This window comes from Salvelinus namaycush, chromosome 13 (genome assembly GCF_016432855.1).
Source record: "Salvelinus namaycush isolate Seneca chromosome 13, SaNama_1.0, whole genome shotgun sequence".
NCBI lineage: Eukaryota > Metazoa > Chordata > Actinopteri > Salmoniformes > Salmonidae > Salvelinus > Salvelinus namaycush.
The window spans coordinates 18122285-18410642 of NC_052319.1; the positions used below are offsets into that span (position 1 = coordinate 18122285).

General features: G+C 42.7%; 4 protein-coding genes and 1 pseudogene across 5 annotated transcripts; 4 read left to right on the top strand and 1 right to left on the bottom strand.

Annotated features, from left to right (window-relative positions):
• Window positions 1–26590: 26590 nt before the first annotated feature.
• On the bottom strand, window positions 26591–35115 carry LOC120058309 (ras-related protein M-Ras-like). The gene is made up of 6 exons (XM_039006876.1): window positions 34859–35115; window positions 29961–30178; window positions 29535–29688; window positions 29104–29203; window positions 28368–28447; window positions 26591–27850 (listed from the first exon to the last, which is right to left on the bottom strand). Exons 2-6 carry the CDS (start codon window positions 30154–30156, stop codon window positions 27751–27753), a joined length of 630 nt encoding a protein of 209 aa, XP_038862804.1. The 5' UTR covers window positions 30157–30178; window positions 34859–35115; the 3' UTR covers window positions 26591–27750.
• Window positions 31297–51223, top strand: LOC120057801 (annotated as a pseudogene).
• A 2232-nt stretch (window positions 51224–53455) lies between these two features.
• On the top strand, window positions 53456–175248 carry LOC120058310 (tyrosine-protein phosphatase non-receptor type 4-like). The gene is made up of 27 exons (XM_039006877.1): window positions 53456–53851; window positions 101986–102140; window positions 117209–117316; window positions 118956–118998; window positions 119101–119179; window positions 119945–119989; window positions 120185–120237; window positions 124452–124572; window positions 125090–125177; window positions 126342–126430; window positions 127629–127692; window positions 129389–129561; window positions 130210–130278; window positions 130839–130973; window positions 137704–137862; window positions 142277–142433; window positions 147670–147753; window positions 148041–148097; window positions 148823–148979; window positions 149312–149478; window positions 150895–150985; window positions 151103–151164; window positions 151392–151538; window positions 151696–151824; window positions 152293–152441; window positions 153748–153883; window positions 172761–175248. Exons 2-27 carry the CDS (start codon window positions 102003–102005, stop codon window positions 172959–172961), a joined length of 2901 nt encoding a protein of 966 aa, XP_038862805.1. The 5' UTR covers window positions 53456–53851; window positions 101986–102002; the 3' UTR covers window positions 172962–175248.
• An 862-nt stretch (window positions 175249–176110) lies between these two features.
• LOC120058311 (band 4.1-like protein 5) lies at window positions 176111–220075 on the top strand. Of its 2 annotated transcripts, none has more exons than XM_039006879.1 (25): window positions 176111–176335; window positions 177197–177399; window positions 185349–185453; window positions 186146–186188; window positions 186373–186451; window positions 186574–186618; window positions 187115–187167; window positions 188720–188840; window positions 189494–189581; window positions 189743–189831; window positions 189956–190046; window positions 193286–193455; window positions 194626–194732; window positions 196739–196757; window positions 202051–202087; window positions 202310–202434; window positions 210213–210373; window positions 210731–210822; window positions 211898–212026; window positions 212238–212302; window positions 216357–216438; window positions 216576–216668; window positions 216875–216937; window positions 217109–217248; window positions 217978–220075. In XM_039006879.1, the coding sequence occupies exons 2-25, from the start codon at window positions 177220–177222 to the stop codon at window positions 218042–218044; spliced, it is 2244 nt and encodes a 747-aa protein (XP_038862807.1). In that variant the 5' UTR covers window positions 176111–176335; window positions 177197–177219; the 3' UTR covers window positions 218045–220075. The 2 variants fall into 2 exon arrangements, with proteins under 2 accessions (XP_038862807.1, XP_038862806.1); XM_039006878.1 differs by lacking the exon at window positions 217978–220075 and adding an exon at window positions 213798–213917 and having other exon boundaries at window positions 177201–177399; window positions 217109–217758.
• A 37579-nt stretch (window positions 220076–257654) lies between these two features.
• On the top strand, window positions 257655–287053 carry LOC120057802 (receptor activity-modifying protein 1-like). Its single transcript, XM_039006268.1, has 3 exons — window positions 257655–257712; window positions 262591–262726; window positions 286798–287053. Exons 1-3 carry the CDS (start codon window positions 257655–257657, stop codon window positions 287051–287053), a joined length of 450 nt encoding a protein of 149 aa, XP_038862196.1.
• The last annotated feature ends 1305 nt before the right edge of the window (window positions 287054–288358 follow it).

Sequence of the window (288358 nt, forward strand, 5' to 3'; positions counted from 1 at the left end):
GCAATGATTGAAGTCCCCCAAAATGAAAATAGGGGCTTCTGTGGTGCGTTGTAGTTGTTGATGGACACAGTCAGCCACTTGGGCAGCCGTACACAGAGCAGATAAGCATGTTCCTAAATTCAGATTCTATTTACAATACACAAGACTCTGGTATTGTATATTGTCTACACCCTTTGTTGTTGATGTACACACAGATACCGGCCCTTCTGCTCTTCCGTGACGCATCACTACTATCCAAGCAGACATGAGTAAACCCCTCTACTTTAATAAGAGAGTCAGGGATGTCTTGATGTAACCAAGTCTCAGGAAATGTCATGATGCAGGACTCACTGTACTCAGAGCATGCTCTGGTGTTGAGTCGGAGCTCATTTTATTCTTCAGAGAACGCGTGCTGCATAGGATCACAGACGGTAGAGGTGGTCTGCTGCTCCTTCGCTGGAGCCGCTGTCTGATTTCCCCCTCGGGTTCCTGTATGAGTGCCGATCGAGGATGATATTTGCTGCTTTACACTCTACAGTGCCTTCGGAAAGTATTCAGGCCCCTTAACTTTTTCCACATTTTGTTACGTTACAGCTTTATTCTAAAATTGATTAAATTAATTTTCCCCTCATCAATCTACACACAATGTCCCATAATAATAAAGCAAAAACAGGTTCAGAAATGTTTGCAACTTTATAAAAAATAAAAATAGAAATATCACACTTACCTAAGTATTCAGACCCTTTACTCAGTAGTTTGTTGAAGTAACTTTGGCAGCGATTACAGCATCGAATCTGCTTGGGTATGACACAACAAGCTTGGCACACCTGTATTTGGGAGGTTTCTCCCATTTTTCTCTGCAGATCCTCTCAAGCTCTGTCAGGTTGGATGGAGAGCATCGCTGCACATCTCTTTTCAGGTCTCTCCAGAGATGTTAGATCGGGTTAAAGTCCGGGCTCTGGCTGGACCACTCAAGGACATGCAGAGACTTGTCCCGAAGCCACTCCTGCGTTGTCTTGGCTGTGTGCTTAGGGTCGTTGTCCTGTTGGATTGTGAACCTTTCGCTCCAGTCTGAGGTCTTGAGCACTCTGGAGCAGATTTTCATCAAGGATCTTTCTGTACTTTGGTCCATTCATCTTTGCCTTGATCCTGACTAGTCTCCCAGTCCCTGCCACTGAAAAACATCCCCACAGTATGATGCTGCCACCACCATGCTTCACCGTAGGGATGGTGCCAGGTTTACTCCAGATGTGACGCTTGGCATTCAGGCCAAAGAGTTCAATCTTGGTTTCATCAGACCAGAGAATCTTGTTTTAGTTGCCTTTTGGCAAACTCCAAGCGGGCTGTCATGTGCCTTTTACTGAGGAATGGCTTCCGTCTGGCCAATCTCCCATAAAGGCCTGATTGGTGGAGTGCTGCAGAGACGGTTGTACTTCTGGAAGGTTCTCCCATCTCCACAGTGGAACTCTAGAGCGCTGTCAGAGTGACCATCGGGTTCTTGGTCACCTCACTGACCAATGCCCTTCTCCCCCGATTGCTGAGTTTGGCCGGGCGGCCAGCTCTAGGAAGAGTCTTGGTAGTTCCAAACTTCTTCCATTTAAGAATGATGGAGGCCACTGTGTTCTTGGGGACCTTCAGTGCTGCAGAAATGTTTTGGTATCCTTCCCCAGATCTGTGCCTCGACACAATTCTGTCTCGGAGCTCTACGTACAATTCCTTTGACCTCATGGCTTGGTTTTTGCTCTGACAAGCACTGTCAACTGTGGGATCTTATATGGACAGGTGTGTGCCTTTCCAAATCCAAGTCCAATCAATTGAATTTACCACAGGTGGACTCCAAGCAAGTTGTAGAAACATCTCAAGGATGATCAATTGAAACAGGATGCAATTGAGGTCAATTTAGAGTCTCATAGCAAAGGGTCTGAATACTTATGTAAATTAGGTATTTCTGTTTTTTTATTTTAATACATTTGCAAAAATGTATAAAAACCTGTTTCGCTTTGTTGTTATAGGGTATTGTGTGTTGATTGCTGAATTATTATGTTATTTAATATATTTTAGAATATGGCTGTAACCTAACAAAATGTGGAAAAAGTAAAAGAGTCTGAATACTTTCCGAAGCCACTGTATGCATTTAGAAATTAATCCTGAATAACTTCTGTAAACTCATACAAGAACCCAAGCATCCTATCCTCCAGTAAACTGGATACCTGAGGTTCATGGAAATCTGTGGTTCCGGAATACAATCAGAGTGTCACGCCCTGACCGTAGAGAGCCTTTTTATTTCTCTATTTGGTTAGGTCAGGGTGTGATTTGGGTGGGCATTCTATGTTTTTTTGTTTTTGGCCGAGTATGGTTCCCAATCAGAGGCAGCTGTCTATCGTTGTCTCTGATTGTGGATCATACTTAGGCAGCCCTTTTTCCCACATTTAGGTTGTGGGATCTTGTCTTGGTTTGTTGCATGTGTTGCACTCCGAAGCTTTACGTTCGTTGTGTTGTTTATTGTTTTTTTGGTGGAACATTTAATAAAGAAAATGTACGCCTACCACGCTGCAACTTGGTCCGGTCATTCTACCACTAACGACGGATGTTACACAGAGACCATTTTCTCACAGTTTGGAAAAGACTAAGGCTGCGTTGACGAATCACATCAGATCTTTTCACATCAGATCTTTTTTAGAGTTAATCTGATTGTTCAAAAAACAAATTAGGAAGAAAAATATCAGAATTGGGCTGCCAGTGTAAATGCACACACTCAGTCCCTGGGGTGGGCAGTCCGAGTGGAGCCCGAGTGAAAGAACGTGCCTCTCCTATCTCCTCCTTGAGTGTGGAGATCATGTTGATACCCCCAAGACTCTCCTCTCCATGAACCTTGTGTCTGAGCATGGTTATCATCATCTCCCCTGCCGAGACTAAATATGTGTATAGAGCTAGACTGACAGGTATGATGAGATAGAGGAACAGGTGGCACCTACAGGAAACAGTGGAGCGTTAGGCAAGGAGAAATGATAGAGGAGCTGCTTCTGCGTCCTCAATTACCTATCGAGTGTCTGTGATCTATTCTTTTCAATGTCAAAACAGACAGCTACTCCTCCTGTTCATTCCCATTTACTGTGATTGAACTGGAGTGGGCTGTAATGAAAGATGAGCTGTCACTCCATGACAGATAAGAGGTTGTGCATCACTCTTGTTCTCTCTGTCTCACAGCAAGCTATTTTTAATGTACTCCTTCACCCCAAGGTTGATTTAATGATCATGTGTATAGGGGGGCATGCTGAGTGTCTTGCAGACGGCTCAGAGTCACAGGGGGTTACATCCACTGACAGGAAGGACAGCTCAGGGTGTCACCAGCGCTATGTGGTTTCCGGTCATTGGAAGGGTTTACTTTTACATTGCTTGCTAGGATTGTATAATCAGGCGGAGCCAAGCACGTTTGTTGTATTGTTGCCACGCATAGCATTGAATTCAATAGCAAGGGAAGCCAATCACATCACAAAATCAAATCAACGTTTTTTGGTTGCATACACAGATTTGCAGATGTTATCGCAGGTGCAGCGTAATACTTATGTTTCTAGCTCCAACAGTGATATAATAACAATACACACATAATCCAAAAGGATTTTTTTTAAATAATAATAATTTAAAAAATAAATTAATAAGACATATCAGAATAAGCAATGTCAGAGACCGGAATATAAATATATATAAATGGTGTGTATAGACAGTATGGACAGTATATGAATAAAAAAGCAGTATTTACAGTATATAAGATGGGCCTTGACTAGAATACAGTATATACATATAAAGTGGGTAAAACTGTATGTAAACATTATTAAAATGACCAGCGTTCAATGACTCTTTGTTAATAGGGCAGCAGTCTCTATGGTGCAGAGTAGAGTACCGGGTGGTAGCTGGCTAGTGACAGTGTCTTAGGTTCAGGGCAGGGTACTGGGCAGTGATGACTGTTTAACAGTCTGATGGCCTGGAGATAGAAGTTGTTTATCAGTCTCTCGGTCCCAGCTTTGCTCTACCTGTACTGTCTCCGCCTTCTAGATGATAGGCTGAGGTCCTTGATGATCATCTTGGCCGACGGTGCGTTGGGCTGACCTCACCACCCTCTGGAGAGCCCGGCGGTTGTGGGCGGTGCAGTTGCCGTACCAGGTGGTGATTATGCCCAACCATAGAGAGTGATAGAGGCCTCTAGTGCCAAAAGGCCATATTAGCATGGGCAGAGCCCAGTAGTCAACTGGGTGGGACTTCCAACTTCATTGGCTGATCCCTCCTGGTGACCTTGTTAAAGTCATGTCCAACTGGGGTCATGAGGAGGGATCAGCCAATTGTGAAGAAAATGGAGTTCGTCACAATGGTGTTCCCATGCTTTCATAGACGGTATGATGGCAGAGATACAAAGATGAGTCCTCTATCTATCTCTATGAGCCCGACAGAAACGCTCTCGCCGATCAAATCAAATCAAATCAAATGCATTTCTATAGCCCTTCTTACATCAGCTGATATCTCAAAGTGCTGTACAGAAATCCAGCCTAAACCCCAAACAGCAAGCAATGCAGGTGTAGAAGCACGGTGGCTAGGAAAAACTCCCTAGAAAGGCCAAAACCTTGGAAGAAACCTAGAGAGGAACCAGGCTATGAGGGGTGGCCAGTCCTCTTCTGGCTGTGCCGGGTGGAGATTATAACAGAACATGGCCAAGATGTTCAAATGTTCATAAATTACCAGCATGGTCAAATAATAATAATCACAGTAGTTGTCGAGGGTGCAGCAAGTCAGCACCTCAGGAGTAAATGTCAGTTGGCTTTTCATAGCCGATCATTAAGAGTATCTCTACCGCTCCTGCTGTCTCTAGAGAGTTGAAAACAGCAGGTCTGGGACAGGTAGCACGTCCGGTGAACAGGTCAGGGTTCCATAGCCGCAGGCAGAACAGTTGAAACTGGAGCAGCAGCACGGCCAGGTGGACTGGGGACAGCAAGGGTTCATCAGGCCAGGTAGTCCTGAGGCATGGTCCTATGGCTCAGGTCCTCCGAGAGAGAGGAAGAAAGAGAGAAAGAGAGAATTAGAGAGAGCATACTTAAATTCACACAAGACACCGGATAAGACAGGAGAAGTACTCCAGATATAACAAACTGACCCTAGCCCCCCAACACATAAACTACTGCAGCATAAATATTGGAGGCTGAGACAGGAGGGGTCAGGAGACACTGTGGCCCCATCCGATTATACCCCCGCACAGGGCCAAACAGGAAGGATATAACCCCACCCACTTTGCCAAAGCACAGCCCCCACACCACTAGAGGGATATCTTCAACCACCAACTTACCATCCTGAGACAAGGCCGAGTATAGCCCACAAAGATCTCCGCCACGGCACAACCCAAGGGGGGGGCGCCAACCCAGACAGGAAGATCACGTCAGTGACTCAACCCACTCAAGTGACGCACCCCTCCTAGGGACGGCATGAAAGAGCACCAGTAAGCCAGTGACTCAGCCCCTGTAATAGGGTTAGAGGCAGAGAATACCAGTGGAGAGAGGGGAACCGGCCAGGTAGAGACAGCAAGGGTGGTTCGTTGCTCCAGAGCCTTTCCGTTCACCTTCACACTCCTGGGCCAGACTACACTCAATCATATGACCCACTGAAGAGATGAGTCTTCAGTAAAGACTTAAAGGTTGAGACCGAATCTGCGTCTCTCACATGTGTAGGCAGACCATTCCATAAAAATGGAGCTCTATAGGAGAAAGCCCTGCCTCCAGCTGTTTGCTTTAGAAATTCTAGGGACAATTAGGAGGCCTGCGTCTTGTGACCATAGCGTACGTGTAGGTATGTACGACAGGACCAAATCGGAAAGATAGGTAGGAGCAAGCCCATGTAATGCTTTGTAGGTTAGCAGTAAAACCTTGAAATCAGCCCTTGCCTTAACAGGAAGCCAGTGTAGGGAGGCTAGCACTGGAGTAATATGATACATTTTTTGGGTTCTAGTCAGGATTCTAGCAGCTGTATTTAGCACTAACTGAAGTTTATTTAGTGCTTTATCCAGGTAGCCGGAAAGTAGAGCATTGCAGTAGTCTAACCTAGAAGTAACAAAAGCATGGATACATTTTTCTGCATCATTTTTGGACAGAAAGTTTCAGATTTTTGCAATGTTACGTAGATGGAGAAAGCTGTCCTTGAAACAGTCTTGATATGTTCGTCAAAAGAGAGATCAGGGTCCAGAGTAACGCCGAGGTCCTTCACAGTTTTATTTGAGACGACTTTACAACCATCAAGATTAATTGTCAGATTCAACAGAAGATCTCTTTGTTTCTTGGGACCTAGAACAAGCATCTCTGTTTTGTCCGAGTTTAAAAGTAGAACGTTTGCAGCCATCCACTTCCTTATGTCTGAAACACAGGTTTCTAGCGAGGGCAATTTTGGGGCTTCACCTTGTTTCATTGAAATGTACAGCTGTGTGTCATTTAGCAGTGAAAGTTAACATTATGTTTTCGAATGACATCCCCAAGAGGTAAAATATATAGTGAAAACAATAGTGGTCCTAAAACGGAACCTTGAGGAACACCGAAATTTACAGTTGATTTGTCAGAGGACAAACCATTCACAGAGACAAACTGATATCTTTCCGACAGATAAGATCTAAACCAGGCCAGAACTTGTCCATGTAGACCAATTTAGGTTTCCAATCTCTCCAAAAGAATGTGGTGATCGATGGTATCAAAAGCAGCACTAAGGTCTAGGAGCACGAGGACAGATGCAGAGCCTCGGTCTGACGCCATTAAAAGGTAATTTACCACCTTCACAAGTACAGTCTCAGTGCTATGATGGGGTCTAAAACCAGACTGAAGCATTTCGTATATATTGTTTGTCTTCAGGAAGGCAGTGAGTTGCTGCGCAACAGCTTTTTCTAACATTTTTGAGAGGAATGGAAGATTCGATATAGGCCGATAGTTTTTTAAATATTTTCCGGGTCAAGGTTTGGTTTTTTCAAGAGAGGCTTTATTACTGCCACTTTTAGTGAGTTTGGTACACATCCGGTGGATAGAGAGACGTTTATTATGTTCAACATAGGAAGCACAGGAAGCAGCTCTTTCAGTAGTTTAGTTGGAATAGGGTCCAGTATGCAGCTTGAAGGTTTAGAGGCCATGATTATTTTCATCATTGTGTCAAGAGATATAGTACTAAAACACTTAAGTGTCTCTCTTGATCCTAGGCCCTGGCAGAGTTGTGCAGACTCTGACAACTGAGCTTTGGAGGAATACGTAGATTTAAAGAGGAGTCCGTCATTTGCTTTCTAATGATCATGATCTTTTCCTCAAAGAAGTTCATGAATTTATTACTGCTGAAGTGAAAGCCATCCTCACTTGGGGAATGCTGCTTTTTAGTTAGCTTTGCGACAGTATCAAAAATAAATTTCGGATTGTTCTTATTTTCCTCAATTAAGTTGGAAAAATAGGATGATCGAGCAGCAGTGAGGGCTCTTCGATACTGCACGGTACTGTCTTTCCAAGCTAGTCGGAAGACTTCCAGTTTGGTGTGGTGCCATTTCCGTTCCAGTTTTCTGGAAGCTTGCTTCAGAGCTCGGGTATTTTCTGTATACCAGGGAGCTAGTTTCTTATGACAAATGTTTTTAGTTTTTAGGGGTCCAACTGCATCTAGGGTGTTGCGCAAGGTTAAATTGAGTTCCTCAGTTAGGTGGTTAACTGATTTTTGTCCTCTGACGTCCATGGGTAGGCAGAGGGAGTCTGGAAGGGCATCAAGGAATCTTTGGGTTGTCTGAGAATTTATAGCACGACTTTTGATGCTCCTTGGTTGGGGTCTGAGCAGATTATTTGTTGCGATTGCAAACGTAATAAAATGGTGGTCCGATAGTCCAGGATTATGAGGAAAAACATTAAGATCCACAACATTTATTCCATGGGACAAAACTAGGTCCAGAGTATGACTTTGACAGTGAGTAGGTCCAGAGACATGGACAGAACCCACTGAGTTGATGATGGCTCCGAAAGCCTTTTGGAGTGGGTCTGTGGACTTTTCCATGTGAATATTAAAATCACCAAAAATTAGAATTTTATCTGCTATGACTACAAGGTCCGATAGGAATTCAGGGAACTCAGTGAGGAATGCTGTATATGGCCCACGAGGCCTGTAAACAGTAGCTATAAAAAGTGATTGAGTAGGCTGCATAGATTTCATGACTAGAAGCTCAAAAGATGAAAACGTCTTTTTTTTTTGTAAATTGAAATTTGCTATCGTAAATGTTAGCAACACCTCCGCCTTTGCGGGATGCACGGGGGATATGGTCACTAGTGTAACCAGGAGGTGAGGCCTCATTTAACACAGTAAATTTATCAGGCTTAAGCCATGTGTCAGTCAGGCCAATCACATCAAGATTATGATCGGTGATTAGTTCATTGACTATAACTGCCTTTGAAGTGAGGGATCTAACATTAAGTAGCCCTATTTTGAGATGTGAGGTATCACGATCTCTTTCAATAATGCAGGAATGGAGGAGGTCTTTATCCTAGTGAGATTGCTAAGGCGAACACCACCATGTTTAGTTTTTCCCAACCTAGGTCGAGGCACAGACACGGTCTCAATGGGGATAGCTGAGCTGACTACACTGACTGTGCTAGTGGCAGACTCCACTAAGCTGGCAGGCTGGCTAACAGCCTGCTGCCTGGCCTGCACCCTATTTCATTGTGGAGCTAGAGGAGTTAGAGCCCTGTCTATGTTGGTAGATAAGATGAGAGCACCCCTCCAGCTAGGATGGAGTCCGTCACTCCTCAGCAGGCCAGGCTTGGGTCCTGTTTGTGGATGAGTCCCAAGAAAGAGGGCCAATTATCTACAAATTCTATCTTTTGGGAGGGGCAGAAAACAGTTTTCAACCAGCGATTGAGTTGTGAGACTCTGCTGTAGAGCTCATCACTCCCCCTAACTGGGAGGGGGCCAGAGACAATTACTCGATGCCGACACATCTTTCTAGCTGATTTACACGCTGAAGCTATGTTGCGCTTGGTGACCTCTGACTGTTTCATCCTAACATCGTTGGTGCCGACGTGGATAACAATATCTCTATACTCTCTACACTCGCCAGTTTTAGCTTTAGCCAGCACCATCTTCAGATTAGCCTTAACGTCGGTAGCCCTGCCCCCTGGTAAACAGTGTATGATCGCTGGATGATTCGTTTTAAGTCTAATACTGCGGGTAATGGAGTCGCCAATGACTAGGGTTTTCAATTTGTCAGAGCTAATGGTGGGAAGCTTCGGCGTCTCAGACCCCGTAACGGGAGGAGTAGAGACCAAAGAAGGCTCAGCCTCAGACTCCGACTTGCTGCTTAATGGGGAAAACCGGTTGAAAGTTTCTGTCGGCTGAATGAGCGACACCGGTTGAGCATTCCTACAGCATTTCCCTCCAGAAGCCATGAGAAAGTTGTCCGGCTGCGGGGACCGTGCGAGGGGATTTATACTAACGTTACTATCTGTACTTACTGGTGGCACAGACGCTGTTTCATCCTTTCCTACACTGAAATTACCCTTGCCTAATGATTGCGTCTGAAGCTGGGCTGGCAGCACAGCTATCCTCGCCGTAAGGCGATCGTTCTCCTGTATATTATGAGTACAGCGACTGCAATTAGAAGGCATCATGTTAATGTTACTACTTAGCGTCGGCTGTTGGAGGTCCTGACGAACCATGTCCAGATAAAGCGTCCGGAGTGAAAGTTGAATGAAAAAAAGTTGAGTGAGGGAAAAACAAAAAATATAAACGGTAATTAAAAAGTAAAAACCGTAAAGTTGTCAGGTAGCAAAGTAAGGTTGGCAACAAAACGCACAGCAACACGTAAACAAGTCTGCAAGTTGTGACCGGAAATTACAATTATCCCCTCTGTAGAAGTTTCTGAGGTTTTTAGGCGCCAAGCCAAATTTCTTCAGCTTCCTGAGGTTGGAGAGGCACTATTGCGCCTTTTTCACCATGCTGTCGGTCTGGAGGGACCATTTCAGGTCCTCTGTGATTTGCATGCAGAGGAACTTGAAGCTTTTGACCCTCTCCACTGCGGCCCCGTTGATGTGGATGGGAGCTTGCTCTCTCTGCTGTAGTCCACGATCAGCTCTTTCATTTTGTTGATGTTAATGAAGAGATCATTTTCTTGGCACCACTCTGCCAGAGCTCTCACCTCCTCCCTGTAGGCTGTCTCGTCGTTGTTGGTAATCAGGCCTACCACTGTTATGTTGTCAGCAAACGTGATGATTTAGCAAAAAAATAAGTTGAAAAGTTGCATCTTGTTTGAACGTTATCCTCCGGTGGTTAGCTAGCTAGCTAAAATCGTCCCTTTCTTAAATTAGCCATGGATGAAGAGACTTGTGGTTTTACTTAATTATTCGTACCAGCCAATGATTATAAAAATGATTCTGATCCAACCATAAATTCATACATTTTGCCCCTGGGCTGAGAGCAATGTTCCCTCTAAGCTGCAAGCAGGCGCACAGCTCCCCGGGCCTGTGCAAGAAGCATGAGATTGAAATTCACTCAACTTTCTAGTTTTCCCCTTTAGATAACACTATCAACGTTTCCCTCTACTGTGCAAATTATAATCAAATCAACGCAATATTAGCCACTTTCAATGCATCACACCAAAACAAAACAAACTATGAAATAGATTTTCTTGTAGGCAGAGCGCATTGGAGTAGGATTCTATTGCATTGACAGGCACGACTCAGGCCCATACTCTACACAGACAGTTGCGCCATAACCAATCATAGCTGGAGTATCCCTTTATGCAAATAGACCTTTGCCATATATGGATCTGTACATTTCACTTTGAATTGGACTGTGTTTACAGCATGAGTGGTCGCACTTGTTTTTAGATCAAAGCAAGAGCTGCATGTCGCCACGTGTGTACATTTGTTCATATTCTTTGCTAGTAAGTGAGTTATTAGCCCAGTTATAGCTAATTTCTAGTCGGCAATGGGGGAGTGGTTGCTTCCTACAATAGCACAAAACGTGTGCATTTCTAGCCATCTTTGAAAAGCAAGTCAGGTCAAGAGCTTTTTTTCTGTCTGAAAGGGGCAGTGTAGTATTTTGAGACAGGCTTGAATCAGCTATGTAGCCAATAGACCCCTTTCTGTGTTTGCAAACATTGCCACACGTTGGTGGCAGAACACGGGGAAGTTCTTATAGAACGCCAGCAAAAAAAATGCCTCTATTTACATGTTGCTTACGAGTGCATTTCACACTACTTTTGGATTATAATTGGATTTTAAGGCTCGGATGAATGTCCTGCCTAATATAATGTTTGGGTCAACATCGCAAATCAACTGCATTATACTTCAAAAACACTTCAATTTCAACCAGTAAAATGGCTCTATGGCTAGCTTTTGCTACAGCCTATGTCAATGAGCATTAGCATTCTAGCTAACAAGTGGTGCATCCAAAATAGTTATTTAGCGAAGATCACAACCAAATATAATCTTAGTGACTGTTCAAGCAAGAATCAAAACATCATTGTTTATAAGTAATACAAACGTACATTTTGTTGAATGGGCACAGACGGCGATGGCTTTCTTACGGCAGCCAAGAGTCATGCGCATCTGTGCGTGACCTCAGTGTGTCGTGTATTGGAACAGTGTCTATGGGTAGAGGGTAGCATAATTTGTCTGTATTATGGTATGGGAATAATAATTTATTTTATTTTGTAAAGGGTTTCTTGCATCAAACAACACAATATTTTCAGTCACCGCCTTGGCTGAAGTACAAGTGAATAAAAAGGTTAATGTTTTTTTCATGGAATCTCATGGAAATCTCATGGAATGTAGGACTACATTGAACACCACACATTGGCTGCTACTGTAGGTTGAATGATAGAACAGCTACTTGTCACGCCCTGGCTATAGAGAGGTTTTTTATTCTCTATTTTGGTTAGGCCAGGGTGTGACTAGGGTGGGCAGTCTATGTTCTTTTTTCTATGTTGTTGGTTTTCTATGTGTTTGGCCTGGTGTGGTTCCCAATCAGAGGCAGCTGTCTATCATTGTCTCTGATTGGGAGCCATACTTAGGTAGCCTGTTTTCCCATTTTGTGTTGTGGGTGATTAATTTCTGTTTAGTGTGTGTTGCACCTGACGGAGCTGTTTCGGTTGTCACTTTGTTGTTTTTGCTTTTAGTGTTCAGTTTCTATTAAACATGACGAACACTTAACACGCTGCGTTTTGGTCTTCACCTTCTTCCGACGACAGCCGTTACACTATTTCCATGTTAAAATGTTATGATATGTATTTTCTCCATTGTTTTCATGGCAGGCCACTCGGATAGGCCTACATTATGATAAAAAAAAGCCACAGTAGCCTAGTTGGCCACTGTTATAACTGTAACTTAAACAGTGCTTGACTTGGGATGAAAGATGTGCAGGAGCTGTCTTTTTTCAAGTTGGTCCATTAGACCAGGTATTCCCAAACTGGGGTATGTATACCCCCATGGGTAAATGCAATGCCGTCTGGGGTACGCCAAATAAAAATGTGATTCTTCACATTCTCAAACAGTCCATTTATATTTTCCAACGGGGCTATACATTTCGGTGAGTTTTTTTCTTGCTTGTGTAGCCTCGATTCACTGCCAAAAATCTAATTAAACCATCTAGTGTTCAGCAAAATAACAACACAATGTCAAATACAGGTAGCTTAGTCAAATAATTAACATCCAATCACATTAACCATTACTCTCTTGCAGGAAATCCACTAACGGTCCGTATGTAGCCAAACGTAGCTGCTGCTCATGTTAGTATCTGTACTGATGGTGCAAAAGCCATGACAGGGAGACATAGTGGAGTGGTAACGTGCGTGCAAGCAGTTGCTCCGACGCCACTTGGGTGCACTGCAGCATCCACGAGAGGCTCTTGCTGCCAATGGAATGCCTGACAGCTTGAAAGACGTTTTGGACACTACAGTGAAAATGGTTAACTTTGTTAAAGAAAGGCCCCTGAACTCTGTATTTTCTGCACCATGCAATGAAATGGGCAGCAACCATGTAATGCTTTTACAAAATACAGAAGTGCGCTGGTTATCAAGGGGCAAAGTATTGACACATTTTTTAAAATTGAGAGACGAGCTTAAAGTTTCCTTTACTGACCATAATTTTCACTTGTCTGACCGCTTGCATGAGTTTCTACCCGCACTACGAGCTGTTGGCTCGAGCACACGTGCCAATACCAGAGCTGGCACATTCGCTATACCTACGGAACATCAGTAGGCCTGGAGTTTAAAATGCGATGGAAACCTATTTAACATGTATTTTTTATTTGGTGCATGGGAATTTAACCGCAAAAGTTTATTTTATTTGAAGTACGTATTTATACACAAAAAAAAATTCCGCAAGTCAATTTGATGGAAACACAACTCTGATGGGAAAATGCGCCAGGGTTTTCATTAGCCAGTAATTGGCAATAAAAAAAAGTTAATAAAATTGTAGTCGGCCAAATTGTCCAGGAGAGACTGTCTCTATCATAGCCTACACCCCAAATTCTACACCCCATTCTCGACGTTGGAGGCGGCTTATGGTAGAAAAATTAACATTACATTTTCTGGCAACAGCTCTGGTGGACATTCCTGCAGTCAATTGCACACTCCCTCAAAACTTAAGACATCTGTGGCATTGTGTTGTGTGACAAAATTGCACTTTTTAGAGTGGTCTTTTATTGTCCTCAGCACAAAGTGCACATGTGTAATGATCATACTGTTTAATCAGCTTCTTGATATGCCACACCTGTCAGGTGGATGGATTATCTTGGCAAAGGAGAAATGCTCACTAACAGGGATGTAAACAAATTTGTGCACAAATTGTGTGAGAAATAGGATCATATTTCAGCTCATGAAACATGAGACCATCACTTTACATGTTGTGCTTATATTTTTGCTCAGTGTATGTATGTACTGTGCAATCCTTTTATTCATGTGTTGTGAATTGCTCTTATATTAACAGAGTATATTATGAATGTTTCTTATGTTATGTAGAAAGTATTAGCTATGGAGATAACAAACAAAATTACTTGTTATTGTGGTGTTAATCTATCTGTGAAAATCTAAAGAAACTAACAGTAAGGTACACGGAAACTATGGTGAAATCAGAAAGAAATGAATGGTAATTAACACAGTAACTGCGGAGAAGAGCAGTGCTTCAGTATACAGTGCCTTTGCCCTGTAGGTACATACTGTAGAAACTATGGTGAAACTATATTAGAAGTAAAAGTAAGTTAGATAGAAACTATGCTGAAATAAGGAAGACATTAATGGGAAATTGCATGGTAACAGGGGGACAGAGCATTGATTTAAATTACAGTGCCAAGGCACCGTACGTACACAGAAACAATGGTGAAGCTACACATGAAGTAACTGGTAAGGTACTGTAAATAAGATTTACTTAAGTAAAGTGCTGTAATAACTGGGTAATGACCCAAAAGGTAGATTTTTAGGTTGGCCCACATATAGCATAAAATTATGTATTTTCTCTTAAATGAATACTACAAAAGTTAATTAAAAAAATAAAATATTTAACCTTTATTTAACTAGACAAGTCAGTTAAGATCAAATTCTTATTTAAAATGACGTCCTACCAAAAGGAAAAAGTCCTCCTGCGGGGGACAGGGGCTGTTATTAAAAAGAAAAATGTATTAAATAAAAACATAGGACTAAACACACATCACGACAAGAGAGACAACACAACACTACATAAAGAGAGACCTAAGACAACAACATAGCATGGCAGCAACACATGACAACACAGCAAGGTAGCAACACAACATGACAACAACATGGTAGCAACACAACATGGTAACAGCACAGGGTACAAACATTATTGGGCACAGACAACATCACGCAAAGCAGCCACAACTGTCAGTAAGAGTGTCCATGATTGAGTTTTTGAATGAAGAGAATGAGATAAAACTGTCCAGTTTGAGTGTTTGTTGCAGGTCGTTCCAGTCGCTAACTGCAGCGAACTGAAAATACGAGTGACCCAGGGATGTGTGTGCTTTGGGGACCTTTAACAGAATTTGACTGGCAGAACAGGTGTTGTATGTGGAGGATGAAGGCTGCAGTAGATATCTCAGATAGAGGTGAGTGAGGCCTAAGAGGGTTTTATAAATAAGCATCAACCAGTGGGTCTTGCGACGGGTATACAGAGATGACCTGCTTACAGAAGAGTATAGAGTGCAGTGATGTGTCCTATAAGGAAAATTGGTGGCAAATCTGATGGCCGAATGGTAAAGAACATCTAGCCGCTCGAGAGCACCCTTACCTGCCGATCTATAAATTACGTCTCCGTAATCGAGGATGGGTAGGATGGTCATCTGAATCAAGGTTAGTTTGGCAGCTGAGGTGAAAGAGGAGCGATTACAATAGAGGAAACCAAGTCTAGATTTAACTTAGCCTGTTGCTTTGATATGTGCTGAGAGAAGGACAGTGCACCGTCTAGCCATACGCCCAAGTACTTGTATGAGGTGACTACCTCAAGCTCTAAACCCTCAGAGGTAGTAATCACACCTGTGGGGAGAGGGGCATTCTTCTTACCAAACCACATTACCTTTGTTTTGGAGGTGTTCAGAACAAGGTTAAGGGCAGAGAAAGCTTGTTGGACACTGAGAAAGCTTTGTTGTAGAGCGGTTAACACAAAATCCAGGGAGGGGCAAGCTGAGTACGTATAAGACTGTATCATCTGCATATAAATGGATGAGAGAGCTTCCTACTGCCTGAGCTATGTTGTTGATGTAAATTGAGAGGAGTGTGGGGCCAAGGATCGAGCCTTGGGGTACATCCTTGGTGACAGGCAGTGGCTGAGACAGCAGATGTTCTGACTTTATACACTGCACTCTTTGAGAGAAGTAGTTAGTAGACCAGGCCAAAGACCCCTCAGAGACACCAATACTCCTTAGCCGGCCCACAAGAATGGAATGGTCTGCCGTATCAAAATCTTTGGTCAAGTCAATAAAAATAGCAGCACAACATTGCTTAGAATCAAGGGCAATGGTGACATCATTGAGGACCTTTAAGGTTGTAGTGACACATCCATAACCTGAGTAGAAACCAGATTGCATACCTGAGAGAATACTATAGACATCAAGAAAGCCAGTCAGTTGATTATTAGTTTTTCCAACACTTTTGATAAACAGAGCAAAATAGAAATAGGCCTATAACAGTTAGGATCAGCTTGATCTCCCATTCAAATAAAGGATGAACCGTGGCTGCTTCCAAGCAATGGGAACCTCCCCAGAGAGGAGAGACAGGTTAAAACTTCTTGTCAATAGGGGGGCGCCATTTCGACTTTGTAAAAATTCGTTCCCAAATTAAACTGCCTCGTACTCAATTCTTGCTCGTACAATATGCATATTATTATTACTATTGGATAGAAAACACTCTCTAGTTTCTAAAACCGTTTGAATTATTTCTCTGAGTGAAACAGAACTCATTCTGCAGCACATTTCCTGTCAGGAAGTGAGATTTCTGAAATCGAGGTCCCTGTTCTGAGGTCAGTTTATAAGTCCCCATGCAAGCTACGGGGCTACATGCACTGCATACGCCTTCCTCTAGATGTCAGTAAGCGGTGAGAATTTGAATGGAGTGGATTGCACCATCTGGGGCCCTATATAAGACCGTGGAACGGAAGTACCGTTCTTTTCAACGGGGCGCCTGGCGCAAGAGGGACATCACAATGGCGTCCTGCAAAGCTTTCGTTTTAGCAGTTCTATATCTCCGGTCATGTTTTTATTCGTTATAGTTGTTAAAGACATCACAAGGTAGTTAATTTAAACCAACTTATAGCAGTTTATATCAGTTTATTGCGATTTTCTGGGATTTCTTTGTGACGCGCTATCAGGAGTTGGACACCTTTCCGGCACATAGCTAACGTTAGCGGCTATTTCGACAGGAGAAGAGGACATCTTTCAACCAAAAGACGATTGTTCTGGAGAAAGGACACCTTGCCCAAGATTCTGATGGAAGCTCAGCAAATAGTAAGCAGTCTTTATGCTGTTAATTCGTATTTATGTTGACAAATGTCAAATAATAATTCCGCCATGAATTTCGGTGCGGTCTCGCTTTAGCGCACGCTGTATTGCGCAGTAACGTTAATTTTAAAAATATAACACAGCGATTGCATTAAGAACTAATTTATCTTTCATTTGCTGTCCAATCTGTATTTTTTAGTCAAGTTTATGAATAGTTTTCGATTAGATTAGGTGCCTCTCCAAGATGGCGCCGGACAGATTGCTTGAAGTTTTGGCCACTAATCACATTGTATAACCACGATTTGTGCCGCTAAATATGCACATTTTCGAACAAACCCTATATGCATTGTGTAATATGATGTTACAGGACTGTCATCTGATGAAGAATATCAAGGTTAGTCAAAAATTATATATCTTTTGCCTGTTTGTTACGATCGCTAACCTTTGCTGCTGGTAAATGGTGTTGTGTTTCTGGCTATTGTGGTAAGCTAATATAATGTTATATTGTGTTTTCGCTGTAAAACACTTAGAAAATCTGAAATATTGGCTGGATTCACAAGATCTGTGTCTTTCATTTGCTGTACGCTGTGTATTTTTAAGAAATGTTTTATGATGAGTAATTAGGTAATACACGATGGTCTCTGTAGTTATTCTAGTTGTTTTGGTGAGAGTTGTGATGGTGGCTGCAATGGTAAACTATGATTTATACCTGAAATATGCACATTTTTCTAACAAAACATATGCTATACAATAAATATGTTATCAGACTGTCATCTGATGAAGTTGTTTCTTGGTTAGTGGCTATTTATATCTTTATTTGGTCGAATTTGTGATAGCTACTGATGCAGTAAAAAAATGGTGGAGTAAGAAAAGTGGTGTCTTTTGCTAACGTGGTTAGCTAATAGATTTACATATTGTGTCTTCCCTGTAAAACATTTTAAAAATCAGAAATGATGGCTGGATTCACAAGATGTGTATCTTTCATCTGGTGTCTTGGACTTGTGATTTAATGATATTTAGATGCTAGTATTTACTTGTGACGCTATGCTAGGCTATGCTAGTCAGCTTTTTTACTGATGGGGGTGCTCCCGGATCCGGGTTTGGGAGGAATTAGAGGTTAAAAAGGTCAGAGATAGGCTTGGCGATTATAGGGGCCTTAAAGAAGAAAGGGTCTAAACTTAAAGAAGATGTTTTTGGGGGGTCAAGTTTAAGGAGATGCTTTAGCACCTAGGACTCAGTGACTGCCCGCAGGGAGAAACTTTGCAGCGGGGCAGGGGGAAAAGAGGGAGGAGCATCGGGGCTAGTTGCATTAGAAGGGGTGGTAGATGAGATAATATTGGACGGGCCAGGAGGCATGGCTGAGTCAAATAGGAATCCTGACTTAATGAAGCGGTGATTAAAGATCTCAGCCATGTGCTCCTTTTCAGTAACAACCACATCATCAACATTAAGGGACATGGGCAGCTGTGAGGAGGGTTTATTCTCCAGGTCTTTAACCATTTTACAGAACTTCTTGGGGTTAGATCCACAGAGAGAGAACTGCTCCTAAAAGTAACTAACTTTGTCCTTCCGGATAGCCTGAGTGCACTTATTTCTCATTTGCCTGAACAAGACCCAGTCAGCCTGAATATGCGTGTGCAGAGCTTTTCGCCAAAGTTCAAAGTACATTATTAATAAGTATAGCTTTTATTATTGATAGTTCCTCAGTAAACCCTTAGATAAGAAGCTGATAAGAAGCTGATAAGAAGCTGATAAGCAAGCAGCTTCACATCTTTTGAATTCCTTAGGGTTTCCTCTCTCCTCAAGAACAACGCACTTCAAACTGTTTTTCCACTCGTTGACAGCTAGACTTTTGAAAGATATGTAATTTTTTTGTTCTACTGAAAGTGAGTATTTCCTTATCATCCAGGAACAGGGTTAGTGTAGGACCGCTGGCAGATCAGAGTCCTCCTGATCAAGTTTCTGACTACTCCCACCCCATCGTAATCCTCCAGCCTCCTCTCCCTGAAACCTCCACCAATACACTCATCATTCCTTCCTCTCTTCCAAAAATCACTTCCCAGTTCTCCCCCATCGAATTAGATTCACCACCGTGGCGAGATGCTCCTATCACAGCCACACAGCTCCTTACAGCTGGTGGAGAACCAAAAATAAAACAGAATGAACCAAAACAGAAACAGCCCTAACACTCATTTGGATTGATGAAAGATAATGAAAGATAAGGTGGGTACAGAGGAAGGTATGCTATGGCACTTGAGATAGAGAGGGAGAGGGAGAGAGAGAAGAAAGAGAGAGGGGAGGAGACAGAGTCACAGAGGGCTAAGGAGAGAGATAAGGATAGAGGGAAGTCTTTAACATCTAATAGTTAAATCATAGTGTAAAAGCAAGTCAGCTGGTTCTACTATTTTGGCCATTTTCTGGTGTTTTGTGGTGGAAAACTGAGCGGTTCAAGCATAACACTTTAACCTTGTTACACATAGAAAGTCTAGAAATGTTTTAGCATTTTTTTTGTGAAGCTTGCATTCAATTGTCACTCCATGTTGCACACAACACACCTCCATTCCCTTTGTCATGAGGGGATGTATGGCTGATATAAGATGAAATAGTCAACCCTGTTACTTTATGTGGCACTTACACAGTAATAGGCACTTAACATCAATTTTTTTTATTTAACCTCTTGAGATGGAAAAACTTGTTTTTTATAAAGATGTGCTCTTCATGACAGAATGTTAAAATTAGTTGAAATTAAATATTTTTTGGCCTGAATTATACTTCTCAAAATACACAGAGTTGGTGGAATGACACCCCAGCTGTGTGCCCTCAAGAGCACCTAAAGTACAATCCCCTCACACACCCAGGTCACTGCGAGCCTCTCCTGTCCTTTCATCAGCCATTCATTCACCTCATTCACTCTCTTTCTATCCCTCTCCCTATTCTCTATTATTCTCCCTCCCTCTCTGCTTCCCTCCCTCTCTCTTTCTCTCCCTGTCCTCTCCTGTCCTGGCTGTTTGAGTTACCTGCTCTGGCCCGCTCCCCTTTCATCTTCCAGACTCCTGTCATTCAACACATGGCTGATGAAAGTTAATAGAGAGGGCTGTGGTCCAAAGATCAACACACAGAGTATCCAATTTGTTATGTTTTTATTTGACCTTTATTTAACCTGGCAAGTCAGTTAAGAACAAATTCTTATTTTCAATGACGACCTACCAAAAGGCAAATGGGGGCTGGGATTAAAAATTTAAATTAATTAAATAAAAACATAGGACAAAGCACACATCACGACAAGAGAGACAACACAACACTACATAAAGAGAGACCTAAGACGCCAACATAACATGGCAGCAACACATGACACAGCATTGTAGCAACACAACATGACAACAACATGGTAGCAACACAACATGGTAGCAGCACAACATGGTAGCAGCACAAAACAGGGTACAAACATTATTGGGCACAGACAACAGCACAAACGGCAAGAAGGTAGAGGCAACAATACATCGCGCAATGCAGCCACAACTGTCAGTAAGAGTGTCTATGATTGAGTCTTTGAATGAAGAGATTGAGATAAAACTGTCCAGTTTGAGTGTTTGTTGCAGGTCGTTCCAGTCACTAACTGCAGCGAACTGAAAATACGAGTGACCCAGGGATGTGTGTGCTTTGGGGACCTTTAACAGAATTTGACTGGCAGAACAGGTGTTGTTTGTGGAAGATGAGGGCTGCAGTAGATATCTCAGATAGGGGGGAGTGAGACCTAAGAGGGTTTTATAAATAAGTATCAACCAGTGGGTCTTGCGATGGGTATACAGAGATGACCTGTTTACAGAGGAGTATAGAGTGCAGTGATGTGTCCTATAAGGAGCATTGGTGGCAGATCTGATGGCCGAATGGTAAAGAACATATAGCCGCTCAAGAGCACCCTTACCTGCCGATCTATAAATTACGTCTCCGTAATCGAGGATGGGTAGGATGGTCATCTGAATCAGGGTTAGTTTGGCAGCTGGGGTGAAAAAGGAGCGATTACAATAGAGGAAACCAAGTCTAGATTTAACTTAGCCTGTAGCTTTGATATGTGCTGAGAGAAGGACAGTGTACGGTCTAGCCATACTCCCAAGTACTTGTATGAGGTGACTACCACAAGCTCTAAACCCTCAGAGGTAGTAATCACACCTGTGGGGAGAGGGGCATTCTTCTTACCAAACCACATTACCTTTGTTTTGGAGGTGTTCAGAACAAGGTTAAGGGTAGAGACTGGCCCTCATGGGCTAGCGTAAAATACAATAGACGGGGCTATAGGTACTGTTTCTATAGAGATAGAATACTTAGTATTGTCTGAAGGCATGTTTTTAACAAAATGTTGCTAGTACCTTTCATGAACTTCAAAGAGTTAGAGTAGAAGGAATTGAGATGCAGCATTTGATAACATACAGAAATGTAAAAGTTGAGTCAACATGACCTTGAGAAATGCTTTCAATGATTTTTGACAAAATGACAGACAGACACAGACAGTCTTGCCTGTCTGTCTGAAAAACGCTTGAGTATGAAGAGGAGAAACATGAGCACAGACAGACAGAATAGCACATGTACTTATCATGATGAATTTCTATAAACTGAAAAACATAATTGAATTAATAGATTTGTCTATACAAATCATGAATCTCTAGTTGTCTACTTACGTAAGCAACTGAATTATTCGGTCCTCTGTAGCTCAGTTGGTAGAGCATGGCACTTGCAATGTCAGGGTAGTGGGTTCATTTCCCTGGACAAACCATATGTAAAATGTATGCACAGATGACTGAAAATTGATTAGGATAAAAGCTAAATGGCATTTATACAGTTAGATCCAAAACTATTGGCACCCTTGATAAAGATGAGCAAAAAAGTCAATAAAGTAAGTAACACAAATGCTGAGCTTTATCATTATTATTTTGTGTATATATACTGATAAAATTGCTCAGAGATAGAGATTTTGTTTAACACGTAATAAAAAAGTTATCTAAAAATAGGTACCCTTGTTTTCCATACTCCGCAACCCTCCCCTTGCAAGGATAATGGCGCTGTGCCTTTTTCTCAAATGTTTTTTGAGATTGGAGAACACGTTGGGGTGATCTTAGACGATCCCTCCATACAGAATCTTTCCAGATCCGTGATATCCTTTGTCTGCACTTATGGACTACCTTCTCAAACCACAGGTTTTCAATGGGGTTCAATGCATTGGCACTTGGATTGGAAACGTTGCTATGGTCAGATGACATGTAAATAGAGCTCTTTGGCCACGCAAACATGTGGCGTCGAAAGAAAGATGCATATGACGAAAAGAACCCCAAACCTACTGTAAAATATGGCGGTGGATATTTCATGTTATGGTGCTATAGGTCAACGGTTAAGGTCAACAGCATAATTTTTGCCAAAACCTGGGTGCCTCTGCCTGGAGGCTGAAACTTGGCCGCAAGTAGATCTTCCAGCAAGACAATAACCCCAAGCACACATCAAAATCCAAAAATAAATGGTTAATTGACCACAAAATTGATATTTTGTCTCCGGACTTCGGACTTAAACCCCATTGAAAACTTGTGGTTTGAATTGAAGAGGGTAGTCCATAAACACAGATGAAGGATATCAAGGATCTGGAAAGATTCTGTATGGAGGAAGGGTCAAGATCCCTCCCAATGTGTTCTCTAATCTCATGAAATTTGAATTATTTTCAGTAATAGACTGGGTGGTTGAAGCCCTGAATGCTGATTGGCTAAAAGCCGTGGTATATCAGACCATATCCAAGCACTCCGCGTTGCGTCGTGTTTACGAACAGCCCTTAGCCGTGGTATATTGGCCATATACCACACCCCCTCGTGCCTTATTGCTTAAATGAACCATCATTGGTACCACTAACCACAATGGCTCATTAATTTGAGTTTTCCAGTGAGCCCACAATGTACTCTCTCTTCTGTATGAGTTGAGAGCAGGCTGCTCTGCATAGATTGAAATAAAATATAATTATAACAAACAGCAGCACAGCTGTTGACATGTGTTGACAGTTGTTGGTTGTTGGTTTGCGGCACACTCTCTCTTGACCGGTAACATTTTGTGTTGTGCAATAATTGATCAAATTAATAATTAAATGAATAGGTGAATTATTCTGGAGCACAACTGATTACAGTGTAACGGATGAAGTGCTGGCACCTGGAGAGTGTAGCATAGTTAATATGCTACACTGGCTTGGTCACAACTTTCTTTGCTAATTCAACAAAGCAACCACCGTTCTTGTCTATTAAGTTTGACTTCTTGCGTTTTGCACCAGAGCGACACTTGGATACAAGTACACCATGGTCAGATATGGACACAGGCATGATGACACCAAAGACACTTACCTTTCTAAACCTGTGGTGATACCATGGGATGTGAATGCTTTCCACAAGGTTGATGGCAACACCCATTGTGACAACACAATGGCGCCATCACTTGGCCTAATGAGGTAAATACACAACTTAAACCCGTGTACTACAGCCAGCAGCAAGTCCTGTAGCTTACATCAGTCATTGAAATTCATGAAAGTTTGCAACACTATAGTCATAGTTCAAGAAAACCAATAATATTTCTGTGTCAGGTCATGGTCCCTGGCTGGGACAACATGAGCAATTACATTTTAGCCCTACATTTGATTTCTTCATGCATGTTTTTACAGAAATGCCCAACATGGCTTTACTGCTTCTTTCCTTCTCATAATCCCAAAAACATCAGTTGACTTGGAGAAGTTTTGTATGTTTTTTATGTCTGGTGTCTGACATCTCTTTCCTCAGAGCCCCTCTGAAATATAATCTTCAAAGTCCTCAATATCAGAGGAACTCCTCACCCAGCAGTAGCAGCTTTCATCAGCACATGATTTATTCATTGTCTGTGAAAAGGAAAGATGACACATAGAGAGGCGTGAAGTGTGACATGCTGCATGTAACTGTCTACGTCTCAAATGGCACCCTATTCCCTACATAGTGCACTACTTTTGACCAGGGCCCGTAGGGGGTTCAATGCATTGGTCAATTAACCATTTATTTTTGGATTTTGATGTGTGCTTGGGGTTATTGTCTTGCTGGAAGATCTACTTGCGGCCAAGTTTCAGGCTCCTGGCAGAGGCAACCAGGTTTTTGGTTGACCTACAGCCCCATAACATGAAATATCCACCACCATATTTTATAGTAGGTTTGGTGTTCTTTTCGTCACATACATCTATCTTTTGACGCCAAACCCACCACTTGTTTGCATGGCCAAAGAGCTCTATTTACATGTCATCTGACCATAGCAAAGGTTCCAATCGAAGTGCCAATGACTTGAACCCCATTGAAAACCTGTGGTTTGAATTGAAGAGGGTAGTCCATAAGTGCAGACAAAGGATATCAAGGATATTAAGATACTGTATGGAGGAATGGTCTAAGATCACCCCAAAGTGTTCTCCAATCTCATAAAACATTTTAGAAAAAGGCACAGTGCCATTATCCTCACAAGGGGAAGTCTTGCGGAGTATTGAAAACGGGTACCTGTTAGAATTCTTTTGTATTAATTGTTAAACAAAATCTCTTTCTCTGAGCAATTGAATTAGTATATATATATATAAAAAGAACAATAAAGCTCAGCATTTGCATTATTTATTTTATGGTATTTTTTGCTAATCTTTGTCAAGGGTAACAATAGTTTTGGATCTGAATTAGTGGAATGGTATCAAATACATCAAACACATGGTTTCCATGGGTTTGTTGCCATTTCATTTACTCTGTTCCAGCCATTATTATGCGCCGTCCTCCCCTCAGCAGCCACAATTGGTACAGTATAGGATGCCATTTGGGACGGAACCTCAGGCAACAGGCCGACGAGAAGTATGTTTGCTTCTAACAATAAAAGCACTGACTAGCAGAAGTAAAAGAAAGCTGAGGCTCATTCAGGATGGCGCAACATTCTAGACTTTACAGATATGTCATATGCATTATAGTTTACATTATCCCCTAATGTATATCACAGAGTAGCATGTCTGTTCTACACAATATAATTCTATATGAAGATTCTGCACGTTCCATAACATTGCAATCACTTCAACAGACCCCAAGGCTCTGAAATAACCGTACAAGAAACAGCCTTGATGCAGGCATATCTTATCCGTGTGAGTTGAGTTCTTAACACAACTCTCCAGGGTGCATCCAAAAACTGAGCAGCACAGCAGATGTACAATAACATTTTAATTCCTTTGCATATGAAATGAGGACGGTGTGTGCTATCACCCAGAAAGTCAGGGATCTCTTTGCAGTATGAGAGTTTAAAAGAAAGTGACACTCAAAATCTATTAATTGGAATCCGATGACAAGGACATTCACACGTTTCCATTTTAGCTCTAGAGGCTGTATCTATTCCATGGAGAGTAGAGAGCAATATTTTGAAATACAGCATTCTACTGACCCCAGTGAGCCAGCAATATGATTAATACCAGGGCCCCCTGCTGAACAGGTACCTCTGAAGGCTGATATTAGGGAAAGGGGGATACCTAGTCAGTTGTACAACTGAATGCCTTCAACTGAAATGTGTCTTCCGCATTTAACCCAACCCCTCTGAATCACAGGTGCTGCCATAATCGACATGCACATCTTCCTCGCCCAGGGATAGGTGGGTTAACTGCCTTGCTCAGGGGCAGAACGACACATTTTTACCTTGTCAGCTCGGGGATTCGATCCAGCAACCTTTCGGTTACAGGCCAAACACTAACCACTAGGCTACCTGCCTTATGCACATCATAATACATATTTTACAGATCATTATAAAACAGTCTACTTCAACAGACAAACAGCAGGACACTTCGCGCCTAAGAGTCAACGGTTTCTGACAGCTGATATTAGCTATGGTCATCACTATACAGAACATACATGTAAAGACAGCGTGCATAAAGTCCCAAATGGCTCCCAATTCCCTATACAGTGCACTACATTTGGCCAGGGCAAATTTGGGGTGCAACCAGTCTCTTGTAAAGTAAGCCAAGAACACAGACAGACACACAGTCAGAGATTGTATCATTTAATTCACAATACTGTATTTCTTTATTCATTATTGAAACCCTGAAGGAAGCTAGATAGAAAGGCAGTGGCCATTGTTTTGTGCCTCATCTTCCTCTAGCTCAGTCAGACACAGCCAGTTATAATACATCATGTTGAGGTAACAGGTACAGTAATAAATTAATTATTTTAAAAAAACACTTAGAAGAAATTCAGATCAATAAAAAAAGTATCAAACATACTTGATACAATAGCATTGATTTCTTCAGACATCTCTTTTTTTGTTGTAAAATACTGCCAAAGACACCATGTCTGCTGCTTCATACCCTGGGAAGTAGAACTTTCACTGTACCTCTGGGTGAATTACAGCAGGGTCACTCCAGGATTATGTTCAGTTGGCACCAAACAGATGAAAATGGATTGATTACTTGGACTTCAATAAAAAAAATCAATTTTTGTTTTCCATTGCGAACTGTTTTTCTACAGTGTGCCCTACTGAACACAACCCAGGGCTGAGAGCATAGAACACAGGAGGTTGGTGGCACCTTAATTGGGTAGAACAGGCTTGGGGGTAATGGCTGGAACGGAATAGTATTAAATACATGGTTTCCATCTGTTTGATGCCATTCCATTTGCACCGTTCCAGCCATTATTATGAGCCGTCCTCCCCTCAGCAGCCTCCACTGGTATAAACTGTTCTGTCCAACCGACATGAGACAAGCAAATGGGCTACATGGTATTGACATAATTATGATAAGCTCAGTTTTTCCACATTCAGTCAATTTCTATTATGTCTTCCCTTTCATCATTTGCAATTTTTCAACACATGCAGATATGAAAGTCAAAATCTATTCAAAGTGCAAAGGTACTTCCTTCATTCAAGGGCAAATTTCTAACCAGGTGTGTATTCATTACATTTTTCAATGGAAATCATTACCATTTAAGAACCAAAACAGAAGCAAACTGACCAAACGGAACAAAACAGGGAGGGACCTACCTGAATTTGTCCAATAGAAAGTGTAGTTTTCGTGCAAAAGTTTTCCGTTTGGAGTTTGCAACAGAATTGGCATAATGAATACACCCCAGATGAACAAGCCCCAAAGTCTTTTTTTTGTTTAGTGCTTTAACAGTACAAGCCATTTCATAGGTATTAAATACTCCATATTAGACAGAGAAATCTAACATCTTGTTGCTTGGAGTAACTGATCCCCTCAACCTACAAGCCAGATTCCCCACCAGAAATTTTTTAATAAAAAGTACTAACAGCCACATCCTCCCACTTCTCTTCAGGACCCCAAAGCCAAATCCTCTTATGCCTGTGGCTAGTGCAGATAGAATATACTTCATAATCATCCTCTTTATCGTTTCAGAATTTAACATTCAACACCATGGAGAACTTACAACCACAACACAAAAACTCAGATCATAGGTCCCTAACAACATCTAACGTCACATCTCCCCACCCACGAGAATACCTTGATGTCCACCTCCATGGAGAGCATCATCACTGCACTGTCTGTAAATCAGTCAGTTTATAAGGAGCTCTTCCTGGAGTGCTTTTTTCTGACCAATCAGGGGAAGCGGGCAGGCAATGATGCCCCTGTAAGACCCCACTTGGGCATGCCTTGGAGTGAGGGGTTTTCTTTGACACCGTAACAGTCAACAGTCAGTTCCTTATCTCCCCCAATTCCCCCTCCAGTTGTTGGTTACTGCCAGTGCGCAGTTCTCTCTGACATCATTGCTAGCAGCGGCGACACCATCACAAGATGACACAGTGGACTTTGTGAGAACCCGCAGATCGTTCTCCTCGCCACTTCATCTTCTTCTTCTTCTTCAGGCTCCTCTCTGGGATCTGCTGCCTGCACAGGAGGAAGAGAAAGAAAGACAGAGCAAAATAGAGAGAAGGGATGGGGGAGAAAGAGGGTGGAGGAAAAAAATATATATAATTAGTAGGAAAGGAGGGTATGTAAAGGAAGGAGTAGACAAGAGAATGAAAGGACAAGAGAAGGGAGCGTGAGGGTTAAAATCAGATAGTCTTGCTGCTTGGGTAGCTTGGCTAGAGGGCCTCAAAGTCTTTGTGGAACTCTAAATGCCTGACAAACAGATGAGTGGGCCCTCCAGCAGGATATGACCACACCGAACATCAACACATACTGGATTCCTCTGAAATTACACGTCTGTTCATTCAGGACATAGTTACAGTTTCCCCCAACCCTTTAACAGACTTTTGCTGGCATTCATGCTATATACAGTATGTTTGCAAAGGGAAACCAAAATGGTGGTTCTCTATTAGTCAAGCATGAATTGAATCCAATATTATGATCAAGCCTATACAATTCTTAAAACATAGCCATCAAGTCTAGTAGTTTGGCCGACCTTATAACCCTGACTAGTTCATGGAACGCCTTGTCCACATTCATAGGGGGATCCTTGGCACTTGTCTCAATGTATGTGATCTGTGAAAAAAAAAAAAAAAACATTGATCAAACATTCTCAGGAAAATGACATAGTACACAAGCAAAAAAATTGAATAGTCTCCGACTTTGCTAGTGCTACAAGGTATACACAAATACTAATGATGCTTTTCCGGCTCATAACAAGAGATGCGAATTTTGCAAGTAAAAACAAAATGTAAGCTTAAATCTGCAAACCCAATTTTATACACTCTTACACTTGGTGGTGTCCTCTGAAATAGTGTGTTCTAAAACAGTAAATGCCAAGCTTGGCTATATTTGTGATTTCCCCCCCACCACAGAGCCTCCGTGCAGTCTTTCCCAGAGGCCTATATCACACCCTGTAGCTAACGCTGAGTCAGCGTCCCTGCCTGCCCTGCACAAAAAAAAACTCTCTCCCAGGGACAGCAGCCCAGAGCACACAGCCCATAGAACAACCCCAGTCATTGACAACAGCAGTGGGCAAAGGACTTCTACAGGTTCAACTACGGCCCTGACTTTTTCCTGACCATGAAAGACTGGCCAAAATTATCCATTCAAACTTTATCAAGTGTACATTAATCAATTTGGACACTGTACTGCATCAAACAAGATATTAAAAACAAAGGATTCAGACATCAAGCTGCCCCACTCCTTGTCTGAGCTGACACTGTACTCACATTGTGTTTGGCAGCCATTTCCTGCCCCTGGTCGCTGGTGATTTTGCGGAGGTGAACCAAGTCCACCTTATTGGCCACCAGCACCATGGGGAAGGCCTCCCTGAAGGAGAGCAGAAGGAAGGAGAAGGACTGAAGAGCAGATGCATCTCATTCAACATTACATGTGTACAGTTACACCATTATACAGCTGACAACCTGACTGGAATGTAAACATTGGATGGGGAAGGACTTGTTTGTTTACCTTTGTCGTGAACAAGAGATACAAAAATGAAAGCATGTGTAGATGAACCCTTTACCAGTGAGAGGGTTAGAGGGAACACACAAAAGACTGCGGCAGTAAACCCAGTCGGAGGCATTCGTTACAGTAGCAGCAGTCTCGTCTAGGTGTCTGGCCCATAAGGCACGCATCGTTATCAAGAGCTGGGCCTCACCTGTCTTTGACCCTGAGGATGAGCTGGTGGAAGCGGTCCACATGTTCAAAGCTGGCCTTGTCTGTCACAGAGAACACGATGAGGAAGCCGTCCCCCGTCCTCATGTACTGCTCCCTCATAGCACTGAACTCCTCTTGGCCTGCCGTATCCAGCACTGTGCAATTACACACATACAGGTACCAGTGTTACAGTTTTTACAAGATGCTACTGGGAATCATCTTCTTGCTTATTTTCATATGAATGATTGGAAAAGCAACAAGCTATCAATTGCAAACAAATGCACATATTGTATAGGTCTAAATCTGTGAAACTATATGGGAATACTGTGCCACAAAAGTATGTTTCATTAAAATTCTAAACATAATTGATAAAGGACACCAGCCCCCCCCCAACCCAGAGAGAGACAGTGAGAAAATGTCTCCCTACCATCCAGGATGGCCCACTGTCCATCTATCTCTGTGTGTTTCAGGTAGGAGTCCTCAATGGTTGGGTCGTAGTCAGACACAAAGATCTTCTGGAAGAACTGGATGGTGAGAGCGCTCTTCCCCACTCCACCATCCCCCACCACCACCAGCTTGTACGTGAGGAGGTTGTCGCTAGGAACCGCGCTGCTGGTTGCCATGACGACAGGCAGCTGGCTATACCTGGAACACAGCAGGAGAGGAGGGAGGGAGAGATGAGGAGTATGAGACTGCTGCTGCTAATTCATAGCCAGGCAGACCAGAGTACACAGAACCATGCATCACACACCAGCCTCTCACAGAGAGAACATCAGCTAGCTATCGACACCTCAGTCAATCTCAGCTAGAAGGGCTTGCCGAAAGTGCTGTAGTAAAGAATAGGAAATAGATGTATACAACGTGTGTAATAATACTGTAATAAACCAAACACCTGGTGCAGCAGTCTTTTAGATAAAAATGTGTTTACTGTATATGACTGAGCTGGAGAAAACCCCCTGGTCACTGATTGGCTGTCTGTATGAGGAAGTGCCTTGCATAGCCAGCCAGCCAGTCAGTGGTGTAATGGCGAGGCTCTCCCTCCTATTATGTAGGCTATTCCGTTTTCTCCTTATGAGACTGTCAGAATAACATGGAGCACCAACCACTCTCCCAGCACCATTATGAGCAGGGGAAATACGGTCTAGACATATTGATTACTGTGCTTTGTAATTATGGCTTTCGGAAAGAGAGAGAGAAAAAAAAAAAAAAAAACTGTCCTCGACTTCTCTGAAAGAATAGCCTCTAAAGCAACTGTGGTGGTGCAATTTCACCAGCTTCCACAAAAACTACTCCAAATTCAGATTCACTGAACAGATTGGTTTAATATTCTGTTGCCTGACAACGTTTTCCATCTCCCACTTTATTTAAAATGGCTGTTTTTCTACTGCGATTTAGTAAGAACCTGGTCCTTCAAAAACATGGACACATTACAGCAAATTCTTTCATGAACCCAATGCTGTATTGGCAAAAGGCAACAGCTTTCACAAGACATGTCAAGCCACTAAGAGAGTGGTTGATAAACAAGGAAAAGCAAACTGAGGACAACTAGCTTGAAAAACAGCACAGACTGTGGTGGTGGTCATCCCCAACCATTAAAAGTATTAGAACTTTCTCCAACAGCAGGATAGCGTGAGGGAATATGCTTGAATGTCTTTGAACATGCCTGACCTCAAGCTGCATAGGACAGGCTAAGGGCAGAGGACAGGCTGTGCATGCATTCAGAGAACACAGCCTTGGCTCAGCCCAGGCAGTGGGTAGAGAACATGGCAGTGGGCCGCAGGAAACAGCTGTCAGCTGGTGACGGCAGCCCTGCCACCTTCCTGCTCGACACAATAGAGGGAAGGAAAGACATTTCCTTCCTCAAGCGGCCCAGTCAGACCCCTGGAGAAGGATATACTGTAGGAGCTCCCTGCCTCCCTCACAAGGGAACAGCTAGCTAGAGGGAACAACCTGCACACCCCAAAACATACTGTACCACTTCATCAGTCAGATGAAGGCCCAAAAAGTTGTCACGTCATAGGCCCAGTCACCCAAGTCATAGACCATTCTCTCTGCTTCCGCACGGCAAGCGGAGCGCCAAGTCTAGGTCCAAAAGGCTCCTTAACAGCTTCTACACCCAAGCCATAAGACCGCTGAACAATTAATCAAAACGGCCACCCACACGATTGCATTGACACCACTTCCCCTTTTGTTTTTACACTGCTGCTACTTTATTATCTCAAAATGCATTTATTATCTCAAAATGCATGTGAGCCAATCAGTTGTGTTGTGACAAGGTAGGGTTGGTATACAGAAGATAGCCCTATTTGGTAAAAGTTCATTAGAGTTACCAGCCTCAGAAATTGCAGCCCAAATAAATGATTCACAGAGTTCAAGTAAGACATCTCAACATCAACTGTTCAGAGGAGATTGTGTGAATCAGACCTTCATGGTCAAATTGCTGCAAAGAATCCACTACTAAAAGGACACCAATAATAAGAATAGACTTGCTTGGGCCAAGAAACACAAGTGAGACATTAGACCGGTGGAAATCTGTCCTTTGGTATGACGAATCAAAATTTTGGTTCCAACCGCGGTGTCTTTGTGAGACGCAGAATAGGTGAACGGATGATCTCCGCATGTGTGGTTCCTACTGTGAAGCATGGAGGTGGTGTGATGGTGGGGGGGTGCTTCATTTAGAATTCATGGCACACTTAACCAGCATGGCTACCACAGTATTCTGCAGCGGTACGCCATCCCATCTGGTTTGCACTTAATGGGACTATCATTTGTTTTCAACAGGACAATGACCCAACACACCTCCAGGCTGTGTAAGGGCTATTTGACCAAGAAGGAGAGGGATGGAGTGCTGCATCAGATGACCTGGCCTCCACAATCACCCAACCAGATTGAGATGGTTTGGGATGAGTTGGACTGCAGAGTGAAGGAAAAGCAGCCAACAAGTGCTCAGCATGTGGGAACTCCTTCAAGACGGTTGAAAAAGCATTTCAGGAAAAGCGTTCCAGGTGAAGCTGGTTGAGAGAATGCCAAGCTTGTGCAAAGCTGTCATCATTGCAAAGGGTGGCTACATTTGTTTAACACTTTTGTTTACTACATGATTCCATTTGTTATTTCATAGTTTTGATGTCTTCACTATTATTCTACAATGTAGAAAATAGTAAAAAATAATAATAATAACTTGAATAGGTGTGTCCAAACTTTTGACTGGTACTGTATATCTTTTTTTACTTTTGTTTATTTAGTCAATATTTTCTTAACCATTTCTTGAACTGCATTGTTGGTTAAGGGCTTGAAAGTAAGCATTTCACGGTAAGGTCTACAACTGTTGTACTCGGCGCATGTCACATATAACATTTTATTTTAAGTACCGCTGATCACCCAATACATACCATTTCTTACCACTCAAGTCCAGCTCAGATCTGTCTCACTCATCTAGGATTCTCACCTAGGTGCTGACGGCTGAACAATGACTAAGGGAGTGCTGACTGATGCCCTTTAGACAGGAAAACTTACCAATCACATACTGGACATCGCTGTACTCTGAAATGGACAGCTTTGTGCTCGGTACTCTAGACCACGTGTGTCAACTCATCATTTAATCTGATCAGAACTCATGCATTACATATTTTGCTACTAAAAGACTGACTGTACATAACTTGGTAAAGAGTAGGTTGTGACTTGAGATAAGATGCCTCAACAACGTTGGCCTACCTCACCAGGCTGCTGTCAGTGGACTTTGTTGCATTTCATACAGTAACACCTTGTGGGAGTTATTTGGTTGACACAGCTCAATAAACATGCTTCTCTAAAACAAAACAAGAGTTGAAGCTGCTTTGATCAAGTTTAAATTAAATGCAGTACCGTCAGTGGCATTTCAAGTTCTTTGATTGAATAACAAGTGAAAAAGCTTCACCATCATGCCACTCTTGTTGCAGAATTATCTGGTGATTTCACTAGGCTATTAATAGTCAGATGAATATGTGTAGCTATATTGATGGTTGCCTTATACATCAGACTGTTACCGTGGTTACACGATGGCTATTCAGTCTGAAAGAAGTCACCCTAAAAAAAGATGCAAGTCTACATGCCAGAATGTTAAATAAAATTATATTTTTTAAAAACTTTACCGGTTGTCTGTGCTGTTGGTCCTTTTGACGGTAAGAACAGGAGCTAAAATGTCCACAGGAAAGTAATATTAACCTGAGTTCTTGGGGCACCAGTCTGTACATGGCTCTGTCAGCTTGTATTTCCGGTTTGCATTTTCAATCTCCTGATGCATTGCACGTGATGCACAATATGTAAACAATAGTAGAAGATAACAGTTAGAGCATTGGGCCAGTAACCAAAAGGTCACTGGTTCAAATACACCAGCTGTCAAGGTGACAAATAGGGTTAAGTGTCTTGCCCTTGAGCAAGACACTTAACCCTAATTTGCAAACTAACAGAACCATATACTGACCAGCAAATTGAAAGTCAGGCTAATAACACTTCCCTGTGGATATTTTGTCTCAGATCACCTCTGACATAAGGAAAAAAAGGAAAAAAGAACACAACAGGTAAAGTATGTCCAAATTAGGTTTATTCAACATTCTGACTTGTAATGGGACTGCTTGGAAATGTTGAGCCTATATGTTAGAGACGAGAGTATAAGTCCTCCTTCCTCTCAATTGGATTCTAAAAGGGACTAATATATTGAAGGCTGCATAATGGTGGGTGACCTCATCCTATGATGTGGTGCCTGAAGAATCCTTCAATAGAAATTCTGTAATGATTATAATGTATCTATTCATACATGCCTAGTTGAAAAGGCTAGTGTGAAGTATAAACATTGTAACAAAGTAGCTAAATGTATCAATAGAGTTTGTTCTTGTGATGTTTCATTTCATCCCCTGCAAATTATGATAATTCTAACGGAAAGTAGATTAAACACTACTAGGCAACGGTTTACTTCCTCCCTGACAAAACTTGACAAGATTATTCTCATGTTAACTAAATCAGTGATGTATAGGAACCGCTGTAAAGTTACCGCCCTTGGATAAAGGATTTTTGTTGCTTCTTGAATGTCAAATATTTTAGAGAAGTTTGCTGCATCAAGCAATTTCCGCAAATGGAATATTGGCGTCCATTTCTTGAATCAGAGGCCCCGCAATGTTACAATGTTGTAAGAAATTAAGTCCACAGTTAAATTGCAAAAACCCAAGTCAAATTAGATAAATATTTACCAAAGCACAGTACAAAACTTGATAAGATTTACCAAGAATGTTTAAGTAGCTGCGATGTGGTGGCAGCCTAAAACGAACGACGACAATTTCAACAATAACTTACCAATATTATATGATATCCGTTGCCGTGAAAGAACGCTCCAGCAACCACTTCACACACAAATATTCCTCATCCCTCTCTCTGTCCGTTACCTCAAATCATTGCCATCATTTTACCTTTGTGACCGGAATGCGCCTCACATAACCGCGATTCAATCCGCTATGTAGCAAATCTTTATATTGCAACAGCTGATACTAAAAATAGAACGGCCTCATAGGGGTGGACACTTGTTGGTTAAAAATGTTTTCCTTCTTCATCATGTCATGACTGATATAAAAATGTAGTCTACATGTAAAATCATTTAAGCCTTCACAAGAATATACTTTTTTTTTTAAATGCCAAAATCAGTTGATTTGTTTTTTGGAATGCCCCTTTTTGAGAAAGTGGACTGTTCCGGTTTGTCGACGCCCCCCAAGACTGGTTTAAAGACATGCTTTTGTCTAAATCAGGAATGGGCCCTTTTTGTAGCCCCCAAATGTTTGTCTCTGCCACATGGCAAAATGAGTAATTATTTGAAATTAGTTATAAACTACAAAATCTTCTCTCAGTTATAAAATTACTAAATCTTTTCTCCGACCCATGTCAAGATGTGTAGAATTGCATGAAATTAACTTTAAAACATTTGTATTTTCTCTCCGCTGTCAAGAGGTGGGCCGCTAAAATGTTTTACTCGCAAGTTTCTCTTAGGGCTAGGGTATGTACAGATGTGGGTACACAGACCGGCAAGCCACTGCTACCCCTCATGATCAGTTCAGATTTTTTTATGGCCCCCACACCCATCAAAGTTACCCATCCCTGGTCTAAATTCTAAGGTGGCGTCTCTGAGTAGGACATTTCGAATGAACATCAATATAGCTTTTGTAATTATTTTATTGACCATGAGACTTGATTAGTGGCAATTACAATCAGTAGTCTAATTCATTCTATTTATATGGGCTGTCATGGTTACACATGGTCTGTGGTAGTGAAGCTGGTTGGACGCACTGCCAAATTCTCTAAAACGATATTGGATGTGAAATATGGCAGAGAAATTAACATAAAATTCTCTGGCAACAACTCTGGTGGACATTCCGGCAGTCACTCTTGTGGCAGTCTACCATGAAGACAGCCACTCTTGTGTTCCTCTGTGTACCATATTCATGTGCCTAGGCTGGGCAATTACAATCTCACCCCCTGCATTGTTTTATATTGTGTCCACTACATGAAAAACAAACAAAGCCCGAGGCGAACAAGATGTGGGAACATAAGCACCCTAAACCTTGGGAATACTGATTGGAGATCAGATGATGTTCCTGCCACTGTTCACACTGTAACACATATTATATTTTACTCACAATTCTGTTGAGTGGTATGAATTTATAATGTTAGTTTTATCTTCAATTTTAGAGCTGTTGAAATTGCAGTAATTGTTTCTTACAACAAAAACATACACCAATATCACAATAGATATGGTCAGATATTGTCATGTTTACAAACATGCTTTTCTCAGAGTAGGTCAACATGAGCTGGTCATCAAAGAGAAATCACTGAAAATATATTTTATGAATTTTTATCTTAAAAGTCCATGGAGCTTCATCTTCTTACACACACACACACACACACACACACACACACACACACACACACACACACACACACACACACACACACACACACACACACACACACACACACACACACACACACACACACACACACACACACACACACAGGGATTTGTACCATTAAGTGGTTATTAATGGTGGGGTGCAGACCTGTGGCAGGGAAGGTGGCAGCAATAGGATCGATGTGATTGTGAATAATCTGATGGGGTAGGGGTGCTGTGCTGCTTGAAATCAGGATTGGCTTCATAAATAAGTCATACATTAGATGCTGTTGCTGCCTTTTACATGACTCATTACAGTGGCTAATGGGCATGAAATGAAATGGACAGCTCTCCCTCTCTTGCTGTGTGCAGCGGTTCCTGGAACATCTCATATTGATGTTCTTTAGTTAAGTGTGAGGGGGGGCTCACTCAAGCCTCAAGCGTTAGTGCTTGTCAGGCGTACCGGAAACAAATTATCTATTCAACACTTACTGTTTTCCAGTAAACTGCCATTCCCCTTTATTCTTATGTAATTATGAGTAGATACACTGAGTGTACAAAACATTAAGAACACCTTCATAATGTCTTCCTTTTGCCCTCAGAACAGCCTCAATTCGTCAGGGCATGGACTCTATAAGGTATTGAAAGCGTTCCACAGGGATGCTGGTCCATGTTGACTCCAATACTTCCCACAGTTGTGTCAAGTTGGCTGGATGTCCTTTGGGTGACAGACCATTCTTGAAAAAACGGGAAACCCAGCAGTGTTGCAGTTCTTGACACAAACCGGTGCGCCTGGCACCTACCACCATACCCTTTTCAAAGGCACTTAAATCTTTTGTCTTCCCCATTCACCCTCTGAAGGGCACGCATACACACAATCCATGTCTCAATTGTCTCAAGGCTTAAAAATCCTTCTTTAACCTGTCTCCTCCCCTTCATTTACACTGGTTGAAGTGGATTTAACAAGTAACATCAATAAGGGATCATACTGTAGCTTTCAGCTGGATTCACCTGGTCAGTCTATGCCATGGAAAGAGCAGGTGTTTTAATGTTTTGCACACTCAGTGTATAATAGCAGGATACCAAACCCTTCTCTATCCTCGAAAGAGATTTTGGTCATAAAAATATTTTGGAAAATGAATACAAAACAGAAACAATAATCCCTCGGACAGCTGATACTGGGAACCCATGTTCGGAACAACATCATGAAAAGACAGAGACTAAAGAGGTCTTGGAAACCTCAAAGACTGGTTTTCCTGTTTAACGAATGGAGAGGTTCACTATAGACTTCGCATTTGTAAATTATTTGGAGGCAATCATGTTCAAAGGGTGCTAGATTGACCGATTGATCTTCACTCAAACTGATTGATTGCTCAACCGATGAAGCAAGAGGTAATCTTAATTTGATTATTGATTTAAATTTTACATACGTGTGTGTGAGGGACATATTTCTGAGACTGTGCTAACTTACAAAATTGTTTTGATTTTAACAACATAACCCTTTGGACAAATCATGCTTTATTTAGGTGCTATTTTCAAGTACCCCTGACTGCAGTGTGCAGTTCAGGGCGGGGCTCAATGTGGGCGGAGTCAAACATTTGACTCCACTCACATTTGACCCCGCCCACCGGTGTTTTGTTTGTCCATCTGAGGTTTGAAAGTCACACACTGGAAACAAACACACATGTTTGTGCAAGTCACACGTTGAATACAAACGTATTTCATTTTTGAAGATCGTAAGAAATATTATATAAAGTGGTACCAGCACGTGTTGTAACACTTTTTGCTTCATGCTATATTTGAGACAAGCTGTCACGTTCTGACCTTAGTTCCTTTTTTATGTCTTTGTGTTAGGTTGGTCAGGGCGTGAGTTGGGGTGGGTAGTCTATGTTCCTTTTTCTATGTTATTGTATTTCTGTGTTTGGCCTGGTATGGTTCTCAATCAGAGGCAGCTGTCGATCATTGTCTCTGATTGAGAATCATACTTAGGTAGCCTGTTTTCCCCATTTTGGTTGTGGGTGTTTATTTTCTGTTTTAGTGTCTGTTCACCTTGCAGAACTGTTTCGTTTTCTCCTCGTTGTTATTTTATGTAGTGTTCAGTTTACTATTAAATTATGACTAACACATACCACGCTGCATTTTGGTCCTCTTCTCCTTCACCAGACGAGAATCGTTACACAAGCTACTGATATTGTTCCAGTGAACAACAGACTTGTTACATATGTCATGTACTGTTAAAATTGTGTTGATAAATGTTATAACTTTGTAATTATATTATTTAATTGAGCATATATATACAGTTACTACCTATCCTGATTTATAATGCTATTTACTTTCCTCATGAGAATGGAGCAGACAATACCATATAGACATACTGACAAGCTGAATGTGTTTTGTACATTAAGTTATACCAGGTCCAGTAAAGAGATCATGTCATCTTTACTAAACAACATAACACAATTAACAACTGAAACAATAAACACAGAAGACAAAAACAATGTTTGACCACTCAAAAATGGCTTCACTGCTGCTCCTCAAGAGGCAAAGACAGTCATTTTCTTGTTGTCAACTGCCTCCACATAGAACATCTCATAATCTCTCTGTGACTGGAACGAGAACGTGTATGGTTCCTTGAGGAGAATATTTTCATCTTCATCCACTCTTCACCGTAGTTCTTTAAGGGTTGTAATGCGGTCTTCCCCGTCCATCCCAATTACACTAGGGAGGGAAACGGTGCCTTTAAATGGTTGGAGTTCACACCACCTTGCTGCCTCTAGGGTGTCCCTTAGAAGAACATCTGCTACCTTGAAGAAAAAGGAAGAATAAATATTAATAGTGCCTCATTGGGTGATCAAGACAAATTACACCCCACTTTCACAATACCACCATGCAAACAAAAGCCACTATTACTAAAGGGGTTTTCAGTGATATCTATAACTACTCAATAAGTCATTCAAATTATCTGTTTGGTAGTATTTGGCATGAGAGGGTGAGTAGGCTATTAAGAAGGAAAACATGAACTGAGAGCTCTAATTTTCAACTTTATAGTAGCCTAAGTATTTCAGTAAGCACAACATATTTTCATAATGATATGTTCTCACCTGTAATGCATTCCTTATCATCAGGCATAACTGCAGAAACAGGATTATGTGGTCAAAGTTGTGGACACCGTCCTTCAACTCCTGGTACCTGTAGATCATGCCACAGTTCAGGTATGACCTTCTGTAGGTTGATATGCCTACAGAAAATTCAACCAAAGGTGTTAAATATTCTATGCATGCCTTTTGAGACTAATATAATTTTTTCTTCTATTTTTCTTTGTATGTGGGAATCATGTACTGTTTGATCATAAGGATGTTAGAAGCTAGAATCAATGAAAGAACTATGATATTACTGACCTTCAACTACACCTGTGGTTGTCAGAATCCTCCCCTTTGCAGTGATCAGTAGAGGGTCACTGAGTATGTAATCACACTCCTTGCATCTGGCCTCTTTTGGGATCAGGTGCTTCGGAAAGCCACTCGATATCTTTCCATCTCTTGACTGCTGTATGACAGCCTGGGGGAGTTCAGCAGGTAGTTTTTTATTTGCCATGAGGTAGTTCACCATCCGTGCTACACCTTTATCACTTGGTGGATAATTCTCCTATTTCGCTTCCCTTGTATCCTGTTCTGTGGTGTGCTGTGGTGGAAGGTTTCTCTCTTCTGTGGTTTTCACCCTCCTAAACAAAGGTTTCTCTCTTCTGTGGTTTTCACCCTCCTAAAAAAAAAGTGCATTTTTGTCGATGGTCCACCAACAGTCAGCTGGACAGACAGGGGCACACCCTCAGTATCTGCCTCGCGTTGACGCCTTGCGCTCCTCACTAAACCATATATTCTCGACCATTGTCACCAAGGCCTCCTCTGTCAAAGTCACTGTTGTGTTGGCTGCACGTGGGCAGTACAATAAGGAACGTATATGCTGACATTCAAAAGGCAGCATCCTACACCTTAAAGCAAAGTCAGCATTAGGACGACATTGGTCAACCTCACACATCAAATTCTGTGTGGGTCCCCAAGTATTTTTCACAACATGTATGGGTGTTGCTGGACCAGGAAATGTATTTTCGACTGCAAACACACCATTTCTCACATTAATGCGCTCACATGCCAAAAATCTTTCCTTGGACACAATTTCAAAGCAATGTGTATGCTTTCTTCATAAATGTGTTTTGAAGTTTTTCTTATTTAACTTCAGTTTGCAGTGTGGACAAGTTACAATGACTTTTCTTGAGTTGCCATGTATGTTGGGACCAGGTGATTTAGGGAGCCGTATCTGAGTTATATGGAATGCAGTGGATGCTACTGGTTGCTCTTTAAGGGCCTCTGTGTGCTCTTGAGGGACATCTGGGTGCTCTTGAGGGGCCTCTGGGGACTGTTTAAGGACCTCTAGGTGCTCTTGAGGGGCCACTGGATGCTGATGGTATGTCAGGTGCTTCAGAAACTGCTCTGTTGATTATTGTTGCCATGCAATAACAACACTGAACGTGTGTCACATTTCTACAACTGAAGCCACACTTTATGATTGTGAACTCTGAAAGAGAGGAATAACAGTAAAGTAACAAGTTATAAAATGACATTAAATATACTGATGTAACTGAAAAAATAGGGCAAATCAAAAAAACGTGAACGTCAAATATATTCAATAAACAAAGAAAGAAATATTACCTCTGTGTCTCACTGAAGCATGACCTTTGATGTGGTTGTTGACCATATTGTTCAGCCTTATATGTGCAGAAGGGGCAGTAATGAAGTTGACTGCTGCTGCATTTTTACATTTTGGGACTCTCGCCCTCCAATAACACAGTAATGTGTCTCTATACAGCAAAGAAAATAAGTATAGACATAAAAGGCATGATAATTAGAAAGGCATAAAATAAGCAATAGGCATTTCATTTCATTATTGTATATACTATGTGTAGGCTGTGTAGACTCGCTATGTGTAACTTAGGGAATGGCCGTCGGCATCAACGATACACATTTAGAGCCAGCCAAACACAACAAGGCATACATTGAAGAAACACAGAAAATCAACGATCAAATCGATTACATAACTGTACATGTAAACCTAGGCTTACTGCTCATGAAGGCAAATTTGTCCAAATAAGATTCATTGTAAGCAATTTGCTAGCTCACGTGCAAAAGGGTGCTATTGCTAATTAGCTAGCTCACGTGCAAATTGGTGCCATTTAACACTCTGCTAACATCGGTCCGGTAGTTGGTTATATAAAAAATACCACTGCACTAGTATAACATGAATATTACAAAGCACATTATGCATAATGACCGCCTCACTTCCATGGTTTATATTTTTATCCATGTAGGCTAGGTTCGATTAAGATTCGCTTTCGTTGACGTTGATACCTTCGACGTGAACCTCAACTTGGGTGACCTTGAAGGAGATGGGAAGGGTTTGGGTTAAACACATTAGACTCCGCCCACATTGAGTCCGACACCGAACCGCACACTGCAGTCAGGGGCTTCTCAATATTTTATTGATTGGTTTGTGTTTCAAGTTAGACCCATAGTAACCCATGATGTTCAGTAACTTTCTCGACTAATAATAATAATATTTCTCGACTACATTAAATGATTAGTCAGATCATTAGCAGTAGGATTTGCATTAGTCAAAAGCTTTCCATCCACTGGTGTTTTGACGTTTTGATGTAGGCTACAAACATCCAACTGAAAAGTAAAGGCTTAATAGATACAGAAAATCCATAGTCAAATTAGGGAGAGCTCCAAAGGTTACCACTAGACTTGACACCCTGAATTTGACACCCTTCACAATACCACCATTTAACAGCCTTTACATTTGTCACCATGGCAGCCAGAGCTTCTTTCGCCGATCATTAAAATCAATGGAGGCTGCTGAGGGGAGGACAGCTCATAATAATGGCTGGAATGGAGTCAATGAAATGGTATCATACACATCAAAGACGTGGTTTCCATATGGTTGATACCACTCCATTGACTCCATTCCAGCCATTATTATGAGCCGTCCACTCCTCAGCAGCCCCCACTGATTAAAATACATCTTACTCCATCTGCCCTGCTCGCATGTGTTCCCTGTTGCCTAGTGACCTCGCTCAGTTTAATGAAAAGGGGATTATGAGAAAGATGTGGTCTTAAGGTGATCTGGTGTCCATATTAATGTTGGCCTGGTAGACTAGAAAGAGGCCGTAATGTAGAGCTCTGGTCTTAAGACCACTGGGGCAAAGAGCAAGACAAAGATCTAGAGACCTTTGTGTGAGGAACACAAAAACCATTCTAATACCAGCATGCTTAATGGGAATGGGCAACCTGCCTCTTTTGACTGTTCCCTTTTCAAGGGAAGGGAGATTTCCACATTGCTGCCGGTGCCAGTTGCCATGGAGACAGAGGCGCTTTCTCTCTTGGAGTGGATCATAGCCTCTTGCTCTTTTTGTGTAGATACACTACCGTTCAAAAGTTTGGAGTCACTAAGAAATGTCCTTGTTTTTTTTAAAGAAAAGCACATTTGTTTGTCCATTAAAAAAAATGTCAAATTGATCAGAAATACAGTGTAGACATTGTTAATGTTATAAATGACTATTGTAGCTGGAAACGGCAGATTCTTTATGGAATATCTACGTAGGCGTACAGATGCCCATTATTAGCAGCCATCCTGTGTTCCAATGGCATGTTGTGTTAGCTAATCCAAGTTTATCATTTTAAAAGGCTAATTGATCATTAGAAAATCCTTTTGCAATTATGTTAGCACAGCTGAAAACTGTTGTTCTGATTAAAGATGCAATAAAACTGGCCTTCTTTAGACTAGTTGAGTATCTGGAGCATTAGCATTTGTGGGTTTATTACAGGCTCAAAATGGCTAGAAACAAAGAACTTTCGTCTGAAACTCGTCAGTCTATTTTTGTTCTGAGAAATTAAGGCTATTCCATGCAAGAAATTGCCAAGAAACTGAAGATATTGTACAACACTGTGTACTACTCCCTTCACAGAACAGCGCAAACTGGCTCTAACCAGAATAGAAAGAGGAGTGGGAGGCCCCGGTGCACAACTGAGCAAGAGGAGAAGTACATTAGAGTGTCTAGTTTGAGAAACAGTCCTCAACTGGCAGCTTCATTGAATAGTGCCCGCAAAACACCAGTCTCAACATCAACAGTGAAGAGGCGACTCCGGGATGCTGGCCTTCTAGGCAGAGTTGCAAATAAAAAGTAATATCTCAGACTGGCCGATAAAAATAAAAGATTAAGATGGGCAAAAGAACACAGACACTGGACAGAGGAACTCTGCCTAGAAGGCCAACATCCCGGAGTCGCCTCTTCACTGTTGACGTTGAGACTGGTGTTCTGCAGGTACTATTTAATGAAGCTGCCAGTTGAGGACTTGTGAGGCCAATTTGATTCTGTAACATTTTGGTACGTGATCTCTTTTTTAGAAAATGTCAGACATAGAAGGGTATCATGCAACTAATCTGTCACACATCAGACCCATTTTCCCAGATTTTCATCTTGTACTAAGTAATGTATTTTCATTATATCACATCCACCTAATGACAGAGTGTCTATCCTACTCATTAGGGTGAAACCTATTGTTATTCTTAGATTTGGTCAAATAACTCAAGCATAGATTGGTCAAGTATAGAGGCCATGGGTAACTTGGTCAAAAATAATGGCACTGATTGGCCTATAGGTGGCCTGTTATAAGCAGTCTCACTTAAACCCTCATATCCACCTCTCCATTTGACTTAATGATTTGAAACGTTTTATGTGGTTGTCTTTCTGCATACTGAACAAATTTGCCTCAAGGACCCATAAGATATACAGTGAGGGAAAAAAGTATTTGATCCCCTGCTGATTTTGTACGTTTGCCCACTGACAAAGAAATGATCAGTCTATAATTTTAATGGAAGGTTTATTTGAACAGTGAGAGACAGAATATCAACAAAAAAATCCAGAAAAACGCATGTCAAAAATGTTATGAATTGATTTGCATTTTAATGAGGGAAATAAGTATTTGACCCCTCTGCAAAACATGACTTAGTACTTGGTGGCAAAACCCTTGTTGGCAATCACAGAGGTCAGACGTTTCTTGTAGGTGGCCACCAGCTTTGCACACATCTCAGGAGGGATTTTGTTCCACTCCTCTTTGCAGATCTTCTTCAAGTCATTAAGGTTTCGAGGCTGACGTTTGGCAACTCGAACCTTCAGCTCCCTCCACAGATTTTCTATGGGATTAAGGTCTGGAGACTGGCTAGGCCACTCCTGGACCTTAATGTGCTTCTTCTTGAGCCACTCCTTTGTTGCCTTGGCCGTGTGTTTTGGGTCATTGTCATGCTGGAATATCCATCCACGACCCATTTTCAATACCCTGGCTGAGGGAAGGAGGTTTTCACCCAAGATTTGACGGTACATGGCCCCGTCCATCGTCCCTTTGATGCGGTGAAGTTGTCCTGTCCCCTTAGCAGAAAAACACCCCCAAAGCATAATGTTTCCACCTCCATGTTTGACGGTGGGGATGGTTTCTTGGGGTCATAGGCAGCATTCCTCCTCCTCCAAACACGGCAAGTTGAGTTGATGCCAAAGAACTCCATTTTGGTCTCATCTGACCACAACACGTTCACCCAGTTGTCCTCTGAATCATTCAGATGTTCATTGGCAAACTTCAGACGGGCATGTATATGTGCTTTCTTGAGCAGGGGGACCTTGCGGGCGCTGCAGGATTTCAGTCCTTCACGGTGTAGTGTGTTACCAATTGTTTTCTTGGTGACTATGGTCCCAGCTGCCTTGAGATCATTGACAAGATCCTCCTGTGTAGTTCTGGGCTGATTCCTCACCGTTCTCATGATCATTGCAACTCCACGAGGTGAGATCTTGCATGGAGCCCCAGGCTGAGGGAGATTGACAGTTCTTTTGTGTTTCTTCCATTTGCGAATAATCGCAGAAACTGTTGTCACCTTCTCACCAAGCTGCTTGGCGATGGTCTTGTAGCCCATTCCAGCCTTGTGTAGGTCTACAATCCTGTCCCTGACATCCTTGGAGAGCTCTTTGGTCTTGGCCATGGTGGAGAGTTTGGAATCTGATTGATTGATTGCTTCTGTGGACAGGTATCTTTTATACAGGTAAGAAACTGAGATTAGGAGCACTCCCTTTAAGAGTGTGCTCCTAATCTCAGTTCGTTACCTGTATGAAAGACACCTGGGAGCCAGAAATCTTTCTGATTGAGAAGGGGTCAAATACTTATTTCCCTCATTAAAATGCAAATCAATTTATAACATTTTTGACATGCGTTTTTCTGGATTTTTTTGTTGTTATTCTGTCTCTCACGGTTCAAATAAACCTACCATTAAAATTATAGACTGATCATTTCTTTGTCAGTGGGCAAACGTACAAAATCAGCAGGGGATCAAATACTTTTTTCCTTCACTGTATGTTCCTCCATCGTGGACATTTTTGGAAAATTTTGAAAAACTTCTGAACAAATGTTGTATGTTGTCACACCCTGATCTGCATCACCCGTCTTTGTGATTGTCTCTACCCCCCTCTAGGTGTCGCTCATCTTCCCCATTATCCCCTGTGTATTTATACCTGTGTTCTCTGTTTGTCTGTTGCCAGTTCGTCTTGTTTGTCAAGTCAACCAGCGTTTTTGCCTCAGCTCCTGCTTTTCCCAGAGTCTCTTTTTCTCGCCCTCCTGGTTTTGACCCTTGCCTGTCCTGACTCTGAACCTGCCTGCCTGACCACTCTGCCTGACCCTGAGCCTGCCTGCCGACCTGTACCTTTGCCCCACCTCTGGATTATTGACCTCTGCCTACCCTGACCCTGAGCCAGCCTGCCGTTCAGTACCGTTGCCCCACCTCTGGTTTACTGACCCCTGCCTGCCTTGACCTGTCTATTGCCTGCCCCTGTCGGATTATTAAACCATTTGTTTATTCGACGTTGTCTACATCTGGGTCTGACCTTCATACCTGATATATGTAGGCCCATGGTACATATTTTAACTTTGTTTGAGAAAAGCTAAGAGATTGGTTAAGATGACTGAATTATTAATAAATAAGGAAATCAGATTGTACATGTTCATTTAAATCCTTTGTAAATCCACTTCATAATGGCCTATCAACTTGACACTTTTTAGGGTCATCAAACACAAAAGGATGTGGACACCTGCTTGTCGAACATCTCATTACAAAATCATGGGCATTAATATGGAGTTGGTCCCCCCTTTGCTGCTCTAACAGCCTCTACTTCTCTGGGAAGGCTTCCACTAGATGTTTGAACATTGCTGTGGGGACTTGATTCCATTCAGCAACAAGAGCATTAGTGAGGTCGGGCACTGACTTTGAGCAGTTATGCCTGGCTCGCAGTCGGCGTTCCAATTCGTCCCAAAGGTGTTCAATGGGGTTGAGGTCAGCGCTCTGTGCAGGCCAGTCAAGTTCTTCCACACCAAGCTTAACACCACTCCAGCCGACGCTTGGCATTGCACATGGTGATCTTAGGCTCGTGTGCGGCTGCTCGGCCAAGGAAAGCCATTTTATGAAGCTCCCGACGAATAGTTATTGTGCTGATGTTGCTTCCAGAGGCAGTTTGGAACTCGATAGTGAGTGTTGCAACTGAGGACAGACCATTTTTACGTGCTTCAGTACCCGGCGAACCCGTTCTGTGAGTTTGTGTGGTTGTGTGGCCTACCACTTCGCGGCTGAGCCATTGTTGCTCTCAGACATTGCCACTCCACAATATCATCACTTACAGTTGACTGGGGCCGCTCTAGCAGGGCAGAAATTTGACGAACTGACTTGTTGGAATCCTATGACGGTGCCACGTTGAAAGTCACTGAGCACTTTAGTCAGGCCATTGTATTTAAAAAAATAAGGAAACTATTAACAATTCACTTTTTTGACTATGTAACACTAATGCTTAAAATAATCAAAAAAATATTCTCACGGACAAAGTCAGATTCACTCCAAATTTGGTCTTTGGATTCATCACAATAGTTCCAAAAGACTTTAAGAAAATAACGTTGATGCATTCAAAAATGGGCACACTATACTTCGATAATATGCTAAAATACTTATTCTCATGAATTATAGGATCAAATGTAGGCCCATGGTAGATGTTTTAACTTGGTTTGAGAAAAGCTATGGGATGGTCAAAATATGTCTGAGTTATTTGCAAATATCAGATTTTACATTTAAACCACTTTAAATCCACTCCACAGTTGCCTATCAACTTAAAACGTATCAGCGCTATCATGGACGTCCCTAAGATGAACCACACTGAATATGGTATTGATATCTAAAAAAACAAGGAAACTATAAACCACTCATTCTTTGCATATTTAACGCTAATGGTCAAAATCATCTTCTCCTCATGAACCATACATCATATTCACTCCAGATGTTGTATTTAGACTCATGATTGCACATTAAGAAGATAGTTCCTACATAATAGAGAGCTTGCTTTGATATCCAACTGATCTTCTGTCCTTTTTGTCATCCTGTGAACCCCGTTCATTGCTGCTCACAGCTATATTTTTAAATGGCATTTTCTGCATTCTCCAACAACACCATTGAAATGTAATAACAGTTCGTATGCATTTTGACACGTTTTGAGCTCTTCCAAGGAGCACATCATTACAGCTCAGGGCCTGAATCCCCATTCCTACACTAATCAATGTTTGTCTGTCAGTAATAATGCATGAGAAGCGTGATATACACACCATAATTACCCAAAAGTCTTATACTGGTGAAACCCCAGAAAAAATATGAACGCAGGTCAGTAATCCAGCATTCTCTATCCATCACACTCACAATGACAGGTTTATACATTCTCTCTGCAGTTCATGTGCACTCAAGGACACACACACACACACACACACACACACACACACACACACACACACACACACACACACACACACACACACACACACACACACACACACACACACACACACACACATCAATAAAGACTTCAGCCCCCCATGCCATTGACTGATCTCTGTGCTACCGTCAGGCAAGTGATACAGCATCAGGTCTCGGACCAACAGGCTCCGAGACAGCTTCTGTCTCCAAGAAATTAGACTTTTGAATAGCTAATTAACGGACTATCTGTGCAGACTATCTGACTATCTGAGCTCTATGTACACTCACAGCAGGACTCTATCAACACACACACACACGCACACACACACACCACGTATCGCTGCACATTGATATGGTTTTGGTAGTGCCTATAGGCAGGCGCTGCGCATAGGACCCCACAGCCACTAGGGGGATCCCCCCAGTCGTAAATCAGTCGGGGTCTCAACTTAATTTAGAAATTTGCTAGTGCATCAGCAGTTTTTCTCTTGTTATGTCAGTCACGGACAGTCACATAATTAGCCCATGTCAGCTAACATTTGATAAGATTGGTAGGTAAGTTAGTATAGCCAGCTATCTAAACCTTGATGGCTGAATTAGCTATTGGACACGAAGGGAATGTGCCCAAATCTCGCTTAGGGCCCCGAAAGGCTAGAGGTAGGTCTGGGTATTGGTACCTCTTGTATATAGCTTAGTTATTGTGTGTTCTTGTATGTTTTGTTTCTCTTTTAATTTAAAAAAATGTGATCTGCATCGTTGGGAAAGAGCTGATAAGGTCACCTGTTGGGTTCGGCGCATGTGACAAATCAAGTTTGATTTGATTTTGACACACACACACACACACACACACACACACACACACACACACACACACACACACACACACACACACACACACACACACACACCAAACAGAGTAGTATGTCCAATTTATAACAGGCCCTATTAGAATACTTAACAAATGCAATCCTCCTTCCTTGAGGGTGAGATCACTGATCAGGTTTTACTGGGTAATAACTGCTTTTACTTACTGGTCTTTGAGGCTGGTAATTTTTCTTTTCACTTACTGCACTTAATGCAGAGGTAGAGGCAAAGTATGCCTCCTCGTGGTGATGTTTATTAGCTCGACTCGTATAAAAAAATATTCCAGCAGACTATGATAGCAAACGTGAATTATAAAAAAAAATAGGCTATTTTACCCTTATGCAGTGTTTGATATTCTTACAGGTTTAACACACTACTGCATTTAGAAAATTAGTGATTAGGTATTAACGTAAAACTGTCGTAAAACGTGCTGCAAACTGCTTTACTTGGTCCTGCTCCCCTTGCATAGATCTATATGGCATGTGAGTTATCTTGTAAAAGCTTTATAAAATGTAACATTATCTGTTAGTTCAGTATATTTGAGTTTATATAAAAGAGTGTGTTGTACTGTTAGAAATTCCTCACTTGACTGCCTGGCAGTCATCCACTACTATCGTCATTCATTGAGTGCTAGCTAACCATTTAGCTAATCGACGAATTACACACCTGGATTGCATTTTGGGTTTGACCAACAGTGATACAAAATGGTGCATCTTTTTGCCAATTGCAGTATTATCGCGCAACTATTTCTTCTGACATAACTGGTACAGTATATTACCACCCATGCACTCAGTGTTGTTGTCTCAAGATGATTGACAATTTCATAATACCAAGTCCAGAGGTGACCAGGATGGGGACTCGGCCTCATACTATACATAACATCCTTATGAAACCATCATGATGTGTAATGCCATGAATCAAAAAGAGGATGTATTCATAAGACGAGGTGGTCTACACTTTTTTGGTCTTATTTGAACTTTAATTCACCAGTCAGCCGGGTCAAACCTCTTGCGTTTGATATTGATTTTCTGTTTCTCGTCAGATCAATCCCTCTGAGGTCTGTAGCTAACGACCAAACCAACTGATGCCATGGCTTCTCCATTTCTGAAGTATGCTGTGATGGTACAAAAGTATTCCCGCCGCACCCGAGTACTTACAGGAAGCTGTACCAGGCCTGGAACAAAGGAGAACCAGCCAGCATCTCTGACAAACTGGAGAGCGTCTTCCAGCAGGTCCTGTAGGAATCTGATGTGGGCTCCCCGGGCGGCTACAGTGCCTTTGCCTCATTTGGCTTCCACCCGGTCGGGGCTGGCATGCCCTGGCTTCCCTCTGGTGCCCAGATTGGCATCCCTGCCAACTTTAACAGCATGCTAGACGAACCGGCTGGCATTACCAACAGCACCATTCTCATCAACGGCAAGGAGGTGGAGTGGAACAGTGACATTGGCACTGCCCTCAAGGACGCGCTGGTGTTCTCTCCAGAGGCTCAGAAGTTTGCCATGGTACGGGAGGTAGCTCGTCTGGAGGTGGGCGGACCCGTGCTGAATGCGGCTGTACCGCCGTTCTGCTTGGCAGGGGTGATGGTCTACAGGGTGACCCTGAAGCTGGTCTACAGGGTGACCCTGAAGCTGGTCTACAGGGTGACCCTGAAGCAGATCTTCAGGCTGCACACTGGGCTTGTGGTCTTCAGGGGCGTAGTTAACATAGTGGCATTAGAAGCATGCTCCCTACACCTCCAGGAGGGATGGCATTGTGGGTCTACTCAAGGAAGAGAAGACCTAAAATGGACATTGGAAGCCCACTAATTTCTGCACAAAGAACCAAATATCACGTGAGCTTTGGCCTCTAGCGAGTTACTTGTAAAGTCTGACACGAGACTAGAAGCCCACTGCTGTTTGCATAAATACTACCTGTTTAAAAACTAGTACAATCACAATTACAGTAAGAAATAGTGAATTTCAACCACATGTAACATTGCCTGAATAATGGCAGTCATCCCTAAACTTGAATGCTTCCTTTCCTCTTAACAGTGACCTCAATTTTACCTTTGCCTAAAATGAATGTGAACATTGATTTGGATGTTATACATGTCATAGGTGGTCTATATGTGCACCTGGACTTTTTGTGCTGTAGTAAAACACATCAGGGCAAGGTACAATAAAAAGCTTTCATAAAAAGCCACATTTAACAAAGTCTGTTATGTTAAACATGAACAGCTGATTTGTGTAAGATGAAACTGTGTTGTGAATGTTTAACCAAAACAAAGAAAAAAGAGAGCGAGGGATGGGAATCAAGAATCTGTTTGGTTTAAAGAAAGTAATCTTTTTAAAGTTGGTTGCTTGGTGAGAATGATATTAATATACAGCATTGAATCTCCTGAGTCTACACTTTTAGTTGGTGGCCATTTAGGTTGTCTGCATATTACATGGACAACTTAATAAAGTACTTTAATCACACTGCTTTACTTGCACACGTATCAAAAAAAGAAACAAGTAATTGACGCTTTGACAGCTTCTGTTGAGAAAAACTGAACCTAGAGACTGTCATTGTCAAATAAAGGTGTATCTCAATGGCACATTATTAAAAAGATCAGGGGAGTTGTTTGTAATCACATACACAGAGCGTTCGTATAACCCAGGAGAGCCTCTCTATCAAGACTAAAAATAAGCTGTCAATGCTGTGACTTGTGTGTATTTTGTTCTGGCTCAAATTCCTGGGTTATACGAATGCTCTGTGTATGTGATTACAAACAACTCCCCTGATCTTTTTATGCAACGGAAAATAATTAATTGTAACTAATTACAGCACTGTACTGGGTTAACACCAATGGTACCCTCAGCCTGGGTGAAGACGACATGGGGTAATTTGTGACAATAGGCGTAACACGCACCCTTCCGCAGCACCAAAGCTCACGAGCGTTGGGGACCCCAACACCCCCCCAAATTTTTCTTAGCCTCATGGCAAAATGTGTGGAATAGCAGGAAATTAGCTGAGGTTCTTGAAAGTTGGGACAATCCTTGTCTGACAGGGACACTTTTATTTTTTATAGTTGATCAAATTGATTTTGTTGCATTATTTGAGCTTACATTTTTTATTTAGGGGAATCTTATAACTCCAAAAACCAATCTTTTCCCTTTTCTATATACTTTCAATATTAATTTCCATGTCAGCTCTATGCCTGGAAATGCCCTTGTCCTGAGCAAAGGATCACAATTTCAAACTCCCAAAAAATTCTAAACACAAATAATGGATATTCACTGAAAAATTATTGTATGTAATTTCTTGCAATAGCCCTCTGACACTTTAAATAATATTTCTGTGTCCAGAGATTTGGTCAACTCTAAAATCTTAAATGAATCAAGAATGAGCAGGGTCAGCAATACCATAAGGATCCATTATTCATGTCCTTATACTTCAGATTTTTATTGAACCTTTATTTAACTAGGCAAGTCAGGTAAGGACAAATTCTTATTTACAATGACGGCCTACCCCGGCAAACCCTAACCCGGATGACACTGGGCCAATTGTGCACCGCCCTATGGGACTCCCAATCACGGCCGGTTGTGATACAGCCTGGAATCGAACCAGGGTCTTTAGTGACACCTCTAGCACTGAGATGCAGTGCATTAGACCGCTGCACCACTCGTGAGTTCAATTTTAATTGATTATTGTTTTAAATGTATTCTCAGTCTTTAATATACCACTTTGCCAGTGTCAGTAAAATATACATTTTCATCATCCCTTCACATTATTGGACACAGTTAGGGGACGGACTGTTATTTTTTTAACCACATGATGTCGCCACAGCCCATATTTAAATTGTAATCTACAGTCCCATTGTCAAGCCTAATCTACACTGGTGTAGTTTTGTTATAGTCATATTGACGGACCTAGGTATTTCCTGAATTTAGGGCAATGATAAACTAGTGTGGGCTAATTCTGACCAACAATGGAAATGTAATATCCTGTGGCAAAAATTACTTAAGGAAATGACTAATGACTCCTCGCCTAATGACTATTCTGCTCCACACGTACAAACGTGATGCCAAATGCAGTTTCCACACTAACCTACATTTTGTAGATCTATAAAACCGGCAAAATACCAATTACTATGGCATGACAAATATAGATTGCAGGATTGCTCACCCGCGACTTCACAAATGAAAACCACGCTACCACGCCTCCCTATCCTGTGACTCCACCCCCGTGCACTGATGGCGCTGCGAAGATTGCGCCATAACGTTGCTATGCTGTTGCCTCTGCTGCAGCGAGCGAGCCTTGACGACGGACTCTGCAGTCCGCTGAGAAGTCAGAGACTGAATAATCCAATCCCTCCCAACATTTATGTCGCTCATACCATCGCATTTACAAATCAAAGGAATTGTAAATATCATTCACTCGGTCTGAAATGACTGCTGGTTCGCTGTAGCCAATGGTTGCTGTGTCTTGCGTGTGGATTATTCGTTGCCGAGCTAGTTCGAGATTCGAGCCAGGAGGGCCCACAGTTGAATGTGTATGAAGCTGAAGGCTCTCGGTGATAAAGATGAGGTTTTGTCGGAGTTCGCAGCGGGTGAACTGAACTTGGATTTTCAGTCCCTCACCCAAAACTCATTTGCCGTTGTAAGAAAACCATATTACTTAAAAACTGGACGCCCCTGGAACTGTTTATGACGGTAAGATAATTGACCAACTAGCTAACAACCATTTTACTGAAAAGTAATGCAGCTTGTTAGCGTAGCTACTGTAGCTAACTAGTTTGCTAGCTGGTTGTGCTAACTTTAGGTAACCTAGCTAGCTAGATTGTTAACGAGCTAGCTAGCTGTTTGCTCTGACGTTTGCTTTCCATAAACCTAACCAATACACCATTGTTTTGGTAACTACTTAGTTAAAAAACATTTACTGTCCCATACTCAGGTCCATTAAACAATGTAGGCTATGCCTTTAAGTTATTATTGGAAATAAGCTGTTCCTTGAATCCACTAACGTTACTGCTATTTCAGTGTAACGGTAGTCACAAGATGTGTGGAAGCCTACTCTGAAGCTTGACATGATGATGGAAGGAGAAATATGATAACCGTATTTAGTAATCCTATTGTGGATGTTGTAGGTTGGCATTTAGCTAAATATTTATATTAAGGGTTAAGTTAACCCTTGCAGAGATAGCCTAAAACAGCCTATAAATGATCATAGATGGTATCCAGTTACAGTATCCATGGCCCACAATATGAATGTACTGACAGCTGCATCAGTCTTGTAACTTGCTGGTCATTTTGAAACGAGTAGGAATTACTTTAAGTCAAAGGTTTCCTTCTCTGATATTACACAAGGTTGTTTTCAAGTGAGTAAACCGATAACTAATCGGTGTTTTATGAATTTGGACAATCATTTAGCTAATGTGGTCAGCTTTAACAATGACGTAATCCTCAGACATATCGTTGTTGGTGGTGGAAGCCCATAGTTCGAGAGTAGCTACCTGGATTGATTTCAACCTGCGTGTTCACTACGGGAAAGCAAATTCAATTACACATCTTTTTTGGTGTCATGGCAGTAAACAATTTTTTTGGGGGGGGTGTATACTTCCACTTTGAATTCCACATCAACTCAATTCATTTTTTTTTTTATTGAATGAGTTTAGTTGGACTGAGCCTACATCACCACTCTCGTCTCCAAATTGTGCTGGTAGGCTTTCTCAGGTCCCCAAATCTCATTCAATCAAACCAACTAGGACGTTGAATGACCGGCTTCTGGTTAGACAAGAGGACCTCTGCACTTTCACATGTCCTCATTTCATTCACCTAATATGGCCCCATAGCCTAATCCTACTGGGGAGAGGGCAATGTCAGGATTCGGCGAGGAATCAGATTCATGCCTATGAGACTGTGGCTGTCTTTGCCAGGAGAGAGGCCTCTGTCTAAACTAGAATAAAACCTGTTTTAGGGGACTCAGCTGGTAAATATGAAATGGCCTGTGGAGAGAGTCCTGGCTTAATGGGTTGTGCACCTGAACCAGGCATCCCTGATTTTGAAGTGGAGTGTGGGTGGGGTTTTGGGAGGGGGAGAGAGGGGCTCAGGTGTTGGAATAATTGGGATAGACTGCACCTACTGACATGAGCATTGGTGAAGCCACATAGATTGATTGGACCCAGCTAGCTAATCTACTATGAGGTAGACTACTGCTGAGACGACAGTAACAAAGCTAAAGAGGCCGTATTCATAGTCCTATTATGCTCACACAATGATTTTTTAAATGTTTATTTGTTGACTGCAATGGGAACGCCATATTATTTGTGCATGTGCATCCAATTGCCATCCTTGTTTGTTTTATGATTAGTGACTATACACCTACACTACATGACCAAAAGTATGTGGATACCAGCTTGTCGAACATCTCATTCCAAAATCATGGGCATTAATATGGAGTTGGTCCCCCCCCTTGCTGCTATATCAGCCTCCACTCTTCTGGGAAGTCTTTCCACTAGTTGTTGGAACATTGCTGTGCAGACTTTCTTCCATTCAGCCACAGTAGCATTAGTGAGGTCGGGCACTGATGTTGGGCGATTAGGCCTGTCTCATAGTCGGCGTTCCAATTTATCCCAAAGGTGTTTGATGGGGTTGAGGTCAGGGCTCTGTGCAGGCCAGTCAAGTTCTGCCACACTGATCTCGACAAACCAATTCTGTATGGACCTCGCTTTGTGCACTGGGTCGTTATCATGCTGATATAGGGAGTGGCCGGAATTCCCTAAATGGTTTCCACAAAGTTGAAAGCACCGAATTGTCGATAATGTCATTGTATGCTGTAGCGTTAAGATTTCCCTTCACTGGAACTAAGGGGCCTAGCCCAAACCATGACAATCAGACCATTATTCCTCCACCAAATTTTCCAGTTGGCATTATGCATTGGGGCAGGTAGCGTTCTCCTGGCATCTGCCAAACCCAGATTCAGATATCGGACTTCCAGATGGTTAAGTGTGATTCATCACTCCAGAGAACGCGTTTTCACTGCTCCAGAGTCCAATGGCGGCGAGGTTTACATCACTCCAGTCGACGCTTGGCATTGTGGATGGTGATCTTAGGCTTGGGTGGGGCTGCTCGGCCATGGAAACCCATTTCATGAAGCTCCCGACGAACAGTTCTTGTGCTGATGTTGCTTCCAGGGTCAGTTAGGAACTCGGTAGTGAGACAATATTTATGCACTTCAACACTCGGCAGTCCCGTTATGTGAGCTTGTGTGGTCTACCATTTCGTGGCTGAGCCGTTGTTGTTCCTAGACGTTTCCACTTCACAATAACGGCACTTACAGTTGACCGGGGCAGCTCTAGCAGGGCAGAAATTTGACCACCTGACTTGTTGGAAAGATGGCATCCTATGACTGTGCCACTTTGAAAGTCACTGAGCTCTTCAGTAAGTCCATTCTACTGCCAATGTTTGTCTATGGAGATTGAGTCAATCAGTCAATAAATGTGGCTACTCTGAGAGGGCAGCAGTTCCAAGATTGATGACTGTGTTGACTTGGCTCAGGAGTACCTCAGACAGCTCTTAGCTTTGGAGAAACCGGAGACAGCTCTTAGCTTTTACAGTTTCTCTCTGGTTAGTAAATCCCTGCACTGAAAGCCACACACACACTGGGTGTTCCAACAGTGTTATGTGTGCAGGTCTAGGGCACCATGTCAGCACCCCTTGCAGAGACCGCATGTGTGGCAATCCATAAGAGTGCCGGTAGGCCGGCCGTGCGGATATCACATCCATTTCAGCAAATCTCCAAAAGTCAAAACACAGCTGTGTTTACTCTCCTATCTCTCCCAGCCTCACGACTCCGAACCAAAGGTGTTTTGGCTAATCTTTTAAATTCGTAATTCGGTTATTGCTGGCTTGCCAGTTAAATGAATGGTATTCATCAGCTAACGCAACATGGTGCACAGAGGAATGAGTAGGGCTCTAAAGTGCAACCATTTTGATCACATATGCTCTAATTTGCTGTGCCACCTGACGTTTTATTTTGGGAGCACAAGTGCGATCAGGAAAAAATAATACTTGTTGTAATGATAGGCGTTTCTGTGCAGTTGGTTCTAGGCTTGGGCGATATACCGGGGTATTTGGAAATGGTAATTGGATGAATTTTCAATATCTTTTGAAACTACTTTTACGTTTTTTAATTATGTTCTAATATTTGTTGCTATATTTTTAAGTAAATACCTGCAGTCAACTTGTGTTAGGTGAAATAAGAATGCAATCTGATTTATCTCTTCTCACATTATTTTACAGTATGAAGCTTACATAATTCACCAGAACAGTTGAGCCAGTCACGTGTTTGTTTGTAAATAGCACAACGGGAGAAAGCGGGAGCAGGTGAGTCCAGCTGTGTTGTGATGGGTCGCGTTTTATATTGAAAGTGTTTATTTTTAATTTTTCTTCAATAAAGTGATCAGGGATGTGCAACTAATAAATAGTTTTCCTTCACAGAAAATTTGTCAAACACATTCGGCAGAAAATGCATTCATTTTCATCAGATGACGACAAAGTGCAATGCTTTTTGGCGGGCAGCCACTCAAGTAAATTATCTTGCAATGATAAAGCAAGGTGTTTTTTGTCAAATTATGCTTTGCCATCATATTTCTATTGTTTAGGCCTATAATTGAAAGAATTTAGCCAGCTACATTTCCTAATGTTTTGCTTAAAGTTAATCTTTCATTTTTAGCCAGCTACATATCACCTGTTCGTGAATTCTCATCCGAGTTTAGAAGTGCAGCTGAAGCACAAAATTATTCTGATGCCAAACAGAAATTACAACAAAAAGCATTTTAGATCAGGGTTTACGAAACACAGCAAATCAAATTGTATTAATCACGTGCCGAATACAACAGGTGTGGACCTTACAGTGAAATGCTTACTTACGAGCCCCTAACCAACAGTGCAGTTTAAAAAAAAAAAAAATATGGATAAGAGATCAAGGGCAGCAGTAAAAAAACAACAACAATATTTTCAGGGGGATGCTGCTACAGAGTCAATGTGTGGGTGCACAGTTTAGTTGAGGTAGTAAGTACATGTAGGTAGAGTTAATTAAAGTGACTATGCATAGATGACAACAGAGACTGGCAGTGGTGTGGAGAGGGGGGGGGGGGCAATGCAAATAGTCTGGGTAGCAATTTGAGTAGATGCTCAGGAGTCTTATGGCTTGGGGGTAGAAGCTGTTTAGAAGCCTCTTGGACCTAGACTTGACGCTCCGGTACCACTTGCCGTGCGGTAGCAGAGAGAACAGTCTATGTCTAGGGTGGCTGGAGTCTTTGACAATTTTTAGGTCCTTCCTCTGACACCACCTGGTATATAGGTCCTGGATGGAAGGAAGCTTGGCCCCAGTGATGTACTGGGCCGTACGCACTACCCTCTGTAATGCATTGCAGTCGGAGGCCGAGCAGTTGCCTTACCAGGCAGTGATGCAACCAGTCAGGATACTCTCGGTTGTGCAGCTGTAGAACCTTTTTGAGGATCTGAGGACCCATGCCAAATCTTTTCAGTCTCCTGAAGGGATAGGTTTTGTCGTTCCCTCTTCACGCCTGTCTTGGTGTGCTTGGACTATGTTAGTTTGTTGATGTGGACACCAAGGAACTTGAAGAACTCAACCTGCTCCACTGCAGCCCCGCCAATGAGAATTGGGGTGTGCTCGGTCCTCTTTTTCCTGTAGTCCACAATCATCTCCTTTGTTTTGATCACGTTGAAGGAGAAGAGGTTGTCCTGGCACCACATGGCCAGGTCTCTGACCTCCTCCCTATAGGCTATCTCGTTGTTGTCGGTGATCAGGCCTACCACTGTTTAATTTAATGATGGTGTTGGAGTCGTGCCTGGCTGTGCAATCATTGAACAGGGAGTACAGGAGGAGGCTGAGCACGCACCCCTGAGGGGCCCCTGTGTTGAGGATCATGCTGGGCGGTTGTCTTGTTACCTACCCTTACCACCTGGGGGCGGCCCATCAGGAAGTCCAGGATCCAGTTGCAGAGTGAGGTGTTTAGTCCCAGGGTCCTTAGCTCATTGATGAGCTTTGGGGGCACTATGGTGTTGAACGCTGAGCTGTAGTCAATGAATAGCATTCTCACATATTTGTCCAGGTGGGAAAGGGCAGTGTGGAGTGCAATAGAGATTGCATCATCTGTGGATCTGTTGGGGCGGTATGCAAATTGCGTGGGTCTAGGGTTTCTGGGACGATGGTGTTGATGTGACCCATGACCAGCCTTTCAAAGCACTTCATGGCTACAGATGTAAGTTCTACGGGTCGGTTGTCATTTAGGCAAATTACCTTAGTGTTCTTGGGCACAGGCACTATGGTGGTCTGCTTAAAACATGGTGGTATTACAGACTTGGACAGGGAGAGGTTGAAAATGTCAGTGAAGACACTTGCTAGTTGGTCAGCGTGTGCTCGCAGTACACGTCCTGGTAATCCGTCTGGCCTTGCTGGATTGTAAATGTTGACCTGTCTAAAGGTCTTACTCACATCGGCTGCAGAGAGCGTGATCACACACTTTTCCTGTACAGCTGGTTCTCTCATGCATGTTTCAGTGTTTCGAGCATAGTCGTTTAGCTCGTCCGGTAGGCTCGTGTCACTGGGCAGCTCTCGGTTGTGCTTTCCTTTTGTAGTCTGTAATGGTTTGCAAGCCCTACCACATCCGATGAGCGTCAGAGCCGGTGTAGTACGACTCGACCTTGGTGCTGTTTTGACGCTTTGCCTGTTTGATGGTTCGTCGGAGGGCATAGCGGGATTTCTTATAATCTTCTGGGTTAGAGTCCTGCTCCTTGTAAGCGGCAGCTCTATCCTTTAGCTCAGTGCGGATGCTGCCTGTAATCCATGGCTTCTGTTTGAGGTATGTACGTACGGTCACTGTGGGGACGACGTCATCGATGCACTTATTGATGAAGCCAATGACAGATGTGGTGTACTCCTCAGTGCCGTTGGAGGAATCCTGGAACATATTCCAGACTGTGCTAGCAAAACAGTCCTGTAGCTTAGCATCTGCTTCATATGACCACTTTTTTTTTTATAGTTCTAGTCACTGGTGCTTCCTGCTTTAGTTTTTGCTTGTAAGCAGGAATCAGGAGGATGGAATTATGGTCAGATTTGCCAAATGGAGATTGAGGGAGAGCTTTGTTTGCATCTGTGTGGAGTATAGATGGTCCAGAGTTATTTTCCCTCTGGTTGCACATTTAACATGCTGATAGAAATTTGATTAAACGGATTTAAGTTTCCCTGCATTAAAGTCCCCGGCTACTAGGAGCACCGCCTCTGGGTGAACGTTTTCTTGTTTGCTCATGGCGGAATTCAGCTCATTCAATGCTATCTTAGTGCCAACCTCTGACTGAGGTGGTATTTTAAACAGCTACTAAGAATACAGGTTAGAACTCTCTCGGTAGGTAGTATGGTTTACAGTTTATCATGATATACTCAACCTCAGGCGAGCAATAGCTCGAGACTTCCTTAGATATCGTGCACCAGCTGTTACTTACAAAAATACCTTGTCTTACCAGACGCTGCTGTTCTATCCTGCCGGTATATCGTATAACCAGTCAGCTGTATGTTGATTTTTGTCGTCGTTCAGCCACCACTCTGTGAAGCATGAGATGTTAGTTTTTAATGTCCCGTTGGTAGTTTAATCTTCCCCGTAACTCGTCGATTTTATTGTCCAAAGATTGCGCGTTTGCTAGCAGAATTGAGGGAAGTGGGGGTTTATAAGATCGCCTTCGAATTCTCAGAAGGCAGCCCACTTTCCTGCCTCTCTTTCTCCGGCCTCCTCTTCATGCATATCCCGGGGGTCGGGGCCTGTTCCTGAGGGAGCCGTATATCCTCGGGGTCGTCAGATTCGTGAAATAAGAAAAAGGATTCTGCTAGTCCGTGGAGAGTAATCGCAGTCCTGATATCCAGAAGTTAATTTCAGTCATAAGAGACAGTAGTGGAAACATTATATATAAAATGAGTGAAGTGTTTTTATTTTATTTTTATATATCTTTATACAAATGCACAAACACAATCGTTGGGGGCACGTAAAACGTCTGCTTTCTGCTCCGGCGCCATCAAGTTCTCTTATGTTTTCTTTTTTTCCTGCGTGGCTGAATTTTAAAAAGTTGACAGGCACCATATTGTTAGCTTTCTGCTGTGTTTGAGAAGACGCAAACGTCCCACCGGCCAATAGCCAGGGAAAATACAGCGCGCCATATTCAAATAACATGATATAAAAATCAAACTTTCATTAAATCACACATGTAAGATACCAAATTAAAGCTACACTCGTTGTGAATCCAGCCAACATGTCAGATTTCAAAAAAGCTTTTCGGCGAAAGCATAAGATGCTATTATCTGATGATAGCACAAAAGTAAACAAAGAGAGAAGCATATTTCATCAATGCAAGCACGACACAAAACGCAGAAATAAAATATAAATCATGCCTTACCTTTGACGAAAATCTTTTGTTGGCACTCCAATATGTCCCATAAACATCACAAATGGTCCTTTTGTTCGATTTAATTCCGTCGATATATATCCAAAATGTCAATTTTATTTGGACCGTTTCATCCAGAAAAACACAGCTTCCAACTTTCGCCAAGTCACTACAAAATATATCAAAAGTTACATGTAAACTTTACCAAAACATTTGAAACTACTTTGGTAATACAACGTTAGGTATTTTTAAACGTTAATAATCGATCAATTTGAAGATGGGATGATCTGTGTTCAATACAAAAAGAAAACAAACTGACGCAACTTTTTTCGTAACGTGACTCTCTCAAAATATTTACTTCATGTGACCTTCATTTACGATAGCCCTACTTCTTCACTACACAAAGGAATAACCTCAACCGATTTCCAAGGACTGGTGACATCCAGTGGAAGCGGTAGGAACTGCAAGCAAGTCCAAATCTGGTGTCTCTAAAAAAATTCATTGAAAAGACAGTGACATCAAAAAAATACAAATTCTGAATGGTTTGTCCTCAGGGTTTTGCCTGCTACATAAGTTCTGTTATTCTCACAGACATGATTCAAACAGTTTTAGAAACTTCAGAGTGTTTTCTATCCAAATCTACTAATAATATGCATATCTTATATTCTGGGGATGAGTAGCAAGCAGTTGAATTTTGGCATGCTATTTTTCCCGAAAGTGAAAAAGCTGCCCCCTGCCCTCAAGAAGTTAACCTTTCTAGCCCAGGGGTTCCGCTAGCGGAACACCCACAACATTCCGCTGAAAAGGCAGCGCGTGAAATTCAAAAATATTTTTTAGAAATATGTGACTTTCACACATTAACAAGTCCAATACAGCAAATGAAAGATAAACATCTTGTTAATCTACCCATCGTGTCCGATTTTAAAATAATAATAAAAACAAAAACAAAAGTTTTACAGCGAAAACACAGCATATATTTATGTTAGATCACCACCAAATCCAAAAAACACACAGCCATTTTTCCCAGCCAAAGATAGTCACAAAAGCAGAAATAGAGATAAAATTAATCACTAACCTTTGATAATCTTCATCAGATGACACTCATAGGACATCATGTTACACAATACATTTATGTTTTGTTTGATAATGTGCATATTTATATCCACAAATCTCGGTTTACATTGGCGCCATGTTCAGAAATGCCTCAATAATATCCGGAGTAATTACGGAGAGCCACGTCAAATAACAGAAATACTCATCATAAACTTTGATGAAAGATACATGTTTTACATATAATTAAAGATACACTTGTTCTTAATGCAACGGCTGTGTCAGATTAAAAAAAAAAAAAAAAACTTTAGGAAAAAGCATACCATGCAATAATCTGAGACGGTGCTCAGAACTACACAACATTTCTCCGCCATGTTGGAGTCAACAGAAATACGAAATTACTTCATAAATATTCCCTTTGATCTTTCATCAGAATGCAGTGCCAGGAATCCAAGTTCCACAATAAATCGTTGTTTTGTTCGATAATGTCCATTACTAGTGTCAAATTAGCTACTTTTTGCTAGCACGTTTAGTTCACATGTCCAAATGCTGGCGCCGGTCCAGGCGAACTCGGACGAAAACTTCAAAAAGTTATATTCCAGGTCAAATTAAGTAGAGAATCAATCTTCAGGATGTTGTTATCATATATATCCAATAACGTTCCAACCGGAGCATTCGTTTTTGTCTACAGAGTAATGGAACGCATGGCCATATCATGACCAGGAAGTAGCATTCTGCCAGACCACTGACTCAAGTAGCTGCCATCCGGCCCCACATCACACTAGAGGCTTCAATCCACGTTCTACTGACTGTTGACATCTAGTGGAAGGCGTAGGAAGTGCGAACAGATCCATATCTTACTGGGATGTGAATAGATGATGAGTTTAACATCAACCAGCCCCAGAATTTCTACTTCCTGTTTGGAAGTTTGCCAGCCATATGAGTTCTGTTATACTCACAGACATAATTCAAACAGTTTTAGAAACTTCAGAGTGTTTTCTATCCAATAGTAATAATTATATGCATATATTAGCATCTGGGACAGAGTAGGAGGCAGTTCACTATGGGCACGTGATTCATCCAAAGTGAAAATACTGCCCCCTATCCCTAAAAACACTCATACTTCCATTGTGCTCCTAAATTATTGTAAAAATGTCAGTGCATAACCCTGAACTATAATGATAATAAATATTAAGCTGTATCACTCAGCATTTTGTGGCAAGGCAGGCACTAAGTTGATTCTTGATGTTCAGTAGAACTGTTTCGGTTTTTACTATTATGTAAATTTATTTTTTACATATAGAGTTGAAGTCGGAAGTTTACATACACTTAGGTTGGCGTCATTAAAACTAGTTTTTCAACCACTCCATAAATTTCTTGTCAAACGATAGTTTGTTAACAAGTCGGTTAGGACATCTACTTTGTGCATGACACAAGAAAACAGACAGATTATTTCACTTATAATTCACTGTATCACAATTCCAGTTACATACACTGAGTTTGAGTTTATTTTTACAGGGACAGTGCACATTAATCAACGTTTCAGTAAAAGTGCCGGTTTTAGCCAGCCGGCTAATTTTCAACCGCAGTCCCTGGGCAGGTTATTAAAAACAATTACAATATAGACAATAGCAACATAGAACAAGACATAGCATACAGACATAGCAACATAGGACAAGCAAGACGTAGCATACAGACAGAGCAACATAGAACAAAAAGCAGTAAGACAAAATTCATAAAAGCAACGAAGTGTTTCCACACCTCACAAGTTACAGACAACAGACATGGAAAGCGGCAACACACAGCTAGGGACCATGTTCACAAATCTGATTGACCTTTAGCCATGTCTTCAAGCATTTTGTGAAAGTGTGATATGTGGTGCAGTTATGTGTGTCTGATGGCAGTGTATTCCAGACATGGGAAGCTCTCACAGAGAAAGCGGATTTACTAAAGGTGCTTTTCCTTAGGGGAACTATACAGTCACCTCTCATGGCAGACCTTGTAGATCTGCTGCCATATGTTTGGGTTTTCTGTTTAACAAAAATACTGAGTGGAGGGGGAGCCAAGCCATTTAGGATCTTGAATACAAGACATGCGTCGGTGTATTGCACAAGATTTTCCCAACTCAGGAGCTCATGCTTTCTGAGGATGTGACAGTGATGATGGCTATTGGGCTTCCTATCAAGCACTTTGAGAGCCTGTTTGTAGACAGACTGAATAGGTCTTACTGTTGTACAGCAAGCTTGGGCCCAACTAGTCAAGCAGTATGTTAAGTGGGGGAGTATCATAGATTTGAAGTACAGTTTTGCTACCTCTGTAGTCAAACAATTTCGTATAAATCGGAAATTAGCTAGGTTGAATTTGGTTATTTGAATTACCTTTTTCACATGCTTTTTAAAAGAGAGGTTGGAATCAAGTATGATGCCAAGGTACTTAAAATCAGATACCACCTGGAGCTTCTCCCCTGACACATAGACATCTGGCTCAGTAGCATCTGTTGCCCTCTTTGTGAAGAACATGCAAACAGTTTTTTTCACATTGAGATGCAAACACGAGTCACTGAGCCACTTTGTAACCTGGACCATTACAGTAGTGAGTTCTTGTGCAGCTTGTTGTTTGCTCTTTGCATGCACATATATCACTGTATCATCTGCATACATTTGAACTTCAGACCCAGTACAGACAGAAGGCAGATCATTAATGTACAGGCTGAACAGGAGGGGCCCCAGTATTGACCCTTGGGGCACACCCACATCATAGCTAAGAGTGGGCGACAGCTCATTGCTCACTCTGACACACTGAGTTCTGCCTTCAAGGTATGATTTCATCCATCTCAAGGCATCGGGGGAAAAGTTGAACTTGGACAATTTTGTGATGAGAATCTCATGGTTAACAGTATCAAAAGCCTTCCTTAGGTCCAGAAACACAGCCCCAACAACGCCCCCTTTGTCCATCTTGGACTTCACATTTTCCAGAAGAAAGCAGTTGGCCGTTTCTGTGGAGTGTTTCGCTCTGAAGCCAAACTGCATGGAATGTAATGTGAAGGGGCTGTTGTTGAGGTGGGCAATCAGTTGTTCTGCTACACACTTTTCAACAACCTTTGACACCACAGGTAGTATACTAATGGGCCTGTAGTTACTCACGTCAGCAGGGTCGCCTGATTTAAAGATGGCCGTTATTATGGCCGACTTCCATACCCTTGGAAACACCCCGAGACCAATAGATGTGTTGGTGACCTTAGTAATGGGGCCAATGAGTGACTCTTTGTAGTTTTTAAGAAAGGTAGAGTCCATCCCAAACACATCTTTGGCTTTAGAGTTCTTTAGTGAGCTAATCACCTTGTCCACCTTTGACTCAGAAACCTCCCTTATGATGAAGACAGGTTGAGCGTCATTCACTAGCACTGAGCCCAAGAAACCAGTGGAGGGGTTCTGTGTCAGTACCCTGACAGAGTCAATAAAGTAGGAATTGAAGGCTATTGCTATTTCGACTGCATCCTGTGTTAGATTGTTATTCACCATGATTTCTAGTCTTTTTGCAGTGTTACTATGGTCTTTCCCTGTTAACTTTTTTAGATTCTCCCAGATCAGTTTAGAATTTCCCTTTGCTTCACCAATTATGTTAATAAAAAAGTTTGCCTTGGCCTGTCTGATTTCTTTCATCACCTTATTTCTCAACATGGTAAACCTACGTCTGTCATGCTCTAATTTGGATCTTAGGGCTATTTTTAGATAATAATCTCGTTCCTTCATCAATTTCCAGATTTCTCCATTTAGCCAAGGAAGAGTGCTCTTTTGGCCAGGTTTGGATTTGATTTTCTTTAGGAAACCATTTAATGTAGTCTGGATTGTGGATAGAAAAACTTGACTATCAGCTTCCACGTCTGCATAGGACAAGAGATCATTCCAGTTAATTCCCTTAATTGCGTTTTCAAAATAGCTTAATTCACTCTTAGGTATTCTTAGTTGATCAGGCTTTCTAACAGTAGAGAGGTTAAACCTGCTCTTAGACAGCTTTCTGGCTATAAGTGTCAGATTATGATCAGATAGCCCAGTAACCATATTGAATGATTTAGTCACTCTCTCTGGTTTATTACTGAACACCAAATCAATCTGTGTTTTAGAGCAACAAGTCACCCTGGTTGGCCCTTTAACTAGCTGTGTAAGGTCAAAGGTATTAGTGATCCGTTTGAGGGTTTTCCTACAACACTTGTCTTCATAATTAATGTTAAAATCTCCCATTAAGATGACCTCTTTCCCAAAATCACATTCCCTAAGCATGTTATTAAACTGATCAAAAAACACACTTTTGGTGGAAGGTGGCCTATACATTCCAATGAGGGTAAAAGACATTTGGGGAGACAGTGTAATGTTCAGGCCAATACATTCTAGTTCATTATCACATGACCACTCAATTTGTTTACATCGGATATGTTCTTTAATGTAAATCATCACACCCCCTCCTCTTCCTTCAGTCCTGTCTCTCCTGAAAACATTGTAGCCAGGCACAATCAAAGCAGCAGATGGAGAGTTTTTATGGAGCCATGTCTCTGAGAGGCAGAGAAAGTCAAGGTTGGAGTCTGTGAGTAGATGTTGAATTTGATCACTTTTTGGAATGACACTACGAATGTTCAAGTGCCCCCCTAGTAGTCCCTTGGGCTTAGCTCGTGGGTCCCAGATGACTCGAGAGTGATTGACACATTGAAAAAAGTTAAATTTTCTGTGTTTTCTGACGGCTGGGTTTAGGCCGTTTTGTTTCGTTTTGATTAGGGGCAGTTCGGTAGCGCAATTAACAATCCCTCCCGCCTGCACTGGATGCGGGGAACTAATTAAAACAGCTTGCGTACCAGAAGCAGAGTCAGGGATCGCATATAGCGACTTTGGTATGTTTGAAGAGTCAAAATCTATCCTGGAGCCGGGTGAGTCGAGAGAAACCATAGGACCATAGCACTCACCCACTTCCACAGCGGCGACGATCAGTGGACGAGGCCATCCACCGCTTTCCACTCCGGTGCGTATCGCTGGCTCGGTGATGTTGGGCCCAGGATTGAGTTGCACATCCCCGGAGAGCAGGAGGGTAGTGAACAGGTAGTTTAACAGTTTCCGATAAATGTTGGACTTGTGTTTGTTGCGCCTAAGCGGTTCAGTAGAATAAGGAGCGAGGTATACTTGGCCATTATTCAGAACATTATGGTATGCTGTGTACTGTCCGCTCCCGTGGAACGGTGAACCAATGTGTTTGGTGTTAATATTCTCCGGTAGTAGATTGATTGTGTCATCCCAGCAAGGACGCACTGAGATTATCAGTAGAACAGCTACATAACTGACAATCATGGCAGAGTACTGGAGATAAAACACATAATTGCGCTTTAACTCTTTGCATGAGTTACTTAGCTGGGGTCGGCGTACACCTGATGGTTTAGATAAAATTACAGCATTCGAATGAGAAGCGGCACCTGCCGCACCACCCTGTCTTCCGTCCGCCATTTTGCCAAGGTGTCAATTATCCAATTTGCCCTGCTTCCCTCAGTATGTTCCAAAGAGGTCTACCTAAGTTGACTGTGCCTTTTAAACAGCTTGGAAAATTCCAGAAAATTATGTCATGGCTTTAGAAGGTTCTGATAGGCTAATTGACATCAGTTGAGTCAATTGGAGGTGTACCTGTGGATGTATTTCAAGGTCTACCTTCAAACTCACTGCCTCTTTGCTTGACATCATGGGAAAATCAAAAGAAATCAGCCAAGTCCTCAGAAAAGATATTTGTAGACATCCACAAGTCTGGTTCATCCTTGGGAGCAATTTCCAAACGCCTGAAGGTACCACGTTCATCTGTACAAACAATAGTACGCAAGTATAAACACCATGGGACCACGCAGCCGTCATACCGCTCAGGAAGGAGACGCGTTCTGTCTCCTAGAGATGAACGTACTTTGGGGGTCAAAGTGCAAATCAAACCCAAAACAACAGCAAAGGACCTTGTGAAGATGCTGGAAGAAACAGGTACGAAAGTATCTATATCCACAGTAAAATGAGTCCTATATTGACATAACCTGAAAGGCCGCTCAGCAAGGAAGAAGCCATTGCTCCAAAACCGCCATAAAAAAGCCAGACTACGGTTTGCAACTACACATGGGGACGAAGATCGTACTTTTTGGAGAAATGTCCTCTGGTCTGATGAAACAAAAATAGAACTTTTTGGCCATAATGACCATCATTATGTTTGGAGGAAAAAGGGGGAGGCTTGCAAGCCGAAGAACACCATCCCAACCGTGAAGCACGGGGGTGGCAGCATCATGTTGTGGGGGTGCTTTGCTGCAGGAGGGACTGGTGCACTTCACAAAATAGATGGCATCATGAGGGAGGAAAAACATGTGGATATATTGAAGCAACATCTCAAGACATCAGTCAGGAAGTTCAAGCTTGGTTGCAAATGGGACTTCAAAATGGACAATGACCCCAAGCATACTTCCAAAGTTGTGGCAAAATGGCTTAAGGACAACAGAGTCAAGGTATTGGAGTGGCCATCACAAAGCCCTGACCTCAATCCCGTAGATTGTGGGCAGAACTGAAAAAGCGTGTGCGAGCAAGGAGGCCTACAAACCTGACTCAGTTACACCAGCTCTGTCAGGAGGAATGGGCCAAAATTCACCCAACTATCTATAATACCACATTTACCTCTTACTGGTATATGTTTGTTTTATAAACAGTGCAAAGCGTTCTCGTCCTTTTTAATTTTTCTGTAGTTATGGCAAAAAAATGATTTGACTGGTAATACATTTTTTTAATCTACCTGCCACAGTGGCTGGTGGACCAAAAAGTTAATTTCCCACCCTGATCTCGATCAATAAAAATAATGGTGCCCCTAGATTTTCTGCTGTTCGCCTAACTTTTTAAAGTTTTGCTCACCAGTGCTACATGTTAATTTAAAGCCCTGGGGATGAGTGAGAGCTGGTTCTTCACACTACAGTTTGTACTGGAATGTGCTTTGAAATGAAAATTTTTGCACTACACAGTTTAAGTTAAATTAAGTGCTTTGAAAGGCTGGTCATGGCTCACATCACCATCATCCCAGACACCCTGGACCCACTCCAATTTACATACCGCCCCAACAGATCCAAAGGCGCAATTTCAATTGCACTCCACACTGCCTTATCCCACCTCGAAAATAATACCGGTGAGGATGCTGTTCATCGACTACAGCTCAGCGTTCAACACCGTAGTCCCCTCCAAGCTCAGGACCCTGGGACGGAACACCTCCCTCTGCAACTGGATCCTAGACTTCCTGGCGGGCCGACCCCAGGTTGTGAGGGTGGGCAAAAACACCTCCTCCACACTGACCCTAATCATGGGGACCCCCTAGCGTTGCGCGTTTCGCCCCCTCCTGTACTCCCTGTTTACCCACGACTGTGGCCATGCACAACTCCAAGTTTGATGACACGACGGTTTAGTTTAGCCGTCTGACAGGATGGAGGTCAGAGATATGGGAGTGTGGTACCAGGACAACGATCTTTCCCTCAACAGCAGCAAGACTAGGGTTGCACATTTTGGGGAATATTCAGCGTTGGAAACTTTCCATGGGAATTAATGGAAATATATGCAAATGAATATTAATACCATTTAAAATGTTATGTTTTTTGCATTTATATAATTACCATATTATATGGAGAAACATTTTTTTTTACCTTATTAGTAGACATAATTGCAAATGATTAAATCCTTCCAATAGAAATAAAAATAATAATTTTAGTTATGAATTTAACTAATTAAATGAGTTGACTCTTCACATTGGATGATTTCACTGAACAACAAAAGAAAGGGAATATATAATCCCCAATGATCCATCGCATCTCACAAAAAATGATAGTCTAGAAACTAAAGCTTTGGTTGTCTTCCTCTCAGGCTTCCATGTCTTCTCCCTGGACCTCCTCAATGTCCACCTCTTGAACATCAAGAGTCCTCATCTTCACTGTCACTTTCCAACCTTGTTGAGGATGGCTTGTTGTCAGGCCCAAAAAGCCTCAAATTTGCCTGCATGGCCACCAATTTTTCAACTCTTGTATTGGTCAGCCTGTTCTGTGCTTTGGTGTGTGTGTTCCAAAACAAGGATCAGTTGCGCTCTGAGGCGGCTGATGTTGGTGGGATTTGGAGGATGATGGAAGCAACAGGGGAAAGAGCCTCCGATCCACAATGTCCCTTCCAGCAGGTGGCTGATGAGATATGTTGGCACGACTGCCATATTGCATCTCCATCCCAAAGCCCTTGTACTTCGCCAGACTGCCAAGAGCCTTTCCCTCATCCAAGTCAAGGTGGCGAGACACGGTAGTGATGACACCATAGGCCTTGTTGATCTCTGCACCAGACAGGATGCTCTTGCCAGCATACTTGGAGTCCAACATGTACTCTGCGGCGTGTAAGGGCCAAAGGCAGAAGTCTTCATGCTTTTTGATGTAAACTCAGCAAAAAAGAAACGTCCCTTTTTCAGGATCCTGTCTTTCAAAGATTTTTTGTCAAAATCAAAGTAACTTCACTGATCTTCATTGTAAAGGGTTTAAACACTGTTTCCCATGCTTGTTCAATGAACCATAAACAATTAATGAACATGCACTTGTGGAACGGTCGTTAAGACACTAACAGGACGGTAGGCAATTTAGGTCACAGTTATGAAAACTTAAGACACTAAAAGAGGCCTTTCTACGGACTCTGAAAAACACCAAAGAAAGATGCCCAGGGTCCCTGCTCATCTGCGTGAACGTGCCTTAGGCATGCTGCAAGGAGGCATAAGGACTGCAGATGTGGCCAGGGCAATAAATTGTAATGTCCGTACTGTGAGCCGCCTAAGACGGCACTACAGGGAGACAAGACGGACAGCTGATCGTCCTCGCCGTGGCAGACCACGTGTAACAACCTGCACAGGATCGGTACATCCTAACATCACACCTGCGGGACAGGTACAGGATGGCAACAACTGCCCGAGTTACACCAGGAACGCACAATCCCTCCATCAGTGCTCAGACTGTCCGCAATAGGCAGAGAGAGGCTGGACCGAGGGCTTGTAGGCCTGTTGTAAGGCAGGTCCTTAACAGACATCACCGGCAACAACGTCGCCTATGGGCACAAACCCACCGTCGCTGGACCAGACAGGACTGGCAAAAAGTGCTCAGTTTTCTCTCACCAGGGGTGATGGTCGGATTCACGTTTATCGTCGCCGGAATGAGTGTTACACCGAGGCCTGTACTCTGGAGCGGGATAGATTTGGAGGTGGAGGGTCCGTCATGGTCTGGGGTGGTGTGTCGCTGCATCATCGAACTGAGCTTGTCATTGCAGGCAACCCCAACGCTGTGCGTTACAGGGAATACATCCTCCTCTCTCATGTGGTACCCTTCCTGCAGGCTCATCCTGGCATGACCCTCCAGCATGACAATGCCACCAGCCATACTGCTCGTTGTGTGCATGATTTCCTGCAAGACAGGAATGTCAGTGTTCTGGCATGGCCAGCGAAGAGCCCGGAGCTCAATCCCATTGAGCACGTCTGGGACCTGTTGGATCAGACGGTGAGGGCTATGGCCATTCGCCCAGAAATGTCCGGGAACTTGCAGGTGCGTTGGTGGAAGAGTGGGGTAACCTCTCACAACAAGAACTGGCAAATCTGGTGCAGTCCATGAGGAGATGCACTGCAGTACTTAATGCAGCTGGTGGCCACACCAGATACTGACTGTTACTTTTGATTCTGACCCCCCCCTTTGTTCAGGGACACATTATTCCATTTCTGTTAGTCACATCTGTGGAACTTGTTCAGGTTATGTCTGTTGTTGAATCTTATGTTCATACAAGTATTTACGCATGTTAAGTTTGCTGAAAATAAAAACAGTTGACAATGAGGATGTTTGTTTTTTCAAATTTTTTTTTCAGCACTGAGTTTCCTCTGCTTGGACCAACAGTAAAGTGGCTCGGGCAGTACAAATGTTTTCTCCTACATCTGCAAGCAGAGTCTGAACATCAGACAGGATCCGTGCAATGGCTACTGCCATAAGTTCCAGGCTGCTTACCAGCAGATTCAATGCATGAGCAGCACAGCCAATGGGTGTGATGTGAGGGTAGGACTCCTCCACTTTAGACCAAGCAGCCTTCATGTTCGCAGCATTGTCTGTCACCAGTGCAAATACGTTCTGTGGTTGAAGGTCATTGATGACAGCCTTCAGCTTATCTGCAATGTAGAGACTGGTGTGTCTGTTGTCCCTTGTCTGTGCTCTCGTAGATTACTGGTTGAGGGGTGGAGATGTAGTTAATTTTTCCTTGCCCACGAACATTTGACCACCCATCAGAGATGATTGCAATAGTCTTCTTTCTCTATGATTTGCTTGACCTTCACTTGAACTCTGCATCCAGCAAATGAGTAGTTAAAGCATGTCTGGTTGGAGGGGTGTATGCTGGGCGAAGAACATTCAGAAATCTCTTCCAATACACATTGCCTGTGATCAGCAGAGGTGAACCAGTTGCATACACAGCTCGAGCAAGACATTCATCAGCATTTCTGACTACTTTCCTCCATTGAGTCAAAAAAACTGATTCCAGGAGGACCATTTGCCGTTACTATCGATAAGGTGTCAGATTCATAATTTTCACCTCGAATAGAAGTAGAGGGACTTTTGTCAGAGGTTGCTTGTTGTGAGCGCTGAGGGAGTTTATGCACTTGGCCAGAAGATTCTGCATCTTTGTTGCATTCTTCACATATGATTTGGCACAGTATTTGCAAATGTACACAGCTTTTCCTTCTACATTAGCTGCAATGAAATGTCTCCACACATCAGATAGTGTCTGTGGAATTTTCCTGTAAAGATTAGGGAAAAAAGGAGTAAAAAAAAGCCCAAATTCCATGTACAGATAAATAGTTAAGCAGTTAGATTAAACAACTCCTTTGTAAGATAATTGTTTTAAATTAAACATGCATGGAAACAGGTGAATTAACACTCAGTTAGCAAGCTAAAACCCACATGGTAGAAAAAACGAAATAGCAGAAAAGTTATAAATTTAAACACACTTTGCTGTCGGCTACTATTTTACTAGTTGACAAAAAATCATGTATGTCATAAAATATATTCACCCCACCCAGTATTGTAATCAAAACTTAACAGAAAGCATGTTGGTCCTTGCCTCAGACAATGTGGTAGTGTGGGCTCAATAGCATCTCATTACCGTGTAAGATCTTGAGAATCAGCTGTGGCGCAAGCGGTGGACGAGTGCACGGCGCAAGCGGTGGACGAGTGCACGGCGCAAGCGGTGGACGAGTGCACGGCGCAAGCGGTGGACGAGTGCACGGCGCAAGCGGTGGACGAGTGCACGGCGCAAGCGGTGGACGAGTGCACGGCGCAAGCGGTGGACGAGTGCACTGCGCAAGCGGTGGACGAGTGCACTGTGCATGCAGAGGGTTGCAATTCAATTGATTTGGGATAGTTTAACCAAAATATGCCACAAGACCTAGAATTCCCACAAAAAAGGTTCACTGTTATAAGTAGCTTTTTTGACATTTAAGCAAAATTCCCAGGATTAACTTTCCTTGTAAAATTTCTGTAAATTTTACAGAAAGTTTCTGACCCTTTGCAAGACCAAGGAGCTGATCGTGGACTGGGTGCACATCTGAACACCCCATCCATATTGACGGGGCCGTAGTGGAGAGGGTCAATCACTAAGTTCCTCGGCATCCACATCACTGAGGACAACATGGTCCTCTCACACCAGCGCAGTTGTGAAGGAACAAGAGCTTTCCCCCTCCCATGGCACTTCAGATCATTAGATGTACAGTTGTGGCCAAAAGTTTTGAGAATGAAACAAATATTAATTTCCACAAAGTTTGCTGCTTTAGTGTCTAGATATTTTTTGTCAGATGTTACTATGGTATACTGAAGTATAATTACAAGCATTTCATAAGTGTCAAAGGCTTTTATTGACAATTACATGAAGTTGATGCAAAGGGTCAATATTTGCAGTGTTGACCCTTCTATTTCAAGACCTCTGCAATCCGCCCTGGCATGCTGTCAATTCACTTCTGGGCCACATCCTGACTGATGGCAGCCCATTCTTGCATTTTTTTATTTTTTATTTTTTATTTGACCAGGTAAGCTAGTTGAGAACAAGTTTTCATTTACAACTGCGACATGGCCAAGATAAAGCAAAGCAGTTGGACACAAACAACAATAGAGTTACACATGGAATAAACAAGCGTACAGTCAATAACACAATAGAAAAAAAAGAAAGTATATATACAGTGTGTGCAAATGGCATGAGGTGGTAAGGCAATAAATAGGCCATAGTAGCAAAGTAATTACAATTTAGCAGATTAACACTGGCGTGATAGATGAGCAGATGATGGTGTGTAAGTAGTGATACTGGTGTGCAAAAGAGCAGCAAAAAAAATAAAAACAATATGGGGATGAGGTAGGTAGATTGGTTGGGCTATTTACAGATGGACTATGTACAGCTGCAGCGATCGGTTAGCTGCTCAGATAGCTGATGTTTAAAGTTAGTGAGGGAAATGTAAGTCTCCAGCTTCAGCGATTTTTGTAATGCGTTCCAGTCACTGGCAGCAGAGAACTGGAAGGAAAGGTGGCCAAAGGAGGTGTTGGATTTGGGGATGACCAGTGAGAGAAACCTGCTGGAGCACGTGCTACGGGTTGGTGTTGTTATTGTGAACAGTGAGCTGAGATAAGGTGGAGCTTTACCTAGCATAGACTTATAGATGACCTGGAGACGGTGGGTCTGGCGTCGAATATGTAGTGAGGGCCAGCCGACTAGAGCATACGGGTCGCAGTGGTATAAGGCGATTTGGTGACAAAACGGATGGCACTGTGATAGACTGCATCCAGTTTGCTAGAGTAGAGTATTGGAAGCTATTTTGTAGATGACATCGCTGAAGTCAAGGATCGGTAGGATAGTCAGTTTTACTAGGGTAAGTTTGGCTGTGTGAGTGAAGGAGGCTTTGTTGCGAAATAGAAAGCCGATTCTAGATTTGATTTTGAATTGGAGATGTTTGGTATGAGTCTGAAAGGAGCGTTTACAGTCTAGCCAGACACCTAGGTATTTGTAGTTGTCCACGTATTCTAGGTCAGAACCATCCAGAGTAGTGATGTTGGTCTGGCGAGCGGGTGCGGGCAGCGAACGGTTGAAAAGCATGCATTTGGTTTTGCTAGTGTTTAAGAGCAGTTGGGGGCCCACTGAAGGAGTGTTGTATGGCATTGAAGCTCGTTTGGAGGTTAGTTAACAGTGTCCAAAGAAGGGCTAGATGTATACAGAATGGTCTTGTCTGCGTAGAGGTGGATCAGGGAATCACCCGCAGCGAGAGCGACATCGTTGATATATACAGAGAAAAGAGTCGGCCCGAGAATTAGAGTACGGCTGCACAGTACTGTCTTTTATCGATGGCGGTTATGATAGCATTTAGTACCTTGAGCGTGGCTGAGGTACACCCGTGACCAGCTCGGAAACCGGATTGCACAGCGGAGAAGGTATGGTGGGATTCAAAATGGTCAGTGATCTGTTTACTAACTTGGCTTTCAAAGACTTTAGAAAGGCAGGGCAGGATGGATATAGGTCTATAACAGTTTAGCTCTAGAGTGTCATCCCCTTTGAAGAGGGGGATGACCGCGGCAGCTTTCCAATCTTTAGGGATCTCGGATGAAATCAGAGGTTGAACAGACTGGTAATAGGGGTTGCAACAATGGCGGCGGGTAATTTTAGAAAGAGAGGGTCCAGATTGTCTAGCCCAGCTGATTTGTATGGGTCCAGGTTTTGCAGCTCTTTCAGAACATCTGCGATTTGGGTGAAGGAGAAGCTGGGGAGGCTCGGGCAAGTAGCTGCGAGGGGTGCGGAGCTGTTCGCCGGGGTTGGGATAGCCAGGAGGAAAGCATGGCCAGTCGTAGAGAAATCCTTATTGAAATTTTCGATTATCGTGGATTTATCGGTGGTGACCGTGTCGCCTTGCCTAAGTGCAGTGGGCAGCTGGGAGGAGGTGCTCTTGTTTTCCATGGACTTTAGTGTCCCAAAACTTTTTGAAGTTAGAGCTACAGGATGCAAATTTCTGTTTGAAAAAGCTAGCCTTTGCTTTCCTGACTGATTGTGTATTGGTTCCTGACTTCACTGAACAGTTGATTATTGCAGGCACTATTTGATGCTATTGCAGTCACCCACAGGATGTTTTTGTGCTGGTCAAGGGCAGTCAGGTCTGGAGTGTACCAAGGGCTATATCTGTTCTTAGTTCCTCATTTTCTGAAAGGGGCATGCTTATTTAAGATGGTGAGCAAATTACTTTTAAAGAATGACCAGGCATCCTCGACTGACGGTATGAGGTCAATATCCTTCCAGTATACCTGGGCCAGGTCGATTAGAAAGGCCTGCTCGCAGAAGTGTTTTAGGGAGCGTTTGACAGTGATGAGGGGTGGTCGTTTGACCGCGGACCCATAGCGGATGCAGGCAATGAGGCAGTGATCGCTGAGATCCTGATTGAAAACAGCAGAGGTGTATTTGGAGGGCAAGTTGGTCAGGATAATATCTATGAGGGTGCCCATGTTTACGGATTTAGGGTTGTACCTGGTAGGTTCCTTGATAATTTGTGTGAGATTGAGGGCATCTAGCTTAGATTGTAGGACTGCTTGGGTGTTAAGCATATCCCAGTTTAGGTCACCTAACAGAACGAACTCTGAAGATAGATGGGGGGGCAATCAATTCACATATGGTGTCCAGGGCACAGCTGGGAGCTGAGGGGGGTCTATAACAGGCGGCAACAGTGTGGGACTTATTTCTGGTATAAGCTCGAACTGTTTGGGCATAGACCTGGAAAGTATGACAGAATTCTGCAAGCTATCTCTGCAGTAGATTGCAACTCCTCCCCCTTTGGCAGTTCTATCTTGACGGAAAATGTTGTAGTTGGGTATGGAAATCTCAGAATTAAGCCAGGATTCAGACACGGAAAGGACATCAGGTTTGGCGGAGTGTGCTAAAGCAGTGAGTAAAACAAACTTGGAGGAGGCTTCTGATGTTAACATGCATGAAATCAAGACTTTTTCAATTACAGAAGTCAACAAATGAGAGTGCCTGGGGACACGCAGGGCACTCTCATTTGGGTTAGCCTCCACATCACCCGAGGAACAGAGGAGTAGGATGAGGGTACGTTTAAAAGCTAGCAAAACTGGTTGTCTCGTGCGTTGGGGAAAGAGAATAAAAGGAGCAGAGTTCTTGGCGTGGTAGAATAGATTCGGGGCATAATGTGCAGACGGGTATGATGGGGTGCGGGTACAGTGGAGGTAAGCCCAGGCACTGAGTGACGTTGAGGTTGCATCTCTGGACATGCTGGTTATACTGGGTGAGGTCACCGCATGTGTGGGAGGTGGGACAAAGGAGGTATCTAAGGCAGGTACAGTGGGACTAGGGGCTCCGCAGTAAACTAAAACAATGATAATTATCCTAAACAACCGTATACAAGGCATATTGACATTTGAGAGAGACATAAAGCGAGGCATAAAGCAATCACAGGTGTTGATTGGGAGAGCTAGCTAAGTTAACAATGGGTAAGACAACAACAGCTAATCAGCTAAGTCAACAACAACAGGTAAAATGGCGATGAATGGGCAGAGCGGGTCGGTTAACTACACACAGGGCCTGAGTTCAGGGCTAGGGCTGACAGATAAACAAAGGTAAACAAAGTGAAGTACCGTGATAAATGAATAGTCCAACAGGCATCAGCTATGTAGCCAAGTGATCATAGGGTCCAGTGTACAGCATTAGATGAAACAGAGAAGCCGCTAGGTAGTCGTTACTACGCTAGTACGCGGGAGACACAGCGTTTAAAGATGGCAGTCCGGGGTAGGTTGAAGCGTCTGCTCCGTCATTTGGCAAAGGCCGGTTGAAGGCACTACGTTTGCGGACCAGTCGTGGTGGTACGGCGGGGCGCCGTGTCGACGAAGGGATGGCGAAAGAGGTATTGTAGTTGTGGTAATTTTGTTTGCTAGCCGGGAGATGCTCAGGGCTAGCTTCGGGGCTGGGTCACTCAGTGGCAGCTAGCCACCTGTGATGATCAATTGTCCAGGGTTTACGGCAGGAATCTGGCGTTGTAGTGGAGAAAAACAGTCAGAGTCTGGCAGGTATTATCCAGGCTAAAAAAAACGGCTGGTGACTGAGCAGAGGGTGAAGGCTGCTAGCAGTGGCTAACAATGACTAAATAGCTAATAATTAGCTAATTAGCTGGCTACCTTCTGATGAAAGTTTTGGCTATAGGGTCTAAAAAAATAGCGGATCCGTGTCACATTGAGTCAGGCGGGTTACTGGAAGGTATATTTAATTTAAAAATGGAAAAAGAGATTGGAATATATACAAATGTAAACGAGAGGACAACAAACCACGTCTGCACTGCTACGCCTTCTAATCAATGCTTAGAGTTATTAGCAGTCAGAATCTGGGTATTTGTTTGTCCACTCGCCTCTTGAGGATTGACCTCAAGTTCTCAATGGAATTACGGTCTGGGGAGTTTCCTGGCCATGGACCCAAAATATTGATGTTTTGTTCCCCGAGCCACTTAGTTATCACTTTTGCCTTATGGCAAGGTGCGCCATCTTGCTGGAAAAGGCATTGTTCGTCACCAAACTGTTCCTGGATGGTTGGGAGAAGTTGCTCTCGGAGGATGTGTTGGTACCATTCTTTATTCATGGCTGTGTTCTTAGGCAATATTGTGAGTGAGCCCACTCCCTTGGCTGAGAAGCAACCCCACACATGAATGGTCTCAAGATGCTTTACTGTTGGCATGACAGAGGACTGATGGTAGCGCTCACCTCGTCTTCTCCGGACAAGCTTTTTTCCGGATGCCCCAAACAATCGGAAAGGATTCATCAGAGAAAATGACTTTACCCCAGTCCTCAGCAGTCCAATCCCTGTACCTTTTGCATAATATCAGTCTGTCCCTGATGTTTTTCCTGGAGAGAAGTGGCTTCTTTGCTGCCCTTCTTGACACCAGGCCATCCTCCAAAAGTCTTTGCCTCACTGTGCTTGCAGATGCACTCACACCTGCCTGCTGCCATTCCTGAGCAAGCTCTGTACTGGTGGTGCCCCGATCCCGCAGCTGAATCAACTTTAGGAGACGGTCCTGGCGCTTGCTGGACTTTCTTGGGCACCCTGAAGCCTTCTTCACAACAATTGAACCGCTCTCCTTGAAGTTCTTGATGATCAGATAAATGGTTGATTTAGGTGCAATCTTACTGGCAGCAATATCCTTGCCTGTGAATCCCTTTTTGTGCAAAGCAATGATGACGGCACGTGTTTCCTTGCAGGTAACCATGTTTGACAGAGGAAGAACAATGATTCCAAGCACCACCCTCCTTTTGAAGCTTCCAGTCTGTTATTCGAACTCAATCAGCATGACAGAGTGATCTCCAGCCTTGTCCTTGTCAACACTAACACCTGTGTCAACAAGAGAATCACTGACATGTCAGCTGGTCCTTTTGTGGCAGGGCTGAATTGCAGTGGAAATGTTTTTTTTTGCGATTCAGTTCATTTGCATGGCAAAGAGGGACTTTGCAATTCATCTGATCACTCTTCATAACATTCTGGAGTATATGCAAATTGCCATCATACAATCTGAGGCAGCAGACTTTGAAAATTAATATTTGTCATTCTCTCAACTTTTGGCCACGACTGTACTATTGAAAGCATCCTGACTGGTTGTATCACCATCTGTAATGGCAACTGCTCCACCCGTGACTGCAAGACCCTACACAGGGTGGCGCAAAAGGCCCAGAGCATCACTGGGGTAGAGCTCCCAGCCATCTAAAACATTCATGCCAGGCTGTGTTTGAGAGAGTGCAGAAAAACTGACAAGGACTCCAGCCACCCGAGCCATGGACTGTTCTCTCTGCTCCCTTCCGGCAGGCCGTACCGGAGCATCGGGTCGCGGACCAACAGGCTCCGAAAAAGCTTATTTCCCCAGGCTTTTAGACTGAATAGTTAACAACCTCTGCCCTGCCTCTCTCCCACAGACTAGCTGCACTGATTACCTGCACAAACTCTATGCCCATCCTCAGGTCTCCACCACTCAGCCACACATGCCTACACTGACACTCTTTACAGTCTTGCACCCATGCTCACTACTGGCACCTCACATTGATTTATATTACCATTTGTTGCTGCTATATTGTTTATTGTGATTATTATTACCATGTAGCATTTATCCTGCTACCAGCCACTTACACTTTTACCCCTCTTCTTCAATCACTCCAATCCCCCTGCACATTTTAATAACAGTACCGGCACTTCACTGACCTGTATACCGTATAACTTCAATTAAACAAGTCTTAAATAGCTGCCTGTCCCTTTTTTTAAATCCGTGCAACGGCACACATTTCAGAAAATGAACTGTTTCAAATAACCGCTGGTTCTAAATGAATGTTTGCTTGTTTTACTGTTTGATTTGTTATATTAAATAATTGCCATCAAATTATCGTCATTACTCAATCATCTGTTTTCATCGCCAGTAAGAAACTGCTAGCCTTTGGCAGCTAACAGCTGAGAACTGCTAAGTTGCAAGGACAAAAACAGTCAACATCTTTGGGAGTTCAGACCCCAGAAATCGCCTTCTAGCGGCGAAAGTAAGCACTGCCAAAAATGTACAGTCAGAGAAGAATACTTATTCTATCAAATAGAGGCATACTAAAACAAAAGAAACGTGACTGTGTAAATGATAACACTTTAGTGCGGGAAGTGAAGAAATGTATTAAAATGCTGGAAGGGAATCATGGAATTAAACAATTAACTATGCAAATGAGAAAAAGCTGTGTGTATTAAGGGAATCGACACCTGGCTCAAATAGAAACCTCAAATAGAAACCAGTCTCTAAGCGCCTGTTGTGTAAAGTGATTTTAGCAAATAAACGCCCAGGCTGTTAATTGAAGTTTTACGGTATCTGCGTTCTCGTGTTTTTTTGTCCCCCCCCCCCCCACACATTTCATGGTTTATTTATCTATATTACTTCCTCTTGTGCGTTATTGGAAAGGAGCTCACAAGTTAAGCATTTCACTGTAATGTTTTACACCTGTATTTGACAAATGAACTTGAAACTTAAATCCACAACTTGCTTTGACTATTCGCCCTTCTTACTTCCCAAAATCAACTAATGTACTTCATTCATGGCAGAAAGACCCAGAAAATGTCACCTTAACCTCTCTGCACTCAGTGATATCCAATTCACAGAACCGAATTTGCCCAGGGCCAATGATGACGGGCTTCACTTTTAATCTAAATTCCTAATTGGAACTATTATGGCCTTTGAAATGTTAGCTATTAAAATCACATCTAACAATATCCAGGGGCTAGAAATCCAGGGCTTAAAAACAAAGATGTCATTGTACGCTTATGATTCATGTTTTCTTTTAAATCCACAATTTGGATCCCTCCATAACCTCAGAGGATTTAGAAATGTGTTTCTAACCACTCTGGATTACAACCAAATTATGATAAGTGTACTATTACATATTGGATCATAAAAAAATATAACTTTTACTTTACTGTGTAGTTTACCAATAAAATGGTCTGACGATGAAGTGCACATACTCTGTATTCATATTCCGAAAGAGATTATCACTACAATTAAATAGATAAGATCTTGCTACCATGGAAAGGAAAATACCTATTTGTGGAAAAATCTCCCTGATAAGCTTTAGTCGTATCCCAGTTTACCTATTTGCTTATGGCTCTGCCTACACCTAATGACTTTAAAAAAATGATAGGAGCAAAACATATTCCATTTTATTTGGAATCAAATGGGCATTTTTATATAATGAATATGAATTCAGAGTGCAGAAATGACAAAATATTAAAGCATTAGACCTCTAACTAAAGGCTACAGTCATACTAAAGCTATACTTAAGTCTGAACTGTTTTTTTAGCAGATTAGTAAAAATGGCTCACCTCGTGTTCAGGAATGGCCTTTTCCCCATTTATTCCGATTTTATAACCTCTCACTTTGTTATTTGAACATGAAATCTGAAATATTGCTTTTTTAAAACAAGCCATAGAAAGTTGGTTGCAATTTCAGTTTAATCTACCAGAAAACACAAAACAAATATTACAGCAAATATTAGGGTTTAACTCAAAGATACTAATTGATTAAAAAAAACATTAGTTTTGGAGGGGAATTTATTTTACCGTATAATCTTTGTAAATTATATCATTAAATAGGACTGGTGGAGATATGTCACACACAGAGATAGCAGACATTTCCATATTTTTGTTCTCAAATTACAACCAACTAATTTGGTAAATACAGTAAAAATGGACAAGGCAAGTGGAAGGGGGAGAAAGTAAGGAACTTGTCTGTCGACCAAAATTGACTAAAGAAAATGGTGATGAAAAATAAAAAATACCTTTTTTCATTTAAGGACCAAAAATTTGACCGCTGTACCATACAGATTACAAAATAGTTGAAGAGATTTGATGTACCGATTCCATGCCACATGGTTTATGAATTGATACACAAAACAACGCCAGATTATAAATACAGTTGAAGTCGGAAGTTTACATACACTTAGGGTGGAGTCATTAACTTGTTTTTCAACCACTCCACAAATTTCTTGTTCACAAACTATAGTTTTGGGAAGTCGGTTAGGACATCTACTTTGTGCATGACACAAGTAATTTTTCCAACAATTGTTTGCGGACAGATTATTTCACTTATTATTCACTGTATCACAATTCCAGTGGGTCAGAAGTTTACATACACTAATTTGACTGTGCCTTTAAACAGCTTGGAAAATTCCACAAAATGATGTCATGGCTTTAGAAGCTTCTGATAGGCTAATTTACATAATATGAGTCAATTGGAGGTGTAGCTGTTCATATATTTCAAGGTCTACCTTCAAACTCACTGCCTCTTTGCTTGACATCATGGGAAAATCAAATCAGCCAAGACCTCAGAAAATAAATTGTAGACCTCCAAGTCTGGTTCATCCTTGAGAGCAATTTCTAAATGCCTGAAGGTACCACGTTTATCTGTACAAACAATAGTACGCAAGTATTAACACCATGGGACCATGCAGCCATCATACCGCTCAGGAAGGAGACGCGTTCTGTCTCCTAGAGATGAACGTACTTTGATGCTAAAAGTGCAAATCAATCACAGAACAACAGCAAAGGACCTTGTGAAGATGCTGGAGGAAACGGGTACAGAAGTATCTATATCCACAGTAAAATGAGTCCTATATCGACATAACCTGAAAGGCTTCTCAGCAAGGAAGAAGCCACTGCTCCAAAACCGCCATTAAAAAGCCAGACTACGATTTGCACTTGCACAGGGGGACAAAGATCGTGCTTTTTGGAGAAATGCCCTCTGCTCTGATGAAACAAAAATAGAACTGTTTGACCGGAATGACCATCGTTGTGTTTGGTGGAAAAAGGGGGATGCTTGCAAGCCAAAGAACACCATCCCAACCGTGAGCACGGTGGTGGCAGCGTCATATTGTGGGGGTGTTTTGCTGCAGGAGGGACTGGTGCACTTCACAAAATAGATAGCATGAGGTAAGAAAGTTTTATGTAGATATATTGAAGGAACATCTCAAGACATCATCAGGAAGTTAAAGCTTGGTCGCAAATGGGTCTTCCAAATGGACAATGACCCCAAGCATACTTCCAAAGTTGTGGCAAAATGACTTAAGGACAACAAAGTCAAGGTATTGGAGTGGCCCTCACAAAGCCCTAACCTCAATCCCATAGAAAATGTGTGGGCAGAACTGAAAAAGCATGTGCGAGCAAGGAGGCCCACAAACCTGACTCAGTTACACCAGCTCTGTCAGGAGGAATGGGCCAAAATTCACCCAACTTATTGTGGGAAGCTTGTGGAAGGCTACCCAAAACGTTTGACCCAAGTTAAACAATTGAAAGGCAATGCTACCAAATACTAATTGAGTGTATGTAAACTTCTGACCCCCTGGAAATGTGATGAAAGAAATAAAAGCTGAAATAAATCATTCTCTCATTTCACATTCTTAACATAAGTGGGGATCCTAACTGACCTAAGACGGGGAATTTTTACGAGGATGAAATGTCAGGAATTGTGAAACTGAGTTTAAATGTATTTGGCTAAGGTGTATGTAAACTTCTGACTTCAACGACAACTGTCGTTTTTCAATTTAAATTATCATACAAAATTCTTGCAACCACTAGAATGTTCCAGTGCATTCAGAAAGTATTCAGACCCCTGGACTTTCCACATTTTGTTACGTTAAAGCCTTATTCTAAAATGTATTTTAAAAAATAAACTCAATCTGCACACAATACCCCACAATGACAAAGCAAAAACATGTTTTTAGACTTTTTCCCCCAAAATAAATAATGAAGTATTCATACACTTTACTCAGTACTTTGTTGAATCACCTTTGGCAGCAATTACAGCCTTCTTGGCTATGACACTACAAGCTTGGCACACATGTTTGGGAAGTTATTACCTTTCTTTTCTGCAGATCCTCTCAAGCTCTGTCAGGTTGGAGGGGGATGGGGATTGTCACTGCACACCTATTTTCAGATCTCCGGAGATGTTCGATCAGGTTCAAGTCTAGGCTCTGGCTGGGCCAATCAAGGACATTCAGAGACTTGTCCCAAAGCCATTCCTGCTTTGTTTTGGCTGTGTGCTTAGTCGTTGTCCTGTTGGAAGGTGAACCTTCGCCCAAGTCTGAGGTCCTGAGCGCTCTGGAGCAGGTTTTCATCATGGATCTCTTTGTACTTTGCTCCGTTCATCTTTGCCACGATCTTGACTAGTCTCCCAGTCGCTGAAAAACATTATGCTGCCACCACTATGTTTCACCGTAGGTATGATGCCAGCTTTCCTCTGGATGTGATGCTTGGCATTTAGGCCAAAGAGTTCAACCTTGTTTCTCATGGTCTGAGAGTCCTTTAGGTGCCTTTTGGCAAACTCCAAGCAGGGAAGTCAGTTAACCTCTCTTGGGTGTGTGAGACATTAGCGTCCCACCTCTTCAACAGACCGTGAAACAGCTGGGCGCCAAATTCAAATACAGAAATACTCATTATAAAAATTCAGACAACAAAACATATTTTACATAGGTTTAAAGATTAACTTCTTGTGAATCCAACCACTGTGTCAGATTAAAAAAAAAAAAAAAAAATGCTTTACAGCGAAAGCATACCTTCCGATTATTTGAGATCATAGCCCACTAGACAAATCATTACAAACAGTAACCAGCCAAGTAGAACAGTTACACAAGTCAGAAAGAGATAAAATTAATCCCTTACCTTTTGATGATCTTCATATGGTTGCACTCAGCAGACATTCATTTACTCAATAAATGTTCCTTTTGTTTGATAAAGTCTCTTTATATCCAAAAACCTCAGTTTTGTTCGTTTTCTTCAGTACTCCACAGGCTCAAACGCAGTCAAAACAGGAAGACAAAAAAATCCAAATTGTATCCGTAAAGTTCATAGAAACATGTCAAACAATGTTTATATTCAATCCTCAGGTTGTTTTTAGCCTAAATAATCAATATTTCAACCGGACAATAACGTCGTCAATTTAAAAGGTAAACAAGAAACGCACTCTCGGTCTCGCGCATGAAAAAGCTCTGACACTTTAGGGTCCACTCATTCAGACTGCTCTTACTTCTTCATTTTTCAGAATACAAGCCTGAAACAATTTCTGAAGACATCTAGTGGAAGGCATAGAAACTGCATTTTGAGTCCTAAGTCAATGGATACTGTAATGGCATTGAATAGAAAACTACAAAACCAACAAAAACTACTTCCTGAATGGATTTTTCTCATGTTTACGCCAGCCAAATCAGTTCTGTTATACTCACAGACACTATTTTAACAGTTTTGGAAACTTTAGTGTTTTCTATCCAAATCTACCAGTTATATGCATATCATATCTTCTGGGCCCGAGAAACAGGCAGTTTAATTTGGGCATGCATTTCATCCAAAATTCTGAATGCTGCCCCCTACCCTAGAGAAGTTAAGAACATTCTTATTTACAATGACGGCCTATCCCAGCCAAACTCAGACGATGCTGGGCCAAATTTGTCTGCCGCCCTATGGGACTCCCAATCACAGCCGGATGTGATACAGCCTGGAATCGATCCAGGGACTGTAGTGACGCCTCTTGCACTGAGATGCTGTGCCTTAGACCACTCCCCCACTCTGGAGCCGAATTTCCAGTCGTGAGCAAATTTGGTCTGGCCTGTGATCACGAAGGTACAGACTGGTGGAGCTTGTGCATGGTCCGCCAGGCCCAATACCAGTCCACATACCAAGTGTTGTCATCGATTCCTTGTTGAGACGCCACACTGCTGCTTTTGTCACATGGGATGGCAGCAGCTTTCCACCAAAGTGTTTGTGTCCTGGGTGGCGTTCTGATAATACAATTGCGATATCCTCTGCGTAGTTGTTGATGAAGTTCACCACTCGCTGCAGGTCCTCATGCTTCAGTTGTAACCTGTGTTTGCTTTGGCCAGCTCTCTTTTTGATGGGAGGCATGATTAGACCATTCTCCTTGTATGACTGGTGGAGTTGAGTCAGGTGTGCTCTACTGATGCTGAAAGACAAATTACAGATACAAATATTTGAGCATTATTATACAATTGATGCATAATGGCATTCTGAGAACATCGCTACACAGTTCATTCACATAATGTTAGCTAGCAAGCCATCTAACCTACGCTGACGTTAGCTAGCTAACAGCAAGCTTTAATTTGGTATTTTGTTTAGACATGTAACGTTAGCTAGCTAAAACATGAACTAAAATCCCAATCCATAGAGTAACATTACTAGCAATACAAACCGATTGTCATAGCTAGCTGATGTTAAGCAAATAGTTTTAATGTTAGCTAGCAAGCCAGCCATCAATCTCCAACTGGCTAGCTAACAGCATGCTTTAACTTGCAATGGAAACAACTTTCTGACAAAATTAGAAACTTATAATATCTGAAACTGTAGTTAGATTCTTACTCGCATACATGGATGAAAGCTTCACGGTAGACTGCAACCCCTTTTTTAAATTACATTTTCGTAGTCAGCATGGCACAATCGTCCTACAGAAAGTAGTCCAACTTTCTCCCCACTGACATTTGTCGATAGCGCCTGATAAATTCAGGGCAGCAATGTTATTGAGAGCAGTAGCAGCATATTTGCACTTCTCCATGGCTAACGTTATATATTTTGAAATGTAGAAACGATTATCTAATCATAACGACCAGCTCATTTTATAGACACAAGATTCTACACCGCAGACCAATCCAAACTCATCTCTCGGCATGTCCAGCCCATCTCATTATCTCAGCCAATCATGGCTAGCGGGAAGGTTGATGTCTTTCTGTGGCTAAACCAACTAGGCTCGTCATTTTAACTATTTTATTCGTATTTACAGATGACATAGAACTTTATTATTAAGGTACATGAAAATTGACATGTTAGAGAAGGCATTTTTGCCAAAAAGCGCATTTTGATAATTTATTTTTATTTTTTTACAGTAACTGCTCTCCTGTAAAGTCGTGACTTGAGACATACGCCTAGTTTCCTGAATCGGGTCACACATATGATTTCAGAACAATCCTAAGATGGTGGGTGTCAATCCTCTTTCTTGGGCTTTTTGAGGTGGAATGGCCCCAATAAGGGGCTTGCAACTATTTTTCTTCACACAAAATTAATGAATGCAACACATTCGGTCGAAAAATAGCTTATTTTACATCAGATGATTTCTCATGTTTATCATAGAAATAGTTATCAGCTACATTTCCTAATGTTTTGCTTGAAGTTAATCTGGCATTTTAAGTTGCTGCCAGAGAAACGACACCAGAGAGAAGTACCGGAAAGAAATACACATCAGTCAGAGCACTGTCTGCTGATCATGCCTGTTGGTGAATGCTATATTTTGATTGGTCAAGATGAGAGGAAAGATATATTTTGAGTGAAGTGCAACTGAAGCACAACATTTTTATTTTTTGATTCGTGATTTGGAGCGAACTGTGACTGAAGCTGAGCGGAAATTATAAGAAGCATTTTTTTGGGATCGTCATTTAGAAAGCAATATTTTTTCCTGCTGCAATTTGTTTGAGGAGGAAGTGGATAGCCAGGCCCCCCTATACCAGTTTTAAAAAAATGTTTGGTTGAAGTGAGCAAATGTTGACGATCAGATTAATCAGTGATTTTGTAATATCATTTTGAGGGGAAATGGTGGAGTAGCTCAGTGGCAGGGCAGCCTAGCAGGAGCTTGGGGACCTGCCATTCCTACATTATATCAGAGGGTCACAGCAGTCATCAGCAAAATGTGCTGCTGGGTCTATTAGGTCATATTCTCAGCCCACTCACATGTGTGTGTGTACAGTGTTTTTTGTATGACACCCTGAAAGCGTTGTTGCTGCCTACAGTACAATTACAATAACAACATGCTAAAAGTACTCCATCTCCAAGGTGAACATGTGCATATAAGACAATTCATTTTTATGCCTTCTATGAGCAGCTGTTTGTGTGTTTGCGTGTGCACTCAGTTGGCGGTTTTAGATGTTGCGAGGCAGAAAAAGGCCCGTTTTTATAATGGAAAAAGATTAAAGTAGGCCTGTGTGGTTTCTCAGAATGTTTATCTGTTCTGTGTGACTCCCCATTTCCTCTGAGGCAGAGAGGGGATTCCACACTGAAACCATTAACCTGACTGTGTCCTGCCACTTATGCGCCCATTTTAATTTCCCCTCTTCTCTCTCCATGGGTCAGAGCATAATTAACAACTCTGCCCAGTCCTTTTGCTAATCTTCAATTAAAAGCTAATGGCACAAATCTGAATGTGATAGAAGGATTAGGCAGAATCAAAATTGTGGGCAGTTTCCTTTTAATAATATTGGCATTTCCCTTCTCGAGAATCATCTCCACCTCTGATCCACCACCTACTGTGATTCTAGGAAATAAGCACGTCACAACTGACCGGCATGCACCCAATTGACTGACAGCAGTTGCTGGTCAGCTCCTGTCCAAATGCCAATAGCCCTTTTTTTTAATTTTTTAAAAATTAAAAAGTATTCTAACACTTTCAGGGGTTGCATTAGTTTTCAGAAATCTACATTTTCAAAATGCAGACTGCCAGAAAATCTGTAAACCATTTCACCTGTGTTTTACATTGAAAGTTTGTAGCCAGCTACATTTCCTAATGTTTTGCTTGAAGTTAATCTTGCATTTTAACTTGCTACCGGAGGAAAAACTAGACTGGAGGAAAGTACTGGAGAAGAGTAGCCTACACCAGTCAGAGCGCTGTCTGGTGATCTGATGACGAGCAAAGATGGGCTATTGCATCTGAGTGGAGAAGTGCAACTGAAGCACGAAATTAGTCCTTTTACATTCATGATTTGGAGTGAACCCTGACTGACGCCAAGCAAAATGTACAATAAGAAGCATTTTAGATCTGTGTTTACAAAACGCAGCAAGATATTTTTCTGCAGTTTATCTTTTCTGCCTGAGAAATGCAGAATCCTGCGTTAATACGACCCCTGGCTGACTGAAGTCAATACCATTACCAAGACAATTTGGTTGTGAGTTAGGACTTACTGACACATGCCTTGACAGTGTCCTTAAACACAGCCTGAAGAACAGAGGGTCAGTTGTGTGTGTCAGTAATTCACTCTACCCACACCTCCCAGGATTCTCTCAATTTTAAAACCTGGCAGTCATGGAGACCACAGAGGACGTTTTTGTCCAAATCTTAGCAATGCATCGGCCAGACGTAACTAGTAGCTACCTTCAGCAGCCTGAGCTTGTGCACCTCCTGGGGCCTTTTACAGCTCCTCTAATGAAGAGGCTGATTCACTTACAGCCTATCGATTTCCCTGGAACTCCCTGGCTTGTTCCCCCTGCCTGCTGCCACACCTTTCCTCTGGAGCTAGCGGACTGTGAGCTGCCCGGCTGTTAGCTGCCCATCAGGCCAGGCGTGAGGCATGCTGCCTTGGCTCTAGTTGGCTGCAGCGTTAACCGTCAACGCGTTGCAGGAGCAGCAGGGGGTCTACCCCATGGCGCACCTGGCCCTCCCCACTGCGACAGCTGCCAGGCAGGAATGTGCAAGGTCGAGGTGGATGTGGGTGGAAATTCGCAGCATGATCAGAACACGACCCCTAACATTTAAACCTGCTAATGTAAGCACCAAAAAAATCAGGGGAATGTGTTGCTTTAATCAAATGTATGTTTCTGTTTCTCTTTCTGGATGTCCTGAGTCTAGTGCAATGGGAAAGAGACTGAGTGTCTCCTGTTTTGAACTGCTCCTCCTGAATGATGTTGTGTAACCAGTTTCCACTTTGACTCACATCACTGGATGACTGATCTGTTAATCATGCCGCACTCGGACATTTTGTGGTTTTAATAAATTAATCAAACTGTATTTTTAATTGACCAAGAACCTGTAATAGACTGTAGCCTTGGCCTATCTATACCACAATATCTAAGCAGATTTAGTTGCAATGCACGATTACAATGACCGTTGAATAGCAGTTAAATAGTTACAGCAGTATGCTTTTAAAATGATGAACTCGGCCCAGGACTAGCACCTTGCTGTCCCATTTGATAGTTAGTGAAGTCGGTGTAGAATAGTGAATGTTTTATGAGTGTACATGTTTACCAACTATTACTAGCGAATGTGTTCTTAGTCTTGTTTTGCTAGTGCGCTGGTTAAAAATAGACAAGCCGTGTGTGTTTCTCTGCCTGGGGTGTGTGTGAAGTAGAGCCATGCTCCCAGGCAGAGGTCACGACAGTCTGTCAGGTCATGAGACCTCATGAGGACACTGACCTTTCTAATGCTTTAAGTTGAGGAAATAAGTCTGGTGTCACTCAGTCTCAGCTGAGATTCATAGACTTCCTGATGTTAACATCATTTCAACACACTTTTATGATCATGGGATATTGATGGCTCCAACTGTAACACATATCAATGTAAAGGGGCAAAGGCTTCACATCTACATCCTCAACCTTATTTTAGTCATTTTACAAATTAATGTAGACCTTTTGAAATTTCCAGCATGCTCATGCTTTGACAGCTGCACAGTTCATACAGTAGCTTAACAGAAGCGCAGTGTGCTTTCAATTAACTCTGGACTGAGCTGACGGCAAAGCAAATTTTGCCCCTACCGGCAAACACACCAGTCTTAAAAACCTTCACAGCCGGAGCCCTGAAAACGTCTGGAAATTAAACGGGAGGGGGTCAAAGTTGTTTTGGCCAGAGGAGAAAAGTGTACAATCCTGTGTGCATTAATTTGACAGCTCAACCCCAGGAAGCAGGCCTGTAAAGGTCATGGGGGTTGAGGCTGGCCGGGCAGTGCGACAACGCCATGGCCGCCGCTGGGCTCAGCTAACTGACCTTTGAGCAATGTTTGTGTGCTCAGAATACGTTAAAGCTGATGTTCTTGGAAAGGAATGGAGCTCTCTCTTGTGTAAAACCCTAAGTTGTAAACTGCACCTTCTCCCCTGTTCTCTCCCCTCTACACTATCCCCTAGCCTCCACCTCCTGTGGGCTGCTGGCCACTCAGCTGTAAGCTAGCCACTGACTCTCACACAGGTGCCAGTGAACACCATAAACATGTATTACTACAGAAACTTAGGAAATCAAGTTTTTCCAATACAAGCAGTAGACCTCCATCAGGCAACAAACCTCAGACACCACTCCTTAGAGAGCGACCTGAAATACAGTTGAGAAACAATTTATTTTCTAAAGGTTTATTTAGCTGGGCTATTTGTGTGTATGAATGGCTTTTAGAGATTGAATGGTTTCTCCGAGGTAAGGGTGTGAATGTTGTAAATGTTTCAACGAAATTGTTATCTTCAACGTTTTGAAGAAAATCCATGTTAACTGCATTGTGAAAAACATTTTTTTTTTTATCACAAAACTACCACTAACAGATCCCCATCATAAATGGAACGATAAAAATTGTACAAATACCTAACGCAACAATGCTGTAACTTTCATAGGAGGAGATATGCGTCTTTCAAATGATTTGCCACAGATCTGAATCGCTCCACACATCATCGTCATTAACTGTTGGAAAAATGGCAGGGTGAGACATACGACAGCAGTGAAAGTCCTGTATGGCAATAATTTAAATGAGAATGTGGTGAAATGAGAACTTCGCTTGGTGGAATTGAGCTACAGTGGCAGTACAGGTGATGCTTAACCATCTGAAAGTGAGACCCAAACCGTTGCTGGCAGCCGGCGCAGGCCCGCAACAGACGCTAGACAGGCTTTTCACTCGAAAGTGCGTTAAGGGACGAAGTGATGAAATCCCACCTGATTACAGAAATGGTTGCGGTTGATTTGTAGCCATTGTCAATGGTAGAGGATGTCGGCTTCAATGCGCGCTGATGGCATATCTAGAACCAGACTACAAGATGCCGTGTCCCATGTCGAACAATAGTGACGGCCTGGATGGAGCAGTTGTACTCTGCAAGTACAACGCGTGAGCTCTCAAAAACCCGATACGTGGTGTTAAGATTGTTGGACGTCTATGAACAAGCTGTTATACACGGGTCGCGTTAGAGTTCCGAAATGTTCAAATGGACCATGAGAATCTGCTTTTTAAACCATTTCACTTGCATTTTATATTTAAAGTCAAGTGTTTTATTTGCTTCAATAGAGTAATCAGGGGTGTGCAACTATAGTTGTCCTTCACAGAAAATGGCCTACTTTTTTAGTGCAACATACTCTGCAGAAAATAACTTCATGTCATTTGATAAAAATGAAGGTCAATGGTATTTGGCTAGCAGCGACATGTACATGATCTTAAAATGAAGCAAGATCTTTATTTCTGTTTAGGAAACGTAGCTTGCTATGAGCATTATGATAATGTTTTGTTTGAAGTTAACTAATGGAGAATAGTAAGCTACACTGAGAAGTACCGGAGAAATGCTACAGATCAGTCGGAGCACTGTCTGCTGATAGAATGCCCTTCTGTGAATTCTCATCCTCAGTGGAGAAGTGCAACTGAAGCCAAAAATGAGTCTGATGCCAAGCAGAAATGACAATAAGAAGCATTTTCTTATGCGTTTTTTTATTTTTTTCTCCCCCAAATGAAAAACGCATAATTCTGCGTTAAACGCGACCCCTGCATACAGTGGTTCCTCCTTTTAAAAGTTGAGCGCTTACGCCGCGGGACTTAGAGGTCATTTGTGGTTTAGTACGGTACCCTGCGTCACCACTTCATTGCTCCAGACCAGCATAAGGGGGAGTTAAAGCACTGATTGTGCTTTTCGGTCCTACTGTGTCTCTAACTGATAATGAATGGGTGACATAAACCTAACTAGAAACTGATAATTATTTACAAATTAGTAACAATGTCTCACCCCATGTTCAAGAATGGTATTTTTCTCACTCATTTTACGTTATTTGAAAACTAAATAATCCCCAATTTTTTTTTGAACAAAGCGATTTATTATTATTTATTTAGAATTATAAGACCGTTGGATATTCTCACAGATATATTATTAACCCTGTTATTAGCAGGACAGTATATATTGGTCATGGCTACTGAGTGGCGCACAATGGGACTGCCTTACAGTTCTCCAGCTGTATCCACTGAAAGCGCTTGAGGTTCAAGGCACGGGATGGGCCGCAGAGCCGGCACAGAAGACCGACTTGGCCCGTGGAAGGGAGGAGGAGGAAGGGGGTGGACCCCCACCTCGACACACTGGCAACACTTTAATGGGCGTCGCACTAATAATTGCGCTGACTAGGGAAACGTTCCCTCTGTTCTGTTTTTAGTCAAACTAAAACAATGTAACTAATAATGGGATCTTTATGCTTTCATTAATAAAATAATGATAAAAATAGTCTTTCAAAATGCCAATGTTTATTTAGTTATGGATCCATAACGAATTACGATGGGAATAAATATCACTGAATTACAGAAATATCCTTCAATCCTCAAAATGTAATTATTGGCGGAGAGTCACGTCATCTTTTTCAATATACTGTAGGCCTACCGTAGGGGACATGAGTCTCACTAGTGTTGAGTAATGTGCTGTTAATAGTGCTGTAGGTCTTATTTAAAGAGCATATTGAAGTTGGAAGCAATAGGATTTGAAGCAATAGCCTACAACTATTTTAGCACCGTTTCGCGCTGCTCTGAGACAAGCACGGGGACTGGTCTTGATAAATCGATGAGGTTTTTATTTTCATTTAATCTCCATTTGGGTATTAGACTAGAATTAGAAAATTAGGGTGTAGAAATGTTATGCTCATATACCCTGATGAAGACAGCTAGTCTGTCAACGTTGGTTATTAAATTATTGCCTCTGAGCTCCTAGAGCGTGCGGCTCTCCTTTTTAATTTTTCAAGTGTTCCACTCCGCTAGACAAAATTGGTGTGCGTTTCTTTCGCCTCTAGATGCTCTTAGTGTAATCTTTATTTAACTAGGCAAGTCAGTTAAGAACAAATTCTTATTTACAATGACAGCGTACTCCTTCCTCCCCGTCGGGGTATTGAACCCCGGTCTCCTGCATGCCCGCATTCTTTAGTACAGCCATTGTTGAAGGCTATCAAATGCTTCTCAAAGATGCCCACTGGTGGTCAAACTAGCACTAACTAGCATTAATGGTACCAGTGGTTCACACTTAAATAACGTGGCATAGAATTCTGCGGCACCATGCAAGCTGCCCCGCAGTACGCTGCAACTTTTAAAGGAGGAACCACTGTACATTACTGCAACGAGCCATCATATTGAGAAGTGTGACAGCAGAGAACCTAAAAACAGCATTAATTACCATCGTTGCTGAGTGGGTGGTGGACAAAAGTAAGGTGAGCGCCGTTTGGTAGCCAGCTGCGGTAGATGGAATTGCATTGCCACCGAGGGGTTATACGCAGGAAAATATCTGCAATGTGAATTAACATGTAATTGTATTTTTTTATTATCTTTTAAATGCAACAAAACAAATCTGTTAAACATTTAAGGAACATTTTACATTTGTCACAGCCCTACTTCAAGGAGTTGATGATTTGCATAATGGCGTTGCTTGGGAGTGATGGGCTGAATTTATTCTAAAAGAGTAACATAAACACACCAAACATTTACCCACAATGGGAGGAGGAAAAACGAGACTGGGAGAGCACAACACAACTCAGTGCTATTCGTGTGATTGTAAAAATGTATCTTTTTAGGAAGGTCTGAGATGATAGCTGTCCACGACAAAGAAATTGATTCATTGTAGCTTATGTGCTGTCACAATGTCTTCACTGACCTTATTCTGATAGCATAATAAAATATTTTTGAAGTGTTTTTTTCAGTTGCTGGTGTCCTGTTACAAATGCCAGCTGGGATATTTCTGTTTCCATTGCAAGGTGCTTGGTAAAATGATGATACCGGCTCAATATGTTTAAGGTCAATAGTGCAACAGTGTTGAATGTCCTCCAAAAACAATGACCAGAAAACAAACTGCTTACCTTCATCATAAATATGGCTACTCTGGCACTAGGATCTGTGGTGTTGTCCTTTTTGCGGAAATGAAATGTAACAGTGCTCTCCAGTTTGGTGTTGAAAGTGGTTGTTTTACACCAGCCTATAGAATAGGCCTAACCTATGGATTGGACATGGGAACAGACCTTAATAACTTCTTATGGCTGCAATCCCGTTACCGGGATGATATGACAGCCAGTGAAAGTGCATGGCGCCAAATTCAAAAAACAGAAATCTCATAATTAAAATTCCTCAGACATACATGTGTCTTATATCATTTTAAAGGTCATCTTGTTGTTAATCCCACCAAAGTGTCCGATTTCAAATATGCTTTTCAGCGAAAGTACTACAAACGATTAGGTTAGGTCACACCAAACCACAATAAGCACAGCCATAGTCACAAAAAGCAGAAATAGAGATAAAATGAATCACTAACCTTTGATCTTCATCAGATGACACTCATAGGACATCATGTTACACAATACATTTATGTGGTGTTCGATAATGTGCATATTTATATCCACAAATCTCGGTTTACATTGGCGCCATGTTCAGAAATGCCTCAAATATCCGGAGAAATTGCAGAGAGCCACGTCAAATAACAGAAATACTCATCATAAACTTTGATGAAAGATACATGTTTTACATAGAATTAAAGATACACTTGTTCTTAATGCAACGGCTGTGTCAGATTTCAAAAAAACTTTACGTAAAAAGCACACCATGCAATACTCTGAGACGGCGCTCAGATTTAACAACATTTCTCCGCCATGTTGGAGTGAACAGAAATACGAAATTACATCATAAATATTCCCTTTGATCTTCATCAGAATGCACTCCCAGGAATCCTAGTTCCACAATAAATCGTTGTTTTGTTCGATAATGTCCATTACTTATGTCCAAGTAGCTACTTTTGCTAGCATGTGTAGTACACGTGTCCAAACGCTCGCGCAGATGCTTGCAAACGTTGGACGAAAACTTTAAAAAGTTATATTACAAGTCAAATAAACTGGTCAAACTAAGTAGAGAATCAATCTTCAGGATGTTGTTATCATATACAGTGGGGAGAACAAGTATTTGATACACTGCCGATTTGGCAGGTTTTCCTACTTACAAAGCATGTAGAGGTCTGTAATTCTTATCATAGTTACACTTCAACTGTGAGAGACGGAATCTAAAACAAAAATCCAGAAAATCTAATTGTATGATTTTTAAGTAATGAATTTGCATTTTATTGCATGACATAAGTATTTGATACATCAGAAAAGCAGAACTTAATATTTGGTACAGAAACCTTTGTTTGCAATTACAGAGATCATACGTTTCCTGTAGTTCTTGACCAGGTTTGCACACTCTGCAGCAGGGATTTTGGCCCACTCCTCCATACAGACCTTCTCCAGATCCTTCAGGTTTCGGGGCTGTCGCTGGGCAATATGGACTTTCAGTTCCCTCCAAAGATTTTCTATTGGGTTCGGGTCTGGAGACTGGCTAGGCCACATCAGGACCTTGAAATGCTTCTTACGAAGTCACTCCTTCGTTGCCCGGGCGGTGTGTTTGGGATCATTGTCATGCTGAAAGACCCAGCCACGTTTCATCTTCAATGCCCTTGCTGATGGAAGGAGGTTTTCACTCAAAATCTCACGATACATGGCCCCATTCATTCTTTCCTTTACACGGATCAGTCGTCCTGGTCCCTTTGCAGAAAAACAGCCCCAAAGCATGATGTTTCCACCCCCATGCTTCACAGTAGGTATGGTGTTCTTTGGATGCAACTCAGCATTCTTTGTCCTCCAAACACAACGAGTTGAGTTTTTACCAAAAAGTTATATTTTAAGTTTCATCTGACCATATGACATTCTCCCAATCTTCTTCTGGATCATCCAAATGCTCTCTAGCAAACTTCAGACGGGCCTGGACATGTACTGGCTTAAGCAGGGGGACACGTCTGGCACTGCAGGATTTGAGTCCCTGGCGGCGTAGTATGTTACTGATGGTAGGCTTTGTTACTTTGGTCCCAGCTCTCTGCAGGTCATTCACTAGGTCCCCCCGTGTGGTTCTGAGATTTTTGCTCACTGTTCTTGTGATCATTTTGACCCCACGGGGTGAGATCTTGCGTGGAGCCCCAGATCGAGGGAGATTATCAGTGGTCTTGTATGTCTTCCATTTCCTAATAATTGCTCCCACAGTTGATTTCTTCAAACCAAGCTGCTTACCTATTGCAGATTCAGTCTTCCCAGCCTGGTGCAGGTCTACAATTGTGTTTCTGGTGTCCTTTGACAGCTCTTTGGTCTTGGCCATAGTGGAGTTTGGAGTGTGACTGTTTGAGGTTGTGGACAGGTATCTTTTATACTGATAACAAGTTCAAACAGGTGCCATTAATACAGGTAACGAGTGGAGGACCTCTTAAAGAAGAAGTTACAGGTCTGTGAGAGCCAGAAATCTTGCTTGTTTGTAGGTGACCAAATACTTATTTTCCACCATAATTTGCAAATAAATTCATTAAAAATCCTACAATGTGATTTTCTGGATTTTTTTTCTAATTTTGTCTCATAGTTGAAGTGTACCTATGATGAAAATTACAGGCCTCTCTCATCTTTTTAAGTGGGAGAACTTGCACAATTGGTGGCTGACTAAATACTTTTTTGCCCCACTGTGTGTGTGTGTGTGTGTGTGTGTGTGTGTATATATATATATATATATCCAATAACGTTCCAACCGGAGCATTCCTTCGTGTCTGTAGAAGTTATGGAACGCAAGGCGATATCATGAGGAATGCGCGTGACCAGGAACTGGCAATCTGCCAGACCACTGACTCATTCCCCTCTCATCCGGCCCCACAACACAGTATAAACTTCATTCAACGTTCTACCGACTGTTGATATCTAGTGGAAGGCGTAGGAAGTGCAAACAGATCTATATATTACAGGGAATTGAATAGGCGATGAGTTTAACATCGACCAGCCTCAGAATTCTCACTTCCTGTTTGGATTTTTTCTCAGGTTTTTGCCTGCCATATGAGTTCTGTTATACTCACAGACATAATTCAAACAGTTTTAGAAACTTCAGAGTGTTTCCTATCCAATACCAATAATAATATGCATATATTAGTGACTGGGACTGAGGAGCAGGCTGTTTACTCTGGGCACCTTTCATCCAAGCTACTCAATACTGCCCCTGCAGCCATAATAAGTTAAGTGAAATTCATCAGTCAAGGATAATTTATTCGCTATGCAGCCAGTGGAAGTGTGTGTCACTAGGAGTCCAGGGAAGCTTGCGGTAGAGTGAGGGTATGGATATTGTCCTCATAGCTACAAACAGGGGCATTGTATTGTATGGTTTTACCCCAGGCATCCAACAAAATAGGTTGTGTCCGGCTATCCAGAAAGTCAAGGTTCAAATGCTACCTACAACCCCTGAACACCCTCTCTATGAAACAAGCATTCTTCCCCCACTGTTGTTTGTAAGCCCATTCTCTGTGCTGTCCTAGATACTAGTACAGCAAACCTGTAGTGTTGCTTTTTCTTGTACTCAACCAAGGGAGGGTAGTCCCATGCTGTTAGTTTTCTCAAACAAGCCTCTATTCTTAATTGTATTGTCATCCTTGAGTTGTCACATAGCTGGCGATCTTGGCAGGAATTCTCCAAGTCTCACAACAGCACTCTCCAACTGTCTTTCGATATCACCCCACATGAAGATGAAACACAAGTCTCTACATCTGTAATTGACCACCTGTTTCTCTGTGGCCCAGTTTTGGCGAACAGTGTACAGTACACTACTGCATGTTACTGTAGCAGGGAGGAAAGGATATCTTCAGATTCCTCTTTGCTTTTCTACTATCCTCTGGTCTGCACTGCCTTGGGATGCATCCCAAATGGTAACCAATTTCCTATATAGTGCACTACTTTTGACCAAAGCCCATAGGCCTCTGTTCAAAAGTAGTGCACTATAAAGGGAAATTATTGCCATTTGGGACAGAACTTGAGTATTTGTTGTGAGGACACAAACTGTACCTTTCCGATGTGTGTAACTGTGGAGAGGGGTTTGGCGGGTGGAGGATTGGGAAGGAGGTGGGAAGATGGGGGACAGAGACGGGGGTTGCTGGGACGTCTGTTTGTTATAAGCCGAGAGCATCGGAGGAGCCCACTGGGGTCATTAGGCCTGACACACACACACACACGGCAGCCCAGGCCCAGTGTTTGGAAGCTCTGCTAACTGGAGGAAGCAATAATGGAGGCATTCTTGCGGAGCGTTCCTGGCTGAGCGGCCGGCCGTCCTGCTGCCTGCTGGATCGCTAACTCACTGGGCTTTGTTCTCCTCTAATTGGGACGGGATGTGGAGACTAATTACACTTATTATTATATACACACACACTGCTTTTGATTTTAGAACTGAAATCGTTTGTGGGAAGTGTGTGATGTATTTGGTATACAGTTTTTATATCGTCGCCTTGAGTAGTTTTGCTCTCTTATTACAGCTGGTAACCTTTGCGTCCGTTGAATGATAAAAAAAAACAACAAACAGCTTTTTGGCTCATGGTTGTCTTAGTCTCCACAGCCTAGCTGAGAGGCTGAAGGGAACAGCTCGCAGCTGTGTGTCACTGAGCTGCGGTGAAGGCGCTTCCTCATGACTTCACCTCATCGCTGCCCGGCGTACCCGCTCCATCCACTCGATGTAGAGCCCCACATGTATGACACCAGGGTTGTGAGGGCAAACGCAGCCGCTGCATGCCTGGGAGTCTGCCGGTTACAGAGATGACATGTTTTCACATTGCTGACACTGCTCGTTTGATGTCAACAGTGAACATGATTCAACTTGACTCTGGGAGATATTGAAGATGTGATGTTTGGAAGGGATTTCAAAAATATATATATATTATTGTACATGTGAGTCTCATCAGATTCATCTTTCCATACCGTATGCGTGACTAGTGATCTGTAAGTAATCCCCCCCAGGGCCTTTCTTAAACACTAGGCTAATCTTTTCCAAGTACTGTGTCTCCTGTCCTAAGAGCACTTTTGCCATCACTGCATTAGGATACGCCTGAAGATATTAATTTTGCATTTGTCATTTTAGCAGGCTCTCTTATCCAGAGCGACTTAGTTATTCATCAACTACCCATCAGACAATACTCAGAACCTCTATATGACAGGCTAAAGACATATCTGGGAGTTGTAGAAAGAGATGGACAATGTGGTATTGATCTGGGAGAGCTGGTACCCCCTTGTAGGAGATTTTACATTCCCAGAAATACTAAGTATGTTAGTGCAGCAGGCAACGTATGTTCGTGGAACAAGTGCTCTCGTGACTCTCCACGGCACACTTGATTTGGTCTCTGGGTTCCCCTGCTATGTCTGTGTTCAACTCAGCACTTCTGCAACTCAGCACTTCTGCACACACAGGCAATCTCCTGCCCACACAGGCAATCTCCTGCCATTCAAATTCATAATCGGTGATGCCTCCTGATATTTTGTGACAACCACTCAAAGGCAAGGAAAAGCCTTCCATATGGATCCATCAGGTTTAAATGAAGGTGCCTTGACCTCCGTTGCTGCAGTATAGCCGATCCCTAGAGGTGCAATTCTGTCGGCGTTCACATGGAGTTATACTCAGCATGTAGGCTGCTGTACTCCCTATTCATTTTAATTCTTGTCAGATGGAGCACTTGTTGCCCCCTCTGCGTGTGAAGGCTTGTTAGCGTAGTGCTGATGTCAGTAGTACTGTATGATAGACTTTGCGGCCCTCTAACTCATTCCCAAAAGAATGCATTTCAGAACTGTCATTCTGTATGAGTGTTGCCAGACCGACTTGACAAGAAAAGAGTGTACCTGTCAACTTGATCTGTACATTGGCCAGGTTGTCACTGTCTGCTTCCTTAGTCTCTCTGTTTCTGTTGCAGACCCTGGTTGGACCGTAATGACCGCACGCTTCCGGTTGCCTGCTGGCAGATCTTACAATGTCCGGGCGTCGGAGCTGGCACGAGACAGCCAGCACACGGAGGTGGTCTGCAACATACTTCTCTTGGACAACACCGTCCAATCCTTCAACGTTAGCGTAAGTATCACAACAAACTCTAGTATATTAGTTTGTGTACCGTATGTTCCTGATTCACTGTAATGTGTTAACCATATTGAAAGCACTAAATGGCCATGTCCCAGAGTAGTGCAGTATTGCAGCCCTACTCTACACACAAACTCTGGCTCTCCAACTATCGAAACTGTCCTCTTGCGGTGGTAGATCTTTCAGGGCTATTTTGGCACCAAGATTGTGCAACTCTCCCCTATAAAATATCCAGGACTGTTAGACCACAACATGTTGTTAATCTAAGATGAAAATGACCCCCAGCTGTTCCTGACACCCTCTGCAGGGTGGAGAAGGCTGCAGGCTGCAGCCCTAGCTCCTCTCATCATGAAATGCCTGACATTCCTACTCAGAGGAGCCTCCCCAAGTGCTGCCCATTTCAAGTACATACTCGCTCACAGGCAGCATCTTTCTAGCTACACATACACACTACACACACTGGGTGCCAATCAGGGACAGTAAATCATAGTGTTCACTGTCTTGATTGCAACACCATTGTTTTCCCTCCTGATAGAGAGCAGTTGCTGCTGCTGCTAGGTTATTTGATCGAGGCAGCCAGCAACAGAGAAAATGTTCACCACAGGACATTTGTTTTTTCTCTCGATGTTGTCATTGTTCAGAAAGAGGAAAAGCCTTCCGCCATGAAACATAGCAGTTAATTGAGCGTGTTGAGATGGCCACACAATCATATTTAATGTCAGGGGGAATATAAAAGCGGTTGCACAAAGTCACAAACTGTCCCCACATGTTATATAATAGTTATTATGGAACTTTTGAGCTATGTTTTTTTTTTTTTATAATCTCCATCTGTTGCCGCGGTAGCCCAGCTTTAACAGGAGCTCATGACTGGTCTTGGCTCAACAGCTTAATGAATCAAACTCAACTTTCCTGATTTCCTCCCTCAGTTTCACAGAGATTTGTACTATGCGGTTCCTGGAAACCCAGCCGTCCCTGGCGTAACAAGAGTTGAATTCAAATCAAATCAAATTGATTTATATAGCCCTTCTTACATCAGCTGATATCTCAAAGTGCTGTACAGAAACCCAGCCTAAAACCCCAAACAGCAAGCAATGCAGGTGTAGAAGCACGGTGGCTAGGAAAAACTCCCTAAAAAGGCCAAAACCTAGGAAGAAACCTAGAGGAACCAGGCTATGAGGGGTGGCCAGTCCTCTTCTGGCTGTGCCGGGTGGAGATTATAACAGAACATGGCCAAGATGTTCAAATGTTCATAAATGACCAGCATGGTCAAAAAAAATAATAATCACAGATTTAACCAAGCCTTGTTGTGATTTACATAGCCTGAACAGATCTTTTGAATGCGAGTGGAAATTGATAATCCAAGATGGAGAGTTGAGAGCGAGAGAAGGGTGGAGGAGAGAGGGGGATGAACGGGATAGTAAGGATGTGCCTGAGTGATTGTTGGTGTCAGACAGGTCAATGTAAATATTCTCATTCCTGGTTGTCTGGGCAGGTGTAAGGTGGGGAGAGGTAGGGTATGTGCTTAACTATACGCTTATGCATGCATACATAGTGAGGTGCTTTCTGGACAAGCTTAAAAGGGTGTGCGAGCATGGTGTTGGGTATCGGGTGTGAGTGTGACGCTCAACTGTGCGTGTGTAGCCCCATGCCCTATCCTCAGCCCCTGGCCTCCCACTTTAGAACTCTCCTCCCAGGGGACCACTCAGAGACTCGTCTCCCTGCGTGCCCCCTTCTCTCCCTGCCTGCCTGTGTCCAGGGTTAAAGTTCTGTCACTGCGACGGATTTCTGTCCTATGGATTCTGGAGAGGTCGTTTAAAAATGCTGCTTTGGAGATGAGACAAAATACAAATAGTATTTTCTCTGTTACGCTGTGTGCACTGAACTGACAGTGATGTTGAGATGAAAGGATTTAAATAGTCTAATGTGCCCAACTCAAACAGTTGTGTGTAGCCTACTGTAGCTGCTGGCAAAGGCAGCCTGAGTGATTAAGTATAGGCTTTGAATGAAACTTTCCAGTGCTACTGTTTTTGCCATGTAATGTTATTAAAACAAAATTAGACCACCCCATAGTAGAATAGTTGACCTATTTACCTAGTTGGCTTGTGTTCAATGCGAGAGAAATATTCATCTTGAGGCGCATTCGAGTTGCGAGAGCCATAGGGAGGGAAACGTATTCTAACAAGCAGTCAATGCACAACAATTCTTAATGCAATCGTGGGAAAAACACTTTTGAAAGCAGTTTTGGCCTTTGTTAAAAAAGAGATTTTTTAAAAAATAAACAAGTGTGGATTAGAAATGGTGTAAAGAATAAAATGGACAGAACCCCCAATCTCTCAGTAATATTAAAGCTTTCCATTGCTTCCCCGTTTATTTCTCTACGCCTACAATTGCACGCGTGGCTTAGTAACTGCAGTTTTTTAAAACAACTGAAGTTTCAAGTATGGTTTAGGCGCAGCTGTGCAACAGAGCTCTTAAAGAGGCAATGGTGTCTTAAAAGGGCTATGACATGCTTTGTAATATAAAACAAAAAAAAATGAATTTGAGTGAATCATTTTAAATAATTAATAACAATCAAGATGTGTCCAATAGGATAAATGCAGATGGACTAAGCCATTAAGGTTGACTCAGATTTGCCAGAAATGCTCCTTACAGGACACACCACTGCGCTCTATGCTCCTCTGTAAACTGCTCATCTCTGTATACCTGTTGCAAGACCCACTGGTTGATGCTTATTTATAAAATCCTCTTAGGCCTCACTCCCCCCTGCGATACAGTTGAAGTCGGAAGTTTACATACACTTAGGTTGGAGTCATTTTTTTTCAACCACTCCACAAATTTCTTGTTAACCTCTCTTGGGCACGTGACGGTAGCGTCCCACCTCTTTAACAGCCAGTGAAACTGCTGGGCGCCAAATTCAAATACAGAAATACTCATTATAAAAATTCAGAAAACAAAACATATTTTACATAGGTTTAAAGATTAATTTCTTGTGAATCCAACCACAGTGTCAGATTTAAAAAATGCTTTACGGCGAAAGCATACCTTTCGATTATTTGAGAACATAGCCCACTAGACAAATCATTACAAACAGTAACCAGCCAAGTAGAACAGTTACACAAGTCAGAAATAGAGATAAAATGAATCCCTTACCTTTTGATGATCTTCATATGGTTGCACTCAGCAGACATTCATTTACTCAATAAATGTTCCTTTTGTTTGATAAAGTCTCTTTATATCCAAAAACCTCAGTTTTGTTCGTTTTCTTCAGTACTCCACAGGCTCAAACGCAGTCAAAACAGGAAGACAAAAAAATCCAAATTGTATCCGTAAAGTTCATAGAAACATGTCAAACGATGTTTATATTCAATCCTCAGGTTGTTTTTAGCCTAAATAATCGATAATATTTCAACCGGACAATAACGTCGTCAATTTAAAAGGTAAACAAGAAACGCACTCTCGGTCTCGCGCATGAAAAAGCTCTGACACTTTAGGGTCCACTCATTCAGACTGCTCTTACTTCTTCATTTTTCAGAATACAAGCCTGAAACAATTTCTAAAGACTGTTGACATCTAGTGGAAGGCATAGAAACTGCATTTTGAGTCCTAAGTCAATGGATAATGTAATGGCATTGAATAGAAAACTACAAAACCAACCAAAAAAACTACTTCCTGAATGGATTTTTCTCAGGTTTTCGCCTGCCAAATCAGTTCTGTTATACTCACAGACACTATTTTAACAGTTTTGGAAACTTTGTTTTCTATCCAAATCTACCAGTTATATGCATATCATATCTTCTGTGCCCGAGAAGCAGGCAGTTTAATTTGGGCATGCATTTCATCCAAAATTCCGAATGCTGCCCCCTACCCTAGTGAAGTTAACATACTATAGTTTTGCCAAGTCGGTTAGGACATCAACTTTGTGCATGACACAATTTTTCCAACAATTGTTTACAGACAGATTATTTCATTTATAATTCACTATCACAATTCCAGTGCGTCAGTAGTTTACATAAACTAAGTTGACCGTGCCTTTAAATGATGTCATGTTTTTAGAAGATAGGCTAATTGACATTTGAGTCAATTGGAGGTGTAGATGTTGACGTATTCCAAGGCCTACCTTCAAACTCAGTGCGTCTTTGCTTGACATCATGGGAAAATCAAAAGAAATCAGCCAAGACCTCAGACAATATATTGTAGACCTCCACAAGTCTGGTACATCTTGGGAGCAATTTCCAAACGCCTGAAGGTACCACGTTCATCTGTACAAACAATAGTACGCAAGTATAAACACCATGGGACCACGCAGCCGTCATACCACTCAGAAAGGAGACTCCTTCTGTCTCCTGGAGATTAACGTACTTTGGTGTGAAAAGTGCAAATCAATCCCAGAACAACAGCAAAGGACCTTGTGAAGATTCCTGAGGAAACCGGTACAAAAGAATCTACAGTAAGCAACATAATTCATTGGACAGTGACTATTTTTGTTATTTTGGTTCTGTACTCTAGCACTGAGTTTGAAAGGATACAATGAAGGTGAAGTGCAGACTTTCAGCTTTAATATGAGGGTATTTTCATACGTATCGGATGAACAGTTTAGAAATTAGAGAAGCTTTTGTACATAGTCCCCCCCCATTTTCCGGCATCAAAAAACATTGGACAGTTTAACATAATGTAGAATAAAGTAATCATTGTTAATATTTGGTCGCATATCCTTTGCATGCAATGACAGCTTGAAGTCTGCGATGCATCGATATCACCAGACGCTGGGTGTCTGACCTGGTGATGCTCGGCCAGGCCTGTACTGCAGCCATCTTCAGTTCCTGCTAGTTTCGGGGACTTATTGCCTTCAGTCTCCTCTTCAGCATGTAAAATGCATGTTCAATTGGATTCAGATCCGGTGATTCACTCGGCCAGTCAAGGATTTTCCACTTTTTGGCCATCAAAAACCCCTTCGTTGCTCTAGCAGTATGTTTAGGGTCATTGTCTTGCTGCATGATGAAGTGCCGTCCAATGAGTTTGAAGGCATTTGGTTTTATCTGAGCAGATAAAATATTTCTGAAGACTTCAGAATTCATTGTTCTACTTCTGTCTGCAGTCACATCATCGATGAAGACAAGTGAGCCTGTTCCACTGGCAGCCATACAGGCCCAAGCTATAACACCCCCTCCACCATGTTTCACAGATGAGGTGGTATCCTTTGGATCATGGGCATGTCTTTTTTTTTTTTTTTGACACTTTCCTCTTTCTTTGTCTCATCTGTCCACGATACTTTTTTCCAGAACTCTTGGGGGTCTTTTTAGGTGCTTTTTAGCAAACTGTAATCTCGCCTTTCTGTTCATGCTTATCAGTGGTTTGCATCTTGTAGTGTAATCAAATCAAATCAAATTTTATTTGTCACATACACATGGTTAGCAGATGTTAATGAGAGTGTAGCGAAATGCTTGTGCTTCTAGTTCCGACAATGCAGTAATAACCAACGAGTAATCTAACCTAACAATTCCACAACTACTATCTTATACACACAAGTGTAAAGGGATAAAGAATATGTACATAAAGATATATGAATGAGTGATGGTACAGAACGGCATAGGCAAGATGCAGTAGATGGTATCGAGTACAGTATATACATATGAGATGAGTAATGTAGGGTATGTAAACATTATATTAAGTGGCATTGTTTAAAGTGGCTAGTGATACATTTTTGATCAATTTCCATCCATTTCCATTATTAAAGTGAGCTGGAGTTTAGTCAGTATGTTGGCAGCAGCCACTCAATGTTAGTGGTGGCTGTTTAACAGTCTGATGGCCTTGAGATAGAAGCTGTTTTTCAGTCTCTCGGTCCCTGCTTTGATGCACCTGTACTGACCTCGCCTTCTGGATGATAGCGGGGTGAACAGGCAGTGGCTCGGGTGGTTGTTGTCCTTGATGATCTTTGTGACATCGGGTGGTGTAGGTGTCCTGGAGGACAGGTAGTTTGCCCCCGGTGATGCGTTGTGCAGACCTCACTACCCTCTGGAGAGCCTTACGGTTGTGGACGGAGCAGTTGCCGTACCAGGCGGTGATACAGCCCGACAGGATGCTCTCGATTGTGCATCTGTAGAAGTTTGTGAGTGCTTTTGGTGACAAGCCAAATTTCTTCAGCCTCCTGAGGTTGCGCCTCCTGCGCCTTCTTCACAACGCTGTCTGTGTGGGTGGACCAATTCAGTTTGTCCGTGATGTGTACACAGAGGAACTTAAAACTTACTACCCTCTCCACTACTGTCCCGTTGATGTGGATAGGGGGGTGCTCCCTCTGCTGTTTCCTGAAGTCCACAATCATCTCCTTTGTTTTGTTGACGTTGAGTGTGAGGTTATTTTCCTGACACCACACTCCGATGGCCCTCACCTCCTCCCTGTAGGCCGTCTCGTCGTTGTTGGTAATCAGGCCTACCACTGTAGTGTACCCTCTGTGGTCCTGCTGGTGTAGTCTTCTACGTATGGTTGACTTTGACACATCTACACCTGCATCCAGGAGAGTGTTTTTGATCTGTTTGGCTGTTGTAAGGGGGGATTTCTTCACCATAGAGTATTCTCCGGTCATCCACTACAGTGGTCTACTGGGTCTTTTGACATAATTGAGTTCACCGGTTGTTGTTTTTCTTGTTAATGATGAACCAAACTGTTGACTTGGGCATGCCCAGGGTTTTTGTAATGTTCCTGATTGATTGATTTTCATTTCTGCGCCTTATGATGGCCAGCTTCATTTGCATCGACACTGTTGTCTTCCTTATGTTGTCACACCCCAACAACAACCTCCAAAGACAATAGCAAAGTCTAGAATCAATACTATTCATCAACAGCTCTCCTGCATTCACTAACTACACAAATGAATACACCTGCCTAACGACACATCTGTGAAGCCAATTCAACAAATACTTGTAGTACCTTAAAATGGGGGGACCATGTACAAAAGGTGCTGTCATTTCTAAACGGTTCATCTGATACATGTATGAAAATACCCTAAAATTAAAGCTGACAGTCTGCACTTCACCCTCATTGTCATTGTATCCTTTCAAACTCAAAGTGCTAGAGTACAGAACCAAAATAACAACAAAAAAAATAGTCACTGTCCAATAAATTATGGTGCTCACTGTATATCCACAGTAAAACGAGTCCTATATCGACATAACCTGAAAGGCCGCTCAGCAAGGAAGAAGTCACTGCTCCAAAACCGCCATAAAAAAGCCAGACTACGGTTTGCAACTGCACATGGGAACAAAGATTGTACTTTTTGGAGAAATGTCCTCAGGTCTGATGAAACAAAAATAAAACTGTTTGGCCATAATGACCATTGATATGTTTTGGAGGAAAAAGGGGGAGGCTTGCAAGCCGAAGAACACCATCCCAACCATGAAGCACGGGGGTGGCAGCATCATGTTGTGGGGGTGCTTTGTTGCAGGAGAGACTGGTGCACTTCACAAAATAGATGGCATCATGAGGGAGGAAAAACATGTGGATATATTGAAGCAACATCTCAAGACATCAGTCAGGAAGGAATGGGCCAAAATTCACCAAATTTATTGTGGGAAGCTTGTGGAAGGCTACCCAAAACGTTTGACCCAAGTTAAACAATTTAAAGGCAATGCTACCAAATACTAATTGAGTGTATGTAAACTTCTGACCCACTGGGAAGGGGATGAAAGAAATAAAAGCTGAAATAAATAATTCTCTACTATTATTCTGACATTTCACATTATTTAAATAAAGCGGTGATCCTATCTGACCTAAGACAGGGAATTTTAACTAGGATATTAAATGTCAGGAATTGTGAAACTGAGTTTAAATGTGTATGTTAACTTCCGACTTCAACTGTATCTACTGCAGCCCTCATCCTCCACATACAACACCCGTTCTTCCAGTCACATTCTGTTAAAGGTCCCCAAAGCACACACATCCCTGGGTCGCTCCTCTTTTCAGTTCGCTGCAGCTAGAGACTGGAACGAGCTGCAACAAACACTCAAACCGGACAGTTTTATTGCAATCTCTTCATTCAAAGACTCAACCATGGACACTCTTACTGACAGTTGTGGCTGCTTTGTGTGATGTATTATTGTCTCTACCTTCTTGCCGTTTGTGCTGTTGTCTGTGCCTAATAACGTTTGTACCCTGTTTTGTGCTGCTACCATGTTGTTGCTTCTAGGCTGTGTTGTCTTAGGTCTCTCTTTATGTAGTGTTGTAGTGTCTCTTGTCGGGATGTGTGTTTTGTCCTATATATTTATTTTCCCAGGGTCCTGGACTCCCTAAGCAAAGGGACTGGAATTGGTCAAACTCATATTTTAATTGGATAGTTTGGGTTTTTGTCAATGTTTTTTTTTAATGTCTGCATCACGTATGAAGGAAGTTAGAGGTAGTTTTGCGAGTCTACAGGACTTTGTCATTGCGCTAACGCTAGTTAGCAACTTCCTTCCACGAGCAATGTAACCTTTATTTTTTTTCAGCACTGAGAAAATGTCAGGTCTGCTGAGGATTAACTTAAACGTTGTGAAAATGATGTGCAACTTCCGTTGCGGGTTTACTGTGAACACTGACATGCTGACCACAACGCCTGCGTTGCGTGCACGAGCATTGCAAAATAAATGTACACATGCATGTTATTAATTTCATCCATTTAATATTTTAATCCAAACTTCTTACGCGCGTCATATGCATAGCCAGGCGCTAAAATAGAAATTGGTTCTATTTTTGAAGCTTGACGTGCTGCTAGTCCCACCTTTTACATCTCCTCATTGGTTTTTAGGAGCATTTACCCACATGGGGGATTGAAAGCTGAACTGAGGTCCACACTCCAGTCCAGTTGGTGGTGATAATGCACCTTAACGTTGGTTGCCAACCGCCATATGAAGTCCACAGAAAAAGACGGAAGGAGGAGAGATTAGTAGAAACTAACTTGGTTTCCCCTTTTATCTGTGTATTAATTGTCAGAGTAGAGCAAAACACGATTTTGTGTGACTCAAAATGGGTCAAAAGTCTACAAAGATCTAGAATAAAGGCGTTGTGCATTTGTTAAAATAACAACTCCATGTTTATATCCCAGTACAAATTAGCTAGCAACAAACAGCAAGCTAGCTAAATGTCCATGAATGTTTTTGTGTATTTTGACCTGTCCCCAAATTTAATATAGTTGGTTTTGTGATATTTCAACCAGCGTGTCCTAATCGCGTGTGGATGGACAAATCAGCATGCGGACGCATTCACGTGCCTGGTTTTGTCAGCATGTGAGGCTGTACCTGCTTTAAGTTAGTTTTAAGTGGCGAACTAGGCAACTGTGGCTATTTGATCATAATGTAGGCCTACCAGAGTGGTCAACCATCAAAAACGATTTGAGTAAATCCATCCTATAACATTTTAACATGGAAATAGCTGTTCTATCATTCAGCCTACAGTAGCAGCCAATGTGTGGTGTTCAATGTAGGCCGACATATACCATGAGACTTTTGGGGAAAAAATAACATGCAGGGCTTGACATTAACCTGTTTATCCACTTGTTCCTCAGTCACTTTGACTGAAAATGTTGTTTTATACAAGAAACCACTTTACAAAATACAATTCATTATTATTCCCATACCATTATTAGAGAATCAAACAAATTATGCTACGCTCTGCCTTTTGGCTACTTAGCTTATTCAAGATGTCTCAAAATACAACACTGCCCCTTTAAGACACAAAAAACTTGACTTGCTTTTCAAAGCTGGCTAGAAATGCATACATTTTGTGCTCTTGTTGGAAGCAACCACTCAACCATTTGACTAGAAATTAGCTATAACATGGTTAATAAAGCACTAACTAGCTAATATTAACAAATATGCACATGTGGCTACATGTAGCTTTCGCTTTGATCTCAAAACATCTATTCGCTACCGCTCATACTGTAGCCTTAACACAGTCCAGTTCAAGATGAATGGCACAGATCCATTTGGCAGTGGCTGTTCGCATATAGGCCTACTGCAGCTCTGATTGGTTATGGGGCACCGGTCTGTGGAGAGTGTGGGCCTGAGTCGTGCGTGTCGGTGCAATAGAATCCTACTCCGATGCGCTCTGCCTACAACAAAATCTCTGGCAAAGTTAGTTTTGCATACTATGTCTTGCATAGTTTGTTTTGTTAAGGTATGCTACATTGAAAGTGGGTAATGCGTTGATTCGATCACAATTCCCACAGTAGAGTGAAATGTTGGTAGTGTTAACTAAAGGGGAAAACTAGAAAATTGAGTGAAGTTCAATCTAGTGCTTCTCTTCAAGGCAGTCCGAGGAGAGCTGCGTGTGTGCAGTTTAGAGAACATTGTCCAAGAGTTCATCTGACTTGGTAAGTAGTTAAAGGGCCTCGTTGCCAAAATCCCAAACTAATTATAATTTCCCCTTAAAAGCATGATGGTCATTACTTTTTTACATGAAAGGGGAGGTTAACTTGGCCCCCGACAATCGATCAGAGAGCGACAATCAAGCTGATTTTATTTTTCTACCCGTGTATCTGTTTTCTGCTGCTCCTGGACAAGCTGCCTCATGTCTTTCCACATTTCCCTCATTCCTCCAGGCTTAGGCTCTAGCAAGCCTCTTTTTCAAAGACTTTACTAGAGATCTGTCTAGCTCTATGTCTTATGATTGCAACCATGTACAGTATGTTTAAATGTGAATACTGTATTGTTTGTTTATGTTCATACTTGTTTTCTCATACACATAGACTTCTGTGCATTGACACCACATCTACTTTATAGAGATCTCTTTCATTCAGACCCCCGGCCTGCATTGACCCTAACATTCCCCCTCTCCTCCCTCGCTAGTCCAGTCCTCACCATCTCAGGCGCTGGCTCACAGATAGAAGTGTGAAAATTGATGATCAGCACAAGACTGGTTGTTTGGCCCTGCCTGCCGAGTCGTTCATCACCCCCCCACCCAGTCTTCAGTGGGGATCTCAGAATAGGCCCATTGCCATTCTCCTCCACAGATGGGCTAGCCCTCTAGTCAAGTTCTCTCAAGTTGCCTCCCAGATAACTGAAGTATCTTTCAAGACATGTGTTAATCTAACTTTCCCATTCATTCTAATTACCTCAGTGTCCACCCAGTCTTAAGATAACAACATTGAGACAAAACACGTCAGCAAGTTAACTAGCATGCAATGAGAAGATAAGAGTCGTGTAAATGAACCTCCTTCCCTATGCTTCAGTGCTGTGCTATCAACGTGTGCGTTTGTTTGGCTGCATTTGCACATTTGTCCTGAGGCTTTTAGAAAGCCAGCGAGGAGGAGACTGCAGCCTGAGAGCTTGCTAGAGTAACACAAAAGGGCCCACATCCAATCAGAACAACCACTTCAGAAAGTCAAGGAGCAGCAAATAACACAGAAGTAAAGCATTGGAATAGATTAGGACATGTCAGATGACAAGCTTCACTCTAAGAATGTGATCTGGCTGAAAATTATTTTGGTGATGTGAAATTTAGGCTTTAATCCACAGTCCTCTACTCTCGGCAGTGGGTACTTAAAAAAAAAAAGAATAACCGACAACGACAGATTATTTTACCAACATTTTGTCTTTACCAACATTTTGTCTTCAGCCTACAGCTGAACATTTTGGTTTTCTGTAGGCCTGTGAGAGACCATTTCCATGGTGCCTAGCCTATTGGTTGTAAAGCACAACAACCACACAGTTAATTGGTCTCCATACTACACACCGAGCATTGAGTCAGCTGTGTGAATGTTGAATTCCATGCTGCTACAGTACTCAAGATATATGTCAGAGACACAGTCACATCCCCCAGGGTGACGTGGAGATGGTGTGTGTGACTGTTTGCCCTCCATGCGACGTCTGGCTCAGGTTCCCATGTATAACTTAACCAGTGTTTTGTTCTCAACAGAGACGTCTGATTGGCCCACTGGCGAGGGTACCAGGGCACATGCGCCGGGGGAATCCTAGACTGTCAGGTGGCGCTCCTCAGCGCCGCCGCTGCTCCTCTCCTCTTCTCCCACTACACCCTCTTTATTATGAATCATCTTCGTATTAACTCTCATTTGAGCTCTAGAAGCAACGGCAGCGTTATCTTTCTTGGGAATTTGAAGAGCTCCTTGTTTGGCTTGTTTTCCGTCTAGATATGCTGAGTACGGGTTGATGGGTTCACATACCAGTAATCTTTAGAGAAAGTATTTAGACCATGATTTATCGTCACTTACTTGAAGGCCCAGTGCAGTCAAAATTATTTGATATCATATTGTACAACAGCTGATAAAACGAACACTGTAAAAGTGATCAATATTCTTTCCTGTTACTTGCTGGTTGAAAATACAATCTTCGTAGGACATTCTAATCAGCAGGTTTGCATGGGCGTGAATTTTGGCTTTCCGTTGTGATACACCGATGCGGTAAATTTGTTAATAGACCAATAGGAAAGCGTTCCAGGTTGGATAAATTAAATATTAAAGGGGACTTTTAAAAAGTTACCATCACTCTGCGGTCTTTGTCTCCCTCTCATTCAGATCACTTGATTATATTGACCTGGTGATTTAGAAAGCTGAACTCACCCCCAGCTCACAGGGACCTACTAATCCCACAGTGGCTAACACAGCAGGGTCAGTGCCAGCCAGACGGAGAGCAAGAGGTGTCACCCTCTGGTATCCTCTAGCCAGGGGTTGAGCGCATAATTGACAGTCAACAGCCCAGAGCTGCCAGTCTGCTGCCTGGAACTTGGGGCTGTGACATGGACCCAACTGAGAGCTGAGACTGCAGCTCTGTGTCAACACCATCACCATCCACTCACTGGCACAGCACTGCTGTGATGCGAGTCTTAGGCGAAGCAGGGGGAGGAGAGGGCAGAAGGGAGACAAGTGGTTGTCACTGTCCCTATTGGGACTGAGCCAAGGGAGACAGACAGTGCAACCACTCCTGCCTGGCTGTCATGGAGACTTGTGGATTTAACTTGGATGAGTGAGAAAAAATGAGTGAGATTTTTCAAAACTAGTCAGGTGTCCTCTGATTTAGTTCCTGCGCGCGAGAGGGGTAGCTCTCCATTTTCTTTTTCTCTCTTATTGAATAGGTTACGGTCCGGTTGAAATATTATCGATTATGTTTGTTAAAAACAACCTGAGGATTGATCATAAAAAACATTTGACATGTTTCTATGAACATTACGGATACTTTTTGGAATTTTCGTCGAACGGAAGAGGCTTTGGTTTTCTGAACATAACGCGCAACCCAAATGGCGTTTTTTTGTTATAAAAGTAATATTTATCGAACAAAAAGAACATTTGTTTTGTAACTGGGAGTCTCGTGAGTGCAAACATCTGAAAATTATCAAAGGTAAGCGATACATTTTATTGCTTTTCTGACTTTCGTGACCATGCTAATTTGGGGCTAGCTGTTGTAGCATTGATTGATACACTCACAAAAGCTTGGATTGCTTTCGCTGCAAAGCATATTTTCAAAATCTGACACGATAGGTGGATTAACAACAAGCTAAACTGTGTTTTAGTATATTTCACTTGTGATTGCATGATTATAAATATTTTTAGTAATATTTTGCGCCCTGCAATTCAGCGGTTGTTTAGGAAAATGATCCCGCTAAAGGGATCCGTAGCGCAGAGAAGTTAACAGGTGTGCCTTGATAAAAGTTAATTGGTGGAATTTCTTTCCTTAATGCGTTTGAACCAATCAGTTGTGTTGTGACGACAAGGTAGGGGTGGTATACAGAAGATAGCCCTATTTGGTAAAAGACCAAGTCCATATTATGATAAGAACAGCTCAAATAAGCGAAGAGAAATGACAGTCCATCATTACTTTAAGACATGAAGGTTAGTCAATGTGCAAAATTTCATTAACTTTGAAAGTTTCTTCAAGTGCAGTTGCAAAAACCAAGCGCTATGATGAAACTGGCTCTCACGAGGGCCGCCACAGGAATGGAAGACCCAGAGTTACCTCTGCTGCAGGGGATAAGTTCATTAGAGTTACCAGCCTCAGAAATTGCAGCCCAAATAAATGCTTCACAGAGGTCAAGTAACAGACACATCTCAACATCAATTGTTCAGAGGGGACTGTGTGAATCAGGCCTTCATGGTCGAATTGCTGCAAAGAAAGCACTACTAAAGGACACCAATAATAAGAGACTTCCTTGGGCCAAGAAACACGAGAAATTATCATTAGACCGGTGGAAATTTGTGCTTTGGTCTGGAGTCCAAATTGGATATTTTTTGTTCCAACCACTGTGTCTTTGTGAGATGCGGTGTGGGTGAACGTTTGATCTCTTTATGTGTAGTTCCCACCGTAAAGCATGGAAGAGGAGGGGTTATGGTGTGGGGTGACACTATCGTGACTTTGCTGGGGACACTGTCGTGATTTATTTAGAATTCAAGGAACACTTAACCAGCATGGCTACCACAGCATTCTGCAGCGATACGCCATCCCATCTGGTTTGGGCTTAGTGGGACTCATTTTGTTTTCCTACAAAACAATGACCCAACACACCTCCGGGCTGTGTAAGGGCTATTTTACTAAGAAGGAGAGGGATTGAGTGCTGCATCAGATGACCTGGCCTCCACAATCACCTGACCTCAACCAAATTATGATGCTTTGGGATGAGTCGGACCACAGAGTGAAGGAAAAGCAGCCAACAAGTGCTCAGCATATTTGGGAACTCCTTCAAAACTGTTGGAAAAGCATTCCATGTGAAGCTGGTTGAGAGAATGCCAAGAGTGTGCAAAGCTGTCAAGGCAAAGGGTGGCTATTTGAAGAATCTCAAATATTAAATATTTTGATTTGTTTTACACTTTTTTGCTTACTACATGATTCCATGTGTGCTCATAGTTTTGATGTCTTCACTATTATTCTACAATGTAGAAAATAGTAAAAATGAAGAAAAATCCTTGAAAGAATAGGTGTTCTAAACCTTTTGACCGGTATTGTCTGTGTGTGTATATACACACACACACACACACACACACACACACACACACACACACACACACACACACACACACAATCAGATGTTTCCCATGAGTAATTATCTTTCTCTCTCTCCTCCCTCCCCGCCTCTTTCCCCCTCTACAGAAGCACGACCAGGGTCATGTCTTACTGGATGTAGTGTTTAAACACCTGGAGCTGACAGAAAGGGACTACTTCGGCCTGCATCTGGCCGACGACTCCTCAGACAGCCCGGTAGGTGCCAATGTCAGACTCTTAGTGTTGACTGGAGTTGTTTCATCAATCACGCTCATTACCTACGGTCTCCAAGTGTCACTGATTGTAGCTTTTTCTGCTCACACCTAAATGTAACTGTCTGTGCCTTTTGGACATCTAGTAAGGTAACAGTCATGGGTAAATGTAGTCTGTAGACTATTGTGTTGCTGTGAGAAATGGAGATGGATTAATACGGCTAAGATGGGGAGGGTTGAAGTGAGTCAATTATGTTTAGAACCAATTCTTCTACATACAGTGCCTTTGGAAACTATTCAGACCCCCTTGACTTTTTCCACATTTTAAGTTACAGCCTTATTCTAAAATTGAAAGGGGAAAAAATCCCATCACCAATCTACACACAATACCCCATAATGACAAAGCAAAAACTGTCTTTTAGAAATGATTGCTAAATTATTTAAAAAAACATATTTCCATAAGTATTCAGACCCTTTGCTCAGTATTTTGTTGAAGCACCTCTGGCAGCGATTACAGCCTAGAGTCTTCTTGGGTATGACGCTACAAGCTCGGCACACTTATATTTGGAGTTTCTCCCATTCTTCTTGCAGATCCTCTCAAGCTCTGTCAGGTTGGATGGGGAGCGTTGCTGCACAGCTATTTTCAGGTCTCTCCAGAGATATTTGATCGGGTTCAGGCTCTGGCTGGGCCACTCAAGAACATTCAGAGATGTGTCCCGAAGCCACTCCTGCGTTGTCCTGGCAGTGTGCTTAGGGTTGGTGTCCTGTTGGAAGTTGAAAATTTGCCCCAGTCTGAGGTCTTGAGCGCTGTGGAGCAGGTTTTCATCAAGGATCTCTCTGTACTTTGCTTCCCTATGGACAATTTCTTCGACCTCATGGCTTGGTTTTTGCTCAGACAAGCACTTTCAATGGTGGGACCTTATATAGACAGGTGTGTGTGCCTTTCCAAATTATGTCCAATCAATTGAATTTACCACAGGTGGACTCCAATCAAGTTGTAGAAAAATCAAGGATGGTCAATGGAAACAGGATGCACCTGAGCAATTTCGAGTCTCATAGCAAAGGGTCTGAATACTTATGTAAATAAGGGATTTCTGTTTTTTTTATTTTTAATACATTTGCAAACATTTCTAAAAACCAGGTCACTTTGTCATTATGGGGTATTGTGTGTAGATTTTTTTTATTTATTTTATTTATTTAAAACATTTTATACTAAGACTAATGTAACAAAAGGGGTCTGAATACTTTCTGAAGGCAATATAATCCAATTTACAATCCATATGTTAGCCTAAATCGTGTTGGAAGCCTGTATGTTATCGGGACACATTGCATGCCACTACACACTACTACACCACAGCTTGCTGCTCAATGACCCACACTGATGCAGTGTTAAGATCAACACGCGTTGTTGACACAGTCCTCATCACCCCTCCATAGGTGCTGTGTACTGTCACTACTGTGTGGTCAATTTGTACTTAGCTAGTATCTAGCTACAGATCAACACGACCCTGCCTGCATTTACCTTATGGAAAGCAGAGGTGGGATGAGGTAAAGTGAGAGGTGGAGGGGGCTGACTAGTGAATAATTGAGAGTGAGCAGGGTTGCTGAGGAACTTGTCTGAGTTTCTCATCTATATTTTACAGAGGTGGCTGGATCCAAACAAACCCATAAGGAAGCAGTTAAAAAGTAGGTGAACATTCAATCTACTGCTCAGAAATTGATGGATTAACAGGGAAGTGGTTGTTTTAAAGTGGAAATACAATAATCTCTCTCATTGTACATTTACAGGGGGATCACCTTATAATCTGAGCTTCAGAGTGAAGTTCTTTGTGACAGACCCAAATAAACTTCAGGAAGAGTATACTAGGTAAGGATACTAATAAAGAGTACACTAGATAAGGACATTCTGCCATGTCATGCCCATATAAGGAGACTAATTACACAGGGTAACTGTTAAACTATAGGCCAGTATTACACTAACCAAAGCCCTAAACCGCTAATCGTACTAATGGGGATGAATAGATTCAACTTGTTAGGAATAGGTCCTGCATGGTTTTAGAGCTCGCTACCAGTTAAAGACTAGAATCAACATAGTACATAGATTAGCCAAAAAACGACAAATTGCACTGCTGGAAGCCTTGCACACAGCTAGTCATTAACAGGGAAGTAGCATGCCATGGAGGCTCCATGCCTCTATTGCTGGGGATTCCATACATGGTCAATAGAAACAGAGTTAGTCTGGATACTCCAGTGTTTAATCAATTTATGCTCTCAAGCATTTCCTTGCTCAACCAGCCTTATCAAGTGAGTGTACCACTTTGTATATCTAAGATACAGAGGCATGGATCATTTCTGGATGTGCACTATTGATTCCAGACACCACACAACAATGCTGTTGAGCACTCACACTATGATGAGATGAATTCAGTATTAGTTACTCACAACACAGTCTACAAGTTAAGTCATATAAATGTAGCCTAAGCATCAGAGAAGCTCCATGTGAGTGGGTCCTGTCCAGTCGCTCTATTCTACTGTAATTGGATTGTGGATTATCCAAATGTGTTCTATGGCCCATAATCATAGAGACATCTTTATCACATTGTTGGTGTAACTGCTCTCCTTATTCCACTAGGTACCAGTATTTCCTCCAGCTCAAACAGGACATCCTGACAGGAAGGTGAGTTGGCTGTCCTTATTTACACTGGTTCAGCAGCACACTCGCACACTGCTCTAGTGACCTTACAAATTCTACCTGCCCAGCACTTTGACACACTACTCTAATAGTAGCTGCCATTGATAAAAGCTTTGATTTTCATATTGATCCAAATTCATCAATGTCATGACTTGTGTGTTTGTGATTTGTGGCCCACAGACTGCCCTGCCCGCACAACACTGCCACGCTCCTGGCGTCCTACTCTGTTCAATGTAAGTTCCAATCCCCAGGCCTGCTTCCAGAGATGCGCACGATAAACATAAATAGGGATATGTAGCTACTGGTAGTTAGTTTACCCATTTGATCTCTGTTGTGTCATATGAGGCTGCACAGAGTTTGGCCACTAAGTGACTCAAATGCTTTTAGTGTGAGAGTACTAGGAAGATGTGTGTTGAAAGCTTTTAGCTGAGGGTCAGTGAACTCAGCAGGACTTTCCAATAGTCACTTGTTGTGCGCCAACTTGCATAACGTTTTACGGCGTCAAATGTATTATTTAATTATCTCGCCTAGGGCTGTCGCGGTCATGAAATTTCGTCAGCCGGTGATTGTCAGGCAAATAACTGTCGATCTCACGGTAATTGACCGTTAATTAACATAAACACATTTACCATCTCCTGGCTTCCACACACAGCCTACAAGCCAAGAAGTCTAATAAATCCATGTAACATAGCCTACACCTTCACAATAAATCCAATATTTATTTTAGACGGGTTTAAAGAAACATATATGAGAATAATTTCTAAAGAAAAGAATAGCATACCACAAATGGCTGTGGGCTACACTAGTTAATTTAGCAGACTAGATTTGCTTATAATTCCGTGGCATTATTTTATATTTTATAGATTGAAGAATGCAATTGAACAAAGCTGAATAAAATTTAAGTATTTCCTCAATTATTTGAGGGAGTGTGCACTATTCTGTGTTGAGCGGTTAACAAATAAATAGTTACTCCTATATGCTTCGTTTAGAGTTTATGGAGATTTAGTTGTTCAACAAACATTGGGCTATATGTTTAGATTTTTTATATATTGTAAGGCTGCATGATGAGAATCTAATGATTTGAAAAGGCACAGCTCTGCTTTGTTTTATGCGCAGGCTGTTGTCTCTCAAATCAAATGCTATTGGTCACATACACACGTTTGCGTGTTTAGCAAAATGCTTGTTCCAAGCTCCAACAGTGCAGTAGTATCTAATAATTCAATACACACACACACACACATCTAAAAGTAAAAGAATGTAATTAAGAAATATATAAATATTAGATTGAGCAATGTCGGAGTGGCATTGACTAAAATAGAGTAGAATATGAGTAAAGCAGTATGTAAACATTAATAACGGAACCCTAATCACTTTAATAAAGTGGCTAGTGATTCCATGTCTATGTATATAGGGCAGCAGCCTCAAAGGTGCAGTGCTGCGTAACCGGGTGGAAGCCGGCTAGTGATGGCTATTTAAGTCTGATGGCCTTGAGATAGAAGCTGTTTTTCAGTCTCTTGGTCCCAGCTTTGATGCACCTGTACTGACCTCTCTTTCTGGATCATAGCGGGGTGAACAGGCCGTGGCTCAGGTGGTTGATGTCCTTGATGATCTTTTTGGCCTTCCTGTGACATCGGGTGCTGTTGATGTCCTGGAGGGCAGGTAGTTTGCCCCCGGTGATGTGTTGGGCAGACCGCATCGCCCTTTGTAGAGCCCTGCGATTGTGGGAGGTGCAGTTGTTGTACCAGGCGGTGATACAGCCCAACAGGATGCTTTCAATTGTGAATCTGTAAAAGTTTGAGGGTTTTAGATGGAACCAAAAATGCACAATTTGACAAGCACTTGATAATGCCTCGAATTTCACGGAGGCATTCCCTTTGTGTCGCTGCGACACCTGTCAAAAGACGTATCTGGTAAATTCACTCTGGCTATCTACTCCGATTTCAGAGCACTCTTGTCTGAGTGTGCCAGAGCGCAGAATAGCCGATGAATTTACGAACGCTCAACACCCGTTGAATATGGCCGGTGTCAGTAAACGTTGGCAAAAAGCGTAATTAAATTGCCAGCAGCACAGTTGCAGTCACCAACGCTCTGGATAACATAAACGGCCTAACCAACTCTGCTAGGGCGAGTAAAATGGTCAGAGGGAGTTGTTCTCTCATTTTGTGTCTGGAAGTAGCTAGCAAGCTAGCCAGCGTTAGCTAGTTAGTTTGGGTGCTTGACTACTGCTGTTTGGTCAGAAAGCTCGGATCAACCCTACTCCTCGGCCAGAGCGTCCAGTGTGTGCTCTGAACACTCTGAGTGTGAAGTGCTCTGAATTTACGAACGGACAATCTAACAAGCACAATCTGGCACTCCAGATTCAATTACAAACACACCATAGTATAAACCAGCCTTTAGTCTTAATCTTTGGACGTTTAGTACATAGCCTCACATGTTAATCCTTAAAGAGATGGGTGTGAAAGATGCTGAATGGGTGTAGACAAAATAGAGCTCTCCAGTAGGTGTACCAAAACATGTAAGGGCCATTTTCTCAAAATTGAGGTTACAAGTTTATTAACTTTCAAAGCAGAATTATTTTCCCATTGTTCCTCAACTGTAGTGTATGATATACCATTTTCTAGCTCTGAGTCGCTACTTTTATCCAATGTAAAAAAATTACCATTTCATTACAAATGTTTTTATTGGACTGTTGTGAGTATCTGTCAACTTCTGTCACTGGCTTGTCAACTCCTGTCACTGATGGCTAAACCCCCTTAAGATAAACATTTTTTTGTCAACATTCCCCCTCAAATGTATTCACTGTTCTGCAACATAGCAAGCACTTAAATTGTTTAAGCATATTAGACCTAAGGGATAATGTTGGCTTTATAAATGTTGTTTTATGTACTAGATCTAGAAAAACATGCCAAATGCTAACGAAATTAGCCCTGGAGAATTTAATAGTGCTTTAAAACAAAACAAAAAGAAGTTTGGAGATTTGTATTACATATTTGAATAATCGAATGTTAGAATTAAACAATCAAGGTCTTTTAAACACTTGGACAATTATAAGAACTAAATGGCCTTTATTGGCTCTGATGGAGTTTACAACAATCCAGTTAGTTGCATTTTATAAAAATAAATAAATAGGTTGTTCCTTTACATGGTGTGATGGCTCATACTTTAATCTATCAAAATAGATATTTCGAATGTTAATCTTTCAAGAATCCCTGAGCTCTAAAACTGCAACATTTTCTCTCATCCTCATGACAAAGTGTAAAAAAGCATGATATTATCTATAAAACTGCACATTTCCTCTGCTTGGACCTTGAGGGGGGCCCTACGAAACTGTGCTACGCCACTGAAGTAGATAAAATACTATGTTGCAGAGTACTTCTGCTGCTCAGCCTTGAACAGACATGTCCGGAATACTGTAGCACAATATATAGCCTTTTCAGCTCAACTCCTCATGGGAAAGAATAGCCGAGTGGCCCAGCAGCTCAACTCCGTAACCAACATGCTATCTACGTGTTAGCCTAGCCTAGTGGTCTACAGCTAGCACAGAGCCACATTCTCCAATTGTAGTGGGCTGTTAGCCTGAGGAGTGCATCTTGTCAACTTTTCATCAGATTGACCTTAATAATGACTCCTGACGGATTGGAGAGGAGGGGGTTAGGGGTATGTTCCTCATTGTCTGTCCTATCTCCACTGCAGCGGCCCGCTAAGGCTCGCCTCACTCTCCAGGGCTTTTCATTGGGAGTCTCACTGCTATATAGGTCACTGGAGGGATTTGAACCACACCGCCATGTAACACAACCATCCCGTGTCCATGTCCAGACACTTACTTAGGCCTATATTAGCTCAATGTCTCTACTCATGAGAAGGGTTTCATGCCATTGTAGCCATGGGGTTAAGGCTATGAAACATGATGGAATGCTGCTGTTAATTCGGGTTAGTTTTGCGAAATCGGTGAGGCTGATCAAATTCGATCAAAAAATGCACTCTGCTGAAGCCTCTGGCATTAGTGCTGTGTAGATATTTCTTTGCATAAATCCATAGGCAATTTACTGTTTAGTTTGAGCATTGTGCTTCTTTTTTCTTTGTGGTGGTTACATCAATAACTGTGTTTTGAATTGATGTGTTTGTCAGTGATAGTAGTGAGCCAGTGGTTAAGAGGTCCACTCATATGAATTGAGGCCCTTTCGCACATGACCGCAAGCTAATGGATCTAAGGTACTTAGCTACTGTAGAGGTGGTTGGAGCACCAAAGGCTTCTCAACCACTTGTCTCTTTCATTAATAGACATCATAACCAGGATTTTGATAGAGGTTATTGTCTTCTATTCGTTACTGCATTGATAGGTAAAGGTTTATCTTTCATATAAAATATAAGCCTGCTGTTTTCTGCGTCATATAGGGAGTTGACTGTCTCTACTATTTGCATTTATTTGACTCTCTGCACTGTGTAGCTGAGCTGGGGGACTACAGTGACTCGGAGCATGCTCCTGGTTACCTCTCAGAGTTCTGCTTCATCCCCAACCCGCCCCAAGGCTTCGACAAGGAGGTTACCAAACATCACCAACAGCACAGGTAGAGGCCCATCTTCACAAGACATGCATACTCTCTTTCTGATCCAAGAAACAAAAGATGGCGCCGACAGACACGGTCACCCTGTGTCTAGCTCCTAGTCAACTTTGCAGTATTTTTTTAATTTGCTCAGAACATTTCTAGTACTATTACCTACATCCTAAAAGAACTTGTCTACTGCTGTACTAAGCTTTTATTATTGTGTAGTTTAACATTTACAGCATTGATTGATAGGAACTTGGAAGATAAGCCTTTCGCTGCACTCACCATAACACCTGCTAAACTGTGTATGCGACCAATAAAATTTTAGTTTGATTTTGATGTTCATACACAGCTGTATACTCGTTTTACTTGTCTGCACCAGCTTTCATAGCAGAGAAGGTTTCCATGGTTTTATTGAGTGAATTTCCGAGGAAAAGCGTGGCCTCACTGTACAGCGCCATTTTCTGTGCATGGGTTACTAGCTGTGGAGTTTGAGGCACCTTCCCTCTCTCATGCATTTCTCTGTCTTCCTCCTCAGTGGCCTGTCTCCTGCCCAGTCAGAGTTTAATTACCTGAACACAGCAAGGACACTGGAGCTGTACGGAGTGGAATTGCACTATGCAAGGGTAAGCCTATTCCCCTGTGTGTGTCTGTGTGTGTGTCACTGCTACCGTATAAAGACACTTTTCATAGCACCACTGACACCAATGTTTCATACAGCTGTGCCTTACATCTATAAAATCCTGTGCTTTTTAACCCAGCAGGTTAAATGTGTCGAGGCAGAGTGAAGGTTGAAACATGCACATACAGTAGTATATCGTTCTAATGTACAGTCTGCGTGTTCCTCTGGCCCGTGCCGCCAGGGCCTCATTAAGTTATTAATGCTTTGGATTCCTGTACAGCTGAGGAACAGCAGAACCACTGAGTCTCGACGAGCCGTCTGTGTGTGTGTCTCTGTGAAGAAAGGAAGACTAGCAGGGCAGAGCACTCCAGTGTCAAAAGGCCTTAAACTAATCCGGCAATTGTACAGAGATTTCCCTCATTGTCTGATTAGACAGGCTTTTCTCTTTGCCCCAGATAATGTGTCTGTCTGCATGCTTTTATGTGCTAGTTTGGGTGTCTTGGTGTGTGTCTGTCTGACTGTCTAGGTTTGCTTGTTTTTGTCTGGATAATAGTTTGGTTCATAAAACAGAGCAGGTCACGTAGACAGTCCTGGTACAATGAGTCAAAGGCAGATCTAAAAAGAGGCCCCAGCCACCATTGTCCATCCAGCCATTTTTTCTCTAGTATGATCACCACACTTTGACTTTTACAGTGGAGAAGTATCAAGTTTTATGTATACAGCACATTTCAGACATGGAATGCAACACAATGTGCTTTACAGGTAACAACGAATAAAAAAACAATAAATAAAAGCCGAACTATTTACTACACAACAAACATAAGATTAAATAAACAAAAGAAGGACACAAAAGAGTGATTGTGCCCCATTTTAAGATGCGGAACCCCCCCCCCCCCCCCCTGATATCCGGCCCTAGCCACTAAGCGACCACTAGCGTGTGGGGGGGTCCCCCCAACCAAAATGTAGCTTAGGGCCACCAAAAGGCGGCACTCCCCCCACCCCTGCATTAGGGGGAAAGGGTCTGTGTCTGTACACCAGCCAAAGCTCCCACCAGGCTTTGCCCACTGTCAGGGTACTTAGACTCTTAAGCCACCAATGTTTCTCATTGATTTCCTTCCTTCCTGTGTTTCTTCATCCCAATCTTCCTGTTTCTCGCTCTCTGTTCCAGGATCAAAGCAACACTGAGATTTTAATTGGGGTGATGTCCACAGGGATCGTGGTTTACAAGAACAGGGTACGAATCAACTGCTTTCCCTGGTGAGTGACAAACTGAAGACTTGATTCTGATACAAGATGAGGCGATTTGTGAATCAGAGAATGAATTTGATCGCAGCTACAAGAGGATTGTTTGATCACAAATAGCATCCACTTTTGTAGATTGTGTTAGAAATTGAAATGTTCACTGTGTGTGTGAGAGTAGGAAGAGGATATGTTTTGTGTTTTTGCAGCTATATATCGACTTCAATCATCCAGGTTGCAGAAGCATTCAGAAAAGTGTTGAATAGGATTCTTCTAAGCACCTCACATGAGTGCTTTACGTATTAATCTGTAAACCGCAGATGATCATTCCTAGGATCTCCTCTGAGAGCGGACTCTGAGCGGTTTAGGCTTTCATGTGAATTGTCTGAGGCCCAAAGCTTTAATTCTTATAAATTCAGCCCTGTTGGTGGGGCTTCTGGAAGTGTGTGCCAGGGGTGGGATAGCATAGCCCAAATCCTGACCAGACGAGTGATAATCCAACACACTGACACACACACTTCCCAACCCCCACCCCCTACAAGCTCCTCACAGCACACACATCCCCATTCTTAAAAGCCAGCTGCTTGATGTAGCACAGATAGCTCATTTGAAAATATATGGGCTCAGATGCTTTCCAGCCCGGCTAAATTTAGGGCTGCTAACAGTGGCGCGTTTCACAACAGCTGTCAGCAACTGTCACGCAAAAAGGCTTTCTCCTATCGGCCACTCCCTCTCTGTTTGGCTCGCCTGCCCCTACTAGTAAAAGGTGATGCATAGCATTACTCCTCTCAGAGAGCAGATCAGAAAGCATAGCAGTCCAGTCACTCGGAACAGAGATGTATCTGAGAGAGTGAGTCGTGTGGATTCTAGCCTCGCTCCTATTTCTGTCTACAACGGGCTGACAAATTAGCTTTGCTTGGATGGGGCATGACTCACTGCCTTGGAGAGAGAGAAAGAGAATTTGTGTGTGTGTGTGTGTGTAAGAATGTAAAATATATTTAGTTGAGCTGTGAGTCATGTGGGAAAAGGGCTGAAGGGAGGGAGAGTGAGGATGGGATGGGAGGAGGGAGGGAGGGAGGGAGGGGATTAGTCTTGATAGGGAGACATTTTAAAGTCAGCTTCTCTCTGCAGTGGCTCTGATTTGAGCCATGAAAGAAGAGGACCCTCAGCAGTGACACACATTGATGCATTTCTGTGGGTTTCTCTCCCCTCTCAGGTTGAAGATTGTGAAAATATCGTTCAAGTGCAAACAGTTCTTCGTTCAGCTCAGGAGAGAAGTGGTAAGTATTCAAGCCGTTGTTTCCACTGTCCTTCTTTTGACAGTAAAATGTGAGATGGGATCTACTAGCAGCAATGTGTGTGGAGTCAGAGGAGTCTTTTACCCAGTGGACCACACTTTGTAGTGAACGCAGCCCCTAGGTTCCTATAAGCATGTGTGACCATGTTTCCCTGTCATACGTGTCACCAGACCAGACCCAGTTCTCTGGCTCATCCTCATGGTGGAAACTGGGTGAGTTAGACTGGACTAGCTAATACTGCTAATGGACTTAATGACCATCTACCACTGATCCAGTCCCTCCCCTCCCCACACCATACCACAGGCATCCATATCAATCTGAAACAACTTAGCTTAGACATTAACAACAACACACTGCCCCCTTACCCAAACCCAGCGTCCATATTTGTTTATTTGACTAACTGGCATGCTGGCATAATCACCGGCCTGCTCCGCCGCTGACGGTCTCTGGAATCTGGGACAGCGAGACAGGAAGAGCTTGTTAAATGCTTATTAATTATGAAGAATAGATTTGTGGCAGCGGGAGGCGGTGAGCGTGATCTGAAACTGATTCGAAAGCTGCTTGGCTCCCTCTCCTTCTCCCTCCTCTCCTCTGTTTTGTTAAGCCCCATGATGGAATCCCAGGAAAAGATCCCCATCCACTCCCCCCTTCCCTGGTTCAATAATGGATGAGGTGTATTTCTAGAGCAGTTGTACTAAAAGCACTGCGGCCGTCAGCCAGCCTCCATGGTGTCACTCAGGCTGTATAATTAATGGGTGCATCCCAAATGGCACCCAATTCCATATTTAGTGCACTACTTTTGGCCAGGGTTCTGCCCAAAATAGTGCAGTATGTAGGGTGCCATTTGGGATGCACCCATGGACAGATGGGTAAGGCTGTTCACGGCCGGTCATGTGAGCACGGGTCACAGCACACACTTTAAAAAGCAACAACAAACCAGGAAATTAATTTGCCTCTTTATTTTTTTTTCTTCTCCTGGACTAGTGAGTTGTCTCCAGTGAGCAAGAGAGTAGCCCTACTTTATCTGACCTCACGGCTAGGCTAGGTGACCTCTAGTCTAATGTACATGATGATGGGGTTGTTCAGAGAACCTGCTCTTCCTTGAAGTTGTTTCAAGATGCAAGTGTGGACGGTCAGAAAACTCGCTGTGTAAAAAAAAAAAAATACACTGAACCTAAACTTCTAGGTGGTGGTTGTTTTTGCAGTCTTTTTCTGTTTGTAGGCTAACACAGGCTATATGAGCTGAACTTGTACCAGAACATTAGCTGTCCCTGTGAACATTATTACCCAAGTGGGACCACCATGTCTTCATGGCTAGTGCCATCAGGAGACCCTCTGGGGGCTGAGGGAGGGGTATGGGGATGTTGTGGCTGCAGACAAGGATTAACCCCCTGCTGCCTGTCTCCCCCCTTCTGTGACCAAGAGCTTGACTCAACACCTCCTCACTGCTGCTACTTGAGTCTCAGGCATGCTAAACACACACACACACACATACAGACTCCAACCCTAGGTCACAACGAACAAGGAGAATCATAGTACACAGTAAACCCTATGGACCGAAAAAATTTAATGATCTGTGGGAAGGCGGTTACATACCAGCAGCTCGGACTGTATCTCATTTGTCATTATTGTTGTCACTCACTGTCATTCTCTTTCCCTTCCCTCCCTCCCTTTACAGAATGAGACCAGGGAGACGTTGCTGGGGTTTAACATGGTAAACTACAGAGCCTGTAAGAACTTATGGAAGACCTGTGTAGAACACCACACCTTCTTCCGTCTGGACCGGCCCGTTCCCCCCCAGAAGAACTTCTTTGCCCACTACTTTACCCTGGGCTCCAAGTTCCGTTACTGGTAGGCGAAAATCCCCATTGCCACCCATGAGCATGCACGCACACACACACACACGCACACGCACACACACCCTCGCCAGCCGCAAAACACTGTCATTGAAATGTCAACACAGGTACAATGTTTGCTAGGTCACTATGACAAGTTCCATCAATTATCAGTGTTTGGGGAGTTACATTAGCTGTTGGCTATCGTGCTCTCATCTTGGAGAAAAGTAGTTGAATTATTAACCATGTCCCAGAACTGAGCTTGTTTTTCAAAATGCTTTTTAGTTTTTTTGGCGAAAAGGGAGTTCTTCTATTATTCATTTGGACTCATTTCTCAGATGTAGTTTAGAAAATAGTACAAACAAATGTAAACTGTTCACTGTTGAAATTTAAATACTTGAGTATTTGCTCTGAGCTGTGCTGTGAGTGGAGGTGATGAGGGGGCTAAAACTTCTGAGTTTCATCGTTCTAGATTGTGCTGTGACAAATCGGGGTTTTGGAGAAAAGTCTGAGACATGGTTGAAACAAACACGTAGTGGAGAGGAGTTTTTTTATGCATTATTGAAGCGCATGTTGGGAAGTAAGGTGCAGCACAGCAGTTTGTAATATGTGGCTGAATGGTATTAAATGATGGTTGGATGTTGTTTGAACGTTGTCTCTGCAGCGGGAGGACAGAGGTGCAGTCGGTGCAGTATGGCAAAGAGAAGGGGATCAAGGACCGGGTGTTCGCCAGGTACGTAATGCACCACAGCACTGTACGGTCTGTACATGTATATGAACAGATGCATTCTGAATGTATCTGTTAGGCCGCGTTACTGCTATAAGGTCCTCTAAGAGTATGCTATAAGAGTAAGACGGCCTTAAATCTGTAATGCCCAAAGTCAATATAGGAAGTGATGGTGAACGAGCACCAGCTAATTAGCATTCATTTACTGCCTTATTATTGCCCCTCTACCCAGAGGTGATGTAGGATGAATTAGTGGTGTTGATGGGCCAAACTTAACATCCTTGTCTCACAGCTTATATCTTTATCTCTGAGTTGGGGCCTCAGTCAGCATCAACATCTGGGCTTAAGACTGGATTGTTTCATAACTCTGGCTGTGTCTAAGATGGCATCCTATTCCCTATTTAGTGCACTCTATGTAGGCCCTGGTTGAAGGTAGTGCACTATATAGGGAATAGGGTGCCTTTTTCCCCCCATCTCCTTTATCACAGTCCTCCATCCCATTGGTCAGTAGTATCACTTTCTCCTTGGCTTGGTCATGTGATTGATTGTGTTTCCTTTCTGAGTAGGTCTCCCAGTAAGCCCCTGGCCAGGAAGTTCATGGGCGGGACAGACTGGGAGGCTGTGAGCCGGAACAGCTTATCAGACGAGAGGCTGGAGACCCAGAGCCTGCCCACACGCTCCCCACCCGGAACCCCTAACCAGTAAGTTCCTCACACTACTCCTTATACCATGTCCTAATATAATGCCCACATATCATGACCTTCGAGAGGGCGAGACAGACAGTGCATTTGGAAAGTATTCAGACCCCTTCCCTTTTACCTAAATTTGTTGTTACAGCCTTATTCTAAAATTGATTAAATTAATTGTTTTCCTCATCAATCTACACACACTACCCCATAATGACAAAGCAAAAACAGGTTTTTAGAAATTTTTGCAAATTTATTACACTAATACCTTATGTAAATAAGTAGTCAGACCCTTTGCTATAAGACTTGAAATTGAGCTCCGGTGCATCCTGTTTCCATTGATCATCCTTGATGTTTCTCCAACTTCAATCAAGTCCACCTGTGGTCAATTCATTTGATTGATTTGGAAAGGCACACACCTGTCTATATAAGGTCCCACACTTGACAGTGCATGTCAGAGCAAAAACCAAGCCTTGAGTTCAAAGGAATTGTCTGTAGACCAGCAGCTCAGTGGTGTTGATGGTGCTTTGTGAATGTTGACCTGTGTAAAGGTCTTGCTCACATCAGCTACAGAGAGCGTGATCACAGTCGTCCGGAACAGCTGGTGCTCTCATGCATGCTTCAGTGTTGCTTGCCTCGAAGTGAGCATAAAAGGCATTTAGCTCATCTGTTAGGCTCACGTCACTGGGCAGCTCGTGGCTGCGTTTCCCTTTGTAGTCTGTGATATTTTTCAAGCCCTGCCACATCCGATGAACATCAGAGCTGGTGTAGTAGGATTCAATCTTAGTCCTGTATTGACACTTTGCCTGAGGGCATAGCATGATTTCTTATGAGCTTCTGGATTAGGGTCCCGCTCCTTGAAAGCAGCGCTAGCCTTTAGCTCGGTGCGGATGTTGCCTGTAATACATGGCTTCTGGTTGGGAAATGTATGTACGGTCACTGTGGGGACGTTATCGATGCACTTATTGATGAAGCCGGTGACTGAGGTGGTATACTCCTCAGTGCCATTGGATGAATCCCGGATCATATTCCAGTTTGTGCAAGCAAAACAGTCCTAGTAGTATAGCATCAGTGTTATCTGACCACATCCTTATTGAGTGAGTCACTGGTACTTCCTGCTTTAGTTTTGTAAGCTTGTAAGCAGGAATCAGGAGGATAGAATTATGGTCAGATTTGCCAAATGGAGGGCGAGGGAGAGCTTTGTATGCGTCTCTGTGTTTTGAGTAAAGGTGGTCTAGAGTTGTTTTTCCCTCTTTGCAAATGTGACATGCTGGTAGAAATTAGGTAAAACTGATTTAAATTTGCCTGCATTAAAGTCCCCTGCCACTAGGAGCGCCGCTTCTGGATGAATTTTCTTGCTTGCTTATAGGCTTATACAGCTCTGCGTGCGGTATTAGTGCCAGCATCGATTTGTGGTGATAAATAGATGGCTACGAATAATATGGATGAGAACTCTCTTGGTAGATAGTGTGGTGTACAGCTTATCATGAGGTATTCTACCTCAGGTGAGCAATACCTTGAGATTTCTTTAATTTTAGACATTGCGCACCAGCAGTTATTGACCAATACACACCCCCACCCCTCGTCTTACCAGACGTAGCTGCTCTGTCCTGCTGATACATGGAGAATCCAGCCAACTCTGTATTATCCGTGTCATCGTTCAGCCACGTCTCTGTGAAACATAAGATATTACAGTTTTTAATGTCCCATTGGTAGGATAGTCTTAATCGTAGATCATCCAGTTGGTTTGCCCATGATTGCACTTTGGCGAATAATATGGAGGGAAGTGGTGGTTTACCTACTCGTCGACACCTCATCCAGGAATACGTCTTTCCCGAATTGAATCCTTTGTTCGTACCCCCGAGAGCAATTGAACTTATTCCAGAGGCTGCTCCAAAACACCGCCGGTGGAGAAGAGGTATTCGGAGTGGACTTCTAGTCCGACTCAGGAGGCGTGCATACTATCCAACGCTTCCGAGTTTATTACTCGCTAATGTACAGTCTCTGGATAATAAAGTAGATGAGCTCAGGGTGAGGATTTCCTTCCAGAAAGACATCAGGGATTGTAACATTCTCAGTACATCGTGTAGACAGGAATAAAGAACTCTCCGGGAAGAAGAAAGGCAGGCGTGTATGTTTCATGATTAACTACTCATGGTGTGATTATGGTAACATACAGAAACTCAAGTCCTTTTGTTCATTCGACCTAGAATACCTCAATCAAATGCCTACCTTATTTCCTCCCAAGAGAATTCTCTTCGGTTATAGTCACAGCCGTGTATATTCCCCCTCAAGCCGATACCACGACGGCCCTCAAAGAACTACACTGGACTTTATTCAAACTGGTAACAACATATCCTGAGGCAGCATTTATTGTAGCTGGGGATTTTTAACAAAGCAAATTTGAGGAAAAGCCTACCAGCGTTCTACCAACACATCGACGAATACACGGTTACGGTTCAACAGGAAGTGTATAGGAGATTTTGTACCCAATGTGACTTTTTAAAACCTACCCAAACCATAAACTGTGGATAGATGGCAGCATTCGCGCAAGAACCACTGCATTCATCATTGGCAAGGTGACTGGGAATATGGCCGAATACAAACAGTGTAGTTATTTCCTCCGTATATCAATCACAGGCAAAACATCAGTACAGAGACAAAGTGGAGTCGCAATTCAACAGCTCCGACACGAGACGTATGTGGCAGGGTCTACAGACAATTACGGACTACAAAGGATGTCCGCGACGTGGCTGGTTTTCCGTCTTGCTTCACCCGCTTTGAGGATAACACAGTGCCACCGACGTGGGGGCTCATTCTCCATGGCCGACATGAGTAAGACATTTAAGCGTGTTAACCCTCGCAAGGCTGCCGGCCCAGACGGTATCCATAGCCGCTTCCTCAGAGCATGCACAGATCAGCTGGCTGGAGTGTTGATGGACATATTCAATCTCTCCCTATCCCAGTCTGCTGTCCCCACTTGCTTCAATATTTCCACTATTGTTCCCATGAAAGCAAAGGTAACAGTAATTTAGTTCCATCACCCCGTAGCACTCACTTCTGTCATCATGAAGTGCTTTGAGGGGCTAGTTAAGGATCATATCCACCTCTACCTTACCTGACACCCCAATAGATTCACAGACGATGCAATCGCCTGCACACTGCCCTATCCCATATGGACAAGAGGAATGCCTATGTAGGAATGCTGTTCATTGACTATAGCTCAGCATTCAACACCATAGTACCCTCCAAGCTCATCGTTAAGCTCGGGGCCCTGGATCTGAACCCCGCCCTGTGCAACTGTGTCCTGGACTGCACAGGTGGTGAAGGTAGGAAACAACACCTCCGCTTCGCTGATCCTCAACACAGGGGCTCAACAATGGTGCGTGCTCAGCCCCCTCCTGTACTCCTTGTTTACACATGACTGTGTGGCCACTCACAGCTCCAACTCAGTCATGAAGTTTACAGACGACACAACAGTAGTAGGCCTGATTACCAACAATGACGAGACAGCCTACAGAGAGGAGGTGAGTGCCCAGGGAGAGTGGTGCCAGGAAAATAACCTCTCAACCAACATCAACAAAGCAAAGTAGCTGATTGTGGACTTCAGGAAACAGCAGAAGGAGCACACTCCTATCCACAACGATGGGACCGCAGTGGAGAAGGTGGAAAGCTTAAAGTTCTTCGTCAGTGATGTGTACGCCGATCTGAAATGGTCCACCCACACAGACAGTGTGGTGAAGGGGCAACAGCGCCTCTTCAACCTCAGGAGGCTGAAGAAATTTGGCTTGTCACCTAAAACCCTCACAAACTTTTACAGATGCCCAATTGAGAGCATTCTGTTGGGCTATATCACCACTGGTACCAAAACTGCACAGTCCGCAAGGTTGGTGCGGTCTGCCCAACGCATCACCGGAGGCAATCTACCTACCCTCCAGGACACCTACAGCAACCAATGTCACAGGAAGGCCAAAAAGATCGTCAAGTACATCAACCACCCGAGCCACGGCCTGTTCACGCCACTATCATCCAGAAGGCGAGGTCAGTACAAAGCAGGGAACGAGAGACTGAAAAACAGCTATCAAGGCCATCAGACGTTTAAATAGCCATCACTAGCCGTCTTTCACCTGGTTACACAACACTGCACCTTTTAGGTTGCTGCCCTTTTTAAGGTATTGGCCACTCCAATACCTTAACTTTTTTGTCCTTAAGCCATTTTGCCACAACTTTGGAAGTATGCTTGAGGTCATTGTCCATTTGGAAGACCCATTTGCGACCAAGCTTGAACTTCCTGACTGATGTCTTGAGATGTCGCTTCAATATCCACATAATTTTCCTACCTCATGATGCCATCTATTTTGTGAAGTGCACCAGTCACTCCTGCAGCAAAGCACCTCCACAACATGATGCTGCCACCCCCGTGCTTCACGGTTGAGATGGTGTTCTTCGGCTTGCAAGCCTCTTCCTTTTTCATCCAAACATAACCATGGTCATTATGGCCAAACAGTTCTATTTTTGTTTCATCAGACCAGAGGACATTTCCCCAAAACGTACGATCTTTGTCCCCATGTGCAATTGCAAACCGTAGTCTGGCTACAGTGGAGCGGCCTTTCAGGTTATGTCAATTTAGGACTTGTTTTACTGTGGATATAGATACTTTTGTACCTGTTTCCTCCAGCATCTTCACAAGGTCCTTTGCTGTTGTTCTGGGATTGATTTGCACTTTTCGCACCAAAGTACGTTCTTCTCTAGGAGACAGAACGCGTCTCCTTCCTGAGCGGTTTGACAGCTGCGTGGTCCCATGGTGTTTATACTTGCGTACTATTGTTTGTACAGATGAACGTGGTACCTTCAGGCATTTGGAAATTGCTCCCAAGGATGAACCAGACTTTCTTTTCTGGTCTTGGCTGATTTCTTTTGATTTTCCCATGATGTCAAGCAAAGAGGCACTGAGTTTGAAGGTAGGCCTTGAAATACAGGTACACCTCCAATTGACTCAAATTATGTAAATTAGCCTATCAGAAACTTTTAAAGCCATGACATCATTTTCTGGAATTTTCCAAGCTGTTTAAAGGCACAGTCAACTTGGTGCATGTAAACTTCTGACCCACTGGAATTGTGATACAGTGAAATAATCTCTCTGTAAACAATTGTTTGAAAAATCACTTGTCATGCACAAAGTAGATGTCCTAACCGACTTGCCAAAGCTATAGTTTGAACAATACGTTTGTGGAGTGGTTGAAAACAAGTTTTAATGGCTCCAACCTAAGTGTATGTAAACTTCCGACTTCAACTGTACATAGTTGGAATCACTGGCCACTTTAATAAGGGAACAATTAAATAATATTAATATGTTTACATACTGCTTTACTCACCTCATATGTATATACTGTATTCGATTCTGCTGTATTTTAGTCAATGGCAATATTTGATATATTTCTTAATTCCATTCTTTTACTTTTAGATTTGTGTGTGTCTTGTTCTGAATTGATATACTACTGCACTGTTGGAGCATTTCGCTACACCCGAAATAACATGTGTATGTGACCAATACGATTTGATTTAGAGCTCCGAGACAGGATTGTGTTGAGGCACAGATCTGATAAAGGGTACAAAAAAGTTTCTGCAGCATTGACTCCCCGAGAACACAGTGGCCTCCATAATTTTTAAATGGAAGTTTGGAACCACCTAGACTCTTCCTAGAGTTGGCCTCCTGGCCAATCTGAGCAATCAGGGGAGAAGGGCCTTTGTCAGGGAGTTGACCAAGAACCCAATGGTCACTCTGACAGAGGTCCAGAGTTCCTCTGTGGAGATGGGGAACCTTCCAGAAGGACAACTGTCTCTGCAGCACTCCACCAATCAGGCTTTTATGGTAGTGTGGCCAGACAGAAGCCACTCCTCAGTTAAAGGCACATGACAGCCCACTTGGAGTTTGCCAAAAGGCACCTAACGATTCTCAGACCATGAGAAACAAGATTATCTGGTCTGATGAAACCAAGATTGAACTCTTTGGCCTGAATGCTCAGCGTCACGTCTGGAAGAAACCTGGCACCCATCCCTAAGGTGAAACGTGGTTGCAGCAACATGCTGTGGGGATGTTTTTCAGTGGCAGGGAGACTAGTCAGGACCAAGGGAAAGATGAACAGAGCAAAGTACAGAAAGATCCTTGATGAAAACCTGCTACAGAGCGCTCAGGACCTCAGACTGGGGTTAAGGTTCACCTTCCAACAGGACAACGACCCTAAGCACACAGCCAAGACAACGCAGGAGTGGCTTCCCATCCAACCTGACAGAGCTTGAGAGGATCTGCCAAAGGTGCTTCAACAAAGTATTAAGTAAAGGGTCTGAATACTTGGGTAAATATGATTTTTTTTATTTTGAATACATTTGCAAAAACCTGTTTTTGCTTTGTCATTATGGGGTATTGTGTGTAGATTGAGGGGATTTAATCCATTTTAGAATAAGGCTGTAACGTAACACGTAATGCGGATAAAGTCGAGGGGACTGAATACTTCCCGAATGCGCTGTACATTGTGAGGGAATTCCAGTTCCAATACCTTCGGTAATGGTACTGACACATTTCATTGCATGAGTGAAAGGAATTATACACATTCAAATGTTTCAGAGAGCTGGACAAAACATAGAATCCAAATAAAATAGTTTTCCAACTGTGGATAGCGTACATTCATTTGCTTTGATTACACACACAATCCTCCTAACCACCGATTTGTGTGTATGCGTGCAGCCGGAACTCGTTCGTACAGGAAGGGACGAGGATGCGGCCGTCGTCGGTTGGGCACCTGGTGGACCATGTGATTCACGCCTCGCCCAGCCTCCCTGTCTTCTCCAATCACAAATCCGCATCCTCTACCCAGGCCAACTCCATCAGCCTCGACTCTACCCCGTAAGTCTGCTGCCACACTCTCACCCCAATCACCAGTCAGCCTCATCCACTCAAGGCAACTGCATCAGACTGGACTCCACTCGTAAGTCTGACCCCTTGTGGACACTGGACACACTGCAGTAGTGAGGAAGATGAGAGAGGTGGTGGTTAGGAGTAGCCCTGTTGACATGACTGCATGATCTAACCAGGAACAACTCTGGCCCCTAGTTATAGCCCAGTACAAGAGACTAGGCCTACACTGAAACAATATGTTCGTGCTCAGAGAATGACTGTCAAACATTATAATGGAAGATCTCTCACCAGCTCCCTCCCAAACAAACACCACTATAGTTGTTAATGAGGATGAAAGTTGGTGACAGTGCATAGATTCCACTGTTAACGTCCCCACTAAAGCCGCTGTCTAAAAGTCTATGGGAGCCACATTAAATTGGACTTGACAGTTCCAGTGCCATGCTGTCTACTCCGACTGCTGAAACAGCTGATTTTTAACGGTTAGCCTGTGGTCTGTGGCTTACAATTACAGTTCACACCCTTTCCCAAATGTCATTTAATGGGCTTAAATGGAAACAGAGACTTTGAACGCGGGCTGTAAAAAATGAAGTGTTTACAGCTCTGGGGGCATGGAGGGGGTTCGGCAGGGCTGGGATGGAGCAGGATGGGGGTTGGGGGGTGATCAACACAGTACTAGTAACAATAACAATGCTTTTGTCCTGTCTGACTGGGAGCCGTATAACCCTCTTAGGTCAAAATGCCCGTGGCTCTAGTCTACTGCAGTGTTGGTCCACTGATATCTGAGAGTAGCCTAACCCCTAGTGTCTTTGACTGAGAGCCATATACCCCTCTTAGGTCAAATTGTCCTAATGCTTCTGTTAATGCAGTAGTGGTTCACTGACATCTGAGAGTAACCTAACCCCTGGGCTACTAGGGTTGGGTTGCCCTGATGAGTGGGGCTATGTTCAACTTGTAAACCCAGCTCTGGCCTCACCCTGTCCCGCTCCCACCCTCTGTCGTCCCTCTGCCCGTCATCCCAACCTCAACCAACCCTGTACTCCAGTTCCTTTGGCTGTTATGTTCTTCGAGATGCCTTTCAGAGTTCCAGTAACTGTTTATTATTAGGCTAGATTGGGTAAGTGCCACTAGGAGTGGAGGACGATTAATAGCCTGTCTGTCCGAGTCTCTCCATATGTTACTGTCTTATCTTAGAGCAGGAATGGTTTTTATATGTTCTGCTGTGTTATCTTACCAAGAACTATGTCACCAGCATTAGTACAGATACTGCACCTGTACTGGGAATGGAGGGAATAGTTCTGACACGTACATAATCCCTATTTAAGCTATGCATATGCACACAAACATGCCTACACTCACCATATATACTTTCCCTCCCTATTTCGCTCTCATTTCACTTCTTCATTCCCACACACACAGGCACACGCGTACATGCACACTTGCACGCACCCACATTCCGTGCCAAGCCATTTGCTCATCTCTTTTGTCACTGACCCAGAAGATGACATAACCACCTGCTCACTATTCCTGAGAAATCACACATCATTGCTATATCCAGTGACACACACGCACATAGATTCTCTCTTCTGCTCTCTCAAAAATAAACATAAAAACAACCATATTCCCTGTCACGTAGCCTTAGCTCAGTGAGGATAAGGTTTCAGGCGGTTGAAACCAAAGCATAGCAACCAGGTCATGTAATACCTCCCCCTCTACAACCTGATCTGTAAACCAGGAAAACATCCCACTACACTGTCACTTGAAAGGCGGCTGACCCTAGACTGTACTTTAAAGAATAAAGAGAATATTGAACTTTCCCTGACTTTACAGTCATTGTGAAAAAGGACCGCAATTGTAGCACGTTATATCTTATTGTCTTGATGTAATTAGTGGAATACACCAATCTGTTTTTGTAAAGCCAACTCTCCAGCATTTCAGACCAAGATACTCGAGCTTAAACTAGTATTTGATAAAGTGTGTTACGTTGCGTCTCCCTGTGGTCAGTGAGCAGTAGTCCTGCCCGTCTCTCCCTCCCCCCAGCCCTGTGGCTGATGTCAGCATAGTGTCTGTTTATGTTGGAGAGGCCTGTCTGTCCTTCCTGCAGGGTCCCCCTCTGGACCAGGCCAGTGTCTCCTGTGTTGTGACACCAGCCCGGCATACAGGACGCTAAACAAAGACATTGTGCTGTGAACTGGCCATGACTGGCCTCTACTCCCCCTGGGCCTCCTGTGAATTCTGTGGTTGAATGACTAGGATGGTTAGGTACACTATCACACACCCCCACTGTGACTAGGTGGGTTAGGTACACAAAGAGCCATATAATGTATATAGAGTTCAGCCAGGTTTTAGCACGGCTGCCATGTCGGAGGCTTTACTCTTTAAATGTTCGTGGTGAAATTCTGTAGTTACCCGCTTTAAACAAGCACAACATAGCAGCGTATTTAAGACATTTTTATCGCGCCGCTTTTGGGATAATGTGTATCCTAGTCTGTACTGTGTTGTGGTGTCAACAAATTGCATGTCTGCATTCAATGGACATCTTCATAGGTTTTGAAAACTATCAGAAATAAACACCACAACGTGGAAGCGGCAATTATCACTTAGCAACAACTATAGAGAAAGTGGCGGACAGAAACCGCATTGGACCAACGCTGTGTGTGTACAGTTGAAGTCAGAAGTTTACATACACCTTAGCCAAATACATTTAAACTCCGTTTTTCACAATTCCTGACATTTAATCCTAGTAAAAATTCCCTGTCTTAGGTCAGATAGGATCACCACTTTATTTAAAGAATGTGAAATAATAGTAGAGAATGATTTATTTCAGCTTTTATTTCTTTCATCACATTCCCAGTGGGTCAGAAGTTTACATACACTCAATTAGTATTTGGTAGCATTGCCTTTCAATTGTTTAACTTGGGTCAAACTTTTGGGTAGCCTTCCACAAGCTTCCTACAATAAGTTGGGTGAATTTTGGCCCATTCCTCCTGACAGAGCTGGTGTAACTGAGTCAGGTTTGTAGGCCTCCTTGCTCGCACACACTTTTTCAGTTCTGCCCTCACATTTTCTATAGGATTGAGGTCAGGGCTTTGTGACGACCACTCCAATACCTTGACTTTGTTGTCCTTAAGTCATTTTGCCACAACTTTGGAAGTATGCTTGGGGTCATTGTCCATTTGGAAGACCCATTTGCGACCAAGCAAATGGAGCAAAAGCATCCTTTTTCCTCCAAACATAACGATGGTCATTATGGCCAAACAGTTATATTTTTGTTTCATCAGACCAGAGGACATTTCTCCAAAAAGTACGATCTTTGTCCCCATGTGCAATTGCAAACTGTAGTCTGGATTTTTTATGGTGGTTTTGGAGCAGTGGCTTCTTCCTTGCTTTGCGGCGTTTCAGGTTATGTCAATATAGGACTTGTTTTACTGTGGATATAGATGCTTTTGTACCTGTTTCCTCCAGCATCTTCACAAGGTCCTTTGCTGTTGTTCTGTGATTGATTTGCACTTTTCGCCTCAAAGTACGTTCTTCTCTAGTAGACAGAACGCGTCTCCTTCCTGAGCAGTATGACGGCTGCGTGGTCCCATGGTGTTTATACTTGCGTACTATTGTTTGTACAGATGAACGTGGTACCTTCAGGCGTTTGGAAATTGCTCCCAAGGATGTTCATCAGACTTGTGGAGGTCTAAAAAAAAAAATCTGACGTTTTGGCTGATTTATTTTGATTTCCCCATGATGTCAAGCAAAGAGGCAGTGAGTTTGAAGGTAGACCTTGAAATACATCCACAGGTACACCTCCAATTGACTCAAATGATGTCAATTAGCCTATCAGAAGCTTCTAAAGCCATGACATCATTTTTTGGACATTTCTAAGATGTTTAAAAACACAGTCAACTTAGTGTATGTACACTTCTGGCCCACTGGAATTGTGATACAGTGAATTATAAGTGAAATAATATGTCTGTAAACAATTGTTGGTAAAATTATTTGTGTCATGCACAAAGTAGATGTCCTAACCGACTTGCCAAAACTGTAGTTTGTTAACAAGAAATTTGTGGAGTGGTTGAAAACGAGCTTTAATGACTCCAACCTAAGTGTATGTAAACTTCTGTCTTCAACTGTATGTGTGCATGTATGACTCTGGGTACACAGAATAACACACACCCACTGTGTCTCCCTGTTGGAGAATGTACTGTAGCAGCTCTGCTTTGCTATTGGCCAATGGCCACAGGAGCAACTGGAGTCTCAGCTAAACCAAAAACTCTGATTCGCTCAATGGTTTACTGAGTTCTGTTGGATTTTAGGAAATGGAACGTGTCTTATCTTGAAAAAGGATCAAGGACTTCACTGACTGACAGACAGAATGTACGGTACCATTAGCTAACACTGTCTCTCTCTACAGATCCCCAGAGACAGTAGATGGTCAGCCCCCGGCCCTGCCTCCCAAACAGTCCAGGAAGAACCTGAGCCAGATCATCCAGGACCACTCCCAGCAGAGTCTCCTAGACAACCACATCAATGAGATGTATGACATCCCCATGGCAACTGACAAATCCACGGTAAGACCACCCCATAGACTTACAGCTAACTGACAAAATGAAGGAAACGCCAACATGAAGTGTCCTAATAGGGCGTTGGACACCATGAGCCAGAACAGCTTCAATGCACCTTGGCATAGATTCCACAAGTGTCTGGAACTCTCTTGGAGGAATGCAACACCCTTCCACAAGAAATTCCATAATTTTGTGTGTTGTTGATGGTGGTTGAAAACGTTGTCTCAGGCGCTGCTCCAGAGTCTCCCATAAGTGTTCAATTGGGTTGAGATCTGGTGACAGAGAGCCATGGATTTCCGGTTTACATCGTTTTCATGCTCATCAAACCATTCAGTGACCACTCGTTAGTACCGAGTGATAATTTTTAAAAACTTATTAACCAACGTTATTTTTTTTAAACAACTAATTGACCAACGTCTGTTCAATTATTTGAATTCCATTTCGTTAGATTTTTATCTGTGAGCTCGATGTGCAGTTTCTGTGGAGATAAGTCGTATGAAGCCTGAACTGTGCGATGTAGTTGGGAATTCCAACAGGCCAATATTCAACAGTTTTGTGCAGAAAACTTGGTAATTAACTATAATGACCATGATCCATTGCGAGCCTGCTTAAACTTGTCTGGTCTGTGCGGAGCAGAAAGAGAGACGAGAGAACGCTTGATCGAGAGGGATAGAAAGCAGTTGCTTTGAGGTTGAAAGTACATGATCTAATTGATTTGATTGTTGGTATTCAGCAGTCATAAAAGTATGCCTTATTTACTTTGAAGAACTACTAAAATAGTGATTTTGTCAGACAGCATAGGCAGCAGCTCTATGGAGATGACTGGGAATGAAATAATAGTCATCAAATAAAACAAGTATTTTATTAAAGTGTAAAAGTCATGTAAATAAATGATGGTTAAGTGATGAGCAGTAATAGGCTGTCACTACCATCATGGGACTTTTAGTAATTGTTTTATTCAGTGTTCCAGCATTAAACCAGTGCTTTTAAAGTGGAACTGACAGCGTTGAACTATTTTGCAGATATAAAACAGACAATCATAATATCAAGTCAAAAATATCAAATTCCCAGTTTGTGCTACAAAACCAGCTTTTTATGAGGTTTTTAAAATAGGTTTTATTTGACTCAATGTTCCATGATGCACACGAAGGCATTGCTGGCAGAATAGATGGCATGCAGTTCAATGCATGATTTAATATTGGTAGTCCAAAAAAAAAATGCTATCAGGTTGTAAATCACATGGCCTAGTGCATTGTTTGCTGCCTCCATTCGGGATGCACTTTTTCAGTTTCAATTACTTAATATTTTGGACAGAAACAGACGAATGTAACTTAGGCTAGGAATGTCAACACAATCAAACTAGTAAGCGCAATGATCACCAGTCAGTCATAACATGGCTAATAGGCTAGCTTATCTATTTATGTAGCAAGCAAAAAACACAGTAACATTAGCTAGCTAGCTAAAAGTCCCATGATGGTAGTAACTGCCTATTACTGCTCATCACTTGACCATTTATTCACATGACTTTTACACTTTAATAAAATACTTGTTTTATTTGATGACTTTATTATTTAATTCCCAGTCATCTCTATAGAGCTGCTGCCTGGAGTGGTGAGTGAATGACTTTTCCCCGATATCGTTTTTTTGGTGGCTATACCCAGCAGGTGCCATTTGGTTAGCTAGCAAGAACTTGAACGACTGTTATCCAGTTAGAGTGAATTTGCGAACGCAAGAGATATGCTATCTACTCCGATTTCAGAGCACTGTCGTCTTTAGTGTCCCAGAGCACAGAATAACTGATGAATTTACAAATGCGCAACACCCGCTGAATATGACCGGTGTCAGTAAACGTAGGTAATACAATTATTTGTTAGTCACAAACGCTCTAGATAACATGTAAACAGCCTAGCTAACCAGCTCTGCTAGGGCGAGTAAAATGGTCAGTGAGGTGTTCCATAATTTGTATCTGGAAGTAGTTATTGCAAGCTAGCCAACTTTAGCCAGGCAGGCAAGCTGCAGAAGAACGAGTGGACTACAATTCCCCATTTGTTTATCAGTGTAATTTTGAGAGATTTTATCTAATGTTCCTCTGTTATATTTTAGCCCATCTTGCTCTGGCTAGCATTCGTTTTTTTCTTGTTGATGTTCATAACTGAGGGAGAGAGCCTACCTTCTCATGGTTGTTTGATCAATAGGATTGTAAAGTTCCCTAATGTAAGAGGACTACCGTGGTGTTTTACATATTTGCAGAAATCAATTCAGGTGTATTTTCTGGCTTTTGGCGAATGTGTTGTAATGATCTAAAGTCACCATGTTGCAGCTGCCTGTAAACACACAGTCCAGTTCAAAGTGAATGATGGCAGGCATGTGTGGCAAATGGCTTGTTTGCATGACAAAGGGAAAACATATTTTTTGAGATGTTTGCAAATTTATAATAAATTAAAAACAGAAACCTTATTTACATAAGTATTCAGACTATTTGCTGAGACTTGAAATTTTGCTCAGGTGCATCCTGTTTCCATTGATCATCCTTGAGATGTTTGTACAACTTGATTGGAGTCCACCTGTGGTAAATTCAATTTATTGGACATGATTTGGAAAGTCACACACCTGTCTATATAAGGTCCCACAGTTGATAGCTTGGTTTTTGCTCTGACATGCACTATGAGGTCGAAAGGATTTGTCCATAGAGCTACGAGACAGAATTGTGTCGAGGCACAGATCTGGGGAAGGTTACCAAAAAATTTCTTCAGCATTGAAGGTGCCCAAGAACACAGTGGCCTCCATTCTTAAATGGAAGAAGTTTGGAGCCACCAAGACTTGTCCTAGAGCTGGCCGCCTGGCCAAACTGAGCAATCAAAGCAGAAGGGACTTGGTGAGGGAGGTGACCAAGAACCCGAAGGTCACTCTGACAGAGCTCTATAGTTCCTCTGTGGAGATATGAGAACCTTCAAGAAGGACAACCATCTCTGCAGCACTCCACCAATCAGGCATTTATGGTAGATTGGCCAAATGGAAGCCACTCCTCAGTTAAAGGTACATGACAGCCTGCTTGGAGATTGTCAAAAGGCACCTACAGACTCTCAGAACATGAGAAACAAGATTATCTGGTCTGATGAAACCAAGATTGAACTCTTTGACCTGAATGCCAAGTATCATTTCTGGAGGAAACATGGCACCATTTCTACGGTGAAGCATGGTGGTGGCAGCATCATGCTGTGGGATGTTTTTCAGTGGCAGGGACTGGGAGACTAGTCAGGATCGAGGGAAAGATGAACTGAGTAAAGTACACAGAGATCCTTGATTGAAAACCTGCTCCAGAGTGCTCAGGACTTCAGACTGGGGCGAAGGTTTACCTTCCAACAGGACAACAACCCTAAGCAGACAGCCAAGACAATGCAGGAGTGGCTTCGGGACAAGTCTCAATGTCCTTGTGTGGCCCAGCCAGAGCTCGGACTTGAACCCGATCGAACATCTTTGGAGAGACCAGACAATAGCTGTGCAGGGATGCTTCCCATCCAACCTGACAGCTTGAGAGGATCTGCAGAGAAGAATGGGAGAAACTCCCCAAATACAGATGTGCCACAAGCTTGTAGTGTCATACTGTTACGGATACAGGTATCCTGTGTGTATTTTCTTTCCTTCTGCCCTAGTCACAGGTGTCACTCATCAGTCGCCAATCAGTCGCCAATCAGAAGACACACCTGCTCCTTTTCCCTTACCCAATCACATCCCCTTTCCCTTGGTTTAATTGTATCCCAATCAGTTATCTCTGCAGTTACCTCTCTTTTGTTTTTGTACCTACATGTCACATTTGTCCATTATTATGTGAGTATGTATTGTTATGGTGTATGACTGTTTGTTTGTTGGTGGGAAAAGGTGGTACAAAGCCAAGTTGCCCATGGGCATACATTACCCGTAGGAAAACTTTGTCTAAGAACCCTAGTTAGAACTGGGCGGACCACCCACTGTATTTTATTGGTTAGTTAGCTAGCGGTTATTTAAGCAAGTAAGACTAGCTTAGGGTTTTTTGGATATTTCTTATTTCTTTGCTTGGGTCCAGTTCAGCCCCCCCCCCTCCATTTACCGTGTGTTTGAACAATAAACCTTAAGTGTTTGACGGTAGATTTATGTTGTCTGTTGTTTTTAGTTCTCACTGTTCCTTTTCACTGTTATGATTTGCATGAGATATGTTACGGGTCTCGTTTCCATCCCCCCTAGACTGCAGGGCCAAAGGGGTTCGTAACACATACCAAAGAATACTCGAGGCTGTAATTGCTGCCAAAGGTGTTTAAACAAAGTACTGAGTAAAGAGTCTGAATACTTATGTAAATGTGTAAATATATTTTTTATATATATATATATATATATATATATATATATATATATATATATATATATATATATATATACATTTGCAAAACTTTCCAAACCTATATTTGCTTTGTCTTTATGGGGTATTGTGTGTAGATTGAAGGGGGGGGGGTGTATTTAATCAATTTTTGAATAAGGCTGTAATGTAACAAAATGTTGAAAAAGTCAAGGGGTCTGAATACTTTCCGAATGCACTGTATGTAATATCAAAACCAAAATCGAAACCCGTGATTATTTTTTTAAATTATCGAACCGAAACCAAGCCGACCTTACAAAAGCACTAATCGCTCAGCACTACCACTCGTTCCCTCTGGATGTGGGAATTTTCATCCTATGGGGGCGTTGCCATGGTAGACAAAATAATGGTCTGCCCACCATTTTTTTTTCATGACCCTAAGCATGATGTTAATTGCTTAATTAACTCAGGAACCACACCTGTGGGGAAGCACCTGCTTTCAATATACTTTGTATATTTCAATATTTTCTATTATTTGGCAGTTAACTGTAGATTTATGTCTCATCATTATGTGATCCTTAACCCATAGCAATTCCCACCCACTTGACTACTTCAAAATGGTGATAGTCCTCAATGGTGCTACCCATGCTAAAACAGGCTTTTGGGCTGTAGACATTTGGGGTGTAAGCCTATGAACCACCCTGACTGTCTGCCACTTTTACGCTTCATGGTTTTCATGATGTTCCACAATGGGTTAATTCAGTTGTACAGAAATGATTTAAAACTATGGCCAGGAGGTTTTCTTGACCTTTAGGTTTTCTAAGAACTCTAGGCCCTTCAGAAGCTCTCTAGGCTGTGATAGCCTTTCCAATGTAGACATGTATTAACGCATCTCTGTCTCTTCCTCTCCAGCTGAACGGTGTTGTCTCTCACGACAATCTGGTTTTGCTCAAGATGAGGCCGGATGATAGTGGACGATTTGGCTTCAATGTCAAGGTGAGACCTCTGCCTACAGTAGATGCCCTTATATAATTATATGCCGTAACATGCGCCCAGAGGGTAATCTACTGGCCCTACTAATACTGATCCTATATAGGGCGGCAGGTAGCTTAGCATTTAAGAGTGTTTGGCCAGTAACCTTAAGGTTGCTGGTTCGAATCCCCGAGCCGACTAGGTGAAAAATCTGTTGTGCTCTTGAGCAATACACTGAACCCAAATTGCTCCTGTATATCACTCCGGATAATAGGCAGATTATTTACCTCTCTCCATTACCTTGGTTTTAGGGTGGAGCTGATCAGAAGATGCCTGTCATTGTGTCTCGTGTGGCCCCTGGGACATCCGTATGTTAACCACCCATCACTAGCAACACCCCATATATTTACAGTACACATACTCATGTTGTCCTCTCTGAGATAATCAAACAACCTCTCACTTGTTCTATCACTTCCGCCCTCTCACTCACACTGAATTTCTCACATTTCTTTCTCCATTTCTCGCTCTCTGTATATCTACCCCTCGTCTCACTCTTGCTATTTCTTTCTCCTCCCTCTCGCTCTCTCTTCCCCCACTCACTCTCATTCTGACTCTCACACACAGCATATGAAACGTTCCATTGTTTGGAGTAAGAAGAGCCAGTCGTACAGTAAACTCACACTTGTGCTGTAGCTCAGTAAATTAACTGGTCTGATTTGACGTCACTTAGCAGCAGTCCATTCACAGCTCCGCTAACAAGGCTTCAGGATGTTACTCTGGTGATGAAGTCAAAGTGAACCAACAACAGTTAGTCCTCTTTGTTGTAATTTACCACAAGCTATTGCTACGGGGCCCATATTCACAAAGGGTCACAGAGACAGAGTAGGACTGCTGATACAGGATCCGTTTTGACTTTTAGATCATAATGAAGGATGATATGGACAGGGCAAACCTGATCCTTGATCAGTACTCAGTACTCTGAGACACTTACTCTATGAATGCAGGCCTAGTATTGTAGTCTATCCTCCCCAGTATCAGTCTAACCACTTGACCCAACTGTGTTCTGATTGCATTCTTCTCCAACCCTCTACAGGCTGACCTGTGTGTCCCTCGTCTGAACGAAGGTGACCAGGTGGTTTTGATCAACGGTCGTGATATCTCAGAGCACACTCACGACCAGGTGGTCATGTTCATCAAAGCCAGCTGTGAGAGCCACTCAGGAGAGCTCATCCTATTGGTCAGGCCCAATGGTGAGGAGAGGTTTTGTTAAATGTTTACACTTACATTACTAAGTCATCTCCTTGGGTTTATTATTACAATGCTCAGGTTAAAACAGGCCAAATCATCCCAGTACAGGTTTGAAGAACAGGTGACACCAAACAAAAGTTGGGCTACCTTCCAATAACAACACTATAGATTTCCAATTAGAAAAATGCATACCTTATAAATTGCTTATTACGTGGTTTGCTGGTGTGAATATTAAAACTGAGCAAAGCCTTAGACTTGTACATTAATAATATAGGATGCCGTTCTTCTCTTGACACTGTTCTAAACTAACCGTGTTGCTTCCCTATGTCCCCAGCCATCTATGACGTGGTGGAGGAGAAGCAGGAGACTGAGCCAGACTTTCAGTACATCCCAGAGAAGTCTCCCCAGGACCCCTCTCAGCTGGACCAGGATGCCTGGAGGGATTCCATTAACACCCTGAAGGAGGGTCTGATCAGCGGGGGAGTACTCACCCAGTTTGATGTGAGTCCTCCCCTCACCTACAAATGTAAAAGCTTTTGTCAGCAATACTCGCATCAATTTTTCCTAATATTATTGTGATTTTTGGTTGCACCTCGATTCATGTTGGTCTTGTTCACTGCTCTTTTGTCTTTCTGAGGTGACTGGATGTGTGATGAGAGCAATAGCTCCCCCTAGTTTCTGCTCTATTGTTTTGACCTCAAGGGCACAAGGGAGGTTACCACTTTCTGGAGGGAAATTCAGCATTTGACTGTTAAACAAGTTTTACAATATCAACTTTATTGATGTTTTACTTTATTTCATGGCACAGAAGAAAATGACTTATGCTATTACTGTGAGGAATAATCGCCAAGTGAAGTAGTTTACTTTAAAACAAAATGCTAATTCAATGATGCGTCGACTGCTCGTTTAATGTGGTGAGGAACACCAGTCGTATAATTTATTTTCCGCATTCCGATAACTTCCTGTCTTTCATCAGGCGCACTTAACAGCTTCCTGTTTCTCTGGCCTGTTGTGTTATTACACTAGAATAAGGGAAATGCGCACACACACAGACCGAATATACCGGCATGCACTGAGACAATGTGTGGGTTTATACTAATATTTTTGTTTTGGTCTTTATCTGCTATTGCACTTCACATACAATGTATCAATGTATGTTCATTTGAAAGATTAGCAGCATCTTATGAATTCCACACACAGCAGGTGGAAGCAGCTTATCCAAAGATGTGGGCCTATAAGACATAGCAAACATTCTCAGACCATTTTTGTTGGACAAGTTCGCTCACAACCAACAGAAAGTAACTTCCATCTCACAACATGATCAATTTTGTTATGTTCCCATGCAAGAAAAACAAAAATGGAAGCTCAAACAAAAAAGGGAACTAACAAAGAGTCACTGATAACAAAACAGGTGGGTTTTAGGATAGGTTCTGAGAGACACTCATGGGGTGTTCACTGAAAGTTGACAAGCAACAACAATTGGGACCTAAAAGACAACTAAAGGTGTTAACCCTCCACATCTCTCAAGACAATTGGTGCACTGGGCCAGCCACTCTTAAATATCACCTGCTCCAGCACAGGTGAAACACTTTCCCACTAACAAGATGACAAACCAGCACAGGTGTAACATACTGACTAATGAGGTGACACCAATAGGTGCGTCCCATGTGGTAACGTCCAACCACGAAATAGGAAAACCAAAGCCTGTAACAACATTAAAAAAAGCCCGGTAGTAGACTGCCATTCCCAAGAATCGGCGCAGTTCCTGGTGAGAAGCTGGCACTGGAAGATTTGATGGCCTCCGCTTTTGCCAGGACCGGTTGGACTTCCCCTTGCCCCACCACCTTCCCGAGATCATGATTTAAAAAAAAAAATATATGATCATATATTTTCTTTACACTTATTCTTTTCTCACAGCAACTTTACCGGAAGAGGCCTGGAATGACAATGTTGTGTGCCAAATTACCTCAGAACATTTCCAAAAACCGCTACAGAGACATCTCACCTTGTGAGTATCAAACACACAGTTCACTCTACTTTTCTTAGTTAATCTGTGTTAAGACTGTTAACCCACCATTTCACACTCCACTCCTTCTTTCTCTCTCCCCTCCTCTTCTGTTTATAGACGACGCAACGCGGGTCATTCTGAAAAGCACAGATGACTACATTAATGCAAATTACATAAACGTGAGTGCTGTTCGCCTCAGTCCACCCACACCAACCGTGGCGTTTTTGTTCAGCAGGTCTATAATAGGCTTTCTATTGGCCACGATGGTGTAGTCTCCACTCCAAAGACTGAAACCCCACACACTGTTGGATTTATTAACACACAGCAACACACACCACAGAACACTCACCCAACATACACCCATACACACAGGTCTTATTCTTCTCTACTCTTCTCTGTACTGTAGATGGAGATCCCGGCGTCGAGCCTGATCAACCGGTACATTGCGTGCCAGGGCCCGCTGCCCAACACTTGCCCAGACTTCTGGCAGATGACTTGGGAGCAAGGCTCCTCCGTGGTGGTCATGCTCACCACTCAGGTGGAGAGGGGACGGGTACGTGTCATACAATCAACTTTGCGATCGAGAGACAGCTGTATCTCCGTTTGTTTGATTATATTTTTGGGTAAAGACGTATGTATTTATCCTCTTTTCTCCCATGGCTGAGGCTCCTAAGCTGAGGCTAAAGGCTTATGTTGCTCTATACCAACAGGTGAAGTGTCATCAGTACTGGCCCAACACTGACAGCACTGCCACGTACGGCCACTTCCAGGTGGCCTGTCTCACTGAGGAGGGCAACTCTGCTTTCCTGGTCCGAGACATGACCCTCACACACTTCGAGGTAACAGTATGCTCACAAGTCATTGTTTTTTCCCAATGACCAGTGCTAATGTAATGTTAGCTATTTGGAAGTCAAAGTAAACATACAGAAATGGTGGTTCACAGCTAGTCCTCCTCAATACAGTAGGCTATCTTCCAGGTACTAAAATTATTAAAAGCATTACAAACACAGCAGTGGGACTATCGCTTTAAGCGTTTAAAAGATGAGAGCGGCAGCACTGAGTTGCCATGGTGACTTGTGTGGGCTGTTCTCTTGTGATGCATGTATCATGTTGCCATGGTGACTGGCCTCTACAGCCATGAGGCTTCCAGTATTAACATGTAGCCTGTGTGTGTTACCATGGCGTCACTGATAGATGTTAAAGGGGAAAACACATTTTGTTTTACGCCATTTAACGAGACTACACATTTCCCCCCCATGGTGTCATGGTAACGCTGCACTGACTTTACTGTGTTGCCATGGTGACAGAGCGAGGAGGTCCGGGAGTTGACCCAGATCCAGTATGTGGCCTGGCCGGACCACGGCGTCCCAGACGACTCATCAGACTTCCTGGATTTTGTCAGCCTGGTGCGGAGCAAACGAACCGGCAAGGATGAGCCCATGGTGGTCCACTGCAGGTAGGGAGCATAATGCATGACACACATCTAAGACACACACATCCTTTGATATAGCAAGAAACACTCAAGGAAATCAAGTAATGTAATATTTTTTTCACTAAACAACTCTGTGTTCATTGCAGTGTCCCTCTATCTAACTGTAGCCCCAGTCTCGCTCTCCCTCAAACTATGCTACTCCTCTCCCTCTCTGTGGATCTGTTTGTCCTACTATACTGCTACATAGTGTTTCCTCTGGCAAAATTTGTAGCAGTGGGAGGAGAAGTTTCTGGAAGAGGGCCCCCTCCCCCGGACAATTTTCATGTAGGACTGAGAAGCTCAATTTTGGTGACTTTTTGAAAGCACATTCTACTCCAAAATGAGTGAGAACTTGGGGTAATTCTCCACCAGGGGTAACACCCCCTGCCTGTACTTCTTACAGAAACCACTTCATGGCAAAAAATGTTGCTCCAACACTTTCCCTGGTTGCCCCTTCTCTTGCTCAACTAAAGTTCGTCTGCTTCATCACAATTTAAGTCACTCAAAAACTATTTTGAGGTAGGGTGGCGTTTTACCCCCAAGTTACCCTACAATTGACCCGTGTTGCATTTAGCCCCACTCTTCTCTTTGCACAAATTGCAGAGTGGTAGGTAACGTACTTCTGCTAAAAACTCTGAGTTTAAAATGGTGCAGTTTGGACATATTTAGGATTCGAGAAATACATTTGGAATGGAATGCTGGGATCCCCATCTTTTTAACAAAGGACATTAAAACTTCTGTTTTCCCCACGATTGCAAGAATTATTGTGCTATGACTGCTTGTCAGAATGCATGTTTCCCTCCCTATGGCACTCGTAACTTGACAGAAATATTTGAGGCGCATTCATCTCGCGTGGAACGCGCACAACAAGCCGACTAGGTAAATAGATAAACTGTTCTACTATGGGGTTTAATGACTGCAGCGGAAACACTACACCTACACACTGCTGTAGTACACAGCCCAGCAGCACAGAACGCTCCGTATAGAACACCTACACGCCTTCATAAATCCACATCTCAGGCCTTACTCAAGCCAAGTTTTCGGACTCAGCCAAGACATGCCCCAACAACACACTGGAATGAATGTAGTACTGTATAGCACCCAGGGATAGGGATATTTCTGTATTCTAATCTAGCTTTAATTCCATAAACATATCGTTATGTGTGTTGCTATGTGCAAGGAAAATATTTTCCATTGTTTTAAAAGGTAGAAATGATGTCATGAGTTTATAGAGAAACTTCTTCCTCTGCCCCTTCCTGCCCCCCCACCCCCCTGCTGTGTCATCCTGCAGCGCAGGGATTGGCCGAACAGGAGTTCTCATCACCATGGAGACAGCATTGTGCCTGATGGAGTGCAGTCAGCCCGTCTATCCATTAGACATAGTCAGAACCATGAGGGACCAGAGAGCCATGATGATTCAGACACCTGTAAGTCCTGCACTCTTCCCCACGTCCTCCTCCTCTATCCCTCTCTTTATTCTCATCGCTCTCTCTTCCTCTCCCGTCTGTCTATATTTCTCTTTTTCTCTCATCTTCCTCCTCTTCATCTTTTCTAGGCTAACTTGCCTCCATCACCTTATCCAGAACGGCGAGTTAGAATAGAAGGAGCACAGTAGTCTTGTACAGTGTTACTAATTGAAAGGAGAGGATCATCCTAATGATATGATGCCGTGGTAGACTTTCCATTGTTAGTCTACCAGTGATAACCTTTTGTGCCATGACAATGCCGTTGTCTCTCCAGATTCCCATTTTTAGGGTAGGTGTAAGGGTTTTGTACACTTGTTGAGATTTACTTGTCTGGGCTATAGTATATACAGTGGGGTCTGAAATTGACGCCTTAATAAAGATGAGCAATAAAGACTGTATGAAATAAGTAATTCAAATACTGAGCTTAAATTTTTACAAAAAAAGGGAAATTATTTTATACTAATACAATTGCTCCATCCTAACCAGCTCTACAGTGTAATATATTCCCTAATGTACCACCTCCCAATGTCAAGTGTGGAAGAGATACAACCAAAAGCTGCACAGTCTGAACTAGCGACGGTAACAGCAAATTAACGTTCTTATTTCATCAACACTGTCAAGTACAAGTATGTTAAGGTTCTAATATTGTAAAGAACAAAGGATGATAACATTATTACATGTTCATGCATTTTGGAGTTGAATGTCCTTTAAAGTCACCAGAAGTGGCCTAACACTCATTCAACAACAGAAAAAATCATAGGGGGAACACTGGAGAACATTACATGACCAAAAGTACCTGTACACCTGCTCGTCGAACAGCTCGTTATGAAATCATGGGCATTAATATGGAGTTGGTCCCCCCCTTTGCTGCCATATCAGCCTCTACGCTTTCCACTAGATGTTAGAACATTGCTGCGGGGACTTGCTTCCATTCAGCCACGAGCATTAGTGAGGTCGAGCACTGATGTTGGGCGATTAGGCCTGGCTCGCAGCCGGCGTTCCAATTTATCCCAAAGGCGTTTGATGGGGTTGAGGTCAGGGCTCTGTACAGGCCAGTCAAGTTCTTCCACAATGATCTCGACAAACCACTTCTGTATGGACCTCGCTTTGTGCACGTGGGCATTGTCATGCTGAAACAGGAAAGGGCCTTCCCTTAACGGTTGCCACAAAGTTGGAAGCACAGAATCGTGTAGAATGTCATTGTATGCTGCAGCATTAATATTTCCCTTCACTGGAACTTAGGGGCCTAGCCCAAACAATGAAAATCAGCCCGAGACCATTATTCCTCCTCCACCAAAGTTTACAGTTGGCACTATGCATTCGGGCAGGTCGTCAAACCCAGATTCGTCCGCCAGACTGCCAGATGGTGAAGTGTGATTCATCACTCCAGAGAACATGTTTCCACTGCTCCAGAGTTCCATGCCGGGGAGCTTCACACCACTGCAGCCAACGCTTGACATTGCGCATGGTGATACTTGGGCTTCAATTTCATGAATCTCCGGACGAACAGTTCTTGCGCTGACGTTGTTTCCAGAGGCAATTTGGAACTCGGTAGTGAGTGTTGCAACCGAGGACAGAGGATTTTTATGCACTTCAGCACTCAACAGGGGGGGGAGGTGGGCAACCAGGCAGTATATAACCTTTCCGACAGATAATGTCTATACCAGGCAAGAACTTGTCTGCGTAGACCAATTAGGGTTTTCAATTTCTCCCCAAAAATGTGGTGGTCGACATTGTCAAAAGCTGCACTAAGGTCTAGGAGCACGAGGACAGACGCAGAGCCTTGGTCTGACGCCATTTAAAGGTAATTTACCACCTTCACGAGTGCAGTCTTAGTACTATAATGGGGGTCTAAAACCAGACTGAAGCGTTTTGCGTACATAATGTGTCTTCAGGTAGGCAGTGAGTGGCTAAGCTACAGATTTTTCAGTTTTATTTTCTAAATGAATGGGAGATTCAGTATAGGCCGATTTTTAGTTTAAAAATAATTCCGGATCAAGGTTTGGCTTTATCAGGAGAGGCTTTATTACTGCACCTTTATGGAGTTTGGTACACATTCGAAGGACAGGTAGCCGTTTATGTTCAACATAGGAGGGCCAAGCACAGGAAGTAGCTCATTCAGTATTTCAGTTTGAATAGGGTCCAGTAGAAAGCTGGAAGGTTTAGAGGCCATGACTATTTTAGGTTGTATCTGTCGAGAGATATAGGATTTTTTTTAAACTAGTGTCTCGGGTTGGAACTGAAACTATTGTCCAATCGTTTCATTCTGAACCTATTTTTTTATTTTGAATGGGGTTCCGTTCCACTGTTCCGACCAGCAAAATAAAGTTCTGAACTGGTTCGAACCCCAAAAGAGTACCGTTACATCGCTCCTTTCTGTTCCTTTTTAATCGTCTGAATTTTTTTGTTTAGCTCAACATTAAATTACTTTATCAATCATGCAATGCGGATAGAGCAGCTTGCTATAGAGCGGGCAAGCTATAGCTCAGTGTGTTGTTTACATGCGTGATGAAAGACAAGTGTAGGGCACGAGATGCAACTGAAATTTTGCGGGTGTGGAGAAGGAGAGAGAGAGGGTGGATGAGGCTTGGCTTGGAGCGCTAGGCATCTTGTGATGACATGCATTATCTGATTTTGGACCACAGAATTATACCTACAAAGGAGTGGCTTTTATGGAGGAACTTCAAAGTTGGCTTAACTTTGGACTAGAGAAGCTAGATAGCTAACAAGCTTGTGTGTGCAGCACGGAATGCTGTATAGGTCCAGGAGGCCTGCAAACAGTAGCTATAAAAAGTGATTGAGCAGGCTGCATAGATTTCATGACTAGAACCTCAAAATACAGTCTTTCCTTTTTGTAAATTGACCTTTTCCTTTGTGGGATGCGCGGGGATGGTCACTAGTGTAACCAGGAGGAGAGGCCTCATTTAGCGCAGTAAATTGATCAGGCTTAAGCCATGTTTCAGTCAGGCCAATCACATCAAGTTTATGATCAGGGATTAGTTTGACTGACTGCCTTGGAAGTGAGGGATCTAACATTAAGTAGTCCCATTTTGAGATGTGAGGCATTATCACCATCTCTTTGATTAATGACCGGAATGGAGTTTTTTTATTCCAGTGAGATTGCTAAGACGAACACCACCATGTTAAGTTTTGCCTGATCTAGATCAAGGCACAGACACGTTCTCAATGGGGAAAACTGAGCTGACTGTGCTAGGGGCAGACTCCACTAAGCTTGCAGGCAGGCTAACAGCATGCTGCCGGGCCTGCATCCTAGCTCATTGTGGCGCTAGAAGAGTTTGAGCTTGTCTATGTTGATAGATAAAATGAGAGCACCCCTCCATCTAGAATTTTTTATTTTATTTTTATATTTACACTTTATTTAACCAGGTAGACAAGTTGAGAACAAGTTCTCATTTACAATTGCGACCTGGCCAAGATAAAGCAAAGCAGTTCGACACATACAACAACACAGAGTTACACATGGAGTAAAACAAACATACAGTCAATAATACAGTAGAAAAAAATAAGTATATACAATGTGAGCAATTGAGGTGAGATAAGGGAGGTAAAGGCAAAAAAAGGCCATGGTGGCGAAGTAAATACAATATAGCAAGTAAAACACTGGAATGGTAGATTTCTAGTGGAAGAATGTGCAAAGTAAAGATAGAAATAATGGGGTGCAAAGGAGCTAAATAAATACAGTAGGGGGAGAGGGAGTTGTTTGGGCTAAATTATAGATGGGCTATGTACAGGTGCAGTAATCTGTGAGCTGCTCTGACAGCTGGTGCTTAAAGCTAGTGAGGGAGGTAAGAGTCTCCAGCTTCAGAGATTTTTGCAGTTCGTTCCAGTCATTGGCAGCAGAGAACTGGAAGGAGAGGCGGCCAAAGGAAGAATTGGTTTTGGGGGTGACCAGAGATATACCTGCTGGAGCGCGTGCTACAGGTGGGTGCTGCTATGGTGACCAGCGAGCTGAGATAAGGGGGGACTTTACCTAGCAGGGTCTTGTAGATGACCTGGAGACAGTGGGTTTGGCGACGAGTATGAAGCGAGGGCCAACCAACGAGATCGTACAGGTCGCAGTGGTGGGTAGTATATGGGGCTTTGGTGACAAAACGGATGGCACTGTGATAGACTGCATCCAATTTATTGAGTAGGGTATTGGAGGCTATTTTGTAAATGACATCGCCGAAGTCGAGGATCGGTAGGATGGTCAGTTTTACAAGGGTATGTTTGGCAGCATGAGTGAAGGATGCTTTGTTGCGAAATAGGAAGCCGATTTTAGATTTAACTTTGGATTGGAGATGTTTGATGTGAGTCTGGAAGGAGAGTTTACAGTCTAACCAGATACCTAGGTATTTGTAGTTGTCTACATATTCTAAGTCAGAACCGTCCAGAGTAGTGATGTTGGACGGGCGGGCAGGTGCAGGCAGCGATCGGTTGAAAATCATGCATTTAGTTTTACTTGTATTTAAGAGCAATTGGAGGCCACGGAAGGAGAGTTGTATGGCATTGAAGCTCGTCTGGAGGGTTGTTAACACAGTGTCCAAAGAAGGGCCAGAAGTATACAGAATGGTGTCGTCTGCGTAGAGGTGGATCAGAGACTCACCAGCAGCAAGAGCGACATTATTGATGTATACAGAGAAGAGAGTGGGTCCAAGAATTGAACCCTGTGGCACCCCCATAGAGACTGCCAGAGGCCCGGACAACAGGCCCTCCGATTTGACACACTGAACTCTATCAGAGAAGTAGTTGGTGAACCAGGCGAGGCAATCATTTGAGAAACCAAGGCTATCGAGTCTGCCGATGAGGATGTGGTGATTGACAGAGTCGAAAGCCTTGGCCAGGTCAATGAATACGGCTGCACAGTATTGTTTCTTATCGATGGCGGTTAGGATATCGTTTAGGACCTTGAGCGTGGCTGAGGTGCACCCATGACCAGCTCTGAAACCAGATTGCATAGTGGAGAAGGTATGGTGGGTTTCGAAATGGTCGGTAATCTGTTTGTTGACTTGGCTTTCGAAGACCTTAGAAAGGCAGGGTAGGATAGATATACAGTGGGGAGAACAAGTATTTGATACACTGCTGATTTTGCAGGTTTTCCTACTTACAAAGCATGTAGAGGTCTGTAATTCTTATCATAGGTACACTTCAACTGTGAGAGACGGAATCTAAAACAAAAATCCATAAAATCACATTGTATGATTTTTAAGTAATTCATTTGCATTTTATTGCATGACATAAGTATTTGATACATCAGAAAAGCAGAACTTAATATTTGGTACAGAAACCTTTGTTTGCAATTACAGAGATCATACGTTTCCTTTAGTTCTTGACCAGGTTTGCACACTCTGCAGCAGGGATTTTGGCACACACACTGCAGCAGGGATTTTGGCCCACTCCTCCATACAGACCTTCTCCAGATCCTTCAGGTTTCAGGGCTGTCGCTGGGCAATACGGACTTTCAGCTCCCTCCAAAGATTTTCTGTTGGGTTCTGGTCTGGAGACTGGCTAGGCCACTCCAGGACCTTGAGATGCTTCTTACGGAGCCACTCCTTAGTTGCCCTGGCTATGTGTTTCGGGTCGTTGTCATGCTGGAAGACCCAGCCACGACCCATATTCAATGCTCTTACTGAGGGAAGGAGGTTGTTGGCCAAGATCTCGCGATACATGGCCCCATCCATCCTCCCCTCAATACGATGCGGTCGTCCTGTCCCCTTTGCAGAAAAGCATCCCCAAAGAATGATGTTTCCACCTCCATGCTTCACGGTTGGGATGGTGTTCTTGGGGTTGTACTCATCCTTCTTCTTCCTCCAAACACGGCGAGTGGAGTTTAGACCAAAAAGCTCTATTTTTGGCTCATCAGACCACATGACCTTCTCCCATTCCTCCTCTGGATCATCCAGATGGTCATTGGCAAACTTCAGACGGGCCTGGACATGCGCTGGCTTGAGCAGGGGGACCTTGCGTGCGCTGCAGGATTTTAATCCATGACTGCGTAGTGTGTTACTAATGGTTTTCTTTGAGACTGTGGTCCCAGCTCTCTTCAGGTCATTGACCAGGTCCTGCCGTGTAGTTCTGGGCTGATCCCTCACCTTCCTCATGATCATTGATGCCCCACGAGGTGAGATCTTGCATGGAGCCCCAGACCGAGGGTGATTGACCGTCATCTTGAACTTCTTCCATTTTCTAATAATTGCGCCAACAGTTGTTGCCTTCTCACCAAGCTGCTTGCCTATTGTCCTGTAGCCCATCCCAGCCTTGTGCAGGTCTACAATTTTATCCCTGATGTCCTTACACAGCTCTCTGGTCTTGGCCATTGTGGAGAGGTTGGGGTCTGTTTGATTGAGTGTCTGGACAGGTGTCTTTTATACAGGTAACGAGTTCAAACAGGTGCAGTTAATACAGGTAATGAGTGGAGAACAGGAGGGCTTCTTAAAGAAAAACTAACAGGTCTGTGAGAGCCGGAATTCTTACTGGTTGGTAGGTGATCAAATACTTATGTCATGCAATAAAATGCAAATTAATTACTTAAAAATCATACAATGTGATTTTCTGGATCACATTGAAGTGTACCTATGATAAAAATTACAGACCTCTACATGCTTTGTAAGTAGGAAAACCTGCAAAATCGGCAGTGTGTCAAATACTTGTTCTCCCCACTGTAGGTCTGTAGCAGTTTGGGTCAAGAGTGTCCCCCCCTTTGAAGAGGGGGATGACTGCAGCTGCTTTCCAATCTTTGGGAATCGCAGACGACACGAAAGAGAGGTTGAACAGGCTAGTAATAGGGGTTGCAACAATTTCGGCAGATAGTTTTAGAAAGAAAGGGTCCAGATTGTCTAGCCCAGCTGATTTGTAGGGGTCCAGATTTTGCAGCTCTTTCAGAACATCAGCTGACTGGATTTGGGAGAAGGAGAAATGGGGAAGGTTTGGGCGAGTTGCTGTGGGGGGTGCAGTGCTGTTGACCGGGGTAGGGGTAGCCAGGTGGAAAGCATGGCCAGCCGTAGAAAAATGCTTATTGAAATTTTCAATTATAGTGGATTTATCGGTGGTGACAGTGTTTCCTGTCCTCAGTGCAGTGGGCAGCTGGGAGGTGTTCTTATTCTTCATGGACTTTACAGTGTCCCAGAACTTTTTTGAGTTTGTGTTGCAGGAAGCAAATATCTGCTTGAAAAAGCTAGCCTTGGCTTTTCTAACTGCCTGTGTATATTGGTTTCTAGCTTCCCTGAAAAGTTGCATATCACGGGGGCTGTTCGATGCTAATGCAGAAAGCCATAGGATGTTTTTGTGTTGGTTAAGGGCAGTCAGGTCTGGAGAGAACCAAGGGCTATATCTGTTCCTGGTTCTAAATTTCTTGAATGAGGCATGCTTATTTAAGATGGTGAGGAAGGCATTTAAAATAAAAAAAATAAAAAATAACCAGGCATCCTCTACTGACGGGATGAGATCAATATCCTTCCAGGATACCCGGATTAGAAAGGCCTGCTCGCTGAAGTTTTTCAGGGAGCGTTTGACAGTGATGAGTGGAGGTCGTTTGACCGCTGACCCATTACGGATGCAGGCAGTGATCGCTGAGATCTTGGTTGAAAACAGCAGAGGTGTATTTAGAGGGCAAGTTGGTTAGGATGATATCTATGAGGGTGCCCGAGTTTACGGCTTTGGGGTGGTACCTGGTAGGTTCCTTGATAATTTGTGTGAGATTGAGGGCATCAATCTTAGATTATAGGATGGCTGGGGTGTTAAGCATGTTCCAGTTTAGGTTGCCTAGCAGCACGAGCTCTGAAGATAGATGGGGGGGCAATCAGTTCACATATGGTGTCCAGAGCACAGCTGGGGGCAGAGGGTGGTCTATAGCAGGCGGCAACGGTGAGACTTGTTTTTAGAGAGGTGGATTTTTAAAAGTAGAAGTTCAAATTGCTTGGGTACAGACCTGGATGGTAGGACAGAACTCTGCAGGCTATCTTTGCAGTAGATTGCAACACCGCCCCCTTTGGCCGTTCTATCTTGTCTGAAAATGTTGTAGTTAGGAATGGAGATTTCAGAATTTTTGGTGGTCTTCCTGAGCCAGGATTCAGACACGGCTAGAACATCTGGGTTGGCAGTGTGTGCTAAAGCAGTGAATAAAACAAACTTAGGGAGGAGGCTTCTAATGTTAACATGCATGAAACCAAGGCTATTACGGTTACAGAAGTCATCAAAAGAGAGCGCCTGGGAAATAGGAGTGGAGCTAGGCACTGCAGCTGTGTATAAAAGCTATGAGAATTGGTCGCCTCTCGAACAGAGAGTAAAAGGAGGTTTCTGGGGGCGATAAAATAGCTTCAAGGTATAATGTACAGACAAAGGTATGGTAGGATGTGAGTACAGTGGAGGTAAACCTAGGTATTGAGTGATGATGAGAGAGATATTGTCGCTAGAAACATCATTGAAACCAGGTGATGTCATCGCATGTGTGGGTGGTGGAACTGAAAGGTTGGATAAGGTATAATGAGCAGGGCTAGAGGCTCTACAGTGAAATAAGCCAATAAACACTAACCAGAACAGCAATGGACAAGGCATATTGACATTAAGGAGAGGCATGCTTAGTCGAGTGATCATAAGGGTCCAGTGAGTAATGAGGTTGGTTGGGGTAACGGCGATTCAGACAGCTAGCTGAGCCATCGGTAGCAAGCTAGCATAGGATGGAAGTCTGATTTTAACCACCTCATGCGTTTCCGACGGTAGAGTAGTGGGGTTCCGTGTGGTAGAGGGGATCAATCCAATTGGCAAAATAGATATAGTTATAGTGACCCAAGAAAAATAGTCCGATAGATAGACCTATTCAGATAGCAGCCGATAAGACAGCTAACGATTAGCGGGCTGCAGATGGGCGTTCAGGTAACGTCGCGACGAAGGGGCCAGTTGGATAACTCCCTCGGGCAGATAACGTCGGTAGTCCAGTCGTGAAGGCTCGGTGGGGCTCCGCATCGGCAGTAAAATGGGTCCGGATAGGTGATTGTAGCCCAGGAGTGGCTGATGGAACTCTTCAGCTGGCTAGCTCTGGAATAATTGATGTCTGCTCCGGGATCGACGTAAGCCAATAGTCACACGGATAGCAGCTAGCTAGCTGCGAGATCCAGGTGTAAATGTCCAGAGCTTGCGGTTGAAATCCGGGGATATGGAGAGAAAAATAGGTCCGGTATGTTCTGGTCTGAGTCGCGTTGTACAAAACTGCGATAGCTTTTCGAGCTAAAGGATAGCTGATGACCACAAACCGTGGTTAGCTGAATACTAACGTTAGCCAGTAAACTGGTTAGCTTCTGGTTAGCTTCTGGTTAGCTTCTGGTTAGCTTCTGGTTAGCTTCTGGCTAGCTTCTGGCTAGCTTCTGGCTAGCTTCTGGCTAGCTTCTATTGTGGATTTCAGATTTGAGGTAAATAATACTTTTTTTTAAATAATTGGTGAGGTTGCAGGAGAGTTTTTGGAAAAGAAAATATATAAAAGATATGCGAAGAAAGATGTAAATATATATATATATATATATATATATATATATATATATATTTATATATATATATATATATATATACACGGGACACGACAAGACGAGGACAAAGGACGTCTGACTGCTATGCCATCTTGGGACATAAGATGAATGGAATGGAGTCCATCCTTCTTCAGCAGGCCAGGCTTGGACCCATTTGTGGGTGAGTCCAGGCACAACCAATTATCAACAAATTATATATTTTGGGAGGGGGGGGCAGGAAACAGTTTTCAAATTGCGATTTGAGTTGTACGAGTCTGCTGTCGAGCTCATCATCCCGCTAACTGGGAGAGGGCCAGAGACAATTACTTGATGCCAACATCTTTCTAGCTAAGTTAAACGCTGAAACTATGTTGCGCTTGGTGACCTTTGACTGTTTCAGCCTAATATCGTTGGTTCCTACGTGGATAACAATATCCCTCTACACTTGCCAGTTCTGGCAATATTCAGATTAGCCTCTACATCGGCAGCCCTGCCCCCTGGTAAACAATGTATGATTGCTGGAAGCTTATTTTTGAGTCTAATATTGCGGGTAATGAAGTCGCCAATTATTAGGGTTTTACATTTTTCTGAGCTAATGGTGGGAGGATTCGGCGGCTCAGACCCCGTAACGAGTGGAGGAGAGACCTGAGAAGGCTTGGACTCTGACTAGTTGCTTGTGGGGAAAACCAGTTGGAAGTTTCTATCGGCTGAATGAGTAATGCCGGTTGAGCATGCCGACAGCATTTCTTTCCAGAAGCCATGAGAAAATTGTCAGGTTGTGTGGACTGTGGGGGGGGATTAACACTACTGACTGTACAGTCATGGCCAAAAGTTTTGAGAATGAAAACAAATATTCATTTTCAGTCTGCTGCCTCAGTTTGTATGATGGCAATTTGCATATACTCCAGAATGTTATGAAGAGTGATCAGATGAATTGCAATTAATTGCCATGCAAATGAACTGAATCCCCAAAAAACATTTCCACTGCATTTCAGCCCTGCCACATAAGGACCAGCTGACATCATCAGGACCAACTGATTCTCTCGTTAATACAGGTGTGAGTGTTGACAAGGACAAGGCTGGAGATCACTCTGTCATGCTGATTGAGTTTGAATAACAGACTGGAAGCGTCAAAAGGAGGGTGGTGCTTGGAATCATTGTTCTTCCTCTGTCAACCATGGTTACCTGCAAGGAAACACGTGCCGTCATCATTGCTTTGCACAAAAAGGGCTTCACAGGCAAGGATATTGCTGCCAGTAAGATTGCACCTAAATCAACCATTTATCGGATCATCAAGAACTTCAAGGAGAGCGGTTCAATTGTTGTGAAGAAGGCTTCAGGGCGCCCAAGAAGGTCCTGGCGCTTGCTGGACTGTCTCCTAAAGTTGATTCAGTTGTGGGATCGGGGCACCACCAGTACAGAGCTTGCTCAGGAATGGCAGCAGGCAGGTGTGAGTGCATCTGCAAGCACAGTGAGGCAAAGACTTTTGGAGGATGGCCTGGTGTCAAGAAGGGCAGCAAAGAAGCCACTTCTCTCCAGGAAAAACATCAGGGACAGACTGATATTATGCAAAAGGTACAGGGATTGGACTGCTGAGGACTGGGGTAAAGTCATTTTCTCTGATGAATCCCCTTTCTGATTGTTTGGGGCATCTGGGAAAAAGCTTGTCCGGAGAAGATGAGGTGAGCGCTACCATCAGTCCTGTGTCATGCCAACAGTAAAGCATCCTGAGACCATTCATGTGTGGGGTTGCTTCTCAGCCAAGGGAGTGGGCTCACTCACACTTTTGCCTAAGAACACAGCCATGAATAAAGTGGTACCAACACATCCTACCAAATGGTACCAACACATCCTCCGAGAGCAACTTTTCCCAACCATCCAGGAACAATGCCTTTTCCAGCATGATGGAGCACCTTGCCATAAGGCAAAAGTGATAACTAAGTGGCTCGGGGAACAAAACATTGATATTTTGGGTCCATGGCCAGGAAACTCCCCAGACCTTAATCCCATTGAGAACTTGTGGTCAATTCTCAAGAGGCGGGTGGACAAACAAAAACCCACAAATTATGACAAACTCCAAGCATTGATTATGCAAGAATGGGCTGCCATCAGTCAGGATGTGGCCCAGAAGTTAATTGACAGCATGCCAGGGTGGATTGCAGAGGTCTTGAAAAAGAAGGGTCAACACTGCAAATATTGACTCTTTGCATCAACTTCATGTAATTGTCAATAAAAGCTTTTGACACTTATGAAATGCTTGTAATTATATTTCAGTATTCCATAGTAACATCTGACGAAAATATCTAAAGACACTGAAGCAGCAAACTTTGTGTAAATTCATATTTGTGTCATTCTCAAAACTTTTGGCCATGACTGTACTTACTGGTGCACAGACGCGGTTTCATCCTTTCCTACACTTACATTGCCCTTGCGTACGGATTTTGTCTGAAGCCAAGCTTGCAACTCTGCTATTCTCACCATAAGGCAATAATTGTCTAGTATATTATGAGAGCAGCAACTGCAATGAGAAGGTACAATGTTACTTAGTTTCAGCTGGTGGAGGTCCTCCAGATCCACGTCCATGGGGGAACATTTGATTGAAAAAAGTGAAGACAAAACTAAGATGTTAGTAAACGTATTAAATACATAGTTTGATTAAACTGTTATTAAAAGTAAAAAGCAGGTAGCCAAGTAGCAACAAAAAGGCACAGCAGCACAGAGACTAGAGGCTATACTGTATAACATATACCCTGCTCCATCCTAACCAGCTATAATATACAGTGCATTCGGAAAGTATTCAGACCCCTTTACTTTTTCCACATTTTGTTAAGTTACAGCCTTCTAAAATGTATTAAATACCTACACACAATACCCAATAATGACCATGCAAAAACAGTTTTTTATACATTTTTGCCCAAAAATTATAATATAAAAATGTAAAACTGAAATTTCACATTTACATAAGTATTTTGACACTTTACTCAGTACTTTGTTGTAGCACCTTTGGCAGCGATTACATCCTCGAGTCTTCTTGGGTATGATGCTATAAGCTCGGCACACCTGTATTTGGGGAGTTTCTCCAATTCTTCTCTGCAGATCCTCCCAAGCTCTGTCAGGTTGGATGTGGAATGTCAATGCACAGCTCTTCTCAGGTCTCCAGAGATGTTTGATCGGGTTCATGTCTGGGCTCTGGCTTGGCCACTCAAGGATATTTGGAGACTTGTCTCGAAACCACTCCTGTGTTGTCTTGGCTGTGTGCTTAGGGTCGTTTTCCTGATGGCAGGTGAACCGTCACCCCAGTCTGAGCTCCTGAGTATTTTCATCAAGGATCTCTCTGTACTTTGCTCCGTTCATCTTTCCCTCGATCCTGATTAGTCTCCCAGTCCTTGTCGCTGAAAAATATCCCCACAGCATGATGCTACACTGTAGGGATGGTGCCATGTTCAATCTTGGTTTCATCAGACCAGAGAATCTTGTTTCTCATGGTCTGAGAGTCTTTAGGTGCCTTTTGGCAAACTCCAAGTGGGCTGTCATGTGCCTTTTACTGATGAGTGGCTTCCATCTGGCCACTCTCCCATAAAGGCCTGATTGGTGGAGTGCTGCAGAGATGGTTGTCCTTCTGGAAGGTTCTCCCATCACCAGAGAGAAACTCTGGAGTGCTGTCAGGGTGACCATCGAGTTCTAGGTCACATCCCTGACCAAGGCCCTTCTCCTTCGATTGCTCAGTTTGGCCAGGCGGCCAACTCTAGGAGGAGTCTTGGTGTTAACAAACTTCTTCTATTTAAGAATGGTGGAGGCCACTGTGTTCTTGGGGACCTTCAATGCTGCAGACATTTTTGGGTAACCTTCTCCAGATATGTGCCTCGACACAATCCTGTCTCGTAGCTCTACGGACAATTCCTTCGACCTCATGGCTTGGTTTTTGCTCTGACATGCACTGTCAACTGTGGGATCTTATATAGACAGGTGTGCCTTTCCAAATCGTGTCCAATCAATTGAATTTACAACAGGTGGACTCCAGTCCAGTTGTAGAAACATCTCAAGGATGATCAATGCAAACAGGATGCACCGGAGCTCAATTTAGAGTATCATAGCAAAGGGTCTGAATACTTATTTAATTGTTTTTTTTTTCACACTTTTTTTTAATCAATTAGCAAAAATATATATACATTTTAGAATAGGGCAGTAACGTAACAATGTGGAAATTCAAGGGGTCTGAATACTTCCCGAATGCACTGTATATCCAGGTACAGGGCTTTATCTGGAACTGCATGTTGAAGATGGAAATAAAATGAATAGCAAACGCAATGTCCTATACTATTCCAATCTATCTGACAGTCATATTTTATCTACACAATACATTTGTGTGAACATTCTGTAAATATCCATTATCCTGATTGTCCATTGCCCCAGGTGTACATAATCAAGACACACCAATTAACAAATCACATTATGTCAAGATAAAAAAGGTGATGCTCAACTACTGTATGACTCTTTCAACATGCCGCTGAAAAGGTCAAAAGCTGCAATTAATTTAATGATACCTGAAAATACTGCAGAGAAATTCAAATCCATTTGCAAGCATTGTGAACAGCAAGTTGGATGCTTAGCAATAACTACTTCGAGCCTCTGTCCATCTGAGGGCAAGTGTTTTTTGTTTCAAACACACACAAGCATCTTTTAAAGGGATAGTTTAGTCAGAATACAAACAAACATGATTTTCCAACTCCCTTGGCTGTAGTTGAGTCAAGAAGGCAGTTTTGGGATATTTATTTTCCATTCGACACTTAATATCCATATTTTGTTACTGTTAGCATTCTCAGTAACCCTTAACATTAAACTGTTCTTGTGCCTATGTAATAAGACTTGAATTACTTTTGGAGCAACATTTTATTAGTATGTTAATTAATACTTTGGTAGGTGCATTCGAATTGCATAATGAGCTGAGTTTTTTTTGTAAGTACTGTACACAAGGAATAGTGACATCCTTATTCCATTTACGTGAACTTCATTATTATGTAAATCAATTTCTAAAGTCCTATATAGCAACGTTGCTATTGTAATAATCAAAAAGTTACTACACAAGAACTTGATGTCAAGTGTATGCCTCACTCATTATGAAAATATATTTGTTAGTCGTTTTGAAGCTGTAAAAGTGGTCCACTCTAGTTTTGAAGTGATTCCATGCCCCTCATGTATTTAATTCTAGGCTATAGGCTATATTAAGATTCTTATCTGAGAGCCCTCCAAACCATGTGCTAATCGTATATTTAGACTAATTCAACTGTTTTTGGTTCTTCATCAAATATTTGGCTGCCATCAAAGAAATGTTTGTTTTTGTTTTCAAATAATGTGTGTGTAGTAGGAAGTTTACATACACTTAGGTTGGAGTCATTATAACTTGTTTTTCAACCCCTCACAAATTTCTTGTTAACAAACTATAGTTTTGGCAAGTCGGTTAGGACATCTACTTTGTGCATGACACAAGACATTTTTCCAACAATTGTTTACAGACAGATTATTTCACTTAACTCCATGTATCACAATTCCAGTGGGTCAGAAGTTTACATACACTAAGTTGACTGTGCCTTTAAACAGCTTAGAAAATTCCAGAAAATGTCATGGCTTTAGAAGCTTCTGATAGGCTAAATGACATCCATTTGAGTAATTGGAGGTGTACCTGTGGATGTATTTCAAGGTCTACCTTCAAACGCAGTGCCTCTTCGCTTGACATCATGGGAAAATCAAAAGAAATCAGCCAAGACCTCAGGAAAAATAATTGTAGACATCCACAAGTCTGGTTCATCCTTGGGAGCAATTTCCAAACGCCTGAATGTACCACGTTCATCTGTACAAACAATAGTACGCAAGTATAAACACCATACCGCTCAGGAAGGAGATGCGTTCTGTCTCCTAGAGATGAACGTACTTTGGTGCAAAAGGTGCAAATCAATCCCAGAACAACAGCAAAGGACCTTGTGAAGATGCTGGAGGAAACAGGTACAAAAGTATCTATATCCACAGTAAAACGAGTCCTATATTGACATAACCTGAAAGGCCGCTCAGCAAGGAAGAAGCCGCTACTCCTAAACCGCCATAAAAAAGCCAGACTATGGTTTGCAACTGTACATGGGGACAAAGATCGTACTTTTTGGAGAAATGTCCTCTGGTCTGATGAAACAAAAATAGAACTGTTTGGCCATAATGACCATGGTTATGTTTGGAGGAAAAAGGGGGATGCTTGCAAGCCAAAGAACACCATCCCAACCATGAAGCACGGGGGTGGCAGCATCATGTTGTGGGGGTGCTTTGCTGCAGGAGGGACTGGTGCACTTCACAAAATAGATGGTATCATGAGTAGGGACAATTATGTGGATATATTGAAGCAACATCTCAAGACATCAGTCAGGAAGTTCAAGCTTGGTCGCAAATGGGTCTTCCAATTGAACAATGACCCCAAGCATACTTCCAAAGTTGTGGCAAAATGGCTTAAGGACAACAAAGTCAAGGTATTGGAGTGGCCATCACAAAGCCGTGACCTCAATCCCATAGACAATGTGTGGGCAGAACTGAAAAAGCGTGTGCGAGCAAGGAGGCCCACAAGCCTGACTATGTTACACCAGCTCTGTCAGGAGGAATGGGCCAAAATTCACCCAACTTATTGTGGGAAGCTTGTGGAAGGCTACCTAAAACTTTTCACCCAAGTTAAACAATTTAAAGAATTTAAAGGCAACGCTACCAAATACTAATTGAGTGTATGTAAACTTCTGACCCACTGGGAATGTGATGAAAGAAATAAAAGCTGAAATAAATCATTCTCTCTACTATTATTTTGACATTTCACATTCTTAAAATAAAGTGGTGATCCTAACTGACCTAAAATGGAATTTTAACTAGGATTAAATGTCAGGAATTGTGAAACTGAGTTTAAATGTATTTGGTTAAGGTGTATGTAAACTTCTGACTTTAACTGTATGTATGTGTGTATATATGTGTGTGTGTGTGTGTGTGTGTGTGTGTGTGTGTGTGTGTGTGTGTATGTGTATATGTCCTGGGCAGAAAATAGTTGTATTTTGTAGTTAATACCAGAGGTAGTCAAATATATTTTCTATAGAGTTTGTAGTTAAAAAGCAACTTTTCTTTGATATTCAAATACAGTTCTCAGAAAACTAAATAATATTTGAAGGTATTTGCTCCTGTATGGCTCAATTGGTACAGCATGGCGCTTGCACCGCCAGGGTTTGATTCCCGGGGCATATAGAGGGCCATTTGGGAAGCACACTATATTCTCTTTCTAGAGAACACTGCATGAGTGCCATTTGGCCCCGTGCTCAGCCCAGAGACCCAGGCTAAAGGAGGTAGAGATGATGATGATGATGCAGCTGTAATTTCATTAGGATGTGCTGAGCTCTAATGAGGCTAGCACACCCTCAGGGTCTGGGGGGATAGGGGAAGGATGAGGGGGAGGAATGGTGGAAGATGAGGGGGTAGTAAGAGACCATGCTAATGAGACTAGGGTAAAATCAAATCAAAAAGGGTCTTTCGTGCATTTCCTTCCTCCAGTCATACACGCTGAACTAAGTGTGTGCATACACAATAATCTAAGTACACATGTTCTCACACACTCACCCTCTTTCCCTAATACAAATACACACGCACATACTGACAAACATGGGTACACACATACAGTGCATTTGGAAAGTATTCAGACCCCTTGACATTTTCCGCATTTTGTTACGTTACAGCCATTATTCCAAAATGGATACCATTGTATTATTATTTTTTTTACATACAATACCCCATAATGACAAAGCAAAAACACTGAAATATCACATTTAGATAAGTATTCATACCCTTTACTCAGTACTTTGTTGAAGCACCTATGGCAGGTGTTACAGCCTCGAGTATTCTTGGGTATGATGCTACAAGCTTGGCACACCTGTATTTTTGGGAGTTTCACCCATCATTCTCTGCAGATCCTCTCAAGCTCTGCCAGGTTGGATGGGGAGCATCGTTTTACTGCTATTTTCAGATCTCTCCAGAGATGTTTGATCGGGTTCAAGTCCGGGCTCTGGCTTGGCCACTCAAGGACATTCAAAGACTTGTCTCGAAGCCACTCCTGCTTTGTCTTGGCTTATAGTCGTTGTCCTGTTGGAAGCTGAACTTTTGCCCCAGTCTGAGGTCCTGAGTGCTCTGGAGCAGGTTTTCATCAAGGATCTCTGTACTTTGCTTAGCTCTTCTTTCCCTCGATCCTGACTAGTCTCCCAGTCCCTGCCACTGAAAAACACCCCCACAGCATGATGCTGCCACCACCATGCTTCACCGTAGGGATGGTGCCAGGTTTCCTCCAGATGTGACACTTGTCATTCAGGCCAAAGAGTCCAATCTTGGTTTCATCAGACCAGAGAATCTTGTTTCTCATTGTAGAAGAGTCCTTTAGGTGCCTGTGACAAACACCAAGTGGGCTGTCATGTGCCTTTTAACTGAGGAGTTGCTTCCATCTGGCCATTCTAGCATGAAGGCCTGATTTGGTTCCAAACTTCTTCCATTTAAGAATTTATTTTATTTATTTAACTGTTATTTTACCAGGTAAGTTGACTGAGAACACGTTCTCATTTACAGCAACGACCTGGGGAATCGTTACAAGGGAGGAGGGGATGAATGAGCCAATTGTAAAAAAGAATGATGGAGGCCACTGTGTTCTTGGGGACCTTCAATGCTGCAGAAATGTTTTTGTACCCTTCCCCAGATCTGTGCCTCGACACAATCCTGTCTCGGAGCTCTACGGACAATTCCTTCGACTTCATGGTTTGGTTTTTGCTCTGACATGCACTATTGACTGTGGGACCTTATATAGACAGTTGTGACTTTCCAAATCATGTCCAATCAATTGAATTTACCACAGGTGAACTGGATCAAGTTGTAGAAACATCTCAAGGATGATAATTGGAAACAGTACCTGAGCTCAATTTCAAGTCTCGTAGCAAAGGGTCTGAATACGCGTGTAAAAAAAGGTATTAATGTTTTTATTAATACATTTGCTAAAAATTCTAAACCTTTTTTTCCTTTGTCATGATGGGATATTGTGTGGAGATTCATTTTAAAATAAAGCTGTAACGTAACAAAGTGGAAAAAGTCATGGGGTCTGAATACTTTCCAAATGCACTGTATGTACGCACACACCACTGCTTCCCACTCAGGGAAGTTGGCTTTTCAGGTTGTTTATTCATCCCTGGCTGCCTCTATCCCAATCACTGGCTGCTCTGGCTTGTTTACTCATGCCTTGCCATTAGCTCCTACTGTTACTGATGTTCTCTTCCTTCCCCTCTCTTCCTCCTCAGAGCCAGTACAAGTTTGTGTGTGAAGCCATCTTGAGGGTCTATGAGGAAGGCATGGTCAAACCCCTGATGTCCAACCTATACCAGAGAGGAGTAGAAGAAAATGGAGAAGAGGAAGATGAAGATGTTAGCATTAGCATTAGTGCTAGTGTGACCAGTGTGACAAGTGAGACCAGCGTGACCAGCGAATGCCCTGAACCCTGACCTCTAATCCCTTGGACCTGACCTGGGTTTGTAGTGAGACTCCCAGCACCATGGAGGAAGAGCCCTGGCTACCATGGGTACTGCCGTGGGCCAAGGAGAGAACAAAGCACTGTTGCACTTTATGCCGACAAAAAACGGAATCATTGACAAATGAATCCATTTATGTTATGTAGACGGACATGCCTTTTCTTCTATGTCCCTCCGGCCGATCGAGAGAGACCGTATCTTTTTCAAATAGTATTTATTGTGTTTTAGTTTGTGTCAAACCCTGTCCACTGAACAAACGTTAGTGCGAGTCCTAGCTTCATGCTTCCCAAATGAAATCATAGGTAGTAAAAAGTAGTGAGAATTTTACTTCATAGTGAGTGGTTTTAATTTATTATTATTTTTTGCTTTTCTTGTCAAATTATGACAATAGACACACATCAGAGCACTTTGTCTAACCCTAGCTAACCGTGTGGCTGTCATGTCACTATGCCTTGGTTTTTGCATAGAACAAACGAGCCATTGACTGACGTTGATTGGCATGTTAAACTGTCCAGTTTGGCAGGGGGTGGATCTACTCTAAGCTACAGTATTTCATAAAGTCCCCAGTCACCATGGCAAATAAAGCTATCAAATGGGAGACTTGACCTTAAAACAACCTTTTTAAGTTACATTTCTCGCTGTCTTTGTGTCTGTCGAGAATTCAAGCCAACAATACTAGGATCATTCAACCAATAGTCATTATAAACCCCCACTTTTCTAAAATATATTTAAATGGTACTTAGAGGCTTTAAGGCACGTTATTTTTATTGGAAATGATAATCACGTAAGGGTGTTTTAGGTGCACATTGCTGGGCATTTGTTGTAGCCAACACAGTTATAACATGTTTTGTAAAAAAAAATCAGGCTGCACGAGGTGTCCTTTTCAAACTGGTTCAACTGTATTGTCATTTTCAGCAGTTCGTGTATTGGAGTTATCAGCTTCTTTATAGTTTTAGCTACTCTTCTCATGAAAGAGGCTGTTTCTTGCTTTGTTTCATTGGTTGCTGCCATCTTGACACTGCAGGTAGTGGCACTTTCTCCGATGCACTATTCTGCACAACCATGTGTATGTTTAGAGTGGATGTGTGTGGGACCGTCAGTGTAGTTATGTGGTGTGTCTCCTCGACTCAGCAATTTTTATTGTGTGTATATTATGTCCTGTCTCTGGTGCTGCTGTGGCTCTGTCTCATGGTGTCATGCCGTGTAACCCCTCGCCATTTCACCATAACCTGGCTGACACTCATTACTAACTCAATGTTAGATGTCTGGGGTGAAGCCTGCTTGTAAACTTATTTGCCATAGTTTGTTCCATCTTCTTGACCTTAGGTGACTGTGTGATGCATCTATAGCACGTACATTGGAAATAAATACATTATGACCACGCTGTGAGAAGCCCATGAAGTAAATTGCTCCCTTTCACCTGGCTTACACACAGTCCCCTATGGTCGATCATCAACCCACTGTGTGGAATCCACAAAACTGTCATTTTGATTATTTTTATTTTATGAAATCATACATGGATTCCGCTCACTCTGTTATGCCTTTAGAGGATTATGATGACGGATCATAGGAGCAAGACTACAAAATGCCACATACAAGACTTGGGTTCCTAGATCCATCACATTTTTATTTTCACAAATGTCCAGAATTGAGCTTTGTTCAAAGTGTTATGATAGCGTATCAGGGTACTGTGGGGTGCTGTTTGGAGGCAGGAGGGGAGGGAAGCAGGGTGGGGTAGGTATGGGAGGGTGGCCGTGTTGTATTTTTGTGAAAGAAACGGTTCTTGCTTCTTGAGAATGGACAGCACTTTGCAGATGACTGGGTAGCCATGCCTGCTACTGAATGTCAGAAACATAAAATGGTGTTTACTTTTTATTTATCATTTTGTTTGCTTTTAGACACCTGTAGGGAACAAAAACTCAAACCTACAGTGACGCTTATTTTTTTTGTAAATATACTCGACCATGTAAATACAATGTTGTATATTTAAAAAATCTTTAAAATAAAAGGGAAAATCGTTTGTGAGTTAAAATGTTTTTATATAGAGAATGACACGTGACAACTTGTGTGTTTAAAAATAGGAGAAAAATTTGAAAGCTTACATTTCTTTCAACTCTCACTCCATTAAGTTGATTTTACTTCTGTTTCAAACACTTGTTTTCAGTTGCTCTGTGCATTGTGCTTTGTTTTTTTTCTGATATTGTCATTTGACAGTGCTTTGAATATGTTTATAAGATTTATTAAAAACGATTAAAACTTGTCTGAAAGCATGAAAAAATTGCTTCATCTGACGTTGCTTTTCCACACTGCAAAAGTGAGGTCAATGCAATGTTTTGATAATATATTCTTGGTACATATGGATTTTCTCAACCCCTTCTGTCTTAATTCACACACATACCTGTATTCCAAGTTCTACATTCCAGAAATGAGACTGATTCTTTAAATTATTTAGAAAGTAGCATCAATGTAAGAAGCCTAAAACCATAGCATTTCTGCTCGTATGTAATCAACCTTGCAAGTTCCAACAGCCTGAGTTAGACTCCATGCAAACAATGACATCTGTCTAAGAGGCTCTCTTTAAGTATCAAGTATGTTTTAAAGAAGTGCACAGGTACAGTCTGGTCTCATCCCTGTCAATCAATGGATATCCATGGCAGGAAATACTATGACGTTTATCATGAAGTCCAGACAGGTGCCATCAACATGACCAGGTAGTGGCGCTGTTTCTAAATGGAGAGGATACGGTAGATATATGGTCTGATTGAAAAACTTTTTAAACTGACTAGCATAATGCCGTTTAAAAATGTACCGTTATCTATTACTGAATGTACCGACTCTCTAGAAAGTATCTACTGGTTTGTTCAGTCCTTATAATATCGGCATAATATGACACAATATGATAATACATACTTGGGTATATTTATTTGTTATATTTCAAGTAATGCTTTTCATAATTGGCTACATTGTAATCTCATGATTACTACTACAGAAACACCCAACAATATAAATATAATTCCATTTCTATGCACCCAACCAATGACCGCACAACACCCTAATGTCTCTTTAAATACAAATAGCAGTGTGTTTGGGATTTATTTTGACGTCATTTCCTGTGGGAAATCTTGCCTCCCTCTTCTTGGGACTTGTGGAAATTATCTCGTTAGGGTATCGGTCGAATAGGAAATACAGTAGAATACTTATCAACCATGGAAACATTAGTTTTCATTTTTTTGTAAAGTGAACAATGCACGTGGATTGGTTGTTATTTTAGCCAAGTCTTTCGTGAGTTGCTATTCCTTTAGGACTTTCGGATCTACAAGTGGCCATCGGCGACAGCAGCAGCAAGTGTATGTCGCCTGATTTCTTTCATTTGTTGCTTCAGTAACGCGTCGTTATCACAAGAGGTAGCTTGCTTGCTAAACCTGTTGCTCTCGCGCATGATGGGACTAGTCAAAGCCAATTTTGTCGATTTATTCTTCAATAGTTAATGCTTGAATGAAATGTAACTCAGATCGAAACTAATACAATATTTATTCGGGCAAAGCTTATAGCTAACTATCTAGCTGGTTAGTTAACGTTACCAGTTAGCTAGCTAGCCAGCAAATTAACTACCATAACCAATCATCTGGTACCGCATAGCTAGCTAATAGCATAGTCTGCTAACTAGCAGATAGTTAGCGGTCCAAATGTTCAGTCTAAATTGCTCTGTAAACTTGTTATCATTAAATACAGCCCTAATGGATGTATGTAACAAATGGCTAATAATACACTACCCAATTTAGCTAACTACAGTGTAACGTTATGGTTAATACAGCAAGGGTTTCTTCACAACTTCATTCCTAGCCGTTTGGAACAACCATTGGATTATTGTGGGGAGTCTACAAACATTAGCGGACTAAAACTCCACTCCATAGTGAAGGAAGTTAATGAACTTCTTTCACCAATAGGTGAAGTTCATCATAACCTTCCTTCACCATGGATTGGAGTTTAGTCCACTACAAACATTGTACACACAGAAAAGCACAAAGTAATACCTAGGAACATAAGAGCACTTAGGTTAGTTGCGGTGATAAGTCACACCATTTTGATTTGCAAACTAATATGGCTTCTGTCACAGCACATTATTTAATAGATTGTTTTAACATCACAGCCCTCTGATTGAGGAACACAACAGATTGTATCAGTAATCCTTCCTCTCACATGTGCAGGTAGTGTTCACTAGGCCCCCACCATGCTGAGTTTCCTCCGCCGGACGCTGGGCCGGCGGTCCATCCGTAAGCATGCCGAGAAGGCCCGGCTGAGAGAGGCCCAGCGGGCCACCACACACATCCCTGCTGCCGGGGAGGCCAAGTCTGTCATCACCTGCCGTGTGTCACTGCTGGATGGCACTGATGTCAGTGTGGACCTACCGGTGAGACTTTACACAAATATCAAGGCATGCCTCATGAGAAAGTAACAGGTGGCTATTTTGTATAGGGTCATCAAAAGATATTTCAAAAGGAAGGAAGACAGAGTAGGAGCATTTTTGGCATGGCAGGTGCCCTGAGGCTGAATATCTCTCTGTGTCTGTGTTGGTTGATTCCCGCATATAAGGTTCTGCTGTATAGTACTTGCTGAATAGCTCCCTCATTTTTTTTTTTCACCTTTATTTAACCAGGTTAGCTAGTTGAGAACAAGTTCTCATTTACAACTGCGACCTGGACAAGATAAAGCAAAGCAGTGCGACACAAACAACAACAGAGTTACACATGGAATAAACAAGCGTACAGTCAATAACACAATATAAGAAAAAAGTCTATATACAGTGTGTGCAAATGGCGTGAGGAGGTAAGGCAATAAATAGGCCATAGTAGCGAAGTAATTACAGTTTAGCAAATTAACACGAGTGATAGATGAACAAATGATGATGTGCAAGTAGAAATACTGGTGTGCAAAAGAGCAGAAAAGTAAATAAAAACAATATGGGGATGAGGTAGGTAGATTGGGTGGGCTATTTACAGATGGGCTATGTACAGCTGTAGCGATCGGTTAGCTGCTCAGATAGCTGATGTTTAAAGTTAGTGAGGGAAATTTAAGTCTCCAGCTTCAGCGAGTTTTGCAATTCGTTCCAGTCATTGGCAGCCGAGAACTGGAAGGAAAGGCGGCCAAAGCAGGTGTTGGCTTTGGGGATGACCAGTGAGATATACCTGCTGGAGCGCGTGCTACGGGTTGGTGTTGTTATCGTGACCAGTGAGCTAAGGCGGAGCTTTACCTAGCATAGACTTATAGATGACCTGGAGCCAGTGGGTCTGGCGAGGGCCAGCCGACTAGAGCATACCGGCCGCAGTGGTGGGTAATATATGGTGCTTTGGTGACAAAACGGATGGCACTGTGATAGACTGCATCCAGTTTGCTGAGTAGAGTATTGGAAGCTATTTTGTAAATGACATCACCAAAGTTGATGATCGGTAGGATAGTCAGTTTTACGAGGTTATGTTTGGCGGCGTGAGTGAAGGAGGCTTTGTTGCGAAATAGGAAGTCAATTCTAGATTACATTTTTGGATTGGAGATGCTTAATGTGAGTCTGGAAGGAGCGTTTACAGTCTAGCCAGACACCTAGGTATTTGTAGTTGTCCACATATTCTAAGTCAGAATCGCCCAGAGTAGTGATGTTGGTCTGGTGCGGGCAGCGACCGGTTGAAAATCATGCATTTGGTTTTACTAGCGTTTAAGAGCAGTTGGAGGCCACAGAAGGAGTGTTGTATGGCATTGAAGCTCGTTTGGAGGTTAGTTAACAGTGTCCAAAGAAGGGCCAGATGTATACAGAATGGTGTCGTCTGCGTAGAGATGGATCAGGGAATCGCCCGCAGTAAGAGCGACATCGTTGATATATACAGAGAAAAGAGTCGGCCCGAGAATTGAACCCTGTGGCACCCCCATAGACTGCCAGAGGTCAGGACAACAGGCCCTCCGATTTGACACACTGAACTCTGTCTGAGAGGTAGTTGGTGAACCCGGCGAGGCAGTCATTTGAGAAACCAAGGCTGTTGAGTCTGCCGATAAGAATACGGTGATTGACAGAGTCGAAAGCCTTGCCCAGGTCGATGAAGACTGCTGCACAGTACTGTCTTTTATCTATGTCGGTTATGATATCGTTTAGTACCCTGAGCGTGGCTGAGGTGCGCCCGTGACCAGCTCGGAAACCGGATTGCACAGCGGAGAAGGTACAGTGGGATTCTAAATGGTCAGTGATCTGTTTATTAACTTGGCTTTCGAAGACTTTAGAAAGGCAGGGCAGGATGGATATAGGTCTATAACAGTTTAGCTCTAGAGTGTCATCCCCTTTGAAGAGGGGGATGACTGCGGCAGCTTTGCAATCTTTAGGGATCTCGGGCGATATGTAAGAGAGGTTGAACAGACTGGTAATAGGGGTTGCAACAATGGCGGCGGATAATTTTAGAAAGAGAGGGTCCAGATTGTCTAGCCCAGCTGATTTGTACGGGTCCAGGTTTTGCAGCTCTTTCAGAACATCTGCTATTTGGGTGAAGGAGAAGCTGGGGAGGCTCGGGCAAGTAGCTGCGGGGGGTGCGGAGCTGCTGGCCGGGGTTGGGATAGCCAGGAGGAAAGCATGGCCAGTCGTAGAGAGATGCTTATTGAAATTCTTGATTATCGTGGATTTATCGGTGGTGACTGTTACCTAGCCTCAGTGCAGTGGGCAGCTGGGAGGAAGTGCTCTTGTTTTCCATGGACTTTAGTGTCCCAAAACTTTTTGAAGTTAGAGCTACAGGATGCAAATTTCTGTTTGAAAAAGCTAGCCTTTGCTTTCCTGACTGACTTCGTGTATTGCTCTGAGACCCTAATCATGTTGTGGGCCTGTTCTTAGGTGAGGGTGGTAGCTAGTTGCCCTCTTGCTGTGCTGTTAATGAGTTACTGAGTGTCACAGTCAGGTCTTGACTTGACTTGGTCACATGAGAGGTGCGTGCCAGTGTGTTTATGTGTAGTTCACTGTTGTATTGAGTGCTGCTGATCACCTGTAATTCCATGATCCCTCTACAGCACACCTGGTCACATGACCCACCAGGAGCCAAGTGAGTGGAGATGGTCTTCTCGAATGGGAAGACTTGCTCTTGGCCCACAATGTCCTCTTTGATTTCTCAGGGTTGGAATTTCTAAGGCATTCCAGCTGTCAAACCAGTTGATCCCACTCTGGTATTAAATTCAAATAAAAATGTTCACATGCACCGAATACAACAGGTGAAATATACAACCTTAGAGTGAAATGCTTACTTACAAGCCCTTAACCAACAATTCTTTAAGAAGTTTTAAGAAAACAAAAGTGCTAAGTAACAAATAATTAAAAAGCAGCAGTAAAATAACAATAGCGAGGCAATATACAGGGGGTACCGGTTAGTCGAGGTACTTGAGGCGTATTCCACTGTAAATGCTATAGGTCTATTGTTACAGAGCTTCTCCAGTAGTTATTTTTTCTTTTTTTTGGCAATGCCTCTGAATGCGATGTTAGTGAGAGTTATTACAACATGGGATAGGACATCCGTGTTTATGTCTGAAGAGTTTGTGGAGTTCAGGACATGAGCCTGCGTGCAGTTTTCGAAAAGCTTTGTCATAGTCATGTGAAAATCCATTTGGAAGGAACATTGTGAACTGTTAGGCTAGCTGTAGCTTTGCATCTATAGCTCTGCTATGTAAGAGTTCTAGGCTAGTTGATATAGTCTGACCTTTTATTCACTTGGTGGCATTAAGTGTTACGAAGCTGAACTGCTGGGTTGCGTAATAACGTCACTGTTTAGGCTGCCAATGGGCTTCCCAGGCAATAACTCATTTTGATCATCAAGGCCTTATGTTTTCTTTGTTTTTTGGCCCTGATGGTCTGTCCCTTTGTTTAGATATTTTGTGTGATATCTGACATGCATGCTGCTACTGTACAGCAGCCATACTCGGGACTAACTGTAATAGTGTGATAAAACCGAGTGAATAAACATGTTGACATAGGGTTAATACAAGATGCTGGGTTTGTATTGGTGAAACTTAACACCTTGGACTTATTTCAGTAAAACATTTAGTAGTACAGTAGTGTCCTTTTTTCTGTAAAGATTACCGTGTAGGCCTTTGCTAACTTGGGCTGTGGAAAGTCATTACCTAACCAGGCTAGGCCTTTGGTGAGGCCTGTGTGTTTTGATTAATGATGAGTCAGGTTTAGTGCTAGTCAGGTTGCAAAGGGTCAGAAACTTTCCGGGAAGTTAAGCCTGGGAATTTTGTGTATTTTGCTTAAATTCATCAAAAAAGTTAGCTTATAACAGTGAACCTTTTTTGTGGGATACACAAGGCAATTCTAGGTCTTGTGGCATATTTCGGTTAAACTATCCCCAATTCAATGGAATTGCAACCCTCTGCATGCAGAGTGCATTCTTCTATCACATGTTCAGCTGATTCTCAAGGTCTTGCATACTAATGAGATGCTATTGAGCACACACTACTACACTGTCTGAGCAAAGGACTACATGCTTTCTGGTAAGTTTTGATTACAGTACTGGGTGGGGTGAATATATTTTATGACATACATTATTTTTTGTTAACTAGTAAATACATCAAAGTGTGTTTTAAATCATAACTTGTTAACAATTTCTGCTAGTTCATTTTTGCTATCATGTGGGTTTTAGCTTGCTTGAGCCTGCTAATTAAGGAGTGTTAATTCACCTGTTTCCATACATGTTTCATTTTTAAACATTTATCTTACAAATGAGTTGTTTATTCTAACTGCTTAACTATTTATCTGTACATGTAATTGAATTTGGGCATTTTTTACTCCTTTTTTTCTAATCTTTACAGGAAAATGCCACGGACACTATCTGATGTGTGGAGACATTTCACTGCAGCTAATGTAGAAGGAAAAGCTGTGTACATTTGCAAATACTGTGTCCTTCCCTCACCTCACACCCATTGGCTGTGCTGCTCATGCATTGAATCTGCTCCTCAAGGACATCATGGCACTGAAAACAATGGATAGACTCTACAAGAGAGCCAAGGAAATGGTTAGGTATGTGAAGGGTCATCAAGTTATTGCCGCAATCTACCTCATCAAGCAAAGTGAGAAGAATAAGACTTTGAAGCAGCCCAGCAACACCCGTTGGGGTGGTGTTGTCATCATGTTTGACAGTCTCATGGAGGGGAAGGACTCCAAGAAATGGCCATATCACAGTCTGCCGATATGGACAGTCCCATCAAGAGGATCCTCCTGGATGATGTATTTTTGGAGAGAGTGGTAAGCAGCCTGGAACTTATAGCAGTAGCCATTGCACGGATTGAGGGAGACAATGCCATCCTGTCTGATGTGCAGATGTAAGAGAATACATTTGTATTGCCCTGCCCACTTCACTGTTTCTCCAAGCAGAGGACACTGCAGTTCTGAAATACATCAAAGTGTGAAGACTTCTGCCTGAAGCCCATACACACCGCAGCGTACATGTTGGACCCCAAGTATGATGGCAAGAGCATCCTGTCTGGTGCAGAGATCAACAAGGCCTATGGTGTCATCACTACAGTGTCTCGTCACCTTGTCCTGGATGAGGGCACGGTTCTTGGCAGTCTGGCGAAGTACACTTCCAAGCAAGGGCTTTGGGATGGAGATGCAATATGGCAGTCCTGCCAACATATCTCATCAGCCACCTGCTGGGAGGGACTTTGTAGATCTGAGGTTCTTTCCCGTGTTGCCTCCATCATCCTCCAAAATGCCACCAACATCAGCTGCCTCAGAGCGCAACTGGTCCTTGTTTGGGAACACACACACCAAAGCACAGAACAGGCTGACCAATACAAGGATTGAAAAATTGGTGGCCATCTGGTCAAACTTGAGGTTTTTTGAGCCTGACAACGAGCCATCCTCAACAAGGTTGGAAAGTGACAGTGAAGATGAGGCCTCAGAGTCTGATGTTCAAGAGATGGACATTGAGGAGGTCCAGGGAGAAGACATGGAAGCCTGAGAGGAAGACAGTCTAGAAACTAAAGCTTTGGTTATCATTTTACAGATGTATGTTGAATGTTTTTGGGAGATGCGATGGATCATTGGGGACCATTATATATTCCCTTTTGTTGTTCAGTGAACTCATCCCATGTGAAGAGTCAACTCATTTAATTAAAGTTCAATTCGTAACAACAAAAAATTATGTTGGAAGGATTTAATAATTTGTAATTGTCTACTTATGAAAAGGCAAAGGTTTATGTCTCTGTCTCTATATGATATGTTAAATATATCCAATGCAAAAAAAATCTACATTTAAATGGTATTATATTAATTTGCATATATTCCTGTTAATTCCCATATATTCCTGTTAATTCCCACGGAACGTTTCCACCTCTGAATATTCCCCATAATGTGCAACCATAAGTGCTGGTCAGTAAACTGTCCAGAATGACTCTTGAAGAAAGAGTGTGGCGTAGCTTGTTTATTGCTCTTACCAACATGGCTGAATGCTTATGTCAACCCAAAGGGTTTCCTGGGGTTACTCCTCTAAAGCAGCAGCTATCCCTTTTGACGCAAACAGCACAGTAAATAGTCTAATGATTCGTCTCTCCTCTGACACCTCCAGCTCCAGAACTCAGTCCAGTCTGAATAAGGGAGCCTCAAGCTTTTAAGACAATTGGTGGGAAGAAGGTGGGCTGCCATATTTCTTCCGTTGTCCTCCCTCAGTGGCTCTAACTTGCGTAGGGTGGCGAGACCTATTTTATTTTATTTTGTGCCCCTCCCTCGGTGGCACTTCTCTGACTTGCATGCAGGGAGCAGCCTTAGGAATGTAACTGTGCCTCCAAAGGCAGATGGTTGGTCGGGCAGACTGGAAACCTCTGGTGAACAATGCGACAGCGAGGCCTGGGGTTCACCGGAGCGCACAATGGCTCCTTTGTGTCCATTCTCCCTGGCCGAAGGGGCGCTTTGTGAGCTATGCCAACTCTATGGGGCCTGCGTGAGCGTCCGGCAAGCTTGGATTAACACTGAGGACTGTTCAATGGCAGCATCCTCCTCTCTACCCATCACGACCACTCCCCCTGTATAACGTACCGGACCATAGCATGGCAGTGCAGGCCTGAGTCCTCACTGCTCATGTCAATGTTTGTTCCCGTGCAGGGTATTGTGTGTGTGTCGCTGTATGCACACAGCAGTGTCACAACCAGTAATATGCTTGTTAGGTTTCAGCAATAATGTTGCAGACTTTACTGCATGTTCTGACTTTGTGTGCTTAAGCTACATCTTTAGTGTTTTGAGTTTCCATTGTTTGTGCACTTGGGAGTGTCCTCTCTGTTGGTGGACTTAATTTAACGTTGCTTGTATTCATCTGAGAATCTCGAGGCAAAGAAAGCTCTGCAGAATGGCAGTGAACTCTCCCAGGCACTACAAGGGGCGTTTTCACCCCTTCTATAAGATTTGACCATTCAGTCACCTTGAACACAAATGAGCTCAATGTCATTCAGTGCAGTGGAGTGACCGACCAACCACATCTTTTGTTTTTACCGTGTCTCGCTCTCTGGTGGTGTGAGGCAGAACAGAGGGAGTGTGAGCGTTTTGTTTTCATAGGCTGGCCTGTGGATCACTCATTAGCTGAGACTTCTCTACAGGGCTACAGACTGTACTGTGTAGTCAGGTTGCAGTGTGTGTGTGTGGTTAGTCAGTCAGACTGCTGGGCAGAGAGTAGAGACTGACTGGGGTCACGCTGACTCGCTGTGTTGCGGCCTACTAACAGGTTGTCATGGTGACCCCAGTGCTGCCATTTTTCTTGCTCTTTTGAAGTTGGCCGTGTACTGAACTAGCTAGTACAGCAGCAGGCTACAGGAGTTGGGCAGCTAACACCCCGTCTGAGCAGTGCAGACTGGAGACCGGTACGACCTGTCAGACTGACTGCAGGAAACACTCTATCATAGAGTTCAAACTGCTCACCAGAACAGAAGGGAAGACTTAAACATGTGGCAATGTGCCTGATTTTAAAGTAGGTGAAGCCAGCTAAATAATATGTTCTATTTACCTCTTGTCTCTTTTTTGCATGTTTTCTAATCAGTTAGAGGCAATGAAGTCAACAGTGTGTCTGGGGAATGGAGTATCAGGGGAAAAATACACAAACCCTTAAAACGGCTCTATAACTTCCCTTTTCCACCAGTGGTGACTTAGTGAAACTTCTCCACTTGCTCGTTCCACTTGTATTGTGTTAACCATAATAAATAACATTGAGCAACAGTTTAAAAATATTTGAAATATTAAACTATTAAAATGCTAAAGAGGACACAGTGAAAGGTCTAGACATAGTTTGCTGAATGATTGATGACATTGCTTCCAGATGAATGACTGTGTGACCTCTGACATCTCTCCTGCTCTGTCAGAAAAAAGCCAAGGGTGAGGAGCTGTTTGACCAGATCATGTATCATCTGGACATCGTAGAGAAGGACTACTTCGGACTACGCTTCATGGACTCTGCACAAGTACCGGTAAGACCAGAGTAGCAGACAGTCCTAGAGACTGACTTTTACTACCACCCACCCAACCTTGTTCTAAGAATTAAGAAGGGGTTTGTTATGGTTAGATTTATCCACTGAACTTGAATTGCTCTTCTCTGGAATAGTGATTTGAATAACAGTGTGTACAGTTCACATACTATATGGGTTGTCTAATATATATGGATGTTGGAAAGTTCAAGTACAGTTTGTCGCAGAAAGTAAAAAAATATATTTATCAGTGTCTATCAAAGACCCAGCAGCCAGGGCAAGCTGATATGGTGTGAAGGGCATGGAAGGAAGGAGAGGAGAGAGAGAGAGAGGTAGTAGGGAGGGAGATCTGGAGAGAGGAATGTGGGGGAGAGAAGTGTGAAATAGGGCTGTGGCAGAGACCTTCCGTTCCCTCATCAGCGTGAGCAGCACCCCCCCCCCCTACTCACGCACCCTCCTAAACCCCTGCCCCTCCCTCCTATAATTGTTCATGCCTCAGACTCCCAACTCCCAGACGAGTTACAAATCAGAAATTCCCTTTCTAGTGACACAATCATACTGTGTGTGGTATCCTAAGTGAGGCTGCTGTCAAATTCATTTGTTTTTGGCCTTGCCCATGCCATGGATTCTCTTAGGTCTAGATAGATGATTCTTTCCTGTCATTGAAATCTGTTCTTTTCTCGTCTCTTTTGCAGCATTGGCTTGACGTTACAAAAAGCATAAAAAAACAAGTCAAAAGTAAGTATATGTTCTTGACCTCACAATCATTGAAGATTCTGTACCAATGTAGATCTAGAGATGTATAATGATGGGTGTGTTGATGGAACAGCCAGAAACAGATGGATTTCATTAATGCCATTCTCATTTCAAACCTCTGTTTTCTTTCCTTCCTCTCTTCCGTTCCTCCCCTACCTCTGTGCAGTCGGACCCCCATACTGCCTTCACATGAGGGTCAAATTCTACTCCTCAGAACCCAACAACCTGCATGAGGAGTTGACCAGGTCACCTTGTTGTCGTCGTCTTATTACTATTCAATAATCACCAATTGTTTTTATGACATTTGTATTTATTGGGGACATTCATTTGGACTTTTTATGAACAAATGACCCTTTTATTCTCACAGATATCTATTTGTATTGCAACTTAAACAAGATATCCTCAGTGGCAAGTAAGTAACCTCCCTCTTCCTATATTAGATATACAGTATATTACATTAGTGTAGACTTCATGTGCTTCAATATATTTAACATGGCTGATGTCTATAGGCCAAGTACATCATTACATGTTAGCTATATCTGTTCTGTTGCATCATGATACAGATGCTAAGAGGCTTAGCTACAGTAGTGGATTACACACGCGATGTTGGAAAGAAACTATTTACATCAAATAAGTAGATTGTGGATATTAGTATCCAATTTCACTACATGGGGATTAGTGTTCATGTTTGTCCGGCAATCCAATAACACAGGGTTGTTGTGTATTGTCTCTGGAGAGAGAAACGGGCTGTTGGATACAGCAGGGAACTACTGCGGGAATACTGTAACAGCTGTGACTGATCTCTTCAGACAGTATCCTTGCCTAGTGTGTACTGTACCTTGTTGATAGCAACAGCACTCAGACAGCAGCATTTCTTTCCCTACTGAACACTCCTCCTTGTATCACAGGTTGGAATGTCCTTTCGACACAGCAGTGGAGCTGGCGGCCTTCTCTTTGCAAGGTAAGAACAACGATGGCCCAATGTCTTGGTGTGGTTGTCATAACTCTTCTTGACTGAGAACCACCGAGTTGCAGTTTGAGGGGGTGCCATCTTCGCTATCAGCAGGGAGAGACCAAATTGCCACAGTAGCCTTTCAGAGCCTATTAACATGGTGGAGTATTTGTGGAAATAGAAGATAATCGCTACCCTCTTCAAGAATGTGTGCTGCTGCCGCCGCACTGCCCAAAGGAGTTGGCCCAAATGCTGAGGCTGCAGTCCTTGCTCAGTGTTCCAACTGTAAATGGGCACTCCAGGGTTGTTCTGAATGGAAGTGAGCCCCCTCCCTCCCTCTCTTCCAGCTCCTCTGTGGGGGTAAATGCAAGCTCATTAGAGCCCAGCTCTCTGCAAAGGCCCCCTAATCCAGCCCTCTCCCTCGTTCCCTCTCTCACTATCCGGTCTCTCTCTCTCGCTCTCTGAGTTCTCATGAAAGTCATCCACACCAACACAGCCCCTTTATTTACAGCAAAACCACTTTTTGTTTCTCAAAACTCACTCTTTAGCCCTTCCCAAACAAAACGGTCACACTTTGTCTTATGTATTTTAGGTAGAATAGATATCAGGATTTCAGACTGTATTCTGTACTGCTTGATGCCTGCTAGCTAAATGTCCAGCAAGTCAAATAATGGACCCTCAAGCAGTTAGTCAAAGCCTCAGATTTCAATGTAACCTATTGAATGTCCGGTCGGTAGCTCGACATTCTGTTTGGCAGCTAGGCTGGACGTCTGTCCATATTTCACACACTTAATTTGATTTGTAGACCAATGACCAGGAGGTGGTGAGGCATTCCCTTCTCTACCCTGTCAGCAACATCCATCCCTGTCATGGCCCTGACCCTTAGCCCCACGTTGAGCTCTGTGACACATCACTACTCTGCCTTGGTCTGCAGCAAATCACTGATAACAAAGAGCCTCTCCTCACCTCCATTACCCAGATAGCATATGGTTGCCCTATATATACCCCTGCCTGCAGTCAGACAGGGTTATCTCCATGATGCTATGTAAGGAAAGAGGGGAGTGAGGCATCATTGGATGTCTGTTGCTCCACTTAAATATGATTTGGATGTATTTTAATGTTAGTGTCCTAGTGGGTTTGAGAAATTGAAGCATGCAACTTTAAAGGAATTATTCAAAATAACAAATGTCATTAATAGCTAACAGGTCATCTATACATCCTAAATCAGGGACCCAAATGATGGTGATGGAAGAATACATACAGCTGCTTATTAGCATCACTTTCATTGGCAAACAATCCCAGACCCCAGATAGCATGCCTTAATCAACCTTCTAGAGTGATTCAGAGAACCCATGTCTACTGCTGTGTTCCAGCTGAGCTGGGAGACTGTGACCCTGGGGAGCATGCCCTGGATCTGGTGTCTGAGTTGGGGTTAAAGTACTCAGTATGTTACCTGTTGTGTTCCAGCTGAGCTGGGAGACTGTGACTCTGGGGAGCATGCCCTGGATCTGGTGTCTGAGTTGGGGTTAAAGTACTCAGTATGTTACCTGTTGTGTTCCAGCTGAGCTGGGAGACTGTGACCCTGGGGAGCATGCCCTGGATCTGGTGTCTGAGTTCCGCTTCATGCCAGAACAGACTGAGGCCATGGAGCTGGCCATCTTCAACACCTGGAAGGAGTGCAGGTAAAACAATGATATCACAGAAAATGTCTGAATAACAATTTATGATATCTCCATAATATGGCATTCTATAAAGCATATTTTAATGGTAAGGTATTGCAAAGTGTTACCAATGTCTAGAGGTTGTATAGCCGGTCATATACAGCCTTTACATTACTGTATATACGATGGTTACAGCCAGGAGTTTCTCCTGTATTTCACTGCCTATAGGGTTAGGCTACTTAAGCTTCTCACTTAATGACCTTTCCTTGGGGAGTGTAGGTCATCCACCCGTTATATTATTTGATCACCCTTGATGTACTGGGGCTGAGGTATTCCCAAGTAGGGTTAGGTATGCTTATTTTTAGAAATGGATTTAAAGCATGTCTCAGTGGGCCGGTCTTGACCCGAGGTTACCCTGACTCGTGTACTATAGGGGATGTAACAGATGCTAAATCTCGTCAGTGGGTGTTTTTTTAACCTGGAACACATGCATGAGCTACCTGTGATGTATGACTTCGTCATGGTTGAGATTTTAATGTCACTTATATGATTTAGTATCATCAGTCATGGTTCATCAGGGGGTCAACATTCTTTGCGTGTGACCTTCGTCACCCACTGACCTTATCTCCTGTTTAACCCAGTTTTCTGCCTGTTCTCCCTCCGCTCCGTCCCAGGGGCCAGATGCCATCGCAGGCGGAGATTAACTATCTGAACAAGGCCAAGTGGCTGGAGATGTATGGGGTGGACATGCACATGGTCAAGGTGAGGACACTAGGATGGGGGTCTCTCTTATATCTCTTGCTCGCTCTTTGTCTCGCTCTCTCGTGTTATACAGGGCTCTACTGGTATAAAAACAAGACGCTAGTGGAGATTAAGGATGGTAAGTAAACTGTAACACTGAATGGCTGTGTCTGTCCCTTCAGGCTCGAGATGGAAATGACTACCAGCTAGGACTGACCCCCACTGGAGTGCTGGTGTTTGAGGGAGAGACCAAGATAGGCCTGTTCTTCTGGTAAGACCTTTGGCCGTACTTGATCTCTACCTGTGTCTCTACTAGTTCAAGGACTTGTGGGTCTTGATCACTATCTCTTGTTTAATTGTCCCTGTAATTGTGTGCTTTTCTGTGTGTGTCCCAGGCCCAAGATCACCCGTCTAGACTTTAAGAAGAGCACACTGACCCTGGTGGTGGTGGAGGATGACGGAGAAGAGGCTCAGGAGACCGAGGAGGTAATGAACCAACCCTCTGAGACACACACACACACAGTGGGGGCAGCCATGATCCCTGCTCTTACCCCCTACTCTTTTCTACTGGGCAGTCTTCCCATACACTTATCCTCACACTCAGTCTCTCTGAGGGCCCTGGTGTAGCTGGGGATAGTTGGTTCCACCTGGGTCTGAATCTGAAGTATCCATGCTCACATCCTGTTCTGTTTATCATGCTGCATTACTCTTTCTCTTCCATCATGCTGTTCTGTTGTGTACTGCCTTAGTGAATTATAGTAGCTGGTGTTGAAATGTCCATTTTCTACCACTACTTTTCAATACAATCCGAAGCCCCTGTACTTTTCTGTAAAGCTCCTGTCATTGCAGAGAGAGCCCTGCAGTTTTCCAGTCTCCTCATGAATGGTCCTAATGTCACTTGTTACTTAGGCTGAAAACTGAAAAGTATGTCTTTGACTGAGAGTTGAGTCATACTCTCTTTATGTTGTGGTAGTAGTATTTGAAATTTGTAGCCTATACTCTCTGACCCTGTTTCTGTTCTGACCACATAATATCAGTAAAGGCAGTTACTTTGTTCCAGTCCAATAAAACGGCTTTGTATTGAACTGAAATTGAAAACCGCCTTATTACAGTATACCACCGGAGGCTGGAGCAGAGCTCTACAAAGCTGCTTTTATAACAATGTGCTGCAGGGTGGAGACGGGCGGGGGGGAAGGGGAGACGGGCAGAAAGACCGATCTTCAACCGATCGCTGCACACACCTGCCTGCCCGTCCAGCATCACTACTCTGGACGGTTCTGACTTAGAATATGTGGAAAACTACAAATACCTAGGTGTCTGGCTAGACTGTAAACTCTCCTTCCAGACTCACATTAAGCATCTCCAATCCAAAATTAAATCTAGAATTGGCTTCCTATTTAGCAACAAAGCATCCTTCACTCATGCTGCCAAACATACTCTCATAAAACTGACTATCCTACCGATCCTTGACTTCGGCGATGTCATTTACAAAATAGCCTCCAACACTCTACTCAACAAATTGGATGCAGTCTATCACAAAATAGCCCATCCAACTACCTCATCCCCATACTGTTATGTTATTTATTTTGCTCCTTTGCACCCCAGTATCTCTACTTGCACATTCATCTTCTGCACATCAATCACTCTAGTGTTTAGTTGCTATATTGTAATTATTTCACCACTATGGCCTATTTATTGCCTTAACTCCCTTATCCTACCTCATTTGCATACACTGTATGTAGACATTTTCTATTGTGTTTATTGACTTTATATTTGTTTATTCCATGTGTAACTCTTGTTGTTTGTGTCGCACTGCTTTGCTTTTTCTTGGCCATTGCGCAGTTGTAAATGAGAACTTGTTCTCAACTAGCTTATCTGGTTAAATAAAGGTGAAATAAAAAATAAATAAAATAAGGAGGGAGACGGGCAGCAGCTCAAGAAGCCATGTAGTGTAGACATTTGCAATCAGCTGGCTGCCTGCCTATACCCAGGAATCAAGATGTGTTCATTGGACTAGGATGTTTGCGTATCTGTGAGGGGGTGTGTATGGAGATTAGTATAGCCCAGGTCAGTTCTGAAGCAGAGGCATATCTTTGGGTAGGTTTGTTGTGGCCTATTTTGTGTGAGGGAGGTTTCTGTGTGTGGGAATGAATGTGTGGATTTCCACACACCTCCTAGGAGGACATGTCCTGTCTCTCTCCGAGGCTGCCTGGCCGGGCTCATCTCCAGGGAGAGTCCATTAAAGCATCAGCTCTTTCCCTCAGGCATCTGTGGCATCCACAGCCTTTACAGCAGCTCCTAGCACTCCTTTAGACCGGGCTGTTAATGTGGAAACACCCCCCCCCCCCCCCCCCGGCCTTGCTGGGCCGTCACTAGACAGGCTAACGAGGCTTTGGCACTGGTTGTCTTTGTCTGTCAACTACACACTGCTGAACACCTGGAAGTGGGAGTTCACTCTATGGTCAAAGATACTTCATCATGTCAAGATGTTTTCAGACATCTAAAGTAATTTGTTTTGTGGGTGCAGTTATACGCTATGCCTCAAACCCAAATGTTTTGGGAAAGAACTGAATGAGGTTTATTTGAAGCGGTAGTCAAAGGAATCCTGCAATACACAGTAGATGGATGTGACTCGTAATATGCTGTAGTGCTGCGACATGTACAGTATGTAGATGTGATGCCCTCAGGTAGAGAAGAGGAAAGGCTAGACAGTGTTGTAATGGGGGACAGTAGACTAATTAAAATCATCACTAGCAGTTGATGGGGACTGCTGCTCAGCCAATCTGACAGCTGACCACTTGGAATGTGTTGCACCATCGGAATGTGGCCCGGGTCTTTACTTTGGGACCACTAATCTCGTGTGTGTGTGTGTGTGTGTGTGTGTCTAACACTGGACTGCACATTCTCGCTCTCAAAGGTATTCTGGTTCTCATCTCCCGAGGTCTTTGTTTTGACGTCTTAATCCGCCCTGTGAATGTATTCTCTTTGTGACCCTGTTCCTGTGTTTGAATTAATGAGGCACTATTAGCAGAGCACTGAATAGGGCTGGTTAGCAGCAGGACAGAGCACTGAATAGGGCTGGTTAGCAGCAGGACAGAGCACTGAATAGGGCTGGTTAGCAGCAGGACAGAGCACTGAATAGGGCTGGTTAGCAGCAGGACAGAGCACTGAATAGGGCTGGTTAGCAGCAGGACAGAGCACTGAATAGGGCTGGTTAGCAGCAGGACAGAGCACTGCTGAGAAAGTTGCTACTCTGGCATAACTGATTAGGACACGAGAAGGAATTTAATTTGCCTCGTCGAGGCATGATGGAAAATTGCGTTAATGAGGAAGTTATTGGGAACTGCAGGGCACGCAACCTTTTCTCTGCATGGCCATGCGCTGACTCAAATGAGGGAAACACAGGGAATAGGGTTGTTGTATATTGTCAAGTTCATCCACATCGGAGGGAAAGAGGAGACCTACTGTACAAACCAGTTCTTATTGCACAATCAGCTTGTCTGGAACCATAACCAATCAGTTAAAACATGTCTACAACCAGGCTCATTTTTCCCGTCCACCATATGCTGTTTTGGGCTCTGTTTTTTTCTTCAGGAATAAACTTTAGGCTCTAGTTATAACATGTGTCCTACCAGTGCTTCATGTCAGTGTGTTTCCTCTGTCTCCTGTTGCTGTGACACAGTAAAGTTTTGCTCATGCTATGTTCCTGTCTGTCTGCGTCTCAGGGTAAAGAGCAGGAGCACACGTTTGTGTTCCGTATGGACCACCCCAAGGCCTGTAAGCACCTGTGGAAGTGTGCTGTGGAACACCATGCTTTCTTCCGGCTCCGCGGCCCGGTCCAGAAGGGCTCAGCACGCTCCGGGTTCATACGCATGGGATCACGCTTCCGCTACAGGTAGCTACTGAACAGCATGTGTGCGCTCTGCTTAGCGTACTTCTAACTACTTAGCGTAGAGTCCACACTGCACAAGTCTCCACACAATTTTTATAATGCATATTTCATCAGCTTATTAAAATTCCTACAATTTGCACAAAAGACAAATCCTCAGATTATAATTTTAATAGGACTCAACCCACCATATGTTCTCATTAAGCTGACTGTGCCTAATGAAACTCGCTAAACTTCCAACATTCACCTTGGTCCGTTGTGTAATAATAGCTTGTCTTGCTGCAGTGTAAACTACGCACTGCTAAAGCAGCAGCTGCAGGCTCTCTCTGGGGCCTTGTTATTTCAAGGTGGGGTGTTTCTAGTTGGATGGTTACAGAGTTCAGCAGGGGTCAGTCCCGTGTCACAACACCTTGTCGAGGAGTTGAGAACTGAATGCCACCCTGGGGGTATGAGGGAGGGGACAAGTAACGGCACACTGCACTGGTGCACCCTCTGTGTTTATTTTTTCTCTGGTGTACCCCAGCCGTACAACAACACTGATTCTCTGTCTGCTCAACTCTAGAACGTGGCTATATTCCATATGGTGTGTTTCCATCCTGACCATGTGGCCCGACCAGTCAAAACTCTGGACTCAACGTAAACCGTGCTCATCGATTTAAGGAATCTTTTCGCTTGCTGTTTTCATGTAGTCTTTTCTGCCTCTATCTGAAGTTTCTTCCACAAACTGAACTTGACTCCAATAACCCTCTTTTTCCTCATTACAACTATTACAATTACATGTGTTTTGAATTCATGCTTTCTCTTCAGCTGGATCTAGCTAAGGATTTTCTGTATGTTATTCCCTTTGTGGATCCTGAGCCCCAACAGAAGTTCCAGTCGTTATCTGAATCAGTCCTGGTGGTCTGATTGCAAGGGAGGCCTAACCTCCCTATCTCTGCCTGTTTTCAGTTTACGCTGGGCACTCACTACCTGACTGTCCCCTGCCTTCTGGTGGGTTGGTTGGGTTCGCTCTCATTCCTGTGTATTGTTCTGGGTTGTATTCACTAGGAACGAAACCGAATGAAATGGGGAGGGGTCTACCTGAACTTGTCCAATAATAAATGTTTGTTTACCTTTTCCCTTTGCAAACCATCTTGCTATGGTGTGCACTAATGAATATGACCCTGTTGTCCCCAGTGGGAAGACTGAGTACCAGACCACCAAGGGCAACAAAGCCAGGAGGTCTGCATCGTTTGAGAGGAGGCCCAGCCGACGCTACTCCAGGAGGACCATGATGAACCGGGGTGGGTGGATACACGTTTTATACAGTACACACACACAGTATGATATACTGCTTATGGGTCTTTCTATAATCTAGTGAGGATTTCCTACACTGGACAACTTGTTACAATGGTTGATAAGTCATTTATAATAATCAGCCAATACTTCTTAAGGTCATCCCATGAATATATAAGATGGGCTCATAACTTTATTCAATACAATTCAAGAGTGGATTTAAAGCCTGTTTAACCCTTTTGTCATGGTTGGTGTCTTGATGGATTTGTATGACATAAAACATTACTTTTCTGTCCTTGCATTTATGGCAGTGTAAGTTAAATCATATATTAAGCATTAATCAGTTAAATTAGACATTGACCCAGTAAGAATCCTGAATCTAGCTGTCGGGACAGTTTTTTTGGGGGGGGGGGGGTTGTGTGGAGATCTCAGAAATGCAGTGTAACTACATTTTGTGTCTCCTTGTGTTTTGGGGTGGAAACTGTTTTCATTGGCTCACAAATCCAAAATGATGTTTGCGATTTCAAAATCGAATGCTTCTAACTGAAAGAGTCGCCTTACCTTGATACTTAACCTAGATACTGGCATTAACTTGGTCTTCAATAATTATGCATAATACTTTTCGCATTTGGTGTCCAGCAATTTTTCTGAATGACAGTCAAATGAGGAACTGATTTTGTGATAGCGCTGATTTTAGTGAGGAATGTTCATTCGGTATCTCATTCGTTATGCAGGTGAAGACAGTTGTGCCTGGATCCCTAGAGAATTGATGTTGATCATCTGTTCTCTGCTTGATTTACAGCAGGGTCTTGTTAGATTTGACAGAGAAAACAGCAAGTTAATGACTTCATATGTTTTTGTGCCTCGGATTGGACACCGAGTCTACTGTGCGCAATTGGGTAGGATAGACTATTGCGCAACACCGAATGCGTTTCCTATTAATTATTGTGGATATAATGACGACAAATTACATCGCCTAGTGTGCTTATTCACAATATGACCTGGTAATAAAATAACAAATACATGTTTTCCATGTTACACCTGCAATTTTAAACAAGGGGCTTGAAGTAGCCTACTTGAATTTGGAGCTCAGAAATTCAATTATTGGAAAAAGCCTACCTTAAAAATCTGTCATTTCCTCAATTTGGTGCTTGAAAAGTAATTTTTGTAGCCAATTTATAACTTCTCCTGCTCACTAATAATTATCTGTGATTTCATTTCTGATCATATTTTGTGAGAGATGTGGCCACTTGTTTGTTTCCTGCCGCTTCAATTGAATGGTTTTGCTCTACTCTGTTGTGGTTAAACCGCGTGCGGTTATTATGAGGACGATAACACTTAATGCTGGCTTCAACTTGGCTTTCCATACAAATCCTGTTTTTTGTCACTCATTTTAAAAACAGCGACGGTGAGATGAATGCTTACCGCTACTCATGGATTTATTATGTGTGCCTGCGTTGACCACAGTCTACAGGAAAGATCGCCATGCATCCAATCTATTTAGTCAGGCAATGTCCACATTATTTTCAGCTGTTTTAGAACGTAATAATGACTATCAATGAAATGGCAAGGCCAAAACAATTCATTATTCTTAGTGTTAATGGCCTAATTTTTTTTTACACTTTGCATGCTTTTTGTGGGGAGGGGATTTTCTATATCGTGCCCTATATGTACAGGTATATGAATTATGCAATTGTATAACATTGAGATCCTTGAAAATGACAATTTAAGTGCTTGAAAAAGTCCCTGAAATTTGAATTGCCAATATCTGTATGAGCCCTGCTTAAAGGATGTGTTCCTAGGTCTATGTTGTGTAGGTGTGGGCCATTTTGCATGTATTCACTTTTATTCCTCTAAGTACACATGTGGAACTGCATGAAAGTCCTTTATATTTTGTTACAAACTTTTTTGAAACGTTTATCCCAATGTTACACATCGGCTCCGTTATTTATAGAAAGACCCTTATACATCATACCTGACTCATTTTGATGTTCTTTCTCGTATTATTTCCCAGGAGCCAACAAGCCCCAAGAGTAAGTACTTTTTTTATTTTTTCAAGAACTGGATATTTGGAATGGGCACTGATCAGTGAGTAATCTCTTCCTCTAGCTGTTTGTTATGAATATCTCTCCTCGTCGTTGTAAGACTCATCTCAGTGTGATAAACATGACACACACACACAGAGTGAGAGACGCGCGCACACACAAATTATATCAGAGTTCTTCACACACAGTCTGTACCCCTCTGGTGTATAACCTCCTCCAGACTTGCCTTACATTGGGAGTCTTTATCTCTCCTGTGTGCTGGGGGAGGCGAGCACTGGTTATCATCACAACCACACATAGTATAGAGTGAGGACTGCGAGAGCTTTCTGCCACAAGAAGTTCTTGCTCTCTGTACAGTGTGTGATCAGTGTGCATTGTTTTATTCCCAAGATTTCTTTGTGTGTGTGCTGCTGTGCTCTTTCATGAAGTGACCTTTTTACATAGCAACAGCAATAAAGCACTGGGAGTGAAATGTATATATGCAGAAGCCTAAGTGTTTTTGTCTGTTAGTTTTACACCAATTATTTTATTCATTTAACTTTTATTTAAATAGGCAAGTCAGTTAAGAACAAATTCTTATTTACAAAGATGGCCTAACCCGGACGACGCTGGGTCAATTGTGCGACGCCCTATGGGACTCCCAATCACGGCCAGTTGTGATACAGGCTGGATCAAACCAGGGTCTGTAATGAGATGCACTGCCTTAGACCGCTGTGCTACTCGGGAACACCCAAATTATTACTATTAGGGAAGGGTGGTAGGGTTAGGGGAAAATATATATATATATATATAATATAGTTATATAGTTGACGTTTACATACACTTAGATTGGAGTCATTAACTTGTTTTTCAACCACTCCACAAATTTCTTGTTAACAAACTATAGTTTTGGCAATTTGGTTTGGACATCTACTTTGTGCTTGACACAAGTACTTTTTCCAACAATTGTTTACAGACATTATTTCACTTATTATTCACTGTATCACAATTCCAGTGGGTCAGAAGTTTACATACACTAAGTTGACTGTGCCTTTAAACAGCTTGGAAAATTACAGAAAATGTCATGGCTTTAGAAGCTTCTGATAGGCTAATTGACATAATTTGAGTCATTGGAGGTGTACCTGTGGATGTATTTCAAGGTCTACCTTCAAACTCAGTGCCTCTTTGCTTGACATCATGGGAAAATCAAAAGAAATCATCCAAGACCTCAGAAAAAAAATTGTAGACCTCCACAAGTCTGGTTTATCCTTGGGAGCAATTTCCAAACGCCTGAATGTACCACGTTCATCTGTACAAACAATAGTACGCAAGTATAAACACCATGGGAACACGCAGCCGTCATACCGCTCAGGAAGGAGACGCGTTCTGTCTCCTAGAGATGTTCTTTGGTGAGAAAAGTGCAAATCAATCCCAGAACAACAGCAAAGGACCTTGTAAAGATGCTGGAGGAAACCGGTACTAAAGTATCTATATCCACAGTAAAACGAGTCCTATATCGACATAACCTGAAAGGCCGCTCAGCAAGGAAGAAGCCACTAATCCAAAACCGCCACAAAAAAGCCAGACAACGGTTTGCAATTGCACATGGGGACGAAGATCATACTTTTTGGAGAAATGTCCTCTGGTCTGATGAAACAAAAATAGAACTGTTTGGCCATAATGACCATCGTTATGTTTGGAGGATAAAGGGGGAGGCTTGCAAGCCGAAGAACACCATCCCAACCGTGAAGCACGGGGGTGGCAGCATCATGTTGTGGGGTTGCTTTGCTGCAGGAGGGACTGGTGCACTTCACAAAATAGATGGTATCATGAGTAGGGACAATTATGTGGATATATTGAAGCAACATCTCAAGACATCAGTCAGGAAGTTCAAGCTTGGTTGCAAATGGGTCTTCAAAATGGACAATGACCCCAAGTATACTTCCAAAGTTGTGGCAAAATGGCTTAAGGACAACAAAGTCAAGATATTGGAGTTGCCATCACGAAGCCCTGACCTCAATCCTATAGACAATTTGTGGGCAGAACTGAAAAAGCGTGTGTGAGCAAGGAGGCCTACAAACCTGACTCAGTTACACCAGCTCTGTCAGGGGGAATGGGCCAAAATTCACTTGTGGAAGACTACCTGAAACGTTTGTCCCAAGTTAAACAATTTAAAGGCAATGTTACCAAATACTAATTGAGTGTACGTATGTATACTTCTGACCCACTGGGAATGTGATGAAAGAAATATAAGCTGAAATAAATCATTCTCGCTACTACTATTATTTATATATATATATATATATATATATATATATATATATATATATATACTGCTCAAAAAAATAAAGGGAACACTTAAACAACACAATGTAACTCCAAGTCAAACACACTTCTGTGAAGGTCATTTTGCAGGGCTCTGGCAGTGCTCCTCCTTGCACAAAGGCGGAGGTAGCGGTCCTGCTGCTGGGTTGTTGCCCTCCTACGGCCTCCTCCACGTCTCCTGATGTACTGGCCTGTCTCCTGGTAGCGCCTCCATGCTCTGGACACTACGCTGACATTGATGTGCCATCCTGGATGAGCTGCACTACCTGAGCCACTTGTGTGGGTTGTAGACTCCGTCTCGTGCTACCACTAGAGTGAGAGCACCGCCAGCATTCAAAAGTGACCAAAACATCAGCCAGGAAGCATAGGAACTGAGAAGTGGTCTGTGGTCACCACCTGCAGAATCACTCCTTTATTGGGGGTGTCTTGCTAATTGCCTATAATTTCCACCTTTTGTCTATTCCATTTGCACAACAGCATGTGGAATTTATTGTCAATCAGTGTTGCTTCCTAAGTGGACAGTTTGATTTCACAGAAGTGTGTTTGACTTGGAGTTACATTGTGTTGTTTAAGTGTTCCCTTTATTTTTTTGAGCAGTGTATATATAAATAATAATAGTGAATGATTTATTTCAGCTTTTATATATATGGGATTGGAAATGATGCAGACAATTACATTCATAGAAGCCACCATCTATATGCAGCATTGAAAGTTTATATCCCCCCCCCCCCCCCCCAAAAAGAAAAGCATTGGGAATATGTCATGGAGGGAAGGGGTAGGCCTAATTTATAGAACACAATCAGCCTGTCATCCTCTTCTCACCATTTGTCATGTTATCATGCATCAGGGTTATACAGTGCCTTCGGAAAGTATTCAGACCCCTTGACTTTACCACATTTTGTTACAACCTTATTCTGAGATGGATTAAATAAAAACAATTCCTCAGCAATCTACACACAATTCCCCATAATGACAAACTAAAAAAAGTTTTTTAGAAATGTTGCACATTAAAAAAAAAAATATATATATATAAGCATTCTGACCCTTTTGATATGAGACTCGAATTTGAGGTCAGGTGCATCCTGTTTTCATTGTTTGAACTTGAAATGTTTCTACAACTTGATTGGAGTCCACCTGTGGTAAATTCAATTGATTGGACATGATTTGGAAAGGCACACACCTGTCTATATAAGGTCCAATAGTTGACCGTGCATGTCAGAGCAAAAACCAAGAGGTCTAAGGAATTGTCCGTAGAGCCCCGAGACAGGATTGTGTCAAGGCTCAAATCTGTGGAAGTGTACCAGCAAGGAAGGGCCCCAAGAAAAGTGACCTCCATCATTCTTAAATGGAAGAAGTTTGGATCCACCAAGACTCTTCCTAGAGCTGGCCTCCAGGCCAAACTGAGCAATCGGGAGAGAAGGGCCTTGGTCATGGAACCCGATGGTCACTCTGACAGAGCTTCAGAGTTCCTTTTGTTGAGATGGGAGAACCTTCCAGAAGGACAATCAATCAGGTCTTTATGGTAGAGTGGCCAGACAGAAGCCACTCGTCAGTAAAAGGCACATGATAGCCCACTTGTAGTATGCCAAAAGGCACCTAAAGGACTCTGACCATAAGAAACAAGATTCTCTGGTCTGATGACACCAAGATTGAAGTCTTTGGCCTGAATTCCAAGCATCACGTCTAGAGGAAACTATCTTACATTACTCATCTCATATGCGTATACTGTATCTTATACCATCTATTGCATCTTGCCATTGCCGCTCGGTCATCGCTCATCCTTATATTTATATGTACATATTCTTATTCCATCCCTTTGGATTTGTGTGTAGTTGTTGTGGAATTGTTAGATATTACTGCACTGTCGGAACTAGAAGCACAAGCATTTTGCTACACTCGCATTAACATCTGCTAACCAAATTTGTGACCAATAAATTTGATTTGATTTTTATTTTTTTTACCTGGCACCATCCCTACGGTGAAGCATGGTGGTGGCAGCATCATGCTGTGGGGATGTTTTTCAGCGGCAGGGACTGGCAGACTAGTCAAGATTGAGGCAAAGATGAACGGAGCAAAGTACAGAGAGATCCTTGATGAAAACCTGCTCCAGAGTGCTCGGGACCTCAGACTGGGGCGAAGGTTCACCTTCCAGCAGGACAACGACCCTAAGCACACAGCCAGGACAACGCAGGAGTAGCTTCGGGACAAGTCTCTGAATGTCCTTGAGTGTCCCAGCCAGAGCACCGACTTGACCTGATCGAACATCTCTGGAGAGACCTGAAAATAGCTCTGCAGAGACCCTCCCCATCCAACCTGACAGTTTAAGAGGATCTGCAGAGAAGAATTGGAGGAACTCCCCAAATACAGGTGTGCTATGCTTGTAGCGTCATACCCAAGAAGACTCGAGGCTGTAATCACTGCCAAAGGTGCATAAACAAAGTACTGAGTAAGGGGTCTGAATACTTAAGTAAATGTGTTTTTTTTTTAATTATTTTTTATTAGCTAAAATGTCTAGCAACCTGTTTTTGCTTTGTCATTATGGGGTATTGAGGTGGGGGGGAACAATTTAATAAATTTTAGAATGCTGTAACCTAACTGTGGAAAAAGTCATGGGGTCTGAATACTTTCCAAAGGCACTGTATCATGTGACAATTACATAGTAGTTAGTTAGCAATGTTGTCATGACTGTGATTGATAATGCTCACTTCACGTTGATTGTCATGGCGACGAGTGATTAATCAAAGGCATAGCGCTCTGCGACATTGCATGCCAAAAACATGGGTCCTCTATAGCAGCCTTGACATGGCAGCCATGTCTTATAGTGAAAGAAAAGTGTGATGTGATATGCTTCATGGTTATATCAACATAAGCTCTTAAGGCTGAACGGTCAAAGGGTTACGCTGTTAAAAAAATATGTCCATTGACTGTTTTAGTGAATGCTCTCTCTCGTCTCCCACCTCTCTCCTCTTTTTACCAGTCACAACAATGGAGTGAACCCCAACAAAGACACTAAGGTATGTTGCGTTTCTGGAACCCGACTGAGACTAGTGGCAAAGAGCTGGTTTCCCAAACACATTAAGCCTGGTCTTGGACTAGGTAGTACTTTCTATGGAGAATTTTCAATTGAAAATGCTTTTTATTCTAGAACAAGGCATAATCTGTGTTTGGGAAATTGGCCTTTGGACTCCCACCCATGATCCATTGTCCTAACCCCTGTCCCTTTGTTTCTCCCCCAGCCCCTCCACATCAGAAGCCCCTGGTCTCTTCCTGTGGTCAGCCCTGCTCCCTCAGTCTCCACCAGCGGCCCCATGGATATCGAAACCCTCCCCAGGAGTCCTGGCGGTGGCCAATCAGAGAAGAGGTGAGCCACTCGCTGTTCTAATGCCATAAGAGCGTTAAGCTGCCTAATCTGTCCATCCTGCTGTCACTTGGTAGTGCGTGGTTGACAAGGAGGTTGCATCCCAAATCACACCCTATTCCTATATAGTGCACTACTTTTCATCTGGGCCCTTTTTTTTTTGTCACATACACTGGAAAGGTGCAATGAAATGTTGTTTTACTGGGTCAGCCATAGTAGTATGTATGGTGCCCCTGGAGCAAATTAGGGTTAAGTGCCTTGCTCAAGGGCACATCAATAGGTTTTTCACCTGATCGGTTCAGGTATTCGAACCAGCGACCTTTCGGTTACTGGCCCAATGCTCTGACCTCTAGGCTATCTGCATGCCCAAAAGTAGAGGGAATAGGGTGCCATTTGGGATGCACATAAAGGCTATGCCTAGTGCCTGCTCTGCCTAGTGCCTGCTCTGCTCTGGGACAGCTAGTGACCACACAGATACCTGGGCCGTGTTCATTATGAAACAATTGGAGGAAATTGGACTGCAACAGGAGTGGGACTACCTGAAACACACATTTTTGTTTTCACTTTAAAAATGTTTTGGAAAGTTTTCCATTGCATGCCCTAATGAACATGACCCTGGCTGCATTTTGCACATCCTGGAGCTCTCCGGAAGTAGGGTGGTGGTGGTTTTGTGTGTGAGTGTGTGTGTATATATATGGGGTACAGTGAGTGACTAGAATGTGAATGGTGTGCATTTAGGCAGTTTGCTCTGACACTGAGCAGATGGCTAGTGGTGGTAGTCCTGCTACTGCTGCATTGCTTGTGGCCGTGGCCCCCGCTGGCTTGGCAACAACAAACTCTCTCTTCTAAGAAATACCTCATCCCTTTCCTCAACCCCCCTCTCTCTTCTCCTCGTCTAAACTTTATCCCCAGAGGATTACTGTGCAATGGAAGGGGGTCTGCTTTAACTTCCTGAAATATCTGTATTTCCTGTATGTTGTTGACTTTGAAGCTGTAATCTTTTACGTAAAATCAACATTTTAAAGCTCTACTTTTTGTTCTAGTATGATGATGTACTGAAACCAAACAGGCCTTTTCTTAGGGCAAGGTATGTACCCTCCAAGTTATCTGTAGATTTGCTTCATCCAATCAATTTCTCTGGGCCTTCTGGGTCCTATGATTCAGGACTGGTGACTGTCTCTCCTGCGGTAAACAAATAATCTTCCATCCATGGTAATGGTTGCTCTCTGCATTGTGATCCTTTCTTCAATACCAACCCAATCAGTGTGGACATCAGCTATGCCAATACTCTGGTGGCCTTTTTCCATGACCACCACTTGTTGTGGTCTACTAATGCTACTGTACACTTCTCCTCCTCCCTCTTTGTAAGTGAAATTACATTTTGCTCCCCGTTATTGTCTCAGTACCTGGCTGAGATGCACTACATGACCAAAAATATGTGGGTACCTGCTCAAACATGTAATTCCAAAATCATAGGCATTAAAGTGGAGTTGTGTTTAGTGAGTCCGCCAGATCAGAGGCAGTAGGGATGAACAGGGATGTTCGGTTGATTGTGTTTGAATTTGACTATTTCCCTGTCCTGCTAAGCATTCAAAATGTTATTAGTACTTTTGGATGGCAAGGAAAATGTATGGAGTAAAAATACTTTTCTTAAGGAATGCAGTCAAAAATATAATAAGTACAGATACCCAAAAAATACTTAAGTTATTACTTTAAAGTATTTTTACTTAAGTACTTTGCACCACTGCTCTTCTGGGAAGGCTTTCCACTAGATGTTGGAACAGTGTTGCGGGGACTTGCATCCATTCAGCCACGAGCATTAGTGAGGTCCGGCACTGATGTTGGGAGATTAGGTGTGGCTCACTGTCGGCGTTCCAGATACATCCATCAGGCTGCCAGATGGTGAAGCGTGATTCATCACTCCAGAGAACGCGTTTCCACTGCTCCAGAGACCAATGGCGGCGAGCTTTACACTATTCCAGCCTACACTTGGCAGTGTGCATGGTGATCTTAGGCTTGTGTACGGCTGCTCGGCCTCCCTAGTCATATGAGGAAGGTTAATGATAAACAGACTTCATTGCTTTGTTAATGCAGTACTTTAGACTAGTTGTTGCCGGTGTATTGTCCTCTGCCATAGAAACAAGTCTAAGATTGGAATATAGCAACGACTGAGGAAAGATAAAAATGTCAGCCCCGGCCTATAATATCTTAATTCAATCTTTGTGCATATTTCATGACTCCGACCAAACAAGCGTGAAGCGCTCATTGTCAACAGGCGATTAGAATTTAAGAAAGTTTACTGAAGGCCAGGAGATCTCTTCAGAATCACTTCCAAGGCACTGAGGCGATCAGGTCAGGTGGTGGAAACTGAAATCCTCCTGTGATCTAGGCTAATTCTAGCAGGCCTAACGTCAGTTCTGTGTACATGCATGTAGCCTACAGTGCCTTAAGAAAGTATTCAGACCCCTTGACTTTTTCCACATTTTATGTTACAGCCTTATTTTAAAAACTGAATACATTTTTCCCCCCTCATCAATCTACACACAATACCCCATAATCACATTTACATAAGTGTTCAGACCCTTTACTCAGTACTTTGTTGAAGCACCTTTGGCAGCAATTACAGCATTGAGTCTTCTTGGGTATGACGCTACAAGCTTGTCACACCTCTATTTGAGGAGTTTCTCCCATTACTCTCTGCAGATCCTCTCAAGCTCTGTCAGGTTGGATGGGGAGTGTTACTGCACAGCTATTTCAGGTCTCTCCACAGATTTTCGATCAGGTTCTAGTTCGGGCTCTGGCTGGGCCACTCAAGGACATTCAGAGACTTGTCCCGAAAGCCACTACAATCATTGTCTTGGCTTTGTGCTTAAGGTTGTTATCCTGTTGGAATGTGAACCTTCACCCTAGTCTGAGGTCCTGAGCACTCTGGAGCAGGTTTTCATTAAGGATCTCTCTGTACTTTGCTCCGTTCATCTTTGCCTCGATCCTGACTAGTCTCCCAGTCCCTGCCGCTGAAAAACATCCCCACAGCATGATGCTGCCACCACCATGCGTGTGGTGACACTTGGCATTCAGGCCAAAGAGCTCAATCTTGGTGTCATCAGACCAGAGAATCTTGTTTCTCATGGTCTGAGAGTCTTTAGGTGCCTTTTGGCAAACTCCAAGCGGGCTGTTATGTGCCTTTTTTACTGAGGAGTGGCTTCTGTCTGGCAACTCTACCATAAATGCCTGATTGATTGTCCTTCTGAAAGGTTCTCCCATCTCCACAGAGGAACTCTGAAGCTCTGTCAGAGTGACCATCGGGTTCTTGGTCACCTCCCTGACCAAGGCCCTTCTCTCCCGATTGCTCAGTTTGGCCGGACAGCCAGCTCTAGGAAGAGTCTAGGTGGTTCCAAACTTCTTCCATTTAAGAATGATGGAGGCCACTGTGTTCTTGGGGACCTTCAATGCTGCAGAAATGTTTTGGTACCCTTCCCCAGATCTGTGCCACGACACAAGCTGAGCTCTACGGACAATTCCTTCTACCTCATGGCTTCGTTTTTGCTCTGTCATGCATTGTCAACTGTGGGACTTAATATAGACAGGTGTGCCTTTCCATGTCCAATCAATTGAATTTACCACAGGTGGACTCCAATATGAAGGATGATCAATGGAAACAGGATGCACCTGAGCTAAATTTCCAGTCTCATTGCAAAGGGTCTGAATACTTATGTAAGTAAGGTATGTTTTTTTATTTGTAATAATTTGCAAACATTTCTAAGCTTGTTTTCACTTCGTCATTTATGGGGTATTTGTAAATTGATAGGAAATTATAATTTAATCCATTTTAGAATAAGGCTGTAAAATGAAGGGGAGGACATGGCTTAAAGAAGGATTTTTTTAAAGCATTGAGACATGGATGGTGTGTGCCTTTCAGAGGGTGACCTGGGCAAGACAAAATATTTAAATGTATTTGAACGAGTTATGGTAGTAAGTGCCAGGCGTACCGGTTGTCAAGAACTGCAACGCTGCTGCGGCTTTCAGGCTCAACATATTCCCAGTTTCCCGTGCAAGTCAGTTAAGCTATTTTCTGGTCTCTTCACAGATGACGTGCCTAGTTAAATAAATAAAACATGACACAACTGTGGGAGTCAGCATAGACCAGTGTCCTGTGGAACGCTTTCCACACCTTGTAGAGTCCATGCTCTGACGAATTGAGGCTGTTCTGAGGGCAAAATGGGGGTGCTACTCAATATTAGGAAGGTGTTCTTAATGTTTTGTACACTCAGTGTATGTATATGTAGCCTATTATACCTCTGACTGAAGCAAGGTTTTCAAGGGGATTGTACAGTAAGGAGATTCAGAAATGCTTTTTAATGGCGACTAAGTAGTAGAATTGAAGGATTTTAGATCAGTCAGTGAAATGATTTACTGGTAATGCTATACCTTTAATGTAATGTGTCCTAACAGCAGCTGTGGCCATAGCACAGTGGAAGGGGGGCGATTCAAATGAATGAGGCAGCGATTTGGCTGGAGCTCTGACGTAACACCGCAGCTGATCATGTGAATCGACCAGGACCGGAGCGCAGCCTTTAGGGACTAGTATCATGACTAATGTGTTTAATGATAAGGGTTTCAGAGGTCAGAATTTGTTTCAGGGGGTTTTGGTCCTTCCTGTAATTTTGATAATCTCTTGTACTGATTCATATTGACAATTTGTTTGTTCACTTACTGGCAATTAAGTAGACCTGCTAGACACATTCCTCAGGTTCTTTGCTGACTGCTTAGCGCTCCTGGCTTTACTCTGGAAGATATTCAAGATAATGTTGTTGAGGATTCACAAGTAAGTAATTAGATGTAGGAAAGGGCCTGTGTTCAGTTTTCAAGCCCTAAGAAATGGAGTCTTACAGAAGCATAGGAGTTGCAATGAATTAGGTTAAATCCCCCTCACCCCAACCGGTGGTTGATTCTGCGTACTACCCTCAATTGACCCTTTTCTCTCACCCTCAATTCACCTGCACCGCCCACTCACGCATCTGCCGGCTCTTCCACTAACCTAACCAATGCATGAAAACGCTTCCGCATGCAACACAGCAAGCACATTTGTAGCTCGCTAGCTACAGTAGCTCCATGTTTGCTTAAGCCTGGTTTTAGTTTATTTAATGTCAAACTGTCCAACGTGTCTGTTTTGATGTGTTTTGTCATCTGACTCCCCATCTGTTTTCCTGTTACCACCTCTTTGACCTCAGTTTCCCGCTCAATTATACACACCTCATCATCCACCTTCTATAAAAGTACTGGGAACACATGTTACGAATTCAAACCCCTAACATAAGCATGGTTAATATAGCACCACTGGCATGCATTTATGTAGCTTCTCTAGAGGTTAGCCTAATGTCTGGCTATTAAGAATGTAGTATTTCCCCATTTTTGAGTTGACTGAAGTGCTTGTTAAGTGGCATGAGAAACGCTGTCCACTCACATTGAGTTTGTAAAACTGTCCACATTGGTAGAGATGTTTTCTGTCATTTGATATGCAGTGCTTCCATTCCACTGACCTAGTTATGTAGGTAACACACACTCTAAAGAATGAGATGAATCTTATCTCCTAGAGATCGTAATGGAGTGATATGTCACAATATCATGGTTGTGAAGGATGTAGGGTCTTTGAAATTAACCTCTGAATTGATGGAGTCTTTTCAACAGCAATGGTGTCATTGTTTCCAGTCTCAAACTCATTCTCAGTGCTGTCGTAATACTATCATGTATAGGAAGGCTAGCTTCAGGACATCCAGTTGACCTCTGTCTTGTACTTCATCACATAGTTTGCAGAAAGAATAGTCACACACAGCGGATAGTCACTGAACACCTAATACAGCAAGGCAGGTTAAGTCCTATTCTGTACGTTATGCTATATTTCTCCTCTCCCTCTCTATTCCACACTCCTCTTTTTGACTTTTACATTCCTCCCATCTTGTGTTAACCGTGCTATACCTCCTCACCCTCTTTTCCTTCAACTTTCTGTCCAGGCCGCTCCCCCCTCTCACCACCCAATGCTGTGACCCTCTCCTTCTCCTCCTGGAGGTGGGTGGGCGGACTCCACTGGACCTTATCACAACCTTTCCCCTGTCTCACCCACCTGTCTCACTAGGACCCTAGCATAATCTTCAACAAGAAGCAGACCAGACCAATCTCTCTGGCGCTGCGCTCAGGTGCCGCCACACTACCTGGATTTGTTCACTCCCCCGTATACCACCTCCTCACTCAACCACTGAAACTGAAATGCATCACACCCCTCCCCAGTGAAACTGTCCAGGGCTGGCAAGAAAGATTGACAATAACCAGCCTGTTGACAAGAGGAGAGAGCATGAACCCACTGGACCACTGTTCTGTTCCATTATAGACAGACATCCGTCTCTCTGAAGAATGACTTTATTATCCAGGGATATTAAATGTTCCTTTTTGGCCTTCACTGCCCCAAGCAGTTGGTTTTATCTGTTATATTTCATATGGCTGTCTTTGTCTAGTCTTAATCATCCAAATATTTGATTCAACCCACATTTTATGAGTGATTTTTATCTATATTGGTACGTTTTATGGATCTGCACACGTTTCTAATGTTGTTTAAATCTTGCTTTTTCTGTGTTGAATTAATGCACAAATTATGAATACAGATAGATGGAATAAATACTTCTAACGGTGTATTGTTAGTTCCTAGCTGGTTAATTTTAATGTTCTCTAGTATTTCTATATGTTGACACTACTGGTACTTTCACAGCTCTACCAATGAAGATTTATTTTAAATTAGCTTCCTGTTTACATTGTCATGTGACCAAATATTGTCTCTGTATTGTACTTTATTGAGACCTTTGATAATGAATAGCATTTTTTTTTAAGAGCTTGACTCCACTTGTAGGTAGGCAGTTTATGGTTTCAGTGTACACATGTTTATGCTTATTTCTTATTTTTCTAGAGGCAGTGAGTGCTGTTTAGCTGAAATATGGTCACGCTGATCCCTGTGGGCTAATTATTAGCAGCAGGCAGCATGTTCTTTACCATGAGGGAGGGAAGGTGTCTCCTCTAAGAAAACTGAAACCAGTTGTATCAAAGCCTCTTCCAGCCTGTAATCTCACTGCAGTCACTTAAGGAATGTGACTCACTAGCTAGTACACCTCCCCCACTCTATACTCCCTCTACCCCTCCAACACTCCTCTCATGCCTGTCTCCCTTTCCCTCCCAAACTGAGAGAGATTTGTATGAATGAGGCCCATGTCATCTAACATGATACCTGGTGTGTCAGATGTACAGGTCTTAAGGCAGTATGTGTGGTAATATTCTTCTCAGCATTCATCGGGTCTTTGTCCTCCGGCTGCAGCCGAGTGTAAGCTACAGTATACCCTGCCGGAGTTTAGCAACAAAAGTTTCATGTCACAATTCCAGGCCCTCTTTGATGGAGGAAACATGCTATTTTGTAATTCCCATACAGTGTATTCTTACTTGCGCTAATTTGAGGGCTGATCAAGCAACTGAGTTACAATCGTAGTTATGGATATGGGGGCATTTCTTTCATCCATGTTTACTTGAGTAGGATCCAGGGTGCTGAGCCTCATGCACTGTCAGTATGACAAACTCTTCAGTCTTTGTCTTCCAGAGTGTTCAGGTAAGTCATTCTCATGTTAAGGCCCTGAGTTTTTCCTGCTCAGTCACATGGCCAGGAAAAACCTCTGTCCCCTACATGTTGGTGTATCAATGTGTGTCTCTGTCTATCCTCATGTCCTGTCCTCCTCTCCCCCCTGCAGCATGCCACTGCCCCTCGTAGCTGATCTGCTGGAGACGTGTGTCGATGATGTCATCCGGACACCTGTTCCCATGGCGACAGCAGGCCTGCCTGCGGAGGCGGGGCCAAGCATGGCAGCCTCCGCCTCCAGCCTCACGGCAGACGACACAGTCTCTCTTGCTGGTGAGCTTACACACACACACCGACAACAGTCATGCAAATACTAGGCTTACTATAGGTAACCGTAGTAGTAAAAACCTCCATTTAAAAAGTACTCCCCCTTGCAAATGAAGTCGTTCGGTAAGGTTGTATAATGTTAAAAAGAAGAGAACTGCCTTACAAATATCCTGCCTACCAAGGCATCTTTTGTAATGGGAGGATAAGTACACCAAAAAATGCTTTTTAAAAATGTCAGTGTTATTGAAAGTTACGAATGGGACTATGAAATGTTTTCGATAGTTAGATTTTCTCTGTGTGCTCCACAAGGATTGGTGTTGGTATGTGTGCTGTGAGTAATGACTGTTTGTGTTTCTCCCACAGAGGCGGCAGCGCGGCTGAAGCAGCTGGAACTGGACAGTGCCCCACTCCCTGTCCCTTCCAGAGCTAACGTCAATCTCAACATGAACAACCAGGTCAGTGCACTGAGCTGGGTGTGGAAGAGGAAAAGAGCAAATGGAAGGGCGGATATATTCTGCATGCCCTCTGTGCTCAAAGACAGAGACATGCATACTGGGTACATACACTCTTGGACTCATGCACACACATTAACGGGAACACACACCACACTCTAAAGGGGACAAAGCCTGCTTAATGTCACTCTCGCGAGCAGCGCTGCATTGTAACGTATGGGAACGGGAGCCGAGAGCTGCATGGACAGTCTCTGGTGGGAGTGGGACAGTTTGTCAAAACAAAAGCATATGTGTGATATTTGATTTCGTAGGTAAGGGCAGGGGGTTTGCCACTAGTTTGAGTTTCTCTGGGACCCTAATGGGTTCCATATGCTGATGCAAACAGTAGGTCACTATGACAGGCTAATGTATAGACACAATGGCAGACAGGGAGCACCCCAGCAGGGTGTGAGTGGGGCTGGGTATGGGTATGGGCAAGGGGGGCACAGTCAGATACACTGTGCCCCCCTTGCCATACAATGGCGAGCCATTGTATGGCAAGGGGGGCACAGTGTATCTGACTGCTCATAACAAAGCTATTGGTGATTTTAAAGATGTTTACTAAAGCGTGACACTTCCTCGTGTGTGTATATTAGGAAGGTATGGCTAGTTTTAGGTACTCATTTTCGACTCAGGGTCGCAAATAACTATTTTCTGAAATAGTTGCCGCACCAATGTGGAAGGTCAGACAAGATGTGAAGCTCAACTTCCCGCCTCCTCTCAGACCTCTCGTCTGTAAGGTTACTATGTTTATTTATCCAGAGGGAGGTGGAAGGCAAAGGATACCTTTTATTTATTGAACCTTTTATTTAACTAGATAAGTCAGTTAAGAACAAATTCTTATTTACAATGACGGCCTAGGAACAGTGGGTTAACTGCCTTGTCAGCTCGGGGATTCGATCTAGCAACCTTTCGGTTACCGGCCCAACGCTCTAACCACTAGGCTACCTGCCGACATAACTACAACCTTTCCATTGTCCTTCCGTGTGTTTGTCTGCGTGTTTTGTGTGCATGTGATTTCCCCCCCCCCCAACCACAGGAGGACGTGGTGAAGCTCACAGAGAAGTGTCTGAACAGTGTGGGCAGCAGCCCTGTGCTCGCTCCACTGCGCCCCCCAGAGGACCTGAAGAGCAACATCCTTAAAGCTCAGGCAGAGGCTGCCCTCAAGGTACTTTACTGGACTCTAGCACTCCGTCTGTGGACACTCAGAAATGATCTTGGGTCAGCATCGAAATTGCATAGGGATGCTTTGGATTCTTAGATGTAAATGAAGGTGTGTTGTATAAGTACTGTAAACCCTTGGATTTTGGATACTGCTGCAATTTTATATTGATTCTTCTAGCCCTCTCCTCGATGTACTGATGTTCTGTATGTTATAGGGATCACTGGAGGAGCACGTTGTGATCGGGGACAAGAACACCAACCTACAGGAAGCATCAGCCAGGTGAGTGAGGTCACAGAAAGACAGTATGGTTGTGTTCCTAGTCTCTACCCTTCACACAGAAATGTGCAGTGTTTCACTCCACCTCATGCATTAAGAGGATTGGACGACCAGACTTTATTGTACATTATTTGATGAGAAAGGAAACCCCCATCTTGGAATGATGGGTGGCAATGATGGGTGGCAGGTAGCCTAGCAGTTAAGAACTTTGGGCCAATATGAAAGGTCACTGGTTTTAATTCCAGAGCCGGCTAGGGGGAGAATCTGTGCCCTTGAGCAAAGCACTTTACCCTCGTCACTCTGGATAAGAGAGTCTGCTAAATGGCTAAAATGTAAATGGGATATCCCTGAGCTACCCCAACACTCCACAGCCAGCCTCAGCCAATCAGAACCTCCCTGCCGCTCAAGTCCATTAGCGGCTAGAATATTAATGAGGACTCTTAGCATAATTCTGTTATGACAATAATCCCTGAATCAACAGCTCATTCCCAGGGGATGACCACTTATCTGTGGGGCGGGACTCTTGTGGTTGATAGACAGTAGTGGTTCTTCCAGCAGCTATTCTAAAGTGATTTTGTATAGAGCTGAAGATTACAGGCTGACCACACTGCTCGCATAGCGAGCGTTGCAAAATAAATTTAGAAATCTGTTATTCAATTATTGCACCCACACTGCTCGCGCGCGTCAACGAGCGTTTGCGTTGCCAAGGGCTACAATAGAACTCCTTTCTATTTCTGACGCAGATCGCTCTGCAAGTCCTGCCTCTCCCATCTCCTCATTGGTTTATAGAAGCAGGTACCCACGTGCCATCTCCTCATTGGTTATACCCACGTGGGTGATTGAAAGACGAACTGTGTTGCCAGTCGGTGTAGTAATACTATGAAAGTTTAGATGCCAATCCCCATATAAATTCAAAGATGAAAAGGCCTGGAAGGAGGAGAGATGACTAGAAACGATTCGGTTGACCGTTTTATGTGTGGATTAATTGTCGGAGTAGAGGACTTTGTGCATTTCAGGTAAAATAATAACTCAATGTTTATATCCAAGGACAAATTAGCTAGCAACAGCAAGCTAGCTAAATAGAACAAATTAGCTAGCAAGTGCAAGCTAACGAGCTAAATTGCCATAAATGTTTAATGCTTTTCGACCTGTTCCCAAATTTAATGTAATTGGTTCAGTTTGTTTTGTTATTTTAACCTGCGTGTCGTGATCACGTTTGGTGTAGGGGGACAAAATACATTTATGCACGATGGCGCACGCGCGCTGCCAGTTTGGGTTCCGTGTTAGTCTGAAAGAGCTCAAACCTAACACTTCAAAGCAAACAATGTGCACAACAACAAGAATCGATGCAGCTTGTGTGTACAGTGTGACTCACCAAACTGAAACTGTGACTCGCATTGAAAATCTCAAATAGCCTATACAAACGGAATGTTGAATGTTAGGCTGAGTGTTGGTGTGGTGTAGATCTCTCCAAATGTCCACTGCTCGTCTGTCCCAGGCTGAAGGTGCGTAGTGGGCGTATGGGCAGCAACTCGTCCCTGTCTCTGACTGGACGTCCTGAGAGACATGAGTCATGGGACCTGCTCAAACCCACACTGCTGACCAATGCTGGGGCCAGGTGAGACTGCCATTTGAAAGTTTTGTCTTTTTTTTTTCTTTTTCTTTTTCAATGTGTTCTTGCTTAATTCTTCTTGAAGTGCCTTTGATGGTTCCTATGGGATGCTTATCGCCCTGTGTAAAATGATGTATGCATATGAGATGGAGGGAGGGAGTGGGCCACACCCAGATTAGAGGGGGCCACCTGTCCCGTTCTCCCGGCCATAAGGTACTACAGCCTCAGGACTACAGCTCCATCTGAGAGAATCATTTGAGATATACTGTATATTACCTCTTAGTTTCTAGTAGTGTTAAAGAGTACTCGAGGACTGGAGTGGGGAAACACGGTGGTAAGCTACTAGGCTGTATGTCGCAGAACTCAAGACAAAGCCGTTGTTTTTACACAGCTCTCTGCTACCATCTGGAGGAGCATGGGAGTCATGTGTGCCCATGACTAAATTCTGCCTTGATACATGTCTTAGGGGTGTGCATCTTTCCCTTTTCAAGACGATTCGATTTGTATGTAGATACATGGGCTCCGATACATTTTAGTTTGTAACCATCGTGTTTGTGAGAGTCATCTTTCCATGGAGGGGTCATAATGGTATCTAGGCCAAACCGTTCGATTATGTGAGAACGATTTTCAGGATGTCTCATGGTCTGACAAACACTCGAGCTCTGTCACCTTTCACTGCAGATGCGTAAGTGCGACATCAACCGATGCAGTGGATTGAGAAGCATCCAATGCAAAAAAAAAATGGATATCTCAAGCTTAAACTGCCAGATTTTAACGGGGATTGTTTAATATGTGTATTAGATTTCCGCGGGGCGTGGACAAATCGACTCTAGGAGGTTAAGTGTTTGAGCTAGTAATGTATCCATATTTATCGTTTACAAATTAGTAATGACATAGCTAGGGTTGCAAAATTATCAGTATATTTTCAAATTTACTGGTATCAGTCATTTTGGTAATTAACAGCAAATATATGGCAGTTATGAGAACTTGGTAAGTTATACTTGAATAACTTTAAAATGTAGTATTCATTTTGTATACATGTCCATGAGTTTCTAGTAGATGGACCATATGGTTCAAGAGACAATAGCCTACTAGTAATTAATGACGAAAGCATTTAGTCAACAATGGCATTATTTTCTATTACTCTGCAACTCTTCCAACTTGACTTTTTTCACAACTGCCAACAGTTTGACTCCAAAACATTGACAGCACATACATATAAATGTGTACTATATATATGGATATTTTATGCTGAAACCCTCATATTAAACACCAATGGTATTCACTAAGATGGTTTATTTGTTTTACAGCTTTGTCATTCTGTTATTTCAATAATCTTATTTTATAATTTCATATATTTTACACACAGAGGGCCAGAGATAGTTAGACACCTGTGATAATCTGTAGTATCCAAAAAGGCCACTAGATGTCATTTTATGAACTTCTAAATAAACCTTGAAAGGTACCAGAATTCTGAACTTTTCCAGTTATACCCTCCTTTTGCAACGCTAGACATAGCCAATGGATATATATAGCAAAACTTTGGATTTCAAAATTAAATGGTATTGACCGTTCGGAAGTTATTTTACGGAGCTTCTTTTCTCCTTCCGCAATGCAGTGTGCCTCGCAAAACTGAATTGCTGTCCTCGTTATGAAATTATTAACTTGACCCTGTATATCTAATAATGACCATATACACTGACTGTTTAAAGCAAAACTATTGCTGATGGTGAACCTGAACAATCACAAAATCGATTGTAAGCCCAGTTCAGCAGGTATAGCAAGATGAGTTGTCTCCAGCAGCTTGCTTTTATTCTGGTAAAACACAATTTTCAACAGCAGATAGTTGACAATAACCTAGCAAATTACAGGTTGTCACTACTAATGAAGCCTAATATCGCGCAAAACATTTTAGCATTTGAATGTTGGGAGTGCCATGCAGATGTGCAAGATCAGGAACAGGCCACCTAGCTCGTATTGGTCAGCGCGTGAAGCTGTTTGACCAGGCTACTGATATTGCCTGGGGTTGTTCGTCATGCAAAAGGACTTGCAGATCAATGACTGTCAACACAGTTACATGCTTAGTTTGACATTGAAGGAGAGGATGCATCAGTTTTCACAAAAGATGAGATGTAATTTTCAAAAGGCCGAAAGAAGGTATTATGAGCAAAACACATTGAATCGTGATTCGTTAAGTTTTGAGTCGATTTTCTAACAGACGCCTGCCACATTTTTGATTGGTTTGGGGTTCACGGACCGATGCACGCGTATCTTAAAGATTTGAATCGTTGAATCGTTACATCCATGTCTTTGCATATTAAGCACATGTCAGGATTTTATTTCCATTGAAAATGTGCACGTTAGCCTTGCAATTTCAGTACCTCATCAGACTCTAAATGAATGAAAAACTCTTATCCATCTGTCTTGTCTCTCTGTTCTCTTCAGTGTTGAAATGATGGCTGCGGATCTCATGCCGTCAGCAACCATGATGGCTGCTGAAATACTTAACGAAGGACTGCCATCAAAGGTTTCAAATTTAAGCTGTGTTTTGCTTTACCAGTTTCTCGCTTGCGTTGCATATAGCAAAATACATCTGAATGCACAGAAATAATTGTATGTGAATGTGTGAGCTGTTAACATAGCCGTTGGCTTGTCGCTACGCAGGCCAAACCAGAGGAGCTGGAGATGCCCACCCTGCCGCCGCTGCCGGTCCCGCTGAGTGATAACCTGATAGATTTCTCAGATCCAACCCCAGTAGTAAGTCTCTAGACCCCATCTGCCATAAAATAACCCTCACTGACTCATGTTTTAGCTACTGTAGCTGAATGTGGTTGTCCACAACAGTCAAGACTTAATAATAAACCAGTGTCTTAAAATTTCTATCACAATTGAGTTCATAGGCCTGCAGTATGTTGACAAGTGTGGCGCTTTGAGTGTAACTCTTGAACGTGGATCTCTTGTAGTTACCACCAGCACCAGTGCAATCTAAGTCCATGATATCACCTCGCTGGATCGTCCCTGCTGCAGTGAGTACTAGTGTCCTCTGGGCTTTAGTGCTCCTGTCTGTCTTTAGTCTGTCCATGATGGACTTTCCTCAGGGCCTAAGTATGTCTGTCTTTTAGTCTGTCTGTCCATAGTCCATCCCTCATGTAGAGACTGACCCAGTCCACTTTCCTTCTCCTCCCATTCTAATGCAGCTGCCCACTGCCATCTTTACTAACGGCCTCCTTGACCCCTCTGCCAAGACCGCCGCCCCTCTCCAACCTGAAGGGGGGACTCTTGCCCCAACCCTGCACCCCCATCTGTTCTCTCAAACTCACAATGTGATTGCCACAAGGTAAATCAGTCATTACACGTCATCATTGCTGCCTTGTCCTAGTGCTGTTTTGATCATCTCATCTGGACATTGTGTTCATGGTAGCTAGTCTTAGTTGCTATGCGCTTTTGGCACCATGTCATATGCTATGTTTAGTATGCTGTGTAGAGAGTAGACCAAATAATTCCCCTTGTTATTAATGGAAGCTTGTTGTGTTTAACATCCCCTTTGACTTAATTATGTTCCTGATGAGCTTCCATATCTTGTTTTAATAACATGGTGAAGGCTAGAGCTTGATTTTTGATTTTATACTACATCTCTGCACAAGTTATGAAGTTTGGTTATCCTGTTGAATGAACTGTTAGGTAGGATTAATGTTGTGGACTCTAGAAGGTAGTAGGCTTTCTGGGTTTGTCATTTTACAATTACAAAAAAGCAGCGCTCGCGTCAAGTAAATTGTAGAATTTCACTGTTGGGTCTACTACACCTGTTGTATTCGGCGCATGTGACAAATAAAATGTGATATGATTTCTGCTGCAGGCAGGTCTCCTGAAACAATATGCATAGGATGATGGATATGCACTTTCTCATTTTGGCTTCTCATTACGTTGTGTTCTCTTGCGTCCCATTATACTGGTTAGCAATACAATATTACTGTTCTACTAGAATATTACTATTATACATGACTGTATGTTGTGCACACTGAAAGGTAGGAGTTCCGGGATTTTAATTTTGTACTCCTCTCACCAGCATTGTTGCCCAGGTACCCAAGAAGGACGGCACAAAGCCCAAAGGTCTGTTGACCACTGAGCTCTGAGAGGGAATCAGGGGGGCTAGCTTCTGCCCTGCTCACAACAAGTATGTGCTATTCCTGGCATTCCCAAACTAGTGGGCTACTTCCCACCCTTAACACAAGATTCATTATTTACTGCATTTCCAAAACTGGGGAAAGTTCCTGTCCTAGTGACAACCAGCAACTCCTATGGCATTCCCAAACCAGCTGCAATCATGAAATTGGATTATTGGAATTCCTTCTCACTACATTCCAGTTTAGAGAAGTATTTATTCTTTTTTTTTTTTTTTTTGTATTTTAGTACTTTAGTTGTGTGTCACTGGTCCTCTCATAAGCATTCCTAATTACCTACACAGTGTACACACAGTTCTTTTAGATATGTTTATAGCAGGAAGGGACTGCAATAAATGCTGAGAGCTAAGGAAGAGGACAAAGCAAAGATGACCATGTCTGACTGGACTCTTTGAGACAATTTTTTTGACACCCTTTGGCATTGGGTACATTCTTGTGTTCAGCACACCATCTCCACACAGCCCATTCAGGTAGATGATCTGTCAACCTGAGGCTGCCTACCTGGATGAAGAACCACTGTATCAAAGAACCTAGCCTCATCACTGTACCTCAAACCGCTGAATTAAATTGGAGCACTGGAACTGGACTCTTAATAGGATGACATTTTACTATTTTTATTTGATTTTGTCTTGTTCTTTTTTCCCCTTTGATTTTTTTAAGTGAATTGTATTGATCAAGCGCCAGCATTTAGTGTTCAGTTAGGACCTGGCTTTCACTAGAATGTTCTGATCCAGATTACGACTCGATCATCTGAGGATGACAACGGAAATCTGTAGCATGCAGGTATGAATTGAGCCACGCATAAGTCATATCTAAAACGTTATATCTTTTCTATATCCATATAAAAACACTAGCTACGACCTGCCTTATTTAGCTAGCTCAATGTGAAATTCTGATTGTGTAACTTTATACAACAAGGAACTACTAATACCTCTATTACTCCTGTGTCTAGGCCTATACTTACTGTACTTTTATTTTTTGTGTTACTGTATGTGATGGTAATTTCTCATCATGTAGTCTTGACACTGTTTCTGGATGTGGTCATCAATGATTCTCAGGCTGACACGGGAAATAGGCCTATCACAAACTGGCACTCCATTGGTTCTTCTCCAGACTAACCCAATCACATCTAGGATCTCTGGCGGTACGAGTGAGTCAGTCAACTCTACTATTGACTCACATAAATGTATTTCAGATATCAGACTTTTTATATGTTGCCTCTGTGGACGGTAGATCAGAAGTAGATATTTTGCGAGACTGTGTGCAGTAGAGGTAAAAGCAGAAGGAATTATTTTAAATACTGCTAATTTGACTAAGTCAACTGTGAGCTATTAACACCCATCTCAACAGAAAAGTCTTGAACATCACGTTTATTCATTTTTTTGTGAAGTTTCAGAATAATTGATGGTTTCTTGATTATGTTTTCGCTGGAATACTTAAAAGAACGGCTAAGCTTTGTAATACTATCTCTCTCTATTGGCTGTATCATGAGTTATCTAAACTGATTTGCCTGGCAAGAACATTCTGTGTCATATAAATGATTTATATCTGCATCAGAAATTGTAGAGATAGTGATTGACCAACATGAGTGCTCTGTGTACCTACCTAATAACTTTTCTTTTTGCCTCTATCTGAGATGAGACTTTTCTTAGGTAGAAATTATACTTCACCATGTAAGTGCAATTTTTGCTGTAGCTCTTCTACGTTAATTTATTCCTCTTTTTGTAAGAGCACCCTTATTCACACTGTATTTAAGTTGTTTGTAGATGTAAAAATTGCTCTAGGTATTGTCACCACACCAATTTGTATCATGTACATTGATCATCATTACTTTTGAAGGATTTGTAGACTGTTAAGCCAGTAGCAATTTTGTACAATGTAGTAAATTCTTCAAGTAAAAAAAGTATTCAAAAAAACAAGTGTGAATTCTTCCAATTAATATATCTGGGCCTTGTCTCTACTACGACAAATAAATAAATAAAAAATGTGAATCATATGTCCATCAGCATCAATTGGAACTGTTTATTGGTACTGCAGGAGCTGTAGTTCTGTTAGCACGTTCTAACACTAGAGGGCAACATTAGGTGATGTTGGACTCTGCCGTTTTATTATCAACCCTGTCTGTTTAGTGCTCTGTTTTAACACCACACTTCATTTGCCCCATGGGATTGGTCTCAATTATTATTTATTTTTTATTTATTTTTAATACTTAATAATTGTAATTGTGTCATGTGAAGACGAGGCTTAGTTCTTAACGTGTAGGCTAAAATGTATATTGATACCATGCACCTTTTATGTTGTGTTGTCTAATATAGTATCAGGTCAAAAACCACACCAGGCTGATACTGATCACTTCACTTTTTATTTTACGTCATGTTCATTTGAATGCATAAAAGGGAAGACATGGTCACTTTTTTTTCCTGTACAGTACTGAGCATAATAATGAAGTCCATCCAACCATAGTCGCCAACTGCCTTATCCCCAGACCCCAGAATAGCCTGCATTCTGCTTAGGCTCCCGTGGCTCTCTCACTCTGTTGGTATACTGTTAAGATCATTTACGCTCGAGACCCACCAGTTCACTGGTGGCGCAGGCTCTGTTCTGGCTCAGTGCGTCTCGTACGCGCAATGGATTGTTGGAGTTGCCAAGTACCTCGTAGTGAACATGAATCTTGCGCCAGGTTTTTGGACTCGTCTTATGGACTTGGTCAAATTTGACTTGTCCAGTCGCGATGTTGGCTTAATGTATTTCAATGATAACGAATCTATTTCGTAAAGACAACTGACGGGATAGACTACTCGGAAAGGGAACTCCCGACAACCCGAAGCATGTGTACCTCTCCAGAGTAATTTTTTTGCGCAAGGTGATAGTGACGGTGAAGACAGTTGAGCTGCCTTTTCTAGTTGGCTAAGAGGAACGAGTCAAATACTTACGGATTACTACCCTATGGTTCTTTGACAGGGTCTCCTCGATCTTAGAGTGGAACGTTAGGGAGGACACTTGTGAGGCTTTATCGTCTGTTTTACACATCTTAACGCTTTTCCAACTTCTGGCATTGGACCACAGTTTTGAAGGAAGACCATGGCATCGGAAACCACTCCAGTGTTGTCGAAACAGGTTTTACTTTGGCTGATTGTAGGTGAGTTTTGGTGAAACGCAAGAGCGTAGCGCAGGGCATCGCTATCCCTAACTCCCTCGAGGCTTTTGTTCCTTTTCTACAGATGGCCGGACATGAAAGAGAATTTATGAACGATGTCCAAAACATCCGATAGAAACTGCAAAAGTGATTATCATAAATTATTGGGATAACCCATCTGGAAAGGGTTAACAATGTATGCAACCGATTCATATTATTCAAAAAGAGGTCTTATATTCAAGAATAATATAAACATAACGATTAGGCCTACACGTGCTTGTCTGATGCCATATGGTTGGTTTATATATGTTTGTGTGTATAAACTCAGCAAAAAAAGAAACGTCCTCTCACTGTCAACTGCATTTATTTTCAGCGAACTAGCGTGTATATATTTGTATGAACATAATATTCAACAACTGAGACATAAACTGAACAAGTTCCACAGATGTGACTAACAGAAATGGAATAATGTGTCCCTGAACAAAGGGGGGTCAACGTCAAAAGTAACAGTCAGTATCTGGTGTGGCCACCAGCTGCATTAAGTACCGCAGTGTGCATCCTCATGGACTGCACCAGATTTGCCAGTTCTTGTTGTGAGATGTTACCCCACTCCTCCACCAAGGCACCTGCAAGTTCCTGGACATTTCTGGGGGGAAATGGCCCTAGCCCTCACCCTCCAATCTAACAGGTCCCAGATGTGCTCAATGGGATTGAGATCTGGGCTCTTCGCTGGCCATGGCAGAACACTGACATTCCAGTCTTGCAGGAATACACGCACACAACGAGCAGTATGGCTGGTGGCATTGTCATGCTGGAGGGTCATGTCAGGATGAGCCTGCATGAAGGGTATCACATGAGGGAGGAGGATGTCTTCACTGTAATGCACAGCATTGAGATTGCCTGCAATGACAAGCTCAGTCCGATGATGCACCTCCAAATCGATCCCGCTCCAGAGTACAGGCCTCGGTGTAACACTCATTCCTTTGACGATAAGCGCGAATCCGACCATCATCCCTGGTGAGACAAAACCGCGACTCATCAGAGAAGAGCACTTTTTGCCAGTCCTGTCTGGTCCCGCGACGGTGGGTTTGTGCCCATAGGCGACGTTGTTGCCGGTGATGTCTGATAAGGACCTGCCTTACAACAGGCCTACAAGCCCTCGGTCCAGCCTCTCTCTGCCTATTGCGGACAGTCTGAGCACTAATGGAGGGATTGTGCATTCCTGGTGTAACTCGGGCAGTTGTTGCCATCCTGTACCTGACCCGCAGGTGTGATGTTCGGATGTTCCGATCCTGTGCAGGTGTTAAACATGGGCTGCCAATGCGAGGACGATCAGCAGTCTCCCTGTAGCGCTGTCTTAGGCGTCTCACAGTACGGGCATTGCAATTTCTTGCCCTGGCCACATCTGCAGTCCTCATGCCTCCTTGCAGCATGCCTAAGGCACGTTCACGCAGATGAGCAGGGACCCTGGGCATCTTTCTTTGGTGTTTTTCAGAGTCCGTAGAAAGGCCTCTTTTAGTGTCTTAAGTTTTCATAACTGTGACCTAAATTGCCTACCGTCCTGTTAGTGTCTTAACGACCGTTCCACAAGTGCATGTTCATTAATTGTTTATGGTTCATTGAACAAGCATGGGAAACAGTGTTTAAACCCTTTACAATGAACATCTGTGAAGTTATTTGGATTTTTTCAAATTATCTTTGAAAGACAGGGTCCTGAAAAAGGGATGTTTCTTTTTTTTGCTGAGTTTATATATGTGGTTGTGTGTGTGTGTGTGTGTGTGTGTGTGTGTGTGTCCCACACACATATCTATGTCTATATATCTATATATGAAAAGTAATTCATGAAGCCTAATTATAAAATATCATATGGGTATTTGCATAACATTTTGTGAAAGGAGGATGATCTTGTCAAAATTATGCAATTTTGACAAGCCATAAGCCTGTCTTTGAGTAGGACAACATTTTGACTTAACAGCAAGTTGAAGGTGCTCAAAACGGACCCATCCACACAGGTAAATTTTATCTAATGTTTCAATAATGCATGGGGCCCTCCTGCTGTCGCGAAATAGTGCACACATCTTAACCAGCCTACTGTGCTGAGGGCTGAAGCCTGATAAGGTGTGCTGCTGTCTGTGCACACCTAAGGGTCCAACTCAAGGTGTCATAACAAATCATACCGACTTTGGGAGCATCAATATCATGGTTTGCGTTTTCAACAACACAATAAATAGACTGTCAATCTCGACAGAAAAATAATGCATCCCTCCCTACCTTGTAGGCATACCCAGTATCGACAGTTTGGCTATCTCAGAATGTCATTCAACTTTGGGGCGTTTGATAACAGATGCCTCTTTCCATTCATCAAATGCCCACTGCGCAGTTTGGATTGATATATGGATTTTATTTGACAGTTTAAAAAAACTATACATGCATATACAATACCAGTCAAAAGTTTGGACACCTACTCATTCAAGGGTTTTTCTTTATTTGTAAAATTTTCTACATTGTAGAATAATGGTGAAGACAAACTATGAAATAACACATTTCAGTCTCCTCTGAACAGTTGATGTTCAGATGTCTCTGTTACTTGACCTCTGTGAAGCATTTATTTGGGCTGCAATTTCTGAGGCTGGTAACTCTAATGACCTTATCCTCTGCAGCAGAGGTAACTCTGGGTCTTCCTTTCCTGTGGCGGTCCTCATGAGAGCAAGTTTCATGATAGTGCTTGGTGGTTTTTGCGACTGCACTTGAAGAATCTTTCAAAGTTATCTAAATTTAGCAGATTGACTGATCTTCATGTCTTAAAGTAATGATGGACTGTCATTTCTCTTTTCTTATTTTAGCTGTTCTTGCCATAATATGGACTTGGTCTTTCACCAAATAGGGTCATCTTCTGTATACCACCCCTACCTTGTCACAACACAACTGATTGGCTCAAACGCATTAAGAAGGAAAGAAATTCCACAAATTTGCTTTTAACAAGGCACACCTGTTAATTGAAATGCATTCCGGGTGACTACCTTATGAAGCTGGTTGAGAGAATTCCAAGAGTGCAAAGCTGTTATCAAGGCAAAGGGTTGTTTGAAGAATCTCAAATATAAAATATATTTTGATTTGTTTAACAGTTTTGGTTACTACATGATTCCAAAGGTGTTATTTCATAGTTTGTTTTTAATATTATTCTACAATGTAGAAAATAATAAACATAAAGAAACTCTTGACTGGTACCGTGTGTGTATGTCTGTGTGTGTGTGTGTGTGTATATATATATATATATATATATATATATATATATATTCATACAAAGATTTTAAAACATTACCAGGATTGAGCAATAAAGTTGGATTTATTTCCATTCTGGTCCCTATTTTTTTTGTTTCTTAAATAGGTCCCTATTTTTTTTTTTTTTTACATGAATACCTATACAATTACATAGATCGAGACACAGTTCAGAGAGAGAGACAAAAAAAGTTTATACTGTTCACACCTTAGCCAGCTTTTTACATTATTTTTAAAGTGGTTATGGTTGGTATGGCTTTGAGTTGCTGTGTTAGCGTGTTCCACTTAACAGCGCAGGTATATAAAAATGTGTTATCAGATAGACTTATATTTCAAACTGAATATTAGGCTCTGGTATTATACTGGTGGACATCTCTAACAAATGAAAAATAGTTGGGTAGGTACCTGGAGGCTGAGTCTGTGATAATTCTGTGGACCAGACCAAGTTGTATTAATACTACTCGTTGTTTCACAGATATCCAGCCTAGCTGCTTAAAATGCTCGACCTCCAAATGAATATGAGGGGGAGTTTAAGTACAATTCTTACAAGCTTGTTTTGGCTGGTCTGTTAAGGGTTCCAAAAGGGTTCTTCAGCTGTCCACATAGGAGAACCCTTTTTGGTTCCAGGTAGAACCCTCTGTAGAAAGGGTTCTAACTGGAACCAAAAGGGTTCTACATTCAAAAAATGTAGAACTAGGAATAGATATAGCCCTTGGTTCACTCCAGACCTGTCTGCCCTTGACCAGCACAAAAACATCCTGTGGCGTTCTGCATTAGCATCGAATAGCCCCCGTGACATGCAACTTTTTAGGGAAGTTAGGAACCAATATACACAGGCAGTTAGGAAAGCTAAGGCTAGCTTTTTCAAACATAAATTTGCATCCCGTAGTACAAACTCAAAAAAATTCTGGGACATTGTAAAGTCCATGGAGAATAAGAGCACCTCCTCCCAGCTGCCCACTGCACTGAGGCTTGGAAACACTGTCACTACCGATAAATCCACAATAATTGAGAATTTCAATAAGCATTTTTCTACTGCTGGCTACCCCTACCCCGGTCGACAGCCCTGCGCTCCCCACAGCAGCTCGCCCAAACCTCCCCCACTTCTCCTTCACCCAAATCCATATAGCTGATGTTCTGAAAGAGCTGCAAAATCTGGACCCCTACAAATCAGCCGGGCTAGACAATCTGGACCCTCTCTTTCTAAAATTATCTGCCGAAATTATTGCAACCCCTATTACTAACCTGTTCAACCTCTCTTTCGTATCGTCTCTGATTACCATAGATTGGAATGCTGCTGTGGTCATCCCCCACTTCAAAGGGGGAGACACTCTAGACCCAAACTGCTACAGACCTATATCTATTCTACCCTGCCTTTCTAAGGTCTTTGAAAGCCAAGTTAACAAACAGATTAACCATTTAGAATCCCACCGTACCTTCTCCGCTATGCAATCTGGTTTCAGAGCTGGTCATGGGTGCACCTCAGCCACGCTCAAGGTCCTAAACGATATCATAACCGCCATCGATAAGAGACATTACTGTGCAGCCGTATTCATCGGCCTGGCTAAGGATTTCGACTCTGTCAATCACAACATTCTTATTGGCGGACTCAACCGCCTTGGTTTCTCAAATGATTGGCTCGCTTGGTTCACCAACTACTTCTCCGATAGAGTTCAGTATGTCAAATCGGAGGGCCTGTTGGCCGGACCTCTGGCAGTCTCTATGGGGGTGCCACAGGGTTCAATTCTCAGGCCCGACTCTCTTCTCTGTATACATCAATGATGTCGTTCTCGCTGCTGGTGATTCTTTGATCCACCTCTACGCAAACGACACCATTCTGTATACCTCCGGCCCTTCGCTGGACACTGTGTTAACTAACCTCCAGATGAGCTTCAATGCCATACAACTCTCCTTCCGTGGCCTCCAACTGCTCTTCAATGCAAGTAAAACTAAATGCATGCTCTTCAACCAATCGCTGACCGCACCTGCCCGCCCGTCCAGCATCACTAATCTGGACGGTTCTGACTTTGAATATGTGGACAACTACAAATACCTAGGTATCTGGTTAGACTGTAAACTCTCCTTCCAGACTCAGATTAAACATCTCCAATCCAAAGTTAAATCTAGAATCGGCTTCCTATTTCGCAACAAAGCATCCTTCACTCATGCGGCCAAACATACCCTCGTAAAACTGTCCATCCTACCGATCCTCGACTTCAGCGATGTCATTTATAAAATAGCCTCCAACACTCTACTCAACAAATTGGATGCAGTCTATCACAGTGTCATCCGTTTTATCACCAAAGCCCCATATACTACCCACCACTGCGACCTGTACGATCTCGTTGGCTGGCCCTCGCTTCATACTCGTCACCAAACCCACTGGCTCCAGGTCATCTACAAGTCTCTGCTAGGTAAAGCCCGCCCTTATCTCAGCTCACTGGTCACCATAGCAGCACCCACCCGTAGCACGCACTCCAGCAGGTATATCTCACTGGTCACCCCCATAGCCAATTCTTCCTTTGGCTGCCTCTCCTTCCAGTTCTCTGCTGCCAATGACTGGAACGAACTGCAAAAATCTCTGAAGCTGGAGACTCTTACCTCCCTCACTAGCTTTAAGCACCAGCTGTCAGAGCAGCTCACAGATCACTGCACCTGTACATGGCTCATCTGTAAATAGCCCATCCAATCTACCTCATCCCCATACTGTATTTATTTATTGATCTTGCTCCTTTGCACCCCAGTATCTCAACTTGCACATTCATCTTCTGCACATCCTACCATTCCAGTGTTTAATTGCTATATTGTAATTACTTTGCCACCATGGCCTATTTATTATCTTACCTTTCTTATCCTACCTCATTTGCACATACTGTATATAGATTTTTCTACTGTATTATTGATTGTATGTTTATTCCATGTTTTAACTCTGTGTAGTTATATGTGTCGAACTGCTTTGCTTTATCTTGGCCAGGTCGCAGTTGCAAATGAGAACTTGTTCTCAACTAGCCTACCTGGTTAAATAAATTTAAAAATTAAAAAAAATAATATTAAAATAAAAAACCTGCAACAAATGGTTCTCCTATGGGCACAGCCGAAGAACCCTTTAAGGTTCTAGATAGCACCTTTTTTTCTAAGAGTGTAGCTTATTCTTTAGATGTTTGGGGCTTGCAAGAGTCTTTAGGGTGTCTATAGCTAGGTTTTCATCCAATTGGTGACAGATTTTCATGTGACTATTCTAAAATGCACATTTTCCCATCAGACTTATGTATCCATCTAATTGACTTGTTGCAGATAAGTCTTAGCATAAATACTTAGTGCACATAAAAATTGCTTTTGCTGTTAAATTTTCATGTACCAAATAAAAAATACAAGAAATCTATTGATCCATCGATGCGTCAATCTAATTAACATTTTAAAATATCCCCATTAAAATCATCAGTTTAAGCTAGAGATATGTGTTGTTTTTTTGCATGGGATGCATCTAAATCCACCGCATCAGCCTGTGTCGGCCTTCCACATCTGCGGTGGAAAGTGCTGAGCTACAGCACTGTTTGTCAGCCCTGGGCTGCGGTCCAAACACTTAAGACACACCCTATCCCCTCAGCCCTCAAATTAAGTGGACACTTCTGAAGACGTATCATGACGTCTGACGGGTATACACTTGCAGGGCGAGGGAGGAAGGAATGATTTTTAAATGGACTACCGTTGGCCGGAAATTCGTCACTCGTTCATCCTGCGATGATTGTTTTCAGCCACCGGTAGCTTGTGGGTGCTTTATATGTGCTACAGTCAATTATGAGTGCATGTTTACTTATATTAAATCTATCATTATTAATATACGCCTACTGTATGATAGCTAGCAAATGAATGAACAAACGTTAGCCTGCCTAGCTGAAACTTCTGAAGAAGGACAATGTTTTATTCCTACAATTTCCAAAAGATAACCAAACAAAAACGTATTTACTTTTTACGACACGTGTTTGTGCATAAGTAGCACAATTTCTAATGTATTTGTTTTTATTTACACTTGTATGTTGACTTCTCCATTGATGTTGTTTTTAAGTTTTCGCAGACTTTTCTTAGCGGATGTACAATCGTTGCGATTTGAATTATGGGGAGTTTCAGGCCCCGGAGTGAACATAATTGTACACTCGCAAAGCCAACTAAAAACGAGGGCTGAGGGGTTTATGTTGCAAATTTCCCTTGCTTGGCTAATCATTCTGACCACCCTCCAAGATGGCGACGGGGATTCCCCCAAGAGCATAAGTCGAGGGTAAGTGGACGAGGGTATGTCTTTTAAGTGTTTGGACCGCAGCCCAGGAGACATCCTGAAAATCGGTCTTCTCACGAAATCTGTAGCGTACGAACTGTATGTTCTACTAACTAATATGACCCCACTATGGAAAGACGAGACTCTCACGAAAACGATGGTGTTTTGCTCTATGACTCTCACAAAGACTTGTCTGAAGGTAACCCATACAAATGAATGGAAGTATGGAGGTGGTTCTGTGCCAACAAAAAAGGGGTTAAATATGAGTCCAAAAACCAAAATATTTCCTGAGCTTTCTTATAGCTCCTAGATATAGGTCAGACACTTTAAAACCTTATTCCTTATGATTTCTGTTACTTTTTTTTATAGACCTTATAAACTGTCGAGAGTAGACCCACAACTAATCCAAGTGGAATTAAACATTCAAATCACAGGCCTTTTGCGCCGTTATTCAAATGACATTTTCACTGCTGCCTGGAGTATAATTTTGTACTCACTTGAAAACAATAATATAATTATTTATTGCATTGTGGTGTTCTAGTCTAGGTCGGATAATTGTATTGTCCCTAAACAAGATCAATAGGGAAGCTTTTTGTTTCATGTCTTCACTGTTCTTTCATGCGCAACGTTCTTGTGGATTCATATTGAAAATTGATGCAGCTTTGAAATCTTTTATGTGTGGTATGATTGCTAGTTAGTATATTGCAGATATGGACAAATGATCCACCTACCACTATTGTCACTATGAATGGTGGACGGAGGGCAGGATAGACAGTTATATCGGCAGGTAGACTATATTCACCTGTGATATAGTAAAAGTTAGCACACGGAAAAGTGTTGTGTGTATGGGAAGTACCAAAACACTTTGATATAGGGGAGGTGCATGCAAGCAGATGAGAAAATGTGTCTAGGATGGAAGAAATTATGTAGTACAACCTACAAAAGAGTGAATGTAAACCAGGGGGAAAAACGCGCTACTCTCCCCTGTGCCCCATTAAAAAAACACACAACTCTCCCTCAAAGCAAGAAAAAGTTTGACAACTGTGTATGCCTCATATGGTACTGTAATGGTCCGTAATGTTTAGTTGTGTGTGACAGTCATAACTGCAGTAGGCCACTGTGTGATATGACCCGTACCACAGCTCCTACCTTTAAATGAGGCCTGTCTCACAAGTCTCATTTAAACTCTCAAAACTGAGTGTATAGAAATGGGAAGTATCATGCCAAAACATTCTTCCCTTGTGTTTTGTTCATTATAGAACCTCAATCAATACCCATGACCTTTTGTGTTAAGTGCTGTGTCCACACACTACGAGTCTCACTTAAACTCTCAGGACTGAGTGTGTAGAAATGGGAAGTATCATGCCAAAACATTCCTCCCTAGTGTTTTGTTCATTACAGAACCTCAATCAATACACATGATATTTTGTGCTAAATGCTGTGTCCACACACTACTGTACTCAGAGCCCTGGCTGAACATCTCAAGGAAATCATATTAAAAACGAGCTCAAAGAGTATTTCAATGGCCTGTCTCGGTCTCTATCATTCCCCTGTTGTCTAAATAAAGCTTAAAAAATGACCTGAGGGTGGAATTCCACTCTCCTTTAAAAAGGGAAGTTAGCAGTATGTGTTTTATTGTTTGTGTTATCTCTCCTAAACTCAGTTTGATCCATGCTTATATTTTAGCTACAGTGTGGTTGTAATTAAAAATGTAGAAATAACAAAAGGGCTTCTGCTCCTGAATAATGAGTGACTGTGAGGACCGTTGCTGGATTAGAACTAGCATTCTTGGGTGACGCAAACACTTCTAATAAGAAACAGTTTAATGCATCTGTAAACCCAGATTGTGCTGCTTTCTCCCCATGAAGCACACCAGCATTTCTTTCCCATTTGAGGTTATGCTCTGGCAAGGACTAAAATCTAAAATTGATCTAGGTTTATATGCATGTTGGCATGTTGCAAAGTCGTGTCTTCTGTTATTTCTCACTTCTGTTCCATTGGAACTCAGACCTTTTGAATCCTGTTTTTCATCATTACGTGACATCACTGAGTTTATCAAGCGTTCAATCAGAGATGCTGACAAGGTTGCGGTATTGACTTGGAGTGGAAAATTTAGAGGAGGAGGAGGAAGAGGGAGGAGAAGGAGGTGAAGCTAAGTAGCTTAGGAGACAGAGCGTCTACCGCTGGTAGGGAATAAAACCATGACGCCATGGGGATGATGACAGCAGGGAGAGAAATGTCAAGTGTTCCCCTCCTCCCTTTCAGAGCTGGCTTTGTGTGGCAGTCACCACTGAGTCTCTTAGATTTATTACCCTCACAGGAGAAGCAAGTGGGCTCCCCGCTACTCTCTCTGGCCCTCTACCTAACACACACAGACATACAGTTTAAGTCGGTCTTCTGTATTCACTAGTGTGGGGTTCTTTACATTTGTTTTGGACACACTTCGCCCCACTCCAACAAGGCATACATCATTATTCCTGGGAGAAGGAATCAGATGACGTGCAAGAATCTGAATAAATCTCCCTGTTTGACAAAGAGAATTCCTCTTAACGGGAGACAATAATGAGAAATGGTGGAGGCGGGACCGAGGTAGGCAGGACCGAGGTAGGCAGGATGAACAAGTGGAGATTGATGTTTTGCTTGTTTATAACTTTACAGTTGGCAGCTTTGCTTTGTTCTCATATCCAGTTGGACTCGTGAGACCGGTCCACCCACTTGTCATTGGACTGATGGGATTCATCTGGCGTAAGCTAAAGTATGTGCGGAGGGATCAGAAACAAAACTATGCCTTTTATGTAGTTGAGCTCAAGTGTAACATGATAAATACCTGCCTTTCTCTTTAAAAATGACAATATCTACAACTCTTTGTATGGTTAGTCTTCCATATCGATAAGTCCATATTTTAAGATTGTGGGGCCCCACAATAACAGCAGCATTATTTATTTCACTCACTCAGTGAGCAGCAAAGGTGATTTTACAGTCCATTGGCTTTAATGCCTGTCTTATAAATCACATTTGACCTTATATAACAAAAAGCACAGCAGCACTGTTAGCTGCAGACAGACAGCCAATGGCTTCTCATTAGTGACCCAAAATCCCCCAGGTAGAGAAGTAACGAAAAGAGACTCCTCTCTTCCATCACCACCTCCGTATTTAGATACAGCATTTCTGCAGGCTAAATGACTCCCTATTCCAATTATAGTGCACTACTTTTGACCAGTGCACTACATAGGGAATAGGGACACAAGCTTTATCTCTTTACAGTTGAACTACTGATCACAGCTGTTTGGGAGAGAGAGTTAGGACAATACTTTCAGAGTCCAGTCATTCAGTGAGCAGCCAGCCACATATCTGGGCCTTAACAGTAATGAAGTGTAGTTGTGGAGCCTGGCTGCTTGGCTGTTTCCCGTTGCAACTCTCTCTGAAGCCCCCTGTGTGTGCATATAGCAGTACTGCTTCAAGCACTTCGCTGGCCGACTCATTGGGTACCGCTTGCTCTCTGATCCAAGTGAGCTGCATGCTGCGTATTAAGAGAGTGCACACCAAAGTATGCGCACACACAGACACAACTGTCAATTTGTGGCTTTGTTCTGCTTTTACCTGATTGCTCAAGTCAGTTTTTTTCCTGTACTGTTATAATTGATATAAAGTTGAGTACCTTGGCACATGAAGGTTGACTGTCTTTGTAAATTCTCACTGAGTTAACATTTGAGTGAACTGTAGTTTATGTCGGTAAAATACCACAATGAATGAGTGCAACACGCAAAAAACAGTGGCACCTGTTTCAATGGCTGACTACGACAGGTAGCAATGAAAACCTGTTCACTGAAGTCTCATTGGAACTCCTGAAAGATTCAGGATGGGGCTGTGACTATCGTTTAGCTGCTTTAAGGGACAGGTGTAAGCTTAGCGGATGGTGAATATTTTATCCCCCTATGGGCCCTGTTCAAAAGTAGTGCACTATAGGTAATAGGGTGCCATTTGGTACACAGCAGAGCATCGTTCAGTGGGCTGGCAGCTCCCTGCATTAGCTTATTATTCATTATGCAGATCTGGGCTCACTCATTCTCCTGTCGGCCCAGCGCTGCTGCAGCACAGTGTTCATTTATTCAGGACAGAAAACAAGGAGAGGCAGGATTTCTCTCTCTCAAAAGTTTGGACACCTACTCATTCAACGTTTTTTCTTTGTTTGACTATTTTCTACATTGTAGAATAATAGTGAAGACATCAAAACTATGAAATAACACATATGGAATCATGTAGTAACCAAAGAAGTGTTCAAAAAATCTATTTAGATTCTTCAAAGTAACCACCCTTTGCCTTTATGACAGCTTTGCACACTTGGCATTCTCTCAAACAGCTTCCCACTAAGCACAAACCAGATGGAATGGTATATCGCTGCAGAATGCTGTGGGAGCCATGCTGGTTAAGTGTGCCTTGAATTCTAAATAAATCAATGACGGTGTCACCAGCAAAGCATCCCCACATCATCACACCTCCTCCTCCATGCTTCACAGTGGGAACCACACATGCGGAGATCATCCGTTCACCTACTCTGCGTCTCACAAAGACACAGTGGTTGGAACCAAAAATCTCACATTTGGACTCATCAGACCAAAAGACAGATTTCCACAGGTCTAATGTCCATTGCTCATGTTTCTTGGCCCACGCAAGTCTCTTCTTATTATTGGAGTCCTTTAGTAGTGGTTTCTTTGCAGCAATTCGACCACGAAGGCCTGATTTGCACAGTCTTATCTGAACAGTTGATGTTGAGATGTGTCTGTTACTTGACCTCTGTGAAGCATTTATTTGTGCTGCAATTTCTGAGGCTGGTAACTCTAATGACCTTATCATCTGCACCAGAGGTAACTCTGGGTCTTCCTTTCTTGTGGCGGTCCTCATGAGAGCCAGTTTCATCATAGGGCTTGATGGTTTTTGTAACTGCACTTGAAGAATCTTTCAAAGTTCTCTAAATTTTCTGACCTTCATGTTTTAAAATAATGATGGACTGTCATTTCTCCTTGCTTATTTGAGCTGTTCTTGCCATAATATGGACTTTGTCAAATATTAGGCCAAATAGGGATGTCTTCTGCATACCACCCCTACCTTGTCACAACACAACTGATTGGCTCAAATGCATTAAGAAGGAAAGAAATTCCACAAATTAGCTTTTAACAAGGCACACCTGTTAATTGAAATGCATTCCAGGTGACTACCTTATGATGCTGGTTGAGAGAATGCAAAGAGTGTGCAAAGCTGTCATCATGGCAAAGGGTTGTTACTTTGAAGAATCTCAAATATAAAATATATTTTAATTTGCGTAGCACTTTTTTTGGTTACTACATGATTCCACATGTGCTATTTCATAGTTTTGATGTCTTCACTATTATTCTACAATGTAGAAAATAGTAAAAATAAAGAAAAACCCTTGAATGAGTAGGTGTGTCCAAACTTTTGACTGGTACTGATATATATATATATATATACCAAAAGTATGTGGACACCCATTCAAATTAGTGGATTCTGATTTTTCAGCCACACCCATTTCTGACAGGTGTATAAAATCGAGCACGCAGCCATCCAATCTCCATAGACAAACATTGGAAGTAGAATGGCCTTACTGAAGAGCTCAGTGACTTTCAAAGTGGCACAGTCATAGGATGCCACCTTTCCAACAAGTCAGTCAAATTTCTGTACCTGCTAGAGCTGCCCCAATCAACTGTAAGTGCTGTTATTGTGAAGTGGAAACATCTAGGAGCAACAACAGCTCAGCCATGAAGTGGTAGGACACACAAGCTCACAAAACGGCACCGCCAATTGCTGAAGTGTGTAGTGAGTAAAAATCGTCTGTCATCTGTTTCAACACTCACTACCGAGTTCCAAACTGCCTCTGGCAGCAACATCAGCACATGAACTGTTCGTCGGCCTTCATGAAATGGGTTTACATGCCCGAGCAGCCGCACACATGCCTAAAATCACCATGCGCAATGCCAAGCGTCGGCTGGAGTGGTGTAAAGCTCGCCGCCATTGGACTCTGGAGCAGTGGAAACGCATTCTCTGGAGTGATGAATCACGCTTCACCATCTGGCAGTCCGATGTTCGAATCTGGGTTTGGCAGATTCCAGGAGAACGCTACCTGCCCAAATGCAAAGTGCCAACTGTGAAGTTTAGTGGAGGAGGAATAATGGTCTGGGGCTGTTTTTCATGGTTCGCGCTATGCCCCTTAGTTCCACTGAAGGGAAATCTTAATGATACAGCATACAATGACATTCTAGACGATTCTGTGCTTCTATGGCAACGGTTTGGGGAAGGCCATTTCCTGTTTCAGCATGACAATGCCCCCATGCACAAAGCGAGGTCCATGCAGAAATGGTTTGTCGAGATCGATGTGGAAGAGCTTAACTGGCCTGAGCAGAGCCCTGACCTCAACCCCATCGAACACCTTTGGGATGAATTGGAACGCCGACTGCGAGCCAGGCCTAATCGCCCAATATCAGTGCCTGACCTCACTAATGCTTGTGGCTGAATGGAAGCAAGTCCCCACAGCAATGTTCCAACATCTAGTGGAAAGATCTCCCAGAAGAGTGGAGGCTGCAAAGGGGGGTACCAACTCCATATTTATGCCCATCATTTTGTAATGAGATGTTCGATGAGCAGGTGTCTATAAACTTTTGGCTATTTAGTGTATCTCTGTTTGTCACAGAGTTTCTCTCTCTCTCTCTCTGGATCAGTGAGCTGCTTGCATGCGTGCTTGTGTTTGTGTGGAGCTGGATGTGCCCAACGCTGCTTCTTAGCACTGTGCTAAGAGAGGATCATTCGTGAGGGTTGCCAGGGTGGCCAATGGACCAAATCCATTAGACATTATGCTGCTCATTGTGCTGTAAAGCTGCTTGTCCCTGGAAGGTCCAATGTGTAGCCTGGGCTGCATCTGAAATGGAACCCTATTCCCTATACAGGTCACATATTTTTCCCAGGGCCCCACAATGTAGGCAATAGGGTGCCATTTTGGATGCACACACCAGCACCACCATCCTTATCTTATCACTGCACCTCTGGCTACTGCTACTCCCCATGTTATAGTCTGCCGTGTCTCAAGTAAGTGTACTCCACCCTGGTGTGATTGAGCTGTAGCCTGACTTACTTTGTGTAGCCTAGCACAGCCTTATCTCTTCTCTGCACCTCTGTCTACTCTCTTCTCCGGTAACTGTGCCGGGGTGAGAAAAGTGATCCTTCTCAAAGCCCAGAGCGAGATATCTGATCCACTTGACTGGTTTCTAGTCTAGTGTTTCCAAACTCCATTCCCCGAGTACTCCCAACAGTACATATTTTTGTTGTGGCCCCGGACAAGCACACCTGATTCAACTTGTCAACTAATCATCAAGCCCTTGACAAGTTGAATCAGGTGTTTTTGTTCGGGGCTACAACAAATATGTGTGCTGTTGGGGGTATTCGAGGACCGGAGTTGGGAAACACTGCTCTAGTCTATTGCCCCCAAGTGTTAAACCAGACACCTGGACATGGGAATAATACAGGTGTATTTATTTCTCCCTGGGTTGTACTAGGCAGAAAACATGAACACAAATGTTCTGTCAGTCAGGGTAATTCAGTGGTCTGTCCACCACGCACAGCAAGCAGAATTTTCAACAAAGCTTTGTGAGTCACTCTACCTTGAATTGATCTGGCACCCACCCCTCAAAAGTGCCTTGTGTGAGCAAATTGTAGTGTCACCTTAATTAATTTGTAGGTGTATTCATGTAAGGACCATAAAAATGTACTGAAAATGAAAGCCTAATTTCTCGCAGGACTCCAAAGCTTATGAATATATGTGTCTGTGTGAATGTTGCAAATTTTCTGTTGACAGCTCGTATCAAATAAAGACATCTTTAAAAAGGAGCACAGACAGGGCTCCTGGCAGCTAGGGACCGGGAACATTGTGTAATTGTATTCTTCCACCGTCATCCACCTCTCCTTCTCCTCTGTGTCTCTCTCTGTTGTGTGTTTGAGTCGTGAGGTGTCTCATCCAGTGGTGGGAACAACCCCATTTCTCAGTCTGTCTCTCTGTACTCATCATGCAATGTAGCATGATGCAGCCAAGAACACAAATCTCAGACTGACAGCTCTTTTATTTTTTTACTCTGAATCTTAATCTATTGTGTACAGCAGAAAGAGAGTGGCTGCAGGCTTTTGTTCAGTCAAACGTCTGCCACTGTCGTGTTGAAACAATTACATTTGCCTGATGCTGAGTTATGAATTTAATCACTTCCAAGTGTCATAGTAAAATGTTGCAGTAGTCACAACATTATTATATAGGCTACCTGCTCACTTCTCTGAAATGGACACAGAAGCTTTGTAGAGGCTGTGGGTGGGTTGCATGCATAGGTAGTTGTGTGTCCATCCCCCAACAAATTGTGCACAATTAGAAGAGAGAGAGAGAGAGAGAGAGAGAGAGAGAGAGAGAGAGAGAGAGAGAGAGAGAGAGAGAGAGAGAGAGAGAGAGAGAGAGAGAGAGAGAGAGAGAGAGAGAGAGAGAGAGAGAGAGAGAGAGAGAGAGAGAGAGAGAGAGAGAGAGAGAGAGAGAGAGAGAGAGAGACTGTTTAACTGCTTGCTGCGGCAGGCCTAATGGGGATGTGGAAGGTGTAATGGATGTCAGTGATCTATCATCAGCAATGCACAGAGGGATGACAGATCAGTGCCACGGTAATTACCATAACACATAGGGTAGACATCAAAGAGATCTAATTTGTGCTGAGAGAGAGAGAGAGGCGTTAATGGGGTCATTAACTTTGTCATTGTGCAGTTTTTATGACCTCTTCATAACGGCAGGCCTATAAAATGTCAAACCAATTAAAACGGATTAGAATGTATTTTCTCGCATATAAATGGCAGCTCTCAAGCAGTCATATGTTTGCCATTTGACTCTTGGAATTACCTAATTTGAAAGACAGTGTCTCATTCAAATGACTTAGTATCGAGTTTGAATAGTTTTTAACTATGTCGTTCAAGCGAAATACTAAGTTGTTTTAACGAGATGCTATGTCGTTTAAACAAGATAATTGTTATTGTGTCTAATATGGCCTAATTTGTTATGCAGCTTGTCAGACCAAGCAACCATTAATTCACTGATTCCATCCATTGATATGATTGACAGTTCTTTGATAGCCTAAAGCAGGGCTGCTTTTGAATACCAGAGCATGTAAGTGGGCGAGTGTGGATCGAGGATCAGTGCTAATTGAGCAGATTTTTAAATGTGTATTGTGCTATTTTGGGGGGGGGGGGGATTGGAGAAAGAAAACAAGTAGACTGTCAGTACGGTGCAATAAACCTTAGTGAACTATTTACAGAAAATATATACCAAAAAATCCATATAGGAGCAAATCAGCCTGAATTTCAGGACGCACAAACTGCAAAGCGCTTCGACTACTAATTCATATGCACGTTGCATCTGGAACTGTTTTTTAGAGATTGCAACCCCTCTGTACACACAGTGTGTTTAGGGTTCCATCTACGTTCATTACACCTGCACTTATTGACTCAGTTGTGGATACGTATAGTACTACACAGACTAGTGCATAGACATATCCAAGTTAAAGGCAATAGAAAATGTCAGGAATAACATTACCCGCTCTGAGAAACAAGCCGTTAAATCTCCCAAATGACACATCTGTAGTCATCCCCCCAGCGGACAAGGGAGGCGCTGTTACTGTACATTACTACGCTGTCTATAATACTGAAGTTCTATAAGAGACTCACTACAAACCCCACAAAACAGCTTTTGGCTGTAATCAAACAGACTGTCATCAAGGGCATGCACAATGGCGATATCACCAAAAGAAAACCCAGATTATTGGTGTATATAAACAGCTCTACGCCGGTAATTTGCGACATCAGATTAGGCAGAAGGCATGAAGATCTCTGCTGGGATTCAAATGCCCTGATTAATAAATATGTCCCTGCATATTGTGACACTTGTTTACCAAAGACACAATTAGACATTACTTAAACTTCTTCCTGCTCATAACTCCACACAACATTGTCCAAATAATCTGTGCGCTCCTCAGAATCTTTTGTCCTGTAGGTGACTTTTGACTATAGCTTGAAGTATTTGAAATAGCCAAATCGACCCGTGTCAGCCTGCTCAGAATAGTAATGTAGTAATAATTTAATAGGGCTACCGAGTGGCGCAGCGGTCTAAGGCACTGCATCTCAGTGCTAGGGGCGTCACTACAGAACCTGGTTCAATTCCAGGCTGTATCACAACTGGCTGTGATTGGGAGTGCTATAGGGCGGTTCACAATTGGCCCAGTGTCTTCCGGGTTAGGGTTTGAGCGGGGTAGACCGTCATTGTAAATAAGAAATTGATTTTAACTGACTTGCCTAGATAAATAAATACAAATATTATTTATTATAACTGCTACTACTGCATGAGGCTATAAAACTGCATGTACAGCAAGTTGATCATGGCAATGGGAGGATTTATTTTACAACCCGTCTGCCAAATCCATCCATTACGCACGGTTCACCTTTATCAAATTAGGCATTGCTCATCGGCGTTATTGAAAATCAGATAGCTTCCTTACATTTCAGTAAACCATTAGCCAACACTTCAATGATTAAACAAAGTGTCATCAGGAAAGTTGACTCTTCATTTTGTCATCTTAAATTGATTTTTTTCCTGTTAATGTGAACTGTAGGCTATAAAAAGTTTAACCTTTTAATTGAAGGCCTATCACAAACCTCTTTGTAGGCGATTCTGATAGGCTAATAAAAGCATGTTGTTCACAGCATAAATCAGCCTATTATCTCTGAAGTTCATTCATTTATTGGTGATTGATACTTTAACTGTACATTTAGGCTACTGTTAGAGCTCACATAGGCTACTTTTCTGCAAGCGCATGTGAGATAACTAGTCCTACCGGTAAGTGCGGACTAAGCAATTCCCTTATGATATCACGTTCCCTAACTACACAGGCGGCGTGTCCGCAAGGCTAAGGTAAATTTAAATATTTGCCAAAATTATATAGCCTAATCCTGTCTATATAAAAATAAGATCATGCTTTAGTAGTCTATTTTGAATGATTTGGTGTCACGTGTAAATTGGAGACAGGCACAGGAATGGCCAGGCTCTGAGGGGTGGCCAGTCCTCTTCTGGTTGTGCGGGGTGGAGATTATAAGAGCAGAGGCCCATTTAAGGCCAGATTGTTCTTCAAGATGTTCAAACGTTTATAGATGACCAGCAGGGTCAAATAATAATCACATTGGTTGTAGAGGGTGCAACAGGAGTAAAATGAGGATTCAGAGGTCGAGACAGCAGGTGCGGTAGAGAGAGAGAGTCAAAAACAGCAGGTCTGGAACAAGGTAGCACGTCCAGTGAACAGGTCAGGGTTCCCTAGCCGCAGGTAGAACAGTTGAAACTGGAGCAGCAGAACGACCAGGTGGACTGGGGACAGCCAGGAGTCCTGAGGCCAGGTAGTCCTGAGGCATGATCCTATGGCTCAGGTCCTCCGGGAGGGAGAGAGGGGGAGATAGGGGGAGAGAGAATTAGAAGGAGCATACTTAAATTCACACAGGACACCAGATAGGACAGGAGAATTACACCAGATATAACAAACGGACCCTAGCCCTGGCACATAGACTATTGCAGCATAGATACTGGAGACTGAGACAGGGGTGGGTAGGGGGACACTGTGGCTCCGTCCGATGATACCTCCGGACAGGGCCAACCAGGCAGGATATAAAACCACCCACTTTTCCAAAGCACAGCCCCCACACCACTAGAGGGATATCAACACACCACCAACTTACTACCCTGAGACAAGGCTGAGAATAGTCCAGGAAGATCACCTCCACCGCACGAGCCCGAGAGGGTGCAAAACCAGACAGGAAGATCACGTCAGTGACTCAACCCACTCAAGTGACGCACCCCTTCAAGTGATGGCACGGAAGAGCACTAGTAAGCCAGTGACTCAGCCCCCGTAATAGGGTCAGAGGCAGAGAATCCCAGTGGAGAGACAAGGTAGCACGGCCAGGCAGAGACAGCAAGGGCAGTTCGTTGCTCCAGTGCCTTGCCGTTCACCTTCACACCCCTGGGCCAGACTACACTCAATCATAGCACCTACTGGAGAGATGAGTCTTCAGTAAAGACTGTGACAGTGTTGTGACAGTAGAGTACGTGTAGATATGTACGGCAGGACCAAATCGGAGAGATAGGTAGGAGCAAGCCCATGTAATGCTTTGTAGGTTAGCAGTGTTGTGTCTTTGGCTATGCCGGATTAAGTGATATGACATGCTATTCTATAAAATCCTTTCTCTGTAATTAATATTACCCGATTTGAGCTAATCATGTAAATGTAATTAACTAGAAAGTCGGGGCACCACGAAATAATATTTATAGAGCAGTTATCTTCTGAATAAACTCTTAAAGACCTAGTAATATTTTACATGAGTAGCAGTCAATATTAATCGTCACCTTATTTCAGTCTCATCTGAAAGTTGTAAATTCTTGGTTATCTTCACGAACCCTGGCTAACAAGTTGAATCAGCAATACAAAATTGGGTTTAATTATTTATTTACTAAATACCTAACTAATCACACAGAATTACATATACACAGAATGAATCATACCTTGATTACAAATGATGTCATAAAGGAAAACGTCCCTAGCGGACGGAACAGATATGACAGCTGGTTACACAAAGAAAAGGGGGTTGGGTTTGAGTGAAAGAGCGGGAAGACTGAAGAACAAAGGGAGAAGCGATGTCTCTATCGGGCCGTAGGGCAGCTACTCTCTCGTAAATACAGAATCTTATTCATTCTAAATTACCGCCCATTTGGAAAAAGAAAATGCAATAAATATTTACTCTGAGCTGCGCTTCAATAGGTTGGTGGTAGATGGAAGGCCGTGTTGCCCAACAGAGTCCTTTGTCCTTTGAAGAGTGTCTCTGGTGGTGAACGGGAAACGTTGTAGTGTTGTCGTTGTGTGGTAGACGGGATACTCTGTCCGTCCTTTCCTAGCCCACGTTTACAGCGGCCGCTGCTAACTCAACGGCTAGGAGGTATCACTTCTGTAGCGAATAAGAGTTCATAGTTTATACCATTCGCAACCAAAGCTCACGCTGAGGTTGGCTTCGTTCTGTAGTTATTATCTGAATCCTTCTGACATCGGACCGTCATCCTAATGTACCCGGAAAGAAGGTTCCATTTTCGTCAAGGGCTTATATAGTGGAGGGAGAAGGGCGTGTTTCATAGTTTATAACCCATGTCTCTTCACAGGGGCGGGCCACTGATTGAGCAGAGCCCTAACCTTATGAAAACCCAAATCTCACATTTGGAAGCTAAAATTACATTTCTTTTCACAAATCATTTTATATTTAAACATTTGAGTTGCACAACAATTCCATGTGAATCTGATAACTATAATGTGTAGACTTTCCCAGATACAGTTTAGGTCGTACTGTCATCAGTCATAATGTCTCAGATGACAACCGAACTGACATCATATTCATTAAGTACCAACGCATATTTTCAACTGGTTCTATTACCGAAATATGGTTCCTTTCCCTCCACTTGTTTGATGTTCCCAGACTCTCTATGTTTAACAAAGGCTATTCAAGAGTCCCTCTGTAGAGTCAAGAGAGAGGGAAGGGAGAAAGGTATTTATGGGGGGGGGGTCATAAACCTTACCCACAGGCCAACATCATGACAGTAGTTAAACCTTGAAATCAGCCCTAGCCTTAACAGGAAGCCAATGTAGAGAGGCTAGCACTAGAGTAATATGATCACATTTTTTGGTTCTAGTCAGGGTTCGCAGCTATGTTTAGCACTAACTTAAGTTTATTTAGTGCTTTATCCACGTAGCTTTAGAGTAGAATATTTCAGTAGTCTAATCTAAAAGTGACATGGATGAGCTTTTCTGCATAATTTTTGGACAAAAAGTTTCAGATTTTTGCAATGTTACGAAGATGGAAAAAAGCTGTCCTTGAAATATTCTTGATATGTTCGTCAAAAGAGAGATCAGGGTCCAGAGACGCAGAGGTCCTTCACAGTTTTATTTGAGACGACTGTACAACCATCAAGATGAATTGTCAGATCCAACAGCAGATCTCTTTGTTTCTTGGGACCTAGAACTAGCATCTCTGTTTTGTTCGAGTTTTAAAAGTAAAACATTTGTCTCCTTCCACTTCCTTATGTCTGAAACACAGGCTTCCAGGGTAGGCAATTTTGGAGCTTCACCATGTTTCATCGAAATGTACAGCCATGTGTTGTCCGCATAGCAGTGAAAGCTGATATTGTGTTTTCGAATGACATCACCAAGAGGTAGAATATATAGTGAAAACAATAGTGGGCCTTAAAATGGAATGGAAAATTCCTAATTTTAGCCATTTGTTTGCCATGCGTCCTTGATAAAATTTGCATTTTTTCCAATGCATTAAATGTATCCGTTGATTTATCATTGCTTTCTTTTGTCAGTTAGCTGTTTAGAGCGCTGATTGTATTGCTTTTCAGGTGTGCGTGGGTACTTGTGTTCGCCGTGCCATCCATTGGCAGAAATAGTAGACCATTTATTTAGCTTTAATTTTCTATCAATATTTATTTTAATTCCTGGATTAGCTGATAATAGTCGACAATATCACTAGACAACTAGCCTACAGCTAGACACCAATGTGCATCCAATCCATCCAACAAGTAGGCTATACATTAATGACAGTAGGCCTATAAGGTGACTCTTTCGATTAGAAGAGTTTTTAGTATCCGGTTAGAAGCATTCGATTTGGCAAAGGCATAGGATTTGTGTGCCCATGAGAACTGTTTTCATGGCGAAACATACTTAAATGTTACCTAGGCATAGTTACACTAACATTGCATTTTCAGAGATCTCCAAGATTCATGATTCGTACAAGGTTTAAGTTCAATGTTTTAATTCAATTGTTAAATGCTTAATAATTACAAATAACACTGTCATAAATGTCATTAATGTAAGGAAAGAAAGGTAGTGTTTTATGTCACACGATTTGTGAAGACTCCAAGCATTAACTCATTAAATATTTGACAACTCATGAACTAGGGTGTAAAACATGTTTTGATTCAACTCATATTAGAATGTCGGAACACCTGAAATGTAGGCTACCCGTCCTGCATGTATTCATGTGTGTAAAATTGCCTCGGCTGAGAGAGTAGGCTACCGGCAGTGCTGTTTTCTTAGTGGAGGGTTAACGCAAGTAAACACAGTTTACCCACCTTTTTCAGAAAAATGCATTGAATAGGGAGCGCTATGTTTTTTTACTGTGATGGCAATCAGAGTTTACCCACCATTTATTTTTACCACTACATCAGTGGCTACGGGTAGGTCTCTTTGAAGTTGATGGTAATAGTAGTCTAGTAGCCTAGTCTAGTAAAGTTGACCATGTGTGTTAGGGTGACCATCCCATTTTTTCTCAGGACAGCCCCATTTCAGGTGTCCCGACTTTTCCTGCTACAAAAAAGGTACATTTGTTAATGTAGGCCTAATCAATGGCAATCGCTGAATGTCATTAGGAACACTTCTTGGTGTTTTGTAACAGATGTCTATTTCCATTCATCAAATGGCAAGAGTATACTTGCAGTTTGGATGCTGGAATTATTTTGGAGTGAACAAACATGCACAGGTAGCATACTTTTTGAAGTGATTTGTTTGACAATGAGATGAAAATATCATGACTGGTTGTGTTCATGGCACAGTAAAAGGTCATTCATTTTGACCATTTAATTGACATCTTTATTATTAGGCCCATAATTTTGGGGGGAGACCCCTAAATGTCATGGTGTAATTCAGACTCTGTTGAATGGTCTTTTTTGTCAACGGTGATGGAGTTATATTTTTAGCCTAAATTATGACTATCCAAACTACTCATCACATTACAAAGATGTAATGCTGTTCATTGACTACAGCTCAGCGTTCAACACCATAGTGCCTACAAAGCTCATCACTAAGCTAAGGACCCTGGGGCTAAATACCTCCCTCTGCAACTGGATCCTGGACTTCTTGAAGGGCTACTCCCAGCTGGTGTGGATAGGTAACAACACATCTGCCACGCTGATCCTCAACACTGGGGCCCCTCAGGGGTGCGTGCTTAGTGCCCTCCTGTACTCCCTGTTCACCAAGCATGACTCCAACACCATCATTAAGGTTGGCGACGACACAACAGGGGTAGGCCTGATCACTGACAACGATGAGACAGCCTATATGGAGGAGGTCAGAGACCTGGCAGTGTGGTGCCAGAACAACAACCTCTCCCTCAATGTGAGCAAGACCAAAGAGCTGATCGTGGACTACAGGAAAAGGAGGTCCAAACAGGCCTCCATTAACATTGACAGGGCTGTAGTGGAGCGGGTCGAGAGTTACAGTCAAGGACAGCTGTGTATTCCCTCCAGCAGGTGTGAAGTGTAGGCCTATGACTATGTAGCCTTGTGACACTGTCCTACTGCCAGTCCCTACTTAAATGTAAGAGAAATAGCATCCACACACTGCGGTCTCAATGCATTTAAAAAAAATTGGCTTTTCAAATTCAATTCTCCTATTATGGCTATATTCCCACGAATAGTATTGTATTTATCTAAGCTTTTACTTTATTTAATTTGTAGAGCACATTTCCCAGGCACATATGAAGCTTGTTGGGGCTTCTGTGCGCAAACATTTCACGTATGCAGTTTGAGCTTTTCATCACTTTTATTTATGAAAAGAAGCTGATATGGCCTTTATTATTTCCGATTTATTTCTGATATTTTAGCTTAAATGTATTTATATTATGGTGCTCCAAGAAAGACAAAAATACATTTTACAGTAGCCTATGTATTGCCTGCCTAAAATATCAGTTAATACAAGTCCTTGAAAATAGAAACGACATATCCTAATGTTAGAAAGTAGAATATAATCTAGATATAATAATTACAACTGAATAGGCCTAATTAAAAGAATAGTGATAATGGAAATTAAATATTCTAAGCAGAGCATGCCCAAAAGCTTGTGGCTGAGCAGTACCAGTATCTCATTTGAACGATTAGTAAAAACATCTAAGTCTTTAAACGTGATACTAAATCGTTCAAACGAGATACTAAGTAATTTGAATGAGATACAAACATCGTTCAAACAAGATAAATCCAAGAGTGAATTTTAGAAGATTGTTTTGCCTTGGGCTTCAGGGCTTCCGTAGCCATATCATGCTGTCAGTCAGACTACTGTTTTTCCCCCTGAGTATTCCTAATTAAATGATATGTCATAATATGTTTTAATGTTTATGCATTGTGTAATGTTGAGCTGAGTAGATCAATATTACACAAAGTAAACAATATTACTCTACCTGAGTCTGGCAGACTCTATTTGCTCCAGCACACACAGGATGGGTGAGGAGGTGGTGGCGACGGGGATATCAACACCGGTGACAGTTCTTCCACCAATTGTTTGGTTGTTACTTTCCCCCAGAGCATGATTGCTTGTCAAGGTGACAAAAACCAATGTGATGGTATCTTGATGAGTCAGAGCACATTTTATTATGCATAGAACTCTTTTTCCTTCATAGTAATTGTGGTGGCTTGTTGCTGAATGTAATGGGTAAAACAAGGACCAATTAATTTCTGTGAAGGTTGAGATAAAGATGCGAATGGAAGGGAAATACTTGTGTTCTTATTGACTCGAAGCGACAGGCTTTTCCCTCAAATCTCAACCCACTGAACAAAACCACTTTACCATTTCTCAATATCGTATTGAGTAGAAATAGACCAATGGAATTCTGAACCATATACTATACTCAGTTTGTGTGATGCAGTCATGAGTTTGAATCTCTTTTACGCCTAAATAAAGAATTTGGACAGTCCAGAATACATGAAGTTGAACAGATAACCAGTCCGTTCTATAAACAACAGGTTTTGAAGAAAAATACAAGATAATGGTGCTCTGCAAGGCATCTCTGGGTAATTTTGGTCTGAGTTGGTCTGACTGCTGGGTTGCTAATGAGTAATAGCTTGTTCATAGGGGAACCAGTTATAGTGGTTGTATATTCTGTAGGACACTTGTGACTGTGTGAAGTGTCCATTCATGTAAATGTTTGGATTATTTTTCTAAATTGACATTCTGTTTAAATGTTTAACACTGTAAACACATTTAAACTCACTCTAAACATGGTACTTGTCTGGTGTGACAGTGTCTCTCCATTCAAACACAGTGGACGTTTAAAACGCCGACAGAGATGGTCACCTTGCTTCAGGTCCTTAGGAAACTGTCACGTTCCTGACCTGTTTTCTCTTGTTTTGTATGTGTTTAGTTGGTCAGGACGTGAGCTGGGTGGGAATTCTATGTTGTGTGTCTAGTTTGTCTGTTTCTATGTCAGCCTAGTGTGGGTTCTCAATCAGAGGCAGATGGTAGTCGTTGTCTCTGATTGAGACTCATATATAGGAGGCTTGTTTTGTGTTGGGATTTTGTGGGTGTTTGTTACCTGTCTCTGTGTTTGTGTTCTGCACCAGATAGGTCTGTATCGGTTTTGCACATTTGTTATTTTGTAGGTTGTTTGTAGTGTTTCTCTTGTGTTTGTATTAAACATGTTTAACACTAGCCGCGCTGCATGTTGGTCCTCTCCTTCACCCCTGGAAGAGAACCTTTACAGAAACACCCACCCAAACCCGGACCAAGCAGCGTGGCAACGGGCAGCAGCAACAGCAGCAGCGGTACAAGGAGGAATGGACATGGGAGGAGATTCTGGACGGAGAAGGACCCTGGGCAGAGCCAGAGGAGTGTCGCCGTCCCAAAGCGGAGCTGGAGGCATCTCCAGAGCCCTGTTCCTCCTCCCCGCACTCGCCCTGAGGTGCGTGCCCTCAGCCCGGTACCTCCAGTTCCGGCACCACGCATCAGGCCTATAGTGCGTCTCAGCCGGCCAGAGTCTGCCATCTGCCCAGCGGCGCCTGAACTGCCCGTCTGCCCAGCGGCGCCTGAACTGCCCGTCTGCCCAACGCCGTCTGAACTGCCCGTCTGCCCAACGCCGTCTGAACTGTCCGTCTGCCCAACGCCGTCTGAACTGTCCGTCTGCCCAACGCCGTCAGAGCTGGCCGTCTCCCCAGCGCCATCGGAGCCATCCGTCTCCCCAGCGCCATCTGAGCCATACGTCTGCCCAGCGCCGTCTGAGCCATCCGTCTGCCCAGCGCCGTCTGAGCCATCCGTCTGCCCAGCGCCATCTGAGCCATCTGTCTGCCCAGCGCCATCTGAGCCATCCGTCTGCCACGAGCCATTAGAGCCGCCCGTCTGTCCCGAGCCATTAGAGCCGTCCGTCAGTCAGGAGCCGCTAGAGCCGTCCGTCAGTCAGGAGCTGCCAGAGACGCCAGCCAGTCAGGAGCTGCCAGAGACGCCAGCCAGTCAGGAGCTGCCAGAGACGCCAGCCAGTCAGGAGCTGCCAGAGACGCCAGCCAGTCAGGAGCTGCCAGAGACGCCAGCCAGTCAGGAGCTGCCAGAGACGCCAGCCAGTCAGGAGCTGCCAGAGACGCCAGCCAGTCAGGAGCTGCCAGAGCTGCCCTACAGTCATGAGCTGCCCTACAGTCATGAGCTGCCCTTCAGTCATGAGCTGCCCTTCAGTCATGAGCTGCCCTTCAGTCATGAGCTGCCCTTCAGTCATGAGCTGCCCTTCAGTCATGAGCTGCCCTTCAGTCATGAGCTGCCCTCCAGTCATGAGCTGCCCTCCAGTCATGAGCTGCCCTCCAGTCATGAGCTGCCCTCCAGTCATGAGCTGCCCTCCAGTCATGAGCTGGACTCCAGTCATGAGCTGCCTTCCAGTCATGAGCTGCCTTCCAGTCCGGAGCTGCCACTAGTCCGGAGTTGTCCCTCTGTCCTGAGCTACCTCTCTGTCCTGAGCTACCTCTCTGTCCTGAGCTACCTCTTTGTCCTGAACTACCTCTCTGTCCTGAGTTGTCTCCTCTATTGTAGAGGGGAGTTGGTGAAGGTTCCTGGACCATGGTCGGGGGCGAGGGTCGCCACTCAAGGGACGCTAAGGAGGTGGACAAAGACAATGGTGGAGTGGTGCCCTCGTCCACCGCCGGAGCCGCCACCGCAGACAGATGCCCACCCAGACCCTCCCCTTGAGTTTTTAGGGGTGCGCCCGGAGTTCGCACCTTGAGGGGGGGGTTCTGTCACGTTCCTGACCTGTTTTCTCTTGTTTTGTATGTGTTTAGTTGGTCAGGACGTGAGCTGGGTGGGAATTCTATGTTGTGTGTCTAGTTTGTCTGTTTCTATGTCAGCCTAGTGTGGGTTCTCAATCAGAGGCAGATGGTAGTCGTTGTCTCTGATTGAGACTCATATATAGGAGGCTTGTTTTGTGTTGGGATTTTGTGGGTGTTTGTTACCTGTCTCTGTGTTTGTGTTCTGCACCAGATAGGTCTGTATCGGTTTTGCACATTTGTTATTTTGTAGGTTGTTTGTAGTGTTTCTCTTGTGTTTGTATTAAACATGTTTAACACTAGCCGCGCTGCATGTTGGTCCTCTCCTTCACCCCTGGAAGAGAACCTTTACAGAAACTATGCAGTTATTTGTTTTTTTATGTATTATTTCTTAGATGGTTAGCCCAGAAATTATCAAGTGTTATTACATACAGCCGGGAAAAACTATTGGATATAAAAGCGATGTCAACTTACCAACATTACGCCCAGTAATACGTCTTTCCCGAAGCGGATCCTTTGTTCGGACATCAACCCTGGACATGGGATCTTATCCCAGAGGCCGACCCAAAACAACGCGGTCGCCGCAGGAGAGGCAGACGGAGCGGTGTCAAAAGCAGGACGATAAACGAATGAACGAGTTTATTGGAAAGTGCATCGGAGATGTCGTACCCACTGTTACTATTAAAACCTTACCTAACCAAAAACCGTGGATTGATGGCAGCATTCGTGCAAAACTCAAAGTGCTATCCACCTGTCACGTTCCTGATCTGTTTTCCCTTGTTTTGTATTTATTTAGTATGGTCAGGGCGTGAGTTGGGTGGGTTGTCTATGTGTGATTTTCTATGTTGGGTTTTTTGTGTTCGGCCTGGTATGATTCTCAATCAGAGGCAGCTGTCAATCGTTGTCCCTGATTGAGAATCATACTTAGGCAGCCGGGGTTTCACGTGTGGTTTGTGGGTGTTTGTTGCCGTGTTAGTGTTTTTTCACCACACGGTACTGTTTCGGTTTTCTGCACATCGTTTATTGTTTTTGTATTTCAGTGTTCAGTGCGGTTTTAATAAATCATCATGAGCACTTACCACTCTGCATATTGGTCCGATCCTTCTCGCCTCTCCTCGTCCGATGAGGAGGACGAAATAGACAATCGTTACACCACCGCTTTTAATCATGGCAAGGCGACTGGAAACATGATCGAATACAAACAGTGCAGCTATTCCCTATCAGCTATCGCACTGCACACTGCCCTATCCCATCTGGACAAGAGGAATACCTATGTAAGAATGCTGTTCATTGACTAAAGATCACCATTTGACACCATAGTACCCTCCAAACTCATCGTTAAGCTCGAGGCCCTGGGTCTCGACCCCGCACTGTGAAACTGGGTCCTGGACTTTCTGACGGGTCGCCCCCAGGTGGTGAAGGTAGGAAACAATATCTCCACCCTGCTGATCCTCAACACTGGGGCCCCACAAGGGTGCGTTCTCAGCCCTCTCCTGTGCTACCTTTTCACCCATGTCTGCGTGGCCATGCACGCTTCCAACTCAATCATCAAGTTTGCAGACGACACTACAGTGGTAGGCTTGATTACCAACAACGACGAGACAGCCTACAGGGAGTAGGTGAGGGCCCTCGGTGGGTGGTGTCAGGAAAATAACCTCTCACTCAACGTCAACAAAACAAAGGAGATGACCCTGGACTTTAGGAAACAGCAGAGGGAGCATGCCCCCATCCACATCAATGGGACAGTAGTGGAGAAGGTGGAAAGTTTTAAGTTCCTCAGCGTACACGTCACGGACAAACTGAAATGGTCCACCCACACAGACAGCATGGTGAAGAAGGCGCAACAGCGCCTCTTAAACCTCAGGAGGCTGAAGAAATTTGGCTTGTCACCTAAAACACTCACAAACTTTTACAGATGCACAATCAAGAGCTTCCTGTCGGGCTGTATCACCGCCTGGTACGGCAACTGCACCGCCCACAACCGCAAGGCTCTCCAGAGGGTAGTGTGCATAACGCATCACCGGGGGCAAACTACCTGCCCTCCAGGACACCTACAGCACCCGATGTCACAGGAAGGCCGAAAAGATCAAGGACAACACCCACCCGAGCCACTGCCTGTTCACCCCGCTATCATCCAGAAGGCGAGGTCAGTACAGGTGAATCAAAGCTGGGACCGAGAGACTGAAAAACAGCTTCTATCTCAAGGCCATCAGACTGTTAAACAGCCATCACTAACATAGAGAGGCTGCTGCCAACATACAGACTCAAATCCCTGGCTACTTTAATAAATGGACTTAATAAAGGTATCACTTGTCACTTTAAATAACAACACTGTAATAATGTTTACATACCCTACATTACTCATCTCATATGTATATACTGTATTCTATACCATCTACTGCGTCTTGCCTATGCCGCACGGCCGTTGCTCATCCATATATTTATATGTACATATTCTTATTCATCCCTTTACATTTGTGTGTATAAGGTAGTTGTTGTGAATTTGTTAGATTACTTGGTTGATATTACTGCATTGTCAGAACTAGAAGCACAAGCATTTCGCTACACTTGCATTAACATCCTGCTAACCATGTGTATGTGACCAATACAATTTGATTTGATTTGATTGAAGCGTGTCTCCCTTTGCACCAGTAAATATCCTGTACTGTACATTTAAGCCCTGTGTACTGTACATGCTTTCTGCGCTTTTTTCAATTCACTGGCTTGTTCGTGTGCTTTATGTAACTGTTAAAGAGCGCTGAGAGAGAGAGAAATAGAGAGAAAAAGAGAGAGGTAAAAGGGCATGATTTCATGTGCATCCCACACATTGCAGTCCTGATGAATAATAGATGTTGGCCTACTAATAGTAAGAGTTTTAGGGATCAATTTTTTATTTTGAAGCAAGCCAGAGATACTCTCCCTCTTACTCTTGCTCTTATTCAATGTCTCTGACTGGCTGTATAAAATATAAGGATGTAAAAATGAATTCTAAGTCAGAAGTGGTGTTCCCATCAGACCCATCTGTCTGTTTGGATGGGAATATAGTGGGATATATGGGATATAGTGGGGAATATTTCCAATACTGTGCATTCGGATAGTATTCAGACCACTTCCCTTTTCCACATTTTGTTACGTTACAGCCTTATTCTAAAATTGATTAAATTAAATGTTTTCCTCATTAATCTACACATAATACACCAAAATGACAAAGCTAAAATAGGTTTTTCAAAATGTTAGCAAATGTATATGAAAAAAAACTGAAATACCTTATTAACATAAGTATTCAACCCCTTTGCTCTGAGACTCGAAATTGAGCTCAGGAGCATCCTGTTTCCATTGATCATCCTTGAGATGTTTCAACAATTAGATTGGAGTCCACCTGTGGTAAATTCAATTGATTGGACATGTTTTGGAAAGGCACACATCTGTCTATATAAGGTCCCACAGTTGACAGTGCATGTCAGAGCAAAAACCAAGCCATGAGGTCGAAGGAATTGTCCGTAGAGCTACGAGACAGGATTGTGTCGAGGCACATATCTGGGGAAGGTTACCCAAAAATGTTTGCAGCATTGAAGGTCCCTAAGAACACAGTGGCCTCTATCATTCTAAAATGAAAGAAGTTTGGAACCACCAATACTCTTCCTAGAGCTGTCCGCCCGGCCAAACTGAGTAATAGGGGGAGAAGGGCCTTGGTCAGGAAGGTTACCAAGAACCCGATGGTCACTCTGACAGAGCTTCAGAGTTCCTCTGTGGAGATGGGAAAACCTTTCAGAAGGACAATCAATCAGGCCTTTATGGTAGAGTGGCCAGACGGAAGCCACTCCTTAGTAAAAGGCATATGACAGCCCACTTGGAGTTTGCCAAACGGCACCTAAAGGACTCTCAGACTAGGAGAAACAAGATTCTCTGGTCTGATGAAACCAAGATTGGACGCTTTGGCCTGAATGCCAAGCATCACATCTGGAGGAAACCTGGCACCATACCTATGGTGAAGCATGGTGGTGGCAGCATCATGCTGGAGGGTGTTTTTCTGCGGCAGGGAATGGGAGACTAGTCAGGATCGAGGGAAAGATTAACGAAGCAAAGCACAGAGAGATCCTTGATGAAAACCTGCTCCATAGCGCTCAAGACCTCAGACTGGTGCAAAGGTTCAACTTCCAACAGGACAACAACCCTAAGCACACAGCCAGGACAACACAGGAGTGGCTTCGGGACTCTGAATGTCCTTGTGGGACCTAGACAGAGCCAGAACTTAAACCCGATCGAACATCTCTGGAGAGACCTGAAAATATCTGTGCAGCAACGCTCCCCATCAAACCTGACAGAGCTTGAGAGGATCTGCAGAGAAGAATGGGAGAAATGGTCCAAGTACAGATGTGCCAAGTTTGTAGCGTTATACCCAAAAAGACTCAAGGCTGTAATTGCTGCCAAAGGTGCCTCAACAAAGTACTGAGTAAAGGGTCTGAATATTTATGTAAATGTAATATTTCAATGTATTTATATGTGTATATATACAGTACCAGTACAAAGTTTGGACACACCTACTCATTCAAGGGGTTTTCTTTATTTTTTTTACTATTTTCTACATTATTTGAGATTCTTTAAATAGCGACCCCTTTGCCTTGATGACAGCTTTGCACACTCTTGGCATTCTCTCAACCAGCTTCATGAGGTAGTCACCTGGAATCCATTTAAATTAACAGGTGTGTCTTGTTAAAAGTTAATTTGTGGAATTTCTTTCCTTCTAATGCCAATCAGTTGTGTTGTGACAAGGTAGGGGTTGTATACAGAAGATAGCCCTATTTGGTGAAAGACCAAGTCCATATTATGGCAAGAACAGCTCAAATAAGCAAAGAGAAATGATAGTCCATCATTACTTTAAGACATGAATGTCAGTCAATGCGGAACGTTTTGAGAACTTTCTTCAAGTGCAGTCGCAAAAACCATCAAGCGCCATGATGAAACTAGCTTTCATGAGGACCGCCACAGGAAAGGAAGACCCAGAGTTACCTCTGCTGCAGAGGATAAGTTCATTAGAGTTACCAGCCTCAGAAATCAGCAATTAACTGCACCTCAGATTGCAGCCCAAATAAATGCTTCACTGAGTTCAAGTAACAGACACATCTCAACATCAACTGTTCAGAGGAGACTGCGTAAATCAGGCCTTCATGGTCAAATTGCTGCAAAGAAATCACTACTAAAGGACACCAATAAGAAGAAGAGTCTTGCTTGGGCCAAGGAACATGAGCAACAGACATAAGGCTGGTGGAAATCTGTCCTTTGGTCTGATGAGTCCAAATTTGAGATTTTTGGTTCCAACCGCTGTGTCTTTGTGAGACACAGAGTAGGTGAACGGATGATCTCCGCATGTGTGGTTCCCACCATGAAGCATGGAGGAGGAGGTGTGATGGTGTGGGGGTGCTTTGGTGGTAACACTGTCAGTGATTTATTTTGAAATCAAGGCATACTTAACCAGCATGGCAACCACAGCCTTCTGCAGCGATACGCCATCCCATCTGGTTTGTGTTTAGTGAATTTATTATTTGTTTTTTAGCAGGACAAGGACCCAAAACACCTGCAGGCTGTGTAAGGGCTATTTGACCAAAAAGGAGGGTGATGGAGTGCTGCATCAGATGACCTGTCCTCCACAATCACCCGACCTCAACCCAGTTGAGATGGTTTGGGATGAGTTGGACTGCAGAGTGAAGGAAAAGCAGCCAAAAAATGCTCAGCATATGTGGGAGCTCCTTCAAGACTGTTGGAAAGCATTCCAGCTGACTACCTCATGAAGCTGGTTGAGAGAATGCCAAAAGTGTGCAAAGCTGTAATCAAGGCAAAGGGTGGCTACTTTGAAGAATCTTAAATATAAATTTGTTTAATTTATTATTTGTTTAATTTGTTTAATACATTTTTGGTTACTACATGATTCTATATGTTTTATTTCATAGTTTTGATGTCTTCACTATTATTCTACAATGTAGAAAATAGTAAAAATAAAGAAGAACCCTTGAATGAGTAGGTGTGTCCAAACCTTTGACTGGTACTGTATGTATACAGGGCACATTTGGAAAGGAGACTAACGTCTCAATATGTCTTACGTATAAAAATACCAGTTAAATCAAATTTTTTAAATCATAAAGTTTGCTGTTTACACGACGGTGGTAGGCCTGATCACCGATGGCGATGAGACAGCCTACAGGGAGGAGGTCAGAGACTTAGCAGTGTGGTGACAGGACAACAACCTTTCCCTCAACGTCAGTAAGAACAAGGAGCTAATCGTCGACTATAGGAGAAAGAGGAAAGAGCACGCTTCCATCCACATCGATGTGGCTCTCGAGGACTTAACATGGTCCACACACACCCGCACTGTCATGAAGAGGGCATGGCAGCGCCTCTTACCTGTCAGGAGGTTGAACAGATTCGGATCCTCAAAAAGCTCTATAGCTGCAGCATTGAGAGCATCTTGACTGGCTGCATCACCGCCTGGTATGGCAAATGCACCGCCCTTAACCACAAAGCGCTACAGAGGGTGGTGCAGACAGCCCAGTACATCATTGGGGCCGAGCTCCCTGCCAGCTAGGATCACTATATCATGCATAATCAGAGGAAAGCCTGAAAAATTGCCAAAGACTCCAGCCACCCAAGCCATAGACTGTTCACTCTGCTACCGTCTGGCAAACGGTACTGGAGCATCGGCTCTCTGACCAACAGGCTCCGAGACAGCTACCCCCAAGCCATAAGACTGCTAAATAGCTAGACAGCTAAATAGTAAATGAATGGTACTCTAACTATCTGCACTGACTCTATCCTTTACTGACCATACGCACACTTACTAGACTGTGCAGTATATACACACCATATACTCACTCACTCACTCACTCACTCACTCACTCACTCACTCACTCACTCACTCACTCACTCACACTACATTGACACTCGCACACAATACCCACACACATTCACATACACTACATACGCACACACACACACACACATAGCACACACACGCATACCGACACAACACAAACACACATACATACATACACATTACACACACACACACACACTCACAATTTTACACTCACCATTTGCTGCTTCTACTCTGTTCTTTATTTTACTCTTATTTTTATCTATCCTGATGCTTAGTCACTTTACCCTGCTTTCATGTACAAACTGTATGCACTTCAAATACCTCGTACCCCTGAACATTGATCTGGTACTGGTACTGCCTGCATATAGCTCCATTCTTGTTAATTTATTTTATTCCTCTTGTGTTACTACTATTACTTAAACACATAACAAGCATTTCATGGTAAATAAAGTTTACACCAGTTTTATTCAGCGCATGTGACAAATAATATTTGATTTGATTTAGATTTCAATTGATTTGATTATGACGAATGTACCAATGTAACAACAAATTACCCTTTCCCTTTTATTTGGTTTAATTGCCAATTGGGTAATTCTATGTTCCTGGGAGGGGCCAAGTGCTTATATGTACCTGGTTTAGCTCTTGTTAGACAGATTTGATTTGGTTGGCGTTGTTATTCAGATGACTTGTCTCGTAGCCTCAATAAATAGACAAAGATTTGTAGTTGAACAAGTCTTTGCATGTCTAGATTTTTTTTACTCGACTTGCTCTTAGAATGCACAATTTGGACTTGATTTGAGACTCAACACGTTCTACTTGGGACTCAACTTTTGACTCTAAAATAGTGACTTGGTCCCACCTCTGGAAATGTAATGTGAAATCATGTGAAAACGTGTTTTAGGAACACTTCACACATGATCATATTTTCACGTGTAGTCTCATGTCATCACATGTTGCTTAAGATGTTGACACATATCACACTAACTTCACATAAGATCACGTGATCACATGAAAACATGTATTTTTGGAACACTTAATATGTGTTAAAATTCATGTTTTTTCATAAGGGTAATGCACTACTGAAAACGTTCTACGGCTTTATCAGTGCAGTAAAAAGAGTCATCCATCTGCACTGAGTGGCCAGCCCAGCTGTATTCGGTCATTTCACTACCCTCTTAGGGCACTTCAGGAAGCACTGGCTGAAGAGAGAGATCCAGACTTAACATGTCTCTCTCCTAGCTCCTCTCCAGTGTAAGTGCACAATATGTCTGAGAAACTCACCGCGGGCGAAAATGACTCTCTGGAGCGCAACACATTCAAAGACCCAGGAACATTATGTTCCCCTCAATGATTCATTAAAGTCCCAGTCATATTAAGGACAGAGTTATAGCTGGAATGCGTCCCAATTTGACGAGCGCCCAAAAGTAGTGCATTATATAGGGAATAGGGTGCCATTTGAGATGCAGCAGGGCTCTCCTCTTCAGGTTCAGGTTACACATTCTAAGCACCCGGGTCTCTGTGCACCTTACTGCAATGTCCAGGTCCTATTCTCCCTGGGCAGCCTCAGGGTGATGTAGAGTCAGGACACACTGACAGTCAGACAACTTCTGCATAAAGTAGGTGCAGGCTGTTGTTACTGTGGGTAATATTACCTTACTCTAAGCCTACACTCTATCCCTATCATCATACCAGTGTTAGAAACCCCCTAAGGACTAAAGAGTGATATACGTTCTGGTAGCTTTAAAGCCATCCAGACTTGTGTTAAATGGTATTCCGAATTCCCCTAAAAACACTTCACAATCACACAGAAGGGGACAGGAAGGGTTGGTGACCATGGTTGGGGTAGAGGACAGGTACAGAGAGAAGCTCTTTATCAATCAGAGGACCAGAGGTTAGTAGGCAGTGCATAGGAATGATGGTTCATTAACTAAAGCCTAACATCAAATCTGGATTGCCTTGGTCTCCTCCTGAGAGGAGCTCTCCTTTATCTCCGTGCTTCTACACCTGTATTGCTTGCTGTTTGGGGTTTTAGGCTGGGTTTCTGTACAGCACTTTGTGACATCAGCTGATGTAAGAAGGGCTTTATAAATGAGTTTGATTGATTGATGTACACAGCTGTGGACATTGGAAGTTGAACTACTTATGGACAGGGAATGTTCACTGAAAATGTTTGAAGTGCTCTGACTTTTCCTCTTCTCTTAGTGCAGGAGATTCTTTCCGGTGATACAGGAAATGTTTTCCAAGCTGCTGAAAGGCAGGCAAAATTCACTTGACAATCTAAGTTTGTGCTTTGCCAACATCCACCAAATGTTTGTATTTCAACAACACGTGTCATCCCCATCAATTAGTAAAGGCAACCATATTGGACAGACGGGGTTGATTGTGAATTCATGTTTACGTATGAAGCTTATCTGCCACCAAACTGATAACAGCGCAGGACATTTTCCTTGAAGAGACTGAATAGAAATGAACAAGGTTGGCTATGATAAGAAGTTTTATTCCAAAAACTTTTCTTCTACTCTAATCTTTTGTGTATGAGTGAATCAAATGTTCTTTGCTTCGTTGCTCCTCCGTTTCTTCTTTCTCCAATCTCTCCTCAAGCCTCTCACAAATCTCAGATTGGATTTTTTATGAGAAAAAATATTTTCCTGTTTACATTTTTATTTCGTGCATCCTCCCATGGCAAAGTACCAACACAGATAAAATGCAAGAAGCGTAGCACTCAATAGTTTTGATCAATTCTGGGGCCTCTATATGCGGTGCGCATACTGAAGCCTTTGAGTATGCAATACGCTTTGAAGACATCAAAAGGTCTGGGTCAGAGGAAGAGGATGGATGAGATTTGATATTTGTTGCCAGATACAGATTTAACATACTCCTTATTCACCGATTTCTGAGTCTTACACTACACTACAGTGTAAGTTAGCTGCCAGCAGGGTCTGTTCTTATATAAAAGAGCAATCCATCCATCTTTCTGTTCGTCTTAATAGTGAGAGGTGAAGAAAGAAGACCTTTTGTCTCTCTCATGGCCATGCCTTCCACAGACAGATGTTCGATGTGTTCTTACAGATGTGTTCTTTCAATCTTGTAGTGAATTCAAGGTTTAAAAAGGCTTCTAAAGTTTGTAATTTCCACTTTAAAATGTCAGACTTTATTTGCCCTAACAAAAAATGTATCAACCCTGAAAAAATTCCATTAATTATAATCCACTTAAAAATTGAAGTTGTATGTTGCTGCAGAATGATTTTCCTGCTGTAGAAAACTGACTTAAATTAAAATCCTACATCTGTAGAACACTGTTCTTCCTAGAACATCCATTCAGTGAGTTCACTTTGTCATTATCGGGTAATGTGTGTAGATGGGTGGAGAAAAAAAAATATTTCATCCATTTTGAATTCAGGCTATAACACAACAACATGTGGAATAAGTCAAGGGGTGTGAAGACTTTCTGAAAGCCCTGTAGCTAGAGACAGGTAGAGATGGAGAGAGGGAGGAAGGGCGAGAGCAAGAGAGAGAGGAAGGGCGAGATGGGGGGAAGAAGACAGAGGGAGAGAGAGAAGAAATATATGTGATAATAGAGTTGGCTGGCGAGTCAAACCGTCAAAAGCCATTTGAAAAGGTAATCCCATTCTGTCAGAGTTAATTAGATAAGTCTGTTGTTCGCTCTCTCCACTCTTACTCTCCCTCAATTTTTCTTTCTTATTCCTGTCTTCTGTACAGACTATGCTATACCAGCTCCGCACAGCTCCTCTGTACCTCCATCTTCTGTCAATGCTTTTCACCATTAGCTGCAGGAATTTAAAGGAACAAATTTGTATGCAGTGTAGTTCACACAAAATGTACTTATTCGCTTAGTTGTCATGTACTGAATAAAAATCTAAAGTTCAATGTGTTTCCATCGCATTTTGTGTTAAATAGCAAATGTGTCTACTCTGGTCTTGGCACGTGCTCTCTAGCCAACAGCTCGCAGATACAGTGCGGGTAGGCTATGCGGGTAGGCTAGTTTACATGATGAGATTATTATCGATAAGAGTAAAAATATATTTTATTTGTCAAACGGCAGTCCAGTATTGATCAGCATGTCACCAGAATCAGACCCTCAATATTTATTGGAAAGGAGCTTCAAGATTACCGTGCACTTTCACCACCCTGTGATGTTCAACATAAATTATTTCATCTGTAGCCTAATAAACTGCATGGTTTCCCGAGTCGTAGTGGGAGGACCGCACAGCATATCATCGTGTGAATCCAAGTTTACTTTGATATGATGGTTATTATATTAATATTTGCTCATCAAGGCATTTCCAAAATGAATTTTACTTACAGTACCAGTCAAAAGTTTGGACACACCTATTCATTCAAGGGTTTTTCTTTATTTTTCTACCATTTTCTACATTGTAGAATAGTAGTGAAGACATCAAAACTATGAAATAACACATATGGAATCATGTAGTAACCAAAAAAGTGTTAAACAAATGTTATATTTGAGATTCTTCAAAGTAGCCACCTTTTGCCTTGATGACAGCCTTGCACACTCTTGGCATTAACCTAAGGGAGAAAGCGAGAGACAAAGTCTTCTGTGAACTGGCCAGCTAACAGTGTCATGAAGGAGTACTTGGGACACCTAATAAATATTTTTAGCCAAAATCCATCTTTTTGCCCTATGATTCCTCCCTTTGTTTCTACTTCTCTCAGATGTTCAGTTTGGGCTGACCCTGAACTGGCCAATTTGTAAATTCCTCCCCTACTTCCTCCCCTTCTGTACTCCCTGTTCACCCACAACTGCGAGGCCAAGCATGACCCAACACCATCATTAAGTTTGCTGACGACACAACAGTGGTTGGCCTGATCACCAACAACAATGAGACAGCCTATATGGAGGAGGTCAGAGACCTGGCAGTGTGGTGCCAGGACAACAACTTCTCCCTCAACGTGAGCAAGACAAAGGAGATTATCGTGGATTACAGGAAAAGGAGGGTCGAACAGGACCCCATTAACATTGGGCTGTAGTCGAGTGGGTCGAGAGTTTCAAGTTCCTTGGTGTCCACATCACCAACAAACTATCATGGTCCAAACACACCAAGACAGTTGTGAAGAGGGCACAACAACACCTTTTCCCCCTCAGGAGACTGAAAAGATTTGGCATGGGTCCTCAGATCCTCCAAAAGTTCTACAGCTGCACCATCGAGAGCATCCTGACCGGTTGCATCACCGCCTGCAATGGAAACTGCTCGGCATCCGACCGTAAGGCGCTACAGAGGGTAGTGCGTACGGCACAGTACATCACTGGGGCAAAGTTTCCTGCCATCCAGGACCTCTATTCTAGGCTGTGTCAGAGGAAGGCCCAAAGAATTGTCAAAGACTCCAGCTACCCAAGTCATAGACTATTCTCTCTACTACCGCACGGCAAGCGGTACAGGAGCTCCAAGTCTAGGACCAAAAGGCTCCTTAACAGCATCTACCTCCAAGCCATAAGACTGTTGAACAATTAATCAAACAGACAACCAGACTATTTTCATTGACCCCCCTTTGTTTTTACACTGCTGCTACTCACTGTTTATTATCTATGCATAGTCACTTTACACCTACCTAAATGTACAAATTACTTCTACTAACCTGTACCCCTGCACATTGACTTGATACCGGTACCCCCTGTAGCCTCGTTATTGTTATGTAATCTTATTGTGTTACTTTTTATTTTATTTTTCACTTTAGTTTATTTAGCAAATATTTTATTAACTCTATTTCTTGAACTGCATTGTTGGTTAAGGGCTTGTAAGTAAGCATTTCACATTTCACAGCACTGTTGTATTCGGGCGCATGTGACAAATACATTTGATCTGATTTGATATCTCTAACACAGAGTTATTTTCTCAGCTCTGAGCCCTGGGGCAGTAAGGCTCTGTGATGCTCTGCTCCTTGGAGTTGAGAGCGTGTTTGTGCCCTTTTAACAGTTTAAAGCAATCTCACAGTCCAGTCAGCCTTGTCAAACAGCGAGAAACTGCTACCACATGGTGTAGTGTAGACAGCACTTAGAAAGCCTCTCAAAGCCAGAGAATTTTCTACAGGAACTCCAGGTATGAGGTTTTAACCTGTCAGCACTGTGTCAGTTGAGATCTTTCCAGAGCTCTGTTGGATCTCAGAGATAAAATGTTAAGCAGTATCCTCTATTTAATATAGAACTGTTAGATCCCCATACCTCTGCTCATCAATGTGAAACATCTGTGAATGAGAGCTACACTGGCTCAGACCCGTACCATGTGATTATCCCCAGGCTATTGAGTTGGAAGTCTATGGCGTGAGACTACCATGTAGTTAAAGATTTAAAAAAAACAAGACATTTATCTGAGTCTCTACAGTACATCTCTGTTCTAACCCTCTGTCCTCTCTCTCTCTCTGTTCCCTCAGTGGGTTATGCTGTGTTGGTCTACAGTACATCTCTGTTCTAACCCTCTGTCCTCTCTCTCTCTCTGTTCCCTCAGTGGGTTATGCTGTGTTGGTCTACAGTACATCTCTGTTCTAACCCTCTGTCCTCTCTCTCTCTCTGTTCCCTCAGTGGGTTATGCTGTGTTGGTCTACAGTACATCTCTGTTCTAACCCTCTGTCCTCTCTCTCTCTCTGTTCCCTCAGTGGGTTATGCTGTGTTGGTCTACAGTACATCTCTGTTCTAACCCTCTGTCCTCTCTCTCTCTCTGTTCCCTCAGTGGGTTATGCTGTGTTGGTCTACAGTACATCTCTGTTCTGACCCTGTCCTCTCTCTACTCCCCAGCATGCCAGTCTGTGTCGGTGATGGCGTGCAGCGGGACCTATGAGTACGTCATCGAGGAGTTCTGTCTGGGGAAATTCAGACTGGACATGAAGGAACTGGACCAGCATCACTGGTGCAGCTGGGAGGATACAGTGGAGTGAGTATTCTATGTAGCACTAATGTAGTATCTTAGTAGTATTCTATATAGCACCTATGAAGTATTCTCATATTCTACAGATGTAGGATCTTCACTTGATCACCCTGTTGCAGGAGAATTTTCCTGCAATGCAGGAAATGTCAAACTTGTAGTGTATTTTAGTTTTTAAAAGGCTTCTGAAGTTTGCAATTTCCACTCTGAAATGTTAGATTTGCTTTTCCCTTACGAAAAATGTATCAACCCAACAAAAATGTTCATTAATTATAATCCCCACAATAATTCACATTTCCTGTTGCTGCAGGATTATCTTCCTGCTGTAACAAACTGGCTCAAATTAAAATCTTACATCTGTATAGCATTCTATGTAATGTAGCACCTCCATGTCATTAACATTACAGTCACTCTTCAACTGGTAGGGAGGTAATAGGGATATGTAACGTTTATTTAATCAGTGTGTGCACAAACCTTTGGCCTGGCAATACTTGCAATTTGAATATGCTGGCGATAGGTTTTCACTTTTTCCGCTCTCACCCTCTCTTGGCTTCTTATGAGCATATCATTAAACTCTTGGAGGTTGACCAAAATGAATCCAAATGTAACAGGCCCAGCTAGTCCCACAGGCTGTTAACTCTAGGAGTAGCATCTTAAATGTCGACTGGGGCTGGGTCCCAAATGGCACCCTATTTCTATTTACCGGGGTACCACATAGTATGCTAGTATATACCACTACGTGGTCATCAGTCCAGTCTAATGTCCTCCCACCAGGAACCAGGAATGCTGGGTTGACAGGGTGTTTGTTGCCTGTTTGTCTGCCCCCATTGCTAGGGTTTTGTTTTTCCTCTCTGGCTGTAATGTTAGTCTGGATTTGTCAATCGGAGGCTTGTGGAAGGTGACACTGGTGTCCCAGCTGTCAGAGCAGTGCCAGGACACTCAGCCCTTTCCTGTCATCGACAGAACAGTCACCTATCCCCCTCCACCCTGCCACAGGGAGGGACAGTCTGTGTACTTACATAAAAATCACTCTTCGCTATTAAACTTCCTCTATCTTTCATTCTCAACATCCCTCCGTCGTGGCTGGAAATGTTGATTTCTCACGAGGGGAATTATCTCTAAAGGTGTTTGTTTTTCCAAATGATTTGTGAATGGCTGCACTGACACAGTGCTCTGGGGATATGCAGCTTAGAGAGTATCTCATATGGAACAGCTAAGCAACATCCCCAGTTCAGTTACTTGTTTTGGACATGCACACCAGAACAGTACCATTGTCTGTAGTAAGGCAAGTCAGACCACCCAGTGTTCACCACAGGAACGATGGGGAGCAGTCTCCTGATCCAGATGCAGTAAGGGCTACAGTAACCTTTCACTGTCCATATCACATCTTGGCAGGCCCTTTTATATTTATTATTTTAGTTAAATCTAGAGTCAGGTTCTGGCTTAGTGGGGGAGATAAACCCACATTGGGTAAGGAAATAAACCAGTTTCAACAGTATTTGTGTATGTTTTCAGGGCAACGAAGACCCCCTGGTGTGTGTTCTGATGTACGCAGGGAGAAATGACCCCTGTCAATGCCTCTCAGTTTCAAACCGACATATTGATTCTCTGATTCGCTTATAGAATCGTGAGCTCACAGACACGTTCATTCCTGTCTTTCTGCAGACATAATTAAGACATAATTAAGACATAATTAAAAGTTTGTTCTGTTTAGCAGCGTGTGTGTGTGTGTGTGTGTGTGTGTGTGTGTGTGTGTGTGTGTGTGTGTGTGTGTGTGTGTGTGTGTGTGTGTGTGTGTGTGTGTGTGCGTGCGTGCGTGCGCGTCCACCCCCCTACACCAGAGTTGACCTTGATAGTGATGGCATGTTAATGTTGTATTATGTTAGCGTTACCAACACTGCTGTAGAACAAACACAAGAGAGCAGGGTGAAAGGCACAAATCAAATCAAATATTATTTTTCACATTCGCCGAATACAACAGGTGTTGAAATGCTTACAAGTCCTTAACCAACAATGCAGATTTAATTTTAAGTTATGAATAAACAAATTAGGAACATTTGAGCAGTCTTGATACAAAATTTTGAACAGAAATGCAATGATTCAATGGATCAGTCTAAAACCTTGCACATACACTGCTGCCATCTAGTGGCCACAATCTAAATTGCACTTGGGCTGGAATAATATATTATGACCTTTCTCTTACATTTCTCAAAGATGATGGTACAAAAAAATACAAAAGAACGGTTGGCTTTTTCTTCTATTATCTTTTACCAGATCTATTGTGTTATATTCTCCTACATTCCTTTCACATTTCCACAAACTTCAAAGTAATTTCCTTTCAAATGGTACGAAGAATATGCATATCCTTGCTTCAGGGCCTGAGCTACAGGCAGCTCGATTTGGGTATGTCATTTTAGGTGAAAATTGAAAAAAAGGGGCGGTTCCTTGTTAAGACAAATAAGTGTTAAAACCTTTTCTCAATAGGGGGTGCTGTTGGCACTTTGTAATAATTTCGTTCCCAAATTAAACTGCCTCGTACTCAATTCTTGCTCGTACAATATGCATATTATTATTAATATTGGATAGAAAACACTCTCTAGTTTCTAAAACCGTTTGAATTATATCTGTGAGTAAAACAGAACTGGAGTTAGAGCAATTTTCCTATGAGGATGTGAGAATGCTGAATTCTGCTGGCTGTTCTGAGATCCGTTTATAAATCTGCCTGTCTTCTATTGGTTGAGATGCACTGCATACACTTCCCCTGGATGTCAGCGAATAGTGAGAATTGAAATGGTGTTTCTAGGCAGATCTGAGAGGTTATAAATGGCCTGGGAACGTGGGGTCCGGCCTTTGTTCACTTCGCGCTGACGCAGGAAGGACCTCTGGCTATCGTTATAGAAAGCTCCCAATATAGCTCTTAGATATATCCGGCTCTGTTTTTTATTCGATATAGGTGTTAAAGACATCATAATGTTGTTATATTAAACCGAGTTATATCAGTTTATATCGGTATATTGCGATTTTCGGATGTTTATTAGTGCTGCGTTATAGTGAGTTGGACACGTCTTTGCCACATGGCTAATGTTTACTGCTAATTCCAACGTTGAAGACTACATTCTACAACCAAGCAACGATTCTTTTGGACTAAGGACACCTTGCCCAAGATTCTGATGGGAGTTCATCAAAAAGTAAGAACTATATATGATGTTAATTCGTTGTTCTGTTGAAAAATGTATAACTCATATTCTGCCATTAATCTAGGTGCGGTCTCGCTTTAACGCACGCTGTATGTTGTAGTAACGTTAATTTTAAAAATCTAACACAGCGATTGCATTAAGAACTAATGTATCTTTCATTTGCTGTCCAACCTGTATTTTTTAGTCAAGTTTATGATTAGTTATCGATTAGAATAGGTGTCTCTCCCAAGATTTCTCCCGACATTTTGTTTGCATTTTGGCTACTATTCATATTGTATAACCACGATTTGTGCCGCTAAATATGCACATTTTCGAACAAACTCTATATGTATTGTGTAATATGATGTTATAGGACTGTCATCTGAAGAAGTTTGAGAAGGTTAGTTATCGCTATTTTTGGCTTGAATCAATGCTGTTGTGTGGTTGGCTATTGTAGTAAGCTAATATAATGCTATATTGTGTTTTCGCTGTATAACACTTAAAAAATCTGAAATATTGGCTGGATTCACAAGATCTTTGTCTTTCATTTGCTGTACGCTGTGTATTTTTCAGAAATGTTTTATGATGAGTATTTAGGTAATTCACGTTGCTCTCTGTAGTTATTCTAGTCGCTTTGGTGAGAGTTGTGATGGTGGCTGCAATGGTAAACTATGATTTATACCTGAAATATGCACATTTTTCTAACAAAACATATGCTATACAATAAATATGTTATCAGACTGTCATCTGATGAAGTTGTTTCTTGGTTAGTGGCTATTTATATCTTTATTTGGTCGAATTTGTGATAGCTACCTATGCAGGAAAAAAATGGTGGAGTAAAAAAAGTGGTGTCTTTTGCTAACGTGGTTAGCTAATAGATTTACATATTGTGTCTTCCCTGTAAAACCTTTTAAAAATCAGAAATGATGGCTGGATTCACAAGATGTGTATCTTTCATCTGGTGTCTTGGACTTGTGATTTAATGATATTTAGATGCTAGTATTTACTTGTGACGCTATGCTAGGCTATGCTAGTCAGCTTTTTTACTGATGGGGGTGCTCCCGGATCCGGGATTGGGAGGAAGTAGAAGTTCAGAAAGTATTTACTAAAATAAAGAAAGAAAGAAAAAAGAAAATAGAAAAATAACAAATAATTAAAGAGCAGCAATAAAATAACAGTAACGAGGCTATATACAGGGGGTACCGGTACAGAGTCAATATGCAGGAGTACAGTTTAGTCGAGGTAATTGAGGTAATATGTATATGTAGGTAGAGGTAAAGTGACTATGCATACAAATAGTCCGGGTGGCCATTTGATTAGCTGTTCCAGGAGTCTCCGCCTTATCTCAGTTCACTGGTCACGATAACAACACCCACCTGTAGCACACGCTCCAGCAGGTATATCTCACTGATCATCCCCAAATCAACACCTCATTTGGCTGCCTTTCCTTCCAGTTCTCTGCTGCCTGTGACTGGAACGAATTGAAAAAATTGCTGAAGTTGGAGACTTATTTCCCTCACCAACTTTAAACATCTGCTATCTGAGCAGCTAACCGATCGCTGCAGCTGTACATAGTCCATCTGTAAATAGCCCACCCAATTTACCTACCTCATCCCCATACTGTTTTTATTTATTTACTTTTCTGCTCTTTTGCACACCAGTATCTCTACTTGCACATGATCATCTGATGATTTATCACTCCAGTGTTAATCTGCTAAATTGTAATTATTCGCTCTTATGGCCTATTTATTGCCTACCTCCTCATGCCTTTTGCACACAATGTATATAGACTCTTTTTCCCCCTACTGTGTTATTGACTTGTTTATTGTTTACTCCATGTGTAACTCTGTGTTGTTGTCTGTTCACACTGCTATGCTTTATCTTGGCCAGGTCGCAGTTGTAAATGAGAACTTGTTCTCAACTAGCCTACCTGGTAAATAAAGGTGAAATATAGAAATAAAAATAAAATAAATTATGGCTTGGAGGTAGAAGCTGTTAAGAGCCTGGCACTAGACTAGGTGCTCCGGTACTGCTTGCCATGTGGTAGCAGAGTGAACAGTCTACGACTAGTGTGGCTGCAGTCTTTGGCCATTTTTAGGGCCTTCCTCTGACACCGCCTGGTGTAGAGGTCCTGGATAGCAAGAAGCTTGGCCCCAGTAATGTACTGGGCTGTACGCACTATCCGCTGTAGTGCCTTGCAGTCGGAGGCCGAGAAGTTACCATACCAGGCAGTGATGCAACCAGTCAGAATGCTCTTGATGGTGCAGCTGTAGAACTTTTGGAGGATCTGAGGACCCATGCCAAATAGGCGTTGTCGTGCCCTATTCACGACTGTCTTGGTGTGTTTGGACAATGATAGTTCGTTGGTGATGTGGACACCAAGGAACTTAAAGCTCTCAACCTGCTCCACTACAGTCCCGTCGATGAGAATGGGGGCATGCTCGGCACTCCTTTTCCTGTAGTCCACGATCATCTCTTTTGTCTTCCTCACGTTGACGGAGAGGTTGTTATCCTGGCACCACACTGCCAGGTCTCTGACCTCCTCCCTATTGGCTGTCTCATCGTTGTCGATGATCAGGCCTACCACTGTTGTGTCGTCGCCAAACTTAATGATGGTGTTGGAGTCGTGCTTGGCCATGCAGTCATGGGTGAACAGGGAGTACAGGAGGGGACTAAGCACGCACCCCTGAGGGGCCCTCGTGTTGAGGATCAACGTGGCAGATGTGTTCTTACCTACCCTTACCACCTGGGGGCGGCCCATCAGGAAGTCCAGGATCCAGTTGCAGAGTGAGGTGTTTAGTCCCAGGGTCCTTAGCTTAGTGATGAGCTTTGAGGGCACTATGGTGTTGACCGCTGAGCTGTAGTCAATGAATAGCATTCTCACTTAGGTTTTCCTTTTGTCCAGGTGGGAAAGGGCAGTGTGGAGTGCAATAGATATTGTATCATCTGTGGATCTGTTGGGGCGGTATGCAAATTGGATTGGGTATAGAGTTTCTGGGATAATGGTGTTGATGTGAGCCATGACCAGCCTTTTAAAGCACCTCATGGCTACAGATGTGAGTGCTACGGGTCAGTATTCATTTAGAAAGGTTACCTTGGTGTTCTTGGGCACAGGGACTATGGTGGTCTGCTTGAAACATGTTGGTATTACAGACTCGGTCAGGGAGAGGTGGAAAATGTCAGTGAAGACACTTGCCAGTTGGTCAGCGCATGCTCGGAGTACACGTCCCGGTAATCCATCTGGCCCTGCGGCCTTGTGAATGTTGACTTGTTTAAAGGTCTTACTCACATCGGCTACGGAGACAGTGATCACACAGTCGTCCAGAACAGCTGGTGCTCTCATGCATGCTTCAGTGTTGCTTGCCTCAAAGTGTGCGTAGAAATAATTTAGCTCGTCTGGTATGCTTGTGTTACTGGGCAGCTCGTGGCTGTGCTTCCTTTTGTAGTCCATAATAGTTTGTACGCCCTGCCACATCCAACGAGAGTTTGAGCCGGTGTAGTAGCCTCCTTAGTGATGATATATCTTTGTTGTAAAAATGTTATTTAATTTCCTCAAAACTTTGACAGGCATATACTGATCTCATTTTATGATCTTGTAAAAAAGGAATGTCCATACAATTTTTTCCCCATACAGTAACGTAATACAGTATTTTGCCTAATCTATTCTATATTTAAAAACATTGTCATGGTATTTTAACATACAATAGGTGTTATGCTCAGACTGGCAAAAGCAGTAGGGAAAGCAACAAGCCACAAAGCCTGTGTGACTATAAACAGATTCCCAAATAGTAGCCTTTTACACTCCCACCCCATTTCCAAACTATGTTTATACATTCTCCTCTCATCAACAGTGTGACCAAAAAGGGCTATTATAAATGAGTAGTTAGTGTGTCATGCCTGGCCTGTCTGTGTGTGGTCCTTTGAGGTGAGGTGGTTATGCTTGGCTTGGGTTCTAGTCCCACTTGGTCTCTCAGCCGTGAAAGGACTCATTAAAGTATGCATAGCCCACCGGCTGCCTCAGCTCCTCCATAATATACACTGCACTGTTTTCAGGACAGTCAACCTGTCACTGTTCTGAGTGGACTGCCTAGCAGGTTTAGTTAGCACTGGTGACTTAGCATAGACTGTCAAACCCCTTAGCAAACCTGCACCAATGTAACTTGACGATTGAGCCTCAGACACAGAACTTCACTTGTTGTGAGAATTTAGAGAGCAGGCAAGATGTGATCCTTTTCTAGGTTGTAGTGTTTCTGCAGTCTCAGTCCCAACAATAGACTGTGAAACCCATTCACTATCACAGAAAAACAAATCTATCAGAGGGCTGCACACCACTCCACTAGCAACATTTTAGAGACAACCCGCTGGCCACTGTGTAGAATACTTCACACATTCTGCAGTCTAGCAGCAAGCATAGAGCTGCACTGCTCTAAAGGTCCCATCGCGTGTGAACTACATGGGGCCACGTTACCTGCCCCAGGCCTGAGCTCTGTAGACTCCACTCCGTCTTCTCTTGGCAGGTGGCATCTCTCTCTCTCTTTCTCTTAGCACGCTATGATGACCAATCGGCTAAATCTCCCTCTGCTGTTAAATCAAAAACCTGCAGGACCATAGCATCAGGGTGGTTGACATGATGTAGAGAGCGAGAGGTGAGGATAGGACAGCGTTAAGCGCCCACGCTCTGTGTCACACTTAAAAAATGGTCTAAATTTGCTGTGTGTTACAGGACCCACAAATAGCAAAAGTAGTGCATTTTTTATCTTGACCCAGCCTCCCTTGATATCAAAGTTTGGTCTTTATTCCTGAGGTAGAGGATGTGTTCTATGGCCATCTGAGAATTAGGTAACCTACACGTGTGGTCAAAAAACACAATAATTTAACTAACGAACGGGCGGACGGGCGGATGGACTATCTAACTAACTAACTTAGATATTTTCCTTGATCCACTCTTCCCTTTCCTTCTCACTCTCTCCATTCAGGTCTAAGTTCATGTTTTATATAGTTTATGATCTACTCTCTGTGATCAGTCTGTTGAACGCTGTGGCAGTCGGTCATGCCTGTTTGGGAATCATTCATGATGTAGACATGCCTGTATGAGTGTACTGGCCAATAAGCTTCATCATATCCGCACTAAATCTTATGACCTCAGGTGTTTGGAAATAACTGCGGTTCTTGAACCACTATGATTGCATCGCTAATTACACTGTAATCAGAGGAATTGGACTGTGTTTTTACATAGCTCTCCAGATGGCTGCTAGCCAGAGACTTAGCCTAATGCTCTAAAATAAGGCGGCCATGAGGTTTGTTCTGTGTCTGCGTCCCAAATGGCACCCTATTCCCTATATAGTGCAATGCTTTTGACTAGGGCCATATGCACTATATAGGGAATAGGGTGCCATTTGCAGCTCTTAATCCAAGCAACTCTTTCTCTGTGCTCTCCTGATCAATAGCCAGAATGTTCACCTTGGAACCTAATGTTTCCACTGGATTTTCGTTCAGGGAGAGAAGGTAAAGTCGGATGCTATTGCTAGGGATATCAGATACTTGTCTCGTCTGTCTCCCCATCCCCTGCCTGCCTTTAGTTGAAATCAGTCAGTTTGGTTTGGCTGGAGGAGCATCTCCGTCCGGATCTGAAGGCTCAGCTTCGATCACCCTGTTTTTGGTTGAAGGATCACCCTGTTTTTTTTTGGGGGGGGGGGGGGGGGGGCATTTTGTGACAGTTGAGGGAATCATTTATAAACCTTTATACCATGGCATTGTTGAATACTCATTTCTGATTGGCTTGAAGGAAGGGTATTCTAGAGCCTGCATTATTTAAGTGATAATGCCAGAGAACCCGGTGTTTGGAGGATATATTGGCATGGGTGTTGCCAAACCGTGTTGCCAAATGCTTCAAGAGCATTATCACTTCGATACAATGTGTTACCAAAATCAACATAATCAAATAATGATTGACATATTTTCATTAAAAACATTATTTTGATTAATCTATTCATACTATTTCATCCTTCCACAAGATATAATACCCAAGCCAGTTGGTCGTTCGTTCTATCGGTTCGGTTGTCAGAGACGTGACTCAGTCGTTCAGTCTTTTTGTTCCGTATCTATGGACGTGTCCTAGTCGTTTGTTCTAAATGTTCCATTGCATACTGGCAGGCAACGTTCTTATCCCTTGCTTGCTAGCTAGCCAACTATGGCTAATTTAACATTGCCTCAAAAAGTGCAGCCAGAATAACAGCAAAGTAGCTGCATTTGCATTTGTTTAAGCTGTTTTCTGCTGACATTTATTTGGATACATCCATAACAATGAGCTAGTGAGGCGCGATTTCGCCTGGCATAGAAAATGCGCTCACTCGTCAGGACACTGTTGTTCAGAGGAGCTAGCCAACAACACAGCTAACACAATCACTTCAAACTGAAGCTGGAAACACTGCAAACTAGCTGTACTTTGTTTCGTTTGACCTTTTTTCAATTGACATTTCTTTGTAGATATTCATAAAAATTATGCCAGCTGATTCATGATTTCGACGGGCTGAGAAACGCTGCCTGCCTGCCTGACTGACTTCTAACATGTTCATTACTATGGGACAGCTGGAGATCGAATTTGAATATTGAAACAATGCTGCAAACGTCGGAGAGACAGACAGCAAGGTTTATACAAATCTATGCTGTTGAAAACTAAATGTCAGTCTAAAAGAAATGTGAGATAATGTCTACATGCTTTTAATAATGGATATTAAGTTTATAAATTGCCTGGCTGGGCTGATGAGACAGGGGATTGCACAGTCAGATGGAACAGAGTAAATATGCATTTTAACGTCATAGATTTAGCCAATGGTAACGTGTGGAATAGACACCGGCTGGAATGCATTTTTAACGCATCAGCATTCAGGAGTACACCCACCTGTTGTATAATTCTCTATAACGCACAGTATATTTGCACGGTAGAATTCAATGGCTATGGCTCATTCATACATGTTTTAAGTTTGAGCTGCTTTTGAAAGCAAAAGTCGAATTGAAACCATTGTTGAATTCGATTTTCATAATAGCAAGCTAGGACGATGATTTGGTTAGCTAAACTAGCAAGTCTGTTTGGTTACCAAGGCAACTACTGTCCCTATCTAGTAAACGTTCTAGCTACTTCAGTGGATGTTGAACACGTTTCTAGCGGCAAATTTGTTCAATTATAGACATGGTATAAAATGGATAATCAACTCGTGGCTCTATGCGTTCTCTGGAAAATAATGCAACTCTGTGGAAGGTTAGTAATGGGGAACAGAGGAGTAAAAGTCCTTAAACTGTTCTTTTTTTCTTGCTTTTTTCATGAATTTGTATGTACATATTCTTCCTATTGCAGTGCATTTTTTTCCATTCAAATATTTGTGAAAAACAGACAATAAAGAAATATCTAATCAACTCTATTCTGGCAATATAGAATGTTGAACAACCTTGAGATACAAAATGTGCATGTTTGAGATACACAGGTTGTGTGTAGGTCTGCACAGATCAACAGATATTTACAATGCCTGGAGAAACATCCTATCAAGTACCACAATAATCATATATTTTATGTATCACTATATATCCACCCCCCACATGCTATCTAGTAAACGTTCTAGCTACTTCAATGGATGTTGAACACGTTTCTAGCGGCAAAGAGGGCCCAAATGCTTCCGACCGTTGTTGTGGAGAGCTTCTAAGGAAAAAGGGAGAGGCTTGCAAGCCGAAGAACACCATCCCAACCTTGAGCACGGGGGTGGCAGCATCATGTTGTGGGGGTGCTTTGCTGCAGCAGGGACTGGTGCACTTCACAAAATAGATGGCATCATGAAGCAGGAAAATCAAGTGGATATATTGAAGCAACATCTCAAGACATCAGTCAGGAAGTTAAAGCTTGGTCGCAAATGGGTCTTCCAAATGGACATTTGTGGCAATATGGCTTAAGGACAACAAATTCAAGGTATTGGAGTGGCCATCACAAAGCTCTAACCTCAATCCCATAGAAAATGTGTGTGCAAAACTGAAAAAGCATGTGCGAGCAAGGATGCCTACAAACCTGACTCTGTTACACCAGCTCTGTCAGGAGGAATTGGCCAAAATTCACCCAACATATTGTGGGAAGCTTGTGGAAGGCTACTCAAAACGTTTGACCCAAATTAAACAATTTAAAGGCAATGCTACCAAATAATAATTGAGTGTATGTAAACTTCTGACCCACTGGGAATGTGATGAAAGACATAAAAGCTGTCATGCAATCTATGCGTAGTGGGTGCAGAGACAGGCGCAGGAAGCAGAGGGTAAAGAACAATGTTTTATTCCGGCGCAGGGGAAAATGGTCACGCCAAAACACCAGGCGCAAATAACAAGACCGGCCCAAAACCAGGACCCAACCAGTCCGGAGGAAAAAAACAAAGGAAATCGCACAACCACAAACACGAACAGAGGAAAAATAAGCACGCACAAAGAGCAGGCGGGCATACCGGCTTAAATAGCCCAACTAAAACCTAAACAAGAAACAGGTGTAACCAATAAGACAAAAACAACAGAAAAGGGAAAAAGGGATCGGTGGCAGCTAGTAGACCGGTGACGACGACCGCCGAGCGCCACCCGAACAGGAAGAGGAGCCACCTTCGGTGGGAGTCGTGACAAAAGCTGAAATAAAAAATCATTCTCTCTACTATTATTCTGATATTTCACGTTCTTAAAATAAAGTGATGATCCTAACTGACCTAAGATAGGGAATTTTTACTAGGATTAAATGTCAGGAATTGTGAAAAACTGAGTTTAAATGTATTTGGCTAAGGTGTATATAAACTTCCTACTTCAACTGTAAATCAAGCAACAGGGCTAAGTAGGCTACCCATTGGACTGAACCACAAAGTCAGGATTGCAGTTCAAATGGCTGGTTCTCAAATCTATGAAGTGTCAAAATGTACACTACACAAAAGTTGTTTATGAATAATAAATATTGTCAATTAACCACATTTTGTCTTACCCATTCTGATGGTGGTGTCATCCTTTGTCCACGCTTTTGTTAATTTGGGGAGAAGGAATGCAGCTGCGATCAGCTCAGGGTCTTGAAACATGTGGCTGAAGAGCTTCTTCAGTCCCAATTGTAGCACACCCAGAGGCTTACAGTACTTCAGGGACAACTTGATTCAGTCAAGTTTTGTGATCAGCAGGTTGATAGTTGGAAGTAGCCACCCAATCTGGACATTGGTTTCAGCCTGCAGGATGTTGATGACCTTTACGACTGGGCTCATTGTGGCAACATACTCTGTGAGGAAGGCGAGTTCAGCTGGATTGAACCAGAGAAAAAAAAACACTAATAATAATAATGTGTTTCCTATCCTACAAAGGGGACCACTAACCATTTCACCTGATTTAACAACAGGTATCAATGAGTAGTTGACTAAATGATAGTGTATGGCTACAATATGTGAAACAGTTATTAGTCAACATATTTAGATGATATTCAAGACCTTACATTATGATAAAATAATACATAATCCTTACTTACATTGGAACCTTGAAGTCTGTGCAGAGAACTCTGACGGCCGCCTCTCTTTTTGTCTTTGACGATCCTCAGGAGTCTTTCTACAGCCATGAACCAGGAGTTCCACTTGTAGCATTCGGGCGCAGCAGCTGGAAGTCGCAAGCATCTTCAACGGTTTCGGCTGCAAGTGTGGATCTCCCGCGTTTGTTCCAAAGTGCTTGGCACTTGCCAAATGTTGAACAGGACACTTTTTTGTAAGCCTCACTGGATGTTGCTTTTAGGGAATTGCCTTTAGATACTAAGTTGAGTAAGTGGCAAGCACAACGCTGGTGCTTTGGCAGCTGGTACTCAAAACCATCACCTTCATTCAGGATCGTTGCCACATCAACAAACTTCACTTCTTCAATCTCCTCTTGTTCCTCTTCACCATCGTCCTGTCCTGGCTGAGCTGCTTCACCCCCACCACCCACTGCTTCGACTGCCTCGTTATTTTCATCTGCTCCATAAACTTGGAAAGCTTTCAAGAAGTTAGAGCCATTGTCTGTTATTGTTCTTACAATCGTACTCCGGATTTCAAACTTAGAATGGATGTCATTTAGGGCACCTGCCAACACATCAAAGGTGTGCGATCCTCTCAACTGTTTACAGGCCAGGGATGCAGAGCATATGTTGAGACTGTCAGGGTCTATCCAATGGGCTGTAACACCAATGAAACTCCATCTTCTTGCAGACCAGCAGTCGGTGGTGGTGGCGACGTGGTCAACTCCTCTCATAGCCTCAGTCACCTTCTTCTTCATTTCCTTGGATGCTTCATCAATCCTGGAGCGCAGTGTGGGCCTTGATATTATCTTTGAGTTAGGCTGCAGATCCTGCACAAACTCTCTGAATGGTTTTTGTTCTACAACAGCAAATGGTTGGAGACCTTGGACCACATACTTCACCACAGCTTTGCCAATGGATATTTGAGACACTGCCTTCAGTAATGTGCTCTGCTTGATGGTGGAGGGAGTGTCAGGGGCATCTTTTATCTTCAGTGTGTTTGCTGTCAGTTCTCCATACTTCATTTACTTCTTAAGATGGTGTACCTGCTTTCTCTGAAATAATAATAAAAGGAAAAGAAAGACAATAGTTACTTAGCTAGATAACTACCATCACCAAATACTTAAGGTATAGGATCCTAATTTTAAAGCTATAAGCAACATTAGTTAAGTGATAGTTTTTTTGTGAGCATTTAATATTACTATGAGAAAAAACAATGTTAATTGATTTAGCTAGTAGGTGACATCAATAGCTTAAGTCTACAGTAATTAACTAGGTAAGAAGAACAACTTTATCAACTAGCACATGGGGTGGCAGGTAGCCTAGTGGTTAGAACGTTTGACTAGTAACCGAAAGGTTGCAAGATCGAATCCCTGAGCTGACAAGGTAGAAATCTGTTGTTCTGTCCCTGAACAAGGCAGTTAACCCACTGTTCCTAGGCCGTCATTGAAAATAAGAATTTGTTCTTAACTGACTTGCCTAATTAAGGAAAAAAAAATACATAAAATGTCTAGCTAAACTAGTGGGTGTTAGCTAAAATGTGAAACCTAATGTTAGCTAACTTAGCTTGACATGGGGTGCTTAGAGAAAAAGGTATTTGGCTAGACTAACGTTAGCTGACACAAATGGGCCCAGATTTGGAATGTACTTTCAGCTAGGGGGCACTATTTTTATGTTTGGAAAAATAACGTTCCCAAGGTAAACGGACTATTTCTCAGGCCCAGATGCTAGAATGTGCATTTAATTGACAGATTAGGATAGAAAACACTTTAAAGTTTCCAAAACTGTCAAAATCTTGTCTGTGAGTATAACAGAACTGATTTTGTAGGCGAAAACCTGAGGAAATCCAACCCGGAGGTGCCTTTTATTTGGAAAAATCCCTGTTCCATTGCTTGCCCATCCTTCATTTAAAGGGGTATCAACCAGATTCCTTTTCCAATGGCTTTCTCAGGCTGTGACCAGGCTTTAGACATAGTTTCAAGCTTTTATTTTGAAAAATTAGCGAGATTTATCAAAACGCGTCAGGTGTCCTTTGATTAGTTCATGCGCGCGAGAGTTGTCGCTCGACATTTTCCTTCTCTGTAGTATTGAATAGTTTACCGTCCGGTTGAAATATTATTGATTATGTGTGTTAAAAACAACCTGAGGATTGATTATAAAAAACGTTTGACATGCTTCTACGAGCATTACGGATACTTTTTGGAATTTTTGTCTGCCCTTCAGGACCGGCACGAGCCTGTGGTTTTCTGAACATAACGTGCAAAGCAAATGGAGGTTTTTGGTTATAAAAATTATATTTATCGAACAAAAATAACATTTATTGTGTAACTGGGAGTCTCGTGAGTGCAAACATCCAAAGATCATCAAAGGTAAGCGATTAAATGTATTGCTTTTCTGACTTTCGTGACCAAGCTAATTTGCGGCTAACTGTTCTTACTGTTTTGTCTAGTGATTGATAAACTCACAAACGCTTGGATTGCTTTCGCTGTAAAGCATATTTTTTTAAATCTGACACGATAGGTGGATTAACAACAAGCTAAGCTGTGTTTTGGTATATTTCACTTGTGATTTCATGATTATAAATATATATATTTTTTTTTTTTTTTTGGCGCTCTGCAATTCAGCGGTTGTTTACGAAAATGATCCCGCTAAAGGGATCCGTGCGTCAAGAATTAACTCATGTCAGTTTAGTTAGATTGCGTTAGTTAACAAAGACTCTGAATCTGTGCACATTTTAGCCAGCTAAAGTAGGTAACGTTAGTTACTAAACTATTTAGGTATAGGATTAAGCAAACATGGGCTGGTTAGCTAATGTTAGATAGCATGCTAATATAAGTATCATTAGCTAGCATGCTAACGTTATTCTAGCTAGCTAGCAAGCTAACAGTAGGCCTACATCAATGTGTTTTTTTAGATTCGACGGCGAGTTCTTGAACGCTAGTATTTCCTGAACTTTTGGTAAACATAACAGACATTTCATCCGGTAGGATGAATCCTTCATTCAGAGAAAATAAAACATACAGCCAAGGGTGTTCGTCCTCATCAGGAGGTGGTGGTAGAGCGATTGAGTGGATGACTGTTTTGCATGTGACAGGTTCCTAGTCCTGGTGGGGGGAGGGGGGGGGGGTTTACACTTTAGGGCCCATGGATTTGCCCAAACATGTGAGGATTGGCTCAACTCTGCTTGCATGTCGTCGCCTGCTGCCTAGCAAAATAAGTTCACCCATCAGTGCATATTTCTACATCGTTACTTTACACAACTGAGTGTGCACGCGCGCACAGACACACACATGCACATTGCTCTACTCTACTAAAAAGGTTCTTTGGCTGTACCATAGAAGAACCATTTGAAGAAACCTTTTGGTTCCAGGTAGAACCCTCTTGGGTTCCATGTAGAGCCCTTTTTACAGATGGTTCTACATGGAACCCAAAAGGGTTCTGCCTGAAACCAAAAAAGGGTTCTACCTTGAGCCAAACATAATTCTCATATGGGGACAGCTGAAGAACCCTTTTGGAACCCTTTTTTCAAAGAGTGAAGGAATGAGGGAGCATCAGCAGCACCTCCTGCTTAGACTGAGAGTACTAACAGAGAATATTCCTTTAAGCTAACTCATGAGCCATACTGTCAAAGGATATATTTATTTTAAAAAGTACTTGTATTTCTGAATAATTCCATTGGCATTACAGTAACTGATTCCATAGGAAGTCTTTGGCATAATTTGCTTGGATCTATGTCAATGTGATCATATACAGAAGTATCTTTGAAGAGCTGGCACTAAGCAGCTGCAGGAGTATTCACTGCTATGCAGACCAGGCTCTGACCAGAACAGAGCAGAGCTGAAGAACTACAATGAATGCAGAACAGAACATGTGTAGAGCTTCCGCAGGTCAGCAGAACTTTTCTATGAACATATAGAACTTATAGATATTAGAAGTACAGGAGACAGTGGAGCTGGCTGTAGAAATATAGAACTGTTGAACTCTATAACTTTAGAAATTGAGATTAATGTTGCATAACTTTTGTACAGAGCTCTAGTGGAACTAGATAGGTGGGTTAGCTGTTGCTGCTCCACACATAGACAAGAGAGGGACAAAGCCAGGATACTGTTTCTCCCATCAACTGCTAAAGAGATACAGTGAGCTAACTTGATGAAACAGTTTGACAGAGCGGCCTGTTTGGGATACTGAGGTTTGCAAAGAGGACGAGGAGGAGAAGTAATTTGGCATTCTCTGTGCTGCTGCCTCCAAAGAGAGGAGTGTGGCAAACTTTGTGGTGAGTGGTGACACAAATCCATATAAGTTGTGACGCTGAATCAAATAAAGTGCTTTGAGAGGTGGCTTTGACGGGAGAAGACTCTCCTGTCATCACACAGTTCCAGTTGAACGACTGCACTCAAAGTACTTCAATACCACAGATAAAATAAAAAATTCAGGGTTGTGAAAAACCGGCTGTAAAAGATTTCCCCTTATCAACAGAAATGTCCATGTGCATATCAGAAGTATGTCAAAAACCAGGCCCAGATGATATCTCTGTTTCCTCTGACTTTTCTGTACAGTTGGTACGATATAGACTCAAACAAACGCTGAGGGAAGAACACTTCAGAAATGAAGAAGTTCATGCAGATGTTAGATGAAAGAAAATGAACATGGAAAAACTATTGACCTGCAAACTGTACTGAGTTGCAGGTACAAGGTGTTGTCGCCTCTTTCTAGTTGAGAGTAAGTGGAAGTATCTTGCTGCTAAGCTACAGTCACATCCCTCTGTGTGTTGACGTTAGTCCCTGTCCCTCCTTGTCCCTCCACCCAGTTATATTTAGTGGTGTTAAACCTTCCTGAAATTCAATCTGGTGGCAAAATGTGCTGTAGGATTTTCCCACCCCATGTCCATCTGAATGGAGAGAGTTGGAGCATATCCTGGACCTCCCTACTTTAGACACAGGAGAATCTAAACTGGTCACAGGGAATCTAAACTAGTTACTGTGCTGTCATGACTCTATTTCAACAGCTACACAGCTGAGGCTCACAAAGTCAGCATCGGCATGTTTCGAGGTTAAAAACGACGGTTGAAAAAGTTAGTTAGTAGCGCACACTACCGGTCAAAAGTTTAAGAATACCTACTCATTCAAGGGTTTTTCTTTATTTTTTACTATTTTCTACATTGTAGAATAATAGTGAAGACATCAACACTATCAAATAGCACATATGGAATCATGTAGTAACCAAAAAAGTGTTAAACAAATCAAAATATATTTTATATTTGAGATTCTTCAAATAGCCACCCTTTGCCTTAATGACAGCTTTGCACACTATTGCCATTCTCTCAACCAGCTTCACCTGGAATGCTTTTCCAACACTCTTGAAGGAGTTCCCACATATGCTGAGCACTTGTTGGCTGCTTTTCCATCACTCTGCGGTCCGGCTCATCCCAAACCATCCCAATTTGGTTGAGGTCGGGGGACTGTGGAGGCCAGAGCATCTGATGCAGCACTCCATCACTCTCCTTCTTGGTAAAATAGCCCTTACACAGCCTCGAGGTGTGTTGGGTGATTGTCCTGTTGAAAATCAAATGATAGTCCCACTAAGCCCAAACCAGATGGGATGGCGTATTGCTGCAGAATGCTGTGGGAGCCATGCTGGTTAAGTGTGCCTTGAATTCTAAACAAATCACAGACAGGGTCACCAGCAAAGCACCCCCACACCATAACACCTCGTCCTCCATGCTTTACGTGGGAAATACACAAATACAGAGATCATCCGTTCACCCACACCGCGTCTCACAAAGAGAATTTTGACTCCAGACAAAAGGACAAATTTAATGTCCATTGCTCATGTTTCTTGGCCCAAGCAAGTCTCTTCTTATTATTGGTGTCCTTTAGTAGTGGTGTCTTTGCAGCAATTTGACTATGAAGGCCTGATTCACGTAGTCTCATCTGAACAGTTGATGTTGAGATGTGTCTGTTACTTGAACTCTGTGAAGCATTTATTTGGGCTGTAATTTCTGAGGCTGGTATCTCTAATGAACTTATCCTCTGCAGCAGAGGTAACTCTGGGTCTTCCTTTCCTGTGGTGGTCCTCATGAGAGCCAGTTTCATCATAGCGCTTGATGGTTTTTGCGACTGCACTTGAAGAAACTTTCAAAGTCTTGACATTTTCTGGATGGACTGACCTTCATGTCTTAAAGTAATGATGGACTGTCGTTTCTCTTTGCTTATTTGAGCTGTTCTTGCCATAATATGGACTTGGTCTTTTACAAAATATGGCTATCTTCTGTATACCACCCCTACCTTGTCTCAACACAACTGATTGGCTCAAACGCATTAAGAAGGAAAGAAATTCCACAAATTAACTTTTAACAAGGCACACCTGTTAATTGAAATGCATTCCAGGTGACCTCATGATGCTGGTTGAGAGAATGCCAAGAGTGTGCAAAGCTGTCATCAAGGCAAAGGGTGGCTACTTTGAAGAATCTCAAATCCAAAATATATTTACATTTGTTTAATAGTTTTTTGGTTACTACATGATTCCATATGTGTTATTTCATAGTTTTGATGTCTTCACTATTATTCTACAATGTAGAAAATAGTAAAGATAAAGAGAAACCCTTGAATTAGTAGGTGTGTCCAAACTTTTGACAGGTACTGTATATCTGGGGAAGGGTATAAAACAATTGAGAGTGTTGAAAGTTTCCAAGAGCACAGTGGTCTCCATGATTGGGAAATAGAAAAATATGGATATACCCAGACTCTGCCTAGAACTGGCTGTCCGACTAAATTGAGTAACCGGGCAAGAAGGACCTTGGTCAGGGAGGTGACCAAGAACCCAATGACCACTCTGCCAGAACTATAAGTTCCTTGGCTGAGATGGGAGAACCTGCCAGAAGGACAGCAGTCTCTACAGCAGCGATCATCAATTAGATTCAGCCACAGGCTGAATGGTCGGGGGGACGGAACATAATTACAAATAATTTGTAGACTGCAAATTGACCACAAGCAGCCCAAACAGATATAATATTTGACTAAAACCAAATCATTTCAAAACGTGTATTTGTATATGATCACATGTCTTTCATACGTGGGAATACTTGGGAAAAGATTTCCAAAATTAAATCAATTGGAGCTGATTTCCTGGTGTTTTATAGTCTTTTATGTTTAACTAAGAAAATATAAATATATTTTGCTCAGAAAACTTGGGGGCACACGTAAAACACCCTGCAGCAACCCTGCTCTACAGCATTTCACCAAACTGGGCTTTATGGGAGAGTGGCCAGACGGAAGCAACTACTGAGAAAAAGACACAAGTGTCACGTTCTGACCTTAGTTCCTTTTTTATGTCTTCATTTTAGTTTGGTCAGGGCGTGAGTCTATGTTGTTTTTTCTATGTTTTGTTCTGTTGTTCTATTTCTATGTGTTTGGCCTAGTATGGTTCTCAATCAGAGGCAGGTGTTAGTCGTTGTCTCTGATTGGGAGCCATATTTAGGTAGCCTGTTTTGTGTTTTGTGGGTGGTTGTTTCCTGTGTCTGTACCATACGGGACTGTTTTGATTTTCGTTTGTTCTTTCACTTTGTTATTTTGTATTTTTGTAGTGTTCAGTTTTACATATTAAAATGGACGCTTACCACGCTGCACATTGGTCCGATATCTCTTACTCCTCGTCAGAAGAAGAGGAAAGTCGTTACAACAAGACAGCACACCTGGAGTTTGCAAAAAGGCACGTGAAAGATTCTGTGGTCTGATGAGACAAAAATGTAACTATTTGGCCTGAATGCAAAGCGCTATGCCTGGAGAAAACCAGGCACAGCTCATCACCAGTCTAACACCATCCCTACTGTGAAACATCATGGTGGCAGCATCATGCTATGGGGATGCTTTTCAGTGGCAGGGACTGGGAGACTGGTAAGGATAGAAGGAACAATGAATGGAGCCAAATACAGGTAAATGAGAACCTGCTTCAGAGTGCAAATGGCCTTAGACTGGGGCTAAGATTTATGTTCCAACAGGACAATGACCCCAAGCATACAGCCAAAGCAACACTGGAATGGCTTCAGAACAATATTTTTTTTTTCAATGTTTGATTTGATTTATTTAACCTTTATTGAACTAGGCAAATCAGTTAAGAACAAATTCTTATTTACAATGACGGCCTACCAAAAGGCAAAAGGCTTCCTGTGGGGACGGGGGCCTTGGATTTAAAAAATTAAATAAATACAATATAAATATACGACAAAACACACATCACAACAAGAGAGCAACACAACACTACATAAAGAGAGAACTAAGACAGCAACATGGCAAGGCAGCAACACATGACAACACAGCATGGTAGCAACACGACATGGTAGCAGCACAAAACATGGTACAAACATTATTGGGCACAGACAACAGCACAAAGGGCAAGAAGGTAGAGAAAACAATACATCACACAAAGCAGCCACAACTTTCAGTAAGAGTGTCCATGGTTGAGTCTTTGGATGAAGAGATTGAGATAAAACTGTCCGGTTTGAGTGTTTGTTGCAGCTCGTTCCAGTCGCTAGCTGCAGCGAACTGAAAAGATAAGCTAGGAACGATCCATTTCCTCCGATAGTTCCGACAATGCAGTAATAACCAACGAGTAATCTAACCTAACAATTCCACAACTACTACCTTATACACACAAGTGTAAAGGGATAAAGAATATGTACATAAAGATATATGAATGAGTGATGGTACAGAACGGCATAGGCAAGATGCAGTAGATGGTATCGAGTACAGTATATACATATGAGATGAGTAATGTAGGGTATGTAAACATAAAAGTGGCATAGTTTAAAGTGGCTAGTGATACATGTATTACATAAAGATGGCAAGATGCAGTAGATGATATAGAGTACAGTATATACATATACATATGAGATGAGTAATGTAGGGTATGTAAACATTATATTAAGTGGCATTGTTTAAAGTGGCTAGTGATACATTTTTGATCAATTTCCATCCATTTCCATTATTAAAGTGAGCTGGAGTTTAGTCAGTATGTTGGCAGCAGCCACTCAATGTTAGTGGTGGCTGTTTAACAGTCTGATGGCCTTGAGATAGAAGCTGTTTTTCAGTCTCTCGGTCCCTGCTTTGATGCACCTGTACTGACCTCGCCTTCTGGATGATAGCGGGGTGAACAGGCAGTGGCTCGGGTGGTTGTTGTCCTTGATGATCTTTATGGCCTTCCTGTGACATCGGGTGGTGTAGGTGTCCTGGAGGGCAGGTAGTAAGGCCGTAAGTCTGTCATGGATAAATGTCAGAGGAGAGAATAGGAGCTTGCTCATATTTCTATTCCCTGTAGGAGATCTAATTTTACACTCCTTCTTCCTGTCTCTCAACCCTACCTCTCTCTCCCCCACTTTCCTTCACTGTGTATGTACCTCTCTCTCTTCCTCCCAGTCTCTCTCTCTCATCTCCCTGCTCTCTGTTGCCCCTATCTATACTTTGTTCTTGCTGTTCAATTTTTTTTTAGGAATGATTTCATTTGTTCCTAGATATTGTTTATTCCTGTCCATATGTCTGCTGCCACTGTACTGTTGTATTCTTTTTGCCAAGTCAGTATTGCAAAATAGAAAGTATTGTCATCTTAATAACCTACCTGGTTAAATAGAGGTCATATGTTATCAGTGGTGGAAAAAGTACTCAATTGTCATACTTGAGTAAAAGTAAAGATACCTTAATAGAAAATGACTCAAGAAAAAGAGAGTCACCCAGTAAAATATTACTAGAGTAAAAGTCTAAAAGTATTTGGTTTTAAATATACTATATATTAAATGTAATATATAAGTATAAAAAGTAAATGGAATTGCTAAAATGTACTTAAGTATCAAAATTAAAAGTATAAACCATTTCAAATTCCTTATATTAAGCAAACCAGACGGCACAATTTTATTTTTAGATTTTTATTGACGGATAGCCAGGGGCAGGCACACTCCAACACTCAGACATCATTTACAAACTAAGCATTTGTGTTTAGTGAGTCCGCCAGATCAGAGGCAGTAGGGATGACCAGGGATGTTCTCTTGATAAGTGTGTGAAATGGACAATTTTTCTATCAAAATGTAACAAATAATTTTGGCTGTCAGGTGAAAATGTATGGAGTAAAAAGTACATTATTTTCTTTAGGACAGTGGTGAAGTAAAAGTAAAAGTTGCCAAAAATATAAGTAGTAAAGTACAGATACACCAAAAAACATATTTTAGTAAAAATGTAGTATTTTTACTTAAGTACTTTAAACCACTGTATGTTACTGTACATCTGAAGGTGATTAGCATGCATGGATATAATGTATGTCTGGCTTGGAAGATGGGCCCGATGGTCTGCCTTTACTCGATGTATCACTCTCCCACTGGGGGAAAGTTCTAGCTGGGACTGGGTTGTTGGTGGGAGCAAGGCGGGGGTAAAAGGGGGTTGGAGGGAACAGGACTCATTGGTTGTGTAAGGGAAACCTGGGGATTATAAAAAGGTCCTAGCTATGCCAGACGTTCCATGCCAGGGAGGATGTGGGTATAAATAATAGGCCATGTTGCGGGCATGCTCTGAGGAAAGGGGGAGAGGAGGCCCTTCAATCAGAGACCTGTCAGGAAGAGGGGAGGGTGTGTGTGTGCTTTTGAGAGTGTGTGTTTTTATGTATGGTGTGGACCCTCTGTCATTACCATGAATCATTACTCTCAATCATGACAGGACTGGACAGACACCGGGGTGGCCAGAAGAGGACTGGCCACCCCTCATAGCCTGGTTTTGGCCTTTTCTAGGGAGTTTTTCCTAGCCACCGTGCTTCTACACCTGCATTGCTTGCTGTTTGGGGTTTTAGACTGGGTTTCTGTACAGCACTTTGAGATATCAGCTGATGTAAGAAGGGCTATATAAATACATTTGATTTGATTTGAAGGAGCACTCTCACTCACTCACTCACTCACTCACTCACTCACTCACTCACTCACTCACTCACTCACTCACACACACACACACACACACACACACACACACACTCACACACACACTTTCCTTAACCCTAACCATACATAATTTGCATTTAGAACCCACACTTCAGAGCCCCTTACCTTCCTATATGTCTATTCAAATATGTAGGTTATCATTTACCCTCATTATGAAATACATTTTAGTCATTCAGCAGATGCTCTTATCCAGAGCGACTTACAGGAGCAATTAGGGTTAAGTGCCTTGCTCAAGGGCACATCGAAATATGTTTCACCTAGTCGGCTCTGGGATTCAAACCAGCAACCTTTCAGTTACCGGCCCAATGCTCTTAACTGCTAGGCTACCTGCCGCACAACAGTGTGAACCTTGTCCGCATTCGCTTGATTTTACCTCCCTCTCTCTCTTTGTCTCTCCCTACAGACCTTATGGTGAGCTCACCAACTGCACCTACCTGATCGCCCTGAAGATGGACTGTTTCTGGCCCAACCGGCAGGTGGACGAGTTCTTCATCCGCATCCACAAGCAGTACTTCCACGACTGCTCCCTGTCGGGACGGCAGCTGCGTGATCCGCCCAACCATATCCTTGGGCCATTCATTGTGGTGCCCATCCTTGTCACGCTGCTCATGACTGCCCTAGTGGTGTGGAGGAGCAAACGCAGCGAAGGCATTGTGTAACCGGGGCCAACCCCAAGCTCCAGGCCCCCAGCCAGGGGAGAAGAGGTCTAGAGGAGGCCCCCTTCACCCTCCACCCAGGACGGAGACAGGTATACATAACGCTGCTGCTGCTACTACAGAACAGACATCACGGACCAGGCAAGGGACTGGGAGGACTATCAAAGCCTGTATCAAGGACAACATTACAGACCATCTATGTTACTGTCACTCTGTTGGAGTTGACACTGAGCTACAGCAACAGGATATAGGAAAGGACACAGACTACAAGATGAGGATTTACAGAACTACACTGATTATAACCTGCAGGAGGACTTGTTTAAAAATGGAGTGTCTGCTTTCATTACCCTTTATCTGCAAATCCAATCTAGGTGGAGAATCACAAGCTGTTAGCCATGAAGGACAGATGGTGTCTGATTGGTTTGAAGGACTTCCTGGGCACATGAGGTAATTTCCTGTGCAGTGAGTTGGGATACTTTGGCACAGCTCCTGAAGTGGACTTTTGACAGTCCGTCGCCGATTGGTTGATAGGATGATGCTATCGTCTCTGTGCTTTATGGATGATGTCTGTGCACTCTATACTCACCTCATAAACACTGTCTGGATCCAACATCCCCTGTACCTGCACCTGTCCCTGTCCCTGTCCTTGTTGCTGTCCCTGCCCTGTCCCTGTCCTTGTCTCTAACAGTCAGAACCAACATATTTCTACACTCACCCTTCAATTCCTTACTTTGGCATTGTGCCAAATCGCTGTAAGTTATCAAAATAATATAAAAAAAATCGAATTTGCCATGAATAGAAAGTGCATATGAAAAAGAGATGATTAAAAATGACTGATGTGTGTGAGACTGAGGTACAACATACTGTGCAAATGATGATTAGGGGGGTGTGGTATGATTGCTAGTCAGCCTATTGCAGATCTGGACAAATGATCCACCAACCACTATTATCCCTATGAATGGTTGATACAGGGCAATCTATGAGCAGAATTACTGTCTTACCTCAATTAGCCATGAAATCCCTAGTTTGAAAGCAAATGTTTTATGGAAGATGTGTGGAGCCATTTCCCCTACATTTTCCCCCACGCTGGCCAGCCCCCTAGCAATTACAGTTCCAGCCAATGTGCTTCAGCCCCTCATCATTTGAGTGACAGCTGCAGACACAGCAGAGCGAGAGAGAAAGCAATGCCGTGGTGCACATATCTGCACATATGTGACGCAGTATGCCATTTTCAGGGACCACTTTTGGTTCGTGAGTGCTATTTTCAGAACTACTTGCTAAAAAGTATACAAAGTACAGGATAATCTC

Excerpts from the sequence above, each read along its gene's own strand:
- LOC120058309 (XM_039006876.1), bottom strand. The coding sequence starts at position 30,156 with ATGGCAACCAGCAGCGCGGTTCCTAGCGACAACCTCCTCACGTACAAG. Across the intron at positions 29,689-29,960 it reads ACAGTGGGCCATCCTGGATG|TGCTGGATACGGCAGGCCAA; the intron begins GTAGGGAGACAT and ends GTAATTGCACAG. Across the intron at positions 29,204-29,534 it reads ATCCTCAGGGTCAAAGACAG|GGAGGCCTTCCCCATGGTGC; the intron begins GTGAGGCCCAGC and ends GCTCTCCTTCAG.
- LOC120058310 (XM_039006877.1), top strand. The coding sequence starts at position 102,003 with ATGACCGCACGCTTCCGGTTGCCTGCTGGCAGATCTTACAATGTCCGG. Across the intron at positions 102,141-117,208 it reads TCCAATCCTTCAACGTTAGC|AAGCACGACCAGGGTCATGT; the intron begins GTAAGTATCACA and ends CCCCCTCTACAG. Across the intron at positions 152,442-153,747 it reads CCCATGGTGGTCCACTGCAG|CGCAGGGATTGGCCGAACAG; the intron begins GTAGGGAGCATA and ends GTCATCCTGCAG.
- LOC120058311 (XM_039006878.1), top strand. The coding sequence starts at position 177,220 with ATGCTGAGTTTCCTCCGCCGGACGCTGGGCCGGCGGTCCATCCGTAAG. Across the intron at positions 187,168-188,719 it reads GGCGGCCTTCTCTTTGCAAG|CTGAGCTGGGAGACTGTGAC; the intron begins GTAAGAACAACG and ends GTTGTGTTCCAG. Across the intron at positions 213,918-216,356 it reads CTGACCAATGCTGGGGCCAG|TGTTGAAATGATGGCTGCGG; the intron begins GTGAGACTGCCA and ends TGTTCTCTTCAG.
- LOC120057802 (XM_039006268.1), top strand. The coding sequence starts at position 257,655 with ATGGTTGGGGTAGAGGACAGGTACAGAGAGAAGCTCTTTATCAATCAG. Across the intron at positions 257,713-262,590 it reads TATCAATCAGAGGACCAGAG|CATGCCAGTCTGTGTCGGTG; the intron begins GTTAGTAGGCAG and ends TCTACTCCCCAG. Across the intron at positions 262,727-286,797 it reads AGCTGGGAGGATACAGTGGA|ACCTTATGGTGAGCTCACCA; the intron begins GTGAGTATTCTA and ends CTCTCCCTACAG.